The 254,465-nt window shown below is 42.8% G+C and overlaps 1 protein-coding gene across 1 annotated transcript; it reads right to left on the bottom strand.

Moving 5' to 3' along the window:
• Positions 1-51,334: 51,334 nt before the first annotated feature.
• Positions 51,335-201,737, bottom strand: LOC126241329 (toll-like receptor 2). The gene is made up of 12 exons (XM_049947998.1): positions 201,546-201,737; positions 173,779-173,942; positions 160,156-160,317; positions 146,763-147,109; positions 137,873-138,057; positions 121,943-122,110; positions 111,140-111,370; positions 101,070-101,257; positions 94,288-94,500; positions 85,868-85,975; positions 76,080-76,284; positions 51,335-53,644 (listed from the first exon to the last, which is right to left on the bottom strand). The coding sequence occupies exons 1-12, from the start codon at positions 201,735-201,737 to the stop codon at positions 53,360-53,362; spliced, it is 2,448 nt and encodes an 815-aa protein (XP_049803955.1). The 3' UTR covers positions 51,335-53,359.
• Between the last annotated feature and the right edge of the window lie 52,728 nt (positions 201,738-254,465).

The raw sequence follows: 254,465 nt of genomic DNA, 5'->3' as shown, positions 1-254,465 counted from the left end.
AACATCTTAGGTCATAAGTCCCCTAGAACTTAGAACTACTTAAACCTAACTAACCTAAGGACATCACACACACCCATGCCCGAGGCGGGATTCGAACCCGCGGCTCCGGACTGCAGCGCCAGAACTGCTAGACCACCGCGGCCGGCTATGGATCTAGGCTGGCGCAATACTGCCCAAAAACGACTTTGAGTCCACTGTGTCGCTTATGTTGACATGCACGTCTCTTTAAAATCGCACAACAAGACACAGTAAGCAGCAAGGGCTAGCTCAGTGGGATTAAATCGATAACTTTAACTGACGAGACCGTTATCGTTGCTGTAGCAAGTTTATGACGAATTTGAGAATACAGGCTGGTAAATCACTGACAATATTTCTTGACGTAGCACAAATAATTAAACGGTTTTATTAACACCTTGATCGTATTTTGAAATTATAACAAGCATAAGATACTATTTGTCTTTGTACCGATGCTACTACCAGCTTCATCGTCATACCTTTTCAGCTCTATAGGATTGTTGCCGTCGAACTGTTCCAACAGTACGAAATTAATTTCTGCATGTAGATCCACTGTGCCTAAATTGAACGTAAGAGACTTGTTTTTTTTTTTGTTTTTTTTATGCGGCCCGCCACGAATTCCTTTCCTGTGCTAACCTCTTCATCTCAGAGTAGCACTTGCAACCTATGTCCTCAATAATTTGCTTGACGTATTCCAATCTCTGTCTTTCTCTACAATTTTTGCCCTCTACAGCTCCCTCTAGTACCATGGAAGTCATTTCCTCATGTCTTAGCAGATGTCCTATCATCCTGTCCCTTCTCCTTATCAGTGTTTTCCACATATTCCTTTCCTCTCCGATTCTGCGTAGAACCTCCTCATTCCTTACCTTATCAGTCCACGTAATTTTCAACATTCGTCTATAGTACCACGTCTCAAATGCTTCGATTCTCTTCTGTTCCGGTTTTCCCACAGTCCATGTTTCACTACCATACAATGCTGTACTCCAGACGTACATCCTCAGAAAATTCTTCCTCAAATTAAGGCCGGTATTTGATATTAGTAGACTTCTCTTGGCCAGAAATGCCTTTTTTGCCATAGCGAGTCTGCTTTTGATGTCCTCCTTGCTCCGTCCGTCATTGGTTATTTTACTGCCTAGGTAGCAGAATTCCTTAACTTCACTGACTTCGTGACCATCAATCCTGATGTTAAGTTTCTCGCTGTTCTCATTTCCACTACTTCTCATTACCTTCGTCTTTCTCCGATTTACTCTCAAACCATACTGTGTACTCATTAGACTGTTCATTCCGTTCAGCAGATCATTTAATTCTTCTTCACTTTCACTCAGGATAGCAATGTCATTATCGAATCGTATCATTGATATCCTTTCACCTTGTATTTCAATTCCACTCCTGAACCTTTCTTTTATTTCCATCATTGCTTCCTCGATGTACAGATTGAAGAGTAGGGGCGAAAGGCTACAGCCTTGTCTTACACCCTTCTTAATACGAGCACTTCGTTCTTGATCGTCCACTCTTATTATTCCCTCTTGGTTGTTGTACATATTGTATATGACCCGTCTCTCCCTATAGCTTACCCCTACTTTTTTCAGAATCTCGAACAGCTTGCACCATTTTATATTGTCGAACGCTTTTTCCAGGTCGACAAATCCTATGAAAGTGTCTTCATTTTTCTTTAGCCTTGCTTCCATTATTAGCCGTAAGTCAGAATTGCCTCTCTCGTCCCTTTACTTTTCCTAAAGCCAAACTGATCGTCACCTAGCGCATTCTCAATTTTCTTTTCCATTCTTCTGTATATAATTCTTGTAAGCAGCTTCGATGCATGAGCTATTAAGCTGATTGTGCGATAATTCTCGCACTTGTCAGCTCTTGCCGTCTTCGGAATTGTGTGGATGATGCTTTTCCGAAAGTCAGATGGTATATCGCCAGACTCATATATTCAGCACACCAGCGTGAATAGTCGTTTTGTTGCCACTTCCCCCAATGATTTTAGAAATTCTGATGGAATGTTATCTATCCCTTCTGCCTTATTTGACCGTAAGTCCTCCAAAGCTCTTTTAAATTCCGATTCTAATACTGGATCCCCTATCTCTTCTAAATCGACTCCTGTTTCTTCTTCTATACATGAGACAAATCGTCACCCTCATAGAGGCTTTCAATGTATTCTTTCCACCTATCTGCTCTCTCCTCTGCATTTGACAGTGGAATTCCCGTTGCACTCTTAATGTTACCACCGTTGCTTTTAATGTCACCAGAGGTTGTTTTGACTTTCCTGTATGCTGAGTCTGTCCTTCCGACAATCATATCTTTTTCGATGTCTTCACATTTTTCCTGCAGCCATTTCGTTTTCGCTTCCTTGCACTTCCTATTTATTTCATTCCTCAGCGACTTGTATTTCTGTATTCCTGATTTTCCCGGAACATGTTTGTACTTCTTCCTTTCATCAATCAACTGAAGTATGTCTTCTGTTACCCATGGTTTCTTCGCAGCTACCTTCTTTGTACCTATGTTTTCCTTCCCAACTTCTGTGATGGCCGTTTTTAGATATGTCCATTCCTCTTCAACTGCCGGCCGAAGTGGCCGTGCGGTTAAAGGCGCTGCAGTCTGGAACCGCAAGACCGCTGCGGTCGCAGTTTCGAATCCTGCCTCGGGCATGGATGTTTGTGATGTCCTTAGGTTAGTTAGGTTTAACTAGTTCTAAGTTCTAGGGGACTAATGACCTCAGCAGTTGAGTCCCATAGTGCTCAGAGCCATTTGAACCATTTGAACCTCTTCAACTGTACTGCCTACTGCGCTATTCCTTATTGCTGTATCTATAGCGTTAGAGAACTTCAAACGTATCTCGTCATTCCTTAGTACTTCCGTATCCCACTTCTTTGCGTATTGATTCTTCCTGACTAATGACTTGAACTTCAGCCTACACTTCATCACTACTATATTGTGATCTGAGTCTATATCTGCTCCTGGGTACGCCTTACAATCCAGTATCTGATTTCGGAATCTCTGTCTGACCATGATGTAATCTAATTGAAATCTTCCCGTATCTCGCGGCCTTTTCCAAGTATACCTCCTCCTCTTGTGCTTCTTGAATAGGGTATTCGCTATTACTAGCTGAAACTTGTTACAGAACTCAATTAGTCTTTCTCCTCTTTCATTCCTCGTCCCAAGCCCATATTCTCCTGCAACCATTTCTTCTACTCCTTCCCCTACAACTGCATTCCAGTCGCCCATGACTATTAGATTTTCGTCCCCCTTTACATACTGCATTACCCTTTCAATATCCTCATACACTTTCCCTATCTGTTCATCTTCAGCTTGCGACGTCGGCATGTATACCTGAACTATCGTTGTCGGTGTTGGTCTGCTGTCGATTCTGATTAGAACAACCCGGTCACTGAACTGTTCACAGTAACACACCCTCTGCCCTACCTTCCTATTCATAACGAATCCTACACCTGTTATACCATTTTCTGCTGCTGTTAATATTACCCGATACTCATCTGACCAGAAATCCTTGTCTTCCTTCCACTTCACTTCACTGACCCCTACTATATCTAGATTGAGCCTTTGCATTTCCCTTTTCAGATTTTCTAGTTTCCCTACCACGTTCAAGCTTCTGACATTCCACGCCCCGACTCGTAGAACGCTATCTTTTCGTTGATTATTCAATCTTTTTCTCATGGTAACCTCCCCCTTGGCAGTCCCCTCCCGGAGATCCGAATGGGGGACTATTCCGGAATCTTTTGCCAATGGAGAGATCATCATGACACTTCTTCAGTTACAGGCCACATGTCCTGTGGATACACGTTACGTGTCTTTAATGCAGTGGTTTCCATTGCCTTCTGCATCCTCATGTCGTTGATCATTGCTGATTCTTCCGCCTTTAGGGGCAATTTCCCACCCCTAGGACAAGAGAGTGAACTGAACCTCTATCCGCTCCTCCGCCCTCTTTGACAAGGCCGTTGGCAGAATGAGGCTGACTTCTTATGCCGGAAGCCTTCGGCCGCCAATGCTGATTATTTATCAAAATTTAGGCAGTGGCGGGGATCGAACCCGGGACCGAAGACGTTTTGATTATGAATCAAAGACGCTTCCCCGTAGACCACGGGTGTAATTCGAGAGATTTGATAAACAGTTAATTATTCGATACTGATAAACCTTAGAAACATTTTGAGTGTTTTGGTAGTATCGTGTCATTCCGTACATTTTTTTTCTCTACAATTTAGGCAACTGCATACTAACGGACTCGCATGTAATTTGGCCTTCTCTCAAAAATAAATAACACCCAGAAATATCTTTGGTTTTTCTTTAAATATTTAATCCCACTTTAAATTAAAATGAGTCACATTAATAGGCGTACTCTTTTCCTTTAAAGTTTATCTTTTACCTCTCAATGACTTCGATCACAGGAGCTTCCAAAGCACTGTGCTGCCCATACCTTTAAAAAAGTCAATTTTTTCACACACTTAATACAGTCGACGGTAGCGTGTTGATGGTTCAAATGGCTCTGAGCACTATGGGACTCAACTGCTGTGGTCATAAGTCCCCTAGAACTTAGAACTACTTAAACCTAACTAACCTAAGGACAGCACACAACACCCAGCCATCACGAGGCAGAGAAAATCCCTGACCCCACCGGGAATCGAACCCGGGAACCCGGGCGTGGGAAGCGAGAACACTACCGCACGACCACGAGATGCGGGCGCAGCGTGTTGATCTTAAGAAATATTGTGTGTATACCATCGTTACTGCTGCCTTAAGGAACAACAAGAACCTCTCTCTCTAGCAGTCGGCGCTACATCTGCGTACCGAGAAAAAAGTTGTCCATTCACATCAAGCTCCATCTGTCTAACTCCCTCTAGTATATGTAAACATATAAATTACAAATGTAAATGCTCATTAGCTACACTCACAAAATTTGAGGCGGAACAAGTGCCCCTGTTCGCCTATACTTCATCACAATTCTGCAATAGGAAGCTCCTAACAACGGACGCCTTCAATGTGGACGGCAACCACGAACCTTCTTTAAGCCCGTTTAATTTGGCAGATAAAGAGCGCTTGCCCCCCTTCCCAGTAATCAAGAAACCTATAATCAACACATTTAACGGTTAGTAACCACTATAATTATTCATGACGTGTCGATAATTATTTGCGAGGCGCTGGTCCTGTTGGTTTCTGTTTTCCCACTAGGTATCTCGACCAGTGGTTTCAATGCTGCTTGTGGATGCTTTAACGCATCAATCTGAGACATCAACTTTCGGTTCAGACTCCTAAACATTTACAAATGTGTGAAATAATAAAACAGAAAAATTGCAAAAATGCAAAATCAATTCTACACGTTGCACTCTTTATTTCTTGATCTCTTGATGGTTACCAAGGTGGTATGAACAATAGCACTGTGGGTGCTTACTGTAAGTAAAATAGAAACGGTTTGTACCACTTACCCCCGTTCCTACTTTCTTATTCACTATTGACAAGTTTCTGCGTCATTCCTATTTGACATTTTGCTTACACACCTGTACTCACACTACCAGAAGCCCTGTTCTTACTGCCGCCTCACTTCACTGATTCCCACTATTAAACTTATCTTTCTCTGTTTTTAAACTCTCTAACCTACCGGCCACATTAATGGATCCAACAGTCCACGATCAGACCCGTTATTTCTGATGATACCATCTTCCTTCGTAGTCCCCAACCATAGATTCGGATGGGGGAATATTTTATCTCTGGAATAATTTGCCCATAAGGGTGCCCTCATACAACAGAGTAGCACTCAGAAAAACAGCGGCTGTAGTTTTCCGAGATTTCAGCCGTATGCACTATCAGCACAGGAAGACTTTGTTGGCTTATGTTGGAAGACCAGATCAATGGATCATGTAAGCAGACTGTTCCACTCCCAAGTACTGAAAAGATTGATTAAGCACAGTTTAATCTTGAATGAGATTTTCACTCTGCAGCGGAGTGTACGCTGATAAGAAACTTCCTGGCAGATTGAAACTGTGTGCCGGACCGAGACTCGAACTCGGGACCCTTGCCTTTCGCGGGCAAGTGCTCGGGCAAGTAGAGCACTTGCCCGCGAAAGGCAAAGGTCGCGAGTTCGAGTCTCGGTCCGGCAAACAGTTTTAATCTGCCAGGAAGTTTCACAGGTTAATCTTATCTGTCAACAGATATTCCTCCGTTGTGATTGCACATATTGTACGAATATTTCTACCGCTAAGGCTTGGAAGCCAATCGACCTCGGCGAGGTCCATGGGTAATGGGTGGCTTCTACATATTTTAATTTTTATTATTATTGTTGTGTTAAACAGCCCTAATGTGTATTGCAATTGAAAACATGGTCCAAGGAGGCTATATTCTTTTCATTATCTTTGCGATCGGCCAACCTTTGGTCATTTTCGAGCACGTGTCTTAAGCTTTTAGATTTGCTTTACATTGTAATTTATCGCTGGAACATTTGGACAGGAAAACGTCTTACTTCTGTGTTACATACACCTAAAACCAATTAGCGGAGGATATTCCATACCGAAATTAGAAAGTATACATTCGGCTCCTTCAGAATAGGGAAATGTGCTGATATTCCCCTGTATGTGCTTTTATCTATCTTATCGTGATGAATCCGAAGAGAGAGACACATTCTGACCAAAAGTAGCCACACACCGATTAGCAGATACACTAAGTGATCAAAAGTATCCGGACACCTGGCTGAAAATGACTTACAAGTTCGTGGCACTCCCCATCGGTCATGCTGGAATCCAGTTTGGTGTTGGCCCACCCTTAGCCTTGATGACAGCTTCCATTCTCGCAGGAATACGTTCAGTCAGGTGCTGGAAGGTTTCTTGGGGAATGGCAGACCATTCTTCTCTGAGTGCTACACTAAGGAGAGGTGTCGATGTCCGTCCGACAGGCCTAGCACGGCGTTCCAAAACATCCCAAAGGTGCTCTATAGGATTCAGCTCAGCACTCTGTGCAGGCCAGTCCACTGCAGGGATGTTATTGTCGTGTAACCACGCCGCTAGAGGCCGTGCATTATGAACAGGTGCTCGATCGTGTTGAAAGATACAATTGCCATCCCCGAATTGCCCTTAAGCAGTGGGAAGCAAGAAGGTGCTTAAAATATCAATGTCGGCCTGTGCTGTGATAGTGCCACGCCAAACAACAAGGGGTGCAACCCCCCTCCATGAAAAACACGACCACACCCTAACACCACCGCCACCGAATTTTACTGTTGGCACTACACACGCTGGCAGATGACGTTCACAGGGCATTCGTCATACCCACACCCTGCCATCGGATCGCCACATTATGTACCGTGATTCGTCACTCCACACAACGTTTCTCCACAGTTCAATCGTCCAATGTTTACTCCTTACACCAAGCGAGGCGTTGTTTAGAATGTGTGGTTTATGAACAGCCGCTTGACCATGAAATCCAAGTTTTCTCACCTCCAGCCTGTCATAGTACTTGCAGTGGATCCTGATGCAGTTTGGAACTCCTGTGTGATGGTCGGGACAGATGTCTGCCCGTTACACATTACGACCCTCTTCAGCTTTCGGCGGTCTCCGTCAGTCAACAGACGATGTCGGCCTGTACGCTTTTGTGCTGTACGTGCCCCTTCACGTTTCCACTTCACTATCACATTTGAAACAGTAGACATAGAATTGTTTAGGAGTGTGGAAATCTCGCGTACAGACGCATGATACATGTGACATCCAATCACCTGATCACGGAGTCCGTGATTCGTGAGGTCCGCGGAGCGCCCCATTCTGCTCCCATACGATGTATAATGACTACTGAGGTCGCTGATATGGAGTACCTGGCAGTTGGTGGCAGCAGAAGGCACTTGATATGAAACATGTATGTTTTTATTGGAAAATTGAACTCACACCAATACCCAAAGAGGGAAGTAGGAGTAATCCGTTGAATTACAGGCCCATATCACTAACGTCGATATGCAGTGGGTTTTTGGAACATATACTGTATTCGAACATTATGAAGTATCTCGAAGAAAACTATTTATTGACTCACAGTCAGCACGGATTGGGTGTTGTGTGCTGTCCTTAGGTTAGTTAGGTTTAAGTAGTTCTAAGTTCTAGGGGACTGATGACCATAGATGTAAGTCCCATAGTGCAAATACCGTTTTCGTGAAACACAATTAGCTCTTTATACTCATGAAGTAATGAATGCTTTCGACAGGGGATGTCAGATTGACTCCATATTTTTAGATTTCCAGAAGGCTTTCGACACCGTTGCTCACAAGCGTCTTCTAACCAAACTGCGTGCCTATGGAATATCGTCCCAGTTTTGCGACTGGATTCTTGATTTCCTGTCAGAAAGGTCACAGTTCGTAGTAATAGACGGAAAGTCATCGAGTAAAACAGAAGTAATATCCGGCGTTCCCCAAGGAAGTGTTATAGGCCCTCTATTGTTCCTGATCTATATTAACGACATAGGAGACAATATGAGTAGCCGTCATAGATTGTTTGCAGATGATGCAGTAATTTACCGTCTTGTAAAATCATCAGATGACCAAAACGAATTAGAAAATGATCTAGGTAAGATACGTGTATGGTGCAAAAAGTGGCAATTGACCCTGAATAAAGAAAAGTGTGACGTTTTTCACATGTTACTAAAAGAAATCAGCTAAATTTCGATTACGCGATAAGCCACACAAATCTGAAGATTGTAAATTCAACTAAATACTCAGGGGTTACAATTTCATATATCCTAAATTGGAACGATCACATAGATAATGTTGTTGGTAGAACAAACCAAAGACTGCGATTCATTGGCAGAACACTTAGAAGGTGCAACAGGCCTACTAAAGAGACTGCTTATACCACGCTTGTCTCCACTATTCTGGAGTATTGCTGTGCAGTGTGGGATCCGCATCAGGTGGGATTGACGGATGACACCGAAAAAGTACAAAGAAGGGCGGCTCGTTTTGTATTATCGTGAAATAGGGGCGATAGTGCCACAGACATGACACGTGGATTGGAGTGGCAATCATTAAAACAAAGGCGTTGCTCGTTGCGACGGGATATTCTCACGAAATTTCAATCACCAATTTTCTCCTCCGTTTGCGAAATTATTCTGTTGGCTCCTACAATGGGGGAGAAATGATCATCACGACAAAAGAAGAGAAATCAGGACTCGCACAAATATTTTAGTGCACGTTTTTCACCGCGCTCCCTTCGAGAGTGGTACGGTAGAGAGACAGCTTGAAGTTGGTTCATTGAACCCTCTGCCAGGCACTTTATTGTGAATAGCAGGGTAATCATGTAGATGTAGTTGTAGATGTGAGTTATGTGGTGTCACTGCCAGACACCACACTTGCTAGGTGGTAGCTTAAATCGGCCGCGGTCCATTAGTACATGTCGGACCCGCGTGTCGCCACTGTGTGATCGCAGACCGAGCGCCACCACACGGCAGGTCTCGAGAGACGTACGAGAACTCGCCCCAGTTGTACGACGACGTTGCTAGCGACTATACGGACGAAGCCTTTGCTCTCATTTGCCGAGAGACAGTAGAATAGCCTTCAGCTAAGTTCATGTCTACGACCTAGCAAGGCGCCATTAGCCTTATATAGCTTGTATCTAAAGAGTCTCACTTGTATCGCCACAATCTCCAGATGTCTCATCAAGAACGATGTATACAAAGGATGGATTAAAAGATAAGTACCAAAGGAGCTACGTACTTTTCTTTATAGCATTCATTAAGTCTCCTGTTTCAGACCTCACTCCATCCTTCGTGAGTTAGCGCGTGCATCTTGGCCGCCTCTTTCAATTAGTGTGCGTAGTGTTGGCAAGTCTGCCGACACAAGTTATGTCCACTCTTCGTCTTTATAACGATTTGAACTCTGCTGGAGAAACTTTCTGTGACGTATAAGAATATCTGTGGAAGAATGGCAGCCCACTCTTCCTCAAAAGCAGTAACCCGTGCAAACAGTGATGTTGACACGTTGGATTTGGAGTGAGGTCGAGGTTCTAACTCATCCGAAAGGTGTTCCGCGGAGAACAGGTTGGGACTCTGGGAGTGCCTGTTCATTTTTTCGAAGTTATTCTGTTGGCACCTACAATGGGGGAGAAATTATCATCACGACAAAAGAAGAGAAATAAGGACTCGCACAAATATTTTAGTGCACGTTTTTCATCGCGCTCCCTTCGAGAGTGGAACGGTAGAGAGACAGCTTGAAGGTGGTTCATTGAACCCTCTGCCAGGCACTTTATTGTGAATAGCAGGGTAATCATATAGATGTAGTTGTAGATGTGAGTTATGTCCACTCCTCGCCTTTATAACGATTTGAACTCTGCTGGAGAAACTTCCTGTGACGTATAAGAATATTTGTGGAAGAATGGCAGCCCACTCTTCCTCAAAAGCAGTAACCTGTGCAAACAGTGATGTTGACACGTTGGATTTGGAGTGAGGTCGAGGTTCTAACTCATCCGAAAGGTGTTCCATGGAGAACAGGTTGGGACTCTGGGAGTGCCTGTTCATTTTTTCGCAGTTATGGTTCACAAAGCATTGCCTAGCAGATCCTCCCAAATGAAAGGATGCATTGTCGTGGTGACACAATCATCATCTCCGAACTACTCCTCTGCTGTACTCAATCCACAATGCTGTGTAAAATTTTCATATGTTTCCACGTTTACTGTTTTCTTAAGCACAATAAGAGTAGGATACTAAATCCATATGTCTACTGTCAATGAAATACACATTGCCTCTTTTATGCTGGCTTGTCCACATTCGTGACATCTAGCGGACAGTTCCCTTCAGGAAACCTCTGATCAAATATTGTATACGATGGTGACTAAATAATGGGCCAAGATATTGCTTTGAGTGCATGTCATAGAAATTTTGCCAACAGCGCTTCTACGAGGATTACACTATATTTTTTACAATATTTCTCAATTAAGTTCGCCAAGCATTTGTGTTTCACTTTTCATAAGAAATATACAGACTTGTTACGTTTCTGGATTCTCTCGATGTCTGTTATAATTTCTACTCCCTTCGTCGGGACGCACCAGCGTTGCTACCTTTTCTGCTGACCATTCGGCGCACAATATACAGGGTGGTACATTGATCGTGACTGGGCCAAATACCTCACGAAATAAGCGTCAAACGAAAAAACTACAAAGAACGGAACTTGTCTAGCTTGAAGTGGGAAACCAGATGACGCTATGGTTGGCCCTCTAGATGGCAATGCCATAGGTCAAACTAATGTCAACTGCGTTTCTTTTAAATAGGAACCCCCATTTTTATTACTTATTCGTGTAGTACGTAAAGAAATTTGAATGTTTTAGTTGGACCACTTTTTTCGCATTGTGATAGATGGCGCTGTAATAGTCACAAACATATGGCTCACAATTTTAGACGAACAGTTGGCACCAGGTAGGTTTTTTAAATTAATATACAGAACGTAGGTACGTTTGAAAATTTTATTTCGGTTGTTCCAATGTGATAGATGTACCTTTGTGAACTTATCATTTCTGAGAATGCTATAGCGCAATTACCTGTAAATACCACATTAAAGCAATAAATGCTCAAAATGATATCCGTCAACCTCAATGCATTTGGCAATAATTGTAACGACATTCCTCTCAACAGCGAGTAGTTCGCCTTCCGTAATGTTTGCACAAGCATTGACAGTGGGCTGACGCATGTTGTCAGGCGTAGTCGGTGGATCACGAGGACGTCAGATCCGGTGAACGTGCGGGGCATGGTATAGTGCTTCGACGATCAATCCACCTGTCATGAAATGTTTTATTCAGTACCGCTTCAACCGCACGCGAGCTATGTGCTGGACGTCCATCATGTTACAAGTACATCGTCATTCTGTCATGCAGTGAAACATCTTGCAGTAACATCGGTAGAACATTACGTAGGAAATCAGCATACATTGCACCATTTAGATTGCCATCGATAAAATGGGGGCAATTATCCTTCCTCCCATAATGACGTACCATACATTAACCCGCCAAGGTCGCTGATGTACCACTTGTCGCAGCCATCGTGGATTTTCCGTTGCCCAATAGTGCACATTATGCCGGTTTACGTTACCGCTATTGGTGAATGACGCTTCGTCGCTAAATAGATCGCGTGCAAAAAATCTGTCGGTGTCCCGCAATTTCTCTTGTGCCCAGTGGCAGAACTATACATGACGTTCAAAGTCGTCGCCGTGCAATTCCGGGTGCATAGGAATATCATACGGATGCAATCGATGTTGATGTAGCATTCTCAACACCGACGTTTTTGAGATTCCCGATTCTCTCACAATTTTTCTGCTACTGATGTGCGGATTAGCCGCGACAGCAGCTAAAACACCTACTTGGGCATCATCATTTGTTGCATGTCGTGGTTGACATTTCACATGTGGCAGAACACTTGCTGTTTCCTTAAATAACGTAACTATTCGGCGCACGTTCCGGATACTAGGATGATATTGTCCAGGATACAGAGCAGCATACATAGCACACGCCCGTTCGGCATTTTCGTCAACTCGATATCGACCTTGCGCAATTGGTAAACGGTCGATTTTAAGACGGGTAATGTATCACGAAGCAAATACCGACCGCACTGGCGGAATGTTACGTGATACCACGTACCTATACGTTTGTGACTATTACAGCGACATTTATCACAAAGCGAAAAAAGTGGTCCAACTAAAACATTCATATTTCTTTAAGTACTACACGAATATGTAATAAAGGATGAGGGTTCCTATTTAAAAAGAAACGCAGTTGATATCCGTTTGACCTATGGCAGCGCCATCTAGCGGGCCAACCATAGCGCCATCTGGTTTCCCCCTTCAAGCTAGTCGAGTTTTGTTCTTTGTAGTTTTTTCGTTTGATGTTTATTTTGTGAGATGTTTGGCCCAGTCACTACCAGTGGACCACCCTGTAGAGGCCTGGGTTTCACTAGTCTTAACGTATCGTTTGTCTTCTTGAATCTTTTTTTAGTTGACGATTTGTTACCTTTAAGAAACGTAGCAACACAGAAAGTTCAATTTTCACTACAAACCGTTGCACTTGCTCCATTGTCATGCAAATTAGGCCACCCGCGTAAATGAGACCATTTTAACATGGGGTTTGCAGAGCGGCAGGCGATACCCAGCGTCGCAGACAAAGCCACGCGGGGATAGTCGCTTGAGTGGGGTAAAGGAATAGAAACAGGCGTCGAGGAGGATTTCTTATTCATCGCCGTAACTCCCGACTGCGACGCCCTGTAAGAGCACTTCGGCGTAATAGGTCTACTTGTCATTAAGTGAAGACAACTAAAATGAAGAGGGATCTGCAAGTTAAAGAAGTAATGGACTGTAGCTACCGTTATCAGGAGGAGAAGAAATAAGCTTCCTGCCACTCTTACAGGATAGTTGGCTCCTAAATTAACGAACTGCAATGACCACAGAGATGGAGACGGGTTGTTTGCATTCCGAAACTGGTGGGTCTCACGACCAACATCCTCGATTATTTCCTAGATATACAAGCTTTTTCACAGTTCGTGTTACACGGTTCTAGAGGTTGTAGAGGGGACTTAGTAGATCAAGCTTTATATAGGAAAACATGTAGGGAAACGTTATCCAACGATTCTACAGAGGCAGCGCCTGTAAATGTAAGCAAATATGATTCTGTGAGACTGTTACAAATATTATAGGATAATGGAGAGCAATAAATCTATCAATCTGAGCTAAAGGTCCCTGTACTGGAAACGAATCAGTCTAATGTAGGAAGCGAAAACCGTTCTGATATCTCTGACAATGGAATATTGTACTGGTACTGTTGTTGCTAGCATTGTAGGGTGGGTAAATTTGAGAGTGATAATATGGACCAATACAAGGAAAAAATTTGCAGTAAACATGTGCTCTAAAATGCATACCTGAGGAGATATGAACACTTGTTCATCTTCACTACTGTGAAACACATCTTCTCACTAGAACAAGTGCACGTAGCTCTTAAGGTATGCTTTTTAGAGCTCTTGTTTACTAGATATTTTTTCCTGTTTTGGTCCATACTACCTCCTCTGAAAGTTGCCTACCCTACAGTCTACCAGTATATGTATTCCCCTGTCAGTGGTATCAGAACGGTATTCGCTTATAATTTTCGACTTATTCGTTTCCGTTACAGGGATCCTTACTGAAACTGAAACATGTATCCTTTTCCATTATCTTGAAAAATTTGTAACATCATCACAGATTCACCCTGTATATACACACATCTATGGGCACCGGGAAACGAGACATATGGGGAAAAAATCAGACTTTATTATTTCAAAAGTAATCGCAATAACAACTTTTAACAAGCTGCCAAGCTTGTTATGACTACACTGCAGAAGTTTCCTTGGGAAGCCCTCACACACCCTCCATAGATCCCGATTTGTCACCTCGCGATTTTAAGATTTTTGGAGCTCTGAAAGAAGACATTAGTGGCCGCCGATTTGCTTTGGACGAAGAGGTAAACTCCTTATTACAATCATGATACCGTAGGCCACCGAAAACATTTTTCCATTAAGGCACTGACCAACTTGTTTCACAGTGGGATAAATCTATTAAGAGTTATGGCTGTTGTTTTTGAAATTATGAACAGTTTACTTGATAGGCCCATAACTTTATTCCCGTCGTGGCATTACTGTGAAAAACTTACAAACAAGTTACGATTCAAAGTACTGGCCATCACTAGCTATTGCTTTATTCCATCTTCCGAGCATCATACAAATCCCAAGGCGAAAGAGCAAGGCATCGTTTGAGGAGATCCATGAATAGATCTAATTTTGCACTTGTTCAAATGATCAGAAGTGCTTGTAAGCCAGGCAGTGTGCCATTGATCGAAGTAACTTGTTGTCACAGGTAGCAATATGAGGAGAATAAGGCGAGTGCGGTAGGACTTCCAGTTTCAACGTTTCCCAGTACATTTTGATGGGTCTTGCAACACCGGATCGAGCATCGTCATGCAGCAAAATGATATTTTGACGTCTAACACTGTATTGTGGCCATTTGTCTTTCAGTGTTTGGCTCACAAACATCAACCGTTTTCGATAATGATATACTGTGATTGTTTCCGCCAGTTTCAGTAGCTCATAATACACTACGCCGAGCTGGTTCCACCAAATACAGAGCATGACCCTCGAGCCGTGAATATTCGGTTTGGTAGATGATGAGGAAAAATGGCCGGGATATCTCAAGATTTCTTCCGCTTGGGATTATCGTAAGAACCCATTTTACGTCCGCAATTGTAAACAGGATGTTGACATTCTTTCCGTAGCAAGCAGTTTCTCAGAAGCAAACAAACGTCGCTCAACATTTCTCGGCTTCAGCTCGTAGAGCGCCCAATGCCCTTACTTCTGTATCAGTTCCATAGCTTTCAGTCTACTGAAAACGGCTTGCTCACTTTCTTCTAACGACTGTGATAATGCCTGCTGCAATTCGTACGCGCCGTTGTTAAGTAATGCTTGCAGTTCTGAATATTCGAAAACTTCTCTTCCACTGCCGAGTCTTGGACGTCAGAATCACTGTTCTTGAAACGCTGAAAGCATTTTATGCACGTTCTGTCACTAATAGTTGGTCAACATAAAGCTTAGGAAGCATCTTTTCAGCCTTATCCGCAGATATCTTCATCTCCATTCTTCGAGTCAGTGTTTTCTCATTGCACGTACGCTCAACAGGTAAAAAAAAAAAAAAAAGTTCCACTGTACTCAAAACGGCAGAGAAATCGAACCATTTCGAAGCAGCAGCATAAAATCCATCAGTCCCTGACGTCAGAGAGACGGAGTGGTTCATCGATTCTGTAAATGGAAGATATCCGTCCTCACTCTGTATTCACACATGCCCACGTGCTAAGGATTGCTTACTTTACAACACAGATTGTGAACCAGATTGAATGTTCAAGTCGCAGCGACAACACCTAGATGCCACTAAATACGCGGCACAGAGACTACAAAACGTCTGAGGCTGTGTTATAAGGGCTCACTATTTATCATTCAGATTAACTGAGGATGGCAGTCCGACATTATCAACAGGTTTTTTATTTTCGAAAGCAGCTCATATTCGTCTTTTGCAACTCTAAATTATAACTTCACATGTTTTGGAACGAAGATTAAGGCCACAAAATTACCTTCTACTAGCATATGGAGTCAAATTATCAAAGAGCTTAATCACACATCTGTTCCTCGTGACATAACCCACAGACGAGTGGAACGGTATCCTGAAGGTGCACGTTTCTGTTATTTATATCGTTTGTGTGAATTCATAGAAAGAAAAAAATGGTTTAAATGGCTCTGAGCACTATGGGACTTAACATCTATGGTCATCAGTCCCCTAGAACTTAGAACTACTTAAACCTAATAACCTAAGGACAGCACACAACATCCAGTCATCACGAGGCAGAGAAAATTCCTGACCCCGCCGGGAATCGAACCCGGCAGAGAAAGAAAAAGACGGTGATATTTAGGACAATGTTCACTCTAATTACACTGGACAACAATGCTAAAGGTTTCGGGCTTAAAATAGTAAATTTACAAGTATTTCCATCTGCTGAATTCAAAAATTATCATAAAAATGACAGATTAGCTCTTGTTTTGAAGATAAAGTGACATTTCATTTTTTAGAGTGAAGATTTTAAATTTGGGGGAATTCTTTTTTGGGAGTTGGCACACCTGTCAAATAACAAAACACAAATGCTCTTCAGCTGTTTGTAAGACGTAAACATAGATACTGTTGCTGTGACTGTGAAGTAGATGTACTTTCTACTCAAATTAATGCAAAATGTCTGGTTCGCGAGTGCTTTTTTAGAGTAAAATTTGCAACAATGCCACGAAAATGTGTAAATATGGTGAATAACTATTGTTAAATTTGTGGTGAAATAACATTTTCCTCACGGAAACGCAATCTGACTTCTCTTGTAAAAACTACCTATCAGTATTATTTCGGTATGAAAGTAGGGTATGAAAGTAGGGGACCAGGATAAGTCTTGGGCTCCACATATATGTTGCAACGCATGTTCAGTTACACTGCGAGAATGGCTGAAAAAGAAGAAACGATCTATGGCTTTCGCTGTGCCTATGATTTGGCTGGAGCCTACAAACCATACACATGACTGCTATTTCTGCCTGACTCCACCTATGAAGACAGAATTGTCTATGAAGAAAAGAAGAACAGTTCAGTACCAGAATCTTCCATCTGCTATTCGCCCCATTCCACATTCGAATAGTTTACCTGTTCCTACTCCACCCAAAAACTGTGTGTTTGAAGTAGAAAATGAAGACAGTGTGGAACAAGTCTTCCACATCCCATGACCCTGATTTTGAGAGAAAAAATGATAAACTATACAGATTGAGTCAAGCGGCACTGAGTGATCTCAATAGAGACCTTGGCCTGTCAAAGGAGAATACAGAAATTCTTGTGTCTCGACTACAGCAATGGAATCTTCTCCAAAGTGATATGAGAATCCCACAGTACAGAAAGCGTCATATGGAACTGCTTCCATTTTTTGAGAAGAAAAATAATCTGGTTGTTTGCTGCGACATTAATGGCTTGAAGAAATCTTTGAATGTGATCCAACTGAATGGAGGCTATTCATAGACTCCTCCAAGCTTCATTTGAAAGCTGTGGTACTTCACAGCGGGAACCTTCTTTCATCTGTTCCTGTTGGTCATGCTGTTCACATGAAGGATACATATGCAAATATGACAGCTCTCTTGGACTCAATTAAATATCATGAACACAAACGGAAAATCTGTGGTGATCTAAAAGTCATTGCCATACTCCTAGGAATGGAACTGGGTTACACAAAGCATTGCTGCTTCTTATATATGTGGGCCAGTAGAGATAGGAAATTGCATTATATTAAAGAAGAGTGGCCTGCAAGAAATCTTCTCCCTAGCGAGGAAAATGTTGTGGCCAAGCCTCTTGTGGACCCAAAAGACGTTCTTCTTCCACCACTGCATATCAAGCTGGGATTCATGAAAAACTTTGTCAAAGCTATGAAACGAGACGGACGGGCCTTTAAGTACATAAGAGAGAAATTTTCGAAATTAAGTGATGCAAAAGTTAAGGAAGTCATTTTTGTCGGACCACAAATAAGAGAACTTGTAAAGGATCCCGCATTTGACCAAGTTTTGGAGAGGAAAGAAAAGGAAGCTTGGGAAGTCTTCAAGGGTGTTGCTCATGGATTTTTAGGCAACAAAAGAGATGACAACTACAGGCATATGGCGACAGTGCTCCTGTAAAAATACTGCATGTCAATCTCAATGGAGAGCAGTCTTCCAAAGTAAGAGTGATTTCAGGTGTGCCGCAGGGGAGTGTCATAGGACCGTTGCTATTACAATATACATAAATGACCTTGTGGATGACATCGGAAGTTCACTGAGGCTTTTTGCAGATGATGCTGTGGTGTATCGAGAGGTTGTAACAATGGAAAATTGTACTGAAATGCAGGAGGATCTGCTACGAATTGACGCATAGTGCAGGGAATGGCAATTGAATCTCAATGTAGACAAGTGTAATGTGCTGCGAATACATAGAAAGATAGATCCCTTATCATTTAGCTACAAAATAGCATGTCAGCAACTGGAAGCAGTTAATTCCATAAATTATCTGGGAGTACGCATTAGGAGTGATTTAAAATGGAATGATCAGATAAAGTTGATCGTCGGTAACGCAGATGCCAGACTGAGATTCATTGGAAGAATCTTAAGGAAATGCAATCCGAAAACAAATGAAGTAGGTTACAGTACGCTTGTTCGCCCACTGCTTGAATACTGCTCAGCAGTGTGGGATCCGTACCAGATAGGATTGATACGAGAGATAGAGAAGATCCAACGGAGAGCAGCGCGCTTCTTTACATGATCATTTAGTAATCGTGAAAGCGTTACGGAGATGATAGATAAACTCCGGTGGAAGACTCTGCAGGAGAGACGCTCAGTAGCTCGGTACGGGCTTTTTGTTAAAGTTTCGAGAACATACCTTCACCGAAGAGTCAAGCAGTATATTGCTCCCTCCTACGTATATCTCGCGAAGAGACCATGAGGGTAAAATCAGTGACATTAGAGCCCACACAGAAGCATATCGACAGTCCTTCTTTCCACGAACAATACGAGACTGGAATAGAAGGGAGAACCGATAGAGGTACTCAAAATACCCTCCTCCACACACCGTCAGGTGGCTTTCGGAGTATGGATGTAGATGTAGATGTAGAACCTTGAATGCAACATGTCCCTTAAGATCCATTTTCTCCACTCCCACCTAGACTTTTTCCCTCCTAGTTGTGGAGAGGTGAGAGACTCCATCAGGAAATTTCTCTTATGTAACAAAGTTATCAGGGCCGTTGGAATGAAGTAATGCTTGCCGATTACTGTTGATCTTTGTGTAGGGATTCTGCGGAACTCCATTACAAGAGGCAAGCTGAAAGGCGACGAAGTCAATAGGCCATCACATGATTCTCTTCAGACACGAGCATCTGCGAAGTATTTTTCCAGCAATTTAGAACTCTTAGCATGTAATTACCAGTTAAAAAAATCAAATGCACTTTCATTGTTGTTAGTATGTATGTAATTTGAATGTATCCTTTTCTCTCAATCCGTTAAAATGTAATACTTCCACCTTGTATATATCATAGAAACTAGAGCTAATGAAAAAATTTTATTGTCATATTTGTTTTTCTCAACCAAAAATTAGTAGGAGTTGCCTCATGAAATGCTCTAAACATTCAAAAAATTTTTTTTGTTGCCCAGAGTTATGAAATCAGTATTGAGAGAGACTGAATAGCTGCCCTTACTGCATATCGACTTTGCTATAATCCAAATATTTTTATTCACGTAGCTGAATTCCTGAAAGATGTAGTGTTTTGTGAGAGAGAAAAAATCCACCCACAAAAGCGCCATTTGGAGGGCCGCTGTTGAAAGATAGAATAGTACATAAAAATTATTACCGGTTCAGCGGAAGGAGTGTTATAAATTACACTGAAGAGCCTAAGAAACTAGTATAGACAAATACAGAGATATGTAACAGGCAACCGTGCGGTTAAAGGCGCTGCAGTCTGGAACCGCAAGACCGCTACGGTCGCAGGTTCGAATCCTGCCTCGGGCATGGATGTTTGTGATGTCCTTAGGTTAGTTAGGTTTAAATAGTTCTAAGTTCTAGGGGACTAATGACCTCAGCAGTTGAGTCCCATAGTGCTCAGAGCCATTTGAACCATTTTTTTTTTTTTTTGTAACAGGCAGAATATTGTGATGCGGTCGGCAACGCCTGTATAAGACAAGTGTCTGGGGCAGTTGTTGGATTGATTACTGCTGCTACAGTGGTAGGTTATCAAGATTTAAGTGAGTTTGAACGCGCATTTATAGTCGGCTGACAAGCGATGGGATGCAGCTTCTCCGAGGTAGCGGTGAAATGGGGATTATCCCGTACGACTATTTGACGAGTGTACCGTGAATATCACGAATCAGGTAAAACATCAAATCCCCTACATCGCTGCGGCCGGGGAAAGATCGTGCAAGAACGGGACCAACGACGACTAAAAAGAATCGTTCAACGTGACAGAAGTGTAACCCTCCGTCAAATTGCTGCAGATTTCAGTGCTCGGCCATCAAAAAGTGTCAGCGTGCGAACCATTCAACGAAACGTCATCAATATGGACTTCGAAAGAGCCGAAGGCGCACTCGTGTACCCTTGATGACTGCATGACACAAAGCTTTATGCCTCGACTGGACGCGTCAACACCGACATTGGACCGTTCATGACTGGAATCATGTTGCCTGGTTGGACGAGTCACGTTTCAAATTGTATCGAGCGGATGGACGTGCACTGGTATGGAGACAACCTCATGAATCCATGGACCCTGCATGTCAGCAGGGGACTGTTCAAGATGATGGAGGCTCTGTAATGGTGTGGGGCGTGTGCTGTTGGAGTGATATGGAACTGTGATACGTATACCTACGACTCCGACAGGCACGTTCGTAAGCACCCTGTCTGATCACCTACATCCATTAATCCCTGTTGTGCATTCCGACAGACTTAAACAATTCCAACAGAACAATGCAACACCCTACACGTCCAGAATTGCTGCATAGTAGATCCAGGAACACTCTTGTGAGTTGAAACACTTCCGCTGGCCACCAAGCTCCCCAGACAAGAACATTATTGAGCATATCTGGGATGTCTTGCAACGTGCTGTTCAGTATAGACCTCCACCCCATCGTACTCTTACGGAAGTATGGACAGCCCTACAAGATTCATGGTGTCAATTACCTCCGGCACTACTTCAGACATTATTCGAGTCCATACCACGTCGTGTTGTGGCACTTCTGGGTGCTGTAGTGTAACGACGTAAGTTTTTTATAAATGGTTTTCTTTTGACATATGACCATGTGTAGACTTCGTCACCTACGTCAGTTACAACACACCTCAAAATTATTTATATTCTTTTTAAATTGTCTCAGAACGGTTCTTGAACGAAACTGTAAAACATCATTTGAGTCGTATGCGCAGAATTTCGTCACTCAGTCCAATTGGCTTGCGCAAACTTTTTCAGTTTAGATGTCGTTTGTTTCTCCTCAGATATTATGTTAATGCACGTTATCTGATTTAATAAATATTAGAACCACATTGAATAAACTTTCGAGATTCAAATTCGCGATGAACGTTGTCAAAAATTAATAATCTCGTCAAATATATTATTAATTCATTCACACAATTCTTCATAAATAAATCCTCGGAACACGTATTTAAACTTATGTAGCAGCCACTAGTTTATTGTCTTCCTACATATAGACGTGAACCTGAGCCTTGACAAGACAGGGCTGAACATTTACATCATGATTAAACTTTCTATGACGTCATTGTTGTACAAACATTACAAATTCTCAATTATTTAATTTTTAGAAGCACGGCACAACTCGGTTTCAGGATCTTCTGTTGCTCTTTGGCTGTCGACCCGCGATGTATAGTGGCCAGCAATTTTCTCTCTGGTCCCGGCAGCGAAGATGCGGTCTCCGTTCGTTGCGCCGCCCTCTCCGTACATGAAACATAAAAAATAAATACAAAACTTTAGATAATTCACAGCTATTACAAATATTACAAAAAATACATAAACAAAACAGTAAATTAAACTTATATTCACCTGCAAACTGGGCTGACACTGGTGGATGGGGGACGCTTCAATTTCACGTCCCACTACAGTGCTCGCGGGAGGCCTACACGATATTAGCCAAGTTTAGGAGCTTCTTTGGCTCTTCAGGTTAGTACAGCCAAACGTAATACCTACTTTCCTTAGTTGTTTAAAACAGTGATTAAAATTTCGTAATAAATTCATGACAGAATACTTCGAGGGAGAGCGAACGACTAAAGTTGTAGCGACTACTTGTGCCCCTACATACAGCCGTTAGAGCTCAAGAATGGGTGGTATTACCGAATTAGTAACACAACGTTACTGGATCACCTAACTGTCATAAAATATTAAATGTAATCTAGTACGACTGTTACAGATTACTAGAACAAGATATGTCGACAATTAAAGGCTTCTACAGAAGTCTGATCTCAGACAATCCAATCTCGAGGAGTGACGTTAGCGGAATTAATAGGTTTTGAGCTCGGTATAGTTCGATGGACACAAACCAAACCTCATGGTATAGAATTAAAACAGTAAAACTCGTGATTCGCTGTATCTTCCAGTCGAAGGCCTAGATAAGCAAAATTTTGGATCGATTACTTACCAAGAAATCTCATCCGTTACAGGTGCCGAACCACTTCTTCACATGCCATTTCAATGCTTGTGTACGGTTCGTGTCGACGTTGTGAAATGCAGTTCCACAAAAACTTCTATGGCAGAAAAGTGTCAAATTTCTTAACAGAATTTACAATATTATTCATACTTTCGTCAAGTACGGTTTATATCTTGAACGCAAATTCTGGGATGCTGGTATTATGGTCTGGATGCCCCTATGGTTATTTACATACAAAAGCAACAGACCAACTGACCCAAAAAGTAACAACGGGAAAGGGAAGACGAGGAAGAAAATGGCTTAATGAGCCGGAATCTTGCAATGGACTATCAGTTCCACAATAGAACGGGACTCAGAGCAGCGGAAGAAATTGTAGGAGGAATGCGAATAACAGCGGAACTCTAATCGCTAGTAACAAACATAACACAGAAACATAAATAAACAAATGAATACACCGCTGGATGTCATTACTCATGTCCTGCGTTCAGCTCGAATTCAAATGGTTCAAATGGCTCTAAGCACTATGGGACTTAACCTCTGAGGTCATCAGTCCCCTAGAACTTAGAACTACTTAAACCTAACTAACCTAAGGACATCAGACACATCCATGCCCGAGGACAGTTCGAATTGGTGACCTCTGCTCATAGCGCTGACCGTGGATGGATGACCGTGACAGTGGTATTGTCAAAGGTGTTTGTGACTTATGTCAGACATAGCATATTGAGCCGATGTTGATTGACCTCTCTTGTCATGCTGATGTTGTCGAAGGCGTTTAAAGAAATTTTCTTCGATCGCACAGCTTGTCCTGCAGAGTATGACTAGCTGCACCTGCACGGGATTCAACAAAGATCTGCAAGATGCAGGTTACTTGACTTACCAACCACGAGTGTCACATATGGGTCACATCCATGAGTTTTCCGACAGCTATTAAGCTGCAGTAACATGTATTGTTAATGCTATACAAATTCACCTCAAGGATGACTAAGCAAATGGCAGTGGCGCTTATGATAGGAAATTTGCATTAAATACACTACTGGCCATTAAAACTGCTACACCAAGAAGAAATACAGATGATAAACCAGTATTCATTGGACAAATATATTATACTAGAACTGACATGTGATTACATTTTCACGCAATTTGGATGCATAGATCCTGAGAACTCAGTACCCAGAACAACCACCTCTGGCCGTAATAACGGCCTTGATACGCCTGGGCATTGAGTCAAACAGAACTTGGATGGCGTGTACAGGTGCAGCTGCCCATGCAGCTTCAACACGATACCACACTATTCATCAAGAGTAGTGACTGGCTTATTGTAACGAGCCAGTTGCTCGGCACCATGGACCAGACGTTTTCAGTTGGTGAGAGATCTGGAGAATGTGCTGGCCAGGGCAGCAGTCGAATATTTTCTGTGTCCAGAAAGGCCCGTACAGGACCTGCAACATGCGGTCGTGCGTTATCCTGCTGAAAGGTAGGGTTTCGCAGGGATCTAGTGCAGGGTAGAGCCACGGGTCGTAACACATCTGAAATGTAACGTCCACTGTTCAAAGTGCCATCAATGCGAACAAGAGGTGACCGAGACGTGTAACCAATGGCACCCCATACCATCACGCCGGGTGATACGCCAGTATGGCGATGACGAATACACGCTTCCAAGTGCGTTCACCGCGATGTCGCCAAACACGGATGCGACCATGATGATGCTGTAAACAGAACCTTGATTCATCTGAAAAAATGAAGTTTTGCCATTCGTGTACCCAGATTTGTCGTTGAGTATACGATGAGCTGATAGTCCATGCTGCTGCAAACGTCGTAGAACTGTTCGTGCAGATCGTTGTTGTCTTGCAAACGTCCCCATCTGTTGACGTGGCTGCACTATCCGCTACAGCCATGCGGATAAGATGCCTGTCATCTCGACTGCTAGTGATACGAGGCCATTGGGATCCAGCACGGCGTTCCGCATTACCCTCCTGAACCCACCAATTCCATACTCTGCTAATAGTCATTGGATCTCGACCAACGCGAGCAGCAATGTCGCGATACGATGAACCGCAATCGCAATAGGCTGCAATCCGACCTTTATCAAAGTTGGAAACGTGATGGTACGCATTTCTCATCCTTACGCGAGGCATCACAACGTTTCACCAGGCAGCGCCGGTCAACTGCTGTTTGTGTATGAGAAATAGGTTGGAAACTTTCCTCATGTCAGCACGTTGTAGGTGTTGCCACCGGTGCCAACCTTGTGTGAATGCTCTGAAAAGCTAATGATTTGCATATCACAGCATCTTCTTCCTGTCGGTTAAATTTCGCGTCTGTAGCACGTCATCTTCGTGGTGATGCAACTGTAATGGCCAGTAGTATATCATCCCTAGGCTCGATCTCTGGACCTAGGAAATGCATGGTCTTCAGAACAAATCAACAAGAACATGACGCACGTTACATACGTGTCTGATGGGAGTGTTTCCAATGCACCAGACACAGTCTCCCTTTCGCATAACAACTCGGCGGTGGCCCCATGCGTGTTACAATGTTTAGTCCTTGGACCATAATATCTAGTTATTTGCCTCTGCCGGACTTCACTTAAATCCGAACTAGAAAACAGCAGTGTCACCTGAGAAAAGAAAAATTCTCTGCACCAATGTTTAAAACAAAAAGCCAGAAAAATCCAAGAGTCACAATAAATCAAGTACATCAGTTCTCACGGAAACAATATAGTTAATTCTCCTTTTATCAAACCGCCGACCTCTAGTGATTTTGATGACGAGCTGCCTTCGATTGACGGCACCAGCTGCATCTGCTTCTCTACTTTTCATGTATCTACTCCGAACAACAAAACCGCTGACTAGCCATCACTACTTGGAGCTACTGCCGTAATATCTCGCATCTCTGTACTTAATCATGACATACACGCAGAAGTCGGCAACTGCTGATGATCTTCTACACATGTGCGCATGGACGTAACAAGTCTTTCAGGCCATTCGTACTCGACAATTACCTTGGCCACTCTCCATAGATCCCAAATAGCTGTCTGGAGAAAACTGTAGGCTACTGCGACTCTCTGGCTGTTAAGACTTCTACCTCTCTCTCTCTCTCTCTCTCTCACTTAATGTGTGTATGTATGTATGTATGTGTGTGTGTGTGTGTGTGTGTGTGTGTGTCCATAAGCGAGTGCATGAGACAGATGGTGAGTATAAGAAAGAAAGAGATGTGAGTGGTAGGAAGGGAGCCACACAGGGAGCATCGAACAGGGAGATGGGTAGGAGCCAAGAAAAGTGCACCATAAAGAAAAGTATGTCTAGTCCTTTTTATCGTCGAGAGAGAGAAAATCGATAAGGCAAGTTTGTTTTAAGTTCGAAGGATGGGTAATGAGACAAGGGAATCAAAGGGAAACTGTTTCATAGGTTTTGGGAGAAATGAGAAGGAAAGTAAGAAAGGAGACACGTAAAGGGAGATATTAAAGAAAGTAATATTTCAAAGAAAACAGCTTGATCTGTGTATTACTTTTGAGAGGATGGAGTAAAAGGTAAGTGAGATCAGAGTGAAAAAGAGAGATGGCGAGAGAAAGAGAGATTTAAGGGGCAATTAAAGGTGAATAAATAATAGAAGAAATGTTTTACCTATTTTGGGGCGAATCCTGCAAGTAGCAATAGAGGAGAATAGGAAGATGATTTACAAATAACAAAAAATAGCCTTATATAACGCCCTCTTGATTTATTCCTTTTTACTTATGTAGGCTGAGAGGAATATTCAAAATATGAAAGTAAAAGAAATTTATTTCAATTAGGAAGAAAACTAACTCATGTTTTCTTATCTCGCGTTCGATATTTTTCCGCCATCAAGTGATCTGCCAACAAGATCCGCTGGCAGAAAACTGGTATGAAAAAAAAAAAAAAAAGAAAATGTTTCTAGTGCTCTAATATTTTGTCCGGAATCCCTAATTATTTTTGACTCAATCAGACGTCCTTGCATGGAATCTACGAGGCGCTGTACGTAATTGCTATATGAGGCAACTTCCTCCCAGGAGCCAAGAACGCAATCCCAAAGAGCGGCAGCTGTAACCTGTTGGTTTCGTGGCCACTTCTCTGACAGTGTTCGTGCTACCTCCACCCACATATTTTCCATTGGATTCATATCAGGAGCACTAGGCGTCCAGTCCGTGACGTTAATCTCCATGATGGACATCTGCTGCTCAACGAATGCGGACTCATGAAGAGGTGAATGGTCGTCCTGTAGCGTGAGTTCCCCTTCACTACATTCGCACTGGGCATATTGCGTGCTATCAAGAGTTCCTTCAGTTCTATGAAGCATTCCTATTGGTCTCGCAGAAATCCAGTCCTAGCAGGAAAGCGATAGCCGGCCACTTCTTCTTGTCGTCGCTACGTATTCTTCACGTTGTTTTGTCCCTCACTACTATTAGGGCGTCGTTCCTTGTGGAAGAAAACATTCTCATCTCTGAAAATTACGTCTTCCGACGTCGCGTTCAGATGGAGCTCTGCGAATGTCAGCCCATATAACACATTTTCCTCCATGAGTTCCTGTTTTGCAGCGGATCTCCGAATGTGCAGTGCAACTTCCCTCAGCCTTCGTCTATATGTGTCACAGGAACCGGAGAAATTTGTCGTCGCCGCAGCTGCTTCCGCTTAGGAAGGGAAGCTGTCGGCTCTTACGTACAAGCTCTTTGTTCTCCTGAAGCGTGCTGAGTCTCTTCCTACCTCGGCCGGCAATACTGCTGGTGGTACCTCTTTCAACATAGTTCTTCCACCATCCCTTTGTAGTAGTGGGCCGCACACCATACCTCCTGTCAGCATTTATAACCGACAACTTTCAGCCAGAGCGACGGCTATGTCTCGAACAGAACAATTCCAGTGAGCCATTGCAACCGACTGCCCACGATGGACTTCGATATTTCTCCTGATGTCAGCTCATTGGATGGTGACGCTGATGCGGTTATCTGGCGCAGAATGTGGGTCGAACACCGCTCACCGCCGTCTGTACGCTCCTTACCGTATTATCAAGACAGATCAGACTTTGGCACGAATTCACTTCTTCCTATCAAACTGACCTACAACTTTCAAAGATCGATGTACAGATATCATCAAATGACAGCTGCTGCAAAGACAGAAAATACCCGTTTCTTATATTTTTAAGTGTAGAAGCATTTGTGAGTATCTTCCATGACCCCATTCGCAATGCTTTGCTATTCATCTAAGGACGTACTATTGTGACTCGCACGCCAAGTGCTCACACCACGTAAACTTCGCCGATAAAGTGCCTCTGGAGCTGGTGATCGACACTCTAAATACCACAAGGCAAACATCGTAACACTACTGGCGATAATCCAGAAGAGATAACCACAGACGAAAAAGTACCACCAGCTAAAAGTATCGCACCGTAGGCGATTATACATAGCGTAACCACACTCTAAGACCACCAACGATCCACTGGCGATAACCCTAATCGAACCACAGAGAGAGAAATAACCATCCCGGGTTCCCGGGTTCGATTCCCGGCGGGGTCAGGGATTTTCTCTGCCTCGTGATGGTGTTGTGTGGTGTCCTTAGGTTAGTTAGGTTTAAGTAGTTCTAAGTTCTAGGGGACTGATGACCATAGATGCTCAGAGCCAAAAATAACCCACGCCCATCTCGCAAGACAGCCCCATCGTTATCGGTGACATGATCAAAATAACGCGAAGATCCACTATCGTATCGCAAATCAACTTTGGAGTCACCACTTCAACCCCCTCGCAACGAATGGTTCAACTGACCGTGCATTCGTCCCACTGTCAATGCACACAATACCAGCGGAAGCAACCAAACCATTACTACCATCCAAATTGAATTCTGAGAAGAATCGTGTCTCCAAGACATGCGCAATTATTTCTGAAGCAAAAATTCAATGTTCACACTGTTCCAACACATACCTTTAATGTGGCGTGACAAGTTACTAATACAGCAATGCTGAAGCGTAAAACCAACAAGTCTTATTATAAATCTTAGAGTTTCACACCTAGAAATCGACAAATTTCTGCCCAATAAATAATTTTCTGTCGGTGCAACATGAGAAGATACTTTATGTCTCAAATTTGCGGAAAATTATCAAAGTTCAAAAGCTGTACAGAAAACTACAAACGCCTAACTCACTGATCAGATGTCATAGGAGAATGAATTGGTAATAAATGATTCTTAACACTAACTCAATATTGAACTGTGTAAGTTATTTTGGGAAGAGGCCGTAGTGGACGACTGTCTTTTACTACGCAGACTTCTGCTGCGGTTTCTGTTTGAGGGCTTAGGAGATGTGATTCCCAATACGTCATTCTCGTGACCATGTAGCGGGCATCGCCTACCAATCCCTTCATTGATCCTTGTTTGCCCTGAAGTCTAGACTGGCTGCATTAACTGATTATAATTTTGCATTTCCCTCTAGTTACTATTTCTGTTTTCTTGAAAGTTACCTCCGTATGTTCCCGGTCTGCTTCTATAATTCCACTGGGGCTCATTATTAACTCTTTGGCCTTGATATTTGTAGAATTTTGGAACACGTATTATGTTCGAGTATAGTGACTTTTCTGGAGACTAAAATCTACTCTGTAGGAAGCAGCGTGGGTTTCGAAAAAGACGATCGTGTGAAATCCAGCTCGCGCTATTCGTCCACGAGACTCAGACGGCCGTAGACACGGTTTCCTAGGTAGATGCTGCGTTTCTTGACTTCCGCAAGGCGTTCGATACAGTTCCCCACAGTCGTTTAATGAACAAAGTAAGAGCATATGGATTATCAGACCAATTGTGTGATTGGATTGAAGAGTTCCTAGATAACAGAACCCAGCATGTCATTCTCAATGGAGAGAAGTTCAATTGTTCAAATGGCTCTGAGCACTATGGGACTTAACATCTGAGGTCATCAGTCCCATAGAACGTAGAACTAATTAAACCTAACTAACCTGAGGACATCACACACATCCATGCTCGAGGCAGGATTGGAACCTGCGACCGTAGCCGTCGCGCGGTTCCAGACTGAAGCGCCTAGAACCGCATGGCCACTGCGGCCGGCTGGAGAGAAGTCTTCCGAAGTAAGAGTGATTTCAGGTGTGCCGCAGGGGAGTGTCGTAGGACCGTTGCTATTCATAATATACATAAATGACCTTGTGGACAACATCGGAAGTTCACTGAGGCTTTTTGGGGATGATGCTGTAGTTTATAGAGAGGTTGTAACAATGGAAAATTGTACTGAATTGCAGGAGGATCTGCAGCGCATTGACGCATGGTGTAGGGAATGGCAATTGAATCTCAATGTAGACAAGTATAATGTGCTGCGAATACATAGAAAGATAGATCCTTTATCATTTAGCTACAATATAGCAGGTCCGCAACTGGAAGCCGTTGATTCCATAAATTACCTGGGAGTAGGCATTAGGAGTGATTTAAAATGGAATGGTCATATAAAGTTGATCGTCGGTAAAGTAGATGACAGACTGAGATTCATTGGAAGAATCCTAAGGAAATGCAATCGGAAAACAAATGAAGTAGGTTATAGTACACTTGTTCGCCCACTGCTTGAATATTGCTCACCAGTGTGGGATCCGTACCAGATAGGGTTGATACAAGAGATAGAGAAGATCCAACGGAGAGCAGCGCGCTTCGTTACAGGATCATTTAGTAATCGCGAAAGCGCTACGGAGATGATAGATAAACTCCAGTGGAAGACTCTGCAGGAGAGATGCTCAGTAGCTCGGTACGGGCTTTTGTTGAAGTTTCGAGAACATACTTTCACCGAGGAGTCAAGCACTATATTGCTACCTCCTACGTATACCTCGCGAAGAGACCATGAGGGTAAAATCAGAGAGATTAGAGGCCACACAGAGGCATACCCATAATCTTTCTTTCGACGAGCAATATGAGACTGAAATAGAAGGGAGAACCGATACAGGTACTCAAAGTACCCTCCGCCACACACCGTCAGGAGGCTTGCGGAGTATGGATGTAGATGGATGTAAATGTAGCTATTGGTTTCTTGTCGCCCTATTTCTGTTTGTGTTTGCCCATCATTATAGCCGCCAGAAGCACCTTGCGCATTTCTTTCATTAAGTCTCCTTCAGCCCCTTGCATTTTGTGAGTGTATGTCAAAGTCTAACTTTCGTACAGCGCTTTTGAATGGTTCTAATCTGTCATTACATTTGCCAACGAGCAGTTCCTGGTACTTCAATGGCGGTTTCATGTATCAGTGTCGCGTTGCCTCCCAATCTCCTGGTAAGAGCTCTTGTAGACAAGCGGCACTCCCAAGCTCTGTAATCCTTCCGTAATCTCCTGTTTAATTCGTTAGGAAAGCCTCGCTGAATTCGCCATAGCTGCTGAAGTTCGCTGCAACGCTACGCATGTGCCCTGCTACCGAACATTCAAAGTATCCATAGACAAATTCCAGTTTTCATGCTAGTGGTCATGACTCGGGTAGTACGCTGTCATACTGAGGAATCCTCGACTTGGGGTGCAATGAACTGTGGTTCTCTCTGTAGGCCCGAAAATTTTGAACTGAAAGAAAATGTGTTAAGCCTAAGTACTCATAATTTGGCGCCTCTGGACATTCTCTAATTTCTGGCCCGCGTGGGACCAGTATTTCATGGCCGACCGATCCTGGGTGTTGTTGTACTTCGTATCATGTCATCAGAGTCTTGTGATAATGTTTCCGTACGTCTGAGTCGCACGCAATCATGGTCCGGCTCGGTACTTTGTACACTACGCGCCATTGACTACTCACGCTCCAACGACCGCCGTACCTCATATAGCAGGCGCTCCTGCCGTATAACAGCTTGTGCCTTGGATGAACCTACGGGTTGAGTTGCAAAGTTTTGTCTTTGACATTCCTGGCGACCAAGAGACTCATGACGACGTGCTGTTTCTTCTGCCTGAATTTCTACCAGTTTGTACATTGGTCTCATATCCACCGGATTATGCTGCTGGGTAGTGAGACGCGTTCGCTCGTTTTTGATTTCTAACAATTCTACTTGCATCTTTTCAAATTCCCTCCGTCCCCTCTAGTTTTGCACTCTTATATTAATTCCTGACCTTATTTACGCTTTCAACACACTCATCAGCCCTCCTTTGAATTTCCATAATTTCTTTCATTACTTCTTCCTGTCTCTTTTCCTCCTGGCCTTCCGTTCCTGTATTTTCCTAATTTCATTATTGAGCATCTGCTGTCTTTGGTCTTATTCTGCCCATCGTGTGTTCTCTGCCTGTTGCATAAATTGAATGTTCAATTCTAATTACGTACTTCCAGTAACGTACCCTGGACTAACGCACGCGACTCAACTGCCCTATGATGCATCGGCCGCGAAATCGGACTGTTACTTTCCCTTATTGTACCTCTTTTCGTATTTGCAGATTATCAGAACGCAGTATACTTCCACGTCAGAGCCCTGAAATCATGGCAGATTTCAGTGTAGGGTGCACCCTTTCGCTGGTCTGCCTAAACCAATTTGACTCACAGGCACGACAGAGTGTGCTGGAATTGTCAAGCGTCAGGCGGCCGACTCAGAACGAATAAGTTCGCCCTTCTGATACACTATACATCCTAGATGATCTGCAGTTCCACTGTAGGTTCAGTTGGAAAGTGCCACGGGCTCTTATTTAGCCACAAGATGCGGACCACAAATCTCACCAAGCAGGGAAGGACCTGAAGATTCCATCAGGGGAGGACCAGAAGACGAAGGCCATCGAAATCACAGCAAGACAAGGTGTGGGAGCCAAATTAGCAAAACTAAACCGCCCCCACATTGAACAAACCAATCGAACTACGCTCTACTCACTGAATCTCCCCTCTTGACAGTTCTGTTGGCCTGGTAGCCAGTTCCGACACAGACCCAGGGTTCCCATGCTATGGAGCAAGCCGACCCCCCTCCCCCATCCCCACTCCTTTGTCTATACTGAGAGGAGCCAGACAGCGCCTCCAAAACTATCTTGTATAAAAAAAAGAAGAATTTAGGCTAGAGAAGCGTCGTTGTTCCGGTAAGGAAGGCAATGTTTTGGCGAAAATTATGTATCTAATAGGTCCACGGTCCCTCATTTACAGAGTGATCTAAACTTTCTAATCCGACCGTTTCCAGTTTGTGAAAGAATGTTGTTATGCTTCCCAGACAGTCATGCCCATGAAATTTATATTTTTTCCACTCAATGAAAGAACCTGGAGAACTCCTGGCACCAGGGAGGGTTACGGTCCTACATCCACCGGAAACGTAGATGAGCCACTCTGTCCATATTGTCCCAGCTTGTAACACAAGAATGCACATAGTTTTATGACCTATCCACCATCCGCACAAATGCTCAGTATGGACCAGTCTTCCTACAATGACTTCCTCCACCCACTTTTAGCCACCTGGCCATCTTCCATGATAGGCTGGGTTCCTGGCTAATGTAACATTTTTTTGTGAACCAGTGCCCTCCTCTCTGACCCCATGCAGAAAGAGGCGAGAGCTTCTGCCAGGAGTCTCTCTGCAGGTAAGAGCCACTGAACATTGTTCCCCAGAATCACCTACATGGCCAGGTTGTTGCACTCAGCATTTGTGGCCCCCAATCCATCTCTCTCTCTGTTCTCAGTCGCCTCTGCCACAGCCCTCTCAGTAAAAGTCCTCTAAGGTTTACACATGCAGTTACATTCTTCCCACAATTCCCTCATGCAGAGGAATTCACTAACCACACATAGCAAATGTAGTATCGGTGTACACTGAGAACATGACCAAAAATGCGAATGTTTATCTGACAGATAATTTTTTTAAAGTGAGAGAGTGGCATTCCATCTCTCAAGTTCAGTAAATATGTCAACAAAGAACAACTAAAAGCTGAATACGAAAAATATTCTAATATAATTCAATAAAAGAAACACAGCTGTTGGTAGTACTATAGAAGATTGTCATACAAAGATAAATAACATGTAATTGCGTAGGCTTCCACTGCCAGAGTCAGTCAACATAAAAGTTTTATGCATATGGTACCGCATCATATTGTATAAAACTACTGCTGCTGAAAACCAACGTTTCAGCCACGTTTGTAGTGGCGTTCTTCTGGGACTACTGGTGAGACCCAGAAGGCCACTGCAACTGTGGCCGAAATGTTGGTTTTCTCCAGCAATAGTTTCATATAATATGACACAGTAACATACCATTATGTGTGCATTCTCTTCTGAACCGAGAGTGTAGCAGCCTTCGCCTCCTCAGCATCTACCGTATTTCGTTATTGAATGATGGAGAGTCTTTCCCATCCTTTATCCACTTACTAGGCGCGGAACTCTTCAGACCACGATTTACTGTCTGCTTAAACTCTGCCCATGATTCCTCTACGTCCATCTTACTGGAACCAAGTGATGTCAATTCACTGTCTAAGTGAGGTGCTAACAACTGCCTATCTGCTCTGTCCAGTAGAAACACTCTCCTATTCTCCTTGACTGGTTTATTAACTTTCGCAACTATAGTTAGTATAATGACATCAAGATCGCTAATTCCCGTTTCTGTAGTGATATTGTCGATAAGGTCCGAGCTATTTGCAGCTACAAGGTCTACAATATTTCCATTGGGTGTGGGCTGCCGAGCTAGCTCCTCAAGATAGTTTTCAGAAAACGTTTTCAAAAGTATTTCGCACGATTATGAGTCTGTGGTCCTGCAGTGAATCCGTAGACCAACTAGTATTGCATGATACGGGTATTTTCGCACTACTGACGGTAGACTCTCTTTGGATGATTCTGGAGCTGTCACAGCGGAATCAGGTGGCCGATAAAAACATCCAGCAGTTAACTCGGTTTCACTTACATCTGTTATAAGCGACCAGACAAATTCACTATCACACTCATCTTCGACCTCGATAGATAAAATATTTGTCTGAAGTGCCATAAACACTTCGCCTCCTACGGCGTCTAATCTGTCTTTCCGATACCCGTTCCAAGACTCAGAGCCTTCCACTTTAGTTTTCAGCCAACCTTCGGTCCCAAATACTGGTGAAAATATTTGTAATCTGTTGTTTTGATAAGGTTTTTGTGTACCATTTGTCTCAAAGTCTCGTAATTCTCTATATATTTCAATTGGCAACACTTTTTCAAGTTTTATGGTTGCCTTTACGAATGGTTTACATTCTTCCGCTGTTAAAGTGTCTTCCTCTGGTTGTTCAGCGAAATTACAAAAGCACATTCAGAATAGAGTCTCGAGACTCCATAGCTGTATGCTGGTTTCTGTGACACGGAAAGCAGGGGCTGCTTCGCATCAGCATTCTTCAGATTGAGGATGCTCGCCAGCTTCTAACAGGGAACTGAGACGGACGGTGAATCACTGATATCTGTAGTCTGACAAGCATCAGTTGAGTCGATTGTAATGTCGAAGATTCGACAATCTTGTGCTGGAATATGCTGATCAATATTTGATGCCTTCGACACGTGAACTATGTGTAATACTGTAGTCACCGATGACGGTAGCGGATACATTCTCGATAAGGACCGCTTTGTCTCGATGACGAGCGGAGGTACTTCCTCGAAGGGGCCGCTTTGTCTGGCGAGATGGTGTAGTCACGGACGACAGGTGATTGGCGACTTGCTGACATTGTCTGCATCTGCTGGAACCGCTTGGTCGCGGAGGTACCAACTGCGCTCGCATCTGCTCACTCCACTGGTGCTTCACTATAAGAAGGTGACTGTAGCGCCACTGCGTAGCTATTTGTGGAGCCACTAGTCTGTTTATGTTTCTAAGTAGTTACTTTTTTAAAAGAGGAACCCCGACCAACTATGCAACGGAAAAGCGGTAAACGAAAAATCGAGATACAATCACAAAATCGAAATCATGGGATCTCGGAAAGTGCACACATCCTTTCACTTCTATAACATGAAATCGACAACATATTTTTATTTATAGGAACATTCTTCATTTGTGAGTCTCTCTCTCTACAAACATGCGCGCACGCGCGTTTGTGCACACACACACACACACACACACACACACACGTTTGGGTTGTAGATTTATGAGTGTGTGTGCATGTCCAGGATCTCATCCCAAACACCTGGATAGATTTCACCCAAAGTTGGCACAGAAATATTTTTCCAGCTCTTTGATGTGCAGCCTACCCTGCATGATATGTTTTCTATTGGAGTGGTGTCGACCGGCCGAGGACAACCTACAAGCCTAGGGCAAAAAAGTAAATAAATAAAAATAATCAAGATTTTCAATTCAATGAAACGTAGGCCCCCCACCATAACAAGTGTGTAATGGAATCTGTATTTTCCTGCTTTATAGACCACTTCTGCAGGGCTATAGATGTGGATGAACTTGCCTGGGAAAGATTGAGATGGGTAGAGAAGGGAAGGGACATGAGCCAAGAGGGGATGAATATGGACAGAGGGGGCAGGAGATAGGGGTTCAAGAGGGGATGGAGATAGAAGGGGACCAAAGTGGGTGGACAAAGAGAGAGAAGAAGGAGGGGAGGGACAGGAAGAAGGCAGAGACACAGTAGGAGGAGAAAGAGGAGGAGATGCATAGTTAGAGGCGAGGAGGAGATCGCTCGGAGAGGGGGTGTGGAGGAGGTGAATAGGTTGATGGGGAAGAGGTTTTGTAGCAAGAGGGATGCAAGTGGTGATGGATATAGGGAGGGGCGATGAAGAGATAGAAAAAGAGAGAAGGGTGAGGAGGAGTTGATGGACAGTGAGAGAAGGGATGAACAGAAAAGTGGGAGGACAGATGGATAGAGAGAGGTGAGCAGGAGGGAATAGGCAGAGATTTATGGAGGAAGAGACAGCCAGAGAGGGTGAGAGGTGGATGAGATAGACAGAGAGAGGAAGGAAAATAATACAGGCGAAGGGATGGGCGAGGAAGATATGTATGACAAGACAGGACGGAAGAGCCTGACAGACTGTGAGTAGGTGAAAACGGCTAGACAGAGAGGGTGTGGATAAGGAGATGCTCAGGTAGAGGTGAGAGAACGAGTTGGGCGGAGGGATGGGGAAGGAAGATGTGGATACAGAGAGGGGATGAGTGAGGGGGGGGGGGATGTGTGAAATATATGTGTCGAATGCTTACGCAACCGAACCTATGGGTAAAGCCTGGTAAATATTATTCCGAGAGTAATACGTTCATATACTGTTGTCACTGGTTCCTGTCCAGAGATTACATGGATACCGTTAGGTGCATTATGTAGCTACGACAATAAGCTGTGTGGCTAGAGAATAATAGTCAGGAAAGAACCTTAGTAGGGATTTAGCACAGTGTGGCAAAACTGGCTTCAGTACAAAAGATATATTATCAACATCATCAAATCGGCGATCGAAGACCCTGTAGATCATGCGCCGACCTCACAATGCTCCTCCATAGATGGCGATCTTGTACACTTCGGATCCAGCTGTCATGCAGTCATAGCTGACAAAGGTGTTTCAGTATCTCATCCTCCCATCGCTTCCGATTGGAGGAGTACCATCAGGTCTCCCCTTGAGTACGGCTTTTGCCCGAGAGGTGTCTGGTTCCTAGAAATGTGGCCTGTCAAGCTTACTCTCCGAGCTTTCAGTTTTTGAACGGTGTTTGGTTGCCTCATCAGCTCATACATTCTTGTTTTTTTTCTACATCTCCATTAGCTCCCTTCCTGGACCGGTCCAAAGATCCTTCTCATGATAAGACCAATAACGTTTCTCCATAATTCTTTGTTTCGCTTAGGATTTCTGTCTCATACAACAATACTGGCACTATCACGGCACTGAATGTTTTAAGTTTCGTCTTAATCTATATATTCTTGGATGACATTGTCTGCTTAAGACTGAAATAAGTTTTAGGCACATTTCACAATACGTTGGTTTATTACTTGTTTTAAATTACTTTGAGTGTTGAACCACGTACCAAGGTATTTAAAATTTTCCACTTTAGGAATTTTCCTTATCCCTATCTGTAATGGGGTGTCATTATGGGTTTCTCTTGATACCTCCATTACCTCGGTATTTGGTACTTTAATCCGTAATTCGATCGTACTTGCATTTTGTGCTAGGTCCTCTACAGTTTCCGCCATCTCTTCCTCCGATTTTGCTAAAACTGCGATGTCGTCTGGATAACCCAATAAATCTGTCCTACCATTTAGCGTCACCCCTTTGTTTTCTCTCTTCCTTTCTCGGATTGCTTTCTCCAGGACCAGATTAAATAAGGGTGACATAATATCACCTTGTCTCACACCCTTTCTCATGTGGATATGCTCGGACAGCTTCCCTTGGTATTTGACTTTGGCTATTGTCTCCGCTGTGCACGCTTCGACAATATTTATTATCTTCATTGGTGTACCAAGCTCTCTCAGGGTGCTGTATGTACTCAATCTGTGGATACTGGCATGAGCCTTAATTAAGATGAGACAGTCAATGGTCTCTTCAGGGCATATCCACACCAGGCTCGAACTCTTATGGGAATAATGAGGATAACGGGCATGGAGCACGACATTAGTGTACCGTAACTTATCTCTGGAACGATTAGTGTGTCGGCTCTTTCACGTCCCCGCGCTTTGCCGCGGTGCGATTGGATGCGATCGCCTATTCAGGCGCGCGCGAAACGATTCGAGGGGGAGTCGGCGTAGCAGGGAAAGGCGCGTGTAAGTTACGCAGGTTTTTTTTTTGGCCGAGTACGGAAGCAACGCTCGTGAGTGAAGGAAGTGGTGTGAGACTTCACGGTAACAGCGGAACTGGGGTTTTGTTACGTCTGGAGGACAGTGTAGCCGTGCAGAGGCCTGAATACAACTGTCTGCATCCTATCACCATGCCAAGACATCTATCTGCCCCTGCCAACCTCAGCTCTGTTGATTCTTGTTTGGTCGGTTAGCTGTTTTCCCATCCAAGATCGTTCTTGTACCATTAACTGTTGGGTGGCCCTTTACGACTTTCGCGTTGAGGTATGGTACATCAAATGTGCTGTCGCGTCTGTGTGTGGGAGTTCCTCGCCAGTAGGTGCCGTTGTGCTTACAAGTACAACCTGTGTCTATTGCCTAATTTACTAATTCTAACATACGAAAACTGTGCGAATTGTTTAAACTGTACAGAGATTGCTTCCGGGAAATTTTGCGGGAGTAATATCTGTTTATTTAAAGCATAATGCCTGGCATCTTCTATAAGCTAAAGTGTGTTGTAGACTTAACTGTGAGTGAACCAAATTGCTGGTAAAGGTTGCTTTTGCAGCACTTGATTACGTACCGGCTACCTCTGCCCGACTGTGTCCGCAAGAAGCTCAAATTATGCAGTGCCATTTTAGTTGTAATTTTACACCTGTAATTTTATCTTAACCCTGAAATAAACTGTTCTTTTACTACTTTGCACTCTGCTACAGTATTTCAGAAGGCTTTCTACTTAATTCATTTGATGGTCAAAGTGGTATGAAAATATCTTACATGCCTTAGAGTCTTGCAATTTGCCTTAAGAACTTCGGGCGTATTGGCTGTTTGCAAGGCTGTACGTTAATATCTCATTTGATATCTTGTATAGAAAAGGTTCACTGGCTTCACAGCTGACTATGTTCATATAGTTTTGTAGCGTGTTACAGAAGGAACTTGTCTTTTCTAAGCCGGCCAGCTGCTCCTCACACCTTGTCGTGTAACCAGTGAGTCTACGATACAATCATTCTACCTCTATGAAATTTTTGACTGATTTTAAAACTGTAGTTTGCAAATCTTGTTTTTGGTGTTTTGAACTATTCAAAGAATTAGTTCAAATGGTTCAAATGGCTCTGAGCACTATGGAACTTAACTTCTGAGGTCATCAGTCCCCTAGGACTTAGAACCACTTAAACATAACTATCCTAAGGACATCACACACATGCATGTCCGAGGCAGGATTCGAACTTGCGACCGTAGCGGTCGCGCGGTTCCAGACTATAGCCCCTAGAACCGCTCGGCCACCCCGGCCGGCTTCAAAGAATTGCAACCTCTTTCGGAGACGCCAGACTTATTAGTCTTCCGTCAAATGATTTTGTCTAAAGTTTATGCGTTGAACAAGTTCAATATCTGTAAAGTCTTTTCTCAAAATTTCTTGTTTCTTTTCTTACAAAAACTGTATTTTGAAACTAAGTTTTTTCACAAACTAAAGCATAAGTTCCAAGTTAAAAATAAAGGAAAAACCTTTCATTGAAGGAAATCACTGCCAGTTGTCTTAAATTAAAATATATATTCGTAAACTTTACGCTTATTTCTTTGCTAGATGTTTCTGAACTTTTTGACGTATGTATTTTTTGAACAGTTAGTAACTTGTAATATCATTGTGTCTCTGTGCTATCACCAGTGTTGGTTGTTTCGATGCCTGGTAAATAAAATTTGATGATGAGAATCCTCTATGATCTTGGTCCTTTCAGTCTCTGATGCCTTGAGACCTGCTGTCAGCATATCAATTAATAGTGTATGCGAACAATGAGACTTGGGTCAGACAGATGGTCTGTCGATGGAGTCTGTGTAACTGCAATGACCACTGTATCCTCATGGCTTAGCGGTCAGAATATCTGCCTCGTAAGCAGCAGACACAGGTTCAAATACCAGTCTGGCACAAATTTTCAACTTTTCCCATCGATTTCAATCAGTTATCACTCAGAGCCAATGTCTGTAATTCCTTTGTATCTTGAAAGAACAAAAAATCAAGAAAGGAGCAGTCTGCTGTTTTACAAGTATTTTAAAGGCCGTTATTCCATAGAACCGACGTTACTGAGAATTGTATGCCACGAAAGTCGACAATATCGAGGAAGAACTAGTTAAATTACTAGATTGCAATTCAAAATATTTCGTCATCTGGAAAATATTGGCACAGAACTTTTGAGTACATTATAACGCAAATCAAACACTAGTCTCAGAGCGATCTAAAAGTATCATTTGTACACTCTGCTTATATGCAGCTTTAATTAATAGTGCGAGACGCATATTAATTTTAGCTCCAATGATTCAGTTATATGTCCACCTGTAGGTGTGGCTTTTAGTGCCATGAAATCGGTAGTGATCTAATAATAACAGCATTAAATACAGCTGTAGCTGTTTATTAATTCCGAGGATAATTCAAAAAATGTGGTAATTGTTTCTTCTTTACGTCTAAGAATTATGTTCGTTGCTAGCAATATTTGGGAATAATCAAACTATTAAAAATACGCATTGTGTTTCCATGATAACAAATTAAGCTTTCGCAGATGTCGGAGAAGAGTAAATGCATTAACTTGAGATACGGAATTCTGGTATTGAAACGAAATCGAAAGTTTGGAGGCCTAACGTTATGTGTCACTTTGGATCAGAAGAGATACTCTTTGTTTTCGGGCGGCTAGCTGAAGTGGTACAGACTGTCGGTCATGCTTGTGAAATGAACTGACTGTTGTCTTTTGGTACAGAGCCGAGTGGAAGGTCTAAAACAGAGCCTCAGATGAATCTGTGACCGTCTAGGCTGCAGATTCTTCGATTTATGCTATATGGTGGTGAGTTTCTGCGTTCCACTTTGATCAGAACTCCACTACACACAGAACGCCACTACACCGGTAGCAAGGACTGTGTGGAGGGGCCTGGGCGGTCTTTTACATGAGACGGTTGGTTCAAATGGCTCTAAGCACTATGAACTTAACTTCTGAGGTCATCAGTCCCCTAGAACTTAGAACTACTTAAACCTAACTAACCTAAGGACATCACACACACCCATGCCCGAGGCAGGATTCGAACCTGTAACCATAGCGGTCGCGTGTTTCCAAACTGTAGCGCCTAGAACCGCTCGGCCACCAGCGGCCGGCTACGTGAGAGGGTCTCGGGAATATACAGAAAGGGCGTCAGTCAAAAAGGGTGCAGGGCAGTCACAGGAAGGTAGACCTAGCAAGTGGTGGTATTGTAATTGAACTGAGTCGTAACTGTGTTGGAAAAGAAACACAGCTCCAAGCGCTAATAGAAAGCACTGAAGCTCAAATTGTTATAGGTACAGATAGCTACATAAGGTCGAGAACAAGATCAGCCGAAATTTTTACAAGGGACATAACCGTGTCCAGAAAAGATAGATTAAATACAGTTGGTGGTGGATAGTGTAACTTATAGGAGAATTGAAATAAATAGTGCCTGTGAGTTAGGATGTGTATAGGTGACACCCGACAACCGGTATAAATTCATAATTAGTTCCCTTTACCGAAAACGCGACTCAGATTCCATGAAGTTTCTCCATGCGGGTGTAAAATGAATGTGTGCAACGGAAAATAATAAACGCTAAAATGATGATTTTGCCGTGTCTGACCACCCTCTTAGGATCTCTTAATTCGCTTTAAGATATAAATTACAATCTAAACATAAATGAATTATGAAGGCAACTAATACTACCAAATGATAAATTTTCTTGGTCAATGCATTTTTTATTGAAGATTAAAATCAACCCTTTAAGTACAATTGTCTGTATTTCCTAACCAAAACTGCAGATCAATTGCCCACTTTACCCCTCCTTATGGCCACGCGATCTAACATAAATAACTCGAAATGACTGACATCATCTACATACCAAACACTAGAAGACACTATTTTCAAAATGACCTATAGTCGTGTGGAACCTCAGTGGAAATAAACTGCTGTGATCATAGCAGTTCAGCCTTTATAGCCCCTAATAAGCCGAAGCGATTAGTGATATCACCGTATGTACTGCGTCTGGTGCGTCGGCGTGCTGGTTATCGTACACCTCTTCGTCGATGGAAGAACTCCAGCCGCAAAATAAAACTCTTTCAAACATTAGGAAGGCAGTAGGCTGTCCTCTGACTAATACACTCTAATACTGCCTTCTCCTCTCTGTGTTCTACAGTCGAGAAACGCGAACCCCCAGCCACAAGGACGGAGTTGAGATAACTTCTCAACGTAAGTATAGGCAGAAGAAGTGCTCTCAATTACTGAACGCTGCGTACTCAACGACGACTTCCATCCCGGAGGTGAAGCCCAGAATGGTATAGGTTCGCAACAGTACAGTGCCTAACTGTTCTAACTATAAACTCTCCTGAGAGCAAAGACAGCAAGTCCGTCTGTACCAACAAAAGCTGATACTGAGCGACCGTCACACACGGGCGCTCACAACGGAAGACCTCGTCTCTCCACCGCTGGCTTCCAGCAAGGCTCGGCTCCCCACCCTCGTAATTCCGAAAACGAATCATATTCCCGAAACCACGGAATATTCTCCCTCTCTACAGCTTCTTCTGAACGCCGACCAACCATATTTTAGTCTTTTGTCGTCCAATGAGGAAAGTTTTCGAGGAGATACCTATGCTCATACAGTGGTACGCTTCTGAGCAAAAATCCTTTGAAATAACCCAGCCTGTGTGATTTCCGAGGTGCCACTTCTTCGTTCCTCTCAGCTGCGTCCAAACTTTCCAGAGTTCGGAAGTATTACACGGTTATCCTTCCGGCCCTACTATAATAGCGGCCGGCCGCCACTGTATTGTCTCTTCGCGCTCAGGTGTCTACACTGGCCACGTTGGCACTTCCTGTCTGGAGCTGGACCACCATACCTGTGCGGGCCTTCCACCCCAAGCTTGAGTTCCGCCTGCCGTTTCATTTCCACTGTCGTTCCTACCTCTACTAGTATAGGCAATCATTCATTGCGCCGTTCTGACAATAAAGACACCCCGTCCCCTTTCATGCAATAAGCGTTCACAATTATTTACAAGGTGTACATGACACTGTCAGTCTCCTTATATTCATATATACAATGTACAACGTATCACATGTTATCTTGGTTCGTTTATGTATAGTGTAAACGTTAGGGGTGCTGTTATACCTCAAATGGCTCTGAGCACTATGGGCCTTAACATCGGAGGTCATCAGTCCCCTGGAACTTAGAACTACTTAAACCTAACTAACCTAAGGACATCACACACATCCATGCCCAAGGCAGGATTCGAACCTGTGACCGTAGCAGTCGCGCCGTTCCGGACTGAAGCGCCTAGAACCACTCGGCCACCGCGGCCGGCTACATGTTATCTAAACGTCTTTGTAGATCACGGCAAAGTATGAGGATGAGTGCTTGTAAGGTGCGAAATTATAGCCAACTTACAGTTGCTGAACAGTTCAAACGAAAGTTGAGTTTCATTTCAAATGACTGTCCCACCCATGCCATTGCAGGCGGTGGCGACTTCAAACTACCCTTGATATGTTGGCGAAAATACATTTTTAAAGTCGGTGGTAGGCATAAAATATTTTCTGAAGTAGTACTGATGCGTTCTCGGAAAATTGTTTTGAGCAGTTAGCTCAAGAGCCCACTCGAAGTCTAAATGGTTGCGAAAATATACTTGACTTTTACCAGCAAATGATCCTGAGCAGATAGGGTGCATCTTAGAGGGTACAGGGAATAGTGACCGCAAGGTTGTTGTAGTGACATTCATGACTGTAACATCGAAACTTACCAAAAATAAACGAAAATTACATCTATTTAAAAAAGCAGATAAAAATCGCTTGCCGCCTTCCTAAGAGACAGTCTCAACTTCTTTCAGTCTGACTACATAAGCGGAGACCAGGTGTGGTTTAAATTGAAAGAAACAATATTGATGACAATAGAGAGATATATGCCAAATAAATTAATAAGAAGTGGCACTGATCCCCTTAACGAAATTTGATATTAAAGGTACCTCTTTTCGAAATTAACCACTCAGTTGATTTTAACAGTACTAGAAATAAGAATAATATTAATAGAAGTTTGAAGTTACTTACTTTGATGGAGTAAGGTAGCCTTTACTTAGGAACACACATTTTCAGTGATTTACCACCAGCTACAAAAAAATTTCTACTAGTGAAGTTCCGTTTAATAGAAGCTAAAGGGTTTATTGGTAGCCAACTCCTTCTACTCAAGTGATTATTTTTCTTATCAAAAATGGCTGATATATTGTTGTTATAGCGGTGTTCAGTCTGAAGACTTGTTTGATGCAACTCTCCATGCTATTCTATGCTGTGCCGGCTTCTTCATGTCTGAGCAACTACAGAAACCTGCATCCTCCTGAATCTGCTTACTGTATTAATTTCTTGGTCTCCCTCTACGATTTTTATCCCCCCCCCCCACCCACCCGCCAATCGCGTTCGCTTCAGTACTAAACTGGAGATCACTTGATGCCTCAGAATGGGTCCTACCAAATGATCCCTTCTACTAGTCAAATTTCTCCACCGCCCCCCATTTCTCTCCCAAGGCTATCAGTAGCTCTAACAGAATGTTGTCTACTCCTGGGACCTTGTTTCGACTTAGGTCTTTCAGTACTCTCTCAAATTTTTCACACAGTACTTTATCTACCACTTCATCTACGTCCTCTTTCATTTCTATAGTTCTATCCACAGGTACGTCTCCCTTATAATGACCCTTGTATACTCCTTGCACTTTTCTACTTTCCCTTTTTTGCTTAGAACTGGTTTTCTGTCTGAGCTCTTGATATGCATACAAATGGCTCCCTTGTTTCCAAAGGTCTCTTTAATTTTCCTATATGTGGTATCAGTCTTTCACCTAGTGATACATCCTTCTAAATCCTTACATTTGGCCTCTAGCCATTCCTCCTTAGCCACTTTGGACTTCCTGTGATGTTTGTATACCCTTTCTCCTGCTTCATTTACTGTGTTTTTATATTTTCCCATTTCATCAATCAAATTCAATTCCTTTTGTGTTACCCACGGATTTCTACTAGTCTTTGACTTTTTACCTACTTGATCCTCTGCTGCCTTCGCTTTTCCTCTCTTAAAGCTACCCATTCTTCTTCTATAGTATTCCTTTCCCCTGTACTTGTCAATCCTTCATCAAATTATGCTCTGTGAAAAATTCTACCAAGCACCTTCCTTCGTTATTCATTTCCCACAGTCCATATTCACCTTCTATTTTTCCTTTTCTTCCTTTGCGTAATATCGAACTCCAGTCCCCCATGACTATTGAATTTTCGTCTCCCTTAACTATCTGAATAATTTCTTTTATCTCACAATGTTGTTGTGGTCTTCAGTCCTGAGACTGGTTTGCTGCAGCTCTCCATGCTACTCTATCCTCTGCAAGCTTCTTCATCTCCCAGTACCTACTGCATCCTACATCCTTCTGAATCTGCTTAGTGTATTCATCTCTTGGTCTCCCACTACGATTTTTACCCTCCACGCTGCCCTCCAATACTAAATTGGTGATCCCTTGATGCCTCAGAACATGCCCTACCAGCCGATCCCTTCTTCTAGTCAAGTTGTGCCACAAACTCCTCTTCTCCCCAATTCTATTCAATACCTCCTCATTAGTTATGAAATCTACCCATCTAATCTTCAGCATTCTTCTGTAGCACCACATTTCGAAAGCTTCTTTCTCTTCTTGTCCAAACTATTTATCGTCCACGTTTCACTTCCATACATGGCTACACTCCATACAAATACTGTCAGAAACTACTTCCTGACACTTAAATCTATACTCGATATTAACAAATTTCTCTTCTTCAGAAATGCTTTACTTGCCATTGCCAGTCTTCATTTTATATCCTGTCTACTTCGACCATCATCAGTTATTTTGCTCCCCAAATAGCAAAACTCCTTTACTACTTTAAGTGTCTCATTTCCTAATCTAATTCCCTCAGCATCACCCGACTTAATTCGACTACATTCCCTCGTTTTGCTTTTGTTGATGTTGTTCTCATGTCCTCCTTTCAAGACACTGTCCGTTCCGTTCAACTGCTCTTCCAAGTCCTTTGCTGTCTCTGACAGAATGACAATGTCATCGGTGAACCTCAAAGTTTTTATTTCTTCTCCATGGATTTTAATACCTATTCCGAATTTTTCTTTTGTTTCGTTTACTGCTTGTTCAATATACTGAGTGAATAACATCGGGGATAGGCTACAACCCTGTCTCACTCCATTCCCAACCACAGCTTCCCTTTCATGTCCCTCGACTCTTATAACTGCAATCTGGTTTCTGGACAAATTGTAAATAGCCTTTCGCTCCCTGTGTTTTACCCCTGCCACCTTCAGAATTTGAAAGATGCTAGAAACGTAGGTTTGCCTTTCCTTAATCTTTCTTCTAAGATAATTCGTAGGGTCGGTATTGCTTCACATGTTCCAATATTTCTACGGAATCCAAACTGATCTTCCCCGAGGTCGGCTTCTATCAGTTTTTTAATTCTTCAATTTCTTCATCATGTGCAGAGACAGTTGGCATATAAACTTACACTATTGTGGCAGGTGGGGACTTGGCGTCTGTTCTTAGCTACATTGCGTTCACCATGCTGTTCATACTAGCTTATTCGCGTCCCTGTTTTCTTATTCATTTTTAAAACTATTCATGCATTACTGGATTACCCCTAATTGACTTTGTATTTATATCCTCTCCCCCATTCTCCCAGCTAGAAATCTTATTCGTCATGCCATCTGACTTCACTACTCCTACTATATCTGAATGTAACCTATCCATTAACTCTTTTAAATTTTGTAACATACCTGCCTGATTAGGGGATCTGACATTCCGTGCTCCAATCTGTAGAAAGCCAGTTTTGTTTTTCTTGATAACGATATCCTCCTGAGTAGTCTCCGCCTGGAGATCAAAGTGCGGGCCTTTTCACCTCCAGAATATGTTACCGAAGAACTTGCCATCATAATTTAACCTTAGAATTGAATTGCATACCTTCGAGGACAGTTACGGCTGTGGTTTCCACTTGCTTTCAGCTGTTCGTAGATCGAGTACAACATGGCCGTTTTGATAGATGTTACAACGTCAGTTCAGTCAGTCATCCAGACTGTTGCCCCTGCAACTACTGAAGAGGCTGCTGCTCCTCTTCAGGAACCACAAGTGTGTCTGGCCTCTCAACTGATACCCCTCCATTGTGGTTGCACCTATGGTGTGGCTACCTGTATCGCTGAGGCAAAAATGCCTTCCTATCAATGGCATGGTCCCTGATTTATTTGGGGTGAGGGGTACACTGATGTGTATGTGCTACTTGTTGTTATGGTCTTCAGTCCTGAGACTGGTTTGATGCAGCTCTCCATGCTACTCTATCCTGTGCAAGCTTCTTCATCTCCCAATACCTACTGCAACATACATCCTTCTGAATCTGCTTAGTGTAGTCATCTCTTGGTCTCCCTCTACGATTTTTACCCTCCACGCTGCCCTCCAATACTAAATTGGTGATTCCTTGGTGCCTCAGAACATGCCCTACCAACCGATCCCTTCTTCTGGTCAAGTTGTGCCACAAACTTCTCTTCTCCCCAATCCTATTCAATACTTCCTCATTAGTTATGCGATCTAACCATCTAATCTTCAGCATTCCTCTGTAGCACCACATTTCGAAAGCTTCTATTCTCTTCTTGTCCAAACTATTTATCGTCCATGTTTCACTTCCATACATGGCTACACTCCATACAAATACTTTCAGAAATGACATCCTGACACTTAAATCTATACTCGATGTTAACAAATTTCTCTTCTTCAGAAACGCTTTCCTTGCCATTGCCAGTCTACATTTTATATCCTGTCTACTTCGACCATCATCAGTTATTTTGCTCCCCAAATAGCAAAACTCCTATACTACTTTAAGTGTCTCATTTCCTAATCTAATTCCCTCGACATCACTCGACTTAATTCGACTACATTCCATTATCCTCGTTTTGCTTTTGTTGATGTTCATCTTATATCCTCCTTTCTAGACTAATAATATCAAATAACTGCAGTATTAAGTACAATCTGATTTCTGTAGAAATATAGTACAGTAAACAGGTGTTCCAACAGTGATTTTCTATTGGAAGATGCAGGGCTACAATATCCTAAGAATTATCATATGCACATCGGTGTATTGAACGTTTACGAGTTTTACGTTGAATTTGTTCTCACATACTAAACGAAACATTTTCAACATTATCAGACTTGTACATTCATGAGGACTGTTATCTTAGGATATGTGGACATTTATTGTGTATTCTGGTTTCCTGTAATTGTGAACGTCCTAAGGAGTCTCTCACAATGCATTCACTGGAACGAAAAGTACATTAAATCTAATCTAACATAATCTGTAAGTGTAGGGAAAACGGAGTCTTTTGGTGTAATGAGATGTATCCTCTCTTCATCTAGATGGGAAGAGATTACAAATATCCCAAATGATTGTACTCAATGACATTTTGACTCCCTTCCTAATAGAATCCGTGCATGCATCCACGCCAGAGAGTTGCAACTTGATACTGGTAAATGGTCTAATACTTGAAATTCTTTGTAAATTTTGCAATCATAGTAATAACTCCAAAACTCTCTCAATATGCGAAGATTCTTTTCCCTTCTCCTTCCCTCTCTGGGTGCTTCACTTTTTTCGCTTGGCAGAGTGTGACATTATTTCCCAGCATGTGTCAGTTACTATGGTGTGCTATCCATTCAAATCCGGTTTCTATAACATTTATTCGATATTTTGCAAATGGACCATTCGTCATAGTACACTACTGGCCATTAAAATTGCTACACCAAGAAGAAATGCAGATGGTAAATGGGTATTCATTGGAAAAATATATTATACGAGAACTGACATGTGATTACATTTTCTCGCAATTTGGGTGCATAGATACTGAGAAATCAGTACCCAGAACAACCACCTCTGGAAGTAATAACTGCCTTGATACGCCTACGCATTGAGTCAAACAGAGCTTGGATGGCGTCTGTAGGTACAGCTGCCCATGTAGCTTCAACACAATACCACAGTTCATCAATGGTAGTGACTGGCGTATTGTGACGAGTCAGTTGCTCGGCCACCATTCACCAGACGTTGTCAGTTGGTGAGAGATCTGAAGAATGTGCTGACCAGGGCAGCAGTCGAACATTTTCTGTATCCAGAAAGGCCCGTACAGGACCTGCAACGTGAGGTCGTGCATTATCCTGCTGAAATGTAGGGTTTCACAGGGACTGAATGAAGGTTAGAGCCACGGCTGAAGTGTAACGTCCACTGTACAACGTGCCGTCAATGCGAACAAGAGGTGACCGTGACCTGTAACCAATGGCACCCCATACCATCACGCCGGATCATACGCCAGTATGGCGATGACGAATACACATTTCCAATGTGCGTTCACCGCGATGTCACCAAACACGGATGCAACCATCGTGATGCTGTAAACAGAACCTGGATTCATCCGAAAAAATAACGTTTTGCCATTCGTGCACCCAGGTTCGTCGTTGAGTACACCATCGGAGGTGCCCCTGTCTGTGATGCAGCGTCAAGGGTAACCGCAGCCATGGTCTCCGAGCTGATAGTCCATGCTGCTGCAAATGTCGTCGAACTGTTCGTGCAGATGATTGTCGTGTTGCAAACGTCCCCATCTGTTGACTCATGGATCGAGACGTGACTACACGATTCGTTACAGACATACAGATAAGATGCCTGTGATTTCGACTGCTAGTGATACGGGGCCGCTGGGATCCAGCACGGCGTTCCGTATTACCCTCCTGAACCCACCGATTCAATATTCTGCTAACAGTCATTGGATCTCGACCAATGGGAGCAGCATTGTCGCGATACGATAAACCGCAATTGTGATAGGCTACAATCCGACCTTTATCAAAGTCGGAAACGTGATGGTACGCGTTTTTCCTCCTTACACGAGGAATCACAACAACGTTTCACCAGGCAACGCCGGTAAAATGCTGTTTGTGTATGAGAAATCGGCTGGAAACTTTCCTCATGTCACCACGTTGTAGGTGTCACCACCGGCACCAACCTTGTGTGAAAGGTCAGAAAAGCTAATAATTTTCATAACACAGCATCTTCTTCCTGTCGGTTAAATTTCGGGTCTGTAGCACGTCATCTTCGTGGTGTAGCAATTTTAGTGGCCGGTAGTGTACTATGCCGCTTGAGTATGTGTTTCGATAAGCTACCTTTTGGCATCCAGTGAAACTAACATCACAAAATCTAAATCTAATCTGCAACAAACTGACCTCATGCAATCGACAAGCGCACTAACGTAAAAATTAACCATGTAACAGTAAGCTCCCAGTAGTCAAACAACATGCTGTTTTTATACATTTCTGGAGGCTTGAATCTGTACCTCTAACGTCCGACAAATAACAAAGCTCGAAATTTAAGGTGAAAGTAAAGACAAAGTAGCTGTACCTTTGATTAAACTGTTTCGTCTTTTTGGTTCTTAGTGCACAGATAACAAACATGAGATATAATCAGCAGTTGCTGCAGCACCATATCGTTTGAACATTTGACTCGAAAGTCTCTCCTAAGTGGGGAAGTAATCCACAACCTTGTTTCTGTACTCACAACTTTATAAAAAAAATGGCTCTGAGCACTATGGGACTCAACTGCTTTGGTCATCAGTCCCCTAGAACTTAGAACTACTTAAACCTAACTAACCTAAGGACATCACACACATCCATGCCCGAGGCAGGATTCGAACCTGCGACCGTAGCAGTCGCACGGTTCCGGACTGCGCGCCTAGAACCGCGAGACCACCGCGGCCGGCACAACTTTATAATTGCAAATGTATGGTAACCTAAATGTGCTCCAGCAACAACAAATGCCTCAAAATAAAATATGTTCAGTTAAAGAATTATGTTTTATAGAACAGTGATGATGTCTAATGCAAATAAGTGATGCATGTTTGGTTCAAAACAAAATCAAAACTCAATTGCAAAATACTAAAAGTTGTATTGTTATTTCCATGATAGATACGAATGAAGTTGCAACTGAGGAAGAATGCGATTTATTGTCTTTGTGGATTTTTCTGACACCTCTTGGTAGAACAGTTCCATATTTGACATTGAATAACAAGTAAACTGTTTTTGTTCTTCTGATTATTGTTTGTTTCGAACTAGTTCTTTGTTTATTGGGCCATCTCCTGGAAACAACTGACTAGTGACCGCAAGGGATACAAATTTTGTAGAAAATCAAACATTATAAACAAAAATACAAGCCACTTGCACACAGTGTTCTGAAACAAACTTGTTTTTAGCTTTATAAATCACACTTTACGCAGTGGGCAATATTAAACGAAATAAACAGTTAAAATACACAATATTACAGTATCACAGGTTATATGGTTTAAGTACTAAAGTTTGTGAGGTCATGACGTTCATTGAGAATTGTGTAACTGAGCAGTAGTCACCTACATTACGAAACAAACGTGTTTTACACAGTAAATTACAGTTTATGCAATAGGCAATACAAACACAATTTACAATATTAAGTACTTTTTTGGTGCACAACATAAATGACAAGATCTCAGTTTGAGAGATTCTCAGTAAGTGTCACTTCAGCATTTTAACCACATAGCCTTGCCAAAGTGGGTACGCTGGTTCTAGTCAGATCATCTAAATTAAGCCCTTTAAGCTCTGTTGTTTTTGGCTAGTAGTTTGCTGAGTGACTGTACGGGTGCACCGCATGCTGTTTATAATTTTCCCTTTGCCCTTACGACAGAAGGAACAGCAGGGGCGATGGCGTACAGTCCCTGACCGCCAGTCTTCCCGCCAATGTTCTGGATTAAGTTCCAAACCTCTCTGCAGTGTCTCAGGAAGCAACAACTTGCGAAACTGTTTGCTGCTGATCTGTACGTCAGATGTTGACGTTAAGATTGGGACCCATTTGGAGTTCTTTGGCAGGCAACGTACTGGCATCAGGTTTCACACTCTTCCTTCTCTCGTCATCTCCAACGGGAGAACATGAGACTGCACTATACATACACTCATTACAGTCACCTGCACTGAAGAGATCCACTTAGAACGTACATATCTGTCACACTTTGCAAGGGATAGGTGTCTGTGGACGCAAAGTAAAGGGAAAATATATCCAATTAGAAAGCTTAACCTACCCATCTGTGTTCTCACCCATTTATGAAATAGGAGTTTCACTTTCATTCTAATTGCAGTGAGGCCTTTTGTAATATTAAATCGACTTCCTTATTTTTCAGTATTCTGTCAGTGATCTATTTCGCTTAGTATTATGCTTGCTGATGCTTGCGTACTTGAGCTACAGGCCTCAGAATAAAGCTTGGCTTCAGAAAGATAGTGATGTAAGGTGCTACAGCTTAGCTGCTCCTGAATGTAGTAGGCACCTTTTACGAGTTGGCTGGGGGCTAAGGTGGAGCGGCCCACATACAAAATACGAGCGTAAATAGGTGAAGGGATCCTTAACTATTCGATTACTCTGTTGGTGGAAGATCACCAGAATCAGTAACAATCGTAAAATACTTATGAGTAACAGGCCTGAGCGACCTTAATGGGAATAACCGCATAAAATACAAGGAAAGGGGAAGCTACCGTGAGATTCAGTGGAACAATCGTAAGGAATTGTAATTCACCCACGAAAGACGTGGTTTACAGAACACTGTCCCCTACTAGTTATTGGTGTGTGGTTTTTACCAAGGAAGATTAATGGAAGAGACAGAAAAGAGCCAACAAAGAGCGGATCGTTTAGAAAACGTGAGAGTGTTACAGAGATGCTCAGCAAACTACACTGGCTGTCGATACAAGAGGGGCTCTTGTATCATGCAGAGCATTGTGGTTGAAATTATGAGAGTGTACACTCGAGGAACGTGTTATTTTCTTCCACATATATCTCTCGAAATGAGCACAACGAAAAAAATTTGAGAAGTTAGAACTCATTCGTCGACAGACGAACCTTCCCATGCACAACAGAGAAGTAGCAGAATGATGGTGGCAACAGTGGTAATGTCCGCCCAGCACCATAATGAGGCTTGCAGGGAATAGGTGCTGATCACGCCTTGGCATCACGAGTTTTCTGCTGGTCGCCATCAACAGTAGGCCCCGCCTCGCCCTCTTCTACGCCTGCTGCGGTTACTGCAGGGATGGCCAGGGCCGCGCGCAGGCGGCGCCACATGACGGCCTGCTGCTTGGGCTGCTGCGGCCACTCCAGGTAGGTGCGGGTGTCCATGAGGTAGCGCAGGTGGCGCGGCAGGCGCGCCCGCTCCAGCCGTGTCAGCTCCACCAACACCAGGTGCGACACCTTCACGGAGGCGAGCTCCAGCTCCCAGCGGCACCACTGTCACCAACACGGTTTCAATCCATGAGTACAATAATGTTTGTGATGACACACTCACGATAAAAAAAAAAGAAATGAAAAAAAAGAAAGGAAAGAAGGGAAATGAGAAAAAGAAACACCTCCATGACTGGAGATAGGACATTCACATTCACAGCACACATATCACATATATTTGTATGTTATACATAAATTATTAACGTTTCGGCCCCCCCCCCATCCCCCTCGGTTCTGCATGTGTCCTGTTGCCTAACGCCCCACTTAACAGTGACCCATTGGGTAGTGATGTTCAGTCCCAATGGGGCACTGTTAAGTGGGGCGTTCCCCAAGGGTCGGTGCTGGGGCCACTTCTGTCTCTTATTTATATAAATGATATGCCTTCTGGTATTACAGGTGATTCAAAAATATTTCTGTTTGCGGGTGACACGAGCTTGGTAGTGAAGGATCTTGTGTGTAATATTGAAACAGTATCGAATAATGTAGTTCATGAAATAAGTTCGTGGTTTGTGGAAAATAATTTGATGCTAAATCACAGAAAGACTCAGTTTTTGCAGTTTTTAACTCACAATTCAACAAGAACCGATATTTGGATCAGACAGAATGGCCATATTATAAGCGAGACGGAACATTTCAGGTTCCTATTTGTTCGGATAGATAGTAAGCTGTTGTGGAAAGCCCATGTTCAGGACCTTGTTCAGAAACTAAATGTTGCTTTATTTACCATTAGAACAGTATCTGAAATAAGTGACAGTTCAACACGAAAAGTAGTCAACTTCGGATATTTTCATATGCTTATGTCATATGGTATTATTTTTTTGGGGTAATTCTTCTGAATCAAAAAGGGTATTTTGGCTAAAAAAAAACGGGCTGTTCTAGCTATGTCTGATGTGAGTTCGAGAACCTCTTGTCGACCCCTATTCAATAGTCTGGGAATTCTGACATTGCCCTCACAATATATATTTTCTTTAATGTCATTTGTTGTTAGCAGCTTTCACTCAGTTAGTACTAGGCAGAAATCAAATCTGCATGTGGAATGCACTTCCATGACTCTTGTGCAGAAAGGAGTGCAGTATTCTCCTGCATCCATTTTCAATAAGCTACCACAAGAACTCAAAAATCTTAGCAGTAGCCCAAACACTTTTAAGTTAAACTGAGGAGTTTCCTCATGGCTCACTCCTTCTATTCTGTTTAGGAGCTCCTGGAAGAGCTGAAAAATTAAGCAAATTCCAGTGTTACATTTTTGATTTTCTTTATTTAAACTTACAAATTGTCGCCTGAATATATTAGTTACATTTCATTTTATCTGTTTCTACTATCGTGTTATAATTTCATGTATTGACTCGGTCCATGACCATTGAGACTTCTCCTTAATTTGGTCCCACAGACCAATAAATAAATAAATAAAATAGATAAAATAACAGGCAACCTGTTCTATGTGTGATGGCATCGACATGTATAAAGCGTGAATGCTGTTCTGTAATATAGTCATCCACGCTGCATTCAGATGATTGCAAAGTTCATCTGTGGTACTTGGCATTGGATAACCACACTGTACCAGTGGTTTCACCAGACGTTTTCAATTGGCGGCAAGTCTGGTATTCTGGCGGGCCAGGGCAAAAGACTGACATCCTCTGACACCAAGAAGGCAAGTGTTCATGCAGCAACATATGGTCAATCATTGTCTTGCTGAAAAATGGCGTCTGCAGTGTTGTGCAGAAAGGGTATAACTAAATGCTGTAAGGTGGCGTGGTCTCCTGACCTTCAATTCTTACATATTCCGTCCTCACAATCGTACTCTGCACATCATGATGCTTCATTCAAACCCAAACTCGATAAGGTAGAGTCAATTTTGTATGAATTCATGTAAGCGATATGCAAATCTAATAAGTAAACCGCAAGTGTGCACCGAGGTTGAAAAAAAGTCGAGGCTGGCGTTCAAAACATGATGACCACAAGGAATTTACGTTCTAAAGAGGAAGCCAGCCCGCTGGGAAGACCGTCCCTTCAGAGGGCTGGGTAAACAGCATACCTACTTCGGCCAAAGCAACCGCCCAGAGAGAAGACAGCTTTTGCCTGAGCGAAGGGATAACGACCCCCGTGTTCGACTTAAAAGCAAATTCCGCTACATTGTGTGGGAGTGCCCAAAATACGCGTTTTTTTCACGGACTGACTACATAGTTAGGGAGTTCTCAGAGGAGGACAGTATATGCCTAACAGAGATGCTACAGATTTCTGCACTGGTCGACTTAAACGAAACGTCATTCTCCCATTTAAAAGAGCAAAGCTTCCAGAATGAGATTTTCACTCTGCAGCGGAGTGTGCGCTGATATGAAACTTCCTGGCAGATTAAAACTGTGTGCCCGACCGAGACTCGAACTCGGGACCTTTGCCTTTCGCGGGCAAGTGCTCTACCAACTGAGCTACCGAAGCACGACTCACGCCCGGTACTCACAGCTTTACTTCTGCCAGTACCTCGTCTCCCACCTTCCAAACTTTACAGAAGCTCTCCTGCGAACCATGCAGAACTAGCACTCCTGAAAGAAAGGATATTGCGGAGACATGGCTTAGCCACAGCCTGGGGGATGTTTCCAGAATGAGATTTTCACTCTGCAGCGGAGTGTGCGCTGATATGAAACTTCCTGGCAGATTAAAACTGTGTGCCCGACCGAGACTCGAACTCGGGACCTTTGCCTTTCGCGGGCAAGTGCTCTACCAACTGAGCTACCGAAGCACGACTCACGCCCGGTACTCACAGCTTTACTTCTGCCAGTACCTCGTCTCCCACCTTCCAAACTTTACAGAAGCTCTCCTGCGAACCATGCAGAACTAGCACTCCTGAAAGAAAGGATATTGCGGAGACATGGCTTAGCCACAGCCTGGGGGATGTTTCCAGAATGAGATTTTCACTCTGCAGCGGAGTGTGCGCTGATATGAAACTTCCTGGCAGATTAAAACTGTGTGCCCGACCGAGACTCGAACTCGGGACCTTTGCCTTTCGCGGGCAAGTGCTCTACCAACTGAGCCACCGAAGCACGACTCACGCCCGGTACTCACAGCTTTACTTCTGCCAGTACCTCGTCTCCCACCTTCCAAACTTTACAGAAGCTCTCCTGCGAACCATGCAGAACTAGCACTCCTGAAAGAAAGGATATTGCGGAGACATGGCTTAGCCACAGCCTGGGGGATGTTTCCAGAATGAGATTTTCACTCTGCAGCGGAGTGTGCGCTGATATGAAACTTCCTGGCAGATTAAAACTGTGTGCCCGACCGAGACTCGAACTCGGGACCTTTGCCTTTCGCGGGCAAGTGCTCTACCAACTGAGCTACCGAAGCACGACTCACGCCCGGTACTCACAGCTTTACTTCTGCCAGTACCTCGTCTCCCACCTTCCAAACTTTACAGAAGCTCTCCTACGAACCATGCAGAACTAGCACTCCTGAAAGAAAGGATATTGCGGAGACATGGCTTAGCCACAGCCTGGGGGATGTTTCCAGAATGAGATTTTCACTCTGCAGCGGAGTGTGCGCTGATATGAAACTTCCTGGCAGATTAAAACTGTGTGCCCGACCGAGACTCGAACTCGGGACCTTTGCCTTTCGCGGGCAAGTGCTCTACCAACTGAGCTACCGAAGCAGGAGAGCTTCTGTAAAGTTTGGAAGGTGGGAGACGAGGTACTGGCAGAAGTAAAGCTTTGAGTACCGGGCGTGAGTCGTGCTTCGGTAGCTCAGTTGGTAGAGCACTTGCCCGCGAAAGGCAAAGGTCCCGAGTTCGAGTCTCGGTCGGGCACACAGTTTTAATCTGCCAGGAAGTTTCATATCAGCGCACACTCCGCTGCAGAGTGAAAATCTCATTCTGGAAACATCCCCCAGGCTGTGGCTAAGCCATGTCTCCGCAATATCCTTTCTTTCAGGAGTGCTAGTTCTGCATGGTTCGCAGGAGAGCTTCTGTAAAGTTTGGAAGGTGGGAGACGAGGTACTGGCAGAAGTAAAGCTGTGAGTACCGGGCGTGAGTCGTGCTTCGGTAGCTCAGTTGGTAGAGCACTTGCCCGCGAAAGGCAAAGGTCCCGAGTTCGAGTCTCGGTCGGGCACACAGTTTTAATCTGCCAGGAAGTTTCATATCAGCGCACACTCCGCTGCAGAGTGAAAATCTCATTCTGGAAACATCCCCCAGGCTGTGGCTAAGCCATGTCTCCGCAATATCCTTTCTTTCAGGAGTGCTAGTTCTGCATGGTTCGCAGGAGAGCTTCTGTAAAGTTTGGAAGGTGGGAGACGAGGTACTGGCAGAAGTAAAGCTGTGAGTACCGGGCGTGAGTCGTGCTTCGGTAGCTCAGCTGGTAGAGCACTTGCCCGCGAAAGGCAAAGGTCCCGAGTTCGAGTCTCGGTCGGGCACACAGTTTTAATCTGCCAGGAAGTTTCATATCAGCGCACACTCCGCTGCAGAGTGAAAATCTCATTCTGCAACATCCCCCAGGCTGTGGCTAAGCCATGTCTCCGCAATATCCTTTCTTTCAGGAGTGCTAGTTCTGCATGGTTCGCAGGAGAGCTTCTGTAAAGTTTGGAAGGTGGGAGACGAGGTACTGGCAGAAGTAAAGCTGTGAGTACCGGGCGTGAGTCGTGCTTCGGTAGCTCAGTTGGTAGAGCACTTGCCCGCGAAAGGCAAAGGTCCCGAGTTCGAGTCTCGGTCGGGCACACAGTTTTAATCTGCCAGGAAGTTTCAAGAGCAAAGCTGATTGGCGGAATATTTCTGATGCAAAGAGTCAGATGACTGACAGAAGGCAGTGAATGATATACTCTTTGCAAATTTTCCAGAAAAAGGGGCGGTTCCGTTGTCGCTCTTGGAGCGGGAACATGTAACGAGAGCGAGTGCTCTCGTACGTGTATGCAAAGAGCACTCACACTCACAATGTTGCAGGATATCATTCAGGTAGGTGACAATGGTCACAGTGCCCTGGATATGTACCAAGTGTGGTTTGTGGTTGTAACCAAAGCGCCCCACTCCATCAACCTTGAGTTGGCACTGTATATCTTGTTCGGATGCAGTCACTGTGATGCTGCTCGTCCTCTATGCAGTGAACCAAAATGAGCCATCTATTTCAAACAAACATAACGTTAATTCAACTGAAAGCACTGTCCGATGCCATTTCTGTGTTCAGTGACGTTGTTCCATGCACCATTGCCGTCTAGCATGTTTTTGCACATTTTAAAGGTAGGTGGAGAAGTGGACGACGCGCACGTAATCCACGCAGTAATAAACGGCGTCGGACTGTCACCCCTGATAGTGTACGGTGTGTTCCACTGTTCCACTAGAACCAGGATGGACACAGATCTGTCCTGCAGTCTCGGTGTTGCGACCTGACCCATCTAGCCGTGTTCTACGACGTTCCGTGATCCACTCTGCGCACACCCTTTACACTGCTGAAACATTTCGTCCCACTCGAGCAGCAGTGAACCCACGGGCCGAATTGGTTGAAATGCTAATAATTTCTGCAGAAGGTACTAACGTACACGTCCTGTGAATATCAATGTCATGTCTCTAGTTGTTAAAGTTGTTCCGTTTTTTTTATTTCTGAACGTTAGTGACCATCTCAGGGCAGGTGTTTTATCCAATGCAAAGTGACTCTTAAGGTATTTGGAAAAAAAGCAAGAGGGAGAGAGTCAATGTTGACACGATGCGACAGTTACTATACTGTCGAAAGAGTACCACGCCACAGCATAGGTTTGGCCAAACAGTGTGGTGGGAGGGGAAGCAGTTCAGTTTAGTTTTGCAGTGAATGACGAAATTGTTTTGACATTTCGTAATATTTCGTCACTTGCTACAAGTTTCATATCAACTGAAGAAGCCTGCCAGTCAAGGAATCTTCCGTCCTATTGAACTGATGTGTTAATATATACGGTATTCAACGTAACTGGTGACGGATTGTTCATCATAAGATTGAGGCTCATTCTTGTGTCTGCGTTCGCTTACAAATACAATTTGTTTTAGAATGGATTCTACCATCAGCAGACACAACGGTTTTCTTCTTTCCAACCAAAGAAAAAAAGAAGAAAACATTGTGTTTGATCAAGGCAGAACCCACGCTAAAACAAATAACTTCATTATGACTCTTTGTTAAGACGTCGAGACTATGATAACTTGTTAGAAATTAAAACTGGTAATGACACTATTTGCGTGATTCGTAGCTACAAATACAAGCAACGTATTTCTTTGTACATGATGATCGCCTCTGGGGTACGCCTGGACTACAAGTATTACTTCTGCGGTCTAACTCACCGCTGATTTCCTTGTAGAAGATGGCCACTGCTTTTCCCCTTGGGGGGGGGGGGATGCCTAGTATTTTTTTTTCTCTAGATACAGCGGTTTTATGGATTTAAGTCCTACTGTAGAGTCAGGGACCTTTCAACCAAATAACACGCAAGCTGGTAGTGGGCATAGGGCCTGCACATTCAGAACGTTTGATAGGGCCTTATTTTGAATTTGTGAGATATATATTCCACTGTAAGATAACGACATGTAATAGAGTCCAAGGAAAGTAAAATCTCAGGCTATTCTTTGAGGGGACAAAGTAACCTGTCCAGCCGGAGAAAACTTCATCTCTCAGCAAACAAATGTCAACGATGGTGTATCATTTACAGTGAAGCAGTCATTACAGAACTGGCATCACTCTTCCACCTTCTCCGAACCTCTCCATTATTAAGAAGAGTGAGAATTTGATGAAAACTGAAACTGTGGGAAGAGACTAGGGTTTGAAATAACGCATGCTAAATGACGAATTAATAACACAATCAGCAACTTGCAGTAGTAAGATCTTTCAAAAATAAAATGACTCCTGTTAATCAGAGAGCCATATTTTATAAATAATTAAGTGAATATTGGCAACGGCGAGAATTGATCTCGCTTGTGGCGCTCTTAATCGGTTCAATTCAAAATCGTGCTGTTCAGTGCGAGCCAGACGCCAGCCCTCTAAAATCGCTGTGTGGGAGCTCATTGTTGGCTGTGATCTGATAGAGGTAGGACGTGTCCAAGATGTTCAATGGGATTCGTTAAGTGCCACTGTACGGAAGCATGATAACATATATATATATATATATGCTCTCTAGGATTAGCTGAGCAGACACTTTATTCACTCACTAAACTGTTATATTATTCCTAAAATTATTTTTGATCAGTTTCTGGTAATAAGTTTATTTAATTAAATTTCGAAGAATGTTGACTGTGGTTAATCGTACGAAAGTGTCAAAGATTACAGAGAGGGCGCCTGTGGGCTGGTAATTACAATTGAGTGAATGTGCATAATAGTTTGGACAGACATTCCAAGACACACAAATAGTCCAGCGTGTGGGTTTTTGAAGTTTTTACAGAATTTCGGTGGGGTATGCTGAATGAAAGGTAACTTAAAGCAAGAATCTTAAGTAGCGATCTCGCAGCCTAATTTAGAAAACTCCTGGGGCAGCCTTTTAGAAATATTGCACGACAGGATGTGTGTTTGTGAGAAGGGAATATCTTATTTGCAACGCAGAAGTATGAAAGCGATGCCAGTGTTGGGACAGGCTCTGGTATGTCGTTAGGAGTGACTGAGATGCTTAACGGGCTGGATCAGGCGCAGCAGCAAGTCAGTACGAGTAGCTCCAGGCGGTATGGAAAGCAGGCACTAGTCACTCTGTGCATGGGACAACTTCCAAGGCGGCTGATATGGGTCCCCCACCGATTCACGCTTACACCACAGTGTCCAAAACAAAATACACCACTTTTTTAATTTCGGTAACAATTCTCAATATTAATAATGTATTAGGTAAATAATAAAATAATTAATGTTAACGTAATACACTCCTGGAAATGGAAAAAAGAACACATTGACACCGGTGTGTCAGACCCACCATACTTGCTCCGGACACTGCGAGAGGGCTGTACAAGCAATGATCACACGCACGGCACAGCGGACACACCAGGAACCGCGGTGTTGGTCGTCGAATGGCGCTAGCTGCGCAGCATTTGTGCACCGCCGCCGTCAGTGTCAGCCAGTTTGCCGTGGCATACGGAGCTCCATCGCAGTCTTTAACACTGGTAGCATGCCGCGACAGCGTGGACGTGAACCGTATGTGCAGTTGACGGACTTTGAGCGAGGGCGTATAGTGGGCATGCGGGAGGCCGGGTGGACGTACCGCCGAATTGCTCAACACGTGGGGCGTGAGGTCTCCACAGTACATCGATGTTGTCGCCAGTGGTCGGCGGAAGGTGCACGTGCCCGTCGACCTGGGACCGGACCGCAGCGACGCACGGATGCACGCCAAGACCGTAGGATCCTACGCAGTGCCGTAGGGGACCGCACCGCCACTTCCCAGCAAATTAGGGACACTGTTGCTCCTGGGGTATCGGCGAGGACCATTCGCAACCGTCTCCATGAAGCTGGGCTACGGTCCCGCACACCGTTAGGCCGTCTTCCGCTCACGCCCCAACATCGTGCAGCCCGCCTCCAGTGGTGTCGCGACAGGCGTGAATGGAGGGACGAATGGAGACGTGTCGTCTTCAGCGATGAGAGTCGCTTCTGCCTTGGTGCCAATGATGGTCGTATGCGTGTTTGGCGCCGTGCAGGTGAGCGCCACAATCAGGACTGCATACGACCGAGGCACACAGGGCCAACACCCGGCATCATGGTGTGGGGAGCGATCTCCTACACTGGCCGTACACCACTGGTGATCGTCGAGGGGACACTGAATAGTGCACGGTACATCCAAACCGTCATCGAACCGATCGTTCTACCATTCCTAGACCGGCAAGGGAACGTGCTGTTCCAACAGGACAATGCACGTCCGCATGTATCCCGTGCCACCCAACGTGCTCTAGAAGGTGTAAGTCAACTACCCTGGCCAGCAAGATCTCCGGATCTGTCCCCCATTGAGCATGTTTGGGACTGGATGAAGCGTCGTCTCACGCGGTCTGCACGTCCAGCACGAACGCTGGTCCAACTGAGGCGCCAGGTGGAAATGGCATGGCAAGCCGTTCCACAGGACTACATCCAGCATCTCTACGATCGTCTCCATGGGAGAATAGCAGCCTGCATTGCTGCGAAAGGTGGATATACACTGTACTAGTGCCGACATTGTGCATGCTCTGTTGCCTGTGTCTATGTGCCTGTGGTTCTGTCAGTGTGATCATGTGATGTATCTGACCCCAGGAATGTGTCAATAAAGTTTCCCCTTCCTGGGACAATGAATTCACGGTGTTCTTATTTCAATTTCCAGGAGTGTATTTTATGAGGTATGTAGTGTTTTTACGTCATTTTTATAAGAGTATGAGTACAGTTTATTTTATAACTACTTTTAATTAACGTTGGACAACGAGAGAACCCAAAATATGTAAAATAATAAATGTGACTGAGAAAGAGGGGCATGATAGATTGGAGGTGACGACGACAACCAACAAGAAGCAAACTGAAAGATGTAGTGGTGAGAAGCCATGGTGCGCTGGATTTGGGTGTTACGACTGCGGTGACATGATTGTGAACACTGGACTCACATGCGGAAGGACAAAGTTTCACATTTCGTCCGTCCATCCAGATTTAAGTTTCTCCGTAATTTCCTTACACTGATCCAGGAAAATGCCGCGAAGTATCCTTCGAAAAGGCTTGGCCGCTTTCATTCTTTCATCTTTCTCTAACCTCAAGTTGTGCCCTGTTTCTAATGAACTCTTTCTCGACAGTGCGTTAAACACTAACTTTCGTTCCTTCCTTCCTTGTGATGGAGTAAGGAGCTCCATCACAAGGACGCAAATTTGTTAAAGCTTTGAGGTCTTTCATTTTGAATGGCAAATGACCACGTATCGCACGTGTTGGAAGTTTAATTGTTTCGCAAGTCCATCGTGACAAATGACTTGTGGGTTTAGACACCGATTAGTGAAACATGTGCGTTGGTGACTCAGTAGAGAAAGGAGCTTCGGTTAGAAGACGCGTTTAGTAATATTTTTGTGTTTCAGTTTTGGGCAGCAAGTGTTCCGTAGTGGGAGTTTTCGGACTTCGTCTATTCCACGAATTTATTCGGACTTGGAATTGTTTCACGAGTGCGACTGTAGAACTATAAAGTCTTATTGTGAGATGAGATAATACACTTGAAGAATATAAACAATTAATCACGATTTTTGATAGATACATTGAGTCTGTTTAGTGAATTTTCATGTCTCTCACAAATAATGAAATAACTAGTGCCACTAGTGTCTTGGGGTTTTGTTGAATGAAAATCTGTTTTGCACTGGCATCTGTTGTTCCCTAGCTCATTTCTTCTGAGCAACTCTAGTTACATTTCCTGATTTATACCGCACTTAACAAGTCTGCAAGAGCTTATTAACTTTTAATCGTTTCAATTGTTAGCTATTTTACAGTGGTGTGCGATCGTTTTCTAGACTACATCTAACGAGTGGAAGTCATGTAAATCCTATAGTGCATTTACGTTCCCTCCCGATACTTCCTGCTCACAAAGCTTAAGGATGAGCTACATAAAGTAATACAACATATTAACGACTCTGTAAAATTAGTGGAAATGGGAGAACATGTTACCAGAGGTCATCCAGTCGTGCACAGAAAATTGGACGTCACATGGCATGTGGTGGGCGTCACTGCAGCGCCGAATGGGCCTGTTCCAGCAACAGGACGCACTGGAAGGAAAGGGAAAAACAGTGTGTGTCATTCCGCGAACCGCTACGGTGCTCTTTGGTGGGGTTCTTCATTACAATTTGGCCCGGAGACTGCATTTGGAGAACTTTACACGGGGAAGACTTGCCGGGACACTGGAAGAAGGACGAAGTGTGACGATGTAGGCCACGAGTTTGGTATTGCTCACGGTATTGATTCATGTGTATGAGACTCGTTCCAGACTACAGTCACTGCTACCTGATGGGGAGGAGGTGGTCGGGCTGCGGTCACCTACAGCAGCAGAGTACTGCTACATTGTGCAACAGGCAACAAAGGACCCACGTCAAGCAAGGAGTGCAAAAGCAACCTTTTTTAACAGGACTGCAAGGCACGCAATTTCAAGCTCCACGGAGGCAGGGCGACAGCATATAGTCGGCCTCTGTGCACAACGGCCAGTGCGTTGTCTTTCGGTGACACCGTTTCCTATGGTGCCAATAGGCCAGGAACGGGACCAACGGATGAGAGCAGATGCGGCTGGAGTAGTGATCCTGGACGAATCTTCATACGGCGAGACGTGTAAACACGCAATGCACGCGCAAACATTGGCGAACCGGGGCCTTGTTGGTGGTTCACGTATGATGATGTGGGTATGCGTAATGTTACTTGCCAGTAATGCTCCCCAAGCCTCTGAACACGATGAACTCATCAGTCAGTGTCATGTTACTGAATGTGGGTGTGGAGAAAGGAAAGGAAAGGAAAGGGAAGGAGCTTGTGATCTCTGCATTGCGGCTCGATGTGGAACCAGCAGCGACGAGTGAAACATATGTGCCAAACCTGGACGCAAACCCGGGATCTCCTTCTCACTTGGCCGTTGCTTTATCCACTGCGCCACTTGGACACAGTGCTTATCGCAAAAAGGGAGACTGCCTCGGTACGCTCGCCGGATGACCCACACTTCATATCCTCCATGCTTGCTAATTTTGGAACCCTGATGAAGGTGGAAAGTAAACGTGCATTCGCAGTGAAGACTGTGGATTAATTACCAATAGAGGCGAGTCAGTTACACGAATGCATGGTGCGAGTTCTATCGGACATGTTCGAAGGAACTGACATCACTTATCCGTATAACTGATTCGCCTCGATTGGCAATTAATCCAAAACCTTCAGTGCGTATACTGATTTACGTTCGACCTCCACCCAAAATCAAAAATAAGCGAGCGTGGGATGACACGGACGACGACTGCGCATATGTTGCTCTAGGTTCTAGTGTGTGTGTGTGTCAGGCAAAGAGCGTACAGAGATAGTGCGTGCATTTGTGATAAACACTGTATCCGGGTGGTTCAAAAATGGCTCTGAGCACTATGGGTCTTAACTTCTGAGGTCATCGGTCCCCTAGGACGTAGAACTACTTGCCCGAGGCAGGATTCGAACCTGCGACCGTGGCGGTCGCGCGGTTCCAGACTGTAGCGCCTAGAACCGCTCGGCCACCCCAGCCGGCTATCCGGGTGGCACATTAGTTAACGCAGCTTGCTAGTAAGTACGAGGTCCCGGGTTCGATTCGCGATCCAACAGAAATTTTTCACTCGTTGCCGTTGATTCCACATGAAGTCCCGATGCAAATGGTATCATTAATACCTTCCCTTTGCTTTCTCCTGCCTCCACCTTCATTTATTTTATGTGCATCGTAACTGCAGATTCCGCGTGATGTCTGTTCTATCGAATATGTCCGAAGGAATACATACCACGCATTCATATCATCAGTCAATGTTGTGACATTGTACTCTTTCTTAATGTGCGTCTTTTCAGTGGTCCATTACGTCCTGACTTCATTTTTATGGGTGACAATGCGCGACCGTATCGAGCAGCGGAGTTGGTGGAGCTCTGGCAACGACAAGACATTGGACGAATGGACTGAGCTGCCCGCTTTCCCAACTTAAACTGCATCTAGCACGTGTGGGATGCGCTGGGGAGACGTATTCTGGCGGTGCGCCACATAACGTAAAAAAATGAACTTCGAAAACACAACAATACTGACGTCGTAACGAAATAATTATTATATATGAAGTTTTCACGGGTTGTCAGCCGAGCAGCGTCGTCGTCTCGTAGCAACGTTTCGATGGAATACGTCTGTATCATCTTCAGGAGACTTCGCCTGAAGATGGAGACGCATTCCATCGAAACGTTGCTACGAGACGACGACTGTACTCGGCTGACAACCCGTGAAGACTTCATATGTGAAATTCGCCCAGAAAGCCTGCACTCACATGAAATAAATATTATCGCAGAAAGATCACAAAGACTCTGTAATCAATTAATATGATCTGCGAATGTTATTGTAATCTCTGTTCCGTTTGAAAAAAGATCGCATTCACTTCCCTTTTGTTCCTTGGTAGTGTAAGAAGCCACTTTGTGACGAGGCCAGAAAACGTGTAAGTTTCATGTAATATTTAGCCTAAATAGAATCAAATTTTACGTAAAAGTATAGCTAACGCTTTACTGTAATAAATCTTATATTCATGAAGTGAATGACTTAAATGCTTTATGCAAATTTTATGGGGGAACATTGGTGCGGAGGTCAACGCCATTGATCAAAATGATAACGGCCCAATGTCGTAATAAATATTTTATTATTTGCTAATTTTGACAAATGAAAGTGGATGTAAGTGTAGGAGAATTCTCTTGATTGGCGGTGCTTCCTCTGAAATAGTAGAACTAATTAGATTTTCCAATATCGGATCATATTTCCGTAAACTGCCGTTAATAAACTGTTTGATCCTCACTTAACAGACTTCCGAGAAGTCCAAGAATACACTCCTGGAAATTGAAATAAGAACACCGTGAATTCATTGTCCCAGGAAGGGGAAACTTTATTGACACATTCCTGAGGTCAGATACATCACATGATCACACTGACAGAACCACAGGCACATAGACACAGGCAACAGAGCATGCACAATGTAGGCACTAGTACAGTGTATATCCACCTTTCGCAGCAATGCAGGCTGCTATTCTCCCATGGAGACGATCGTAGAGATGCTGGATGTAGTCCTGTGGAACGGCTTGCCATGCCATTTCCACCTGGCGCCTCAGTTGGACCAGCGTTCGTGCTGGACGTGCAGACCGCGTGAGAGGACCTTCATCCAGTCCCAAACATGCTCAATGGGGGACAGATCCGGAGATCTTGCTGGCCAGGGTAGTTGACTTACACCTTCTAGAGCACGTTGGGTGGCACAGGATACATGCGGACGTGCATTGTCCTGTTGGAACAGCAAGTTCCCTTGCCGGTCTAGGAATGGTAGAACGATGGGTTCGATGACGGTTTGGATGTACCGTGCACTATTCAGTGTCCCCTCGACGATCACCAGTGGTGTACGGCCAGTGTAGGAGATCGCTCCCCACACCATGATGCCGGGTGTTGGCTCTGTGTGCCTCAGTCGTATGCAGTCCTGATTGTGGCGCTCACCTGCACGGCGCCAAACGCGCATACGACCATCATTGGCACCAAGGCAGAAGCGACTCTCATCGCTGAAGACGACACGTCTCCATTCGTCCCTCCATTCACGCCTGTCGCGACACCACTGGAGGCGGGCTGCACGATGTTGGGGCGTGAGCGGAAGACGGCCTAACGGTGTGCGGGACCGTAGCCCAGCTTCATGGAGACGGTTGCGAATGGTCCTCGCCGATACCCCAGGAGCAACAGTGTCCCTAATTTGCTGGGAAGTGGCGGTGCGGTCCCCTACGGCACTGCGTAGGATCCTACGGTCTTGGTGTGCATCCGTGCATCGCTGCGGTCCGGTCCCAGGTCGACGGGCACGTGCACCTTCCACCGACCACTGGCGACAACATCGATGTACTGTGGAGACCTCACGCCCCACGTGTTGAGCAATTCGGCGGTACGTCCACCCGGCCTCCCACATGCCCACTATACGCCCTCGCTCAAAGTCCGTCAACTGCACATACGGTTCACGTCCACGCTGTCGCGGCATGCTACCAGTGTTAAAGACTGCGACAGCCCTCTCGCAGTGTCCGGAGCAAGTATGGTGGGTCTGACACACCGGTGTCAATGTGTTCTTTTTTCCATTTCCAGGAGTGTAGTTCACAATATTCAACACAGCCATACATCTGCGACATTATACGTTTTTTTTTTTTTTTTTTTTTTTTGTGATATGTTACAATACAGCATCACCGGTCTATTGCGGTCTAACTGTGTTGGTGAGGCAGTAAATTTCCACAGGGCAGTGACTGCGTCACTGCAATTCACTTTGGAGGTGTGGCGGTGGGACTTGTAGTCCCGTACCACCCTCTGACGGTGATTTTACTACATGAGTCAGGCAGAAAAATTTAGCCTAACATGGGCAGGTATGATTGGCAAGTATTGGACGTAGAATGGGGGCTAGTCCCGCCAAAGGATGCGTCCGTGGTGGGCGTGCCAGACCTATCGTTATCCATGGTCGGAATCCGTTTCCTCTAGGATGGTTAGGGGAACCGGATGTCGATGCCAGCGGCGTGGAAGTGTGGTCCCAACGTGGCGTAACCCATGGACAGTGTCCCGCAAGGCATCCACTTTCTCATAGAGCCGCCGCGCGTTGTTGCGTATGGTCGTCTTTAGGGGGACGATATCCGCTTCCTCGTGGAGAGTGACAATTCTCGTGAGTGGCGGGGCGTGCAGGCTCCACCTGAGCACCTTGTTCTGCAGGCGTTGCAATGTCCGCATCCTGGTGACACTAATCGTGGCCCATGCAGCAGATCCATACGTGAGGGCAGGCAGGATAACTGTTCGGTAAATGCGGAGCTTGGTATGCAGGTTAAGTTCCCTACTGCGAAAGAGCGGGTACAGAGCCCTGGTTAGCTTTTGCCCCTTGTTGGTGACATACTCCGCATGACAGTGGAAGAGCAACTTGTGGTCCATCTGGACCCCGAGATAGGTGGTTGTCGGGGACCAGGGCACCTGCACACCTGCAATCGAGATATTGCGGCGGAGGACTGGGCGCCGTTTCGTGAAGTAAACTGCCGTAGTTTTGGCGGCATTGAGAGCTATTTTGTTTGTCCGGCACCAGGTGATAGTGGCGTCCACCTGTCGCTGGAGGCGGGCGACGACGGCGTCAGTAATGCGGCCAGTGGTGTATAGCGCTGTGTCGTCAGCGTATTGTGCAAGGTGGCACTCGGGGATGACCGGCATATCATTGACATAGATATTAAATAGGATGGGAGATAGCACCGATCCTTGCGGAGTGCCTGCCGACAACTGGCGAATGCCAGAACGCATTCCCCGTTGAGCCACTAGGAAAGTCCTACCACGGAGGAAGTCATCCACGATCTTGACATAAATATCCGGTATAGGGGTCTGTGTCAGCATCTTGTGTACGAGGTTGTCTTGCCAGATCTTATCGTAGGCGTTTTGCAAGTCCAGAAAAATGGCAGCTGTCGACTTGGCAGTGTTGAAGCCTTTGCTGATGTGTTCAGTGATCCGTAGGACCTGAAGTTCAGCAGAGAGGTGCGAAGTGAATCCAAACTGTTCAGGACGGATCGTCCCAGCTGCTGCAAGAGGTTGGGAAAGTCGGTGAAGGATCACAGATTCAAGGACCTTCGCCATAGTGTTTAGGAGGCTGATGGGCCTGTTGTTGGTGGGGACTGTAGGATCTTTGAACCTCTTGGGGATCGCAATCAGCTTGGCTTGTTTCCACTGAGGGGGGAAAAGGCCAGATGTGAGACAACAGTTTAAAATCTTGGTGAACAAGATGAGTGGTGTGCGGGGAAGGTGGCAAAGATGTTCATTTAAAATTCCGTCCAATCCAGGGGCCGACCGGCCACGTTTCCGTCGAAGGATGCGCTGAATTTCTGCCATGGACGTAAGACGGGGAGCAGATTGGGGTGGGCGGTTGCGGAAAGCAGCAACAGCTGTCAGGACTTCATGTTCTTCCTGTAGTTCGTTTGGAGAAAGGTCCTGGACCAGAGGGCGGTTTTGGGCCTCAAACGCATCTGCCAGCGTTTCCACAATTTGCAGGGTATCATATGACAAGCCCGCTGCTGTGCGAATAGGGTGGGCAGTCGCTGGCTTAGAACGCCGCAGGGTGCGAATGACAGCCCAGTCAGATTTTTGGTGGAGTAGGAAAGTGGACATCCTGTCCTCCCACTGTTCAGACCTCCATTCGGCGAGCCGGTGGCTGAATTCGCGTTGGAGACGTTTCATTTGGCGTTTGTCCTGGGGGTCACGAAACTGCTTCCACCTCCGGCGGCAGCGGTTCTTTTGCACCTTCAGCTCTCGTAACAGAGGGGGCAAGTCGTCCAGGGGTGTTAAATTTCGAGGTGCAGTGGAGGTGGAGAGTTTAACTGCTTTCCGTATTTTGGCGGTAAGGTAATCCACAGCACGGACTATATTGGCCGGTGTCGTCAAATCGAGGTCGTGTCGAGTGGTGTTATTAAGTACCCTGGTAAACTTGTCCCAATTGGTGAGGGTCGCAGTGGAACGAGCATCAAATGAAAGGGCAGCATTGGTGAGGTGCAAGAGTACTGGCTCATGGTCAGAGGCCAGTTCGTGGATAACTTCCAGCGAAAACTGAGCAGTGATGTTTGTCAAGATGGCTACATCCAGAACGTCTGGCTGGCAGTTAGTACGGACTGGGATATGGGTAGGTTCGTGGGGGCCATAGACTGATAGTGCTAAAGTATCCTCCAGGTCAAGGAGGAGCCGACCTTTGGGGTTAGACACGCGAGAATGCCAAGCTGGGTGCTTGGCATTGAGATCTGCCCCAATGATAAGCCTGTCAAAGGATGACAATGTGCGGAGGTCTGCTTCCAGCAGTGGCTTGTTTGGGCTCAAATACGCTGCTGCAAAGGTAATGGCACCAAGGCGTGTGGAGATGGTAACTGCTGTGGCCTCTATGTGTTCCATTGGCTGGAGAATCTCTTGGGTATGGACAAGAGCTTTGTTGAGGAATACAGCTGTGCCTCCACCACGGCGGTCGAGGCGGTCAGAGCGGTAACACACCATATTGCGAAGGCGGAAATCGTCTGCCGGTTTGAGGTGTGTTTCTGTGACCAGTAAAACATCCACACGATAGTCATGGAGGAAGGTGTTCAATTCCGTCTTCATACGTTTTATGCCATTGGCATTAAAAATGCAAGTGACAAGATCCCGAGGGGGCTGGTGGTGGTGTGGAGGTCCATTCGCCATTACAACAATATTTGACTAAGCCCCTCCACTAGGGCGATGACCTTGGAGAGCCCGTCCTCCGACTGACGGATTTTTTGTGCAGTGTCACGAATAACAGCCCTGATGTGGGGTTTCGTGAAAAAGGAGATGACCTGGAGGATTTCACGCATGTCCGCCCGAAAGGACGCATCAGTCTCCACCACTGGGGCAGGGTCCTGGGTGGTCTGCTTGCCCCTACAGCGCGCAGGAGCAGGTGTAGTAGTAGGCAGAGTGGGGGTAGGGGCAGAGGGCTGAGACAGAGCCACAGATGGACTGGAGGGAGTTGCAGCTGGCTCCTGTAGTTGGTGAGCAGTGGGGGCTGTCACGGAAGACAGACAATGAGGAGGAGACCGGGCTGCAGCAGCAAAGGATATCGTGGGAGTCTGGGCAGGAAGGGGCACAGGAGCCACCAAACCATCTGGTTCCTGAGTGGCTGGTACCAGAGTGGCTGCTGAGGACAGTGCACCAGGCTGACCCCGCAAAACAGGGTAGTTGGTCACGTCCCGTAGCGGTGGGGGAGGTCGATTTGTTCTTGGTTTCTTTTTGGGTGGACGAGAAGACTTCAGTGCCTTCTGGTAAACAGGGCACCCCCTCCAGGATGCCATGTGGTGGGGATCGTGCGTTGTTCCCAAACATCTGGCACAGGTAGGTTTCTCCAAAGCAGGGAGTGTGCAGTTCTCCACTAAATGTGGGCCAGCACACTTAACACACCGCAACGGCAGGGAGCAGTAATTCCCAGTATGTCGTAAACGTTGGCATTTGCGACAGATGGCTGGCCCGTTCCGGCCCTCGTACGATTCAATCCGGACTTTCGTGTACAGAAGATATCGGATTTGGTAAATCCGCTCTATGTCCTCCCTCCGGGAAAGGGAGACGACGTGGGTAGGGCAGGGGATCAATGCCCTGGTCTCAGGATTCCTCTTGCTATACTGGTGGACCAAAGGATCTTCGAAATCGAGTCGAAGCAGTTCCTCCTTGACCTCCTCTGCCGTAACCTCTGGTGGCAAGTCCTTGATGACGATTTTGGTGCGGCGATTACCCGACGTCTGGTGGGTAAAGTAAGGCATCGCCTTTGATTTTACGAAATCGAGAATGGTAAGATAGTCGTCCCTACTGTCAAGCAGGTATTTCACATGATCTTTTTGGTAAACAGCTCTCAATTGGCCGACAATGAGCCGCTGGAGCTCAGTGTTCAGTTTCGTGTAATTAGTGACATTATATACCACAATGGGGGGTATCCTCTCTTTCTTCAGAGGGCTTGACGGGATCTCTTGAGAAGGAGGGTCGGGAGCATGAGTCATTTCCTCATCCACAGGACCATCCGGTGCGGCGTCCCCCGGCAGGGGGGTATCGGAACACGATCCGCTGCCACCACAGCCCGCGTGGGCGGAGGGGCGTCTGGGGCGACGGCCAGAGGACTTTCCGACTGGGTCAGGGTGTCCAGAAGACTCGCCACGGTGGCGGGATGGCGTAGAAAGAGGTGCAGGTACAGCTGGGTGGTGGTCAGACAGAGCCGACGTGTTCGCCGCCTCACTACGAGAAAGATCAATGACTAGGCGGTCAGGTGAATCGTCGGACGACGACGCGGATGAACGGACCCTGACACGCGACGGTGGACAGTCTTCATGATGATCGGTTTCAGTGCCGGTGGTGTCCACAGGCGATTTGTAGCGGTTGGCGCGATTCAAGCGATCCTTCGCCCGTTGCGAGGTGGGCGGAGCATTGTGCGCAACGGAAGGCCGGGACGAGCGGTGTTTCCGTCGCGGTTCTCCCCGAAGGGCGGCGGTGCAAGAGTCGGAGGTTCGCGAAGACTGCTCCGCGAGTTTCCCCATAGCGGACGCGGGTCCTCCTGACATGGTCAGGGACCCGGCACGAGAGGACTACGCACACCAAAAACTTCCCAGCTATCCTGGGATAATAACTACTAAAACACCAACGCCGAAATAGAAGATATACCAACGCTGTAAGCGATGCAAAAACTATAACGATACGACACGGTAACGCACTCGTATATATAATAACACTTGCAGGGATCGAACCTGAAGCACGATTATACGTTGGTGGTGTCTTTTAATATAAAAATATCATTTTGGGCAAACTAACTGCGAGAATTATCACAACTAAATCACTGACGTAAATAATTTTCCAGTTGGGAAGCAGTCGGAATAACACTAACTCCAACTATTCATAACATGTAAATACTAATGGATAAAAAAGAACTACCTCAGTGTTAGAGTACTTACACGTGCACAAACTATTATCTAGCAGTTGTCAACTGTGCTGATGGAGGAACGGAGCGCCCTACAAGAAGAACACCGCACCGCACCTGGCCAGCATGGGAGCACATGGCAGAGTACACGTTGCTGTCCATGGTGGTTACACTCACTATTAAGAACCAGGTCTCACCTTCTTCATGTCCAGGGGGTAATCGAACATCACGTTGATTGCAGTTTACCTGCAACCCAGTTCAGTTGTATCATAACTGGGTGATGGTTTCAAGCATCATCACAACGTTTGTGTTCCGTGAGTTGAAAATACATCATTATAAATGTTGACTCCCTGCTCTAACACAGACAAGATGAGCTGCTGAAGTTAGTTGGATACTAAAGCCTAATGGTGACCCAGTTACTGAACATATATCTTTTCAAAATATTCCAGAGTTACTAGTTGTCATGCAACAGTGCCTCCGTTAAACAGTAAACTGTATAAAATGTCAGACAATGTGGAAATGAAGTGGAGATACTAGGGTATGAAAAGGGCTCATATCGTAAAGGACGATATGTAAGTACCAAGCAGATCCGAGTGATCCTACATCACACAAAAATGTGAAGGTGCAGCGAAATGTTGATAGGCGCCTGTTTTGGTGTCTTTCATTTTCGCGCTAACTATTTCATTTCTTTTCAGGCTGTATGATATGTATTTTGTAGCTGTCTATCAAGTATTTTATTAGCCAGCTTCATTTCATATCAATTCTGGTACGTTCTTAAATACTTTGAATCGTAAATGCGTCGGGAACATTGTCTTACGTGGGCGGCTGGCTCTCAGCCAGTTACAGGCCTTGGCCGTGGAGTTCGCCAATGTGCTTCTTGTTTCAGAGAGAAGGCAGCCATTAGACAACCTACTGGACTTCAGTGAACACTGCTCGGATTGATAAAACGTGTTCTGTACCAGAGCCATATGAGAAGGAACAGGCTGTTCTAATGAATAATTTTCGTTCGATGGAGAACCATGATCCTGAATAGCTTGTAAGGTGCACCAGATTACCGGTAAGACCCTTACAAGCTATTTTGTTGTGTCCAGCTCTATGCAATAATTTACTCTGCATCAGGTCAAGACCATTTATTCGTCCATGTGATGAAATATTTACTCGAGTTCACGTGCACTGGAGTAAGCTTTGAGTATTGGGGCATTATGAAGTCCTGAGAAGGTAAGTACCGCGTAATTTGTAAGTTTAATTCATTCTGTCTTCTGTTTAATTCTTCCGAGCTAAATTTTGTGAGAAAGAGAAGATCAGTTCGGATTCCACATTATGTTTATGATGCAGTAAGCTAATGAAATCGGTACAGTCGGCGGATGTTGAAGTCATTTCTAGCGTTTACCCGTGTTCGCTCAAATACCCTGTGCGTAGAGCGCAACAACCTTGCTGAACTAAGGCCTGGAAAGTGATACCCACATAAGAAGTTGTTTTGTCTATGGTGTCACATCTCGGATTTCTAATCAAAAATTATGTCAGGTACTTAGGTTTAGCATCCACCACGTGTAAATGAATATACACTTCGGGAACCAGTCTCACAGGAATGGCAATCACGACAAGTGTCAAGCTAGTGGTAATCATCTGTTCCTGTCACCTTCAAGAAGTTCATTACTTACGTATTCTCCAGTATTTTGTTATATGCTGGTCATTTCTTACCTTTTCAAATGGTTCAAATGGCTCTGAGCACCATGGAACTTAACATCTGAGGTCATCAGTCCCGGCCGGCCGGAGTGGCTGTGAGGTTCTAGGCGCTACAGTCTGGAGCCGAGCGACCGCTACGGTCGCAGGTTCGAATCCTGTCTCGGGCATGGATGTGTGTGATGTCCTTAGGTTAGTTAGGTTTAATTAGTTCTAAGTTCTAGGCGACTGATGACCTCAGAAGTTAAGTCGCATAGTGCTCAGAGCCATTTGAGCCGTTCATCAGTCCCCTAGAAATTAGAACTATTTAAACCTTACTAACCTAAAGACATCACACACATCCATGCCCGAGGCAGGATCCGAACCTGCGACCGTAGCGGTCGCGCGGCTCCAGACTGAAGCGCCTAGAACCATTTAAACCTTACTAACATAAAGACATCACACACATCCATGCCCGAGGCAGGATCCGAATCTGCGACCGTAGCGGTCGCGCGGCTCCAGACTGAAGCGCCTAGAACCGCTCGGCCACCGCGGCCGGCTCTTACCGTTTCCACTCAGTTATATGACAGTATGTGCTGTGTGATGACTTTTGAAGAATTATTTCGCATGAGATAGTATCAATAATCTTTGCATGGGAATTAGAATCTATGACTACCTCTGAGAGTAGTTGACTCTCTGCAAACAACACAAACGCCTGTTAGCTTATTCTCGGTCTCGCTTGCTCTCGCTCACCTGGCTGTCGACGAACGACTGCGAGAGAATAATGACGGTGGAGCGGCTGTTGCGCATGGAGGACACGATGTTGTCCGCGATCAGCGAGCCCAGCGGGAAGTCCCTCTCGTGGAGGCAGAGTCGCAGCGCCGGCTCCTCGGGGGAATCCCCGGCGTGCTCCAGCTTCTGCAGCAGCTCTCCGACCACCCAGGAGCGGTCCGCGCTGCTGCTTACACGCATCAAGGATCAGACACATGTCACATGGCTCTCACTGTCTGATATGACCCAACAGACGGCGCTCGAAAAAACAAAAAAAAAGAAACACTAGGATAAGCGTCAGCACAAAGTTACTCGTTGGCAAAAAAAGAACTTTTATGATCTAAATCCATATGAGAAATTCTGATGTGTGTTTCCTTTCCAGCTGGAACATCAATAGCGAGATATTCAGATGTGGAGAACATACACTTATTAGTATAGTTAAGCAATGGGAACTACTGAGAAGAAATTAGAAAATTAGATAAGAAGTCCACTGAACCTGACATATACCACAGGAAGGACATTGTGACTATCACTTCTACAGCTGAGTTAGAAAACTTTATTCACAAGCAGTTTTGCTCCACATGACTGTCTTCAGGTTCAAACTCGACAGTAAGTCTGGTGTCACTAGTTCATAAACGACACAGGCTAGCCACAGTTCTTCAGTAAGCATACTTAACACTAATATACTGTCTGAACTACTCACATCCACATACAAGTATTAATTCAGTCGTCATGTGGCTCTATTACTCTTATTGTAACTTTCGCTGAACCCACGAATATCAGCAGATTCAACTGCCATCATGGATACAATGTACACAAATGACACGGTACACCGTGGAAGTCACTGATACATGAAACAGGCCGGGGCTAAAATATAGTTACCTATTAGTTGTCTACCTTTTGCCTGCTGTTTTACATAATAGCGGGTTTTCACGACGTACCGATTCAGGTGTGTAGATTGCTTCCACTGCTATCTATCGAATTTACTGAAATTGGTCATTTAAAGGGAATTTAAACAACGACCTATAATCAAAACTGCGCGGCCATTGCCGCCGGGGGTTCGCGTCTTCCCTCGGGCATGGGTGTGTGTGTACTGTTCATACCACAAGTTAGATTAAGTTGGTTTAAATATTGTGTAAGTCTAGGCCGATGACCTCAGTAATTTGGCCCCCTAGGAATTCACACACACACATTTTTGAACTAATTTCAACTTTAGCAACTGAAGGTAGGCAGACTGTAACTGGTAGCGCATATAGTTGTTTCAATCAGCAGCTATAGGCGTTTATGACACTGCCGGCACCTTGTTGTCTTGCAATTAGCGTTGCTGAATCTCAATTATGTGGCACTGGGTTCGATTCTTGACCGGATTGGGGATTTTCTCTTCTCAGGTCTGGATTCTTCAGATGGCCGAACTCCCGGAATGGGAGTTAACGACAAAATATGTCATATGCACATTTCATTTGACTTTCCTACGACTTAGATAATTCCCGAAATCGGTTAATCCCGGTATACATGGAGCGATACTGCCTGCGGGCCTCGCAGAAACTAAAATTTAACGTCTAAATAATAGCATTTATCAGTTATACATTACAGCTTATCACCAAACGCACCGTTCTCCTGAAGGAACATCTAAACGAGTTCCCATTTCTTCACCCAGATTTCGGTTGGTCATCTTAAGGGGAAGTGTCAGACTTCTACAGACTGTAACGATTTGTAGCTACTGGAGATAGATCTCTTGTGCCAAAGGAGTACCGCAGATGATATCGTGCCTCTGGAGGACCGTGTCATGGCCGCCTGTTGAAGCGAATGGTGCTGTAGGGTGGGGGGGGGGCGGTGGTAGTGGCGGTTCTTAACGTTTTTAGGACGTCCTTATGGCTCTGTGCTAAGGCTGCGTCCCACTCGGATATTTTTCACGGACTCTTCTATGGTTGAAAGCATCGTCATTTGACCGGACATCTACCTCCTAGGCCGAGCGGTCTCAGGCGCTGCAGTCATGGACTGTGCGGCTGGTCCCGGCGGAGGTTCGACTCCTCCGTCGGGCATGGGTGTGTTTGTTTGTCCTTATGATAATTTAGGTTAAGTAGTGTGTACGCTTAGGGACTGATGACCTTAGCAGTTAAGTCCCATCAGGTATCACACACATTTGAACATCTTTTTCCATCTCCTATTTGAAGACTGAACGGAACGACACGCTAACTGTTCGTGTTCGAAGGCAGGCAATTCTTCTCCGTTGATAGTGTGGTCTGCACTGCAGAGCTGCCTGTCGCGGAGGAATCACGCCATATTGGATTCCCGCAGAACTTTGATATACAGCGCTGTGCCTCGTCGAGTTACCGACAGAAACACCCGTATGCGTTACGGCAAATGACAATCGTCCACAGCATTCCTTGACTTTGGAAGGAGCTCAGTAGGACCTTAGCTTGTTGAGTGAAACATCGATGCTATATGATCTTTCTCTAGTGTCCTGGCAACTTAGAGGACGGGAGGCCCTACATGCGGTAGGAACAAAAGATATTTGACCTATTGTCATGAAAAGCACCGCCACTAACTGAATGGCTCACTGAACAGCCAGCTACGTAGCTCAGTAACGCACCAGTGTCCATTGGTGACACATTAGGTGGGAAGGTAGTAGCATATCTAGGATTCTGCCTGCTTTTATATGTTACTTGTTGATTAGTCTTGCTAGGATGGTTAGGATGTGTGTCTGCTACGTGTAGATGCAGATGGCCGTTGTCTGCAAAAAGCTAAATGCGGTTTTGGCTATGGTCAGTCACCTTCCGGCTGCTACCTTGGGATATAGCGGTCACGGAGTATCTGGACTGTGGCATGGGACGACTCAAGTGTCACTTGTTTTCCCCATGGGCTCTACTTCCGAGCTGCCTTCCAGTGTGCCCAAAGCGGTGGATCCACCGTCATAGCAGAGTGAGTGGCGGGTGGTACCTAATTTGCGTCACTTGAGGCGACAGGCCAATATGGAGACTGGCTGCTTGGCCTCGCCCATTCACTCTGTGAGTGAACAGGTGGCCGCTCCTTCAGCAGGGACCGAGCAGGCACACTTGGGGAGGGGTTTACTGGTTATTCGGAGCTCCAACGCTAAGCGCGTTTTGGAGCCCCCTAGGCAGAGAGCGTTCTGGGCTGGAAAGAAAGCCAATGTGCTCTCGGTATGTCTGCTGGGGGTCTCATTCTTGATGTGGGGTCGGAGCTGCCTACGGCTATCATGCGTGCAGGGTGCAGTCATCTGCAAGTTGTGGCTCACGTCGGCACCAACGGCACCTGTTACGTGTGTTCTGAGGCCATCCTCAGTTCATAGAGGTGGCTATCGGAGGTGGTGAAGACGTCTGGCCTCACGCGTGGGGTGTAAGCACAGCTCTTGCAATTTGCAGCATTGTTCCCAAAGTTGATCAGGGCCCTCTGATTAGGAGCCGAGTGGAGACTATGCAAGGGCCTTGCCGACTGTGTGACGGTATTGGCTACAGATTTCTAGACTTACGTTAACGTGTGAGGTTTGAAGAGCAGCCCTTGATAGTTTTGTAGTGCACTACACAAAGGAAGACGCTACTCTGGTTGCAGAGTGCTTGTCGAGTGCACGTGAGCGTTTTTCCTAAAAATGGTTCAAATGGCTCTGAGCACTATGGGACTTAACATCTGAGGTCATCAGTCCCGTAGAACTTAGAACTGTTTAAACCTAAATAACTTAAGGAAATCACACACATCCATGCCCGAGGCGGGATTCGAACCTGCCACCGTAGCAATCTTGCGGTTCCGGATTGGAGCGCCTAGAACCGCTCGGCCACAACGGCCGGCAAGAGCGTTTCTTAGCCTAGACGATAGTTTGAGGTGCTCTGATCAACACTCGCCAGTCATTAAGCAGCAAGTCATGTCCAACCATTTCCGAGTAAAGACATCTCGACTGTCAAAATCTTATCAGTAAGCTTCCGAAATATTTGTAGTAACGTTTCCGAATATTTACTGTCCTCCAGAGTAGCTCTCGCGCTCAAATTATTCTTGGGACCTAGAGCTGACTGAAAGCTCTGAGATATTTAGCGAGTCATGGAATGTAAATTGGAAAGAGAGGTTAGAGGTCATAGGAGGGGAAGCGTTTATCGCCGTTGGCAAAAATATTGTCTCTATTAAGGTCGAAGTTGAGTGTGACAGTAAAGTTACCTGGTGGCGTATGACAGGCGTCGGTGAAACCAAGTTCACTTTTGTGTCTTTTTGCCGTCCACCTGATTCCGCTGTGACAGCTCTAGATTCACTGAAAGAGAGTCTACCGTCAGTAGTGGGAAAATACACAAATCGTGCAATAATAGTTGGTCTACGGATTCATTGCAGGTCTACGGACAGACAATCATGCGAAATACCTTTGAAAACGTTTTCTGAAAACTGTCTTGAGTAGCTAGCTCGTCAGCCCACAAGCAATGGAAATATCTTAGATCTTGTAGCTGCAAATAGGTCGGACCTTACCGACAATATCAGTGTAGAAACGGGAATTAGCAATCATTATACTAATCATAGTTGCGAAAGTTAATAAATCAATGAAAAAGGCTAAGTGAGTGTTTCTAGTAGACAGAGCAGATAGGCAGTTGTTAGCACCTCACTTAGACAGTGAATTGACATCGCTTAGTTCCAGTAAGATGGACGTAGAGGAATCATGGTCAGAGTTTAAGCAGATAGTAAATCGTGGTCTGAAGAGTTCCGTGCCTAGTAAGGGGATAAAAGATGGGAAAGACTCTCCATGATTTAATAACGAAATTCGGTACATCTACATCTACATCTACATTTATACTCCGCAAGCCACCCAACGGTGTGTGGCGGAGGGCACTTTACGTGCCACTGTCATTACCTCCCTTTCCTGTTCCAGTTGCGTATGGTTCGCGGGAAGAACGACTGTCTGAAAGCCTCCGTGCGCGCTCTAATCTCCCTTATTTTACATTCGTGATCTCCTCGGTAGATGCTGAGGAAGCGGAGGCTGCTACACTCTCGGTTCAAAAGAGAACGCACAAATGACGACAAGCAAAGTTCAGGAGAGTGTGCTTCTGTGAAAAGTTCTATGCGCGAAGCATACAACAGCTGCCACCGACATATTTTGGCAAATGATTTGGCAACGAACCCGAGAAAATTCTGTTACTTATTAAAATCGCTAAGCGGGTCGAAGTCTTCCATTCGGTCCCTTGTTGACCAGTGTCGTGTGGCAGTTGAAGGCAGCAAAACGAAAGCAGAAGTTTTAAATTTCACGTTCAAGATACTGTTCACACAGTAAGAATCGTACAAACATACCGCCAGTCGACCGTCGGACAGACTCCCGTAGGTGCGACGTACTGATAAGCATCCTTGGCGTGGAGACGCAACTGAAAGATTTGAAACCAAATAAATCACCAGGTCCGGATGGAATCGCAATTCGGTTCTACAAAGCATACTCTACGGCTCTACGGTATCGGCCCCTAGCTTGCGTTTGTCGTAGACCTCTCGCCTAGCGCAAAGCCCCAAGCAACTGGAAAAAATCGCAGATGACTCCTCTGCACAAGAAGGATTAAAGAACGGACCCTCAAAACTACATACCGATATCTCTAAATGCGGTTTGATGCAGAGTCCTTCAACATATTCTCATTTCGATTAGAATAAACGTTCTTGAGATCGAGAAGCTTATGTCAACGAATCAGCATGGATTTAGAAAGCATCGCTCTTGCCATACTTAGCTTAACCTTTTCTCACATGATATAATGCGAACTCAGGATGCAGGGCAACAGGCAGATTCCACATTTCTAGATTTCAGAAAAGCATTTGACACAGCGCCCCACTGCAGGTTGCTATCGAAGGTACGAGCATATGGAATAAGGTCCCAGGGATATTAGTGGCTCGAAGACTTCATAAATTATAGAAACCAGTATATTGTCATCGACGGCTAGTATTCATCACAGACAACGGTATCGTCTGGAGTGCCCCAGGGAACTGAGATACGACGGCTGTTGTTCTCTGTACATGTAAATGATCTAGCGCACAGGGTGAGCAACAATCTGTGATTGTTTGTTGATGTCGCTGACGGTAAGAAGCAGGAAGATAAAAGGCGACTTAGGTAAATGGCAGGCTGTAATTGTGAATGGCAGCTGGCTCTAAATGTGGAAAATGTAAGTTAATGCTGGTGAGTAGGAAGAACAAATATGTCATGTTCGGATACGGCATTAGTAGAGTCCTGCTTGACACGATCAAGTTATATGAATGTCTAGGCGTAACGTTGCAAAGCGATATGACATGGAACGAGGATTTGAGAACCGTGGTAGGGAAGGCAAATGCTAGACTTCGGTTTATTGGGAGAACCTTAGGAAAGTGTGGTTCGCTTGTAAAGGAGAAGGCATAGGGGATGCTGTTGCTATCTATTCTTTAGTATAGCTCGAGTGTTTGGGAGTAGTACCAGGTCGGACGGAAGGAAGACTTCGAAACAATTCAGAGAGTGGCTGCTAGATCTGTTATCGGTAGATTCGAATGACACGTAAATGTTACGGAGATGCTTCGGGAACACAAATGGGAATCCCTGAAGGAAAGGCGATGTTCGTTTGGAGAAGCACCGTAGAGAAAGTTTAAATAATCGGTATTTGAAGCTGCCTGCCGAACGATTCTACTGTGACAACATACACTGCGCATAATGACCACGAAGATACGATACAAGGAACCAGGGCTTATACGGAGGCGTAATTCCGTCGTTTTTCCTTTTTTCCCTCGTTTTATTGGCGAGTGGAACAGGAATGGAAATGACTAGTAGTTCAAATGGTTCAAATGGCTCTGAGCACTATGGGACTCAACTGCTGTGGTCATCAGTCCCCTAGAATTTAGAACTGCTTAAACCTAACTAATCTAAGGATATCACACACATCCATGCCCGAGGCAGGATTCGAACCTACGACCGTAGCAGTCGCACGGTTCCGGACTGTGCGCCTGGAACCGCGAGACCACCGCGGCCGGCAAATGACTAGTAGTGTTACAGGGTACTTTTCGCTGCGCAATGTAGGGTGGCTTGCAAAGTAGCTATGTAGATCTATGCAGATGCAGAGAACGGTCTGTAGTACACATACTGTTGAGCAAAAACTTTATCAGAAATTGCTAGATAGTGTGTTAGTCCATCTTTGGAACGTAATACAGGATACCCTTCGCAGAAGATGTCGAAGCACCAAGAGTGCCGTCCACATTGACAAGTGATTTGTAAACCAGCATTCGCCGGCGACGACGAAAACAACGTTTACGCATCATTGTAAGAAGCAGTGCCTCAGTGGCTATTCACTCAAACCAAGTGAATGCGCTAGACAGAACAGTGTGCTATTTATAGCATCAGTCCTGGCGCACGCAGCGGATGTGGACTCTTATCAGCTTACGCAATCGCACCGGAAGTGACTTTTCCAGCAACACACCATCAAGTAATACTAGTGGCGTGTTGCTCCAACGCAATTTGAATCGCGCGCCAAAAACAAGACAACCAATCAGAGACTGTGCTCGACATCCATTGAGCAGCCCAGAGAGCATCACAGAGAAGCCCAGAGAGCATCCCAGAGTGCCCCAGAGAGCTAAAACACCAAGAAGAATCGCTTCTCGGCTTTTGGCAAGATCAAAGTTTGTAGTATCTTTGGTCCTTAAAAGGGCCGTTTGTTGACAACTGCTTTCAATGATTATATAAAGTACAATCACCCACAATGCGACAATCTTCCAAAGAAGAAGGACCACTTGCCTTCACCCATAAGTGAATACTAGAATCAGAATTTATCTTGATACGTCTACGACAAGACAAAGACAAATTCCCGTGAGGTAAAAGGTAGGAACCCTCACTAGCAATAATAATCTCGGAAACAGGAATAGTACGGTAGGCTAAGATTTCCCGAGTAGATTTCCGTAGGTATATCGCTCAAATGTGTATGCACAGGTGGCGCAATTCCCGTTAAATTAAGGGTCGTTGGGTTTTCGGTGCCCAGAGGGCACCCAGTAGCGTGTCAAATGTGTCCTATTGATTTAGAACAGATAATTTGATCGTACAGGCACCAACATGAGTTCACTGTCGTGTTGTAGTAGGACGATTCTGGCTTTGAGACAATGACAGCTAACCCGGTGGAAAATGCCACTGTCGTCGGAGAAGACACGTACGAAGGGGTGCACGTGGTTCGCAAGAATATTGACTCAGCCTACATTTAACATGGTACCTTCAATTACTACCACAAATCCCGCAGCAGCCATAGTGAACATCCTGTACACATTATAACTTCAAACTGAACCCATCTCTTCCCCACCTTTCCCCATGGCAAGTATCTGTTGCGCAGTGAATGTCAACAACTGCCGTTCGCTTTAGTGGCGGCCTACCCAGACACCACCACCGGCCTGACGTAACAAGAAATGTAATTCAACCGACCACGCGACTCATTATCATTGATCAACCGTCCGACCTCGACGATTACGTGCCCACTCAAATCGTAATTTACGGTTTCTTTGGATCAACATTAGAAAACGCAGAAGTCATCTGATTAGGAGCCCCACCTTAAAGGCTGTGATTCGAAATCTTATGCACCTGCACTCGCGTTGTACTCTGTCGTCAGATTTTTCTGGGTGCGGGTGGCCTATCATCTCTTAAAGAGGCCAGGACGTCCCACATCTTCTCTCCTGCCGGTTGTTCCATTGTCCCTCAATCACTTTTCAGAGATGCTCACGACAGTACCAAGACCGACAGCAGACTATCTCGTGCTGAGGAGCAGGGCATAACAATCTGGCCTTTCATCAAAGTCACTGATTCCAGCGGGTCCCCGCACTTGCACCTCGTATGTATGGTCGTTGCGATGACTCCCCCATTGGTTTCTGCTCCGCTTATATACTTTCATGACCGCGTCTCGAGCTCGCAACGCCACCATGCGCCATTTCATCTCGCGATGGGCAGTAGTCGCAATATTTCGACTCAATCAGTGTAGCTTTTCCATTGAGACTCGGTTCATCGGTATTTAAGAAACTTAGAGAAGTACATCAGTGTCGTGGAACGGTTACTCATTAACACACACCGACAAGACAGGTACTTTCTAATACGAGTGGTCTCTTATCGTTTGTCACAGGTTGGTATTCTAAGGCGGTTTGTGCGAGTTTCGTTCTGCTCCTCTCACATAACCTTTATCTCGCAGTCTGCGAGGGACGTTACATTAAGATTTGTTCAGATCAATAATTAATTGAGAAAATGTACTGTTTGAATATGTCGGTGTATTATATCACGTGGTCATTGATGTAGTTTGTAAGGCTTTAATAAATTCACTTCGTAGATAATGCTGGAATTCTGAAATAATTTATTTGTCTCTCGCTACACTTCCGGATGCTACTTTTATTACAATGCGCGTCAGTGAAATCAGCTCCACGTAAGTATTTTTATAGGCTTCGACGCATGTCTCAGCCATCGATAAGCCGGTACGAGCTTTTCGTAACAACACTGATAATCAAGTTGAGTTTCTCAACGATGATCGACGTCTGGCATCCTTTTCAAAGAAACTCTTTCGGCATCCACCTTAACTGATGGAGGTCAATCTTAAGTCTTAATTGCCTTAAGCGGATCGGAACTTCGATCCTCCCGATGAGACATTTCTGCATTGACCACTATGCCACTGCGCTCTGTCACTGGTATCTCTTTGTGTTCCAAGTTAAAAGAACTCTTAAACTAAGGCAGGCAGTTCTAGAACGATACCCGCGTGACCATAGGAAACACAGATAAATTGCTGCCCTAAACAGTTTCGCAGAGTAGTGAGTTTAACTGATATACTCACCTGTAACAGACGAAGGCGTCGTACTTGTAGCTGGCTGGATTGCGCCTCTCAGCAGCCATTCTCTCGCGTCGCATTTTCATCAGGTGAATAATGTACGTTATTTCATATCTGCAAGAACAGAAACATTGGTTGTACATTTCGGAGAGTGTCTTACGTTGAGACAGCTTTCACTGTTTCCCCTAAATATATTTTGTTATTCCACTTTTAAATTATGACATTAATTCTTATGTTCTGCAGTCTTTTTCTGGAATTACAAAAATTATTTCGGAAAATTAAATTTTTTCCTAATGTAACATATGTTTCAAAGTGCAGCAACGTCATGTACCCAGGAACAAATATTCTTCTGAAGTTTAAAAGCTTTACAATGGCGAAAATCTTGTCAACAATGTATTTAGTCGTCTGTCTATTATATTATTACTCTACTACACAGCAATTTTCAGTACGTGAAGTGAAATTAAACGAAAACTTGTTGCAAGTTAAATACATTTGAAACTTACGCTATCGGAAATTAACAAAAATTTCCGTTTTGAAGTCAGGTAAAATACTTAAGACTTTAACGAAACTTAATTAATCTGAAAATATCCCACGCTTCATGGTGAAGATATTGTTTTTGAAGGTGGAAAATGATTCACAATCATATGGCTTTACTGTCCGTTCTACGGAACACCTCCTCCTTCTGTTACCGGTCCACCTGATTGTCAATACCCTTCCAAAGGTCTGCTTCACAAACTATTAAACTGCCTTCTTTGCCCGTTTTCTCATAATCCACCAGTCCATGATTGTCTGCCATAAAAGTATTCTCAGGAACTTTCTTGATAGCAGCAGACTTCTCTTGTCCAGCAATGCCCTGTGTGCATGTGCTAATCTGTTTTTTATGCCCTCCTTGCTTCGCCAGTCAAGTGCTGTTTTGCTTCCCAAGTAAGAGAATTACTTAACTTTCTCAACTTCAGGGTATCCAATTTTGGTGTTACTAGTCTCATTTCTATTAGTAATAGTTACTTTCGCCTTCCGTCTATCTTTGGTTTAGTCTGAATCCCTATTCTGTACTCATCAGAATATTCATTCCATTCAGTACACCATGTAATTCTTCTTCACTTTCATCGAGGCCTACAAAGCCATCAGCGAATTGTATCACTGACACCGTTCATTCTGCTTTTTAATTCCACTTAATCCCCTTATCCTACTGACCTCGAATTACGAACACCCATTTCTCATGGAAGATGATCCGAAATAGGTTTTGGTGCACGAAAAATCAAATTCAAAAAATAACAGCGACCCTAATGATCAGTTGGTTCACGGGGGAATAGTTGGAAGTCAGTTTCCAGCGGAAAAAAAATCACGGCAAGTGACTACATTGTTGTCATGTAGAGCGCTGATGAACTGACAGCTTGGGGGGCGGCGCGACGCCTTTATCTCTTGCCGCCTTTGTCCGATCTGCCATTCTATTAGGCGTCTGCACCCAGTGTCTCTCTCGCCCCCCCCCCCTCCCCACCCCACTCCTCTCGCCGACACGTTGTTCCGTCCTAGGTTCCCGCCTAGGTGTGCATGCTGGCGCGGCATCTCTGCTATTCCTCCGCCAGCCCCGCTAGCCAGTTCCTTGTGAGGTATCTCCTCCCTGTTCCCAATCTAACTGCGGTTTCCCGGGCGTTACTAAAGATGTAGCAGCTATCACGAATGATTACCTGTTCTCTTACTCGAATCTCGATAGCTTATTTAATTACACTGCCCCAGAAGTTAGATGTCCATGTCAGAATATTAGTATGGTCATAATCCGTTGCGCGTTATTAGAGTGGGCAATGTTTGGCGGCTGCCGACTTGTTAGGTTGCTACTTCCGCTGGTGTTCTCGGCACAGTGCGCTAACTCACGTACAGTGTGTTAACTGTAAGACGGTCGAGTTGTGAGGGGAGTGCGGGGAGAGGAGGAAGCAAGCATTGGTTGGCGAGGGGAAAGAAGCCGTTGGGGGGGGGGGGACAAGGCACGCCTACCAGTTGCAGTGCTGGCACTACAAATTGCGCGTCATGCTTACACGAAAGCAGACGAAAGGCTTGGAAGTAAAACTCGCTTTAAATGTTGTTCGTAAACGAAACTGGAATCGTCATGTACATTAAAATCTATATAGATATATAAAAATGAATGTATGTATGTTTGTCTACTATGCGCTCACATTCTCCTCTGCCAACATTTATTAAACGTTAAGTCATTATCGATCCACGATTCATCGAGATAAAATATTTCTCTGCCTGCTTCCCTGAAGTTCTTCATGTCAACAATGAAACGAGATCGCCAGTGCACAATGTCTGGATGTTCTAACAACACATTCGTCTTGTTTTCCACCTTACGCCATATGAACCCCATAGACAAAAGTACTTTTCTCAGCGAGACAGTACTCCACTTTCAGCCTATTTTGTCGTGCAAAACTGGAAGCAGTGTTCGCAGGCACGGCACAATCTTCCGCACTGAATAAAATTCCGCTATCGTGTCGCGAATGACACGCTGGTTGAAATCATCGATCATTACTTCGATTTCTCCACTGCTTTTCCTAAGTTAAAAGAGAGAGGAAGATTTATAAGAAAATGCCTTCTGCACTGCATGTATTTTTTTGAATTTGGAAATGTGCTGTAATATGAATGTGTTTCGAAATAATACTGTAACCAGTGGTGTTTCCATACAAAGCAATACGGTAGCAAGGAAAAATAAAATGTAAGGTAATTCATTTGGACGAAACAGGGGACTCCTTCAAAGTGATCGCAAAGAAAGTATCTGAAATGGAAACTCACCTTTTCTTGCCAGGCGTTTGTGGTGATACGCCAGGATGATTCTTGGAAAACTGAATGTTTCAGTGCTACGCATGCTTTTTCCTGTGTATGTAGCAGCTCTCACTGAAGATTTGTAAATGGGGTGAAGCCATTTTGTCTGCTCCCTTTCCCTTTCGCAGCATTCAATCACACGCAATATAATTTTGTGAGCATCGCTACGTAATACTGGTTTCCTTCTAACCGTAGGCCTACCGGTAGGGGTAGGGGTTGTTGGCGACTCTCGAGATGGGCCAGCAACTGCCTCTTCACTCATTTTGATAATGTTTAGCACAACTGCACAATCAAAACACGCAGAACAGTACAGCGCAAAACAATAACGAAGCAGACGACAATGGCTACCTCGTACAACAGTCAGCTACGTAACGTTGGCAGCAGTCGAAACTGCGTGCCTACCGAAGCCTCCCGACGTTTACCGACTTCTACCGATTCAGGACTAGGGAACGGTCTGCCATCTAAAAGTTTACACACTGTAGCCTGTCACAGTTCTCGTGTCCTAGGCGGCCTGAATGAAAAGAGCTTGCCCCGGTTATCAGGCGTTATAAGTGTTGACAGACCGTTGAGATTTCATATTCATATTCTACCCAGTATCAGACCGTGGAAAGGTATGGATTACGACTCTACCTGCAGGGAGCCACTGACCAGCACGGAACTGGGGAAAGGTGATAGGAATCGCAACATTCATAAACACGAGATTTGTAAAATAATGTGCATTGAGATGACATAAGTGTGGGACATAGATATGCACTTATACAGACGACGGCAGTATCGCGTACACAAGGTGTAAAACGGTAGTGTATTAGTGGAGCCGTCATTAATTTTGTACTCAGGTGATTCATGTGAAAAAGTTTCCAATCTGATTATGGCCGTAAGACGGGAATTAGCGCTGTTTCAAGGCGGAATGATAGTTTGAGTTACACTCCTTGGACATTCCACTTTTTAAATCGTTAGGGAATCCCATGTTCTCTGATCCACAGTGTCAAGAACGTTCCGAGAACATCATTACCGCTCACCGCGTACAACACAATAGCCGACGGCCTTTACTTAATGACCTAGAGCAGTGGTGTTTGGCTAGAGTTTTTAGTCTGCTAACAGACAAGCAACACTGTGTGAAATAATCGCGGAAATCGCTGTGGAACCTGCGTCGACATATGCGTTAGTAAAAGGCAGAGGAATTTGACGTTAATGAGCCATGACATCAGGCGACCGACAAGAGTGCCTTTGCTAACAACACCTGTCCTGGGTCCATGACCACATCGGCTGGATCCTAGATGGCAAGAAAACCGTGGACTGCTTACATGACTCCGATTTCAGTTGGTAAGAGCTGATAGTTGGGTTCAAGTGTGGAGCAGAACCCTAGCAGCTATGGATCCAAGTTCTCAACTAGGCACTGCGCAAGCTGGTTATAGGTCCGTAGTAGTATGGACTATATACGGAATGGAACGCAACCTCTAGTCGAACTAAACAGATCACTGTGTGGAAATGGCTATGTTCGGCTATTTCGAAACCATCTGCAACCATTCATAGACCCCATGTTCCCAAAGAATGATGAAATTTTTCTGGATGGCAATGCATGTTGTCATCTGGACACGGTTTTTCGCGATTGGTATGAAGCATATTCTGGACATTTCGAGCGAATGATTTGGCCACCCAGACCGCCCGACATGAATCCCATTGAACATTTATGGGACATGGTCAAGAGGTCAGTTAGTGTACAAAATCCTGCACCGGCAACACTTTCGCAATTAATGGTTCCTAAAGAGACAACACGGCTCATATTTCTGTAGGGGACTTCCACCAACTTGTTGAGTCCATGCCATATGGTGTTGCTTCAGTACGCCGGGAAAAAGGAGGTCCCACATGATATTGGGATGTATCCCATGACTTTTGTCACCTCAGTTCATTGTGACATCAGCAAAGAAGAAGACACCACCGACGGCAGCATCAACTGACATAAAACTTTCACAAAATTACATATAGAAGAAAATTTATCAACGACTACACAAATTTATTTTGAGAATAGTTCGGAGAGAGAATACTGAATCATAAGAAATAAGCTTAGGTGACGGAAGGGGGAGGGGGCTCAGCGCGGTGGAGCGTACGTACAGACGAGACGCTGTCGCAGGCGAGACGACAGCCGGTGGACGTTGCAAGAGGACGCTGCAGAATGCCCCGGAATGGCTGTGTTCAGAAGTTTTGTTAGCTGACCAGCACCTCAGACTAATGTTCATAGGGCTGAAAATACAGTTCTAGTGCCGGCTTCCTGGGCGGTCAAGTGGCTAGCTGTCGCCTGCTGGAACACAGAACTGGCCGTTTCCTTTTTGCCTCCGAGGTTTGCAAACGAGGTGCTGCCTCCCGCCGTTAGAATGGCTGGCTTTCCTGTATTTATGTGCGTCTCAAGGCAGAGAAGAGGCCCAGTTTAAATTTAAACCTATTTAACGGCCCCGCGGTATCTGACAACTAATTAATCGCTCTCATAATGACGGCAGCCGAAATCTACTTACAAATTTCGGTTCGCCCGTACCGAGAGAATCGTTACTATAACGTCTCCTTCCTTCCTATGATTATTTTGATAGGGTAATTCGTGGGGGAACCTTTGTGTAAGTAGAAATAACATTGACACGCAAATCACGGATTTAGCAGCGGTTTCGTTCTCTTCGGAAAGTCCAGAAACTTCCACCTGATTTCATATTCCCTAATTTCTTATCGACTCCTCCTGTATCCAGCCTTTCGCTAGCGCCAATGCACTCGCCACGGCACTTGGTGTTATTGAGAGAGTTCGTAACACGAAGTGTTGTTAACAGTACACTCCGTTTAGCCTATGTAGGTCTTGCCACATTGACAGGATATCTGACAGTCTCCGTATTTCCGCAGTCCGATGTCGTCTTCGATACTAACGAGCAGCGTCGTGTTTCAGGTGGTGGGCAGAGAACTGCCTTCGCTTGGTGTCTGAGGACAATTGGTCGTCTATCCGGATAATGATCTGCAAAAGGGAGATTCATCTTTTGTTTCCGCCGGTTGTACCGATGATGTAGAACGTAGGGATCTCCGGATTTGCCACTCCCTCTTCGCGTTCTTCCAAAACACCACCTTCTCTGGAAAGAGTTACATTGCTCGAGAGGATGCGAGCTGTACGTATCAGTGATTTCAGCACGCCTTTCCTCTGTGTTGTGTGGTGCCAGCTGTTCGCATGTAAAGCCATCAACGTCCGGGTCTTGTCTGACGTCGCGAAGCACACCCGACGTGGTATCCGTCAAGGTTTCTGCACACTCTGAAACGACCAGCTACACCTCACGCAACACAACGTGCTCCTCATCCAGTTCTGCGACCGCAGTGCTCTCCAGCACTAGGTGACGTGGGATCCTAACCACGCAGTTCGTTCATGAAAACGAACGCACATAAGATGATGGTCTTAGCTCTGTTAGGGCAGTCGAGGAAGAGCGGAAAAATTCTCGAGGAAGATTCTGGACTCGTCGATGGCTTGAAAACCGAATTGCTGGTAGAGGAACAATAAACGTGTTGAACGCCGGTGTGAAATACATACAAGTAGAAAATATTCGTTAGTAAAATTGACTCTCGATTTTAAAATAAATATAGTTATTCTATAACGTCTCATGTCAGTTTACGGATGCAAAATATCCATTTTCTCAGTGTTGTATTAAGTACCATACTGTGGAGGAACGTATTCATCACTTAATTTGCAGGATGGAGATGTGTTTCGTAATTTCATTCGAATGCAAAATCACAGACTTTTCAATGTTATGAGTGATATTTGCCGGAAAGATACAAACAAGAGGTAGCCCATGAAACCGACTAATAGGTATTTATCTTTTACACAAACTTTCGTAATAACAAAAACGTCTACTGAGCAACCTGTGTTTACTTTATGACACATTGGTAGTCACGTTGAAATTTCTAGTCACTGGGAAAACATTCCACTCGTTGGCCTATGCAACAAGAATTCTAGTTAATATATTATTTATAACAAACAGCCCGACCGTTACTGAAAAACTATCACATTATTCAGAAATCCCCTAATCGTGGAGAAAACAAAAGCAGGAAAAATACTTTGAACGAACTGTTACCTGGCTGTTTTACGACGCTACCAACTACGCTACGGCTTCTATATAACAGCAGCGGCTAAGTTACATTATATACAATGTGAAAAAGGCTGTAGCTGTAAATGTCGTTACTTGATATATACAATAAAAACTGCACCAAAAGCGACACACTTTTGATAAATTGTCGTTGCATTGTGCCGTGGCATTGATACACTATCCTTTTTTAGCAAACAAGTTAAAACACAAAACATATCGCATAAGAGAAGTCTTTGACTACTGATATGTTATTTCCTGCCGTGGTATTATAACAAAACGCACCTAAAACGACGCACTTTCGAGGGATCTTCAATCTGCTGCTGGTTTTAAGCAGCTTATATTCATGTCACGTACGCTATGTTTGGATACAGCGGTAGTATTGTCCTGCTTGACACAGTCACATCGTTTAGATATCTGGGCATAACGCTGCAAAGCGATATGAAATCGAACGAGCATGTGGGGACTGTGGTAGGGAGAGCAGGTGGTCGACTTCGGTTTATTGGGGGAATTTTAAGAATGTGCGGTACATATGTAAAGGAGGTCGTATATAAGCACTAGGGCGACCGATTCCTTAGTACTGCCCTAGTACTTGGGATTCGTACCATATCGGATTAAAGGAAGACACGGAATCAGTTCACAGGCGGGCTGCTCGATTTGTTACTGGTAGGTTCTAACATCAAGCAAGTCTTACGGACATGCTTCGATAACTCAAATGGAAATTCCTGAACAGAAGGCGACATACGTTTTGAGGAACACTACTGAGAAAATTTACAGAACGCGCATTTCAAGCTGATTGCGTAATGATGCTCCTGCCTTCGGTATACATTATGCGTAAGGACCACGAAGATACGTGAAATTGGGGCTCACGTGGAGGCTTACAGACAGTCATTTCCCTGCGCTCTATTTGCGACTGGGAAATGAAAGGAAATAACTAATGGTGGTATGAGGTACTCTCCGCCACGCGCCGTGCAGTGAACTGCTGAGTAATTGTGTAGCTGAAAATGTAGATGATATAGAAAACACATAACATGGAGTGTAGCTCTGTGTGGCTTCAATTAAGCGTATTTTAAATTTGCTTGTGGTGTAAAACCGATGCTGGATACCACTGGGCACGCTCCGATGCACAAGGCAAAAATGGCAGGTTTTCTTTTCTTTCACGCTTCGCAGTGTTATGAGAAAAAAAAGAAACAAATTCCACGATGTGACATCACTAGCTCCTCGTCGACGAACGTTTTTATGTTCCTTGAGATGACGCATGATGAGTCGGCGGACGTCTTCCGGTACACATTGAGGAATAAGCGCTGAGGTGAAAGCGCTGCGTCTGCTGCCAAGGTGTCAAGTCCTTAAGCACACATGATGATGCCAACCTGGTCGCTTATCGAAATATTATGCTCGTAGGACACTAAAGTTCAGCGGTTTATCCGTGAACTGTTTCGTTAAGATGCAAACCGGCAGAAGTTGAACAACCACCCGTAATGCAAAGATTGAAGGGTGAGTTGAGAAGCTCACCTGCGGAAGTGGCAGAAGGCGCCGATGCCGCCGAGGAGCGCCAGCACGGTGACGGCGAGCAGCAGGTAGAGCGCGACGTTCCGCGGCGAGCCCGGGCAGTTGGAGCTGTCCTCCAGCGCCGACTCCAGCAGCAGGGCGTGGCCCGCCTGCTCCTGAGGGTCCGTGCACAGCGGCTGCGTCGGCCGCTCCACCCGGGGCCCTTCCAGCGATTCACTGACCGAGGGTAACAACAGTAAGACTCACCACAGGAAACACGAGAGCGCAATCGCTTTGCTACAGTACACCAGTCATGCATCCAGAAGATTCGACCGCATTTTAAGGTTCGTTCACACAGGCCATATTTTACGGCAATTTATTTATTATTCCATAAAATTTGGGGATTGCAGCAGTTTGACGTCGACATTTTGCCACGTTATTACGTTTGACAACCGTTTATCCATCTTCAGGAGAGCGTTTTACACTGGAGATTGCTAGTGCACGTCGCTAAAATTGTAACCGAATCCTTTCGCGGAAACTCTATAGCATAGGCTGCCGCTGTATGAGAGCCCTCGAGTTTAGTGGCCTCTCCACTATCGAATATCTATGCCTATGATGCGCTGGCAGCAACGTACTTGTGGTACTACATGCATACCCCTCTAAGTGTGCGTCCGGGGAAATAAAATGCAGATGTCCAATCAATAGAATTCGTTCATCTCCAAGAACTCGCAGAGAGGAGCTTTGGCGAGACTCCCTAGCTGAAGACAATTACATAACGGTCAAGGAGGAAATAGCCGAAGGTTCACACCTGTCATACGTGACCAGGAAGACTTTGAACAGACCGCGAGTTGGGGTGTCAAGGTGCAAAGTTAACCTCAGGAAGTGGGGCTTCAGTAATGAGGAGGAAACTTGTCAGTGTGGTGACGTACAGGACGAACAACGTCTGCTAGTCTGAAGGAATCTACCGGCTGCACGCACTATCTGTGATCTTGCTGCCGCCAGAGAATCTGCTGTGATAACCGCCGCATCCTGGGCCCGTCAAAAAATATAATCATCTTGCTGCTTGTTTATCTGCTGCTTCTTTATCTGCTGCTTGTTTGTATATATTATTGAATCTGTATCATAAATACTACTGTACATATTTAATTTTTCACATTTGTTATGTGAATTAATACTTATTAGTTTTTGTAATTATTTTATGCCCTCGACTCGATAATAATAACAATAATAATATTCAACTATACTGGATTCCATCGGGAACTTTTTTTAAAAATCAGTTCAGTTTACGAGGATATCCTATTTACAGCGGAAGTGGAGGTAAGCGGCTGCCTGTCTGTAGTTTCTGGATGCCGCTGTCAGTCTCACATGGGATGGGTCACTGTCACATCATATTAACCGTAAACTCACACAATCATATGGGCGTGTATTTGCTGGCGTCTGGCTGCCACAAACCTGCGCAAACTATGGGCGTCTTTGGAACTTCGGTGCTTCTGGCACATATTTCCGGTAGAGACAGCCTGGCAAAGGAGCTGGAACACCTGCAGTTAATGTTCTATGTCAATGGATATTCTCCACATCAGATCAGCACTCCTTTGAGGAGGAACAAACGTGATCACGCAGAAGATCAAAAGGAGAAGAAACTGTTCCATTCCTACGTGTTCCTCCCACATGTCTGTAACATTTTATCAAAATTAGGCTGTAAAAATTATCTTAAAGTAAAGTTCCACTCACTTACGCAGCACATAAGCGCTTCTCGTTTCGGTAAATGATGATCTGCATTTTCAGAAGGCTGACGTTTACAGAGCATCATGCCAGTGAGACAATGTATTGTTCAGATTAAACGCACAGAAAGTGAAAAGTGCTTTGAACATAATCGCCACAATCGCCTTTCGCAGACCAGTAAGTCACCCATAAGCAGGCGTTGTATCTCCAAACGACACGCTCTGGATTATTCTGCCACTAATATGTTGGTCCTGACGACTTCCTTCTGAGGTTCAGTTATTGAACGATCTATGGAAATAGGTTTGGTGGAAAATCTTATCACTCGTGGTGGCGGCTTTCTATTCGTTAAGGCGTGGAGCCCAGTGATTTGTTTAACATCGTTAGAAACGTAACATTTTGTGCCTAACGACACGTATATATGTTAATCTAACTAGTTTGACATTTGCGTTTTATCTCGGCGTTACGTGAATGTAGTATCACCGAATAGCATGTCCCTGCCTGCCACAGATTGAACAATATTTGAAGAGGGAGCTAAACTCGACGGAGGGCGTTCACCATGCGCATGCGTCTCCGCGCACACGTTTAGTACAGACTTGGAGACGTGCACTTGCAGTCTCCACTGTGAACTACTCACATTAAGCATGATGAGTGAAAGACAGCCGAAGTACCGTTTCAAGATTTCACGTTCCCCGGCTCCAATCTCGGAGCTTTATTTAGTCATCCCACCGGGAAACCTTAAATCCAGTCTGTACATTTATCTGTCGTGTGACATACATTGAGAGCTTTCGAATCAAATGAATAACTATACATAAACAAAGATTATTAAAATACTAATTATTATTCTACCACATACCAACACAAATGTCCAGCATAATATAACACAAATGACAGCAGTTACCGGCGAATATCCAAGCCATTTACAGGGAGTGAACCACATTGTGGGCCACACTGGAAGAATAAGAATGTTTTTGGGCCACACATAATATACTTAACACTTCTAATAAACTATTGAGAGAAAAAAAAGAAAAGTGTCATCGACCAAAGAGAGAAAAGTATCGCGTGGCGCGAGCTCTGACTGAGAATAGTCTATTTACCATAAATTAAAAAGAAAAACGGAATTTAATCGCTTTTTCTGCCACTTGTGTGATATATGCTCACTTCTTGGGCTGCACTGATACTAGCTTTGGGCAGCATGCGGTCTCTGTGCTATGGGTCGGGCACCTCTCCCTAATAGGGTGTAGGAAAACCGTTGGCATTCTAGCCACCTTCCAGTAGCCTCGAAATGGATGAATAAGGGTCATGTTTGATTTTCTGGAGAATCTTACTCCACTCTTCCGTAAAATAGTGGCAAGTGATGACGGATGTGCAGAGCCATTTTATACACAGTAGAGCACAAAGTCTTAATAATATTGGCATATGCTGACTTTTGCGACCACATGGAACGCTGCAGTTCGCCCTCGTGTTCGCAAAATCAGTCGTGAACGATATGAGCTGTGTTAACAGGGGCCTTGTCGACTTCGAACACAGCGTCACCATTGGGGAAAAAACATTATATTATGGGAAGAAACTGATCAGATACAATGGTCACATAGTCCTTCGCAATAATGGCACCTTACAGAGTAACCATGGAGCCCATGGAATACCACAGTATGGCTGCTCAAATCAGGATCGAACCCCCCCCCCCCTGTCCCCCCCCCCCCCCCCCCCCTTGTGTTTCACTCTTAGGACTTAAACTAGGCCATAAGTTGCAAACTATGAATCTAGAAACATCCGACCGAATGACTTGCTTCCACTGCTCCAAGGTCCAGGGCATATTGCTTTTGCATCACGTTTACTTGTTACAAGTACTTGCACCACTGATGTATGCTTTTGCAATTCCAGCTCTGTCTGCGTAACGCAGCCTCTGGACCTTCCTTACTGTTGTTTCGGTACTGACAGAATTCGCGAGTGTTACATGCAGTTATTCAGTGACTTTTGAGCGGTCTTCTTCTTACTTTTTGTTGAAAACCGCTACGACGACCGTCTGTCACAATGACCCAACACAAACTTTCCTGCGGTTGTGACATAGCGGATGATGTTTTTGCGGTTTCCGTGCGGTATAAATCTTTGATGCGATGCCTTTTGAAGTCCGACTTGTCGATTTCTTGCTAACTGTCGTCTTGTGGCTTGCAAATGCGAGAAAGCCCCCTTATTTCCTCAATTTCACTTTCGTCCATTTCTCGGCAATATTATGGCCGGTCATGTCGCCGAACATGTGTCTGCAATCTGTATGACGGCTAATGTTGCTGGGGAAGATTACTGAGCCGTCTTGTCGACAATGTCCTATTTCTGTGATTCGTGTAGATGTAGATGTAGATAAAGCATAAAATAAAATGTGCCGCTCTGCTCGTCGCCTAACACGACCATTCTCCGATTAGAGAATGCTACGAACTGAGAATAGTGAAAAACCGCAGCAAATGCCACGTTATCATTTGACTATACATTAGCAGCACGTAACTGAAATTCAATGAGATTTGCATTATTTTGGGTATGCATGAGGATCACTGGCATCGTGCAGTGTACAGGCATGTTGAGTGTTCGGTCCTGACAGTGGTCTGTTGTTAGTCTGAATGGGAACATCAGGCGAAATTTCGTTGCCAAGATTCTGGTCGATCAGTTCTGAACACACCAAAAATGAGTTACTAAATGTTGCCCCAAGCATGTCGTAGTCCCTAGTCTGGAATCTAGACATAAGTGACTCACTAAGGAGCTCCGTGTCATTATACATCGCAGGCTGGTGTCCCGCAGAAGCTCGGTTCCAGAATCTTTTTTTTCCAGGAGTAAGATACGGTCGTTACTAGAGCACGGACAGATGAGTGGAGTCATACCCAGGAATCCTAGACCGCTGACAAACGCAGTGGCATCATTTCCAGCAATATGTCCGCGTTCTGCACTAACTCAGACGACGATCACATTCGAGTACGATTCCACTGGGGGACATTCTGCAATTTATTCGCAGGGACATAGGTACATAACCCGTTACATTTTAATTTAGAAAGCCTTACTGTATGGATAGGTTCAGCCTTCACCTTTATGTCGGCTTGAGCTCTGCTGGAAATACTTCATTGCGGAGTCTGAATGTTTAGGAACAGCAGCCTATTATTCAAGAGCCGAAACCAGAGAACGCAGTGATGTTAGCCGCTATGTTCTAGAGCGAAATCGATGTTGTCTCATGTCAGAGACTTTGCACTCGGTTCGGAAAACTGGAAATTTGTGGTGAGGGCTATGGGACCAAACTGCTGAGGTCATCTGTCCCTAGGCTTACACACTACTTAATCTAACTTTAACTAACTTACGGCAAAGACAACACACACACACACACACAGACACACACACACACACACACACACACACACACACACACACATGCCCGATGGAGGACTCAAACCTCCGATGGGGGGGGGGGGGAGCAGCGCGAACCGTGCAAGGCATTTAGACCTCGTGGCTTCACCGCGCGGCCACTAGGTATCTCCTAAGACTCTGGGCAGGTTGGACAGTCCATTTCTGTAATGTTTTTGAGCGCAAACCATTGCCTCACAGATGCTATTTTGAAATAATACATTGTCCTGCTGATACAAACCATAATCGTTTGCAGATTGCTCCTTTACTGTACGCAGTTCACTATGCTGTAAAATGTGTCCATATCTTTCCGCAATTAGCGCTTTCTTAAGCGCAATAGGGGGACCATGCGGAACACCACGTCGTCCGTACTTCACTGTTGCTACTACATATATTGGCAGCTAACATTTCTGATCATTCATTTTCCTTTCCTGGAGGAAATACCTGAGGTGCGGTCGCAGGGGTACCTTAGCAGGAGGCGCCCTGTGCCCACTTCAGTTTAGACAAGTATCTATGGATATCAACACAATCCTGACTTTCCGTTCTCCATGAAACCTGAGAAACTGATATCTATCTGAAAAGTATTTGTATTTGGCTAATCCTGCCCTGCCTACAATTCTAGAAGATGCGTGGGCCACAACCACCTCTAGTGGAAGACCTTTTAAACTCAGCTGCTATCTAGTAAACTGTTTATGCGTATTTGTACTCCAAGGCAGGAAAATTTTTTCAGAGTTCACCTGTATATTTATGCGTCTAGGCACTTTTACGTTTGTCACATTGGTTACAGGCTTGTTGGCACCCTGATAACGAAGTTTCGGGTCACACCAGAGAAATTGGTATTCCTGTCACTTGTTTCCTGAGAGTCGTCGCTGAACGATTATCATTCACTTCTTGGCTGTCATTCCGTGCTGACTGTGCAGTTTGAAGATGTACGTGTCTGTTTATGCTATAACATGAGTAGTTAGTTCCATATCACAGAGAGTGTACTCAGAGCAGGTCGCATTAACCTGGTGGTATGGGCTTCTTGGATGCGGGATTCATTGGGTTATCTCTATTGTTTATTTGAAAAAGTGAGATGCACAGATGATGAACTCTGATTTGATTTCATTTCCGTCTTACTAACGATGTCAGTCAACGTCCCACATACTTAATTTCAATATTTCATGTTAGCTTTCTGTTTTTGTTACTCAAAAGTCGCATTGCAATGACACTCCATGTTGGTTTTGAATTTTCATAGATGATTTGAATTGTGATAATGGCTTCGACTTACGAACCCTACTTCCTACAATGATCAAGCAACCATTATTTAACAGATATAATCAGGAATACACTAATGCTTTTTTGCCATTGTGATATTATTTCTCTTGTGCGCAGTAGCCAAATTATTAACGGAATATTTCATAGCAAGCGAAGTTGGTTATTGTGATGACAAGAGGATACCTCTCGCAGGTTTCATTTCGTACCTAAGACTTTTGTTAATGCGGATTAGTTTCAAAGTCTAATTCTGTTTGCTGCCGTAATACTGATTTTACGTGATCCTCCCATTCCGTAAGTACTTATAAGATATAACATGTTCAAGATGTTTACCACTGGTTTTGCAATCAGAGACTGTCGGGTTCTGCCCCTTTGTAGGTGTTGGTACAAGAATTCAAAGTCCCTAGTGTAATGCACCCATTAGCACGTGTAGCACGTTTGATAAGTCTTACTTGTTCAGCTGACGTGTAAGCCAGTGTCGTAGCTGCAGAGCTACAGCACTCTGCGCATTGCAAGGGTCGCAGTTGAGCTGGATGCTCTCCCCAAGGTCCACGACTGCCACTCTGCTCGTAGCAGTGTTCTTCTGGAGCCCTAGCGCGGCCCGTGGGTTACCTTCTAGCGACAGTCGATCCGCGTTGACCTATGTGACACATTAGAGCAATCGCTTTAGTTTGTGTTAGCATCAGAGATCAGGTTTACCACCTACAGTGCAATAAATGGAAATACAAAGGGGTCCAAAAAATGTGTCCACTGTTTAAAAGTCCATAACTGGCAAACTACTGACGGAGTTGTCTCTTCTTTGGTAGTGTAATAGTGTATTGCTCCGGCAATCGTCACACAAGCGTTGTATTGCATTGTTTTGTTTTGTCAGACGGCACTCACCAGATAGCCAGTGTTTTGTTCTTAGTTGCACCTAATTACTCGAGTAAACATGGCTGGCGCAAGGCTTACATTCGATGGAAGGAAGTCAGTTACGAAGTGGTATTTTAAGTAGATTAATGAGGTTCAACGGCAATGGCGAAATGAGCATCAAACAATCAAACAGAGCCACCGACACGTTTGACGATTCGTCGCATTCTACACAAATCTGAAGCCGAAGGCTGTGTTAAAGATGCACACAAACAACAATCTGGACGACCTGTAACAGTAACAAGTCCAGCAAACTCCCGCCGTGTGTTACAACAACTCACTCGCTCACCACACAACTCTGTGAGACTGTGTGCCCGTGGAACTGGAGTGGGTCGCTCAAGTGTTCGGCGAATTTTGAAGACAGCATAGTGGAAGTGCTACATACCATGATTGCTACACGCAATGAAAGAGGACGACCCAGATCGTAGAACGGATTACTGCGAGTGGTTTACTAACATGGTGCGCAACGATGAAGAGTTTGCAGAGATGATTGTGTGGTCTGATGAGGCACAGTTCAAACTCAGTGGTACAGCAAATCGCCACAAGTGGATCTACTGGGCCGCCGAAAATCCGATCGTCCATGTAGACAAAGCCGTGAAATTGCCAGGAGTAAATGTGTGGTGTTGGTTGTCTTACCGGGTATTGATTGGGCCATTCTTCTCAGACGGCACAGTTACCGGTGAGGTGTACCTTGAAAAGCTTCAGACATCCATTTTACCCGTAATCCGAGACTTGTATGGAGATAGAAGAGTTTACTTTCAACAAGATGGTGCCCCAGTCCATTACCAAAATCCTGTTAGGGCATATCTCGACGAAAATCTACCAGGAAGATGGATAGGTCATAGAGGTGCTGTGGAGTATCCACCACGTTCCCCAGACTTAACTCCTCTGAACTTTTACCTGTGTCGTTTATCGACAAAAGCCATGCACACTGGATGAACTTCCGAGAATCCATCACACATTCATTTGCAAATATCCAACTTAACACGTTGTAGTCAGTAGTTCGTGCTGCAGTTCGGCGGCATCGTTTGTGTATGGATGTTAATGGTGACCATTTCGAACACCTACAGTGATATCTTTTAACTTGGACTTTAAACTACACTTTCACCAAAAATGAGACAACTCCGTCAATTAGTTTGCACAAGGTATGGACTTTTAAACAGTGGATACCTTTTTTGGACCCCTCTGTATATAGATGTAAGTATACCACTACCAGTGAAAATAATTACTCTTATACTGTGTAACACTTCCTACAGCAAATGGGGACAAAGCAACTTAACAAATGTCTCGCGGTATGACATACACAACTGAAGACATCGATAATAATTAGATCCTGAGTAGTTAATGGACACATTGAGCGCACTAACAGATTATATAATGATCAAACACCTTCACACACAAAAATAAATATAAAAATTAAATCAATAAAATTATATTTGAAAATTTAGCCCTGAGATCACCTAGGGATTAAAAAATTTATTCAAACAATGAACTCCAGATCGTGAAATTCGTTATCATTATTTTCAGTTCTCTTCATTCCTTTATACTTTAGTTTAATATTACCATCGTCAAAAAATTGAAAGTTGCAGTTATTATTTTATTAAACCTGTGCAGCAAAAACATTTTAAATTTATTATCAAGCTCCATACAAATTTTCTCTCCATATCTAGTTTTTAAATGTTCACACCACATAATGTAAGACATTTCATTTACTTCTAGCTCACTAATCTTTTTAAACAAATTAGAATTGCTTGCATTATTTAGCTTCTGCAGTAGAGTATCCATTTACATAGAATAAAAAATAATAATGTTAAAAACTTTCACTCAAAATTCAATGCTGAGCATCATATATTAAACCTTTCTTACCATGCATTGCTATGTAAGGAACTGTATCTTTAGGAATTTTATCATTAAAAGTGGCAAATAGTTGCATTGTAGTTTTCTGTGTGGCTAGTAAATTCATCCCTCTAGACAAAATTACAACAAAAATAGGATAATTTTCAATAAAACTGAAGGGATTTATATAGTTTTCATGATTCAACTGAGGACTCTCTTAAAATCGAGAAAAGCATCATATGCTTTTAAATAATTATTTGGTGGATCAAGATTCCATAATTCATGAGGAAAAACATCATTTGTTCCATCTTTCATATAGATATTTTGCAATTTAACATGACCGAATAAAGAAGAATCACTTAGTTGAATATTTTTTCTATTAGTTTCGAAAACAACGAAAATAAACCAAGGCATATCAAATTCTGTAGAACTATAATAATAAGTAATACCTACATCAAAATCTCTTTTTCCTTCTAATCTGGCTATTTCAACTGTTAGTGATTCAAAGATAGAAGTTGGAATTTTTGGATTTTTTAAACTTTCTTCTTCTAGCTCTACTGAATGTTCTGGTTCGTACTTTACAATGGGAACATTAGTTTTCATAGATCCTACTGCAGTTCCTGCAGCTTTACCTCCTTTTGGAAGTGTATCTTTTATTTCAATTTCAGCATCGTTTTTTCAGCCCATCTAAAATAGCATCTCCACCACTTGAACTCAAAGTAAAAATTTCTGTTAAATTTCCTTCCCTAATCACTCCGTTACAATCTTTAAGAAATCCATCAAACAAATCTCGATGATTACATTTTGTCTTGGCATTCTTAAGGGTATGACCTTCCATAGGCTATAGTCAAAGTTAATCTCATAAGGACAGATGAAGAAATGAAAGGATGTTCCATTCTAGGCAAAACATTGTTTCCTTTCTTTATATGTATGACCTCAAACACTTTGCCACATTGTTATCAACTAACGTTATATTGCATTTTCCATCATATGATGGATAATCTGAACCATCAGCTCGAACAATATTAAAACTCATACATAATTGTGCATGACTTAGATGAACCCCAATCCATCTCTAATTGTAATATTAAGCTCTGTGTTCTTATTGGAGAGATTTAGATTATTTTTAATCTTCTTATTCACAAGGAATGATTAAATGTGACAACTCTCGATTTTGTTCGTGATTTAATAAGCATTAAATTTATTAAAAAATTTCTAAAATTACTTATGTATAAGCTCCATTAAAGTCAATCAAATTATAATTTTGATCAGTTATAGTAATTTCCAAATCTTGAATAGGTGCAAAAATAGCAATATATACCAGATACTTTGGTTCATGAATTATTGGTCCACCAAATTCTGCATTAGAAGTCAATGAAGCAGTAAAATTTTTTTGCTCTATGAAAATGACCAGTATGTTTCACAAACATTCAACCAGCCAAATTAAAAATTACATTAATTAATTCAAATGGAATGATTTTAGGAACTGATTACTAAATCCTAGAACATATGCAATATTTTTTTCTTTTATATCCATATACAATTAAATGCCACTTTCGATTGCAATTCTATTTAAAATTTCATGTGCATTAATATGTATATTTGGATTTTTCGAATGAATGCATTTTCCTAAGTTTTTCAAACTATATTGAGCAACAGGAATTTCTGTTGTTTCACCATCACAATATAATTCATTATTTTTGATGTAATATTTGGAGTTAAAACAGTTGAATAAAAACCAATCAGTGCAAATTTAAGAAAGCTATTTTGTATAGGTACAGTCAATCTCTTTTTAAGAACAAATGACTTATCACTCAGTTGCAATAATCTCCTCATTTACTATTAAAAATAATTTAATTAAATGAAAACTGATTGGGAACCAAAAATAAGAATTCCAGAAAAGAAATAAATAAATAAACACAGTAAACTTTTACAAAATCATATTTGATGTGCAGTTATAGGACCAAGTGATTGTGGAACAACATCACTCAGGATTGATTATTATATTGTAGCACCTGAATGTTTGAATTGGTATAAAATTAATCTTTTTTACATATGTTCTAAAAGTTTAGATCAACTGAGATATGGAAAATTTATAAAAATTGAAGATAAGTGTAACAAGAAAAAAACTTCTTTTATTGAAACTAATGAAGAAATTACTGCATTATATCAATGTCTAAATAATTCAATAATAGTATTTGATGACTTTGTTCTTGAAAATCAAGACATATTTAGAGAATATTTTACTAGAGGAAGACATAGAGGAATCGACTGTTTTTATTTAAGTCAAACATATTAAAAATTCCTAAACAATTGCTCAGAGATAACTCAATTTTTTAAAATATTTTTGGACATGATACAAATTTAAATCAAATTTAACATGAGGTCGATGGTGGTATTTTAAAGTTAGATGGTTTTAAAGAAAGGTGTAGCAAATGTTGGATTATCAATCTGGATATTTTACGATAGACATGACTAGAAAACTGAATGAATGCAAGTTCAGAAATAAAATACAGAATTTCATTACAACATAAACATTAAACATAAACATAAATGTTAGACATTAAAAATATTTAATTAATTACAAAGTATGTTCCAGAATTTGGTAAAAATGCTAGGCGAAATAGAAGAGTAAAAGGACAATTAAAGGAAGAATTTAAAAAATGGATGAAACAACTATGAACAGAATATGAAACATATAAAAAAGAAGATTAACCGGTTATCAATGTAATTGAAAAATTTAAACTAGGAAGTGAAGGATTAGGGGATGATGTTTTGAAAGCTACTGAAGAAAATAGAGAAGCTGAAAAGCAAATGATTCCTTATTCTCATTATCAGTTAGAAGAATTAAATGATATACCACCAATTAAACAATATGAAAGTCCACAGTGCGACTATGCTTTAAGAAAATCAAAAACACAAGTTTTATTAATGAAGTATGGAGAAGATAGAAAAAATGTAAAATGCTAAAAAAATAAACATAAGTTAATGAATGTTAGAATATATTAATCACAGTGAAGATAAAGATTTTGGATTATGACCTGTTGGTTCATTTAAATTTGTAGGTACATTAGCAGTAATATTTAATGGAGATAAAATAACTATTGGTGATAGGACATATGAAGGTACAGAACGATTAATGAATCTTTTAACTCAAAAACAGATAACTATGCAAGACATCAATACATTATTCACAGGTTCTGATTTATCAAATTATGCAGATATATTTTACCATTATGGACTATTATATTCTGATAATAATCCAAATAAAATAAAATCGAGTAGAGGAATAAATATAAATATATTGTAAAACATATTCCTGATGATTTCTTTCCAGAACTGAGACAAAAAAATTATGATCATTTATTTCAAAGCACTGAAAAAAGGTTGGCAAGAGCTTAGTAAAAAAATACTCAGAAAAACCAATCAAATGTGTTTGGATAAATAATATCTGTCAATTAATTGATAGATTATCTGTAATTCATGGAGAAGAACTGGTCTAGAATAAAAATTATGGCAATGAAAAAGTGGGAATAATGAATATATTGAGCTATAAATTTAGTGATTTCATTGTCAACAATCCAAAGGGAATTCCACAGTTGATCAGAATTTTAAATAATCTTCTGCACACATCTTGGAAAAGTGAAAAACATGGTAAAGGATTAGTAAAATGTGGCTTACATAATTTCACAATGCATCTGCCAGGATATTCATATTGTTGGTCTTTTTCTAAACTAGATGAAAGATTCTCACTTGGAGATCCAGGAAAAAATAAATTAGACGAAGCTTGTAAAAACATGATATAGCATATAGAGGTTATAAACATTTTGAATCTAGACATGAAGCTGATAAAGAACTTCAATTAGCTGCAAAAGAAAGAAAGCATGCAAGTGATGTTTCATTAGGAGAAAAATTAGCAGCAACTACAGTTAGCAGAATTATGTATGAAAAGACAAAATAAGGAATGGTTGCAGCCATGGGTTCTTAGGTGTGGATGAAAATGGTTGGGAGTGTAAAATATTATTCCCTATATATTTTTAATCCACATAAATGAATAACTATTCAGTTGATCATACTTTGCTACCAAGTGGAAAGACTAAACCAAAATCAATTAAAATTAAATTAAAAAATGAACAATTACATAGTATTGAATCGTTTCCAACTGATGCACAAAAAAGAAAGAAAGAAAAAAAACTGGTGGAAATTTATTAATTACATAAGATATTCCTGCTGTGAAAATGATTATTGAATAGCTAACAAGAAGGAAAAGAACAATCACAACATGAAGCTGGATTTCTTCCATTACTATTAGCTGCATTACCATATATAGCAACAACTAGCTCACTTGCTCATAGTTCTGCAGCAATCCCAAATGCAGTAATTAATAAGAAAAAAGCTGAAGCAGAAATGGAAGAACAGAAAAGATACAATCAAGCATTGAATAAGAAAGGCACAGGATCTGGAAAAGAGTTTCAAAAAATAATCGATTTCTATCCTGATTCATTAAGTAGTTCCAATACACAAAAAATAATTAAACAATTAAAAATTAAATATTACCATGGCGTTTTTATAACTGATTATTGTAAGACTCAAAAAATAAAAATTGTTTTTGATTCATTAATCTAATAAAAATTTGTCTTAATAAATGGAAGGCAAAAAGTTTAAAAATGTGAAATAGAGAAACCAATTGATAATTTTTATTTACTCATGTATACAGCGGATAAGCATGGGCGTATTTGTATTGAATGTGAAAAAATTTATAAAAGAAATTTTTATAGAAATAAGAAAGTTCTTTTTGAAAAATACATCAAATTACAAAAGTTTTCTAAAACAAATTTCAAGTGATGAGTACACTAAAATGTTGACAAACGAAACTAATGTAGCATCAGCTGCAGCAGCCAATCCTAATTCTAAAAAAATGTATAAACTTTCAAGTAATTGTAGATTTTAGTTGTTTTACTTTATCTGTTTTTATAAGAACCAACACTCAAGTAAATGTGAGATTTACCAACAAGAAGACAAGCTAAAACGAAAAATTTGTTTGTAAATGCGGAAAAGAAATAAATACAAGTGATTGAGAAAAACATTTACTGTCAGTCAAACATATAAAAGTAATTGGCTCTGAGCACTATGCGACTTAACTTCTGAGGTCATCAGTCGCCTAGAACTTAGAACTAATTAAACGTAACTAACCTAGGAACATCACACACATCCATGCCCGAGGCAGGATTCGAACCTGCGACCGTAGCGGTCGCTCGGTTCCAGACTGTAGCGCCTAGAACCGCATGGCCACTCTGGCCAGTAAAAGTAGCTGAAGGTTAAATTTGATTAATTACTATTTTAACAAGACTTCTAATATTTCATATCTCTTGTTTTACAGACCTAATGGATTTATTCTTAATAAACGACTGAGGCTTTTAGAGAGCTTACAGTCACTCAGCTCCATGAATATTGAAGAAGGAATTATTCACAGGCGTATAGCAGATTTAGAAAAGATGATTTAACTAATTTAACCTTTTGAAATAATTTACCTTCTCCTCTTCATAATTTGAAAGTAAGTGAACTCAAAAGCCAGAGCTAAAAATCTTAGTATTAAAGGATGTTGTTGTTGTTGTGGTCTTCAGTCCTGAGACTGGTTTGATGCAGCTCTCCATGCTACTCTATCCTGTGCAAGCTTCTTCATCTCCCAGTACCTACTGCAACTACATCCTTCTGAATCTGCTTAGTGTATTCATCTCTTGGTCTCCCTCTACAATTTTTACCCTCCACGCTGCCCTCCAATGCTAAATTTGTTATCCCTTGATGCTGCAAAACATGTCCTACCAACTGATCCCTTCTTCTAGTCAAGTTTTGCCACAAACTTCTCTTCTCCCCAATCCTATTCAATACCTCCTCATTAGTTATGTGATCTACCCATCTAATCTTCAGCATTCTTCTGTAGCACCACATTTCGAAAGCATCTATTCTCTTCTTGTCCAAACTGGTTATCGTCCATGTTTCACTTCCATACATGGCTACACTCCATACAAATACTTTCAGAAACGACTTCCTGACACTTAAATCTATACTCGATGTTAACAAATATCTCTTCTTCAGAAACGATTTCCTTGCCATTGCCAGTCTACATTTTATATCCTCTCTACTTCGACCATCATCAGTTATTTTGCTCCCTAAATAGCAAAACTCCTTTACTACTTTAAGTGTCTCATTTCCTAATCTAATCCCCTCAGCATCACCCGATTTAATTTGATTACATTCCATTATCCTCGTTTTGCTTTTGTTGATGTTCATCTTATATCCTCCTTTCAAGACACTGTCCATTCCGTTCAACTGCTCTTCCAAGTCCTTTGCTGTCTCTGACAGAATTACAATGTCATCGGTGAACCTCAAAGTTTTTACTTCTTCTCCATGAATTTTAATACCTACTCCGAATTTTTCTTTTGTTTCCTTTACTGCTTGCTCTATATACAGATTGAATAACATCGGGGAGAGGCTACAACCCTGTCTCACTCCTTTCCCAACCACTGCTTCCCTTTCATGCCCCTCGACTCTTATAACTGCCATCTGGTTTCTGTACAAATTGTAAATAGCCTTTCGCTCCCTGCCACCTTCAGAATTTGAAAGAGAGTATTAAAGGATACAGTAAATTAAAGAAATCAGAGTTAGTTAATGCTATTGGGCTACAGGAGTCTAAATTTCATCAAAAATTATTTCAAGAACTTGATAAGGGATAAAATGAGTGCCTAATTTAAATTATTTTTTCAGATTTGATGATGATGTTATTGAAAAAGCTCGATAACCAAGACAAGAAAAAATAGTGACACTAGATCAAATTGATCCATTCAGCAGCAACTATTTGATCAAGAAAAAAAAAAGACTGAGCCATGTAAAAAGGGTTTATTTGAGATAAGAGAAATAAGACCGAGATCTAATGAAAAATTTCAGGTTTGGTCTGTTGGCAACAAAATTGTCTTCATTGATATTTCTAAACTCGATACCATTAGTGAGGAAACAAATTATACAACGAAAGCACTCAATTCTATGATAGAAAGAGAACTAATATTATAAAAGGAGATAATTTGAAGATAAAATCCAAAAATGTATTAGCCAATTTTTACAGAATATAAAACATCAGATAATCTTTTCACGTTTTGTGCAATAAAATCAGAGATACATAACATCTGATCAGATAATTAATATAGCGGATACTTCATTTAATATTCAGATTATAGCAGTTGCTTGAAGTGTTAGAGGTAAAAAAACAATAAATCTAGCTGAAGACAAAAAGACTAAAAGATGTATCACAAGAATTGAAGATGATGGTAATTAGTGTTGTCCTAGAGCAGTAATTGTGGCACTAATGTGTCATAAAAATAATATTTTGGGCATAGAACTAACTGTGAACGATAAGATCGTTGGGCTGTAATGGCCTGTTCAGGCGAAGATTACCAAGCATCAGTTACATGTTTCGCGTTTCTTCACACTGGTGCTGCTTGTAATTTACGAAGATCCTTCTCCTTGGGGAAAAAGGAGGGGGAAGAGGGGGGGGGTTGAAGTTGACCTCTACTGCCAATTGCACGTGATTGGCACTGAGTCAAGCTTAGTTGTAAGTAACGAACATTTATGTGTAACTTGTCATTTTCTTATACTTTGGTTAGTCCTAATCTCTGGCATTTCACCCCATTGCTCCCTACGTATGGTCTATTAGTAACTTGTATATCATTAGATTTTTACTTAACTCACAAGCTGTGTATAAGACGATTACCTATTGACTTACCTCCCACCACTCGATGGCATTCTGCGAGGCATCAATATGCGACACGTTGCCTGGTCCAAGAAGACTGATGTCCCGCAGAATGTTATGGGAGACGTCGAGCAGTGGCAGCTGGTGATACAGCCACACGCCGTCCACTGCAGTGAGCGCGTTGTGAGACATGTCCAGTACCTGTAGATGCTTTAGAGGAGCCAGCAGCTTGGGCTCAAGTGTTGTCAGCTGGTTATGGGCGACCTGTAGAGAAACAAGAATCGTCCACTGAATATCAAGTGGAAGTTCTTTCACAAAACACTGACAGAACTACCATGTCTCTGGCTAGCCTTTCTGGTAGTTTATTTTCATCCAGACAAGTGATTTCTGTTTCAACGATCTGTCATGATGGTCCTCTCCATCTTTTCGAGGAGGGATATAATGTTGCTTCTGCTCCAGAGATACACAGCAGCTATAGACAGAGACTATCTGTGCCCATGAGAGGTGATACTGAGGCTATATAGGTCCTCGATTCCCCCATTAGGGACGTCATAGTAGAGGGCGAATTTTCCTAAACCATATGAAAATCGTGTTTTGAGAAAGTTTCAAGTCTATGCCGAATGCTCTTGCTCAACAGGACTGGACAACTATCAGCACGTTACCCAAGAAGTCAGAAGAAACCGTGGTTGCACACCATTCAGTTGCACAACCTTCTGCCTACAATGACCGTACCATGAAGGTAGCGCCAACAATGTCTTCTTGGTAACAATTTTAAGAAGTAGAGCCTGGAAATGTAGATGCTAGACGCTCTCGTCAGATCAGTATGAGGTCGCGAGCATTAAGAAAGCGCTAATATCAAGGTGGCTGATTACGAAATTCAGGTAAAAATGTGACGTGGTCACGTACCATCTATAAGCAAACACCCCTAACACAGCACAAAGAGAGCACCTGTTGACGAGCACGGCAGAGTTCAACAGTTCGAGAGTTCCTTTCAGCAGACCAGCCTCTGGTGTCCGTCAGCCAACAGCAAAAAACTATGTAAGTGAAAGAACTCATTAAAGTAAACTTATACACGAAGAAGGACAAGCATTCTTACGTACCTCCGGGCAGCGGCTAGTCAGTCTATCACGGCTTACTTGTACATATGACTGACTGTCAATTACAGTGTGATGTGTAACGGAGCATTGTGCAATAAGAAACTGAATCCTTTTCATGGCTCGAGTCAAAGTGATTGGCCAGGCAGGCTACTTGTCCTAGTAATTTGAGTATCTGGTAAGCCTCAGCTATCCTACTCTCACTGAAATTATGATACAGTGTCTGTGCTCTTCGACATGTTCATTTATAAGGACAGATGCAAGAGACTCAGACCAAGGTACCGACGCAGAAGCTCGTTTCTTCATTCCTACCTCCATAGCCCAGTATCCGAGTCCTTCTGTTTTGTTTCCAATCACAGAGACCTGATAAACCTCAGTTAGACACCGTCGCCGACTTACTCCCATGCACGAAGCCTCTCGCGCGCCTGAAAAATCCCGCGTCACTTCCTGTTCGCTTGATTGATTCACGGAAGTATGTTGCGACATCAGTCGGGTTAGTACAAGTCGAACATAGGCTTGGCAACTTCTCTTGTCCTTTAACAAACTTGGTGCACTGCTGCTAATGCTTTCATCAACCTGGATTTCAGTCGTAGGAAGAAGAAACTTTTCAGTGGAATCTGTACTAATCTTTAACTGTACACTAAGGGTAAATATGACTTACATTTGATACCACATGGTATTTCCTTAATTACATGTCAGTCATCATGAAACTGAGATTGATGGAAAGGTAAGTACATGTAACTGTTTTGTGTTTTCGTTATTATCGGCAGCCGGCCGGTGTGACCGAGCGGTTCTAGGCGCTTCAGTCTGGAACCGCGCGACCGCTACGGTCGCAGGTTCGAATCCTGCCTCGAGCATGGATGTGTGTGATGTCCTTCGGTTAGGCCGGCCGGTATGGTAGAGCGGTTCTAGGCGCTACAGTCTGGAACCGCGCGACCGCTACGGTCGCAGATTCGAATCCTGCCTCGGCATGGATGTGTGTGATGTCCTTAGGTTAGTTAGGTTTAAGTAGTTCTAAGTTCCAGGGAACTGATGACTTGAGATGTTACGTCCCATAGTGCTCAGAGCCATTTGAACCATTTGATATTATCGGCAGACGCATTTCGCGTACTTTCCTGTGGACCAGAATTGTGAATCTTAGGACATCATCGTCGCACTGCGTCTCCCCATACACATTAACTCATTTATTTCCCTTCCGTCTGTAGCAAACATTCCCAGGTCCACTGAAGCTGTAGTCGCTGTTTTATCTGTTTTGAGCCGGATCAGGCAAATTATGGACCATGTTCATCGACTACTTCCGTGTTCTTATTTTATGGAATTTTTTCATGTGGCTTCCCCATATTTGGTCGTTCTCTCCACTGCTGTTTCTTCTGTTCCTCTGGGAATATTTGTCTGCGTCTTCTTTTCACTTTCTTTCGAAAACCCTCACGTTCTCAATTTTGGTTGCCATGTTTTCTCCAGTTTACACGCATTCCTCACAAACATTCATTTTTTTTTAGGTCGTTTGAGTTTCATTCATTACATTATTTTTTGTTCTTTTTATTGTTGAAATATAAAAATAATGCTATTTTGTCTAAAACTCATATGGTGGGACCGTTGCTGTGTACAACTAACGTACATTAATTTTTACAAAGAAGAAGACAGCAACCAGACACTATTAATACCGCTATTTATTTAGGTAAATAGCGCCGTTACCGGTTTCGAACTGGCAAGTTCATCTTCAGACGGCTCTTCACATGATTTTCAATATTCACTCTACATTATTGTCCGTTTTCGATTTTTATTCTTCCACTGTGGCGAATTTTTTTTTGGTGTGTTGTTGCCGTCGAAAACTCCGCGCGGCAATAACACACCAAAAACGCTTCTGCACAGTGGAAGAATAAAAATCGAAAACAGCAATAATGTAATGTGTATCTTGAAAATCGTGTGAAGACCCGTCTGATGATGAACTTGCCAGTTCGAAACCGGTAACGGCGCTATTTACCTAAATAAATAGCAGTATTAATAGTGTCTGGTTGCTGTCTTCTTCTTTGTAAGAATTAACCTACATAAAAATAATACACGCGGTACTGGTGTAATACTATACAATATACATTTCTTTACGAATCGATTTTCGGCTGTAATGCAATTGCCAAAGTAAAAAGCCGAAATTTGGTAAACTAATACATACTGTAAAGTATCACACCCCTTTCATTTGTCTTTTCACTAATAATTTATAAAATATTCTACTAAGAACCAAAGGCACAGTCCGTTAAAGCAATTACAATATTTTTTTGGTAAGTATGCTCTCCTCCACTACCTTTATAGACTGGACTGTTTATTCCGATGTATGTAATACTGTTTCAAAAAGGTAAGACCGCTATAGCTCTTTGCTTATAGGCCTCACCGGTTTCGCAACATTTTAGCTGCATCATCAGGCGAAATAAAATCAAGTCATGTTCTGATTGAGAAAAGAGAATGGGATGACTTAGCATTCATAGTCAGCACTGACGAAAACGGACCGTGTATGATCATCAATGAAACTTTGTAAAATTATGCGTCTTGATCTGTTCTCGGACCCACATTGTTTAGAAAGAATTAACTTTATATCCCCTAACTCAAATAAAATAATGCACTTTGCAGTAAGTAGAATGCTTGGAGTCTTATGGTGGAATAACGCCTGATTTTTTGCGGTTATAGAGGGCGATTTTTTGCTGTAGATATTCCTGGAACGTTCGTACGCAGTTTCAGGCTTTTTGACTCTGATATCATTTGCTTCTTTATTTACTCAACTAATATCAATAATCTTTTCAAGTTTCAGAACAGGTCTTTGAAACTGTCGGATTCTGTACTTTACGTGAATTTCGCTGCTGTCAAATGGCACCTTACATACTTTGGAGCTTCTTTCATAACAAAGTCGTCTCTGATTGACGTCATAATGCCTTAATTTTCGGTAGTTTTCTGAAAAAATGCCCTTACGCCATAAATAACTACAGAATTTACATTGATGAGCCGTTATATTACAATCGCTATTCACTCCGAGATTGAATGAAGGTTAGGGGCATTACGGGTACAGGGTACAGTAAGGAAGGTACACGTAAAAAGCTGACAACTGGGTAACCATTCTATCCAGGATGCGGGCTGCATATTGAACTATCCACTGACATAAGTGAGTATGACAAAAGGGGCGGGCCGCTATGGCCGGTCACCTGGGAACGGGCATCTCGAGCACCTGAGGCTTGTCGGCTCTCCGGGTGCTCCAGTGGCGAGCATCTATGGGAAGTGTTCCAAGTACGGCGAAACCACGAGAATGCGACAAGGTGCTGGACGTCCATGCCCAATCAGACAACCAGATCAGACGGCTAGCAGCTGCCAAAGCAGGATAGGCGGTGATCTGTGGCTGACCTGACCACAGAGTACGATTCTGGTGCAGGCACAAGAGTTCAGGATCAAATCATTTACAGTACATTGTGTATCGTGGGACTCCACCACGTAAGATCCCTACATGTTGACTGAACGACAACGTTAGTTACGATTGCAGCGGGCGCGTAATCACCTACGATCAACGGAAGATAGACGCCTGGTCGTCGAAACGTTTTTCTTGGTACACCATGTCAACAGACTAACAAGGTCGGCAGCGCGCATAACTTGCAGGGCTGGAATCTCTTCGGCTTACCGTGAGCATGACGATTGGCCTTGCGTATACAGTGAGCTGACAGAAGCAATGGGGTACGTCCTAATGTGTTAGAGCTCCTTTTGCTCGGCCCAGTGCAGCAACAGCACGTAGCATGGACACGGCAAGTCACTGGAAATCCCACGCAGAAATACTGAGCTACGCTGCCTCTATAAGCCGTAAATAATTGCGAAAGTGTTGCCGGTGCAAAGTCTTTTGCACAAATTAAAATTAGATTATGTCCCATAAATGTTCGATGGGATTATTGTCGTGCGATCTGGATGGCCAGATCATTCACTCGAATTGTCCCCAAATGTTCGTCAAACCAGTTACGAACAATTGTGGCCCGGTGACATGACATCGTTGTTCGTCAACATGAAGTCGACGAATAGCTACAAATGATCTCCAAATAGCCGAACATAGCCATTTCTAGTAAATGATCAGTTGAGCTGGACCAGAGGATCCAGTCCGTTCCATGTAAACACATCGCACACCATCATCGAGCCACCACCTGCTTGCACAGAGCCTTGTTGACAACTTGTGTCCATGGCTTCGTGGGGTCTGCGCCACACTCCCATCAACTCTTACCAACTGAAATCAGGACTCACCTGACCAGGCCACAGTTTTCCAGTCGTCTAGGGTCCAAGTGACATGGTCACGAGTGCAGGGAATGAGCTGCAGACGATGTCGTGCTGTTAGCCAAATCACCCGCGTCGGTCGTCTTCCGCCATAGCCCACTAACAATAAATTTCGCAGCACTGTTACAAGATACCTTCGGTCCACATTCATTTCTGCGGTTATTTCAAACGGTGTTGCTTGTCTGCTAGATCTGACAACTGTAGGGAAACGCCGCTGCTGTCAGTCGTTAAGTGAAAGCCGTCGGCCACTACGTTGTCTGTGGTGAGAGGTAACGGCTGAAATTTGGTATTACTGACACACTCTTGACACTGTGGATCTCGGAACGTTGAATTCCTTACGATATCCGAATTGGTATGTACCATTCGTCCAACTCCAACTACATGTATTGCGAATACATTGAAAGAAGGATCGTTTATTGTATGATTATATGATAGCGGAACAAACACTGGTAGCAGTTACTTCTGTAAAATATCTGGGAGTATGCGTGCGGAACGATTTGAAGTGGAATGATCATATAAAATTAATTGTTGGTAAGGCGGGTACCGGGTTGAGATTCATTGGGAGAGTCCTTAGAAAATGTAGTCCATCAACAAAGGAGGTGGCTTACAAAACACTCGTTCGACCTATATTTGAGTATTGCTCATCAGTGTGGGATCCGTACCAGATCGGGTTGACGGAGGAGATAGAGAAGATCCAAAGAAGAGCGGCGCGTTTCGTCACAGGGTTATTTCGTAACCTTGATAGCGTTACGGAGATGTTTAGCAAACTCAAGTGGCAGACTCTGCAAGAGAGGCGCTCTGCATCGCGGTGTAGCTTGCTCGCCAGGTTTCGAGAGGGTGCGTTTCTGGATGAGGTATCGAATATATTGCTTCCCCCTACTTATACCTCCCGAGGAGATCACGAATGTAAAATTAGAGAGATTCGAGCGCGTACGGAGGCTTTCAGACAGTCGTTCTTCCCGCGAACCATACGCGGCTGGAACAGAAAAGGGAGGTAATGACCGTGGCACGTAAAGTGCCCGCCGCCACACACCGTTGAGTGGCTTGCGGAGTATAAATTTAGATGTAGATGTAGACATTCTGCCTTATTTCTGTTAATTCCCGTCGTGCGGCCATAATCACGTCGGAAACCCTTCCACGTGATTCACCCGTGTACAACTGAAGCTTCGCCAATGGACTGTCCTTTTATATCTTGTGTACACGATACCACCGTCATTTGTATATGTGTGTATCGCTATCCCACGATTGTGGTCACTTCAGTGTACTTTAGGAAGCTCCAGCCAGCTAATAAGAGAGAGTAAATGCCTTGAGTTGAATCGAGGATCCTGGGAGTTGGCCGGAATCTCAGGCCATGACACTCATGGAGAGGCGAATTTCCATATCGAAAATCATTAAATTTACTCGGTGGATGACCAGCTGGTAATTCTGCTTGGTGAGATTGTGGCTCGACTGTTGTGGTGATTGTCATGGTTACGGCTGAAAGGCGGAAATGGAAGAAGAACCGCTGCTAATGGTTGAACGAGAGTCATTTATACTCGCTTTGCCCAGGCGTTATGTGACAGAAGCCTGCTTCGGGTCACACAGATGGCTGCAGAAGCGCAATGTTGTGCCACGACAGGAAGTAACCCTTCCGGTTGATACGGTTGACCGTTGTAATGCAGAAAGCGACGCCAGAGTCACTTTTCCATTAAGGCGCAGGATTTTTTTGGTGGCCCGCCTGCGTACATCTCGGGTAGACGTTAACTCTTGTCCGCAGCTGATGTCACAACGACAACTGAGGTAGCAGCGGTTTGCGGCAGCCTCAGAATAAGAAAGATATTCCCACTCTGAAACTGTGGTTCCATTTGTTTTCACAATTACATTTCTAAGAGACTACAATCCATCATCAGAAGAAACATAGTAACTGATCTGCTTTAACGTATTATTTGACTAACACAAGTTATTATGAAACATAAGTATGCAAGACTCACATTTCTGTGTATATTCAAACTATTCGCTTTTGATGGAACGTGCCAGACGACTGCTCAGCCTACACTGAAAGACGCAGCTAACCTTTATAAACCACTGACAATTGTATATAACTTAATGCAAGCCAATGTAGAACAGAAATGCAAATCTCAGTGGCTAATCAGCCTCATAAAATGATCATACAGTCTTACAATAATTCTAAGTTAACAATACGTTGAGCTAAATTTCTAATGCTGTTAGTGACTGATTTCTACAACAGCCTAAGATTTCAGCTGATGTGGTTAGTTAAAAGAGTGCTCTAGCTTTCGCCATCATATCGATTCGGAACCTTGTGATAAAACAAAATTACCTTTTCTCACGTAAAGTCTCGTCAGGTGTGAGTGAATATAATGAATTAGTCTGAAACAGGTAGTATAACTAAAAGCAGGAAGAAGTGGTGTGGATCAAAATAGATACTGAATAACTATTTAAGCAAACTACTCAATAAAAAACTGTGTATTTTTCGCACTTAGTTCATCAAATCGCTTTCTGTGATAAAATTTTGTCTGATTACGAGGAAGAATACGTGAACATTGATGAGACACGATGTGGAAAGTAATGCGAATAGCACTGGGGAAGAGTGGAAGGGAAACTAAATAGTCTGGTATCACCCAAGAATGTTACTTATGACGCTGAGGTCGTCAAGATCATCATTCTTAATGTTCCAGAAGTGTATATGTACAAAATATACCTTGTGCGCAAAGAGTTAAAGTATACGATGAACCCATGGTTATGTGTCTGGTATGTTCAGGTAGTTACTGCTGATATTATATTGTGCTAGACACGTCACACGTAAATAATGGAAAGTATAACAGTATAAACGCTAACTTTGCCAATAGTTTTTTACAAGTAGTTCACAAATAATCCAGAGGCCACAAATAAAAGTCTGAATAATGACGAAAGCACATTACGGAAAATAAAGACACTAAGGAAGAACGAGAAACTAACCTAATAATTGAAAAGGGCATGAAAACAGTCCCTTCGAAGGAAAAGGAATGACTCAAGAAGCCTTTCAACTTTATAACGATTACATCATTAAAAATTAAATTCTAGTGGCAAATCTTGATTATTTTTTTATTTCTTTTACGTACTGGATTTGAGTAGTAGACTACCGCTGTAGATATTAATCAGACAGTAAATATAGTGTACGTAAGAATATTGTACCCTAAAAACAAGGCTGAAAGCTCGATCTCTGTTGTGGTGAGCAGATTATATCGTCAGGAAGTTCGTCCAACGAACAGTCGTTCAGGTAATGTCAACTGATCATGTGAAAATCTCTTTCTAGTTCTTTGGTTTAAATACTTGGAGTACTTAATATTGTCACTATAGAAATTATACTACACTGAAGAATTGATAGTAAAACTTTTTTATTGCAGGTAAGTCCTATATCTTACTGATAACTTTAGAAGTGCAGTGTGTAATACTATCTTTGATATTATCTATAATGATCTTACATCTGTCTGTTTTTACCTAACGTAACTTCTGTATCACAAAACTCTGTGATGTAACATCTATAAAACATTTTATTCATTATTTATGATCACTTATGTAAATGTAATCAATCTGTTGTAATTCAAAAGTAATATACCGTAAAAGAACTTCTAATACTGGTTCGTGCATAGGAAAAAGCAGGTTCGTAGGCATGCAAAACGTGGAGGGAAGTATATACGCAATGGAACTGGCTAGGCGGGAATAGAAGAAGTGGATCTGACGGTCGAACTGCAAGCTGTTGGCTAGCAGGTAAAGTGCGTGCATCTGGTGAACTGAAAGAGGCGAGAAGAGCTGCTAGATTATACAATATAGCCTCGGTTGTGGACATCATTTGACTTATTATTTGTGGCAAATTTGACTGGCTCTGTGCTACGGTATTCCGAAGCTAAGAAAAAATTTTTATTGTGGATTATTTTACTGTTTTTTTTTTTTTTTTTTTTTTTGAATAGCAGAGAAGACTGACATTGTCATCACCCTCGTCTCAAATTCGCAATTGAATACTGTATATCTGCAGAGAGCATTTATGTGGTTTCTCTTGCAGCAGTAAGTTTGTATTCTGTAAACTGTGTGTTAAGCCACCATACTTTATCCTCAGTTATTTACCTGGACAGGGTCCTATCCCAGGTGATACGGTAATTCCGAGTATCTTATTTTACTGAACTGAAAAGCAACTACCTTCGTTAACAAAAGTCAGAGAACTTTGTGGAGTTCTTCAACGAGCTATTCAATGAGCCTAAGTTTTGAAACACTCCACGTAATTTTCTTAAAAGGATAGTCACAGCATCTTCAATGTACAGTTACTAAGAGAGGATTTAAAGTATTCAATTTAAAAAGTCCTTCTTCTTGAAACAACAGTGTTCATAATTTAATGTGTTATGTAGTTAACAGTGTTTCCAATACTGTGTTCTATCTGAAACGTTCAGCTTAAATCCGAGACCACTGGTAGACCAGCTTCTGGGTCCCCATACTGATAGTTGAGCCAGATTTAAATTTCAGATTAAAGTTAAAGTACTCAATAAGTACAACTTTTACTTTTATAGCTTGTGTACTGCTAGTTAAGCAAATAGTTACAACTATTCAAACCATACTACATTCAGATATCGCATGTCCCTCCTCAGCCAAATAGTATAAGGATGTGAGTATTTCTTGAGGGTACAAATAATTATCAGTACAGATGGTACAATTAATGGATTAGGTAGTTTGGAAGGTAGGAGACGAGGTACTGGCAGAATTGAAGGTGTGAGGACTGGTCGTGAGTCGTGCTCGGGCAGCTCAGTTGGTAGAGAACTTACCTGTAAAAGACAGAGGTCCCGAGTTCGAATCTCGGCCTGGCACACAGTTTTAATCTGCCAGGAAGTTCCAATTCATTATGCGTTTCAAAGGTAGTAATTTCCAATAATTAAACTGACAAAAGAACTCCTGGTAAAAATTAGTGGTGTTCCACCATTACTAATCAATTATCTGTAATGATCATTTGCTTCCTACTGTAACGTACCGATAATATTATTGAGAGCCAGTTGAGTAAACGAATTAATACTCCTCCTGTGTAGTTCATGTCATACCAAAGGTACATTACTTGCTAAATTACGCTACTGTCTTCTATCTGAACAGCAAAATAGTATTTCTGTATCATGTAAAGTCAATTCTAATAGTTGACGTTTTTTTATGAAGCATGGTAGTACGTGGTACAAATTTATGTAATTAGGCTGGCGATCGTTTCCTTCTTCTTTATTACTAACAGGCCAGGTTCGATTCTTGTTAGTTTTCTGTTGTTTCCTCTCCATAGGAATACTTACAGAGACGAAAAACGATCAGATAGCTTTCCAATATACACAGTCACGATCACAAAACATTAATCATTTCACAGGAGTCACAGTATCGGAGTATTGATAATTTAGTAGTTTCCATAAGTGTTAATAGCGAAACTTAACGAACACAACTGTTCAGTAAATACCTGAAGTATCTCCAGGTTTGGCGGCATATCTGTGTGTAGCCTCTGCAGTCGATTGTGGGACACGTCGAGCCGACGAAGTTCAGTTGGAAGTTTCTGCGGGAGCTTCTGCAGTGCATTGTGGGAAGCGTCCATTACGAACAGAGTAGCTGGCAAAGTCTCTTGAAGCTCCTGTACATAACACAGGAATTTCCATTACATACACCCAGAAGACCAATTATACTTCTAAAATCCACTCAGTGTACAGTAAAATAAATAAATAATAGATTTAGAAACCTTTATAGCAAAATATCATCTCCAAAAACATAACCAAAAACAGTGTCACCCACTGTTGGATGAAGGCCTCCTTTAGACAATTCCGTACATGTTTTCTAATCTCATGTTCCGTTAACTAGTCTCTTCAGTTTTTTTCTTATATCTCGGAATTCAGTGAAGATCTTCAGATGACTCTGTACCATTTCCCAACCACATCCATGTCATTTTCGTGTCACTCACAGTATAACGCCCACTGCAGTCCAATACCTGATACGTAAGATATATTAGATACAGGCTCCCAGGTAGAGCACCAGGTAGATGCTATTTTCCTTGACTTCCGGAAGGCCTTTGATACAGTTCCGCACTGTCGCCTGATAATCAAAGTAAGAGTCTACGGAATATCAAACCAGCTGTGTGGCTGGATTGAAGAGTTTTTAGCAAACAGAACACAGCATGTTGTTATCAATTGAGAGACGTCTACAGACGTTAAAGTAACCTCTGGCGTGCCACAGGGGAGTGTTATGGGACCATTGCTTTTCGCAATATATATAAATGACCTAGTAGATAGCGTAGGAAGTTCCATGCGGCTTTTCGCGGATGATGCTGTAGTATACAGAGAAGTTGCAGCATTAGAAAATTGTGCGAATTGCAGGAAGATCTGCAGCGGATAGGCACTTGCTGCAGGGAGTGGCAACTGACCCTTAACATAGACAAATGTAATGTATTGCGAATACATAGAAAGAAGGATCCTTTATTGTATGATTATATGATAGCGGAACAAACACTGGTAGCAGTTACTTCTGTAAAATATCTGGGAGTATGCGTGCGGAACGATTCGAAGTGGAATGATCATATAAAATTAGTTGTTGGTAAGGCGGGTACCAGGTTGAGATTCATTGGGAGAGTCTTTAGAAAATGTAGTCCATCAACAAAGGAGGTGGCTTACAAAACACTCGTTAGGCCTATACTTGAGCATTGCTTATCAGTGTGGGATCGGTACCAGATCGGGTTGACGGAGGAGACAGAGAAGATCCAAAGAAGAGCGGCGCGTTTCGTCACAGGGTTAGTTGGTAACCTTGATAGCATTACGGAGATGTTTAGCAAACTCAAGTGGCAGACTCTGCAAGAGAGGCGCTCTGCATCGCGGTGTAGCTTGCTCGCCAGGTTTCGAGAGGGTGCGTTTCTGGATGAGGTATCGAATATATTGCTTCCCCCTACTTATACCTCCCGAGGAGATCACGAATGTAAAATTAGAGAGATTCGAGCGCGCACGGAGGCTTTCAGACAGTCGTTCTTCCCGCGAACCATACGCGACTGGAACAGAAAAGGGAGGTAATGACAGTGGCACGTAAAGTGCCCTCCGCCACACACCGGTGGGTGGCTTGAGGAGTATAAATGTAGATGTAGATGTAGAAGATGGCAGGCCTCTTGTTGCATTCTGCTCGTATTCTATACAAGAATTCTTCTATTTTGTTTAGAACCATCGCTTTGACTGTTTACTAACATCTGTATTAATTTCCTTTGTGTATCCATAACACCTGTGACTTTTAATTCTGTCCTTCATAAGTTCCTATATTATGCAAATATCTTCAGTTCTGCAGTTTTTACCACTTTTACTAATATTTTTATTTTGTTAATAAATTAATCACTGAAGTCATATCTATCTTTTTGATCTTGTACAGTTCTAAATAAAACACCTATAAATGTTAATTATCCAGAAATATTTGCAGTTCGAATAGCCACATATATAATTGCAAACAGTATGTTACTAACATTAATACGAAATAGAGGACCATCAATAGCAATAAATTTCATTTTGTTATAATTTATTGGCAAAATATTAATATTAATTTTAGCAACATCAGTTGCAGTAACTCAAGCTCATGTATTGTCTGAGACTCAAGAGTATAAAAGACGTTTATTAAAATCTCACTCAAATCGCCCAGTTTACCTAGCTGATTACTGAACTTCACCATTAACAGGAGAAACTGAAGAAATGATTTAGTGACGGTATTAGCTAAATAATTTCATGGATGTAATTTTAATCATTTTGTTACTGGATTCAGGACTACATTACTTACAAGTGAGTGATGACAAGATGTAATATGGGAAGGAACATAGCAAAATTACATTCAGGATTTATTTCAGTTGCTTTATGTGGAAGAATAATTTTATTTGTTGCATCCAAAATATTCTGCTGTGTATCATTTCTTGAGCTTTCTTCAACTGTTGAATTAAGAGTATCATGACCACCAACAGGAATGCAGAATTTCTGTCCTATGCAAATTGCCGTGCTTAATACAGCCACCGTTCTGCGTCAGGAGTAACTGTAATATGAGCCCCTCATTCACTGATAGTATCTAACCACATACAAGTATTTCAAGGTCTATTATTCACAGTATTAGTTGAATTATATTTCACTATGTTACAGATATTTAATGGTTGCTGATTCAGTTCATGGTTCAACATTTTTCATTCCCACATGTTATTATTGGAATAATCTTGTCAACATGTTTACTTCTACAATCAATAAATTAGTTTTCTCCAAGTTTACACTGTGAATTGGAAATTATTAGGTGATGTTAACAGTTTGCAGCTCTAGTAATAGTATTCTTGCCTATTTTAATTTACAGACATGGTAGCTAATTGTTTCTTTATTGTAAATAGTACATGTCATTTAAAAACCAAGAGTTTGAGTAATAAAAATGAAAAACAATTTTAGTTCTATCCACAAGAATTTTCACTAGATTTTACTAAAATGTTAAATTTAATGCAACTATTCTACCAAAAAAATTCACAACCAAGAAAAAAGATCACCATTTTCGTGTGGACTTGAGCCAAACAATTCAACATACAAACCATTTCTTCTTTGCTTCTTCTTGATTGCTGTAATTTTCTTAATTTTTCATGTAGAGATTGCATTGATTTTATCAATTTTATTTATCATAAAAACATCAAATACTACAACCTGAACAGAATCAACAATACTTACCATCTTAGTTATTTTAGGACGATCATATTCTGAATGATTTTGTGGACCTCTTCAGTGACCAAAATAGAGGGTTTTGTTAGCTTTAAGATTTGGCTACCATTAAAAAAGTATTAATATTAATCAATCAACCGTATGTTAAGTAAGAAACGAATAATTAAAGTCAGTCTCCACCAGAAGTTTTGTAAATGTCACTCTTATTCTGTATTGATTGAAGCAGGAACGAGGCATATTGCAGTTATTGTTTCTAAGCTTTCCATTAATTCTATTGAACTGTCATATCTGGTACAGAGAATATTGGTTACAATGAAGTAGCTGGACCTAATGCTACTTTCTAGATTATATTTTAAAACTGAAGTGTATGCTGAAAGAGAGTAATTAGCAAATTGAAACTGCCCTTTGTAGTGGCCCCATCGACTTCAGTGAAACATGTAAGCATCATTCAGGGAAAAAATTCATAAAAATTGGGCTTAAAGGACTATTTTCCATAGGCAGGCTTGCCTATCAAGATATTCGGCAGTGTATGGCTAGAAAAATATAAATAATAGAAGTACAAATTGTGACTTGTAGTTCTTTACAAAACCTTAGTTTTGACAGTCGCTTCCATGCAGGCATTGCCTGCTCTTGCTAAACTTGTTTAAACGTCATTCACTTATTCTACACGGATATTTTCGTAAAACTCACAAATATATTAATAAAAACACTCAGATACGTTAATTATGTAAATGCTGTTTGATATTATAGCAGCCATATTCGATAATTTCTCCAGTAGTCGCATTTTGTAGCTGTAGTTAAAAAATACAACTCAAAGGTATCCCAGAATCATGATTTAGAAGACACCTTCATGTCCCATTAATTAAATCAGTGCTTACACACTGAAATTATATACAATGTAATTAATCAAGCAAATTTCCGTAAAACATGTAATATAAAATTCATTATACGTTAACTATTCTTAACAACATAACGCAAATACTGCTAAGTGGGAACTGAGCGTATGTGTAGTGTTTTTAATGCCATATTTCTCACAGAATCTAAAGCCATTGAACTTTTAAATGTTCAATAATTTCACGAGTTATTTTATGCCTATTAGGGGTCCAGTCAGGAGATTATGTCTACCTCTATTTATATTTTACTGTTTTGACATGAGAAAGATGTAAAGTTCATTTCGCTCCCTGCAGTACAAAAGAACTCTATATCTAATTTAGCAAATTTTATGCTGTCATCTCAAAGAGAAGTTTCATCAGCCCTTCAATAAGTTTTTTGAGGAATCGAAACCTGAATACTCTGAATACATGTCATACACACTTATAAGTTGCACTCATTTATTTGCAATAGTCCCCACTGCTGATGGTATGTCTGCAATATTTCTGTCTTTCTGTATCTCTAAGCCGTGGAACTGGTAGTGTTGGTAATAGTTACATGTCATAAAGTGTGATAACAGAAACAACCAATATATAAAACAATGAAATATAGAAAAGCTGGAATATTAGCTTTGATAGACAGGAAAGCTCATAACATTCATTGAGGCCAATATAGCCAGCATCTCATCTTTCAGGAGTAATGAAAAAATCTTGAATTACAAACTCATTTCTGGAAACATCAATGCCTGATATCGGCAGACATCTATTACTGTTAACAGATTCAATGTATAATCAGTACTCACATGGAACCTTCAACTGTCGAACAATATCTAAAAAACAAATGTAAATACTGCAAGTGAATAACTGTAATGATTGCTTTTCTGGAGGTGAATAATCGCCCTTTGTATAAAAATTGTCTAGCAATTATTCTTAATAGAGGAATATTTGTAACACTGTAAGACTCAACACATTGCTTCACTGGATTAACACTCACGTAAGCTGGCAGTAGTGACGTATGTTTTAGTTGCATTACGTGTGATGCTTTTATAGCCTTACGAAAATGGAAAATGTTGTACCATGAGGCACCGATATTAAACAAATTTGTGGAGATATTCATCACATAGCGAATATTGAGTAATTAAACTTCATTTCAATCGAAACCAGTGCCAATCATCAACTTTAGCATCAGGCGTGACACCCATGAGTATAGATACACTCTCTTAACCGTTCTCACATGGAAAGAAACTGACTACTAGTGTCGAGGTCTACATTGTCCTGCTGGAATACAACACTTGGTACCAAGTCGTGAAGGCATGATAAAATGTTTTACCATTCGTGCCACATGTGAGCATTCAGCTTACTTCAATAATTATCAAATCACTTCTGTTGTCATATTCAACAGATCCTCACACGACGCTCCCATGAGCAGGAGACATGTGGTAATGAGAATCCCTATTTCCTGAGACCTTTTACCAATTCGTCCACGGACATGTCGGTGTCGGTCTGACAACCACAGACATAAGCGAGAGTTGTTGCTGAAAACCATTGCATGTGACTCAGTGTCCAAGTTGACTCTGTTGCTACAGCATGCTTGTCTCTGTTGTGTGTGCTATGGGGTAAGTGGTAATTGGTGCACGGCACCATAAGCTCTCAGTCAAGCGTCCAGAAGTCAGTTCTGCTGAAAATCATTGGGCGTCACTGCGTGAACCAGTCGACTCTTATGCTCGTACATGCAAGTCTCTGTTGTGTGTGCTATGGAGTCAGCAGTGAACGACATGTAGCAACATGAGATCTCAACCATACATCCAGGAATCAGTTTTGCTGAAACCCACTAAATGCCACTCAGTGACCACGTTTACTCTGGTGCTACACTGTGAAAGTGTCGGGTGTGTGTGCTGTGGTGTCTGCGATGAAAGGTGCATGCAGTCTAAGCTCTCAACGAATCATCCAGAAATCTGTTCAAGATGGTTCGTGGTGACTGCCTCTAACATCTGCTAGACTTTCAGCAGCTGTCATCCCGTTTCATCACAGCCACTCTGACATTTATACAATTTTCTCGTGGTGTAGCAGTTCTGCAAGCGACCTACTACGTGTTTGTCCTCAGTCCATTTCGCCAACGCTTGTTTTGTACTCATTTCACTAAAACCTGCGGTCTGCGCAATTGGTCAGTATTACACGGTCCAATCAAATTAATTTGACCACCACCTGCGTTCGACGTCAGCGTGCAATAACCACTCGCAGGCAGCAGGTGGCAGCACTAGCAGTAGAGGGTATATAAAGTGTGTCAGGGGGACACGGAAAAGTGTGCAGTTACAGTCGTATTGTGGTAATGGCTGGTTCAAATGGCTCTGAGCAGTATGGGACTTAACATCGGAGGTCATCAGTCCCCTAGAACTCAGAACTACTTAAACCTAACTAACCTAAGGACATCACACACATCCATGGACGAGGCAGGATTCGAACCTGCGACCGTAGCAGTCGCGCGGTTCCGGACTGATGCGCCTAGAACCTCACGGCCACCGCGGCCGGCCCGTATTGTGGAAACGGAGCGATTTATGGGACGTGCAAAATGGCATAACTATTGACTTTCGCACCAAGGATGGACGCATTTGCGAAACGTATGGGTCTGTACACCGTGTTCAAAGTACACTTTTCATGGAAAGATAATGCTATCCAATACCCGTGATGCACCGCAGGCCACTGGTGACAGGAGTGCACGACGGATGTAGAGATATGTATGGACTAATAGATGTGCAACTGCTGAGCAGCTGATCTCCCAGATGAACCAAGGGGCTATCAACAGTGTCTCCTCACCAACCATTGGGTGAATGTTGCTGCGTATGGGCCTCCGCAGCAGGTGCCTGGTTTATGCATCAATGTTGACTGCTGTTCAGCGACGACGAAGGCGGGAATTTGCACGCCAGTACTGCAACTGGTCTACTGAATGGCGAGAGATGTCCTTTCCATATGAATCAAGTTTTATGCTCCATCGGACTGAAAACAAACAACCTTCACCGAGCGAGGTGGCGCAGTGGTTAGCACACTGGACTCACATTCGGGAGGACTACAGTTCAATCCCGCGTCCGGCCATCCCGATTTAGGTTTTCCGTGATTTCCCTAAATCACTCCGGGCAAATGCCGGGATGGTTCCTTCGAAAGGGCACGGCCGACTTCCTTCCCCATCCTTCCCTAATCCGATGAGACAGATGACCTCGCTGTTTGGTCTCTTCCCCCAAACAACCCAACCCCAAACAACCTTCAACAACCGTCGAGAGGTCCACGCCGGAAGATAGAGCGTTATGGTCTAGGGAATGCCTTGGTGACAATCCCTGGATGATTTCGTCGTTCTGGAAGGCACGGTGGATCAACACAAGTGTGTATCTACTCTTCAGGACAATTTTCAACTGTACACGCAGTCTGTTTGTCCTCGGCACGACGGCATTACTAGAAGGATAATTCAACGTGCCACTCAGCTCGCAGTGTACGTGCGTGGTTCAAAGAGCACCAGAATGAGTTTACGATATTCCCCTGGCCTACAAACTCCCAGGATTTAAAAGCAGCTGAGAAACTGAGGGACCACCTCGATCAGTCTCTTTGCACTATGGATACAAGCAGAGAAATCTAGCAGCAGCTGCCTATGACACTGGAGTCAACATGGCTCAACATACCTGTAGGTTTATGGCTGTCCGGACCTCACTGCAGCCGTGCCCCGACTGAACTTCTGCCACGTTATAAGTCAAACACTGCCAGGTCCGAACTGCATTGATAGCGCCTTCCAACTCCCTGGAAGATCCAAATGAACCCCGAACACAGGACAACCGGGAAGCAATAGCAGTCGACAAAGATAATACGCCACGGATTATATCGATAAGAGCAGGTGCTGCCCCACACGGGCAGGCAAGGTGGTCACTCAGCGACACCAGTAATTTAAATTAACATAACGATGTGGTAGTACAATAAAAAACAGGATGTCAAATGAGGTATGGCACGAACACGAGCCATGCACAGCTCGCAAACGACAACGGGAAATATCAGCCGAGGGCGAAGATACCAGCTGCACTATGTCTTCAAAATTGGCGTATAAAACAACAGTGTGATAGATAATATTGTCACACACGCAAATTTGTATACACAGAAAACAGTCCATCATGTTCTCTTGCGACAGAGATACGATTGAGACATCTCAAACTGAAATGCTTGTTTTACTTGCATGTTTATATGTGACTGGAGTAAAGGAAGGACATCACATTAACGCACACAAGCCATGAAACTCGGACGGAACTGGAAAGCTGGTTCTAAGAGCACGTATAAGTTACTGCGATTTTTGCATTTCCTCCGATTTATGCGATTTGATGACAGGGGCACAGGTCCTCAAAGAAGAAAAATAGACAAACTAGCTTCCATTCATCCATTCTTGCAGGCGTTTGGTCTTACTTGCAGAAATTCATACAACCTTGGAACCTATGGTGAGAAACGTCATGCTATGTTCCCAATATGCCTGCAAAATATAGAATCAAACTACGTTTTTTACATTAACTTGGCAGTATGCTTTGGAAAACATGAGTATGGCCCACATCAGATTTGATACACGCCAAGCGACATAGTGACGCACCTGATTCCTAATCCTGGAGATAGTAATATGAACATCACATTCGATAATTTCTACACCAATTACCCTTTGGCGACGTCTCTCTTAAAGAAGCAGATCACTTGTATCGGCACACTGAAAGAAGTCAAAAGAGAAATACATGTTGAATCTCAGGCAAGCAAAAATCGAGAAGTTACGTTTTTGAGTTTTGAATTTCAAAAAGACCTCAGCCTCAAATCATATATATATATATATATATATATATATATATATATATATATATATATAACAAATCAGAAACAAATCTGCGATATTACTAGATATGATGCATGAACTACCAAAACATGACTATATAATAAACAAGCCTGAAATAATAATCGACTACAACATCACAAAAGTGGGCGATCATACCGTGAATCAACTATATGTGTAAAATCTGCAAGAAACATTTGACAGTTGGTTCCAAACACAACAACCGTACCGACTAAGTCCTTTGTTCTTCTGTGGATTGTGTTCATAGGGTCTAAAATGTAGGGTGCCATGTACTGAACTGAAAAATGTAGTAACTAAACCTGTAGGTACCTTCCAGAACATCACTGTCATTCTGTATATCACACAGCGGTAAGCGATGCAAATGATGGTTATTCTTGCTTCTCACATGTGGCCACGTTAATATTGGACAGTATATGATCCTATGTCCCACATAGTAACTGTTCGTCCTCTCTGAGCTTTCAAAAGGTAGCGATAAGCTGCATGTTCTGTACTTCGTGAATGCTGCGTAGCGAACTACACTCGAAAATTTCTAGTAACGTAGGCCACACCAAATACCGACCAAGTAATGCAGTTGTAGGAATGATCTTATATGCACAAAAAATTTTGAAAGTAAGGTTGTATGGTGACGAAATTTTACTTAATTACCCGTCAGGTGTGGGAATACCTGAGTATCAGTCTGGCAGTGTTCAGTCACGGTGTTCTTGGCGAAATAGTTCCATATCTCTCAGTGTATTTAACTTCTTAAAATATCTGTATCAGAAATTTCATTTCATGTAGTATAAATTCAGTGTATAATTACGTATTTGATTCAGTGTATCCTTGTAAAGAAGTATATTCCTCTCATTTGCTACATGTATCTGACTGCTTCTCTTCTCTGCGATAGGTTACATCCGGAGCACGCGCCTTGTTAAGATCAAAATTCTGTTGCGTTCGAAACTGAGAAAATATATTGATTTGTTTACTCAACAGGCATATTTTGTTACTGTTAAGTATACTCTCGTTACGATTTAACCACAAACAGCTAAGTGAAAGGGTCAGGTACAAATGACAACTATCGGCAGGCATATGGTAACTTTTAGAGAGGCAAGGAGGAAGGAGCATCAACGCTCAACAATGATAAAAACGAGGTGTCTGCGCTAACAAAGATTTTTCCACGCATTTGCAATCAAAACTTATGTTTAACGGAGGAAGAAGTGGAAGTACTGAATTAATTATTTTAAATAACTTGTTGAGTGAAATATTAACAGTGTAAATAACCATATAAATGGATAAACTGGATTATTGCTAATTACATTAAGAGCTGGCATTATTGTTAATGACATGATTTACTCATGAGCGAATAAGTGGCGTATAGGAGAAAAGTGACACTACTCTCTTCGTGAGGTTGTGGAACGGGTGATTAACCCTGAAGCAGGCGCCACATATACATTATGGATACACAGGCTATTTTATGCCTCAAAACATAATTTACGTGATACGATCTCAAACACTGGAGAAGTGGCGTTTGTTTTCTGAATACTGTCAATGAACATTTTATTTCTACACATTTTTTTATGAATGTGACTGATTATTTTAACTTTCTTAGGGTAAAATTTAAATATGTCATGAAGAGTTGGTACAAAGTCTTTCACTTGAGGTTTCCTTACTACATTTTTCAGTTCAGTACATGGTCCCCCACATTTTAGACCCTATGAACATAATCCACATTAGAACCAAGGACTTAGTAGGCACAGTTGTTGCGTTTGCAAGAAAATGTCAAATATTTCTACAAACAAAGTTTTACACATATAGATGTGTCAGCATCCAATTTTGTGATGTTGTAGTCGATTATTATTTCAGGCTTGTTTATTATATAGTCAAGTTTTGGTAGTTTATGAATCATGGCTAGCAATATCGCAGATTTGTTTCTGATTTGTTATATATATGATTTGAGGCTGAGGTCGTTATGAAATTCAAAACTTAAAAACGCAACTTTTCGATTTTTGCTTGTCTGAGATTCAACAGGTATTTCTATTTGACCTCTTTCAGTGTGCCTATACAAGTGAGCTGCTTCTTTAAGAGAGACGTCGCCAAAGGGTAATTGGTGTAAAAATTACCGAATGTGATGTTCATATTACTACTTTCAATGTTAGGAGCCTGGTGCATCAATATGTCACTTGGCGTGTTTCAAGTGTGATATGGGCCACACTCTTGTTTTCCACAGCATACTGCCAAGTTACTTGTAAAAAACGTAGTCTGATTCCATATTTTGCTGGCGTATTGGGAATATAGTGCAGGACACTGCAGCACTCCCCGAAAAGCATGACATTTCTCACCATAGGCCCCAAGGTTGTATGAATTTCTGCAAGTAAGACCAAACGCCTGCAAGAAAGAACGAATAGAAGTCCGCCAATTTGGGGATTTTGCGTCTGTTTAAATTTGGGATGTCTGTTTTATTGTTTCTGCAATAGTGTTCTGACCCGTTTTGTGTACCAAGGACGATCAGCTCCGTCGTTTGTTAGTTTATTTGGTATAAATCTCTCAATTGCTGCCGATACTATTTCTTTGAATTCAAGCCACATCTGGTCTATACTTACGTTATTAATTAGGAAGGTGTGGAGATTGTCCTTCAGGAAGGCATCAAGCGAATTCTTATCTGCTTTTTTGAATAGGTATATTTCTCGTTTATTTTTTGAGGATTTGGGGTTTACAATATTAAATGTCGCTACGGCAATCCTGTGCTCACTAGTCTCTGTATCCGTTTCGATGCTCATTATTAAATCTGGATTATTTGTTGCTAAGAGCTCCAGTGTGTTTCCACAACCGTTTACTATTCACTTGGGCTCATGAACTAACTGCTCGAAATAATTTTCACAGAATGTGTTTAGCACAATTTCGGATGTTTTATGCCTACCTCCGGAAAGAAACATTTATTTTCACCAACATATCGAGCGTAAATTAAGTTCATCACTAACTATGAACGTATGAGTCGGGTACGTGTCTGAAATCAAACTCAAGTTATCTTCGAACCTTTCAGCAACTGTATCATCTGAATTGGGAGGTCGGTAAAAGGATCCAATACTTATTTTATTCCGGTTGCCAACAATGACCTCTGTCCATACTAACTCGCAGGAAGTATCTCCTTCTACTTCGCTACAACTTAAACTACTTGTAACAGCAACAAACACTCAAGCGTCGGCTGTGTTTAGCCTATCCTTTAAGAACACCGTTGGGTTCTTCGCAAAAATTTCGGCTGAGCTTATCTCCGGCTTTAGCCAGCTTTCGGTGCCTATAACGATTTGAGCATCAGTGCTTTCTATTAGCGCTTGGAGATCCGGTATTTTCCCAACACAGTTTCCACAATTTACAATGTTATACCAATGGTTCCTTTTTCTACGTTCTTCCTATGCTCGACCTGCACCCTTTGTGACTGAATCCCTTCTCGCGTTTTCCCTAGACCCTCTAACCTAGAAAACCACCCAGTCCACGTCACACAGCCCCTGCTACCCGTGTAGCCGCCTCCTGCGTATAGTGGCCACCTGACCTATTCAGCAGAATCCGAAACCCACCCTTCGGCGGAAGTCGAGGAATCTGCAGCCTACACGGTTGCAGAACCGTCTGAGCCTCTGATTCAGACCATCAACTCGACGCTGTACCACAGGTCCGAAATCAGGTCCATCGACTATGCCGCAAATGATCAGCTCTGATTTCATCTTCTATGGAAGACTGGCAGCCTTTATCACTTCTGTTAGCCGCTCGAAACCAGAGAGAAACTCTTCTGATCCAAAGTGACACACGTCATTGGTGCCGACGTGAGCCACCACCTCCCTGTACTCTTCATGGCATCTGGGAGGATCCGTTCCACGTCTGGAATGACCCCACCCGGTATGCAGCCATGTCCCTAAGGGGCCGAATAACGCGCCTAACGTAGGAGCTCCCAACTATCAATAATCCCACCCTGTGTGACTGTGCAGATCTTGTAGGCTGAGAGGTTTGCTCTGAAACAGGACAGGTGACGGCATCTGTCTCAGCCACAGAGACAGCTACAGACAGCACCTGGAACCTGTTTATCAGACAAACATGGGAGGCCTCACGTGCGGCCGCCTGGGAAGTATTTCGCCACCTGCTACACCCGGGGCGACCTTCCACGCGACCACAGGTGAGGGGTCAACCTCAGTGCCAGGAGTAACTGGGCTGGCCAGCGATGGTGACCGATCGGTGGGCCGGCCGGAGTGGCCGAGCGGTTCTAGCCGCTACAGTCTGGAACAGCGCGACCGCTATGGTCGCAGGTTCGAATCCTGCCTCGGGCATGGATGGTGTGATGTCCTTAGGTTAGTTAGGTTTAAGTAGTTCTAAGTCTAGGGGAATAATGACCTCAGTAGTTAAGTCCCATAGTGCTCAGACCCATTTGAACCATTTGAACCGATCGGAGGACTCGGACATGCTGGACGTCCGTTGGATCCCCACAGCTGGCCCACAATAGTGGTGCGCATCCACGGCAGCCTCAAGCTGTGCAACCGAGGCCATCACAGCCTGAAGCTCAGCTCGCATTCGCACACAGCAATCGCAGTCCCTGTCCATACTAATGACAGTGGAAAAGTAAACTATGCAGCGCAACTCTTTGTAGACCCTGACGAAAACGCAGGAACTGTGTCTAATAAATTACATTAACATGTAGAGATTAAATCCTAACTACCGAAGCACTCAGGTGAAACTAAATAATTCGCCCCTGTTTAGGAATTTTAATATGCCACTGTTGTGGCGTAACAAGCTAGTCACGCCACACTGAGAAGGAAGCCGAAAGGCACGCGTACACACACGCCGACTGGCGTCAAGTCTGGAACAGGATAAGTTATGACTGCTATAAAGAAAATACGTAGCTTTGGAATATACTTAACTTTTAATGCTTCCTTTGGTACATCTCTCTTGACTATACAAATGAGACTCGTAAGATACATGCACTGATACAATTGGCGCCTTGCTAAGTCGTAGCCATTAACTTAGCTGAAGGCTATTCTATCTGTCTCTCGGCAAATGAGAGCAAAGGCTTCGTCCGTATAGTCGCTAGCAACGTCGTCGTACAACTGGGCCGAGTGCTAGTACGTCTCTCGAGACCTGCCGTGTGGTGGCGCTCTGTCTGCGATCACACAGTGGCGACACGCGGGTCCGACATGTACTAATGGACCGCGGCCGATTTAAGCTACCACCTAGCAAGTGTGGTGTCTGGCAGCGACACCACAGCCACAATATGCCAAAAATAGCTGAAGCAACAGTACAGGAATAGCTAGAGTGCCAGTAATCTCTGACAAACAAAAATGTTTCCACTAGCGGAAAACTACAGGTGGGCTACTCCATTCCGCAGCGCGCCTGCTCGAGGATTAATCCCTTACTGCAGATACATGGGTAAATAGGTGGCAGATATATTGCTTAAATTGTTGTTTAGTTTAGCATCCTCTGACTGCGTCGTCGTAACTGCATAAAAGTTCTACGAGGAACTGCTCGTCTTTCTCTTTATTGCTTTTTAATTCCCCTCTCGGATCAGGTGGGCTGCGGCAAGGTTTCTGCTGTACCGAGTTTAAACCTGACAAAGTGGAACCAAAAAAATATTAAATATGAGAAGTTTGCTGAGTTTTTTAATTACAGGGAGATGGTTGCTTTATGCGACGTAATGTTTGCAACGATGATGTAGTTGTCTTACTTACGATGTTGAGTAATTCGTTGGTCCTGATGCTATATTTCTGCAGGTGGTAGTCTGTATCCGATTTCGTAAGCAGTTCTGTATAGACAGTAGGATGGAACGAGAATCTCGGGAAGCAAGTGGGAGGAGCTGATGAAGATATGTGAGCTGGAGAAGGTGATTGTCAAGTAAACAATGATTCGGTGGGGGATATTGCACAGAATACAGCTCTTCTAATGATCATACTTCGGCGCGGTAGGATTGGAAGTGGTGTGCAGGTTAGAGCTGGAGTGAGACTGAACAACGCTTTCTAGAAGAGAGAGTGTGAAATGAGAGTGATTCTGCGAATATGTGATCATGTAACCCAAGTAAAATGTAAGACAGTTGGTCACTGTGTTTTGGATGGATATTTTGGAGATCAGTGGTTCTAAGATGGATTACGTCTTTGGGTACGGCTTTAACTCTAGTTTGGTGGGATAATTCTTTGCATTACATTTTCATGGCTACGTAGAGAAGCATCGGTTGCAGGAGACACAAGACTTTGGGAACCGAACAAAGATTTCCGTTAATAGTTGGGATTGCAATGGTACCAAGTGTGAAGGATCTTGCCATCTTAGGTGAAATGATCCCTGCAGGAGCTGCAATTCAGGCAACAGTATCTGTAACAAGCGTATAGGATAACCAAAAATATTTAATAATGTTTAAGGAGTGAGGGAGATTTGGTTCGATTGTGACTAAGTGCATTTGGTGGAATATTAGGCAACTCTATTCACAAGATAAAGCTCGTCAGCAGAACTTTAACAATCTAGGAACTTAAACAATTAAAACAGACTTTGTAAAAGTTAATAAGACTGGACTGTCTCTGAATGTTTAGCGACATTTGGGACAGGGATAGAATTAACTGATGGGAGAAAAGATGTTGAAAGGACACCACAAATTAAGATACAAGAAAGTAAAAATCCTATTATAGTAGCATTGTGTGAATGACAGATGATACCAATCACTCTACACTCCCTTGACGTAAGCCATATACTTCCTTTCTGATGATACCTTCCCCATTACGAATGACACGATGAATTCTCTTCACAAGCAGCACTGTGTGTTTTTTAGGCGATGAAGCAAATTGTATCGAAGGTCTTGTGGAAGTCAAGCTACACAATAGCCACCTGAGCTCCTTCATCTACCGGGTTGTGGGTCTTATGAATGAACTCAGGAAACTAGGTTTCACGCGAGTGGTGCTTGCAGGAAAGCCTCATAGAGCACAAAATTTTACATTGCAAGGTATTTGTAGCAAACAGTACTAACTCACCTCAATGGCGTTGTAGGAAATGTTGAGGTTGGTGAGCGCCTGAGGCAGCACTGTGGGCAAGCTCACGAGACGGTTCCGTGAAACGTTGAGGGCCAACAGTCTTCCAGGAAGCCGCTGTGGTAGTTCCTTCAGTTCATTGCCTGCGACGTCCAGCTGCAGGATATTGGGCACAGCCAGCAGGGTGGCTGCACACACGAAGAGTGCTGGTAACGTTCAGGTCATACAGGAGATTCGCAACCATTCAGTAATACGTTCTGACTGTTATAGTATCTAAAGTCCATAACCCCAGCTCCGGGAACGCTGTTAGGTGAATATAAAGGCTTACCTTTTTTTATGCTACTAGCTGGTATCCGGCATTGCCGGGTATGTATTTATTCCAATTCTACACTCCTGGAAATTGAAATAAGAACACCGTGAATTCATTGTCCCAGGAAGGGGAAACTTTATTGACACATTCCTGGGGTCAGATACATCACATGATCACACTGACAGAACCACAGGCACATAGACACAGGCAACAGAGCATGCACAATGTCGGCACTAGTACAGTGTATATCCACCTTTCGCAGCAATGCAGGCTGCTATTCTCCCATGGAGACGATCGTAGAGATGCTGGATGTAGTCCTGTGGAAGGGCTTGCCATGCTATTTCCACCTGGCGCCTCAGTTGGACCAGCGTTCGTGCTGGACGTGCAGACCGCGTGAGACGACGCTTCATCCAGTCCCAAACATGCTCAATGGGGGACAGATCCGGAGATCTTGCTGGCCAGGGTAGTTGACTTACACCTTCTAGAGCACGTTGGGTGGCACGGGATACATGCGGACGTGCATTGTCCTGTTGGAACAGCAAGTTCCCTTGCCGGTCTAGGAATGGTAGAACGATGGGTTCGATGACGGTTTGGATGTACCGTGCAATATTCAGTGTCCCCTCGAAGATCACCAGTGGTGTACGGCCAGTGTAGGAGATCGCTCCCCACACCATGATGCCGGGTGTTGGCCCTGTGTGCCTCGGTCGTATGCAGTCCTGATTGTGGCGCTCACCTGCACGGCGCCAAACACGCATACAACCATCATTGGCACCAAGGCAGAAGCGACTCTCATCGCTGAAGACGACACGTCTCCATTCGTCCCTCCATTCACGCCTGTCGCGACACCACTGGAGGCGGGCTGCACGATGTTGGGGCGTGAGCGGAAGACGGCCTAACGGTGTGCGGGACCGTAGCCCAGCTTCATGGAGACGGTTGCGAATGGTCCTCGCCGATACCCCAGGAGCAACAGTGTCCCTAATTTGCTGGGAAGTGGCGGTGCGGTCCCCTGCGGCACTGCGTAGGATCCTACGGTCTTGGCGTGCATCCGTGCGTCGCTGCGGTCCGGTCCCAGGTCGACGGGCACGTGCACCTTCCGCCGATCACTGGCGACAACATCGATGTACTGTGGAGACCTCACGCCCCACGTGTTGAGCAATTCGGCGGTACGTCCACCCGGCCTCCCGCATGCCCACTATACACCCTCGCTCAAAGTCCGTCAACTGCACATACGGTTCACGTCCACGCTGTCGCGGCATGCTACCAGTGTTAAAGACTGCGATGGAGCTCCGTATGCCACGGCAAACTGGCTGACACTGACGGCGGCGGTGCACAAATGCTGCGCAGCTAGCGCCATTCGACGGCCAACACCGCGGTTCCTGGTGTGTCCGCTGTGCCGTGCGTGTGATCATTGCTTGTACAGCCCTCTCGCAGTGTCCGGAGCAAGTATGGTGAGTCTGACACACCGGTGTCAATGTGTTCTTTTTTCCATTTCCAGGAGTGTATTAGCCCATCAGCCCCTCTTCCCCCTCTCTCTCTGTCAACCTCTGTCTCCTCTCTCTCTCTCTCTGTACATCTTCTCTTCCTTTCTCTGATTATTTCCTCCTCCCAATCTCTCCGTCCACCTCCTCTTCCACCTTCTCTCAGTCCTTCCCCTCCTCGCCCCTCTCTTGGTCCAACTCCCTCTCTTTCGTTCCTCAGTCTATCACCCGCCCTTCCCTCTCCCTGTCCATGATGTGCTCTTCATTTCCCTCTCCTCCTCATTTTGTCCATCTCCCCCTCCATCACATCTCCGTCCATGTCCTCCATCCCCGTCCCTTCTGTCTGTCCATGTCCTCACTTCGTTCTATGTTTGTCCATCTCTTTCTCCTCCTTCTCTCTTCACATTATCACCCTCACAGAATTTCTTTCCAGATTGTGATACACATACCACGTTTCATTCAGATCTACCCATGGATTGGGAAAGAGATTTTTACACACAGATTTGTCAGAAAATGCATATTTCACACATATTTATAAGCATATTTCACCTGTGTCCGTAATGAATGTTAGCTCGTAGTACCGATTTCACGCAGCCTAATCTCTATTACGTCATGTCTTCTGAACAATGTGTCGCACAATGATATAATTTTGCAGATACATTCACTGGTACATGAGAAAGCTGTCTGCAAAATAAATTAAAACTTTATACCTGATGCGGCATTTTTACTGCATAAATAGCGAAAACGTAATTAGCAATAAACTAATTCCCTTTCATTATTTTGTAGAGGTTTACAGCAAGAAACAGATTGGTAAAGGTTTGGAATTACGTGAAATGTTTGTCGCAAGGCACTAAGTGCTATTATTATCATACACACATCAAAAAAAGTTTTGCATGACCTTGGTTCCGAGAGATCCGGAACCTGTATAGAAAATTGGAATAGAGATCAACATAAACATCATTTCCGCCCTTTTTATTGTTCATGAAAACAACACATTGCAAGTTGTACCACTATACAGCGAGACCTTCAGAGGTCGTGGTCCAGATTGCTGTACACACCGGTACCTCTAATACCCAGTAGCACGTCCTCTTGCATTGATGCATGCCTGTATTGGTCGTGGCATACTATCCGCAAGTTCATCAAGGCACTGTTGATCCAGATTGTCCCACTCCTCAACGGCGATTCGGCGTAGATCCCTTAGAGTGGTTGATGGGTGACATCGTCCATGAACAGACCTCTTCAATCCATCCCAGGCATAGGGTTCATGTCTGAAGAACATGGTGGCCACTCTAGTCGAGCGATGTCGTTATACAGTAGGAAGTTATTCATAGGTTGTGCACGATGGGCCCGCAAATTGTCGTCCAAGAAGACGAATGCCTTGGCAATATGCTACCGATATGGTTGCACTATCTGTCGGAGGATGGCATTTACGTATCGTACTGCCGTTACGGTGCCTTCCAAGACCACCAGGCGTACTGTCATCCATGAAGAGAAATGCCTCGGCAATATGCTGCCGATATGGTTGCACTATCGGTCGGAGGATGGCATTCACGTATCGGCGCCTTCCATGACCACCAGCGACGTGCGTCGCCCAACATAATGCCATCCCAAAACAGCAGGGAACTTTCACCTTGCTTCTCTCGCTGGACAGTGTGTCTAAGGCGTTCAGCCTGACAGGGTTGCCTCCAAGAACGTCTCCGACGATCGTCTGGCTGGAGGCATATGCGACAGCGACACTCATCGGCGAAGAGAACGCGATGCCAATCCTGAGCGGTCCATTCGGCATGTTGTTGAGTCCATCTGTACCGCGCAGCGTGGTGTCGGGGTTGCAAAGATGGACATCGCCATGGACGTCGGGAGTGAAGGTGACCATCGTGCTTCCTATTGCGCGCAGTTTGAGTCTTAACACGACGTCCTGTGACTGCACGGAAAGCATTATTCAACATGGTGGCGTTGTTGTCGGGGTTCCACCGAGCCATAATCTGTAGGCAGCGGTCATCCACTGCAGTAGTAGCCCTTGGGCTCCCTGAGGGAGGCATGTCATCGACAGTACCTGTATCTCTTCATATGTTCCATGTGCGAATAATATCGCTTTGGTTCACTCCGAGACGCTTGGACACTTCCCTTGTTGAGAGCTCTTCCTGGCACAAAGTAACAATGCGGACGTGATCGAACCACGGTGCTGACCGTCTAGACGTGGTTGAACTACAGACAACACGAGCCCTGTACCTCCATCCTGGTGGAGTGGCTGGATCTGATCGGCTGTCGGACCCCATCCATCTAATAGGCGCTGCTCATGCATGGTTGTTTACATCTTTGGGCATGTGTAGTGTCATCTCTGAACAGTCAAAGGGACGGTGTCTGTGATACAACATCCACAGTTAGATTAGATTAGCTTAGAATTACTTTCATTCCAATGGATCCGTAGTGAGGAGGTCCTCAAGGCTGTAGAACATGTCAGAAAAACAACAATACATGACAAATATTTACAACTCAAACAAATAAGCTAATGTACCATTCCACAGGTCCCAAGTGGCATGGTCGTCATTTTTAATGAATGCTATATGAAAGAATCATTTTACAAATACTAGTGCACTAACATGTAAAATGAAGAAAGTAAATGTCTATCTTCGGGAGTTCTTGGAACTGGGGTGATGCAAAACTTTATTTGATGTATAGCTTTGTAGCTGCACATCATACTAACTAATGCGAATGGGAGAATTTGATGCTTTTAATTTCATTTATTGGTTGTTGACAGTTTTGATCAGTAGTTTTCAGTGTATGTGTATGTCTTGGCTATTATCTGGTTCTGTTTGTAATTCTGTTTCCTTGGCTGTTTCTTGAGCTGATAGTGGGTCTAATTTGGCTGCATCATTTGTATATTTTCGTTCGGATTTTAGCTTTGTTACCTGAGGAATGTGGTAGTGGTATACCTCTTCTCACTGACAGATGCAGGATTGTGTGTTTTTAGCTATGATTCGAAATTTGATTGAAAGTTTTCTTGTGAGGTCTTTATTTCTGCAACACCATTTTTAAGGATAAAAATCTAATGTTTTTCGTATGTATTCTTTTTCTATCACCATAAAATGTATTCCCTTTTTCGTTGTTGGTAATTAAGGCTTCGTTTCCATTTAACTTTTTGTTCATATCATTCAGTGTTTTTCTGTAAACGTGGGGGGCATCATGTACTTGTTTTTTTTTACGTCAATAGTTGTGGCTTTAATTGACTTGTGAACTTGAACTGTCTTTTCTTCGTATCCGATTCCCCTATATCTGCAGAATTTCTTTGTTGCAACAATAAAATCCACTACAACTTTAGGGGACAATTTCACGTCATATATTGCATTTCTCCCCTTTGCTTAGCAGATTGGTTTCCCAATCCCATGATAATTCTGTTGAAAAATTCATGTGTACAAGCATGTATGGCAATATTGCTTATCCTTTGCCTCTGTTGCTGTTCATTTGTTGATTTGTAAATTTTACGACACCTTTTTGAGTGATCTTCAAATATTAAGCAATCACAATGTTAATGATATTGACAAAAATTGTTAACAACTTTAGTTGTTGAAGTAATCAGTACTTCTCTGCGTTTTCAGCTCTATGGCCTGTTGTAGAGTTCTTGCTGATGATTTTGATCTTCAGGGGTTTGGAGTGTAGCCCAGAAGTTTGCATGCCTTGTTGAACCGTAAATTATCCATAGTTGGAAGAGCTTGACTAGCATATTCTACTAACTGCATAGTACCCTCCATGCCTCAACTGGCATGTTGAAACAGTATCAACAGAATTTGCCCAAGTTGCATGGCGTTACTTGAGGTCACTAACGGTGCTAAAAATTTATTAAATAATTTTTACTGCTTCACTTACTTCTTACTTTATGTTCTAGCACAAAAAGTTATACCAATATGATGCCGTCAGTACGTGCATCACAGTTACTAGTAAATTAAGATGAAGTGTGATGAGCCGGCCGAAGTGGCCGTGCGGTTAAAGGCGCTGCAGTCTGGAACCGCGAGACCGCTACGGTCGCAGGTTAGAATCCTGCCTCGGGCATGGATGTTTGTGATGTCCTTAGGTTAGTTAGGTTTAACTAGTTCTAAGTTCTAGGGGACTAATGACCTCAGCAGTTGAGTCCCATAGTGCTCAGAGCCATTTGAACCATTTTTGAAGTGTGATGAGGGTTGGTACATGGGTGTGACAGCAAAAGGTAGGTACAGAAATTTAGCCATATGCAGAAAGAATATTTTAAATTACTGTACTCCTTAAATGAGACAAAACATAAACACTCAGACAGATAAACGCAACCTGGGATGTACAAAATGGAGTTTAGTACGTAGAAAAACCACTATATAGCCGAAACTGGGAGAGACTTCCAGACAAAATACTGCAAACACATACTTGTAAATGCACTCCAGATATACCTTTAGCCACCCAAAATAACGACACTAGTCTCTCATTCGAGCATACCAAGAATGATGTTTATGTTTTACATAAAACGAACAAGGGACGACAAATGGACTAGTATGAACAGTGGAAATTTCATGGCACGGTGCATGGTATCTTAGCAGTCTGCCATCCTTTTTTTTCTGTGTCATAAGACTGCTGACTGGTTTGATGCACCCCGCCACGAATTCCTCTCCTGCGGCTACCTTTTCTTCTCAGTACACCAATTGCAACCAACATCCTAGATTATACTGGGTGTATTCCAATCTCTGCCTTCCTCTACAGTTTTTACCCTCTACAGCTCCCTCTAGTAACATGGAACTTCTTCTCTGATGTCTTGAAAGATGTCCTATCATCCTGCCCCTTCTTCTTGTCAGTGTTTTCCATACATTTATTTCCACGTTGATTCTACGACGAACCATCTCATTCCTTAACTTATTAGAACATCAATTGACATCATTTGTCTATCACACCACATTTCAAATCTTTCGATTATCTTTTGTACCGGTTTTCGCACAGTCAATGTTTCACTACCTTACATTTCTGTGCTCCAAACGTACAGCCGCAGAAATTACTTGTTAGAAAATGAGGGCAATATTTAATACCAGCAGACATCTCCCGGCCAGGAATGTCATTTTTGGGAACTAGTCTGCTTTTTATGTCCTCCTTGTTCCGTCCATTATGGCTTATTTTGGTGCCTAGGTAGTGGAATGCCGTAACTTCGTCTCCCTCGTGATCCACAATTCTGATGATAAGTTTCTCGCTGCTCACCTTTCAACTTCTCATTACTTTCGTCTTTCTTCGATTTACGCTCAGTCCATATTTTGTACTCATTACGCTATTCATTACATTTAAAAGTTCTTGTAATTCTTCTTCACTTTCTCTGAGGATAACAATGTCATCAGCTACTATTATCATTGATTTTGTTCTGAATGTTAATACCACTTTTGGTCCTTTTTTTTATTTCCGTCATTGTTTCTTAAATTGCTCTGAGCACTAAGCGACTTAACTTCTGAGGTCATCAGTCGCCTAGAACTTAGAACTAGTTAAACCTAACTAACCTAAGGACATCACACACATCCATGCCCGAGGCAGGATTCGAACCTGCGACCGTAGCGGTCACTCGGCTCCAGACTGTAGCGCCTAGAACCGCACGGCCACTCCGGCCAGCCCATATTGTTTCTTATATGTGTACGTTAAAGAGTAGGGGCGAAACATTACATTCCCGTCATACATCCTTCTTAAACCGAACTCTTCGTCCTTGTCTTAAAATCTCAATATTCTCTCATGGTTCTTCTACATATTGTACATTACCCATCATTCAACTACAGTTTACCCTGTATTTCGAACATCTTGCATCACTTTATACTGTCGAACCCTTTAACCAAGCGACAAATCCAATAAAGGTATCTTGATTTTTCTTGAGTCTTGCTTCCATCATTACTCGCAACGTTAGAAGTGACTGTCTGCTGTCTTTACTCTTCCTAAAGCCAAACTAATCTTCATCTAAGAGCTCCTCAGTTTTCTCTTCCATTATTTTGTGTATTATACTTGTCATCAACTTGGATGCATGAGCTGTTGAGCTGATTGTACCATAATTCTTGCACTTGTGGGTTCTCTATCTTCAGTAGAGTTGGAGATATTTTTCCGAGAATCGGATGATGTATAGACAGTCTCATACCTTTTACACACCAACGTGAATAGAAGTTTTGTTGACACAGCTTCCAATTATTTTAGAAATTATGATGGAATGGTATCCATTCCTTCTACCTTATCTGAATTTGAGTCTTACAAATCTCTTTTACACTCTGACTGTAACTCTTGATCTTCCCTATTGACTCCTGTTTCTTCTTCTACAACGTCATCAGACAAGTCCTCTGCATCGAAGAGGCCTTCAACGGACTTTTTCCACCTATCCGCTTTCGCCTTTATATGCAGCAGGGGAATTCCCACTGCACTCTTAATATTATCGACCTTGCTTTTAATTTCAACGATGGTTGATTTGATTTTTCCACATGGCGAGTCAGTCCTTCTGATAATCGTTTGTTTTCCAATTTCCTCACATTTTGCATGCAATCGTTTATGGACCCAGGATTTTAATGTGTATACTTGTTTCCTCGTGTATTTCTCCATCAACACTCGGGTCTTATTGGTTACATACATGATCCCGAAGGTCATAAAAACTCCAAACTAATTAGCGTCAGCTTGTCAGATTCCAGAGACGGTTTGCAGTGGTTTGCATGTAGAACAGAGGAGTCGAAGAATGTGGTAAGCTGGGGAGTCGAAAGCATGTCCTTTATCCTTACGGAACATAACTCTCATGCTAGATGACCATGCGTGAGAAAGTTTCTTCTCAGTAATGATCCGCTTCAAAAGTGATGCAGGGAATATTTAAGCAGGCGTCTTCAGCTTCTTAGGCACTTCCGCAGGTACGTCATCTGGGTCAGTTGCTTTATTTTTGAGTAGACAGGGTTATGTATTGGAAACGGCTGAGTGATTATGAAAATCTAAACCACTAGAGAGAAGTGCTATTGACAAAATGACGACCAGAAGTTTGAGACTTGATATGTGCAAGGTGATCATGACTTCTGAAACAGGGACTCTGAAATGGAAGACCAGTGGACATAGCTTAAGAAACGTACTTCCGAACGTAAGTCGTATAGCTTACCTTCACTCATTGTGATGATACCGTCATCTGGAAGTTGCAGGATCTCGAGTGTAGGCATAGTGATCACTGGTCCGTCCAGATGGCCGACTTTCATGCTGGCCAGTGACAGCTGCTTCATGCGGACGTCGCTGGATATGAATCTCGTTAAGAAGTCCAGTGAAATGGCGGAGAGCCGTCCCGACGAAGTCAGCTTCATGCCCGTCATCTCTCCTCCGAGCTCAGAGATGAAGCGCCGTTTGAAAAAGATCCAGAATTCGTCGCTGGGAAATTGTAGGTGAAAGGTCCCATGCTTGATCTCCTTCATGAACCTGACGCTCTTCACGCAGTCTGTCCCTCCTCTCTTCTTACTGGAAATGAGCTGTAATTGGTTGGCAGTCACACACAGCGTGCGCAGACTGACTCTGGCCCGAAAAATATTTACAGTAACACTGACGAGGATTGACCCCTCATAATGAAAATCAAAGAAGGTACAGAAAATGTCCACCGGTGGCGTCGATGCAGCGCTGAGCTCGATTTGCCAAACTGTGAGAAACGAGGAGCAGCTCTACATAAAATATGGCAGCAAGAGCGTTTTCAATATTCTGCTGCAGCTCTTCCAGTGTGTGAAGATTATTTGAGTACAACTATCGCTTCAATTTTCGCCGCTGGTACAAATTAGAGTGAGAGAGCTGGTGATCAAGATGGCTAGGATATTGCACTACCTCCGCTGTTTGGCACAGAACACCGCATGCAGCCGTAACAAAGTTGTCAAGGATGTGTGTTTCCAGTTTGGAAAGTAGGAGACGAGGTACTGGCGGAAGTAAGGCTGAGGACGGGACGTGAGTCGTGCTTGGGTAGCTCGGATGGTAGAGCACTTGCCCGCGAAAGGCAAAGGTTCCGACTTCGAGTATCGGTCCGGCACACGGTTTTAACCTGCCACGAAGATTCAGATGTGTGTTCTTATTCCGTCTTGTTGAAAATATACAGATGATGGTTCAGCCTATGTGAGCCGATCCACGCTTGTAGTAAACAATTTGGTGAAAGAATCGTGTTACGGCGCGGACATGAGACTGGGCACTGTACACAAATCTTGAGATAAGGCAACGGTTCTTCACGGATCTGACGCGGAATTTCTGATGCTTAGTGTGCTTGTTCTATGAGTTTACGTACCCTAACAAGCTGTGCTAGAGTTCATCTCAAGAAATAAAAAAATTAGTATTCAGAATCCCTGATTCCAGTTCACACAGAAACCACCTTTGACATGACATTCTGTTGATTCCCACTTGCAAAGAGGGCACTGAAATTTCGTCGTAGTTTGTTCCATAGTTTCCTTCCCTCTAAAAGTGTTTTTTGGTGTCCTAATTCTTTTCGAATGGTTATGATTTTGTCCACTATAGAGACCGTTTCACTTCGTTTTGTCACTAAGACTTGCATTGCAGCGTTTTCAGGAGGTTTTGCAAGAAAATCTCGTCTTAAACTCTTACCAAAACAGTTCTGCACACGTTTTCCAAAAATGACACTCGGCCCTGAAGACGCTCTGTTTTATAATGAGCACTATTTTATGTTGTAGTCAGCTGGTCACTAAACACGTCTGCTCCTGTCACTCCCTCAGACCTGGTGATACAACGAAGTACTCACGACAGAGCTTGCGGGATATGCCCATGTGTAGACACGTGACAGCTACCGGCTGGTGCAGTAGAAATCGTGGTTCCACGATTCTCTGTGTTGGGTAATTATCCTGTTCATTAACAAGTTCCAAGCGTGCGTCAGTCTTATCAATATTTTCCGGGCCAGTTTTATTTGCCGAACTAGCGCAATTAAACCTATTGACGTTAAAGTTCTTACCTTGCCAACAAATCGGCAACTTAGTCTATGATAAACTCGTCGTTGCATGTGGAAAAGCAGTTATATGTTTGTACACCTACTTTAAGGAATATTACGCTATACTGATTTCCCTTTGAGGTGCTGTGTGAACGGTATTCACTCATTGCACAAACATGAAAATTTTTTCAGAACTCCCTGCGCTTCCTCACGATCAACCAACGACGATACTTTGCTGTATACTAAATTATCGTCACAGAACATTGGTATTGTGCTGATAGATCGTTTATGTATAATGAAAACATTAGAGGTGGTGGTGGTTAGTGTTTAACGTCCCGTCGACAACGAGGCGGAGCGCAAGCTCGGGTTACGGAAGGATTGGGAAGGAAATCGGCCGTGCCCTTTCAAAGGAACTGTGGTGTCACTGCCAGACACCACACTTGCTAGGTGGTAGCTTAAATCGACCGCGGTCCATTAGTACATGAAACGACGCGACGCAGTCATGTTTCGATTCATGAGGGTCAGCAACTGATAAAAAAAAAAGAAGGGGCCCCCCGGGTCCCAAGGTCGCGATGGCGGCGTCACTGTCCCGCCGAGATAATTTGTCCTTTTAGGACAATTATCTGAGCAAGCACCCACGCCAGCAAAAGGTTGCCCGACACGTGCTGTTCGATAATGTAATGTATATAAAAGGCGGTAATGATTTATTTATTTTAGTCAGCAAAATGTCTTGGGTAAATCAGTATTTAAGCACGGGCAACCATGGCTCTATACAATACGACGGAGGTGTTTTATATCCGGGACCTGAGGAAGACATTGAAATGGCGGAAAGAATTCCATTAACAAATGTTAATCGTTCTTGTAGCAGTAATGATATTCGAACAGTGCAAAGAGAGGATGCTGCTACTCGTATACGGTATGGAGATAATCCAGCATTCGACGATTTGGATACAAGTGGCGAAACAGTTGAATTTGAACGGGTGCCTGAAACAAGGCCAGAGAGTGTCACGGACGGGGCCGCAATTAGCACAGCTGGAGTTACAAGTTCAAGGCAGATCGCGATAGCGGCCGGCGCGGCGACAACTGCTGCTGCTGCAGGTGCTGCTTACGGCGTTAAAACAGTAGTTGAACGTGTACAGAACAAAGGATAATTGTAATTTATTTTTATTTGTTGTAATAATTGACAATAAAAATTATACATTGTACAAATTCTTGTCTTTTATTTAATAAGGAATATTATACATTTGCAACACTGAAAAGAAAGCTAAGGGATAAGGCTTTTTTATTCCATCTTTCAATTCATCCAACTTTTTCCACCTAATAGTTCTAATACGGACATTGTTGAAATCTGGATGACTACATACAATTGGCTGAGAAATTAACAGTAATGGAGTACGTCTTAAAATAGCATCTCCTTTATATTTTACACGAATGTTGCATGCAACTCCTTCACAAACATTTTTTAAATCCTCTACATCACCTTCTTCTAATGAAATTTCATTTCCAATGATTATACGCCTATTTACGGCGTCTTGAAGAGCAAATTGATTCGTCTTATTATTGCATCGGCCAATGTGGCCTACATTAAGTCCAAGATGCGACCCTGCGATGTTAATGATAATCACCTTTTATCCACAGTATATAATAAAATACGTACCATAGACAAATCAAAGCAGAAATTTAAAGTAGGAGAGTTCGTAAGAATCAGTAAAAACAAAGCCATTTTTGATAAAGGATACAAACCAAATTGGTCTACAGAAATATTTAAGATAATTGGAGTCCAAGAAACAAATCCTAGGACATACACTCTGCAAGATTTTGAACTAAATAATATTGCTGGTGCGTTTTATGGTCATGAATTACAGAAAACAAAATACCCAATATTTATCTAGTAGAGAAAGTATTGTACAGGAAAGGAAATAAGGCATTTGTGAAATGGTTAGGTTTTGATAGAAAACATAACAGTTGGATTACAGTAACATAAAATGTAATTTTATTATATAAAATTACAGTTATGTTTTAAAGATATACCAAACGAACAACTGCTTCTTCAAGTTCCTAATAGTTATACCACAGATGCACACCATCACACAACACATCAGGAATTTTAAAGCATTTACAAAAAAGGCCTGAATACTAGGAAATGAAAATAACTTTCACAGTTTTCACATGATTCACAATTGTCTAACAGTTCACACTTGCCTGCTTTTGTGAGGGGCCATTACACTCTTTACTCCACACTGTTCAGCTTAATGTTTTAAGTAGTACTCTTTGTACCACTTCACCAGCAGATTTGTATTCAATTTCGCAGTTACTGGTTGGTACCTGCCAATACCATTCAGCTTACGTAGAGCATGTAGTGAAGGGCAGCCTTTCTCCTCCACATTAGTTATTAGGCAGTCAGGTAAGAACTCTCTTACCCATTTCACTTTTTCAGTACCTTTAACAAGTACAGTGCAGTTTGTTGGTACCACTGACTTGATGGAGTTTAATGCACTATCCAGCGAGACTCCTACTGAATTAATGTTGTAGTGGTGATGGTTCTCGGCCAACCATTTTGCTGATTCGATATCAAGTTCGTAATACGGTGTTGTACATTGAAGAATGTAACTTCCAGAGGCAAACACTGTTCCATCATCGCACAGCATTTGGAATGCTAAGTCCTTAGGAACAAATTCATTCGCACATGTCTTGAAGCCTTGACAGTCGAAGATTACAGTATACATCTTGAAAGAAGGTTACACACACACACTTGCTGCTGCTGCTCGTAGATGTCGACGTTATCGGTTCAGAGGACATGATGTGTTGAGCTCCAAATCACCCCCCTTATGTACTAAAATTCGGGTACAGCCGGTTAAAACAACTCCTGTTATCAACACGTGTCGGGCAACCTTTTGCTGGCGTGGGTGCTTGCTCAGATAATTGTCCTAAAAGGACAAATTATCTTGGCGGGACAGTGACGCCGCCATCGCGACCTTGGGACCCGGGGGGCCCCTTTTTTTTTATCAGTTGCTGACCCTCATGAATCAATCATTACCACCTTTTATATACATTACGTTATCGAACTGCCCGTGTTGGGCAACCTTTTGCTGGCGTGGGTGCTTGCTCAGATAATTGTCCTAAAAGGACAAATTATCTCGGCGGGACAGTGACGCCGCCATCGCGACCTTGGGACCCGGGGGGCCCCTTTTTTTTTATCAGTTGCTGACCCTCATGAATCGAAACATGACTGCGTCGCATCGTTTCATGATTACTCCACCCCCCCCCCCCCCCCGCCACCCGCCCCGAGATAGTAATACGATTACCAAGTTTGGTTGAAGTCTATCCAGCGGTATAGCAGAAGCTTTTTACCTGTAGGTTTTCCCAAGTACGCAGTCACATATTTCTCATTAATATAATAAATTTCTTACGTATTTGTACATTTGTTTCACCCGTATCTCTAACGAATTTTGGCCTGCAGTTTCATTTTCACGCATCTCAATGTTTGTGATGTCATATCTCCTGCACTATGAACCGATAATTTTGGAAGTACTTCTGGTGATATACGTGAACCTTGCCTGGGAAATGTGTCGCGAGTAGGGTTAGTAGTAAAGAAGGCTGATGGAGCAGTTTTACTCCATGAACAGCGAAAATGTTTGAAGCAGTAAACTTCCTCATTTTATCATTTTGTGGGAGTTGTCAGCGAAAAAACATTCACAAAATTTTCTAATTTCGTGTAAAGTCTATCACAAGTCACGAAGTGCTCTCGTTCTCAAATATGTTCAGACGCCGATGGGAGCCGTCGCTCCTCCTGCGACGCCGTGTTACCTCTGTCTTATGCGTCTGCGGCGGTGCTGCCTGCTGTGTCCCCTTTGAATCAGTCGGTACCGGCGTCGACTCATCTCGACGACGCGATGGGAGTTTCGCCCGTCTCTCCTACACTCCTGCCGGAGGCAATACAAATGAACGAAGACCGTCAGCAGCCACAAGCTGTCTGTCCCGATCCCACGGTTGTTGATCATGGGGCTGTACAGACATCCGCTTTTGTGGCATCTGGCCACATGTCGGACGATAGCCGCCCGCTATCCGACACGGAGCAGCATGTTAGGAAGCGATGATTGCCGATGAAATGGAAGAGACAATACCGTACCCATTCCGATGACTGCGTCCATCGGACGTGTGCACTTGATGACGACCCTCCTACTTATGGTGCGCTGTCCTCTGACGCCCTGATACCTGACGATGCGACGTCCTTCCCCGCCTCCAAGTTCAGTCACCGTCCACCTTCGGACTCAGACCTTCTCCCGCCTGCGTGTGATGTGGTTCCCTCAGTTTCTATGTCTGACGCTATCTATGGGCTCCCCTCTGATAGTTTTCTACTGAAACGTCCTGGTGAGACGTTTGTCTCCTGGGAGGATGCTGAGAATGGACATCCTGGAGATGTACTGGGTGATGGAGCACCCGTTTTTGGGGGCGGGTCCCTCCCCGTCACAGTGAGATGCTCTTCCATGGGGGCTTGACAGGGAGTTCCCCGTTCTTCCCCCATGTTTAAACCGCCCGTTCTCCTAGCGATGGTAGCTTTCCAGATATCGCACAGCCACTGTCAATGTCAGTACCAATCGTGTACGCCACAAACTGGCTTCGCTCCCTGACACGCTGCATGCTGGGGACGTCGACGTTGCTGTGCTTCAGGAGATGCACGTTGCAACTTCATATGCCCCCCATGGTTTTACAGCACATGTCTCTCATGTTACCCCTATTGGTAGTGGCGTGACGATCCTCTTACGTGACGGTATACTAGCTGATGCAGTTGCCGATCTCCACGATGCCAGAGATATGGGTGTCATGTTTAGTGGCGTCAGGATCGTCAATGTCTATGCGCCATCTGGCTCGGAACGCCGCCGTGAACGTTTCAGCTTCTTCTCAGAGACAGTCACGCCTCTTTTCCTGGGTCTGCAGGATGCATTGATCATGGGAGGCGATTTCAACTGCACCCAGGCACCTAAAGACCAACTACCACGTCACTCTCCTAGCGACAATTCTCTAGCACCTCAGTCTAGTGGATTCTTAGGAGAATGTTCATGGATATCGTCCGGGGTTTACGCATTTCACTAGCCATTCTTCCACCCGACTCGATCTTGTTTACAGCTCCCACGATTTTACCCGTTGGGTGCAGGCTGCTAAAGTCTGGCCCACCGTATTCTCTGACCATGACGGATATATCTGCACCATCAGTCTCTGCCGCCAAAGCGTGTGGCCTATCTCGCCGCCGCCTTGAAGAAGCTATGGCCAGGGCGCGCACACACGATGGGTTAGTGCAGGAACGTCCATGTACGAGGGTCACTCCAAAAGAAATGCACACTATTTCTGTAAAAATACAGTTCTCATTCTGCATGTGTGAAAGTCTTTCAGTGTGTAGATACATCCTTCCCGCTTGTTTTCTAGCTTAGTTCAACCTGTTGCCGTGAGTGGCGCCGTCACAGTATGTCTTCAAGATGGCTGCTACACTTGACGTTCGTCAGAAGCAACGTGTTGTCATAGAATTCCTGTGCTGTGAAAACGAGACAGTGAGAAACATCCACAAGAGTTTGAAAAAGGAGTATGGAGAAGCTGCTTTCGATCGCAGTACAGTTAGTCGCTGGACAAGCAAGTTATGTGATGAAAGCGGGCACGGCAACATTGAGGATTGTCTTCGCAGCGGCAGGCCTCGTATTTCACACACTCCAGACAATGTGTAGAGGGTAAACGAATTGGTGAATGCTGACAGACGCATCACAGTGAACCAATTGTCACGCTACGTTGGGATAGGGAAAGGAAGTGTTTGCAGAAGTCTGAAAGTGTTGGCATTAAAAAAGGTTTGTGCCAGGTGGGTTCCCACGATGTTGACAATGGCTCACAAAGAAACAAGAAAAACGGTATGCAGCAAACTTTTGGAACAGTACGAGAATGGTGGAGATGAATTTCTTGGAAGAACTGTGACAGGTGATGAAACATGGCTCCATCACTTTTCATCAGAGAGGAAGAGGCAATCAGTGGAGTCGCAGCATGCAAATTCACCCAAGGAAAAAAAATTCAAAACGACACCTTCTGCTGGGGAAGTTTTGGCTACAGTGTTTTTCGATTCCGAAGGACTCTTGCTTGTGGACATCATGCCAAGTGGAACCAGCATAAATTCTGATGCATATGTTACGACACTGAAAAAACTTCAAGCTCGACTGAGTTGTGTTCGACCACATCCGCAAAATCAGGATGTTTTGCTGTTGCACGCCAATGCACGGCTACATGTCAGTCAAAAAACCATGGAAGCGACCACAAAACTCGGATGGACAACACTGAAATACCCGCCTTACAGTCCTGACCTGGCTCCATGTAACTATCATCTCTTAGGGAAACTGAAAGACTGTCTTGGTGGAACTAGGTTTGAAGATGATGACTCCCTTGTGCACGCTGCTAAACAGTGGCTCCAACAGGTTGGTCCAGAATTTTACCGCTGGTTCCAAGATGGCGTAAGGCAGTTTAGAGGGATGGAAATTATGTGGAGAAATGAAAATATTGTTCCTAAACAATGTATCTACACACTGTAAAACTTTCAAACATGTAGAATAAAAGATGGATTAAAAAAAAATAGTGTGCGTTTCTTTTGGAGTGACCGTCGTATGTATAGTGTCACAGGAGAACGACGCTCCCGTCGTAGGAATGTGACTAATATTCTTACGACCGATGATGGGCTGCGTTTTGATACCCAACTGGATATAGGGTCTGTCCTCGATGCACATTATGTTATGCTGTACTCTGAACAACATTACGGAATTCTCCAGACTCTCCTTTGGCTCGGTTCCCGTGAATGCGACGATGGATGTTTGCTAACGCCACAGAAAACGAAATCCTTGCCGGCCGTTGTGGCCGATCGGTTCTAGGCGCTTCAGTCCGCAACCACGCTGCTGCTACGGTCGCAGGTTCGAATCCTGTCTCGGGCATGGATGTGTGTGATGTCGTTAGGTTAGTGAGGTTTAAGTAGTTATAAGTTCTAGGAGACTGATGACCTCAGATGTTAAGTCCCATAGTGCTTAGAGCCATTTTGAACCATTTTCTCCTTTGCAGTGTCTTCCTTAACCCACCACTGGGCTGGAGTGTTCCTGTCATGAAGAGTTGACCCCTGTCTCTTACACACTTGAACCGATGTACTCTGTAGTCATCGCGATGTTCTTCGCGGAAGAACTGTAGGTCGATAGTCTCAGTAAGTGTGACGTCTTGCTGCGCCCTTCTCCTCGCTACTCCGGTTTCCTGCTATTCTCGGTGGCATTAACGTAAGAAAAAAATCTGTAGTTAAGTACATAAAAATAAATAAATAACTCTTGATGTTCATTGTACCTCCACTTCACGTTCCCTACGCTTTCCTTCTTTCCTGGAGGGTAGGAAAGTGACATGGTGACCAGGCCTCGGGTTGCGACACCGGCCCACTGTGCCCCACCCCTCCCATTGGGTGACAGCATGGTTCCTATACACGAAAAAAAGTGTTTAGTGGTTGGTTGGTTGGTTGTTTGGAGAAGGAGACCAGACAGCGAGGTCATCGTTCTCATCGGATTAGGGAAGGACGGGGAAGGAAGTCGGCCGTGCCCTTTGAAAGGAACCATCCCGGCATTTGCCTGGAACGATTTAGGGAAATCACGGAAAACCTAAATCAGGATGGCGGGACGCGGGATTGAACCGTCGTCCTCCCGAATGCGAGTCCAGTGTCTAACCACTGCGCAGTGTTTAGTGTTCGAGCCTCGTAATACGAACTAGTTCAAGGCGAAGGTTCAACACCCTTTCAAACTTAAATTTTAATCTATATTTTTTTCATCGCTGGTCCTATTATTTAATTTATATGATGTCTGATAGATAATATAACTAAAAAAACCATATGTATTTGCATGAAGATTTAGTGAGTTTCATGTCATTTGATTATTTACGGTTTTTAATTAAATTTAATTACTAAACAAAAATATTTTTTACCATCGACAAGTAAATGAAGAACGCATAGAGTTTTCCTGAAGATGTATGCCTGGGGTGATTTGAGAAATCCCTTATACATGCAATCTGGCAAGATACGCGCAACTACTTTGCACCTTCTCGACGCTTCCAGCTGCGGACACAAAGGCAGGTTCCATTTGGCAGTTAACTTGGCTCTTAGCACTATGGGACTCAACTTCTGAGGTCATTAGTCCCCTAGAACTTAGAACTAGTTAAACCTAACTAACCTAAGGACACCACAAACATCCATACCCGAGGCAGGATTCGAACCTGCGACCGTAGCGGTCTTGCGGTTCCAGACTGCAGCGCCTTTAACCGCACGGCCACTTCGGCCGGCCACAGTTAACTTGCAAGAACGAATAATGTAGGTGCGAATTTTTTGAATATCACAGAATTTACACTTGTACTACAAACATTAAGCTTTGAGCGGGAATCGGCTGATTCACAGACGTCTTTCTAAGCTTTAACCCTAACCACTTGACCACCACGAATTCTGTCGTTCCGTACCAACGCACAGATACATCAGTTACATGACAGAAACGTAAAACGTAATTTGCGATTTTCTCAGAATTGGAAGAGTAGTGCACCTTACTACTTGCACATTATATTGTTTTAATGGCCAACCAAAGTGTACAAAGTTCGAAGTAAATCCGCGATCCCAACGTCGTTCCCTCTCCATGTTACTAAATGTGAGTCAGGGAAGGAGCTGGTCCCTCTGTGTAGATCGCATCCGTGACCTAGCAACGGCGGCGGCGGCACGGTTGTCAGAGGGCTGGCGTCTCTCTGTGATATATATATAGGGTGGTCCATTGATCGCTACCGGGCCAAATATCTCACGAAATAAGCGTCAAACGAGAAAAGTACAATGAACGAAACTCATCTAGCTTGAAGGGCGCTTGAAGGGCCCAACCACATGGCGCTATGGTTGGCCCGCTAGATGGCGCTGCCATAGGTCAAACGGATATCAACTGCGTTTTCTAAATAAGAACTCCCATTTTTTATTACATATTCGTGTAGTACGTAAAGAAATATGAATGTTTTACTTGGACCACTTTTTTCGCTTTGTGATAGATGGCGCTGTAATAGTCACAAACATATAGCTCACAATTTTAGACGAACAGTTGGTAACAGGCACGTTCTGTATTAAAATACAGAACGTAGGTACGTTCGAACATTTTATTTCGGTTGTTCCAATGTGATACACGTACCTTTGTGAACTTATCATTTCTGAGAACGCATGCTGTTACACTGTGATTACCTGTAAATACCACATTAATGCAATAAATGCTCCAAATGAGCCGGCCGCGGCAGTCTAGCGGTTTTAGGCGCGCAGTCCGGAACCGCGCGACTGCTACGGTCGCAGGTTCGAATCCTGCCTCGGGTATGGATGTTTGTGATGTCCTTAGGTTCGTTAGGTTTAAGTAGTTCTAAGTTCTAGGGGACTGATGACCACGGATGTTAAGTCCCATAGTGCTCAGAGCCATTTGAACCATTTTTTGCTCAAAATGATGTCCGTTAACCTCAATGAATTTGGCAATACGTGTAACGACATTGCTCTCAACAGCGAGTAGTTCGCTTTCCGTAATGTTCGCACTTGCATTGACAATGCGCTGACGCATGTTGTCAGCCGTGGTCGGTTTATCACGACAACAAATATCTTTCAATTTTCCCCAAAAATAGAAATCCGGGGACGTCGGATCCGGTGAACGTGCGGGCCATGGTATGGTGCTTCGACGACCAATCCACCTGTCCTGAAATATGCTATTCAATACCGGTTCAACCGCACGCGAGCTATGTGCCGGACACCCAGCATGCTGGAAGTACATCGCCATTTTGTCATGCAGTGAAACATCTTGTAGTAACATCGGTAGAGCATTACGTAGGAGACTGGCATATATTGTACCATTTAGATTGCCATCGATAAAATATATCGCGCTATACATTAACCCGCCAAGGTCGCTGATGTTCCACTTGTCGCAGCCATCGTGGATTTTCCGTGGCCCAATAATGCATATTGTGCCGGTTAACGTTACTGCTGTGGGTGAATGACGCTTCGTCGCTAAATACAACGCGCGCAAAAAATCTGTCATCGTCCCATGTGTGTGTGTATGTTTGTGTGTGTGTGTGTGTATGTTTGTGTGTGTGTGTGTGTGTGTGTGTGTGTGTGTGTGGGTGGGTGGGTGGGTGGGTTGGTGGGTGGGGATGGGGGCGTGGGGGGAGGGGGCTATCGATGTAGTAGTGCGGCATTGCCTTATGACTGAGAGGAAATGCAGTTTGCATGGGTCCTAGTACAATGGTGAACTAAGAGGACGCGCCAAGAGGATTTGAAAAAAACGGAGCTACTTGGTCGACGTAAGCAATAAAAATGTGTACAGCTGCTAGACAGTTATTGTAATTGGTGCCGCCCAACTAATACGTCACCGTAGGAGCTTCGCAGAAAGTAAGACGAAACTACTTCAGACATCGAGCTCTTTAAAACACTAGCCAATGTCCAACAAGAGTTTTCTTTGAAGAATGCAGTAATTGTGTGAAGCTAAATCATAATTTTTCTACCGCGAATCGTTGTGCATTCCCTTTTATTTTCAGTTCCGAGAATCTCATTCTGAATGAAAAATGTAACCAGGTGCTGATTGTGTCAAAGTAAAGTTAAATTTTCTTTTAAATGGAAGGTTCATCTCTTGTTGATTAACCAAAGACATTATGAAACATTTGTACTGCAGTAAACCTTAACTAATTTTTTGAACAAATATTTAATACCGGCCGAAATTATTGAATCTGGCAAAGGATTGTGAATTTTAATTTTTCATCTCCTGTACTGAATACTTATATGTGTTTCGGAAAATTTGTGTATCGGTGCCGACATCTTGACTATCACACTTCAGCGTTGTCTTGGTACTTTTATGTTATTTTGTATTCATTCGTATTTAATTGTTACATTCTCGACAGTGAATGATACTAAAATGTAAGGTCTGATTAATCAAAGCTAGATTACCGTGAGGTTACATTAAGTAATTGTTACCGCTCCGTGAACTGTAATCATTCATTCTATTTTGATTTTCTCTATATGTTGTTTAGAGAATTCTTAAGTATGAAATGTACTTACACTTGGATATGAATAACCGATCTGATTCTCTGATCACTTGCCTAAACAAATTAGCTCTCATCTGAGTAACGACCATTGTCGCGTATATGAGTATTACTGTTGCGGTAGCTTAAACCCCGTCAAATGGAAATGGATTAAGGAAAAAAATATGCACTCTAGCACTGGAAACCTTATGGTTTTGGTTGATTTTCATTTTCTGATTCATAATAAATGAACTGATCATTCAAAATTTATCTACGTTTATTCTTACGTACAATTGCATTCAGTCGTTACTAGGGCAGTTTATCCACTAGTATTAATGGTAGGCTGTACGCTTTTCCACATTACTGCGTGTTTTTTCTTCGGTATCGATGCCTCACCGATAACTTATGTAAACGTAATCATAGTCGATAGCGAAGTGTGATGGAGTTTATGAGAACTGTGTAGTCTTTGTAGCAAGTGGTGTTAAATTATATTTGAAAATTGAAAACTAAAATGAAGTTATGCAAAGTAACGTACCTGGCAGCATCGTTGCAGTCGGGATGAACGGTGACAATAGCTGCTGGAATTTTCTTTGTGAATTCGAGTCTGATGTAGCTACCGTCCTTGACAAAGTACAGGAAGTTAATGAAGTTCTGAGGAAGATCGCCTACTGTGTGAGTCTCGTAAATGCTGTCGTTCCTGAAGCAAGAAAAACGAACACTAGATATTTAACTGTTCCAGCACTTTCAATAGCAGATTCACAAAGACTGGGACAAAAAAGTAAGAAAGTTATACACTAAAGATAGAAACTCAAACGAATACCTTCGCGAAACTCTGTGAGACCAGTTTTCATTTAAAGAGGACAAACACACTGCGTCCTATGCATCAAACGCTCTCACAGGCAGTCTGAACATCTGCTGTTGCTGCACGAGTCTTTCATCGTAATACTCTCTTCCTCCCTCTCTCTCATTCTCTTTCTCTCTCTCTCTCTCTCTCTCTCTCCTTCCCTCTCTGTCTGTCTGTCTGTGTCTCTCTCTCTCTCTCTCTCTCTCTCTCTCTCCCTCTCTCCCTCTCTCGCTCTCTATCATCTTGCTCCCTCCCTCCACCCCTCTCTGTCTCCCACCTCTTACTGTCTTCTCCATCTCTCTCTCTCTCTCTTTCTCTCTGTCTCTCTCTTTCTTCCCCCCCCCCCTCTCGCTCTAAAATAATTTGACATCATTTATGTATACACATGACACTTCCCAAAAGCCGTGGTGTGAGCAACAAGAAAAATGCATTTTAAAGAAACAATAGTTTTGATTTGTTGGACAGGCTTTTTAGGAATCCGTAAACTTTCCACCTTAAGTGAGTTTCGTAACATATTCAAAGCAATATTTCTTACAACACTATCCTGAGTACATAGTGTAACTGATGTCTAGCTGTGGAAGATCAGCTACTAAACATGGTACAAACACACCATCTGTGTAGAGTGTCACAAAAGAGGATAGCAGGTTTTTACCACTTGAGTTTATACGAAACGCAGTGTGCGCCTTTCATTGAATCTAACAAGCTATGGCACACGCTATATACACGCCAGTAATGGATTCACTTATTGATTCTCTGAATACTATTCATATTCCGTACGAATATTTTTCTACGACTTTTTAACTTAAGTAACGTCCTCTGGAACAGCATGTAGACAGAGGAATCGATAGAGAGGAAGACTATGTTTCAACAAGAAAATAATCAGGAAAAAATGATCGTTTATGTGTTCTACATTGGACACAGCAGAGTACAAACGTTTCGTAAGGAGAAATCAGTAGAACTATTGTCTAAACATACAATGATCCGTGAGAACATTAAGTCCACCCCTCCAGTCAATAGCAGCGTCAAATGACGTGGATCTGGCTGCTAGTCATTCACCCTCACGGAGCATGACTATCAGCGAACGTGCTGTCGTTGTGTAGAATGGGGCACGCGCACGATAATCTTGGTTTCAATGATGGATACCTCAGTTCGTTTAGCACATCCATAACCCTCTCCCTCCTCTATTTCGCGGTAATAAAACGAGCTGCCCTTCTTCGAACTTTTTCGATGTCCTTCAACAATCCTTTCTGGTACGGATTCAATATGGGCAACAGTACTCCGGAAGAGGACTACAAGGAGTCGTTAAGGCAGTCTGTTTGGTAGATCCGTTGCATCTTCTAAGTTTTCAGCCAATGAAAGGCACTCCGTGGATCGCTTTCTTCTTAACATTATCTATATGATATCTACAAATTAAGTTGTTCGTAACTGAAATCCCTTGGTATTCAATTGAATTCACAACCTTTAAATTTGGGTGATTTATCGTGTAACCGAAATTTAACGGATTCCTTTTAGTACTCACGTGGATGACCTTAAACTTCTTCTTATTTGGAGTCTACTGCCACTTTTCGCAACGTCCAGATCTCTTACGGTCTTACTTTGTGAAAATACGTGTTATGTTTACGTGTGCTTCCCAACACTTCACCTTGATGCTGAGAACAAAAGGGCTTGCCACTAAAAACATGACAAGCTACCTGTAATAAATAATGCACAAGTCGTCCTGGAAGACCATGCAAACCGATTGTGACGATTAAATAAAACAGAAGCCCACTGATGATAGCACAACGGTCCTGAAAAATGTTTGGGAACTTGGAGAAAACGGCGTTTTGCATATCTGGCAGACCTTAAATCCAACAATTTTAACTGCAAACACGGTAAACACAAGGAGCTGCAAATCCAAATGATGTGTAATTCATAATGTTCTAACACGGTATATTTTTCAAAATCCTACTGGAGGTCGACTACAGTGATAAGTGTCTGTAATTGAGCAGGTTAGTCGTATTTCCTTTCTGGAGTACTGGAAATGATCTTTCGTCGACTGAGCCGTTATGCGAGTGTATGTTGGTAAGTCTGTAGTTGTAATATCAGTACACACTGAAAGTAACGTAACTGATACAAAGTATGGTCAGAAGACTTCAATTTATTAACTGATTTAAACTGCATCGCTATACAGAAATATCTACTTGTAAGTTACTCATGTAGGCAGCTGTTCTAAATTCTAATTCTGAAATATTTACTTCGTCATATTTGGTGAAGGAATAGTGATTAGTAACTTTACTCTAGTATCGCTGTCATCGGTAACCTTACCACTGCTGCCCCGCAGTCAAGAGTGATTGTTTCTGCCGCATGTGTACTTCACATAAGACAGAATCTCTTTGGATTTTCTGTCAGATTTCGAGATAGAGTTCTGAAACTATTAAAAGCGTGTCGGTAGCCTCTTGGTTAACCTGGGCAGTCAGCTGCTCAACAGTTGCACATCTGTTCGCCTGTACACACCGCCACAGCCGTCGTTTATCCCTGTCACCTGTGGCGTGTTTGCTCCAAAGATTCTCGGTGCCGGCTTTGGATAGCGCTACTGTGCCATGCTCGGTACAAGTTAACCGCGGCGGCACGCGAATAGTTTACGAACTTAGCCGTTTCATAAATGCTTCCACCCTTGGGTTGAAAGCCAAAGATAATTGCGTTTTGGACTTGACATAAATCGCTTCGTTTACACGTTACGACAACGACTGCACTATCTTCGCGTCTCCACGACACGCTTTGTATACACTCCACTGATAATGCTGCCACCTCCCTGCTGCGAGTGTTTACTGTATGTTGACCTCGAACCGAGGCCCAAGAGAAAGACAGGCCGTGGCGCCTACGTCACGAAGGTAGTCCTGAACTCGCTCGCTCGCTCAGCTCAGCAGACAAAATGCGTTTCTAAACCTGTTAGCTCTCAGCTGGGCGTGTAAGTACTAACGAGAATTCCATCTTCCACTGGAATCTGCTGTTACGAAGACTTACTGATTAACAGTACTACAGAAAAATTTAATTTAAAAACTATACTCGATACAAATCGTATAACTGCTTATTTATAGCATTTACTCTTTTCTGCTTAACAGTACTCATTACATGCTGGAAGTGGCGCCTTATGCAACTGATAATCGTTTTAGCATGATTTTATTTTATTGTACACCAGTACAGCTGTAACAAATTATAAGTAGGCCCATGGACTTCACATCATTATAGGACCAATACAAGTAAGATTCCATAATAGCGGATTCCAGCAGAAGATTCAGTTTTTGTTTTTACGGACACGCCTAATTACGAGTTAAAGGTACAGAAATCTAGTTTGCCTACTAATTTGAGAGAGCGAGCGAGGGCAGGACTACCTTCGTGACGTAAGCGCTGCTGCCTATCTTTCTCGCAGGCCTCGCCTCGAACATAGGCGGTGCTCACATTTATTTAACCTGAATGTACAGATATATTTAGCGAATATTGTCGGTGGGTTTAGATGTTATGGTATTCAGTATCGCTACAACGACTTTGCAGAGACGGATATCAATACCCGTCATGATGCTCTGGCTTATTTGATGCTAATAGGTCAAGTATATTCTCTCTCAACTATTTACTAGTAGAGTGGGCTCCTGAACTAATTGATCAAACGGCTCTGAGCACTATGGGAGTTAACATCTCAGGTCATCAGTCCCCTAGAACTTAGAACTACTTAAACCTAACTAACATAAGGACATCACGCACATCCATGCCCGAGGCAGGATTGGAACCTGCTACCGTAGCGGTCGCGCGGATCCAAACTGAAGCGCCTAGAACCGCTCGGCCACACCGGCCGGCAACTAATTGATCAAAATAATTTTTGGAGCAAGTATTTAGCATAATATAGGACGATGTTTTATGCCCACCATAGACTTTAAAATTGTATGCACCTATTTATAATGAGATTCAAGTTCTGTTTGAACAGTTCAGCAGCTGTGTCATCTCTGCTGAATGGTCGGTAAAAGGAACAAATTATGAATTTATTCCGCTTTTCAAGTATAAATTCTGCCCAAAGAAACTAAAGGGAACTATTTCTTTCGCAACACAGATACAACAGATTACAACTGCAACATCGATAGTTGCCAGTTTTACCCCTTCCCTGTTTTTACCCTGCACCGTACCAGACTGCTGCACTTTCTATATTTCGCGGAGATCCTGTAACCTAGAAAACCGCCCATTCGATACAAGTCCCTCTACCCGTGTAACTGCCTCTTGTGTGTTGTAGTCCCCTAACCTATTAAGTGGAACTCGACTCTCCAACTCCCTATAGTGAAAGTCGATGGATCTTGAGCCTACAGGGTCGCAGAAACGTGTGAACCACTGGTTCAGAGCCTGCATTGGGCTATTTACTGTAACAAAACGCGTCTCTAGGCAGACTAATCGGCCTTCCAGTACTGGTACGAGGCAAGTTAAATTTGTTGCACGGCTATAAAGCTAGTGGACCCAGGTCTTAGGTCGCGCCGCGGCAGTTGCGACTTCCGCCTTGGTGATCGGTACGATCGAGTCCACTTACAGAGACTAGCAGCGTCGCCGGAAATGGGGAGAAACCCAGCAACCGGGAATCTGGACGGCTGTTGCTCGCACGGCTTTTGCGGAGGAGATGCTCCAACAAGTGGCTGAGTGTCAGCGAACATAAAAGATGGCCAAGCTACAGGTCTTTGTGATTAAAAAGTAACTGACAGTCAACTAGTAATGTAAATCTGAATACATATGCGATCTCAGATAAATAAGGGGCATCAATGACGTGACAATACTTCACTATCTTTAAAGCTGCTGATGTTAATACACTACTGGCCATTAAAATAGCTACACCACGAAGATGACGTGCTACAGACGCAAAATTTGGTGAAACGTTGTTGTGATGCCTCGTGTAAGGAGGAAAAATGCGTACCATCGCGTTTCCGATTTTGATAAAGGTCGGATTGTAGCCTATCTCGATTGCGGTTTATCGTATTGCGACACTGCTGCTCGCGTTGGACGAGATCCAATGACTGTTACCAGATTATGGAGTCGGTGGGTTCAGGGCGGTAATACGGAACGCCGTGCTGGATGCCAACGGCCTCGTATCACTAGCGGTCGAGATGACAGGCATCTTATCATGGCTGTAACGGATCGTGCACCCACGTCTCGATCACTGAGTCAGCAGATGGGGAAGTTTGCAAGACAGCAACCATCTGCACGAACAGTTCGACGACGTTTGCAGCAGCATGGACTATCAGCTCGGAGACCATGGCTGCGGTTACCCTTGACGCTGTATCACAGACAGGAGCGCCTGCGATGGTGTACTCAGAGACGAACCTGGTTGCACGAAAGGCAAAACGTCATTTTTTCGGATGAATCCAGGTTTTGTTTACGGCATCATGATGGTCGCATCCGTGTTTGGCGACATCGCAGTGAACGCACATTGGAAGCATGTATTCGTCATCGCCATACTGCTGTATCACCCGGCGTGATGGTAAGGGGTTACACGTCTAGGTCACCTCTTGTTCGCATTGACGGCACTTTGAACACTGGACGTTACATTTCAGATGTGTTACGACCCGTGGCTCTACCCTTCATTCGATCCCTGCGAAAACCTACATTTCAGCAGCTTAATGCACAACCGCACGTTGCAGGTCCTGTACGGGCCTTTCTGGATACAGAAAATGTTCGACTGCTGCCCTGGCCAGCACATTCTCCAGATCTCTCACCAATTGAAAACGTCTGCTCAATGGTGGCCGAGCAACTGGCTCGTCACAATACGCCAGTCACTACTCTTGATGAACTGTGGTATCGTGTTGAAGCTGCATGGGCATGTGTACCTGTACACGCCATGCAAGCTCTGTTTGACTCAATGCCCAGGCGTCTCAAGGCCATTATTACGGCCAGAGGTGGTTGTTCTGGGTACTGATTTCTCAGTGTCTATGCACCCAAATTGCGTGAAAATGTAATCACATGTCAGTTCAAGTATAATATATTTGTCCAATGAATACCCGTTTATCATGTGCATTTCTTCTTGGTGTAGCAATTTTAATGGCCAGTTGTGTATTTCACAGTCAATAAACATTCAATCAGTGAACGCCTGAATTAACAAATTTTAATCGCTTCATGCGATTTCAACCAATGATATCGCACATGATAGCATTGCGCTACAGCTATCGCCCCTGAAAGATATGTACCTGTACCTATTTTATTTATTGATTTACGTCGTCTTTTATATCTTCTTCATTATGCAAATCTTACTCAGGACATCGTATTCACCGCATGTACACGGAAAATGAACACAGTATCAGTACCTCATATTTTGTCCGTCTTGTGTTTTTATTTAATGAATAGTTTACTAATTTTCCAGTAACTTAATTTAAATATTGATTGCAAGTGCTATTAGAAAACTGTGATAATTTAACGTGGTCAATCACATGTGATAGCGGACTTCACAATTTGAAAAAGAACCAAATGACATATCTGTAAAGAAAGGGTAAATAATTTATAAAATGCGTGTTTTTCCATTAGCTGCTTTTACTTTAAAACCAAATATAGACTAGTTTGTCATGGACCATCTTCATGGAAAAGGGTTAAAACGGTTCTTAAGACACAACATTACATATGTCATTACTTAAAGATTGTGTAGAATATGTCATGAGTATCAGTACACGATACTGTACTTTTAGAAGTAAACATACTAATACCAAGCACACACGGAGCAGTACATTGAGTACTTCAATTCGCCTTAATGTAGAACACTCCTTTGGCTGATCCCACTTGCACATTCAGTTTGATCCACAGTAACATGTGGATCTTGAGTTATCGCCGATAGCATGCTAGTAGTAATGGTTTCATTACTAGCTGTTCTTCTTTTTTCTGTAAATATTTCTTCACACTTGTAGTTTCATCATTTCTTACAGTTGTAATTCAAATCACGAAGACTTAGTACGAACAGGATACCATTGAGAATACACAGTTGCTCTAACAATTTGGCGACATTCACTGTGAACGAAAACCACAGACACTTTTTCAACCACCGTATACAATACATCGTGAAAGTCTAAATAGCTGCATGAGGAAGCTGTCTGGTTGCTGTATTCAATGGATCACACGGACTAATGTTATTCATACTCAAAGTAAACAGTCAAAATGTACATGAGTTAAACGTTTTCTTACGTTTGGTACATTAGGGCAAATATTTGTGAGATAACAATGGTTATCGACGCTATTGTACTGATACAATTACGCGACGTTTCATACCTGTTACGTATTTGATTTATCCTTCGAAGGCTCTTCCCACTGCCATACAAAAAACGTAAACATATCCAATGACAAGACTGTAGATGGTGTAATTCGGGTGCTATATTCGTTAAAAATTACTTGCATAGTTCGTAAAATTCACCACGCTGCCTACTGAGACTTAGCAAAAACAGCATCACGAAACATTTACTAGAGTTTGTCTGAGACTGCCCATCTTACCCGCCACACCACGTACCTATGAACTTCTATGTTGATTATAAGGCACTATTAATAGATATTTTGAATAGAACACGAGAAAAATTCAGAATGGAGTAGCTTATTTCAACACATGGAACATGGTGCTGTTCCTTTACGGAGATCATATAACAGTTACCAGTGCGTTCTTTCATTACATTTAACCATATCACTGAGCCTCTAAGCTATATGTAACCATCTTATATAATGTTCACAAGTGAAAGAAAACAGCCCTCGGTTACTACTTTTAACGAATTAACTGGGTTTCAACACTGTTAGGAGTGTCTTCCTCAGAATTTAAATCAAAGAATGGTCTATAACATGGTCAAGGAATTATGACTGAAAACGTATGATACAGAATATAAGTGCAGTGGAAGACTGGCAGTACTTATATGTGATTTATAAAATAATAAATATGCCAAAAGGGCATTAGTCACAAAGATATTTAAGATAAAGAAACTGTGATGCGAGCCACTAAGGGCTCCTCGTTACATGCGTGGTGCAGGTTGCCAAACGGACTGAGGTTCCCGCGTTAACAAATGCGGCCAGGTGAACATGGCACTGAACGAGCGCGCCGTCTAGTAGCCTTTGATACAATTAGGCTACTTCACATTGAAATATAGGCGGAGATGATTATAAATAAACAGTATTTGGTACATAATGGAAAGCAATGTTTGTTTGATAGTAGCATATAACATAACATTTAGTCTACATCAAAGCTTATAACAGTAAGATCAAACATGAAAACATAATTACACTCCTGGAAATGGAAAAAAGAACACATTGACACCGGTGTGTCAGACCCACCATACTTGCTCCGGACACTGCGAGAGGGCTGTACAAGCAATGATCACACGCACGGCACAGCGGACACACCAGGAACCGCGGTGTTGGCCGTCGAATGGCGCTAGCTGCGCAGCATTTGTGCACCGCCGCCGTCAGTGTCAGCCAGTTTGCCGTGGCATACGGAGCTCCATCGCAGTCTTTAACACTGGTAGCATGCCGCGGCAGCGTGGACGTGAACCGTATGTGCAGTTGACGGACTTTGAGCGAGGGCGTATAGTGGGCATGCGGGAGGCCGGGTGGACGTACCGCCGAATTGCTCAACACGTGGGGCGTGAGGTCTCCACAGTACATCGATGTTGTCGCCAGTGGTCGGCGGAAGGTGCACGTGCCCGTCGACCTGGGACCGGACCGCAGCGACGCACGGATGCACGCCAAGACCGTAGGATCCTACGCAGTGCCGTAGGGGACCGCACCGCCACTTCCCAGCAAATTAGGGACACTGTTGCTCCTGGGGTATCGGCGAGGACCATTCGCAACCGTCTCCATGAAGCTGGGCTACGGTCCCGCACACCGTTAGGCCGTCTTCCGCTCACGCCCCAACATCGTGCAGCCCGCCTCCAGTGGTGTCGCGACAGGCGTGAATGGAGGGACGAATGGAGACGTGTCGTCTTCAGCGATGAGAGTCGCTTCTGCCTTGGTGCCAATGATGGTCGTATGCGTGTTTGGCGCCGTGCAGGTGAGCGCCACAATCAGGACTGCATACGACCGAGGCACACAGGGCCAACACCCGGCATCATGGTGTGGGGAGCGATCTCCTACACTGGCCGTACACCACTGGTGATCGTCGAGGGGACACTGAATAGTGCACGGTACATCCAAACCGTCATCGAACCCATCGTTCTACCATTCCTAGACCGGCAAGGGAACTTGCTGTTCCAACAGGACAATGCACGTCCGCATGTATCCCGTGCCACCCAACGTGCTCTAGAAAGTGTAAGTCAACCACCCTGGCCAGCAAGATCTCCGGATCTGTCCCCCATTGAGCATGTTTGGGACTGGATGAAGCGTCGTCTCACGCGGTCTGCACGTCCAGCACGAACGCTGGTCCAACTGAGGCGCCAGGTGGAAATGGCATGGCAAGCCGTTCCACAGGACTACATCCAGCATCTCTACGATCGTCTCCATGGGAGAATAGCAGCCTGCATTGCTGCGAAAGGTGGATATACACTGTACTAGTGCCGACATTGTGCATGCTCTGTTGCCTGTGTCTATGTGCCTGTGGTTCTGTCAGTGTGATCATGTGATGTATCTGACCCCAGGAATGTGTCAATAAAGTTTCCCCTTCCTGGGACAATGAATTCACGGTGTTCTTATTTCAATTTCCAGGAGTGTATATAAATGTAAATAGGAAATGAATGACAACTTGTAGAAAGCAATGTTGACGTGAAATACAGCCAAGAAACATTTGATAAGTTAAAAAACATAGGTCTACCTTAGAAGGAAAAGAACATTTCGAAAACCTGCACAAGCGGACTCGAAGTCAGATATTGAGTAACGGCTTTATACCTTTGAAAAAATTTTTGTTACGTAGCTGTAGCTGTTCATTTAGGATGTGGCTATCCTTTCGAGGAAAATGTTTGAAAATCTCTAATTCTTCTAGAATATCTAGTCTACGCCCTTTCTTTTCGGTGTGTTAAATCTTGCTGTCGCAGATGGCTTAGGTGAATGACCTGTAATTAGAAGATGGTCGGCAAAAGACGAATTTTGGGGGCTAGTGCCATTTTTCCTTAGCAAGTGTTCTTTATATCTGGTAGAGAAGGCACGTCCAGTTTGTCCTATATAGTAAGGGGAGCAAGTATCGCAGACAATTTTGTAGACTCCAGAATTTTCTAAAGGGCAACGAATAGAATGTAAATTATGAATAATGTTTATTTTCAAATTGTTATTAGTAGAGAAAGCAACGTTGCAATCGCATTTCTTTCGAAGAATACATTGGATCTGATAAGAGATAGGCCCCACGAAAGGAATAAATAGAGAAATATTTTTTTGAGTTAGACTCATAACAGAAGTGCCTAACGTAGTAATTCTTTTAGCAGTTTTCTCTTTAAGGACGTCATCTACTATGTTAGGTTTATACTCGTTGTTAACTGGTATTGTTTTAAGTAAATTGATTTCGTTGTTCAACTTTTCTTTAGAAAGTGGGATGGAAATGGCTCGGTGAAGAGTAGAATGAAAGAAGGCTTTTTTATGCGCTGTGGATGAGTAGAAGATGTAGGTACGATAAGGTAGGTATATGTTACTTTAGGAAAAATATTGAAATTTTATTTGTTTCTATGGTAAGCGTCAATTCAAGGAAGTTCAATAGACGGGCCTTATTTTCACATTCGATAGTCAAAGAAAGTTTCTTTTGAAGATCGTTGAATAGGTTAAAAATACGATCAACACCGTCAGCGGGTCCTTAGTACATGATTATAATATCATCAACGTATCTGGAATAAGAAAGAATGCCTAGTGACACAGCCGGAAAACCACTAAAATTTTTTTTCTTCTAGGGAGTTGATGAAAATATCAGCAAGGATACCAGCTAACGGATTTCCCATAGCGAGACCGTCGGATTGCTGGTACAAATGCCCATTAAATTCGAAATAGTTGTACTTGACTACGATTGGGATTAGATTCATGAAGTCGGCGATTTGTTCATCTGAGATATCTTTTTTGAACCGACGTAAATTTTTTTCTACGACTTTCAGCGTTTACTGTACGGGGACGATAGTATAAAGATTTTGGATATCGAAAGAAACTAACTTGGTGTCTGAACTGCATTCTAAATCTTTTATTTTTTGCGTGACTATTTGTGACGGAAAAATAATTCACAAAAACGAATGATTTTCTCAGAGTTCCATGCACAAATTTGGCCAGATCATGGTATGCACTATTCATACTATTAGATATCGGGCGTAGCGGATGATTAGGTGTATGGATTTTAAAATGAGACCGACGTTTAGGGGGCTGAGGGTTCATGTTAATGAGCATTTTCTTATGAATGGGTTTGAGTAGGAAATTCGCGCTGTTGATGGCTGTTCTGACCTCTTTTTGTGAAACTGGAGTGGGTTCCCCATGCAGCTCTGGAATATTATTTTCTTTAAAGAAATCTAAGGTTTTGGAAATATATTCAGAGTTATAAGCAATAAGTCTAGTACACGCTTTGTCTGACTTCGTGCCCGCATCTCGTGGTCGTGCGGTAGCGTTCTCGCTTCCCACGCCCGGGTTCCCGGGTTCGATTCCCGGCGGGGTCAGGGATTTTCTCTGCCTCGTGATGGCTGGGTGTTGTGTGCTGTCCTTAGGTTAGTTAGGTTTAAGTAGTTCTAAGTTCTAGGGGACTTATAACCACAGCAGTTGAGTCCCATAGTGCTCAGAGCCATTTGAACCATTTTTTTTTTTCTGACTTCGTAATTAGGGCATCTGCTTCTTTAAGTTTGTCATTAATGGAAATTACCAATTTTCTATCATTATGCGTAACGTTATAAACAGGGGCTTTATTTTTCATGAAAATATTAGATACGTCATAAGCAATACGAGTTTGACAAGAATTATCTATCTTTTTACTATCGAGACCAACTTTAAGATCTAAAACCACTTTTTCAATCACATTTCTGTGTGACAAGTTGGGCGAGACATTTCTCTAACGAAAATAATATTTCGGATCTGCACTAGGATCCGACTCCAGAGGTCAGGACAGCCATCAACAGCGCAAATTTCCTACTCATACCCATTCAGAAGAAAATGCATTTTCAAGCATTTTCCTCGAAAGGATAGCCTCATCCTAAATGAACAGCTACAGCTACGTAAAAAAAAAAATTCAACGGTATAAAGCTGTTACTCAATATCTGACTTCGAGTCCGCTTGTGCAGGTTTCCAAAATGTTCTTTTCCTTCTAAGGTAGACCTATGTTTTTTAACTTATCAAATGTTTCTTGGCTGTATTTCACGTCAACGTTGCTTTCTACAAGTTGTCATTCATTTCCTATCTACCTTTATATAATTATGTTTTCATGTTTTATCTTACTATTATAAGCTTTGATGTAGACAAAAAAACAAACATTGCTTTCCATTATGTACCAAATACGCTTTATTTATAATCATCTCTGCCTATATTTCAATGTGAAGTAGCCTAATTGTATCAAAGGCTACTAGATGGCGCGCTCGTTCAGTGCCATATTCACCTGGCCGCATTTGTTAACGCGGGAACCTCAGTCTGTTTTGCAACCTGCACCACGCATGTAACGAGGAGCCCTTAGTGGCTCGCCATCACAGTTTCTTTATCTTAAATATCTTTGTGACTAATGCCCTTTTGGCATATTTATTATTTTATAAATCACATATAAGTACTGCCAGTCTTCCACTGCACTTATATTCTGTATCATATATTTTCAGTCATAATTTCTTGACCATGTTATAGACCATTCTTTGGTTTAAAGTCTGAGGAAGACACTCCTAGCAGTGTTGAAACCAGGTTAATTCGTTAAAAGTAGTGACCGAGGGTTGTTTTCTTTCAGTTGTCACTATTCACAGTCTCTGAACGTGTAGCCACGTACAGAATTTTGCCTTTATGTAATGGTGTTTATTTCATGGCGTAGAACCTGTTACCGGCGGGAAGTTATTCCCACAGCCGTAACTAACTATATCACATTTGTCGATCAAGCCAATGTGGCGTCAAAATCTTCCTAGCTTCCACAACTTACACATTTCCCTATAATTAAACAACAGTGAGTGCTTCTGGAACAATAAATGATGAATCAAGTATACTTGGATGATCTCGTGACAAATATGACACAAATTCCAACTGATCACCATGCAGGATTTAGCTGGGACGATTTTCGGTGCATAACCATGTTGACAGAATATTCACATTGTACAGAACCGTGTTTCTATTTGAAGAAACTGCTTCAAATGAAACTGTTTTCAGTGACAAATATTTTTTCATTGGTACTGATATCAAGCTCTAATGGATACATATTGTAACTAAATACGAGTTTACCTTATTTCCATGTTCATTGTGGCAAATGAAGCACAGTAGACGTTGTCTTGTTGGTCAGACATGTTTCCCATAAGGCGGAATTGCAGTGTGATAAGCAACACTTTACGATACGTTGTGACAATGTTATCGCCATCTCTTTGTTTGGCAACAAGCTTGCAGGTGACCTGAAAAAGGAAAAATACGTTGTCACGTTTCTAACTGAACAGCTGATTGAGGCAAGTAAGTTGTACTAAAAATGTTTATTGTTTATGTATTACAATTTCAGTTTCAACATTTTGTCATCAACAGGTGGTGTGGGCAATGATGCCCACTTAACAACATGAAGTTACCACATGCGGCCACACAGTACCGAACATTGCCAATTAACAACATATGGTGATATAAATCTGTTCATTATTCCGAAATCCACTCGAGAAGGAATGTTACCACAGGTTAAAAAGTGACATTGCGATAAAAATTATGTTCGTTACAGACGCATAAGACAAGTCCCACGTAACAAGTGTGGTGGAAGAAATACAAATGGCCACGGTGTTCTACGTGACGGTATGAAACGTTCTTAAAGCATACGCCAAACCCTTATTCTCGCATCGGATTGTCACAGGGTACAGAGTGAGTTGTCCCTCCAAATGACTCGTTTCCAGTCATGCATTGCCGGTGGAGGCGGTCTTTCCTTCGCACCAAGCATGGGTTGGGAATGGCTACAGAAATGTGTGGGTTTTAAGGACTTAATCGACCATCATTCACCATTCTTTTTAACTACGTAAGCACAATCACTGTGCTGGCTGCATTGCTGATTGCATTTTGGAACTCACAGGTGATTACTTTCGCTGATTTCAAGCTATTGTTTACAACCACCTTCCGCAATTCTCGATTTTCTCTGTTCAACAATAAAATGTCTGCCTTCTCATGATATAACTGTCATTGTTCCTTCGCGTTTGCACTTGATTCACATCACCAACAACCTAACTGGGCTGCTTTAGAATGATTGAAATGCCCCTGACGGATACGTTACAGTCCGTTTTCGAAGTCACTGAGCTCCCCTGAGCGGATCATACTGCTGTTACTGGTTCTCTGTTGACAAAACAATAATCGACACCTCTTTTTATACCGGCTTTCCCACGTTGTGTGACATCTAGCTTTGAATTCCGCATTGCAAAGAGGTTTCTCGGTACTGTTGATGAGATAGAGCAGATAGGTCTGTGAGTCCCACACAGTGTACATTGAATAGCGTCTTTTGACTAATAATATAGAAAGGTAAAACATATAACGATATAAAACTGAGCCAACTGTTACGAACAACGCTCTGAGTAATAGGGAGGTAAACGTAACTAAATCAGTGTTTACTACGTAGTGATGTTGCCAACCTGACCTGGAGCTAAGGGCGAACTAAGGTGGCTTGTGAAAGCTTTACCAGATATACATGCAGGTAACATCTTCATGAAATCTGACTGAAACATTGTTAATGTTCCTTTTATGTGTGTTATTATATAACTCTTGCTATTCATTAAGTCGTGTGTTACACATGTGAGTGTATATCTCCACTTCTTCTAGGATATTCAGTAATCTAACTTTTTTGCACAGTGCAAGTTACTGATGTATTTATTGATGGAGTTTTAACTTGCTTAAATAGCACAAACTGCATAGGGATTGGGGTAACTGACATCTATTAACACCATTGACTGTTATAAATTTAGAGATACAATCACTTTCTGGGGAGGGCAAACACAGCTCAGAGACATTTTGCGCATCAATAACAACACCCAGCACTCAACAAACAATCGAATTATTTTGAAATTACAAAAATTAAAAACTGAAGACTGATTATGTAATTCAAAAAGCTGCATAGCAATATGAAGGTGCTTTATTTGCAGCTACCGGTTTCACGTAAGTATAGAAGCGTCTTTAGGTTTTTAATGGATGTATTTCCTTAATGTAGATGGACAACTACGGACATCTTTAGGGGCGTTATCCACGTTAACAGTCATACCACACAGGTGGGTTGTCATAACAGAGTTGAGTGCACCTAAAAGATGCTTGTCAGAATGTAGGAAACATGGCTGGTGAACGACCCAGGCCGGATAACACGCTGTAGGATACATTGTAAGATCCGGTAGAACCAAAGAAGTAAAACTTCAAGTCCCATGTAATGTGCGTACTTCCGCAGTATTGCTAACAGGTCGATGTGTGTAAGCGGCCTGTACTGTAATTTTTATGATAATTTGAATGGTCATTAAGTGTTGAGTGTTATTATTGATTTAGGGAGACTTTGGAAATCTTAAAGGTGAACAGCTGTTTTTACCTCTATACGACTTCGTTGTGTGGAACTTGTAACGCCGGAAATGCATATCATCCTATTTCCATCTATTGTACTATAATTTTTTTTCCTTGGTTTGTTACCTCAAGATATGACATTTCTGTGCCTTTATATATTGTAATTGTTTTACTATTTGTATATATATATTTATGCATTTATGTCGATGTATAATTGATTTGTTGTGTAAAGATTATTTGTATTTATACGCTGGGTCTGGCCTAGGGAAAACTATACTATCAAACGAATATATCGATAGGTCGTGTGGAGAACGAAAGTGTTTAGGATCTTTGGTAGGGTTAACTCTGCTGCGTGGAGCGCGGGCAGAGCATGAGAGAGTCTGGCTGGAGTAGCGAGTGGAGCAGGTGTGTGGTGCGAAGCTCCCGCGAGTTGCCGCGCTTTCGGGGTTTGGCAGCATATAATTGCGCTCGACTTGCGATGATAGTTTCTGACATGGTGTCGCGGACGGGAAGCATTAGCTGGCGCACATCAAGAGCCCGTTTCGTCTGGTGACCGTGTCGAGAAGAAGGCGCGCCAGCATCCAGCTTCTGCAACAGCGACGGCCGACAATGAGTGACTGTCGCCACATCCTCGATCGACGGCTTCAAACCTTCAATCAACCAACAAGGAAGACTAAAAGCACGTAAAGTTTCAGAACTGTATGGCAGACCTCAGCTTTTCAAACTGTTCCATTTGCCTCGCAAAATTACAGCAACTTAGCATGAACCTTTGTTGCTCATTGTCCCAATTGCATTACCAAGCAGGGTCCCTTCCTTTTCCGAAATGAACCCGAGTGTCGTTGAAATTCAGACGCCAGTATTAAAGTACAATCATTCCATTTCACTGCTTTAATTTCAAAGTTCAGTTTAAGTATTCATAGCTGGCTACAATATTTAGATTACACAAGCACAAATTAAGAGTGCGAGTTTTGTACCCGTATTTTAGCTTACCTGTGACTGCAGCTCAGCTTGGTACGTACTAAATTTTACTATTGTTAATTGTTCAGAATCATTTAATTCAAGTTCAAAGCTAAATCTCTTATTTCTAAATTGCGTAGATTCAAGTAGCTTTTGAAATGATTGTTGAGGTAGTCCAAGACTAACCGTATTTTACTGAATTTCGATGTGCTTCAGAAAGAAAGCTCACTATTAACTTCAGTCACTAAATTAACTTTCGATTTTCCGGTTTTATTAATTCTTTTGCTAAATTAAGTGCAGCGAAATTTATTACTTCTGACAAACTTTCAGTTTTCACACTACACATGTCAACCTTCAGTTGCCACGCTTCTAGTGCTAATTATAAGTGTAATTACCTTTCTTTTTCAGTTACTATAGTAATTGTCCTTAGGACTGGCGACCGTAATTTCTCCCAAATCTCAAATATCTAATTACCGCTAGTTAATTGTTAACGTAACGGCCGCACATTTACTTTCTTTATTAACTTTACCCCTTTTCAAAATTAATTTCCACCAGTTTCATTTGCATTTTTCCTTTCATTTAGATGTAACCCTTTCCTCCCTCTTTACCGACAAATTAACCTCGGTGACGATTGCTTTTCCCAAATTTCCATTAGGTACACGCGGTTTAATTTTTCACTGTCATTAAGGTCGATAAGAGAGGGGTGGAGGTTACACGTGGCGACCTGGTGACAGGACAATCTTCGGATTTGAGGTTGTTCTGGACACGAATTTTGTATGGTGCAAATCTCGTAACAAAGTACTGGTTACGTACACGCCGTTACGTCAGCGAGAATAAGTAGTGGGAGTAATCCTAATTATATTTGAGATTTGGCATTTATATTGAAAATTATTAGAATGAGTGAAGGCAACAATAGCCAAAATTTGGTAGACTTGGACACGGAACAATCGGTCGAACAGCGGGAAACGCGCACCGTGGTACCCATTGTTCAGGGGCAGGCGGCTAGCATGAAAGACGCGACCGCCGAAACGCAACAAAGAGCAGAAATGGAATTCCAAACTTTAGAAAATGTTTCGGAATCGGAAGCGAAAATCAAATCTGAATCGCTTGATGACGAATACGGGGGCAATTAAAGAGGAAGCCGCTACGGAAGTAAAACTGGTAGTTTCCGGGGATTTAACTGATTTATTGAATGTTTTGATTAACGAAATTAAAGCTCTGTCTGCCAAGCAAGACGATCAGGCTGCCAAGTAAGAAGCTCAGGCTGCCAAGCAAGAAGCTCAGGCTGCCAAGCAAGAAGCTCAGTTTGAAAAAATTGAACGAAAGCTAGACAATCAGAACGAAGCTATTAATGTTGTTAACAACAATGTTGGAGTTGTTAACACAAAAGTTGATAAAATCAAAGAAGATATTGTTGTGATTAATACCGAAATCGGTAATCTTAAACAGGAAACGATAGGCGTTCAGGCGGAAATTGCGAGCATAAATACTCGGTTTTATTCCGAAATTAGCAGAATCGAGAAAAGTGTAGGAGAAGCAGTTGCTCCGATCATCGAGAATAAGGTGACGGAACAAATTCAATTAGTGAAAAAAGAGGATCAAAAGAAGGTGGAAACTTTAAAGGCTTTACTATCCGAAGTAGATACCAAAGAGACGAAGCAGGCTAATACCTGCGAAGAAAAAAAAAGGGAAGCAGAAACGCTTGCGACAACCACTTGCCAAGTAATTACGAGAGTTTCGGAATTAGAAAAGAAACTTGAAGAAAAACAGAGCTATGTGCCAATCTATGCACATAGTTCGGAATTGTTGACGAAAGAGGAGCGGTTCGACCTCTTGAAAAAAGGCGGTATACACGCAACAGATTTCATTAAAAATTGTGAAAGAGTTTTACCCAGATCATGGACTAATGAGAGAAAAATTAATGCGGTTATTGATGTGTTGGCTGGTGATGCCAAGCGTTGGGGCTTAAACCTCAACATTACGAACCTGACTTTTGACGAATTTAAAAATTTGTTTCTGGCTGAATACTGGTCAGAGCAAAAACAGCAAAGTGTCTCGCGCGAATTTGTCGTGTCGAGGCCTTTCGATGCGAATTCGCGCGGTTCGATGAAGGAGTTTTGTGAGGGCTGGATCCGCAAGTTGGAATATTTGCGTGATCGCCGCACGGAATCCGAAATAGTCTGGGAACTCTACAAAAAGCTTCCAGATGATACAAAACGCTACATAGGAAGCAATTACAGGACAATAAATGATTTCCTGGAAAGAGTGGAGGACGAGGACAATTGGCGCAATAATCGCGACAGTGGTAGAGGCCGTGGTAACAACAATGGGTACCACAGCAACCACAACAACGATAACCATGGGAATAATGCATACCGCAACCATGGCAGCAATAACAATAATGGTTCGGACCGTAATAACAATCGGTACAATGCAAATAATAACAGGAATGACGGAAACCAGTATCATACTAACGTGATACGGGCTTCACAGAATAGTAATAACGCCAGAGGGTGTGATCAGCCGCCTCAGCAGCATCCAGGGAGCGTATCTGCTGGGACGAGACAGGGAAACCATTAGCCGCGCCGGTGAGGGGCCGACCGGGCGTGGAGAAATTTTGGCGGCCCAATAACAGTAGAAAACCGAGGTTTCGTCGTTATGAAAATTCCGTATGGAATAATCAACGGCGGGAGAGTGTGCCAGTATTAGGAGAAAGGAGTGCGCCCACAAGTAGTAGATCAGCTGTAGACACGGCAGTAGAAAATACATTCACTGTCAGTGACAACAATTTAAGTAGCGTTCCGGAAATCGATTATAAAGTGGCAGCTGTAATACCCACAGCGGAACTGGAGATTGAGTTTAAGAATGATTCGCAATTGTTGAGAGAAGATCAGATGTCGGATAACACGTCCGTCATTGAGCGAGGGTGCAGAGAGGGATGAGGTCTGGTTAAGGCAGTTCGGTCGCTTATACGACGAACTAAGAGATTATAGGGGCCTGTATGGGAGAAGTGTTTATGGAGAGCGCGGGCAGAATTTGCCCGTCTCGTCCCACAGGAAGATAGTATTTGTGAAGTGATAGAAAGTTCTGGCCCTAACCGGCAGACTTTACTAGAAATAGTTGATGTTAATGGGGAGCACGAGCAAGATTCGTCGTGTTTCGTCCCGCAGGGGTTGGATGTTGAAGTAGTAACGGAAAGTTCTGGCCCTGACCGGCAGACTTTACCGGAGGTTATAGTGTTAGAAGTGGCCGACCCATCCGACGCAAAACTCCAGTTTAAACATTGCGAAAGTATTGAGGAGAAAGATTACGAGAATTTTAGTGATAGCCGGACACGATTGGTAGAAAAGCACGTAGATTACAGCGTGTATGAGGTTAGAACTGACGTTAAACTGTCAGACGGTAGCAGTGTGGGTTGCGCAGATCCAGAGGAAGTAATTGCAGATACTACTGGGCTCATTCCTCCAGGTAGATTGGCAGATGAGATCAATCTGACCAAAGTGGAATCAACGAAGGTGACAATTAGCAACACTCACTAGTTGGCGAGTTGCAGGAAAAGGTTTCGGTATTGGAGGCGAAGCTACAGACTAAGCCTCAGGACAAACGTGTTGAAATTAAAACTGTATGTGAACAGAGGCTGAAAAGACCGCCAGATAAGCCGGATTTAGGATCAAAGCAGGATGGTTTTTTCTGGAATGACCTGGATATAGACGAGGATTTACTGTGGGAAAATAAAGAAACAGCCGAGGACAAGTGTAGACAGATAGTAGTGTCTGTTAATATGCACGACCTACAACTAAACGTGTTGATTGACACCGGTGCAGAATTGAGTGCTGTATCTGGGAAAATATTTGAGTTACTGAAAGACAGACCTGGCATCGTAGTTATGCCAGTAACAGGAGTGAAAATTATCGGTGCTACTGGGAAGGCCAGTAAACCGGTCACAAAACAGATTTTTGTCAACTTCGAGATATGTTGGGCACGATTTGAACAAGAGTTTGTCGTCGTGCCAGACTTAACTGCGGAAGTAATTATCGGGTTAGATTGACTATTAAGGTACCGTGCAGTGATTAATTGCGAAAGCAAAACTTTGACATGTACGTCACAAGATAAAACAATAGTAGTTAGTTTTGACGAGGCAGGAGACGGTGTGCATAGGCAATACCAGCCTATACACATTGTTAACTGGCCGGATGGTATTGATGTAGGTATGAATTTGAACTACTGTAATGTGAGGAATCTCTGCATTGACAATAGTGTAGAAAGTGAATTGGAAAGTATTGTTGACGGTGTGTCAAACGTAACACACGAACAAAGACGAGGCCTGTATGAAGTAATAATGAGGAATAAGAGTGTGTTTTCAGACAAACCGGGACTTGTGGAAGGATATAAATGCAAGTTGCATGTAATTCCGCACGAACCATTCTTCGTGAGACTGTATGCTATACCGCTGTCCAAAAAGGAAGCAGTGCAACGGGAGATAGATAAGATGATCGAATGGGGAGTGACTGAAAGAAGTACGAGTCCATACAATAACGGTTTGGTCATTGTAGCAAAACGGGATGGTAGTGTGCGTCTTGTGATTGACGCACGCACGTTGAATAGGGTCGTTCAACGTGAAACAGACAGACCAGAGAGTATGGAGGAGATTTTGCAACGTTTTCATGACGTTAAGTTCATGACTAGCCTCGATGTGACGGCTAGTTACTGGCAAATAGAACTCGAAGAAGAATCTAGGCCATACACCGCCTTCTTGTTTGCGGGCAGGTGTTATCAGTATAGAGTACTGCCGTTTGGACTTAATATATCTGTGTCCGTATTCATCAGGTCCCTAGATAAAGTGCTAGGACCGGCTTTGAGTTCAAGATTAACTGTATATGTTGACGACCTATTGTTGGCCAATGCCACTTGGCATGACCATTGTGACCTGTTAGATGAAGTTTTTAGAGCATTGCGCCGTGGCGGAATGACTCTAAAGCTAAAGAAATGCGAATTTGTGAAGCAGGAACTGAAATTTTTAGGGCATGTAATTACCACTGCTGGTATTACGAAGGACCCAGAGAAACTAGAGGCAATAAGGAATTGTCCTCCACCCAAGTCTAGGAAACAGTTAAAAAGTTTTCTAGGGTTATCAGGATTTTACCGTAAATTTGTAAAAGGACAAGTGTTTAATGATGAAAATTTGAATAACCTCTTACGCAAAAACGTTCCGTTTGTGTGGACTGACGGGTGTCAGGCCGCTTTTGAGAGATTAAAAGACGAGTTGTTAAGATCTAACATACTATTTCATCCTGATTTATCGCTACCCTTCCATCTGGGAACGGATTCGTCGAATTACGGGGTGGGGGTAGAACTATTCCAAGAGGTTGATAAAGGAGAGGATAAGGAACACCGGACGATAGCGTTCGCGAGTCGAACTTCATCAAAAAGTGAGCGAAACTACACGATTTCTGAGAAAGAGTGTCTCGCTATCGTGTGGGGATTCAAGAAGTTCAAGGGCTACCTTTGGGACCGTAAGGTGATTATTCATATGGACCATAAGGCGCTCACTTATCTGAAGGATTGTAAACTACTTCACGAAAGACTGACTAGGTGGTCGCTGTATTTACAGCAATTTAACTATGACATCTGTTACGTAAAAGGGACCGACAATTGCGTAGCGGATGCGTTTTTGCTGTTTCCCGAGTCTAATCAAGAGATATTGAAAGATGAGTCAGATGGAGTGGTCAAATTATACTATTTTAAAGAAGTTGAGGGACGTAAATTAATAATGAACGTCTGTAAGAATCTACGTCGTCATCAGAACGAGGACGGTTGTTTAAATATGGTGAAAACCCGATATGACGAAAGGAGTCCAGAAGGAGAGAAATTAAGGAAGTATTACAAGATATACGATCATATCTTGTACATACGTAAGGGTGAAGATAGTAATATTTGGCGGGTATGCTGGCCCACCAAATACGTCACGGAAATAATAGACTACTACCATTTGGCGTATGGTCACTGTGGACCTAAGAAATGTACGGAAAAGGTGAGTGAAGTAGCGCATTTTAACAACATGTTAAAACGCGTTACTGACAGAGTGAATACTTGCGATTTATGTCAGAAGGTGAAGTTTACCAACTGTACGAGTCGTGGTCCTATGCAAAGTGTAAGGCCTAACGACACCTTTGAATTACTGTGCGTGGACTTGTACGGACCTTTGCCCAAGTCATCAGGAAACTTTGCCTACATTTTAGTAGTGCTAGAAGCTTTTTCCAAGTTCATCAAACTATACCCTATACACCTTGAGAGATGAATCGACGGGATTTTCTCCAGAGGAAATCCTGTTGGATGACAGAAGTAAAAGTTTAGTGGAAGAGATAATCAAATTCCCTCCACGGATTAACATTAGTATTGGTGTGAAAAAAGATCGTTTGCGAGAAGTAATGAAGCTAGAAGCCGATGCTCGCATACGTCGTCATGACGCTAAAGCGCGTTTTGCTAAGTTTGCAATAGGAGACTTAGTACTTGTAAAAGCTCATGAGAAATCGAGCGAGATACACCATGAAATCTCTAAATTTAAGTTTGTTTATAATGGACCATATAAAGTCATTGGTATACCTCACACAAATGCTTATTGCTTAGAGTATCCAAGCTCCGGAAAACTATTAGGTATACGGAACATTGTAGACTTGAAATTGTACCAACCTAGGATCGATTAATACCACACAATGGGTAATTTGTACAGTATGTAAAATAGAGTGTAAGATTTAACGATTTTCTAGATTGCCATGCTTTTGTCTGACCAAGGCCATTAAAGAAGTTGTAATTAATAAGTAATTAATTTTTATTAATCAATTTAATTTTAATCAATTTAATCATGATCTAATCAACTGAAAAATCCAAGCTGCTAGTTTAAGTTTTCAGCTGAGTCACAGTAGATTAAGGAATGTAAATATGATTTTGTAAATAGCTGTAAGATTTCATAAATATGTGATTTACTAGTCATTGCCGATGTACTTAGACGCTGTTTTAAGTTTCAGGCTAGTACATGCGCGTGATGATGGACAGTGTTGAGTTATCCACTGTGATAGTGTTTATGGACTCCTTGAGATTACTCGGGAGTGAGTTTTTCCGAAAGAATTCAGTGAAACGGACGTTCTGGAAACGCCGTTACAAGGGCGAGTGAGATCAAGCGTGCCGCACAGGCGGGCGCAACAATACTGGCAAGGCGGAGCCGCTGTCGGCTCTTGTGCCGCTGTTGGCTCTTGTGCCGCTGTCGGCATTCTTTGTACTTGAGAGTACGGACGGTGGAGTTTTTTTTTTTTTCCGGACAGCTAATGTGAAAGAATTCTGCTGTTAATATTTATGTTTTTGTCGATCTGCTGTACATTATTTTCTTGTTTAGCGTTAAATAGATTCTCGTGACGAGAATATTAATTATGAAAAGGTTATACAAAATGTGTTGTCTATTTAATTATTTATTTGCGTATTTTGATCTACCTGTTTTTATGACCATGCACTCTAATTAATTTTGCAAATAGTATGTCATTTCTTATAGTGTTACGAATTTTAATGATTTTGGAATAGCTAAACTATTTTCTATGTTTTCTATGAATTTTGATATGTTGTCAATCTGTTTTATTTTGTGCAAGATGACAGAGTGGAATAAGATTAGGAGTGTCTCCACTCAATTATTATTGTCTAAAAATTGGTTTATGGTTAATTAGAGAATGCTAAATTTTTTTGATGTTTTGAGCAGATGCATTTCCGCTGTTTCTCTTTGGGACATTTTCTGAGTCTGTTTACGTTACACGAACATCCTCAGACAATGTGGGGCACGTGTAACGCCGGAAATGCATATCCTCCTATTTCCATCTATTGTACTATAATTTTTTTCCTTGGTTTGTTACCTCAATAGCCGGTCGCGGTGGTCTCGCGGTTCTAGGCGCGCAGTCCGGAACCGTGGGACTGCTACGGTCGCAGGTTCGAATCCTGCCTCGGGCATGGATGTGTGTGATGTCCTTAGGTTAGTTAGGTTTAAGTAGTTCTAAGTTCTAGGGGACTGATAACGTCAGCAGTTGAGTCCCATAGTGCTCAGAGCCATTTTGTTACCTCAATATATGACATTTCTGTGCCTTTAAATATTGTAATTGTTTTACTATTTGTATATATATATTTATGCATTTATGTCGATGTATAATTGATTTGTTGTGTAAAGATTATTTGTATTTATACGCTGGGTCTGGCCTAGGGAAAACTATACTATCAAACGAATATATCGATAGGTCGTGTGGAGAACGAAAGTGTTTAGGATCTTTGGTAGGGTTAACTCTGCCGCGTGGAGCGCGGGCAGAGCATGAGAGAGTCTGGCTGGAGTAGCGAGTGGAGCAGGTGTGTGGTGCGAAGCTCCCGCGAGTTGCCGCGCTTTCGGGGTTTGGCAGCATGTAATTGCGCTCGACTTGCGATGATAGTTTCTGACATTGTGTCGCGGACGGGAAGCATTAGCTGGCGCACATCAAGAGCCCGTTTCGTCTGGTGACCGTGTCGAGAAGAAGGCGCGCCAGCATCCAGCTTCTGCAACAGCGACGGCCGACAATGAGTGACTGTCGCCACCTCCTCGATCGACGACTTCAAACCTTCAATCAACCAACAAGGAAGACTAAAAGCACGTAAAGTTTCAGAACTGTATGGCAGACCTCAGCTTTTCAAACTGTTCCATTTGCCTCGCAAAATTACAGCAACTTAGCATGAACCTTTGTTGCTCATTGTCCCAATTGCATTACCAAGCAGGGTCCCTTCCTTTTCCGAAATGAACCCGAGTGTCGTTGAAATTCAGACGCCAGTATTAAAGTACAATCATTCCATTTCACTGCTTTAATTTCAAAGTTCAGTTTAAGTATTCATAGCTGGCTACAATATTTAGATTACACAAGCACAAATTAAGAGTGCGAGTTTTGTACCCGTATTTTAGCTTACCTGTGACTACAGCTCAGCTTGGTACGTACTAAATTTTACTATTGTTAATTGTTCAGAATCATTTAATTCAAGTTCAAAGCTAAATCTCTTATTTCTAAATTGCGTAGATTCAAGTAGCTTTTGAAATGATTGTTGAGGTAGTCCAAGACTAACCGTATTTTACTGAATTTCGATGTGCTTCAGAAAGAAAGCTCACTATTAACTTCAGTCACTAAATTAACTTTCGATTTTCCGATTTTATTAATTCTTTTGCTAAATTAAGTGCAGCGAAATTTATTACTTCTGACAAACTTTCAGTTTTCACACTACACATGTCAACCTTCAGTTGCCACGCTTCTAGTGCTAATTATAAGTGTAATTACCTTTCTTTTTCAGTTACTATAGTAATTATCCTTAGGACTGGCGACTGTAATTTCCCCCAAATCTCAAATATTTAATTACTGCTAGTTAATTGTTAACGTAACGGCCGCACATTTAGTTTCTTTATTAACTTTACCCCTTTTCAAAATTAATTTCCACCATTTTCATTAGCATTTTTCCTTTCAGTTAGATGTAACCCTTTCCTCCGTCTTTACCGACAAATTAACCTCGGTGACGATTGCTTTTCCCAAATTTCCATTAGGTACACGCGGTTTAATTTTTCACTGTCATTAAGGTCGATAAGAGAGGGGGGAAGTTACAAACTGATACATGACAGAAGAGCAGTCAGTAGTAAATGGGTGATGGATGGATCGCTTGTTCCAGTCTCATTACAGTCTTTTCTTTATTTCATTTTTCCCAATCAGTTCGAATACCTGCATCATTTAAATACAAAATTCATCAAATATAAGATAATTAATATATTTTAACCACTATTTATTATAAAAATTGAACATCTTGTTTCAAATTACACATTGTACAGTAAATTCCAGTTTCCATTGCAAATGTAGACATTTATACTCTTAATTATCGATATTGAACAAAAGGTTGTCAATAAATTTGTAATGTTTTTAGTTTAAACAATCTTTATGAGTAGTCTTTTATAAAATATTGATAGTTAAAAATTATCTTTTCAATATGTGTAATTAGAAACGAAAGTCACGAATTTTTCATAAAAGTTATTAACGATTAATTATTATGTTAATTAGCAGGTATTTGATGAATTTTACGTTTAAATGATGGAGGTATTCGAACCGAATAGAAAAATAAAGTGAAAGAGCGAAGGACCACAGTAGGATTCGAAGCAGCGATCACTTACTTACGGAATTACCTTTCCCCAGTGCTACACAGTCAGCCACATGGCTCGACTTCACAGTTTCATCATATTTAGTAAAATAAGGTTCATCGGAAAATTTCAGACTGTTTTTCTCGACAAATTTCCAGAGCTCAGTCTAGTGCTTCGGGCAACTGATGTTTGATTTCCGAATTCTCATACTATAACTATAAAAAACGTTACAAAAATCCTTTGCTGGTGAGCTCCTGGTCAGATGTATCTCTTGCGCTTGGCCAGTATTGTAATGCAACTCATATTAATCTCTGCTAGAACGTCACTTGTAAACAGCGACAAAGTTCCCAGTATTCTGCGAATAAATCGAAATGTGCTTGATGCAGGATCACCGTAATAATCATATAACGGCCCTAACAAGTGTTCAGTTAGTCTTAAATGTGACCGCCATGGGCAACCCTAGTATGTGACTGCAGATTTACAACGGTGTTGAGAAGAGATATGGAAAAATTTCTCTGGCATCTGAGTTTTGCCAGAGACAGAGGAGGAAGCAAGAAGCGAGAAATTATGTCGCAAGAGAGTCAAGTCGACGACAGTCTGCCGGGTAAGGAATACGCATTCAGTGGAGAAGAGGACGGAAAAACAGAGGAAGTGAGACAAGCACATTCCTTAGCCGGTAAAGCACGTTGCAAATAGAGCACAAAGCGAAGGGCCGTCACAACAGTTAACAGCCCGATAAGTAAATGTAGTGGAATAAGGAGGACACGAACCCAGCTTTGCGTCATAGCCTCACGCTATCTCGCTTTAAATACTCAATTTCTCCAGCTCTCGTCAAGAGTTGATTGTTGGGATCGATGGCATCCACCGCAGTAGCTTTCTATTAGTTGATTACGACATTGTAGTGAATCTATGTCCTAGATGCTCCAGCACAGTCTATGAACTAGCTGAAGACGTACTGTACGCAAGAGGATGATCTTCATCGGATCAACTTCACGTTGCTCTTTGCCCACCATCTACTGACGGAGAAACTGGTTGTAAATCATGGATTGCAGCGATCAGTCGTCCTTTTTAAATTTCATTTTACAGATCTAGATTTCGCCTAGAAGCTAGCCATTCTCAATGCACTATTATTTACGCTCAATGCATGTAGTGGCTGTTGGTCGGGCTTCATTTACAGTTCATTGAATACTCAATGCATTGAGCGAAAATAATAGTAGTGCATTGAGAATAGCTACCTTCTAGCCGAAATCTAGATCTGCTCAATAAAATTTTAAAAAAATAAATAAAAAAGGGCGACTGATTGCTGCAATCTATAATTTACAAGTTAATATAACAGTCGCTGAGTGCAACAGCTTTCTGAATGGAAGGTAACCTGATGAGTAACTGATTGTCTTCCGACAACACCACATCGCACAGTGCTGCCAGTAATCAAGGCTGTGGGGCCGAATACATTCCGCGGCCGGTGCCTGACTTCAATTAGAGGTAATTAGAATTATGTTAATACAGTCAGCTGCTCACGGGCGATGATATGTATCAACGGGGGCATGTGAAAATGTGTGCCCCGACTTGGACTCGAACCCGGGATCTCGTGCTTACATGGCAGACGCTGTACCGATCTGATCCACCAAAGGCTTAGGTGGATAGAGCGTCTGCCATGTAATCAGGAGATCCCGGGTTCGAGTCCCGGTCGGGGCACACATTTTCACCTGTCCCCGTTGATACATATCAATGCGCGTCAGCAGCTGGCGGTATTAATATAATTCTAATTTCGTTCTAAACGGCTACAGGTCATCAATGGTGTCTTTTCTTTCGGACATGTCCAAAAGAACAGACACCATATCGATGTAAGTATCAGTTAGAGGTGTCTCCGCTCGGCCCTCGGTAAAGGATACACCCAAATACGACACTGTAATCTTCCACTACAGATTTTACATTCAACGACCGAAACACATTTTGGAGGAAATGTCGATCCTGACATCTACCACGTCAGTTGCTTATTACATGCAAGAAATTATTTCTTCCATATTCAATGTAATGTGTTACACATGGTGATTACTAAAATTTTAACGTAGCTTAACTTTCACGATCAAATTTTCCTAACTATCACATCGGCTCTTTTAACGTCTGGTAGACTGCACATACGAAAATACCGAATTGTGATTATTCTTGCAGGCAAACCAGTGAAAGTTGAGTATACCTAAGTAGAAAGGTTCCCATGAAGAAGAAAACGAATTAAGGGATACGTGAAACAGATTTAACGGTCTACAGAGATCAGAAAATGCGATGATGTATAAAAAATGATACCATTATGTTCAGGGACAGTAGAAGTGAGATTAGTGAAAACTTAATTTGAATATTGGGGATCAAACAGACGGCGATATAAAGAAAATCCGCTACTTTGGAAACAAATTAACAAGCAACGGATGGAGGAAGAAGGGTATAATAATCACATGAACAGAGTGAAACAGAGCTTTTCTCACAAATGAATCCTCTGTATCTGTAACATAAGTTTTAACGTGAGAAGTTCATTTCTGAGAATTTGCGTTTTAAACACATTTCACGTACCTACAACACCGACTTGCAAATAACGGAAAAGAAGAGGAAGACGAATTTTCGGAATTAAGTGTAACGAAAAGAAATGAGGGGCTCAAAAAGATTTATGTGGAAAGCACTAAGAAGGATCAATGGTTTCCAAGGTACAGACCAAGCTCTAAAATGAATGGTTCAATACAAATAGAGTAGAAATTATAACCATTATCTCGTTGTCTTCAGCTAACCTAAACAAAAACATCCAAAAATTATTTCTGCGATTTCTTGGTCAATTTTAATTATGTGTTAATTACAATTTATTTTGAGCTAACTTGCAGTCGAACGCTACAAAGTCGACGATAGCCATTAAAACTAGCTTTGAAAGACCAGAGCAATTAAGAGGATAAGTGGATTGAGTCATATGCAGTATTCATATGGCGGTAATGTCCATCACTTTCGTGACAATATTAAAATTCAAGAATTACATTGATTCTTTCATGCATTTCACAGGCCGTCCCTTCTGACGATGATCTGAAGTAAACAATGATACTCATCTTGAGATAACAAGTGTGTAAAGAAGTGGTTGCATGCATGTTGTTATCCTAATCTTAATATTGAATCTAAAGATGCTTCCTCGTTTTTCAAAGAATTTCTATCACACTGGTGAGGCAGAGATCAACGCTGTTGACGCTAAAATAGTACACCAAATGATGATGGAAATTTCTTCGGAAATGCTTTGCAATAATTACAAACGATCTCACAGTGGCTGTTTACAGTCTTCTTTTTCTGTGAGTGAATGTTGGGTTTGTAACATTCCGTGGTCCGACCCTCTGGACAAAAGTGTTCAAGCTAAGATTCGCCTTAATGATTAAAATACTTCTGTGTAATGTACTGTGTCACTGTATAAAATACTTCCATTAAAAAGTACAAAACCGACGTTTCGACCGTATTACAACGATCTTCCTCAGGTCAAGGCTGGTTTTCATGAGGAAACGTGCTTTTAATTATTACTGTCACTCGGTGTCAATACGTCAAACATGTGAAACCTCATTGGCCCTAGAATGTAACAGGAGAATCATAACGGAAGGTAGTGTTTCGTAGATACCCGTCTAGTACAAAACTGGCGACAGTCTGGAAATCAGCAATTGGCCTATGGTGTACACGTTTCCCTCCTGGTGTGCGCGGAGATATACTGACAGTCCGTCTATAGGTTTTTGGTTTTTGTTTAGGCCAGGACCTCTCCTGGTGTTTGCACGAGTGCATCGCGCAATGCAGAGTGCAGGAGACGGTTTCGCCGTGTTGAAGACAGTGCAACCCTTTCCCCGACTTTACGCATTAGCGATCGCTTTCCTCACTCGCTCCGCCTTCTCGATTTTCTCCAATACGTAGCCTCTGTTTTCTTCATCATTGCCAAATGTTTCCATGCGGTGGATGGAGAGCATAGTTTGGTGGAACAACACTACCGGTACAAAAAAGATAAATAATAACAATAATTTTAATGTTGTATTCAACAAAAAAATTATCTCTTCTATTTTCTTCTTTTTTATTTGCAATGATACTACTAAGATCTAGAACAAGGGGTCGGCTGACAGCAATTCTTAGAGCGTTTATTACATTACAATCAGAAATAGTTTCACGAAATATAGTTTTCATACAATCAAACAGAAAAATCTTTCACCTGCACATGTGGAACCAAACATAGAAATAATCTTAGCTTCTTCTTTGTGCAGCTTAGAAGATTCTTTCTTCGGAAAATGAAGGTTGAAGTCAAGAAAACCTTTGGTATTGTAAAATGAACTTGGATGCTTATCGGCTTGCAAACCGATTAGTTCTAAATGTAAATCGTGAGGCATACTTTCAGTTACTATTGGAAAGTGTTTTAAAAACATACCAAGTGCTGGCTGCAAGTTAGTAATTCCCTGTAACAAAAACAATTCCGAACTTTGATAAATGAAGTACTGAAAGGCGCTATGCTTTAATAATCGGGTATTGTGGATAAGGTTTTTAATATAATGTTACACTTACGTATTTAGCACAATAGACTTTATTTTCATCTTGGTGATATAATAGCACATTAACTGTAATCGCCGCTAAGCTCAATTTCAAGCGACGAATTTTTCAATGCCCGCCTATTCCAACAAACACGCTGTCAAACATAACCATAGTACCGTTTTGAATAAAGCAGTTTTAAAATTGAAGATGCCTCACTGAAGATAATATTTATGTATCCCTTACATAGCTCAAGGAAGCGTTACATACTTTCGCCTGAAAGGTTGTTTTTGAGGAGATGAAGTATACGTCGGAAAGCTTTTATTTTGCCGACCATATCGTTGAGGAGACTATTTTCTTTTTGGAGTTTCAGACATAAATATTTTGGAACAGCTACAATATTTGCAAAAGCCAAAATTAGTTACTTACTCATTGTTACGCAGAAGTGGCGTCAGACATCCTTTGTTCTCCAAAAACTGAGCCACGACGTGGAGTAATCGCGTAACTCGGGAAATTAATTTTCCTTTGCTAAGCCTGCATAGCTCAGCATGATGGGGGATATCTGAATATACCTCTTCAAATGAAATCAAAAATTCTTTGAAGTGACTATGAATGAGCCCGTAAGGACGAATATAGTTGACGATACGCACCACTACTTTCATCACGACCCGAAAACCGCTAACTTTCACACAAAAGACCCCTTGGTGTGAAAAAAAAAAAAAACGAACGTAAGCTAAATCGGGCATGTTAAGTTTTCTCCGCAGTAGGACAATAAATACTTTTACTTTGCCGCGCACTGCCGGCGTCCCGTCTGTGGTTACGGAAAACAGCTTTCCCAAGTGAATCCTGTTCCTCGCATGCCATTTCAACCTGTGGTCAAATATCCGTCCTGTAGCAGTGTCCTTCATCGGAATCATAACCAAGATCTATACCGTCACACGTAGATCGTCTTTCACGCCACGCCAAGCAACGGCAGCGGTGTGTCGCTAATATCCCTCGATTCATCAAGTGCGATGGAGTACGCTAGGAGGTTTTCAATTGCGGCTGCCAACTGTCCGTGCAAATTCCTTGCAATGTCGCTGATTCGACGAGATACTGTCATACTAGATAGTGATATTCTGCCGTATGCGGGAGCTAATGTGTGATTCATTATCTCTACTACTGTCAAAAAAAGTCTATTAAAGGCCCTTCCATAAACGGCTTTCCAGCTCTTGCTAATCGTAGTGCAACTTTATAACTACCTCTAAGAGTTCTTTCGCAGCACCCTTCATCTTCTTCGGCCTAAAGTAGAGGAAAAAGATTGTATTGAGAATAATACAAACCAAAACGAAAACGAATAAATATTTGAGAGGAATGTAAACAGACTTAGATTTGCTTTACAGGACCTATAACCAAAATAAACATGACGAAGTACTGGTAAGAACCTCATTTGTTGATACAGAATTCTCTTCTGCATGACTTTGCAACTTCTTTAATTATATCTCTCTGGTGACCCATATGATTTCACTATACTTCTCTGTGTATTTCAGTCGACGATTTTGTCACACACGCGATTACTGTTCCATAGATTAGACATTTGACTTTATTGTCACATCTAACAAAAAATAAGGAAGTCCCCACTCCGGTTTAAATGGACTTTCAGAAATCTTTGTTTTTTTTTCGAAGCAGGTTGTTCGATTATTGTAATAATTCTCTTGCCCTTGCCGATGCAGTGTTAAATAAGCCGTCTATCATGGTACCCGGCAGTGCACAAAGGCAGCTTCACCATGCAAGCTGGGTTGAGGTGAATTAAGCCAAGTTGGGCTGATGCATAGTGCAAACACTCTGTGAACCTCACTTTGCAAGGGCGCGATTTTCCGTGTGTGAGAGGCCGCTGGCTTAGGCTGTGGCGTCCGTGAGCCGTACCGGTTCTTCCCCGACGTGTTTATGATTCTTCCGCCAGCACAAGGGGCTTCTTGGAGCTAGACAGGTTTTTCACTGTTACGGTGGTATTCCCCCAACGCCTACTTAATGCGCTGCGGTAATCGCACATTGCGTCAGTTCTGCTACTCGTGTGCTGATTGGCCTCCTGATCTTACCTACGTAGGCAACTCTCCACTGACAACATAATTCATATACTAAAGCAGTAATTAATTGACGGAAAGTTGTCGAGTAAAACAGAAGTGATTTCTGGCGTTCCCCAAGGTAGTGTTTTAGGCCTTCTACTATTCCTTATCAACAATCTGGACAGCCGTCTTACGTTGTTTGTAGATGATTCTGTCGTCCATCTTCTTGTACAGTAATCAGAAGATCAAAACCAATTGCAAAAAATTTAGAAAAGATATCTGTATAGTGCGAAAATGGGCAATTGATCTAAATACTGAAAATTGTGAGGTCATTCACATGAATGCTAAAAGGAGTCCGTTAAACTTACCTTACACGATAGATCAGTCAATCTAAAGACCTTAAAATCAACTAAATACCTAGGAATTACTATACGAACAACCCAAATTAACTTAAACTGAAAATGTTGTGGAGAAAGGGAAGCGAAGGCTGGTTTTATTGGCACAATAAATGTAGCAAATGTAACAAATTTACTAAAGAGACTGTTTACACTACGCTTGTCCGTCTCTACATCTAAATCTACGTTATTACTCTGCTATTCACGATGAAGTGCCTGACAGGGGATTCAATGAACCACCTTCAAGCTCTCTCTCTACCGTTCCACTCTCGAACGGCACGCGGGAAAAACAAGCACTTAAATTTTTCTGTGCGACCTCTGATTTCTCTTATTTTATCGTGATGATCTTTTCTCTCTATATAGGTGAATGTCAACAGAATTTTTTCTCAGTCGGAGGAGAAAACTGGTGATTGAATGTTCATGAGAAGATCCTGTCGCAACGATAAACGCCTTTGTTTTAATGGCTGCCAATGCAATTCACGTATCATATCTGTGGCTCTATCCCACCTATTTCGCGATAATACAAAACGAGCTGCCCTTCTTTGTACTTTTTCGATGTCATCCGTCAGTCCCACCTTATGCGGATCCCACATTGCACAGCAATACTCCAGAATAGGGCGTACAAGCGTGGTGTAAGCAGTCTCTTTAGCACACCCGTTGCACCTTCTAAATGTTCTGCCAATGATTCGCAGTCTTTAGTTTGCTCTACCCACAAGATTATGTATGTGATCATTCCAATTTAGGTATTTGTAATTGTAATTCCTAGGTATTTAGTTGAATTTAGAGCCTTCAGATTAGTGTGACTTATCGCGTAATCGAAATTTAGCTGATTTCTGTTAGTACTCATGTGAATAACTTCACACTTTTCCTTATTCAGGGTCAATTGCCACTTTTTGCGGCATACAGATATCTTATCTAAATCATTTTGCAAGTCGTTTTGATCATCTGATGACTTAACAAGACGGTAAATGACAGCATCATCTGCAAACAATCTAAGACGGCTACTCAGATTGTCTCCTGTGTCGTTAATATAGTTCAGGTACAGTAGAGGGCCTGTGACACTTCCTTGGGGAACGCCGGATATTACTTCTGTTTTACTCGATGACTTTCCTTCTATTGCTACGAACTGTAATCTTTGTGACAGGAAATCACGAATCCAGTAACCCAGCTGAGGTGACATTCCATAGGCACGCAGTTTGGTTAGAAGACGCTTGTGAGGAACGGTGTCGAAAGCCATTTGGAAATCTAAAAATATGGAATCAATTTGACATCCCCTGTCGATAGCACCCATTACTTAATGAGTATAAAGAGCTAGTTGTGTTTCGCAAGAACGATATTGTGTGAATCCATGCTGAATCGTTTTCTTCGAAATAATTCATAATGTTCGAATACAGTATACGTTCCAGAACCATACTTCAAATCGACGTTAGTGATATGGGCCTGTAACTTCGTGGATTACTCCAACTTCCCTTTTTGGGTATTGGTGTGACTTGAGCAATTTTCCAGTCTTTAGATACAGATCTTTCGGCGTGTGAGTGATTGTATATAATTGCTAAATATGGAGCTATTGCATCAGCATAGTCTGAAAGGAACCTTACCTGACTGGTATACAGTCTGGACCGGAGGCCTTGGCTTTATTAACTGTTTTAATCTGCTTTGTTGCACCGAAGATATATACTTCTACGTTTCTCATCTTGGCAGTTGTTCTTGATTGGAATTCAGGAATATTTACATCGTCTTCTTTGGTGACGGAGGTTTGGAAAACCGTGTTTAATACTCTGCTTCAGTGGCACTGTCATCAGTGACTTCACAGTTGTTATCGCGCAGTGAAGGTACTGATGGCGTCTTGCCACTGGTGTGCTTTATGTATGACCAGAATCTCTTTCGGCTTTCTTCCGGATTTCGAGACAGAATTTCGTTGTGGAAATTATTAAAAGCATATTGCATTGAAGTACGCACTATATTCGAAATTTTACAAAACTTTGCCAATCTTGGGCATTTTGCACTCTTTTAAATTTGGCATGCTTTTTTCGCTGCTTCTCCGACAGCGATCTGACCCGTTTTGTGTACAATGGGGGATCAGTACCCCTCTTTCGGAGTAGTGCTGCGCGGTCAGGGATCCTTAACAGATAGGATTAACGGAGTACATCGAAAAAGTTCAAAGAAGGGCAGAACGTTTTGTATTATCGAGAAATAGGGTCGAGGGGATCACTGATACCATACAGGATTTGTGGGTGGACATAATTAAAACAAAGGGGATTCTCGTTGCAGCGGAATCTTCTCACAAAATTTCAATCGCCAACTTTCTCCTCCAAAAGCGAAAATATTTATTGTTGCCGACCGACTAGGGAGAAATGATCATCAGAAAAAAGGGAAATCAAATCTCGCATGGAAAGATACAGATTCTCGCTTTTTCCGCTTGTTGTTCGAGATGGGATAATAGAGAATTACTGTGAAGGTGGTTTGATGAGCCCTCTGCCAGGCACTTAAGTGAAGAAGGAGATATTAAGTTTCTCATTGCATCCCTCGTGGAACCTATGATGTCGTGGATCCTGTGGCTAGTGCGGAAAATCGGTTTGAAACCTCTTCAGCGGAGGACGCTACCTACCCTATCACTGACGCTCTTCACATGTGATAAGTGCACTAGCGCAACCTTCTCTTCCTTGTTTTCTTTTATTGTTTTGTTCTGATTGAACTTGCTGCATTTTTTATGACATAGTTCTCGTAACCGCTGTTACGGAATGTGTGGTGTAGCTCCCTCAATTCTTCTTTGATGTTATTAGTGTCACGTATCCGGTGGAACACAGGCAGTCAGAGTCAGCGTTTGAAGAACAGAAGACTTACGAGTTTGGCGATGGCGGCTCTCCGCGTGCGGGTACTGACTTTGTGGGTTGGATTCTAATACACTTTCACTGAATTCAGTTTCCACACACATAACAAACCCACAGTGACAAATACACGCACACACACACACACACACACACACACACACACAAGCACACGCACGCACACACACACACACACACACACACACACACACACACACACACACACACAAGCACACGCACGCACACACATACACAAACTAAATTTTAATTTTTGCCTGGGACATTTGATACCAATATCCAAGAAGTAAATTAAAATATTCACAATCTTACAGTTCCAGTCGTCGTCTTCGGGAGCTTTCGATTGGTAATCAGACGAATCACAGAACTGGAAGTCCCCTCCCCAATATATTCCTTGCTGCGATTCCTCCTGCCCCACTTCCAACCTGCCGACACATTCGCCTGAAAAAAGATCGAGACTCTTTAATGAGCCTTATCTCAAACAGCCCACCCCACCGCTTTACGTGGTGAATGAAAGGGTCTAGCAGTATGATTCAAGAAATACAGGGCTATTACAAATGATTGAAGCGATTTCATAAATTCACTGTAGCTCCATTCATTGACATATGGTCACGACACACTACAGATACGTAGAAAAACTCATAAAGTTTTGTTCGGCTGAAGCCGCACTTCAGGCTTCTGCCGCCAGAGCACTCGAGAGCGCAGTGAGACAAAATGGCGACAGGAGCCGAGAAAGCGTATGTCGTGCTTGAAATGCACTCACATCAGTCAGTCATAACAGTGCAACGACACTTCAGGACGAAGTTCAACAAAGATCCACCAACGGCTAACTCCATTCGGCGATGGTATGCGCAGTTTAAAGCTTCTGGATGCCTATGTAAGGGGAAATCAACGGGTCGGCCTGCAGTGAGCGAAGAAACGGTTGAACGCGTGCGGGCAAGTTTCACGCGTAGCCCGCGGAAGTCGACGAATAAAGCAAGCAGGGAGCTAAACGTACCACAGCCGACGGTTTGGAAAATCTTACGGAAAAGGCTAAAGCAGAAGCCTTACCGTTTACAATTGCTACAAGCGCTGACACCCGACGAAAAAGTTAAACGCTTTGAATTACCGGCGCGGTTGCAACAGCTCATGGAAGAGGATGCGTTCAGTGCGAAACTTGTTTTCAGTGATGAAGGAACATTTTTTCTTAATGGTGAAGTGAAGAGACACAATGTGCGAATCTGGGCGGTAGAGAATCCTCACGCATTCGTGCAGCAAATTCGCAATTCACCAAAAGTTAACGTGTTTTGTGCAATCTCACGGTTTAAAGTTTATGGCCCCTTTTTCTTCTGCGAAAAAAACGTTACAGGACACGTGTATCTGGACATGCTGGAAAATTGGCTCATGCCACAACTGGAGACCGACAGCGCCGACTTCATCTTTCAACAGGATGGTGCTCCACCGCACTTCCATCATGATGTTCGGCATTTCTTAAACAGGAGATTGGAAAACCGATGGATCGGTCGTGGTGGAGATCATGATCAGCAAGTCATGTCATGGCCTCCACACTCTCCCGACTTAACCCCCATGCGATTTCTTTCTGTGGGGTTACGTGAAAGATTCAGTGTTTAAATCTCCTCTACCAAGAAACGTGCCAGAACTGCGAGCTCGCATCAACGATGCTTTCGAACCCATTGATGGGGACATGCTGCGCCGAGTGTGGGAGGAACTTGATTATCAGCTTGATGTCTGCCGAATCACTAAAGGGGCACATATCGAACATTTGTGAATGCCTAAAAAAACTTTTTGAGTTTTTGTATGTGTGTGTGCAAAGCATTGTGAAAATATCTCAAATAATAAAGTTATTGCAGAGCTGTGAAATCGCTTCAATCATTTGTAATAACCCTGTACTGCGTGTACGATGCTAGCGAGGCCAGTGAACTTTGGATGAGAGTTACGGAAATACTGACAGTGTTGAGATAAACAGCAACAGAAGTAAACAGCGACATCAGCCGCAGTTGTGATTATAAGCCAGCCTCTCCTGCGTCCTTCAACTATAGAGTAATCATTTATCGATGTTGTTGTTGGGTTGTTTTGGGGGAAGGAGACATGACAGCGAGGTCATCGGTCTCGTCGGATTAGGGAAGGATGGGGAAGGAAGTCGGCCGAGTCCTTTCAAAGGAACCATCCCGGCATTTGCCTGGAGCGATTTAAGGAAATCACGGAAAACCTAAATCAGGATGGCCGGACGCGGGATTGAACCGTCGTCCTCCCGAATGCGAGTCCAGTGTCTAACCACTGCGCCACCTCGCTCGGTATATCGATGTTGTTGCTGTGGTCTTCAGTCGAGAGACTAGTTCGATGCAGCTCTCCATGCTACTCTATCCTGTGCTAGCTTCTTCATCTCGAAGTAATTACTGCAACCTATATCCTTCTGAATCTGCTTAGTGTATTCATTTCGTTGTCTCCCTCTACGATTTTTACCGTCCAAGCTGCCCTCCAATACTAAATTGATTATCCCTTGATGCCTCAGAACACCTCCTAGCAACCGATCCCTTCTTCTAGTCAAGTTGTGCTACAAATTCCTCTTCTCCTCAGTTCTATTCAGTACCTCCTCATTAGTTACGTGATCTACCCACCTAATCTTCAGCATTCTTCTGTAGCAGCACACTTCGAAAGCTTGTATTCTCTTCTTGTATAAACTATTTATCGTCCATGTTTTACTTCCATGAATGACTACACTCCATACACATAGTTTCAGAAAAGACTTCCTGACACTTACTACACCCATTATTAACAAATTTCTCTTCTTCAGAAACGCTTTCCTTGCCATTGTCAGTTTACATTTTATATCCTCTCTACTTCGACCATCATCAGTTATTTTGCATGCCAAATGGCAAAACTCATCTACTACTTTAAGTGTCTCATTTCCTAATCTAATCCCCTTGGCATCACCTGCTTTAGTTCGACTACATTCCATTATCCTCGTTTTGCTTTTGTTGATGTTCACCTTATATCCTGCTTTCCAGACACTGTTCATTCCGTTTAACTGCTCTTCCAGCTCCTTTGCTGTCTCTGACAGAATTACAATGTTATCGGCAAACCTCAAAGTTGCTACTCCGAATTTTTCTTTTGTTTCCTTTACTGCTTGCTCAATGTACGGATTGAATAACATCGGGGATACGTTACAGCCCCGTCTCACTCCCTTTCCAACCATTGCTTCCTTTTCATGCCCCTCGATATCATAACAAAAAAACGAAATCCGGATAACCACCAATAAGAGTCGTGCGTCGAGAGTTCCGTACAAACTTAATTATGTACACAGGTAGTTCATCCATCCCGGTATTAGAGGATTTTGACGATTTTTCCCTGTCATCGGTATCTATATTTTAAAGATATCAGGATGTGTGACGTAAATGGCAGTATCTTTTGATTGCATTGACATACAAGCTTAAATCTTTTACGCAGCCAAGGAACCGTAGACTTTAATATGTGGCATAAATTTCATCTTGATACATCTATCCGTTCCTGAGAAACACAGAGACAGTTGAATAAGAGGTTATCAAAAACAGTTTTTCTTTCGTGTGATATAATTACAAGTAACAATTTTCCGATATTTCCCTTTGCTTCTTGATAAAGAGCACGACTCTAGGTCAACGGGGAGCACCTTATAGGTTTCAGTAAGTGGGTTTGTGACTATCAAAGTATCTGACATAAATGACCGTATCTTTTGTCTTAATTAAGTTAGAAGCTTGTGCTTTACACCGCGAAAGGTCCCTAATAGGTGAAAAATTTCAACTTTATATGTTTTTCCTGTTTCTGAGGAAGAGGAGTCTTAATAGATTGAAAGGCAGACGCATACAAGTTAAAGAGATATATAAATTTTCTTTGCTGTGATACAATTACAAATCAGTAATTTTCGGATTTTTTCCTATATTTGCACTGTAAAACCTCACTTCTTGCACAATGCCATGATTATACATCAATGGGAAGCACGCTATAGGCTTTGATCAGTGTGTTTGAGAGTGTAAAAATATGTGACATAAATGGCCGTATCTTTTTATTGCACTGACGTAAAAGCTTAAATTTTGTACATCGCCGTGGGACCATAGGTTTAGTAACATAAATGTCAACTTGGTACGGCCACCTGTAAACAAGGAAAAGGGTTCTTAACAGTCAGATGGACAGAAAGACGGATAAAAAAGTGATGCTATGAAGGTTCCGTTTCTACCGAATGAGTAACTGCAATAGGACCAACCTAAAAGTTGATTAAGTCTGAGCATATTGCCAACAGCTTTGAACAACATTTTTAAGTCGCTTACGGGACTTGATTCTTTCTCTGTTTCTTCCCTCCCTCGAAATTAAGGATGCAGCTTATATTCCGGTGTGTGCCATTATGGCCGTTACGGTTGTGTAAAACAGCATTGTGACAGTTTATTGTAAACACAGTGTACAGATGTTGACCCTGTACGTTATTTGTCTTTTATAATGTAAACCCTTACTCGCCCGACGACCGTGAAGGTTTTACTGGTTCATCGGACCCACGTAGCACTATGAGTAAGTGAATGAATAAATGAATGGAGCACTGTACCTCTTCTTCCCCGGGGCTGACATCGGTGAAACGGCATCCTTCAAGTTCGTCCGTGTTGTCTTCATTCAGCTGGTCACAGGTGAAACTGCTCCAGTCGATGTACGTCGGGCTGAACGGGGCAGCGTCGTAGCGTCCAGGTAGTAGCAGCAGCAGAAGCAAGAGCGCCGACAACGCCAGCCGCACCGAAGTCATGTTGCACTCTCTCTGCGGCTGTGACGGAAGACGTTCCCGCGAGCTGCGAATACCGGTTCCTCCCGACCAAGGCAAACCGGCGGACGTAGGTCACTTCCTTGATAAGCCTTGCGCCGTAGGCTGGCCGGTAACAGAAGCGCCAAAATGTTTCTCGACCAGTACTCGTCTCCGAGAGTATCTACGATCTCTCAAGTATAGAGTGGAAAAGAGAGCAGGACATTAACACGACAGATGAGAAGGTGGGTGCGTTGAATTACATACTGCTATCACTACCTCTCATCTGCCTTGGAATTCTGGAGGATATTCAAATGGTTCTGAGCACTATGGGACTTAATATCTGTTGCCATCTGTCCCCTAGAACTTAGAACTACTTAAACCTAACTAACCTAAGGACATTACAAACATCCAAGCCCGAGGCAGGATTCGATCCTGCTACCGTAGCGGTCGCGCGGTTCATGAGTGAAACGCCTAGGAACCGTTCGGTCGCACCGGACGGCTGGAGGGAATTTTTATCTCAAAAGTTGTGATTAATTCGCAGGATAAGAAGCATCTTTCACAACATAAACACCCATTTCAACAAAGATAAACGAGTGAAAGACAGCTCCATTCCGTCATAAATGTTTCTAGTGAATCGTATACGTAGGTGGACATACACTTTCTGTGTTGAAACTTCCTGGCAGATTAAAACCGTGTGCCGGACCGAGACTCGAACTCGGGACCTTTGCTTTCGCGGGCAAATGCTGTACCAACTGAGCTACCCAAGCACGACTGATGCCCCGTCCTCACTGCTTTACTTCCGCCAGTACCTCGTCCCCTACCTTCCGAACTTTACAGCAGGTCTCCAGCGAAGTTTCATATCAGCGCACACTCCGCTGCATAGTGAAAATCTCATTCTGGACTTTGTGTTGTTACGTTTCTTAAAGGTAATAAATCGTCAACATAACGAAGACACAAAAAGGTAAGAGATCGCCTCGGTTGGTGCACCCCTACGAAGCGAGTAGAAGTGGTAATAGATATCGAGAGAATCCTGGAACGTGCTGCTAGCATCGTAACAGGTCGGTATATCGCTTATGAAAGTGCAACGTATATGCTCGGCGAACTTTACTGAGAAACAGTGTAAAAAATGGCTTAATCCCAACAGAAGTTCCGTTTGGAAAAATTAATGACATGTGTTGGAAGCTAAATTTTCACCCAATATTTTGTCACCAGCGTATACACTATCTGATCAGAAGTTTCCTGAGAGCAACTGTCCTCTAGATTTCACGAGAGATGTATCAGCCACTGTAAAAGAGGCAAGTGTATTGTATTGACAGTAGAGAAGAGGTAACAGTAGGGGAGCTCAGTGACTTCGAGCGTGCTGTAGTCACTGGCTGTCACCCGAGTAACAGATTCATCGGTAGCACTTTAACAGTTCCAAAGCTGCCCATGCAGACAGTCGGTGACTTGATTGTGAGGTGGAAATGCTAAGCAACAACCGCAGCTAAATCAACACTGAACAAACCTCATGGACTGCCGGACAGGAACCGTGGAAAGCTGCGAGGGGTGGCTGTAAGAAATCTCATGAAATCAGCGGATGGAATCACTGCTTGAAGTAAGCCAAGCGCTGTATCATGTGTGAGATACAGAGGCGAGCGAGTGTGCCGGGACTTCCCCACTTCACTGCTAGTAGCGCCACGTCACCTTAACGCGCCTGCGTGTAGAGCGCAAGTATTGCACCACAATTAAGTAGGAACTTAAAAATCAAAATTTTTGTTCAAAACTTTGTTAAAATATAGTTTAGTGTTGTAATGTTGCAAATACTAAGTCTTTATGTTCTAGACGTAAACATTTACGTAAAAATGCCGCTTTAAGAGAAAAATAAGTGGCGCTAAATAATGTAACTAGATAGCCAGAATTTGCTCAGAATGTGCAATTAGACCTCATAAATAAGTGGTGCAGGTTTCCAAAACCATAAGACAAAAATTAACACCGGAATTCACGTTTTTGTGAAAAATCAGAGGCGCTAAATAATGGACTTAGAAACATGAAAATTTCTTTACTGCTTCAGTTTCACCCCGAAAATGATAACTGAGAGACCACGTTAAGGTACACCTTATAGTTTTTGAGTAATTAAGTAAAAACCAGTTCTGTAACTAAAGTCTACCCAATCGTAGTAGATTAAGTACCTGTAATTTTAATGATAAGAAAATTTTGATTAAAGTGAATCATAAAACATACCAAATGATAAAGCTATACAAAATTTGAGAGTTGTAGTATTAATAACAGCAGATATAAGTGTTAATAAAGATATGGTTCAGAGGTAACTATCTACCGTTAGTTCCACTATAAAAATTGTAGAAGGCAAAATTTTCATTCTAGCAAGCTGAAACTTTTTCTTTGAGTTCAAACGACTTAACTGTATACAAGTAAAAATTAAGATTTTTTTGAAGTAATTTTTAACTATATTATTAAAGTTTATGTGTCCGAGAAAGCGATCGTCCGTAGGCTGCTCCAGTATGCAGATAGCTGTAGACAACAGATGTTCCCTCAGCCGTCCTCTCCGGCACGTATACAGGGTGGTCCATTGATCGTGTCCGTGCCAAATACGTCACGAAATAAGCGTCAAACGAAAAAACTACAAAGAACGAAACGGGTCTAGCTTGAAGGGGGAAACCAGATGGCACTATGGTTTGCTCGCTAGATGGCGCTGCCATAGGTCAAACGGATATCAACTGCGTTCTTTAAATACGAACCCCCATTTTTTATTACATATTCGTGTAGTACGTACGGAAATATGAATGTTTTAGTTGGACCACTTTTTTCGCTTTGTAATAGATGGCGCTATAACAGTCACTAACGTATAAGTACGTGGTATCATGTAACATTCCGCCGGTATGTACGGCATTTCCTTCGTGATACATTACCCGTGTTAAAATGGACCGTTTACCAATTGCGGAAAAGATCGATATCCTGTTGATGTATGGCTGTTGTGATCAAAATGCCCAACGGCCGTGTGCTACGTATGCTGCTCGGCATCCTGGACGACATCATTTAAGTGTCCGGACAGTTCGTCGGATAGTTAGGTTATTTAAGGAAACAGGAAGTGTTCAGCCACCTGTGAAACGTCAACCTCGACCTGCAACAAATGATGATGCCCAAGTAGGTGTTCTAGCTGCTGTCGCGGCTGATCCGCATATCAGTAGTAGACAAATTGAGCGAGACTCGGGAATCTCAAAAACGTCGGTGTTGAGAATGCTACATCAACATCGATTGCACCTGTACCATATTTCTATGCACCAGGAATTGCGTGGCGACGACTTTGAACCTCGTGTACAGTTCTGACAGATTTTTTGCACGCGTTCTATTTAGCGACGAAACCTCATTCACCAACAGCGGTAACGTAAACCGGCATTATATGCACCATTGGGCAACGGAAAATCCACGATGGCTGCGACAAGTGGAACATCAGCGACCTTGGCGGGTTAATGTATGGTGCGGCATTATCGGAGGAAGGATAATTGGCCCCCATCTTATCGATGGCAATCTAAATGGTTCAATGTATGCTGATTTCCTACGTAATGTTCTACCGATGTTACTAAAAGATGTTTCACTGCATGACAGAATGGCGATGTACTTGCAACATGATGGATGTCCGGCACATAGCTCGAGTGCGGTTGAAGCGGTATTGAATAACATATTTCATGACAGGTGGATTGGTCGTCGAAGCACAATGCCATGACCCGTACGTTCTCCGGATCTGACGTCCCCGGATTTCTTTCTGTGGGGAAAGTTGAAGGTTGTTTGCTTTCGTGATCGAGCGACAACGCCTGGCAACATGCGTCAGCGCATTGTCTATGCATGTACGAACATTACGGAAGGCGAACTACTCGCTGTTGAGAGGAATGTTGTCACACGCATTGGCAAATGCATTGAGGTTGTCGGACATCATTTTGAGCATTTATTGCATTAATGTGGTATTTACAGGTAATCACGCTGTAATAGCATGCGTTCTCAGAAATGATAAGTTCATAAAGGTACATGTATCACATTGGAACAACCGAAATAAAATGTTCAAACGTACCTACGTTCTGTATTTTAATTTAAAAAACCTACCTTTTGCCAACTGTTCGTCTAAAATTGTGAGCCATATGTTTGTGACTATTACAGCGCCATCTATCACAAAGCGAAAAAAGTGGTCCAACTAAAACATTCATATTTCTGTACGTACTACACGAATATGTAATAAAAATGGGGGTTCGTATTTTAAACAACGCATATAATATCCGTTAGACCTATGGCAGCGCATCTAGCGGGCAAACCATAGCGCTATCTGGTTTCCCCCTTCAAGCTAGACAAGTTTCGTTCCTTGTAGTTTTTTCTTTTGACGCTTATTTCATGAGATCTTTGGCCCGGTCACGATCAATGGACCACCCTGTGTATTAAGAACAACAAGGGACCCAAGACTGAACACTGTGGGAAACCATTCTTGATACCTCCCCAGTTAGAGGACTTAGCTGGTTTTTGTAGAGTATCTGTACTGTTTATTTCAACCTTCTGCATTCTTCCATTTCCGTATGAATTAAACCATTTGTGCACTGTCCCAGTCTCACCACAATACTTATGCTTATCTAGAAGAATTTCATGATTCACATAATCAAGAGTGAGAGTTCACAAAATATCCCAATGGGTGATGTTCAGTTATTCATTGCATTTAATATTTGATCAGTGAAAGCATATATAGCATTTTATGTTGAAAAGCCTGCCTGAAAACCAAATTGACATTTTGTTAGTACTTCATTTTTAAAATTTGTGATGCTCCCCTTGAATACATTACTTTTCAAGAATTTTGGATAAAGCTGTCAGAAATAAGATTGGGCGGTAGTTGTTAGCATCAGGTCTAACCTCCTGTTTTATGCAATGGCTTAACAATAGCATATTTAGTCTATCTGGAAAAATTCCCTGTTTCAGTGAGCTACTACATATGTGGCTGAGAATCCTACTTATTTGTTTGGAACAAGCTTTTAGTACTCTGTTGGAAATGCCATCTATTCCATGTGAGCTTTTACTTTTGAGTGAATTTATTATTTTCCTAATTTCAGTAGGAGAGGTGGGTTGTATTTCAATTTTATCAAATTGCGTAGGTACTGCCTCTTCCGTATACTGCCTTGAATTTTCTAATGAATAGCTGGAACCTATTTTCTCTACAACACTTAAAAAATGATTATTAAATATGTTTTCTAGTTCAGTCTATCATAGTATCTGGAGAAATGTGTCTTTCATAACATTCCTTGTACATGAATGTCACATGCTCAGTGCATAGTGATTTGTGACACAAAGTACGTACATGCTTATTCAGAGCGTCTATTCTTCCTTCTTGGACAAAGCGCACAAAAGCCACTGGGTCCTGCCTCTGTTTCCACGTTAAAAAGAGGTAAAAACCACTTCATTCGGAACTTGAGATCTGCCGAAATGTTCTGCTGTGTTATTCTTCGTGAAATTTGTGGTTTAACCATATCTAGATACAGATGTTTGAGGAATAACGTGATGCATTTACAGTTTGTGTGGTTTCTTTGTACATTATTTTCGTGTTGATCCCAGTTATATTCAAAATAGTGAAGAAAAGTCTCATTGTCCACCTTTAAGAAATTCATGCGACAGAGTAATCCTGTTTCTTTTGGTCAACAATGTCCACACCTCTTTTACTATTGTTATAAAATGTGACAGTTTCCGGTTTAGCTTCAATACCTGTCTCTTGATCTACATTATCGTCATTGTTGAATGAGGATAACATAAGTACAATTTTTTTCGTCTTTTTCCTTGGTACTTAAAATACGATGACATTGTTTTCACCGAAACCAAAAATAGAACTTGGCATAGGTCTGTTCTTTGTTGACAAAAATAATGAAGGGATTTATTTTTTATTTTTGCGTAATGTGCCGACTGCTGTTGTTCTGTAGACATTTTTCAATTCTTAGAATAGTGGAATGTATGTGAAGTAATTGTCCAGAGTTATGTTTCTACCACCGTTCAATTTAGGAGCAGCAACCCTCTTGACTACGTCAGAAGTCGCGTTGCTCAAATTATACAGTGTCTAACAAAGACCTCAAGTATTTCTCGAATAAGCTCTAGCAGGTAGGATATCAACTTGCTTTCTTGCCCCCCCCCCCCTCCCCCGACTATTGATATCATCAAAACGTAAGACTCGTAGAAAAAATAAGAAGTACTTTATGGACATTTTTGCTGTAAAAAAATCACAGGCTGCATCACCATCAGTCCACATTTCTTTCACATTCAAATAATTCGTTTCCTTCAAACCAGCCATTTACAACAATCCAATGAATGTCATTATTTTAACCAAGTCTGTCAGCTTACAATCCCGTTCTCGTGAAAATTTTTCTTGTAATTTTGTGATATATATATTTGTGTATGTAACTATTTTATCAATGATTCCATCATCCAAAAACACAGAAACTCATTGTAAGGGAGTTTGTGCATTCTTAGCTGCTTGTTTGACCCCTGGCAAATGAATTACGGTATTCCAAGTCCTAGTACGTATATTACTTATGGATTTCTGTATAAGCCAACTTGTAGCCCCTCTTTTCCAGTATAAAATGGTATCCTACCTCTTTGTTTGTGTGGTTCTTCATGTGCAGCTTCATCCGAAGTTGTTCCGTATCTGTCTGAAAGGGACTATCAACATCGGAGCAGTTACTAATAGGGTTGTCTACACGTTTGTCGTCTGCGTCATCCGGATCACATTTTTCGTCCAACTCAGGGTTTTCAAGCCATGCAAGTATTTGTTTCGTTTTTCGGTCATCCATACTGATTACTGAAAGCTGTATATAATAAAGAATATACTTACTAAAAATAAAATTACCTTCGGCTTGTTAAAATGTAATAAAGCAAGAAATAAACATTTACATAACAAGAAAAAAATATTTACACCGATAGGAGCGCAACGAGCAATATGCTGCACTTTCGGGCGCGATGGCACAACCGATTCACTGCAAGGTCACAAGCACACTGAGCGACGCGAAAGCTTGGTGCACAGGGAGGGGGTGAATGCTTAGGAAGGTACTGATACGCTCGCCGCGCTATCGTGTTAATAACATACACAATGGTGAAGAGTTCTCGGGCTTCCAGCCGGGTGACGGTGTCTTCAAACTCCGACGTTTCGACGAGTGACATACTCGTCAACTTCTGGCGAAGTGCCGAGACTTTTTTTTTTTTTGTCACATTGTTGTTGAACAGGCTTATCGGCTTCGCCGATTTTCTGTGTATTGGTGTAGTTGTGTTTAGGTAGTGCTGTTGGGGCACCATTTATTCTCTTTGGGGGTCAGGATTGTGATTTTTGAACTTAAAAAGTTCACCAATCCGCCACCCTTGGTGGGGTACTGCGCCTTGCAAGGAGGCTTGATGTTTGTTTCTTCTTTCCTCTCCTCCTGGTCCTTGGTGTTTGTTGCGGCTGGGTTACCGCTTTCTTCTTGTTCATGGTAGTTCGGCGTCTGCTTGCCGCTAGATTGTCTCTCGCAATACGATCTACTTGGTCTGGTTTTTGGCGATTGGTGTGGTTGTATTTTGCTACTGACTGGGAGTTGGGGAGTATTTCCTGATTTAATCTGTTGGGTCCTCTGTAATAGATCGTGGCACTCTCTGTTTGTGCCAGGTTTTTGGTTTTTGGGTGCCTACGTCTGTCAGGTGTCTGCAGGTGTTTCTGATGTTGTCTATTTTTTGGAAAATTTTTGTAGTTTGTTTCCTAATCGTTTGATCAAGTGTATTCATCTCCAGCTGTTCATGTAATTGGGAAATTCTAGTCCAGTAGGGTGCTCCTAGGATCCACCTGAGCACCTTGTTCTGCACTACCTGTAGTTCGTATTTCCTTGTTGGGCAAGCCACTGCCCATGATGAGCAGCCATATGTCATCGTGGGCAGCACCGTTGTCTTGTATAGTGTCCGTTTTGTTTCTGCTTTCAAGTTCTTGCTCTTGAAGAAAGGGTAAAGGGCCCTGGCTAGGTTCAGGGCTTTTGTTTTCTTTTCTTTGATGTGATGGTGGTACAACAATTTTCTGTCCAGCGTCACGCCAAGGTACTTGACTTCATCCCTCCACGGTAGTTCCTGGGCGTTGAGCCGCAGATGGTTCTGCAGGACTGGTCGCTTCCGAGTGAAGTATATGGCGGTTGTTTTTGCGGCGTTTAGATGAAGTTTGTTTGCTCTACACCAGTTTTCCACGCTGTTGAGCTGTCGTTGTAGTCTGCCGATGGATACGTGCTGCCGATGTTCACTGGTGTAGAATGCCGTGTCGTCAGCGAATTGGGCGATGTGGACTCCTGCCTCCAAGTGAATGTCATTGACGTAGATGTTGAAAAGAGTTGGTGAGAGGACAGACCCTTGGGGTCTGTTCGCAAGATTCTCGTGGACCCGTATTTCTATTGATTCTTTAATGACGCTGTCCCAATAGCTCCCGGCTCGGCACAGCACCCTGGTGTTCTCGAAATCAAAGGTGTGGTTTTCTTTGATGCTATGTTCAGCTACAGCAGATTTCTCTATCTGTACAAGTCGGACATGCCTGGTGTGTTCCTCGCACCTTTTCGAGATGCAGCGCTGCGTTTGCCCAATGTACTGTACACTACATTCGCACGCAATGCTGTATATACCAGGTGTGTTGAGTTTGAGTGGGTCTTTAGCTGAGCCCAGCAGCTCTTTCGTCTTCGGCGGTGGTTGGAAGACGGTATTTATGTTTGATTTTCTCAGTAGCCTCCCGATTTTGGCTGATATGGGCCCCACATATGGAAGAAAGGTGAGTCTCTTGTTAACTTCCTCTTCTTCCTCTTCCTGAAGTTTGTCAGCCTGTCTCCTCTTGAAGGCCCTACCAATCTGTGTTTCACTGTACCCGTTTTTCCGAAATACCTTAGGTGGTGCTCTTAGGTGTTGGAATCCAGCCGGGAGCTATTGGGACAGCGTTATTAAAGAATCAATAGAAATACGGGTCCACGAGAATCTTGCGAACAGGGACGAAGGTTGTCAACTGAGCGCGGCCTGGAATCGAGCATTAGTCGCAGTACGCCAGGAACGCACCAGAACCGTCCAGCTCACGAGACGCGACCGGAATGCTCTGACGGAGACACGAACGGCGCACCCGCTTCCCCCTCCACCCCGCCCGTCGGCTCCTCTGGACCCAGCCTCCGTGGCCAGGGGGTGGGGGGCACGCCGCAGGTATAAAGGATTCGGCATCCGCGAAGTCTCGGCACTTCGCCAGAAGATGACGAGTATGTCAGTCGTCGAAACGTCGCAGTTTGAAGACACCGCCATCCGGCTGGAAGCCCGAGAACTCTTCGCCAGCTGTACACTCCGGGAAAGCATACATTCACATTTAACATACACAATTATCGAAATGAAGTTTTGTGTGAAAGAAATGCTCGTAGCGCACCTTCTCAAGCCGCAGATGACATGACGTCCGCCGAGAAAACTAGCAAAAGAAAAACATAGAAAATGTGCTGGAAACAGCGGCATCAGTTTTAAAGTCACGCCGTGACGTATAGCAAATAAGGTACTATGAAATTTTTCACAGAAAAAATATTCCGAACTTAATGACACACATATAATAATGTTTTGCAATATTTCGTAATTATGCTGTTTCCGCACAGTTTAGATTCAAAGAACCCACTGACGAGGCGATATCTGTCGCTGAAACTACATTGGGGGAACAAATAAATAAATTAGTAACAAACGTGTTTTGCATCCCATATTGTCATTGAGAATAAGGTACTAATAGTGGGAATCAGTGAAGTGTGGTGCCAGGAAGAACAGGGCTATTGGTAGTGTGAGTACAAGTTTACAAGTCAAATATCAAGTAGGAGTAAAGCAGGAACAGGTTCGGTAATGAATAAGAAATTAGGAATGCGGGTAAGCGGAACATCCCGTTTCTATTTTACTTACAGTAAGCACCCACAGTGCTGTTGTTCATGCCACCTATGGTAAGTGGTAACATGTAGAATTGCTCTTGCGTTTTTGCAATTTTTATGTTTTATTATGTTATATTCCTGAAGAGGGGTAGCAGCCTATTCTGTAGTTGCAGGGCCAACAGACTGGATGACTGACTGATCTGGCCTTGGAACATTAACCAAAACGGCCTTGCTGTGCTGGTACTGCCAACGGCTGAAAGCAAGGGGAAACTACAGCCATAATTCTTCCCGAGGGCATACAGTTTTACTGTATGGTTAAATGATGATGGCGTCCTCTTGGGTAAAATATTCCGGAGGTAAAATAGTCCCCCATTCGGATCTCCAGGAGGGGACTACTTAGGTGGATGTCGTTATCAGGAGAAAGGAAACTGGCGTTCTACGGATCGCAGAGTGGCATGTCTAATCCCTTGAACGGGCAGGTACGTTAGAAAATTTAAAAAGAGAAATGTATAGGTAAAGCTTGATATAGTGGGATTTAGTGAAGTTCGGTGGCAGGAGGATCGAGACTTCTGGTTAGTTGAATATAGGGTTATAAATATAAAATCAAGTCGGGGTAATGGAGGAGTAGGTTCAATAATGAATAAAAAAATAGGAGCGCTGCTACGATCAGCATAGTTTACGCATAATTGTAGTCAAGATAGATACGAAGCCCACGCCTACCGCACTAGAACAATTTTATATGCCAACTAGCTCCGCAGATGACTAACAGATTAAAGAAATGTATGATGAGTTAAAACAAATTATTCAGATAGCGAAGGCAGATGAAAATTTAAGAGTCATCTGGCAGAGGAATTCGATAGTAGGAAAATGAAGAGAGGGAAAAGTAGTAGATGAACATGGCATGAACAAGGAATGAAAGATGAAACCGCTTGGAAAAATTTTGGACAGAGCATAACTTAATCGTAGCTAACACTTAGTTTAAGAAACACGAAAGAAGTTCGTATATGAAGAAGAGGTCTGGAGACACTGGAAGATATCATATAGATTATATGATGGTAAGACAGAGATTTAGGAACCAGATTTTAAATTGTAAGACATTTCCAGGGGCAGATGTCGACTCTGACCACAATCTATTAGTTAAGAACTGTAGATTAAAACTGAGGAAACTGTAAAAATGTGAGAATTGAAGGAGGTGGGAACTGGATAAACTGACAGAATCAGAGGTTGCAGAGAGTTTCAGGGAGAGCATTAGGGAACGATTGACAAGAATGGGGGAAAGAAATACAGTAGATGAAGAATGGGTAGCTTTGAGAGATAAAATAGTCAAGGCAGCAGAGGATCAAGCAGGAAAAACAGACGAGGGATAGTAGAAATCCTTGGGTAACAAAAGAGATATTGAATTTAATTGATGAAAAGAGAAAATATAAAAACGCAGTAAATGAAGCAGGGAAAAAGAAATAGAAACGTCTCAAAAATGAGATCTACAGGAAGTGCAAGATGGCTAAGCAGGATGGCCAGAGGACAAATATCGGGATGTAGAGGAATATATCACTAGGGGTAAGATAGATACTGCATACAGGAAAATTAGAGAGACCTTTCGAGAAAAGAAAACCACTTGTATGAATATCAAGAGCACAGATGGAAAACCAGTTCTAAGCAAAGAAGGGAAGACAGAAAGGTGGAAGGAGTATATAGAGGGCGATGTACTTGAGGGCAATATTATTGAAATGGAAGAGGAAGTAGATGAAAATTAGATGGGAGACGCGAAACTGCGCGAAGTATTTGGCAGAGCACTGAAAGACCTAACTCGAAACAAGGCTCCGGGAGTAGACAACATTCCGCTAGAGCTACTGATAGCCCTGACAAAACTCTACCTTCTGGTGAGCAAGATGTAGGAGACAGGCGATATACCCTCAGATTTCAAGAAGAATGTAATAATTCCAATCCCAAAGAAAGCAGGTGTTGATAGGTGTGACAAGTACCGACCTATAAGATTAATAAGTCACGGCTGCAAAATACTATCACGAATTCTTTAAAGACGAATTAAAAAAACTGGTAGAATCCGAACTCAGGGAAGGTAAGTTTGGATTCCGTAGAAATGTTGGAACGCGTGAGGCAATACTGAGCCTATGACTTACCTTTGAAGATAGATTAAGGAAAGGCAACCCTACGTGTCTAGCATTTGTAGACTTAGAGAAAGCTTTTGACAATGTTGACTGGAATACTCTCCTTCAAATTCTGAATGTGGCAGGGGTAAAATACAGGGAGCGAAAGGCTTTTTACAATTTGTACAGAAACCAGATGGCAGTTATAAGAGTCGAGGGGCATGAAAGGGAAGCAGTGGTTGGGAAGGGAGTGAGACAGGGTTGTAGCCTCTCCCCTATGTTATTCAATCTGTATACTGAGCAAGCAGTAAATGAAACAAAAGAAAAATTCGGAGTAGGAATTAAAATCCATGGAGAGGAAACAAAAACTTTTAGGTTAGCCGATGACATTGTAATTCTGTCCGAGACAGCAAAGCACTTGTAAGAGCAGTTGAACGGAATGGACAGTGTCTTGAAAGGAGGATATAATATGAACATCAACAGAAGCAAAACGAGGATAATGGAATGTAGTCGTATTAAATCGGGTGATGCTGCGGGAATCAGATTAGGAAATGAGGGTAGTAAACAGGTTTTGCTATTTGGGGAGCAAAATAACTGATGATGGTCGAAGTAGAGAGGATATGAAATGCAGACTGTCAATGGCAAGGAAAGCGTTTCTGAAGAAGAGAAAATTGTTAACATCGAGTATAGATTTAAGTGTCAGGAAGTCGTTTCTGAAAGTATTTGTATGGAGTATAGCCATGTATGAAAGTGAAACGTGGACGATAAATAGTTTATACAATAAGAGAATAGAAGCTTTCGAAATGTGGTGCTACAGGAGAATGCTGAAGATTAGATGGGTAGATCACATAGCTAAGGTGGAAGTACTGAACAGAATTGGAGAGAAGAGGAATTTGTGGCATAAGTTGACTATAAGTAGGGATCGGTTGGTAGGACACGTTCTGAGGAATCAAGGGAACATCAATTTAGTATTGGAGGGAAGCACGGAGGGTAAAAATCGTAGTGGTAAACCAAGGCATGTATACACTAAACAGATTCTGTAAAATGTAAGTTGCAGTAGTTACTCGGAGATGAAGACGCTTGCACAGGATAGAGTAACGTGGAGAGCAGTATCAAACCAGTCTCTGGACTGAAGACTACGACAATAACATATAACACGTCTGTACATGTTTAGGCGTCCGAACCAAAAGCTGACGACTCGCAATTAATGCGTTAAGGTACCCACAAGCAGCGTTGAAAGCGCTTGTAGAGACACGTCGTGGGAAAAAGAGAAAGCAACACGGGAGCACCTCGCAACCTCGCAAAGAATTATCTAGATGGTATGAATAATTATAGTGAATACTATGAATAATTGTAGTGGATACTAAGTGTTAAATATATTGATAAAATGTTTATTTTTTACGGGAAAGGGGACAAGCACTGTTTATCTGCCATATTAAACCGGATGAAAGAAGTTTCGCCCGTGGCGTCCGGACCGAAAGTGTTCGATGGTAGAAGCTTCCTACTGCAGCACTGTGGTGAAATGTAGGCGAACAGGAGCGTTTGTTCCGTCTCAATTTTTGTGTGTAGCTAATGAACATTTAGATTTGTAATTTATTTGTGTAGACGTATTGAGAACAGTTTAACGTTCGAGCCTGATATGAACAGAATGCATGGAAAGCTCTTTGATCGGTAACACTGAGAAGTAATAGAAAAAAAAATTAAGGAAAAGATGACGCCTGTTAAGAGTAAATATTTAAAGAAAAAGCAAAGATTTTTTTAAAAATGCCAGATTAGATACTTTATTCCAGTCTGTTAGTCTTAAATACTGCGATACCGTTAGTTGCCTTAGTTGCAGAGAAAAAAAATCTCCACAATAATAATATTTCTACCAGCACACTTTAATTTTTCTAAGGTTTATCAATACTTAGTAATTAACTGTTTATCAGTCTGGCGCGTTCGGTTTAGGCACAGTGGGTCTAAATTCAGAAATGAATTCCACACAGTGGGAAGAGTTCGACAGCAGCAGTATTGGTTTGATAAAACTGTGAATGTATGAAGAAGGAGCTTGTAGCAACGTCGGTACACAGTCGAATAGTTTTTTGTGCTTGTTGTACGAGTGGCAGCCAGGCAAGGTGTATATAGGGAATTGGCTTGAAAAGTTTTTTTTTTCTTTTTTTTCAAAGGTCCCAGTCAAATCTTTAGAAGTTTTCTCCCAGAGCAACTTCTGCTGTGCCTACGTGACAGAAGTTGCCATCCTTTCAGAACCGAGGCAGTTCTGTCCAGTTACAGCTGCTGACAAGAGACGCCTTGAGCCCTCTTGCTGAAATGATAGGCGATTTCACGCCAGCGGTTTCAGTCAATAGCGTGCTTGGGATACAGGTCACATATGTGAACGCTGGACGATAATTCGGCACAGGATACAATTTCTTCTCTCTCTCTTATGATTCAGACCTCGAGCAGAACAGACGTCTTTCTTGAAAGGCAGAGCCTCCGGCTCTGTGTTCCATGACCAGCCTCCAACGTAAATTAACGTGAATAGCCTCCCCTTCCGTTGTCCACTTTCTCCTAGACTGTCCTAAACGTGGTAACTTCCTCCGTAGGCGCGCCCCTTGCATTCCGTACACCGAAATATATTCTCTTTACTTTACCTAATTTTCTGTCCTGTCACTTAAAGGCAGCCCTGGATGCCCAGTCACAGGTCTACATCTACATCTACATCTACATCCATACTCCGCAAGCCACCTGACGGTGTGTGGCGGAGGGTACCTTGAGTACCTCTATCGGTTCTCCCTTCTATTCCAGTCTCGTATTGCTCGTGGAAAGAAGGATTGTCGATATGCCTCTGTGTTGGCTCTAATCTCTCTGATTTTATCCTCACGGTCTCTTCGCGAGATATAGGTAGGAGGGAGCAATATACTGCTTGACTCCTGGGTGAAGGTATGTTCTCGAAACTTCAACAAAAGCCCGTACCGAGCTACAGAACGTCTCTCCTGCAGAGTCTTCCACTGGAGTTTATCTATCATCTCCGTAACGCTTTCGTGATTGCTAAATGATCCTGTAACGAAGCGCGCTGCTCTCCGTTGGATCTTCTCTATCTCTTGTATCAACCCTATCTGGTACGGATCCCACACTGCTGAGCGGTATTCAAGCAGTGGGCGAACAAGCGTACTTTATCCTACTTCCTTTGTTTTCGGATTGCATTTCCTTAGGATTCTTCCAATGAATCTCAGTCTGTTATCTGCTTTACCGACGATCAACTTTATATGATCATTCCATTTTAAATCACTCCAAATGCCTACTCCCAGATTATTTATGGAATTAACTTCCTCCATTTACTGACCTGCTTTATTGTAGCTAAATGATAAGGGATCTTTCTTTCTATGTATTCGCAGCACATTACACTTGTCTACATTGAGATTCAATTGCCATTCCCTGCACCATGCGTCAATTCGCTGCAGATCCTCCTGCATTTCAGGTCCGGACCACTCGGCCTCCTGTACATTGTAGTCATAAGCCAGACGTAACAACCTTGTTCCCTCTCCCCGCTCATGTGCATTGTTACAGTCCCAAAACACAATAAAGGTATTTATAAAACAATTTAATTAATTATGCTACGTCCAGAAATATTATGATGATTTACCAGCCTCTGTTCTCACCTTCGTCTCAAACCTGCTACAGTAACGATAACGGTGATGCTGGTAAAAGTGGCTTTTGTTATCTCTTTAATCCCACTGAGGTAGCCGTCGCGGCTTCTTGTGACGCGCTGACGTGCTGCGCAGTTTTAGAAGATATGGGTGTCAACATAAGCCGCACAGTGGACAGCTTCGATTCGTAACGAAAATGTTTACATGTATGGGAATAAAGCAGAACGCAAAATTTGAACCCTTTTCTCAGATAAGCATATGCTTTAATTCACCTGATACAGCACTAGCTATCGACAACGTAAATGTAGGATGATACGAAACTTGTTATCTGAAAAACTTACTGCACTGCGAAAGTTGTACTGTATGACAGCGATAAGTGACACAGTACCCCAATAATGGACGACGTAAATTTAAATTTCATACCAAACAAAGAGCATCTTAACCCTTTTCTAAAGTGACCTCACTATCAAAAATCTTTCTAATTAACGTTTATGTTGACTCACTGAATTTAATTACAGGCCGAAAAAAGAAAGAAGCTGTACGAGTTCTAAGCTTCTTCCTACAGAATTCGAAAAGCTGTACAATATTTGTGCGAATGGCAGCCTCGTTAGATGCGACCTGTATCGTACCTTCCATGGCACACTAGACACCAAAAAGTATTTCTAGGGGTGAGTGTCAACTATGTAAAATTAACGAACGGACCCGACGTCCCATCTCGCACTGTTTTTTCCTTTTTTTTTTAAATTCCCCTTCTTTGTTGGTCATGCGGGCAGAGGATGCCTGCGTAGCGCCGAGCTGCTATATTGCTTCCTACAGCATTTTCACTGCAAACCGCTGCACTTGCTCCATTGTCATGCAAATTAGGCCCGCCGCGTAAATGAGACCATTTTAACATGGGGTTTGCAGAGCGCCAGGCGACGCTGAGCGCCGCAGACAATGCCACACAGGGATAGTCGCTTGAATGGGGGCAATAGAAGAGGAGCAGGCGTCGAGGAGGATTTCTTATTCAGCGCCGTAACTCCCGACAGCGACGCCGTTTAAGAGCACTTCGGCGTAATAAGTCCACTTGTCATTAGCTCAAGACAACTGGAATCAAGAGGGAGCTGCGAGTTAAAGAAGTAAAGGACTGTAGCTACCGTTGTCAGGAAGAGAAGAAATATGCTACCTGTCACTGTTACAGGATGTCCCTTTAACATATGTAGGTTGTTTGGCTCCTAAATTATGGAATAACTTTGCAATGACGATAGAGATGGAGACGAGTTGTTTGTAATCCGAAATTGGTGTCTCTCAGAGCCACGATTATTTCGTGGATTATTGGGTGTTTCACAATTTATGTTACACGAAATAGACATTACAGGCAGGGCTTAGTAGATCAAGTTTGACGAAGGAACCGAGGTCCGGAAACATCATCCAACGACACTACAGAGTGTCAAACTTAAAGGCGCCGGCTACTGTAAATGTATGTATCTACAGGGTGATTCCGTGATGATGTTACAAAACTTCATAAAATGTTGTAGAAGGATAAACGTATCAGTTTGAGGTACGAGTCACGCTACCGGAAACGAACTAGTCCAAAGCTATAAGGGAAAATCGTTCTGATACCTGTGACAATGCCGGCCGTGGTGGCCGTGCGGTTCTAGGCGCTCCAGTTCGGAGTCGCGCTGCTGCTACGGTCGCAGGTTCGAATCCTGCGTCGGGCATGGGTGTGTGTGATGTCCTTAGGTTAGTTAGGTTTAAGTAGTTCTAAGTTCTAGGGGACTGATGACCACAGCAGTTGAGTCCCATAATGCTTAGAGCCATTTGAACCATTTTTTGAACCTGTGACAATGGAATACAAAAAATGGTTCAAATGGCTCTGAACACTATGGTACTTAACATCTGTGGTCATCAGTCCCCTAGAACTTAGAACTACTTAAACCTAACTAACCTAAGGACATCACACACATCCATGCCCGAGGCAGGATTCCAACCTGCGACCGTAGCAGTCGCGCGGTTCCGGACTGAGCGCCTAGAACCGCTAGACCACCGCGGCCGGCGACAATGGAATACAGATACTGCTATTGTTGTTGGTAACACTGTAGGGTAGGCAACTTTCCAGTCAACATAACCCCTAAAATGCATATCTGAGAAGTTATGAGCACTTGCTCATCTTCACTACTGTGAAACACATGTCCTCTATTGAACAAGTGCACATAACTCTTAAGATACGCGTTTTAGAGCTCATGTTAACTACATTTTTACCTGTTCTGCTCCATGTCAACAACTCTGAAAGTTACCTACCCTACAGTCTTATCAAAAAAAAAAAAAAATAGTACCGGTAGATGTATTCCACTGTCAGCAGTATCACAACGGTTTTGCCTAATAACTTTCGACTCGTTCGCTTCCGATACAGGGACCCTTACCTCAAATTGATACATGTATCTTTTTCCATCATCCTAGAAAGTGTGTGACACTATCACGGAATCATCCTGTACATACATACATTTACAGGTACCGACGCCTATAATTTTGACGCTCTCTAGCGTCATTGTATGACGTTCCCGGCCGTGGGTTCGTATGTAAAACTTGATCTACTAAGTCCCCTCTACAACCTCGAGAAGTGTGTAACATGAATTGTGAAACACCTTGTACAAGGTGTGTCAAAATGAATACGAGACAGATGGAAAAAAAGAAAACTGTTTATTATTTCATAAGCAATAACAGCCTTTAACATGTTGCCAAGGTTGTTTTGACTACGCTGCAGAAGTTTCCTTGGGAAGCCCTCACACATCCTCCATACGGGCCCAATTCCCCCCCCCCCCCCCCCATGATTTTGAAATTTGTGAAGCTCTGAAAGAAGAAATTCGTTGCCGCCGAATTGCTTCGGATGGAGAAGTCGACGCCTGGTTACACTCGTGATAACGTAGGCAACCGTAAACATTTTTCCACTAAGACATTGACCATTTTGTCAGACAGTGGGATAAATGTATTAACAGTCTGGCTATTTCTTTTGAAATAATGAACAATTTACTAATTATGTCTACAAATTTGCTTCCGCCGCATCATTATTGGATGCCGGCCGTAGTGGCCAAGCGGTTAAAGGCGCTACAGTCTGGAACCGCGCGGCCGCTACGGTCGCAGGTTCGAATCCTGCCTCGGGCATGGATGTGTGTCATGTCCTTAGGTTAGTTAGGTTTAAGTAGTTCTAAGTTCTAGGGGACTGATGACCTTAGAAGTTAAGTCCCATAGTGCTCAGAGCCATTTGAACCATCATTATTGTGAAAAACCTACAAACAAGCTACGATTCAAAATATAGGCTGCTACTAGCTAATAGTTTCTCCCATCTTTCGGAGAGTATACGGATCCCACGGCGGAAGAACTGGCTGTAGTTTGAGGAGATCCATGAGTCGATGCAGCTTTGCACTAGTTCATATGAGCGGAAGTTTCAGTAAGTCAAGCCGTGAGCCACTGACCGAAAAAGGTGGCAGTTGGAGGGAGCAATTTGTTTAGAATAAGGCCGGTGGGGTACGACTTCCGATTTCTAAGTTTTCTAGTACATTTTGAGAGTTTTCCGACACGGGGTCAAGCTTACCATGCAGTAAAATGATCTTCTGCCGTCTACCGCTTTATGTGACCATTTGTCTGTCAGTGCTCGCTTCAGACACATCAGTTGCTTTCGATAACGATCTAATGTGATTGTTTCCGTCGGTTCCAACAGCTCATAATACACTATGCCGAGCTGGTCCCACCAAATACGTTCGTGAATCTTCGATTTCGTAGACGACGTGGAAAAATGGCCGGGATGTCCCCAAGATTTCTTGCGCTTGGGACTACATACATGAAACCCATTTTATGTCCGCAGTCTTAATACGCATTTATCTGGCAAGCAGTTTTTCACAAACAGACAAACGTCGCTCAACATCGTTTGGTTTCATGTCGTAAGGCACTCAAGTTCTCGCTTCTGTGTCATTCCCATGGCTTTGAAGCGTTTGAAAATGACTTGCTGACTTTCTTCCAACGAATGTGCTAATGCCTGCTGCGTTTAATAATCGCCTCCAGTTTCGATTCTTCGAAAACCTCTCTTCCACCGCCATTCCTGTTTTGGACGTCAAAATCACCTTTCTTGAAGTGTTGTAACCATTTTATGCTGGTTCTGTCATTAATAGTTTGCTCAACATAGGTCTTACTAAACATTTTATGAGCCTTAGCCTAAGATATCTTAGAGTCAGAGCGTTCCTCACTGTACATATACAAAAAAAAAAAAGAAAAAAAAGTTGAGCCACTGTAAACAAAAGACAGAAAAATCGGACCATTTCGAAATAGTAGCAAAAAATCCGTCAAGCCTTGACGTCATAGAGACGAAGCGGCTCATTGATTCAGTAAATGCAAGATATCCGACACTCACTGTGTGTTCACCTATGCCTCACATGCTAAGGATTGCTTACTGTACAACACAGATTTTGAGTCAGAGCGAGTGTTCGAATCGCAGCGACACCTAGATGCCAATAAATATGCGTAACAGACGCTATAAACCTTCTAAGAATGTGTTGCAAGGGCTCACTATTTAACAATGAGGCTAACTAAGAAAGGAAGACATATTACAAACAAGTTTCTTATTATTTAAATCAGCTTATATTTGTCTTTTGCAACTTGAAATTATGATTTGCACGTTTGGGAATGATGATTAAAGCCATAACATTACCTTCTGTGGGCTTATGGACTCATGTGTTCAAAGAGAAGAGTCGAATAGTATTTTGGAGGTGCATGCTTCCATTTTTTATATAGTTTGTGTGAATTCACTAGAAAGAAAAAAACGGCGATTTGTAGGACAATGTTTACCAAAATCATGAAATCGAGAGTGGTAGAGATGAAAGGCCGGCGCTTACTGCGTGCCGGCTTCGCTATAATTCAAATATGTTTCTTTAAGCAGCTAAAGTCACGGAAGCTGCGTTGTCGTACGACAGAGAAAATATCCAACCACATAAGCAACATATTGAGTGCTATTCTTAAAAGACAGAATGGAACATGAAATCATTACCAGTTCAGCGGAAGAATTATATTATAAATTATGTTATAAATTTGTACAGCTACACCTAATACTTACTATCTCTAAATGTCTAAAGCAGTGCTTGCCATTTCGCAATAAATTAACCACAGAATACCTCGAGGAAGAGCGAACGAGTGCGGACGTAACAAGTACTTGTGCACCTACATACAGCTATTAAGGCCCTTATGTATGGCCAGAGTTATCACATTAGTAATACGACGTTACTGGATCAGCTAACTGTCGGAAAATATTAACTGTAATCTATGAAGACTGTTACAGAATACTAGAAGAAAGGTACCGGTACGCACACAATTAAAACCTCTCAGAGAAGTCTGAACTCAGACGTCTGCATCTCGAAAAGTGACGTAAATGCATTTAATTGGTTTTAGCTCGGTATAGTCCGTTGAACACAAACCAAACACCATGGTAAAGAATGAAAAGAGTAAAACTCGTGATTCGCTGTATCTTCCAGTCTCTGGCATATTTAAGCAAAATGTTGCATTACAATGCTCGATTATGTACCAACAAATCTTATGCGTCGCAAGTGATGAACTCTCTCTCCATTGCCATGCTTGTGTACTATCTAGTACAATGTCGACGCTGTCAGATGTGGCTCCACAAACGTTTCTATGGCTAAGAAGTGTCAAATTTCTTCACAGGTCGCATAGTATTATTCATACTTTCGCCATATACGATTTACGTCTTGAACGCAAATTCTGGGACACTGCTATTATCGTGTGGACGCTCCTGCGATTATTTACATACAAATTAGCAACAGACTAATTGAACCAAAGAGGAACAACGAGAAGGTGAAGACGGGGAGATGAGCTGCAATATTGTAGTGGACCACCACGGCAACAATAGTACGGAACTTTTAACTACTAGCAACAAACATAACAAATAAACATTCAGTAAAACAAAAAAAAACCGGTGAAACAAACTAATATATTGTTGTGCCAATTTAATGACGCTCATAAAGAAAATCTACTCTCATTGCTAGATATTTGGTCTCCTAGACGCCCCTTAAATCCGAACTTGAATACCGAAATGTCATCAGTACTTGAGAAAACAAAAATTCTATAGACCAATGTTCAAAAGAAGACCGCCTGTGAGATCCGAGAATAACAGGAAGTCAAGTACATCAGTTCTCACGGAAGCAATAGAGGTCATTCTCCTTTTAAGAAGACGGTGACAGCGGAGTGATTTTGACGTTGTATCGCCTTCGATTAACGACTCTAGCTTCTTTTACGTCTCTACTTTTCATGTCTCTACTTTGAACAACTGAACTGCCTAGCATATATGCACTTAATCAAAATAAACCTTCAGACGTCCGGAACTGCTACTTCTGCACCTGGCAACACCTGGGCACAAGGACATAGAGAGTCTTTCAGACCTTCCATACTCGGCATGTAGCTTGTCCAATCTCCATATATCCCAAATAGCTTCTGGAGAAAACTATACGCTACTGAAATAAGCCGCTGTGTCCTGCGACTCTGTGGTTGATAATATCCCTCTCTCACTCTCTACTTCTCTTTCTATTAGTTTGTTTGTATGGGTGTGTTTATAAGAGCTTAAGCGTGTGCATGAGACAGAAGATGGGTAAAAGAGAGAGAGAGATGTGAGTGGTAGGAAGGGAGCGACACAGGGAGCATGGAATGGGGAGGTGGTAACGAGGCAAGAAAAATGGACCATATAGAAAAGTATGTCTAGTTACCTTTATCGTTGGAGAGAGAGATCATCGATACAGCAAACATGTTTTCAGTTCGAAGGATAGATAATGAGGTGGGGATTTAAAAGGTAACTGTTTCATAAGTTTTGTGAGTAATAACATGAGAGGACAGTAAGAAACGGGTGAGGTAAAGGTAGACGTTTTAAAAAAGCTAGTATTTCAATGAAAACAACTTGATCTTCTTATTATTTTTGTAGTATGGAGTAAAAGTCAAGTGAGACCAGACTGAAAAAGAGAGATGGAGAGAGAAAGTGAGGTGGGAGAGAAAATTAAAAGTGAATATATAATAGGGTGCAAGTAGGCTGTTTAGGTTCAAATGGCTCTGAGCACTATGGGACTCAACTGCTGAGGTCATTAGTCCCCTAGAACTTAGAACTAGTTAAACCTAACTAACCTAAGGACATCACAAACATCCATGCCCGAGGCAGGATTCGAACCTGCGACCGTAGCGGTCTTGCGGTTCCAGACTGCAGCGCCTTTAACCGTACGGCCACTTCGGCCGGCAGGCTGTTTAGGTTTTCTTATTGGTAACGCCACGTAGCGCTCTGTATGAAAATCACTGGCTGTGCTGTGTGCAGTCTGTGGCTAGTTTGCGTTGTTGTCTGCCATTGTAGTGTTGGGCAGCTGGATGTTAACAGCGCGTAGCGTTGCGCAGTTGGAGGTGAGCCGCCAGCAGTGGTGGATGTGGGAAAGTGAGATGGCGGATCTGTGAGAGCGGATGATCTGGACGTGTGTCCACCAGAAACTGTACATTTGTCAGAATGGATGTCATGAACTGCTATATATATTATGACTTTTGAACACTAGTAAGGTAAATACATTGTTTATTCTCTATCAAAATCTTTCATTTGCTAACTGTGCCTATAAGTAGTTAGTGGCTTCAGTAGTTTGAACCTTTTATATAGCTAGCAGTATTGGCGCTCGCTGTATTGCAGTAGTTCGAGTAACGAAGATTTTTGTGAGGTAAGTGATTCATGAAAGGTATAGTTTAATGTTAGTCAGGGCCATTCTTTTCTGAAAGTCAGACTGCGTTACGCTAAAAAATATTATGTGTCAGTTTAAGCACAGTCATGTACAGTTTTTCTAAGGGGACGTTTCAAGGGGAAACGTTTTACCTATTTTTGAGAGACTCCAGCGGTAGCAATAGAGGGAAGAAAGAGACGAACTAAAATAACTAAACATAGCCTTTAGAATGGCCTCTTGATTTATTCCGTTTTACGAATGTAGACATGGAAAAAATAACGATAATTTAATATTTAAAACACAAAAGTAAAAGAAATTTATTTCAGTTAAAAGGGTGACGCAAACGAAAACTAACTCATATTTTCTTATCTCGTATTCGATATTTTTCCACCAGCAAATGATCTTCCACTGATTCTCGCTGACAGAAAATTGAGCTGAAGAACAAGTGAAGAAAATATCCTTTCACTGTTCTAATATTTAGTTTAGAATCCCCCATTACTTCTTACTTCAATCATGCTCTTGGCATGGAATCTATGAGGTGATAGACATAATAGCCAGAAGAGGCAACTTTCTCCTAGAATTCACGAGTGGAATCTCAAAGGGCGTCAGCTGTAACCTATTGGTTTCTTCGCCAGTTCTCTGCTACCTCCGCTCACGTATTTTCCACTAGGTTCATATCAGCAACCCGTGGCGGCCTGTTCATGATGTTAATGTCCATGTTGGATAGCTGCTGGTGAACGTATGCGTGAATTCTCCTTCACCACATTCGCTGTGAAGGCACCATCAAGTTCTTCAATATGTGGGTGTAGTGCCTACTATCAAGGGTTCCCTTAATTCCATGAAGCATTCTTGCTCCTCTGTCAGAATTCCAATCTCAGCAGGAAATAGAAAGCCGGAAACTTCTTCTTGTTGTCTCTACACATTCTTCGCGATGTCTTGTCCCTCACGGCCGATAAACCACTACTGGGCCATCGTTCCTTGTGCAAAACACTGTCCCATCTGTGTAAATTACGTTCCTCCATGCTGCATTCAGATGCAGAACAGCGAATTCCAGCAGGTATAATACATCCTCGCTGAATTGCTTGTTTTGCACCGGATCTTCGTGCTTGCAGTCCAACTTCCGTCGTCCTTCGACGAACTGTGTAACCGAAATCGAGGAAGTTAGTCGCTCGCCGTAACTGCTTCTCGTTTAGGAGGGGAAGTTGTTGGCTCTTAAGCATAAGGTATGTGTTCTCCTGCTGTGTGCTCAGTCTTTTCCCGCCTGAGCCGGGAATTCTGCGTGTAGTGTTTCTTTTAACAAAATTGTTTAACCGTCTCTTGACAGTAGTGGGTGAGACACCGTACCTCCTGCAAGTGTTTGTAATTGGCGACATGCCTTCTTCAGTCGGAGCGACGACTATGTTGTCTCGAACTGAACGATCCCACTGAGTCATTGCAACTGACTGCCCATGATGTTATTTCTGCTTGCCGCTCGTATGCTGTCACCTGTGGAGAAAGTAAACATGCGACCGTCAAGAGCAGTGGCAGAGATTACAGACTAACTACTTTAAGTCTGTCCGTAAAACTATGTCGCTACAAGCTGTGAAGTCCGCGTAGGGCCGGACAAAGACGCTTGTTTCGGAATCATGGGTTCCAATCCCACGCATGACATGGACGATTTTGTCTTGAGTTTACATATGTCTACGCATGTCTGCGTTCGCCCATTAATAAAAGTTTGCCAACTACTACTTAAGGAACGTGCTTGAATTTAAACAAATAATTGATAATTGTCCTGTAAAGTTGCTAAATTCCGGTAGTTTTACGCCTGCGGCAGATGTGTAAGAGTTTGACGTCTTTAAAAGGTAAATACACAAATAAAGGGAAAAAGTCTGTCTGGCCGACTTTCTGTTGCATGTGGATCTAAGGCAGAAGGGCCGTAATCGCTAGTTAGACTTTGGTCCATGGCTGAACTCTTGTAAAATGAATGTGTCCAACGTCGAATTATTATGCAAAAGCAAAAAAGAATCAGGAGTACTGGAAATTGCTACAGCAGACGTAAATGTAATGTGGTCAGGTTACTGTTGGTTTGTCCTGAGTACTATGCATTTATTGGCTCCAGAGATCGAGTCAAAGTACAGACTTTGGACATTCTGAGTTTCCATCCAACACACGGGTTGATATTTACTGCACAGTTTCCGGAACATGGGCAATGGACATTCCCAAATTCATCCTTGAAGTGAATTTATATAGCTTTAGTAATACATGTTACTACCGCTTAATGATGTCATGTGAATGCAGGATACCTAAAAACTCAAGGATGTGACAGATATGTGACGCGTGTAGATGGTAAGTCAGTTCACGTGAGTCTTACAGATGTTTGCTGAATACCGTGCAGTTGCAGCTAATCTTACTGGAGGACAGGCCGTTTAGTCGAAGAAAATTTCTCTCTAACATCTTCGACATCATCTGCACGACAAGAGAATTGAATCAACATCGGATCAATATGCTGTATCTGACGTAAGTCATAAACACCTTTGACACCACCTCATTTACAGTCATCCACCACAAGCAACACCAGAAGCATATTATAGTTAAGCAGATGTCAACAATTCGTGATGAACCCACGGCACGAGCAATGACTTCGAGTGGTGTATTAGTTTGTTTATTTATGTTTATGTGTTATGTTATGTTACTTGCAGTTAGAGTTCCGCTGTTGTTCACATACCTCCCACGATTTCTTCCACAAATCTGAGACCCCTACAATTGTTGCCACCATGGTCCCTCACAAAACTGCTGCTCGTTACGCCAACTTCTTCCCGTCTTCCCCTTCTCCGTTGTTCCCTTATGTGTCAGTTTGTAACTCGCCTGGGAGAAAAGGGGGTCGATATACAGTACTAATAAAGTGCCCGAGACTGTACAGTATTCCTAAACACAGGAATGGGGCTGGTTATTTAACGACCGTGTGTCTAAACGCACGTACCTGGTCCTTCCCGCGGCAGTTGATCTGCTGCTCTGTGCACTGCCCGCTATGATGTGTCCTGTAATAACTATTGTCTAGCAGGAAGAGGAGCCATTCACACCAACAATACCAAGCTGATCTGGTAGAATTCACAGTATTCTGTTAAACACTATTCACAATTAATGTTATTCCACAGTATTTGTGATCCAAGTACGTGTCCCTTGTGATGTTCGAGGGGCGTTCAGAAAGTAAGCTCCGATCGGTCGCGAAATGGAAACGACTATGAAAATCCGATAAAGCTTTGCACAGATGTGTTGGGTAGTGTCTCTAATATAGCCCCAGTTAGCATCACGTCGCTCTTCTCATTTCTGAGCTCGCAGTGAGTGCGTAAAGATGTCTAGAAAATAGTGTCTGCCGCCAAGTACGAGGGCCTGGTGAGAAATTTCGCCTGAAGCTATGCAGCTAACATTACATAACTGTCGTGCTGTTTCTTCTTCAAGACAATTCTCAGCCGCATTCTGCAGGGGCAATGAAGATGCTCCTGCATCGTTTTCAAATGGAAATGTGAGATTACCCACAATGCAGTCCGCAATTGTCTCCCCCTGAGTTTCATCTCTGGTCACATGAACCGCTGTCTTTGAAGACAACATTTTGACACAGACAACGAGGTGTAGGCCAGCGTGGAGAATTGGCGGAAAGCACTGGCGGCTGCCTTCTATGATGAGGCTATTGAAAAGTTGGTACAACGCTATGACAAAAGTCTAAGTCAGAACGGCGACTACGTAGAGAAGTAGCTGAAAGGTGTAGCTAATTGTTACAAGTAAAACATTTCTGATGTTCACTGTGGTTTCAATTTGGCAATCAATCGGAGCTTACTTTCTGAACCGGCCTCGTATAAGGTTGCTGTCTAAATTATGGCGTCCAATGCAATAACACGGTGCATAGAAAACAAAATAATCGCTGTTCACCGCATGTTTTATCAGTCCACGATTGGCACCTTTTTTTCCAACAGCACTAAACATTGCTATAACACGAGCGTGCGCGTGACCGAGTCGCTCCATGAAATTTCGGGAACGATGTACGAACGAGAAAGTAACTGCACTCGTGATATTCAGCCAGTCAAAACGATATGTGTTTCTATCACTTAGAGCTTGCATTTAGGATCATACCAGTCCACATTAATTTTCCGTAACCGTCGCGACGTAGTTGATTGTTGTTCTCCCGATACGACACACGAACCCGAGAAACATCACCTTTTGGATAAACATTGATGCTGCGTCATGAACACTGAAATTAAGTGCAAAGCTTGTGTGGCAAACGTTTTCAGATATTTCACCGTAACTTGTAAGGTACGGGTTGCAGCCACGGCATCAAAGCCACGGCATCAACACAACATCCCGCCCACTCTCCACGAAAGCTACGCCACGGCTCCCCACTGTTGCTCGGCAGAGGCGACTATCGATGGTCAACAATAAAACTCTTTGCTTACAAGTTAGTCTGTTGTTAATTTGTATGTAACTAGCCTCAGGGGCATCCACATGATATGTAGTGTTCCAGAATTTGCGTTCAAAACACAAACCGTGTATGACGAAAACCTGATTAATAGTTTAAACCCTGTGAGGAAATTGGAGACATTTTTTGCCATAGAAAAGTTTGTGGAACTGCACTTCACAGCATTGACATTGTACTGGATCGTACACTAGTGTGGCGACTGAAAGTGAAATAATAGTAAGGCACATGTGTAGATGAAATTTGTTGGTACATAATTGAGCATTGTGATGCAACATTCTGCTTAGCTAGACCAGCGACTGGATTATACGGTGAATCACGAATTTTACTGTTTTCATTCTTGTGGTTTGTGTTCAACGAACTATACCGAGCTTAAATCCCATACTCTTCAATCGTTCTCGAACTATTATGCCGTTAGTTTACTGCGAAATTGTAACCACTGCTTTAAACAAGTGAGGGTAGTTTGTATTATGTGTAACTCCATTAATTTGTAACGTAATTCGTAATATAACTCTTCCACTGAATTGGTAATTATTTCATGTCCCATTCAGTCTTTTAAGAATAGCACTCCAAATGTTAGTGGTTGGATATTTTCTCTGGCGTAAGATAACACAGCTTTCACGACGTTAGCTATCTAAAGAAACATATTTGAATTACAGCGAAGCCGAAATGCGGTAAGTGCAGCTATTTCATTTTTCTCGCACTCTATTTGATAATCTGGCTTATCACTGTGAGAAATAGTGCCGTCTTTTCTTTCTAGAGAATCGCACAGACGATAAAGAAAATGGTAACATGTCGCTATGAACTACTAACCTTCGGTTTACCAGTCCACTGTTCTCTCCACCATGCCACAAGGAACAGATATGTGATTAGTCTCTTTGAACACATGACTCCATATGCTAGTGAATGGTAATTTTTTGACTTTAATCTTCGTTCGAAAACGTGGAAAGTTATAATTTGAAATTTCAAAAGACCAATATGAGAGGCTGTAGAAAATAAAGGTACGTTGGTAATATCGATCTTCAGTTCTTATTTACTCTGACTCACAGTGAGACCTTATACGACATTCTTAGAAGATTTACAGCCGGTGCCGCATATTTATTGATATCCAGGTATTGTTGCTGCGATTCGAACATTCAGCCTCGTCCATAATCTATGTCGTAAAATAAACAATTATTAGCACGTTGGACATAGGTCAATATAGAATGAGCGTCGTTTAACTCGCATTTACTGCATCAATGACCTGCTTCGTCGTTATGACATCAGCCCCTGACCCGGTTTTTATGCTGGTACTGCGAAATGGTCCGATTTTTCTGCAGCTTTGCCTATAGTGGCTGACTGTATATTTCGCCGACGATTGTGCATTGGGCTTCCACAGTTCTTATTTAACAATGCATGTGATGTTCAACATTCATGTGCTGCAACCGATCTCAAACGTTGTAATAGCAATCTTTTTCAGGACTCTCATAGTAATTCATTTACATACAATACTGTGCTCCATATGTGTTGTTGCCGGCCGAAGTGGCCGCGCGGTTCTGGCGCTGCAGTCTGGAACCGCGAGACCGCTACGGTCGCAGGTTCGAATCCTGCCTCGGGCATGGATGTGTGTGATGTCCTTAGGTTAGTTAGGTTTAACTAGTTCTAAGTTCTAGGGGACTAATGACCTCAGCAGTTGAGTCCCATAGTGCTCAGAGCCATTTGAACCATTTGAACCATATGTGTTGTTGTTATTGCCGTCGTCTTCAGTCCGAGGACTGGTTTGATGCAGCTCTACCCTGTGCAAGCCTTTTCATCTCCGAATAACTACTGTAACCTACATCCGGTTGAAATTCATATTTGGTCTCCCTCTCTCAGATTTTTACACCCCCCGCCCCCCCCCCCCCTCACCCCACCATACACACACGCCAACTACTCTCAAGCACTATATTGATAATCTCTTGATATCTCAGAACGTGTCTTATCAATCGATACATACTTTTGCTCAGGTTGTGCTACAGATTTCTCTTCTCCCAATTCTATTCTGTTGCTGCTTAGCAGCTATTCGGTGTATCCATCTAATATTCAGTATTTTCCGGAGTACCACATTTCAGTGGCTTCTAGTCTCTTCTTGTGTGAACTGCTTAACGTCTCACTTCCATTCAAGGCTACACTCCAGATAATTACCTACAGGAAAGACTTCCTGACACATAAATTTATATTCGATGTTAACAACCATTTCTTCTTCAGAAACGATTTTGTTGCCATTGCCAATCTACATAATATGCCCTCTCTACCTCGGCCATCAGCGGCTTTACTGCCCAAATAACTAAACTCATGTGCTGCTTTTAGTGTGTCATTTTCTACTCTAATTCCCTTACAAGACACTGTTCATCCTGTTCAGCTGCTGTTCGAAGTCCTTTGATGACTCTGACAGAATTACACTGGCATCGGCAAACCGTTAAGTTTTCATTTCTTCTCTCTGAACTATAATTCCTTCTCCAAATGTATCTTAAGTTTTTCTTACTAGTTGCTCAGTGTACCGATCGAATATCGTTGTTTACTGCGTGCTCGAGCTCCAGACGTACATACTCGGAGTTTTCTTCTTCGTGTTACTGTATATTTTTGATACTAGTACAGTTATTTTAGCAACGTATGCCCTGTCGGCCTCTTACGTATCCCGTGCTTCTTACGTCATGCGTTACTCTGCCTCCTCGGTAGCAGACGTGTTTCACTATGTCTACTTGTGACGAGAATTTTATCGCAGTTCTCGCTTCAGGTACCCTCATTACCGTTCTCTATGCTTGATTCACTCTCAGTCGTAGACTGTGATCATGAACCTGCTGATTCCAGTCAACAACTCCTCACATTCAACTCTTCAGTGTAGTTACCGTCTTCTTGTCGTAGTTGCTAAGAATCTAGGCTTTGTTTTTGTACTTGTTTGTACAATTCAAGTAAAGCTTACACCAAACAAGTTGTGATAAAACATGAATGGCATAGAACAGTATATTACTGATGGCCAGAAGCGGCGTTGTCCCGGCTAAATATAGTCTTTGTCACAGGTGCACGTAACTGATCCATGCACAACATATACGCACCATCTCACTCATACTATAAGATACTCACCTAACATATCACGGCTTTAAAACATCAGATGAAAATTAAGTTGCGACGCAAGCTACCTGTCAGCTTCATTCACACTAAAATTAAGATAATCACCAGACATACCAGGTTTACAAAACATCACGTCAAAATTGAGCTGCGATGCGAGCTATTTGCCACCTATATAGTAATTGCGCCGATTGTTTGTCTAACAGCTGGTAATAGCAAGCGACTGCGAGAAATAGTTCTGGATGACATTTAACATCTCGCACTTCAAAACTACTTGATAAACATTAACTATTTTCCACTCTATTTTAGCTATCTCCTTAAAATAATAAATGATACTGCAATGTTACCAGTAGTTTTTACATGACAAACATTAACTGTTTTCTACTCTGTTTTAGCTGTCTGTTTAAAATTATAAATAATATTGCATTGTTATTCAGTTTGAATGTTTATTCGAATATTGTCGCCAAGCAGTCAATCAAATACTTCCCCGCTCTCTGTATGTTGATTGGTTACATTACGTATACCTCCGCAGTAAATGAGTTTACTTTAACGTTTGTGGTTTCTTTCTCGAAAGAGATAACCATTTCCCTTTTTATAGCTTTAATTGTGATTCTACTTCAGTATCTGTAAATTTCGTTCTCATAAATAAACGTTCTTTTCTTTTCAGTGGTTGTTGTTGTGGTCTTCAGTCCTGAGACTGGTTTGATGCAGCTCTCCATGCTACTCTATCATGTGCAAGCTTCTTCATCTCCCAGTACCTACTGCAACCTACATCCTTCTGAATCTGCTTAGTGTATTCATCTCTTGCTCTCCCTCTACGATTTTTACCCTCGACGCTGCCCTCCAATGCTAAATTTGTGATCCCTTGATGCCTCAGGACATGTCCTACCAACCGATCCCTTCTTCTAGTCAAGTTGTGCCACAAACTTCTCTTCTCCCCAATCCTATTCAGTACCTCCTTATTAGTTACGTGATCTACCCACCTTATCTTCAGCATTCTTCTGTAGCACCACATTTCGAAAGCTTCTATTCTCTTCTTGTCCAAACTAGTTATCGTCCATGTTTCACTTCCATACATGGCTACACTCCATACAAATACTTTCAGAAACGACTTCCTGACACTTAAATCTATACTCGATGTTAACAAATTTCTCTTCTTCAGAAACGATTTCCTTGCCATTGCCAGTCTACATTTTATATCCTCTCTACTTCGACCATCATCAGTTATTTTACTCCCTAAATAGCAAAACTCCTTTACTACTTTAAGTGTCTCATTTCCTAATCTAATCCCCTCGGCATCACCAGATTTAATTTGACTACATTCCATTATCCTTGTTTTGCTTTTGTTGATGTTCATCTTATATCCTCCTTTCAAGACACTGTCCATTCCGTTCAACTGCTCTTCCAAGTCCATTGCTGTCTCTAATAGAATTACAATGTCATCGGCAAACCTCAAAGTTTTTACTTCTTCTCCATGAATTTTAATACCTACTCCGAATTTTTCTTTTGTTTCCTTTACTGCTTGCTCAATATACAGACTGAATAACATCGGGGAGAGGCTACAACCCTGTCTCACTCCTTTCCCAACCACTGCTTCCCTTTCATGCCCCTCGACTCTTATAACTGCCATCTGGTTTCTGTACAAATTGTAAATAGCCTTCCGCTCCCTGTATTTTACCCCTGCCACCTTCAGAATTTGAAAGAGAGTATTCCAGTTAACATTGTCAAAAGCTTTCTCTAAGTCTACAAATGCTAGAAACGTAGGTTTGCCTTTTCTTAATCTAGCTTCTAAGATAAGTCGTAAGGTTAGTATTGCCTCACGTGTTCCAACATTTCTACGGAATCCAAACTGATCTTCCCCGAGGTCCGCTTCTACCAGTTTTCCCATTCGTCTGTAAAGAATTCGCGTTTGTATTTTGCAACTGTGACTTATTAAACTGATAGTTCGGTAATTTTCACATCTGTCAACACCTGCTTTCTTTGGGATTGGAATTATTATATTCTTCTTGAAGTCTGAGGGTATTTCGCCTGTCTCATACATATTGCTCACCAGATGGTAGAGTTTTGTCATGACTGGCTCTCCCAAGGCCGTCACTAGTTCTAATGGAATTTTGTCTACTCCCGGGGCCTTGTTTCGACTCAGGTCTTTCAGTGCTCTGTCAAACTCTTCACGCAGTATCTTATCTCCCATTTCGTCTTCATCTACATCCTCTTCCATTTCCATAATATTGTCCTCAAGTACATCGCCCTTGTATAAACCCTCTATATACTCCTTCCACCTTTCTGCCTTCCCTTCTTTGCTTAGAACTGGGTTTCCATCTGAGCTCTTGATATTCATACAAGTGGTTTTCTTCTCTCCAAAGGTCTCTTTAATTTTCCTGTAGGCAGTATCTATCTTACCCCTAGTGAGACAAGCCTCTACATCCTTACATTTGTCCTCTAGCCATCCCTGCTTAGCCATTTTGCACTTCCTGTCGATCTCATTTTTGAGACGTTTGTATTCCTTTTTGCCTGCTTCATTTACTGCATTTTTATATTTTCTCCTTTCATCAATTAAATTCAATATTTCTTCTGTTACCCAAGGATTTCCATTAGCCCTCGTCTTTTTACCTACTTGATCGACTGCTGCCTTCACTACTTCATCTCACTACTTCTCTCAGAGCTACCCATTCCTCTTCTACTGTATTTCTTTCCCCCATTCCTGTCAATTGTTCCCTTATGCTCTCCCTGAAACTCTCTACAACTTCTGGTTCTTTCAGTTTATCCAGGTCCCATCTCCTTAAATTCTCACCTTTTTGCAGTTTCTTCAGTTTCAATCTGCAGTTCATAACCAATAAATTGTGGTCAGAATCCACATCTGCCCCTGGAAATGTCTTACAATTTAAAACCTGGTTCCTAAATCTCTGTCTTACCATTATATAATCTATCTGATACCTTTTAGTATCTCCAGGATTCTTCCAGGTATACAACCTTCTTTAATGATTCTTGAACCAAGTGTTAGCTATGATTAAGTCATGCTCTGTGCCAAATTCTACAAGGCGGCTTCCTCTTTCATTTCTTCCCCCCAATCCATATTCACCTACTACGTTTCCTTCTCTCCCTTTTCCTACTGACGAATTCCAGTCACCAATGACTATTAAATTTTCGTCTCCCTTCAGTACCTGAATAGTTTCTTTTATCTCGTCATACATTTCATCAATTTCTTCATCATCTGCAGAGCTAGTTGGCATATAAACTTGTACTACTGTAGTAGGCATGGGCTTCGTGTCTATATTGGCCACAATAATGCGTTCACTATGCTGTTTGTAGTAGCTAACCCGCACTCCTAATTTCTTATTCATTATTAAACCTATCCTGCATTACCCCTATTTGATTTTGTATTTATAACCCTGTAATCACCTGACCAAAATTCTTGTTCCTCCTGCCACCGAACTTCACTAATTCCCACTATATCTAACTTTAACCTATCAATTTCCCTTTTTAGATTTTCTAATCTACCTGCCCGATTAAGGGATCTGACATTCCACGCTCCGATCCGTAGAACGCCAGTTTTCTTTCTCCTGATAACGACGTCCTCTTGAGTAGTCCCCGCCCGGAGATCCGAATGGGGGACTATTTTACCTCCGGAATATTTTACCCAAGAGGACGCCATCATCATTTAATCATACAGTAAAGCTGCATGTCCTCGGGAAAAATTACGGCTGTAGTTTCCCCTTGCTTTCAGCCGTTCGCAGTACCAGCACAGCAAGGCCGTTTTGGTTAATGTTACAAGGCCAGATCAGTCAATCATCCAGACTGTTGCCCCTGCAACTACTGAAAAGGCTGCTGCCCTTCTTCAGGAACCACATGTTTGTCTGGCCTCTCAACAGATACCCCTCCGTTGTGGTTGCACCTACCGTACGGCCATCTGTATCGCTGAGGCACGCAAGCCTCCCCACCAACGGCAAGGTCCATGGTAAGTTTCGTCAAAGACGAGAGAGATGTCAGAGAATAAATACCTGGGGATGCCGAAACCTCGATGGCGCTCCAAAATGCTGATAATGACGTATTTTCAATGGTTAAAGTCCGTAACCATCAGACTGAAATACGGCGCGCTGGTGTTTTGCACTGAGAGTCAACCGTTCCGCAGTTTGCTACACGCTGAAAGTTTCAAGCAATATCGAACATGCACCAGGGTGGCATATTTGCCTTCTGGATAGCGTTAAGTCCTTCACAACGTCTATTAAGCGGTCGCCTGTTTTTACTTTAAGGTCGTCGCTGATCTCGATTCAGATATTCCTCTTTACTTTAGTCTATGGCTTATTCCCAGTTAACATTCTCTGCTCGTTAGACTGTTCATTCCATTCCACAACTTGTGTAGTTATTCCTCGCTGTAACTGAGGATAGAAGTTTCATAAGCTAATCTTGTCATTGCTATCTTTCAACCCGAATTTCAGTCTTAGTACGGGAAATTTCTTTTAATTCCGTCATCGCTTCTGTGATGCACTTGCTGAAGAGACTGCTAAGTAGAAAGCATTTTATCAAAGGGAGTTACAAAAAGTATCACAGAAACATTCAGGGTTGGTGAGGACCAGATGTATCTTGACGTGGTCTGTGGTCCGGTTAACTATTGAAACGTAATTTACAAAGGACAGTGGGGATATCTACACTCACATCACATTTATTGACGATGCCTGAAATCCAGGTAGACGTCATTGTTTAAACATCTTATCTACCAGCTCAACTGGTACAGGGTGCTACATTCTCAGCGTTTGCTCCCAGGGCTGTTCCCCAGTTTCTGTGCATGGAAGAACTCGTACACAGCTCTGTCTAAACGTTCGAAAAATACTATCTTGGTCGAAAACTCTACACAATACTATTCACACGCCCCCATGGGAGAATGTTAAATGGTGTCAGATGGAGTGAACTAGCTCACCACGAAATGTGACCAGATCCTCTTTCTTTTTCACTTTCTCAGTACGTCTGATGCAATTGTTCTCGAGCAAGACATTAAAACTGAGTGGGCGGTCCATTATAGTGTATCTCCGTACATGCATCTAAATTATGTGAGTTAACTAGAAAGCTGAGAGAAATTCTCTCAGAAAGTCACAGTGGAGCAGTGGAGAGAATGAAGACAGAGCCCTGTTAACCAAAACTAATCATGTCCGCTTACATATTCGATTTACAACTGTGTTAATGCGTCTTCACAACACCACATAAATGACGTGTCTTTCTTTCATTTGGGGGGAGGCAGGTGGCCGTCAATCATCTGCCTGGTTTGGTATGAGCCGCCACGATTTGCTATCTTGTGCCAGCTTTCATCTCTAGCGTCTACATGTATCCTCATTTATTGTACAGATATAAAGGGTGATTAACCCGTTAAGATCTGGTGGGACTTCAGAGTCACACCACTCTAAAAAAGAGAACATACAATATTCTCTATCGTCAGAAGCCTCACAATCCTAAGACATCCAGATTGTTCTCAGGTAGATACTCTGTTAACACAGAACTTGAAGCGATTTATTATCTATGGTTCCAGAGCAGTTTGAAAGGCAGCGCACGCAGTACTCGCGCTGTTTGATTGTTTGTAGTTGGAAGTGGGTCACTGTTGCTTAATTTCCGGTCTTTATATTTTTCCCCATTCCGCCCTAAGTTTGTTTATACTATAAATGACACACGATATGGAAGATTTATTGAAAATATTCTGTAGAAATTGTGCACTTTAAAGACCTGTCACGCCTATAGCTAGATGTTCTTGCATGGCAGTCCATGGCAATAAAGTTGACAGGGAAGGTGATGCTGCGTTTACTGCAGGAGGGTTTTTCATCTGATAATGAGACACCGAATGAGAAAACTAGTGATTCTGGAAAAATAGCGTTCTTGAAGTTTTCGAACTTTATAATTTATCGGCGTAACAGACGGAAAAAGACACCACACCAAATATCAATCATCAATAAGATAATTCCTCTCAATGTGCAGAAGAGGAAAAAGTCAGTTTGAAGATTCCCATGATAGCGAGAAAATTCACCATGTCCTTTTCAGAAAAAAAAGAAAAAACGAATTTTAGCTCTGAAATGAAATTCTACCTCAAAATTCTGGAGCTTGTAAACCCGAAAATGCAGATGAAACACCTTTTGCACCATCCAAAATTTTCGCGTTTAATGTCCGTTGATAGCTTGTACTGTACTTCTGGTTCTGAATCTGTAAGCATTATTACAGAAAATATATTTAAAACTTCCTGGCAATTAACACTGTGTCCGTACCGAGATTCGAACTCGAGACCTTGGCCTTTCGTGGGCAAGTAGAGCAGTTGCCCGCCAAAGGCAAATATCCCGAGTTCGAGTCTCGGTCCGGCACACAGTTTTAATCTGCCAAGAAGTTTGAAAAAGTGCACTCTCCGCTGCAGACTGAAAATTTCATTCTGGCAACTATATTTAGTTCGTAATAGATATAATACTGTATTTCTGACTGTATGTAATTGTTTGTAATTATAAGGAAAATAGTGTAAATTGCTGAGTTATAGCCGAGGAAACTTTATTTAAATGTATCGATACCAACGACGAAATGGCAGCAGTTGTGCCGTTGTTTGTGTAGTCTCTGTCGCGTTGCGAGCTGAGAGAATGCAGAATGCAGAAAAGCTTGACTGGCGGAAAAGTGCGGAAATGTTTGTTGGGCGCTGCCGCATAAGCAGTGTACAGCTATGCTTGTGCCAGTGTAGACGCGCCTGAGTCGATAACCCGCGAGTACTGAGATCACAGGAGTGGACATGCGGAGGAATCTGCAATTCTAACTACTGCCTGTCCCATAGTCCTCAGTGGCTCTAGAGACGACTCAGTATTCTCAAATAGCAGCAGCAGCAACAGCGGCAGCTCACCATTGTCGTCGGCTACGTACTTTGTCGTGCGCACAGCTACAACATCGTAGGACTGCTAACTGACGGATATAGTAGTGTAGAGGTATAACCCAGTTGCATTTCTTTCACAAGGTATGACTAACTAGAAAAATAACCTGCAATAGTTGAAACTTGTAGGCCTCCTGTATTGTCATTGTCATCAGACATTATTACTAAGCAGGGTCCCTCTCCTTCCCATGATATCACCGAGTGTCGTAAGAATATGAAAACTGATTAACTGAATATAGACAGTTTTGTGTGTGTGCTAATGACCAGTTTCAGTCTACATTTTCGGCCTCAGTAACTGTTCATTCTTATATCTCATAACAGAGGCTTAACTGATTTGCAATTTTGAGTATTAACTTCATTCACTTAAATTAACGTAAAATTTCGTTGGCAAAACTAATAATTAAAGATACATCTCAAATTAAGAGCTTGCGATCTCATTTATTGGTATGTATGTTAATGTTGATATTTTAAAAGTTGCTAATTTGCTTAAAGTACATTGAATTCAGTCTTTTAATAATCAGAAGTAAATTACTTGCCTTTTTCTAAATTTTGCATTACGTTACAGTGAGGTTACTGAAAGTAATTTATTTTTACGTAATAAAGTTTTAGTTACATTTACTTAACCAGTAACTCCATTTAAATTTACTTCGAAAATTTAGTGTTTCGGGATAAGTAATTTGCAAAAAATGGCTCTGAGCACTAGGCACTTAACATCTGAGATTACCAGTCCCCTGGATCTTAGACCTACTTAAACCTAACCAACCTAAGGACATCACACACATCCATGTCCGAGGCAGGATTCGAACCTCCGACCGTAGCAGTCGCGCGGTTCCGGACTGAAGTGCCTGGAACCGCTCGGCCACCGCGGCCGTCAAGTAATTGCAAACTCAATGCTTTCTGATTCATTTATTTTCTCGTGTACTGTCGTGTTGCGGAAAAGCGTTACAACCTTATGTTGCCACGCCAGTGATTATTTGCTTCAATGTATTTGTTGTTACCTTTCTTAAGATTTTGGAGAATCATAGCCCTAGCGGGTTGGCGACCGTTTAGTTATCCCCTTTTTAACTAATCAGTGTTTTTCTTGTATCGTTAGTGTTTTTTTGTATCAAATATTACGTGATACCCTTTGCCTCACTGTGTGGTTCGTCGGCGATTGCTCCATATTCCAACCATTCCTAAATTATCATCAGTATTTGGCTTAAGTTTAGAATGGATTCTTCCTCCAAAAGTGTCTGTTGCACATTTTCTTCCAACTAAGCGGTTTTATTTTCCTTCAGTAACGATAGCCTTATTGCAAAATTTCACTAGGCATATGCGATCATGGTCAGTTATATCGCAAACCAGTAGGCCGATTAGGAAGGGGGAGGTTACACGTAGCGACGCTAATGACAAGACAGTATCAATCTGGTATTGTTCTTGGCACGAATTTTGCACTGTGCAGATTCGCATCGAATCAAACCATTTCACTACGAATACAGTCACTCACGCTCGGTAGTAGTTTGTGGTGGAAATAAGCCACAAGATATCTAAATTTGCATTAATTAGTAGAACAGGCAGCATGATAGGCACAAATGAAACTGATAATTTGATTGTACTTAACGGGAAACAATCGGTGGAACAAAGGGAAACCCTGCCAACGGAACCCATTGTTGAGGAAGCGGCGGAGAGCATCACTGACGCTACCGCTAAACCACAGGAGGAGAGGAAAATGAAATTCCCGGCTTGACAGATGCTACGGAATTTGGAAGAAAATTAAAGTCAAAACCAGTAACAACTGAAAATATAAACGATATGTTGAGCATCTTGTTCATTACAATTAACGCTCAGTCCTAATCAATAAATGCTCAGTCCAAATCAATTACTGCTTAAATTAATGCTCTGTCCGTATCAATAAAAGCTCAATCCCCATCAATAAGAGCTCACTCCGAATCAATTAATGTTCAATCCAAAGCAATCAAGATTGTAAGAAGTAATACTGGAATTATTAACACGAAAGTAGATGAAATCAAGAAAGAAATAATTGCAATAAATACCGAAATGGGTAGTTGGTTGGTTGGTTTGGGGAAGGAGACCAGACAGCGAGGTCATCGGTCTCATCGGATTAGGGAAGGATGGGGAAGGAAGTCGGCCGTGCCCTTTGAAAGGAACCATCCCGGCATTTGCCTGGAGCGATTTAGGGAAATCACGGAAAACCTAAATCAGGATGGCCGGACGCGGGATTGAACCGTCGTCCTCCCGAATGCGAGTCCAGTAAATGGGTAGTGTTAAACAGGACATGATAGAGATACAGTGAAAAATAGGAAGCATAAATAACTGTTTTGAGATGGAAGTACAGAGGACTGAACGGAAAGTAGAACAGACTGTTCATCCCGTTATTGGAAGGAAAGTAATTAAAAAGGTAGAATTAGAGCGAAAAGACGATAGGGAGAAGCATTTGACGCTTCTCTAGCAGCATGAAATTAGCGTTAATGAAGAAACGGAAGGCTCTGTAGCGAAGATGCAGGCTTGTCCAAACGTTGTAGTAATTTAAGTAGCCAACCTCAACGACCCTGGTCCTAAATAAAACCGAGGAGAAATTTCTGAAGAGGGGCAAGACGAGTTTGCCGTTGATGACAGGGTACGACTAATTGACGTCCACATATATTACGACATTGAGAATTTAAGGCTGACGTCATACAGTCAGACGAGAGTGGTATGGGTTGCATGAGCTCGGGAGGAGAAGTAGAAGCAGAAACAGAGCACATTTCTACAATAAATTTGAAAGATGATAGCCATCTTTCCGAAGAAAATTATCTGACTGACAGCGAATAGTTGGTAATACATCTTTCGTTAACCGAAGAAATTGATGAACGGATTTCAATGTCGGGTTCAAAACGGCTTCAAAAACCACAGGACAGGTAGATAGAAGTTATGACTGTCTATGAACAGGAAATAATTTTTTTAAAAAAACACATATAAGCCGCTATCGGTGTCGGAGCCAGACGGGTTTTCTGGAATGAACTCGATGTGGATGAGGTCTTGTTTGGGAAAACCATGATCTAGACACAGATAAGTGTAGACAAATAACACTGCCCGTTGATACGTACGGCTACAAATGCAAGTTTTAATAGATACCGAGGCAGAGCTAAGTGCTAGGTCCGGAAAAAATTTTCGATTTCTTAAAGGAAAGACCAAGAGCAATAGTAATGCCCGTAATGGGAGTTAAAATAATCGGTGCTACCGGAAAGAGCATCAGACGTATATCCTATCAAATATTTGCCCATTTAGAAATTCAAGAGTAACAATTTGAACATGAATTTATCGCCGTGTCAGATTTGAACACCGAGATAATAATGGGCTTAGACTGCTTATTGAAATTGTAGTGTCAGCAGACTTGCCAACAATACGCACACTAATTGAAAGAGGCGGCCAAGATGCACGCTCTAACTCACGAAGGATGGAGTGATGTCTGAAACAGGATACGTAATGGATGCTATAAAGAAAAGTACGTAGCTTCTTGAATACTTAACTTTTAATCCATCCTTTGTATACATCGTTCTTGATGAGACATCTGGAGATTGTGGCGATACAAGTGAGAGTCTTTAGATACATGCAATGTTACAAATGGCGCCTTGCTAGGTCGTAGCCATGGACTTAGCTGAAGGCTGTTCTAACTGTCTCTCGGCAAATGAGAGAAAAGCTTCGTCAGTGTAGTCGCTAGCAACGTCGTCGTACAACTGGGGCGAGTCTAGTCAGGCTCTCGAGACCTGCCTTGTGGTGGCGCTCGGTCTGCGATCACTGATAGTGGCGACACGCGGGTCCGACATGTACTAATGGACCGCGGCCGATTTAAGCTACCACCTAGCAAGTGTGGTGTCTGGCGGTGACATCACAGAAATACCATGCGGTAATTGACTGCAACAATAAAATAATGATGTGCATTTCAAAAGGTAATACTGAAATTAGTGTGAGTTTTAATGAAACAGGTTGTCATGCGGGTAGTCAGTAACAAACTATTCACATTATTACTTCTCCTGATGAGATTGGTTTAGGCACAAATATAGAATACCACGTACGCAAAATTGAAATGTTGACAATAGCTTGGAAGGCGAGTTAGAGAATATTGTGGATGGTGTGCTAAATGTTAAACCTGACCAGAAACAAGACTTGTATAATATAATTATGTGAAATAAAAACATGTTTTCGAATAAACCGGGACTTATTACTGGATATTAGTGGAATTTAAATGTAATGCCCCACGAACCGTTCTTTGTACGACCGTACGCCGTACTACTGTACGGAAAGGACGCCGTGCAACAAAAAATGGGTCGAATGCTGGAATGGAATGTTATAGATAGGAGTACCAGTCCCTATATCAATTCCTTCATCATAGCAGGAAAAAGTGATAGCAGTGTCAGAATCGTTGATCAAAGATGTTTAACGTGAAACGGACAGACCAGAAAGTATGGAAGAGATTCTGCAAAGGTTTCATAATGTACAATTTATGACCAAGTCATTCAGACTTAACATATCAGTGTCTGTCTTTATTAGGGCACTTGATAAAGTGCTAGACGCGATTCAGACTGACAGTGTATGTAATACAATAGTATGGAAAGCAATGGCGTTTAAGTGATAAACATCTCGGCGTATAGCCCGGCTGGAAATCCAGTGGAACGATGCGTGCGTGAGCTGGGACGGCTTTGCCGACCGTATTGTCACCACGGAGCGTGGGACGAATATATAAACGATTTTGAAAAGATATGAATGCTTTGACGCACGAGTCAAATGTTTAAATGAGTGTGAATTCCTAATGGAGCAAACTGCTGAGATCATCGGTCCCTAGACTTACACACTACTTAAACCAACTTATGTTAAGAAAAAGACACAAACCCATGCCCGAGGGAGGACTCGAACCTCCAGCGGGAGGGGCCGCGCAATCTGTGACATGACGCACGAATCTACAGGATTCACACCGTAAGGAATCCTATTAGACTGTACCTCTAAGAGTTTGGAGGAAGAGATAGTGAAGAAGAAAGCGGAGGTGCGTATACGGCGACATGACGTGAAAGCGCGGTTTGCTAAAATTGTCAATTTGCGACCTTGTTCTCGTTAAAGCGAACGAGAAATCAAGCGAGATCGATAATGTCATTTCAGAATTTAAATTCATTTATAATGGACCATTCAAGATTGTTAGCATACCCTACACCAACGCTTACTGTTTAGCTTTCCTATTTCTGGCAAGCCGTTAGATGTACGTAACATTGTTGATTTGAAGTTGTATCAATGGAGAACTGATTAATCTGAGAAAAAGAAAGGATTACACTGGGGCGCACTCGTATGTGGCACCAGAATAAGATAAGTATATTAATATATTAAAATGTAACTATATACTATAAGCGATGAATGTCTCTGATAGGCTCGATAATGCGGATCGCTGACTGTCCGCGACTGCATAGTCAAAGATACTGCTTTGTTGGAGTAAGAGAACGCAGTGTGCACAGTTGTAGGTAGCTGTCTGTGGGGGCAAGACGATGGAGTGGGCAGTTTATGTGGTGTACTGTGTGAAGCTACCAAGAGTTAGATTAATGTACCGATGTCAATATTTTTGAACTAGGAAGCGTAAGTCTTCGCGTAAGCAAGGTAAGGATTTAAATAATTATCATTTCTGTTTTTGCCAGCACGTTAATATAGATGAGTTGGCTGTTCTGAGAAAATGTCTTGTTAACTATTTAATTTTTGTAATTCTTTTAAGATTTGTTAACAGAGCTATGTGAATTTGATGAGTCTATTTATGTTGGAATAATGAAGTTAGATAATACAAAAGAATTTTCAGTATTGACTTAATTAGTAGTGTAATTTTCAAAATTTATTCTAAATGTGTATCTTGGACTGGACGCTCACTATCGAATTTGCAAAAAGTAAAATTGGGTTAAAGAGTAAATGTTCAGGAAGCAACTGAAATGAAAGGTCATGACCAGTGTGTGTAAATGTCACTCTGGTATACATATCGTTAGTAATTTTGTAAATAATATGTTCTGAAAATTTTTTTATACCATGTATTATGTAAGGAATACCGATGCACTGAGACAATGCACAAGCTTGGGTCTGTGTATGTGTGTGAATATGGAAATTGTTGAGTTGTCCACAGTGACAGAAATATAACGACTCCAATAGATAACTCGGGAGAGAGTTTCCGAAGCATGCTAGGCAGGTGGACTTTCTGCGATGCCACTGCACAAACAGAGAGGTAAAGTGTACCGCTGTGGCACATGCAACAATTCCACGCCGGGTCTGAGCCTCTGGGGCTCAAAACGCTGAAGCGACCTTTGTTAATAGGCGTTTGGTTCAAATGGCTCTGAGCAGTATGGGACTTAACATCTGAGGTCATCAGTCCCCTAGAACTTAGAACTACTTAAACCTAACTAACCTAAGGACATCACACACATCCATGCCCGATGCAGGATTAGAACCTGCGACCGTAGCGATCGCGCGGTTCCAGACTGAAGCGACCTAGAACCGCACGGCCACACCGGCCGGCAGGCGTTTGGACCGCGGCGAATTTCTTTTCAACACAGCAGAGTTAAGATTTGTTATAGGCATTTAAGTTTTATCGGGACACTTGCTTCAAACACACAAACTCTCTTAATGAGAAATGGAAATTGTTAATGATTATGATGTTTATGAAAAACTATCTAAAGTAAACAATGTAACTAGTGATTTCTTATCTCGCTTCTTATCCTCTTACTCATTTTTGTGTACCTTTAACTATATTACTTACGTTTTCTTGTACGGTACTGACATGAAATTTTCATTTCAAATTTAATAGTTTTTGAAAATTTGTTGTTTAAAACATGTTACAGTACGATATGATGAGTTGAGTTATAATGATGCAGTATTGTCATGCTATTACGTGCCCACACATAATTATGATAATCAATGAGAAACCTAATGACTGAGTAACAAAATTTATGTATCCAAAACTGAACGCATTTGTGCAACTGCATTTCTGTTTGCATTTCTTGGGGCATTCCCTTATTTTGTTTCCCTTCAGGAAAAAACTCATGGAATGTGGGGCACATGTAACACCGAAAATGGAGATAAAATACCATCTGCAATATCCAAAATTTTCGCGTTTAATGTCCGTTGATAACACGTACTGTACTTTTGTTTCTGAAGCTGTAAGCTTTGTTACATAAACTATATTAAGTTCGTAATCGATGTAATACTGTATTTATTTCTGACTGTATGTAATTGATTGTAATTATAATGAAAATATTGTAAATTGCTTGTACAGACAAGGGAACTTTATTTAAATGTAGCGATACCAACGACGAAATGGCAGTAGTTGTGCCGTTGTATACCTTTGCTCAGTCTCTGTCGCGTTGCGAGCAGAGAGGTTAGGCAGTGATACTGTTATTCTGATAGAGACAGCAAAGAATTTGGAAGATCCGTTGATCGAAATGGACAGAATCTTGAAAGGAAAATAACGACGAACATTGAAAACAGGAGAACAAGGGTAATGGAATGTAGGCGAATTAAATCTGGGGACGCTCAGGGCTTAGATTAGGAAATGAACCACTAGAGGTATTACATGATTTCTGCTATTCGGTCAGTAAAATCACTGATGATGGCCGAAAGAGAGACGATATAAAATGGAGAATGGAAATAAAAGCAGAAGACGGAGAAACATTGTTAATGACGAATATAGATGTAAGTGCTATGAAGACTTTCCTGAAGGTATTTTTCTGGTGTTGGTTTGTCTGGAAGTGAAACGTGAACGATACGCACTGCACACAAGAAGAGAATAGAAGCTTTTGAAATGTCTTGGTACAGAAAAAGTCTGGGTATTAGATATGTAGACCGAATAATAAATGAGGAGATACTGAATACAGCTGTGGAGAAAATAAATCTGTAGCACAGCTTGGCTAAAAGGAATGATCGTTTGATATGGCATATTCTGAGACATCATGGAAGAATCTAATCTGCCACATATTTCACATATTTCCACGGCTCGCCAGGTTCGTGCCCGTAAAGCATTTGAGTTAGTCCGACCTTTTACGAACGATTAACTGTAGTCGAAGTGTATCTACATGGTTCGGTTCTCTTTTTATCAATGGATATTGTGTGTTCCTAAGGCACAACGGAAGTGCAGACGGTTCACCCATTCGCTGGTGCGCGGAGATTCGCGATTCTGCTGCTATCCCTCGCTCACTCTGTTATAAAGGTCAACTGCTTAGTTGAGATGTAGTGACGTAAGGGACTGCAGTGGTTCCCGTCAGGCCACAGCTCTCGCCTTACAGGCCGGATGCAGTCTTGGGCAGCAGTCTAAAGCCTCTCTACCGTAGTCAGGGCTGCTTCTAGGTTGGTTTCAAGTTCTGGATAATACACCATGGGTGCGCACACAACATGGTTGTTTCTCCACGTACTACTATTTGTTTATCAAAGAAAGCGCTGTCCCAAGGAATCGGGGAAGAACTCAAGCTTAGAGCCAGACACTTATAAGAAGGGATGGAAGTAGAATTGTTCGGTTTGTGGCACTCTCTCTCTGTTTCTTCTCTTATCACTTTTCTCATTGGTTTGATGCAATCCGCCACGGTTTTTTCTCCTTTGCAAATGTCTTCGTCCCAGTGAACCACTTGCACCCACCGAACGATCGATAGAATCCAGTCTCTATTCTCCCATTTTTCTGCACTATATTTCGTCGACCGATCCAGTCGTCTTTTTGTCGCGAGCTTTGTAATTATGCGTCCTCGCTATATCGACTCCAACCAGCCTATCATGTTTTTTTTCATATAATGCCAGTATTTATAGCCGAGTTCGATTCCCGGTGCCCGATACGCACTTTGACGCTCACCATTCAATCACTCTCTATTACGAGGTGCATTCAAGTTCTAAGGCCTCCGATTTTTTCTTCTAATTAACTACTCACCCGAAATCTATGAAACTGGCGTTACTCCTCGACGTAATCGCCCTGCAGATGTACACATTTCTCACAACACTGACGCCATGATTCCATGGCAGCGGCGAAGGCTTCTTTAGGAGTCTGTTTTGACCACTGGAAAATCGCTGAGGCAATAGCAGCACGGCTGGTGAATATGCGGCCCCGGAGAGGGTCTTTCATTGTTGGAAAAAGCCAAAAGTCACTAGGAGCCTGGTCAGGTGAGTAGGGAGCATGAGGAATCACTTCAAAGTTGTTATCACGAAGAAACTGTTGCGTAACATTAGCTCGATGTGCGGGTGCTTTGTCTTGGTAAACAGCACACGCGCAGCCCTTCCCAGACGTTTTTGTTGCAGTGCAGGAAGGAATTTGTTCTTCAAAACATAGGATGCACCTGTTACCGTGGTGCCCTTTGGAACGCAATGGGTAAGGATTACGCCCTCGCTGTCCCAGAACATGGACACCATCATTTTTTCAGCACTGGCGGTTACCCGAAGTTTTTTTGGTGGCGGTGAATCTGTGTGCTTCCATTGAGCTGACTGGCGCTTTGTTTCTGGATTGAAAAATGGCATGCACGTCTCATCCATTGTCACAACCGATGAAAAGAAAGTCCCATTCATGCTGTCGTTGCGCGTCAACATTGCTTGGCAACCTGCCACACGGGCAGCCACGTGGTCGTCCGTCAGCATTCGTGGCACCCACCTGGATGACACTTTTCGCATTTTCAGGTCGTCATGCAGGATTGTGTACACAGAACCCACAGAAATGCCAACTCTGCAGGCGATCTGTTCAACAGTCATTCGGCGATCCCCCAAAACAATTCTCTCCACTTTCTAGATCATGTCGTCAGACCGGCTTGTGCGAGCCCGAGGTTGTTTCGGTTTGTTGTCACATGATGTTTTGCCTTCATTAAACTGTCGCACCCACAAACACACTTTTGACACATCCATAACTCCATCACCACATGTCTCCTTCAACTGTCGATGAATTTCAATTGGTTTCACACCACGCAAATTCAGAAAATGAATGATTGCACGCTGTTCAAGTAAGGAAAACGTCTCCATTTTAAGTATTTAAAACAGTTCTCATTCTCGCCGTTGGCGGTAAAATTCCATCTGCCGTACAGTGCTGCCATCTCTGGGACGTATTGACAATGAACGCGGCCTCATTTTAAAACAATGCGCATGTTTCTATCTCTTTCCAGTCCGGAGAAAAAAAATCGGACGTCTTAGAACTTGAATGCACCTCGTTCGAAACGCTTTGAGAATGTGCGTTACTCTCGGCTACAAAACCCTTTGAGAATGTACGTTCCATGGAACAACTGCGGGCTCCTAAAGACAAACGAGCATCAAAGGGCGTGGCTGATACCAGAAATCGAACTCAGTTATAAATAAGAGTGCTTGACGAACAATCCTTTGTAGTCTGCTTGGAGACCACACAGTGATTACCCAGAATAACACCGGTCGCAATACGACGACTAAATCGGTCCACGAAGTGTAATGCAGAAAATTTGGGTAATTTCCAAGTATGTTCGCCTATCGAAGCCGCAGGATGCAAACGATATATATCGAACGTGCGATTCTGTATCGATCACGTGACCGTGGCGCCGGGCGTGATGATAAATCATTTGCGAGATGATAGGAAAACCCAAACGATTTATGACGGTAGTGAGTGGCATGTCTGGTATTATAGACGTTTCTTCGGCCGATTGCCTCACGTGGAAGAATCTAATTCCATGCTTAAGCAATGTAGAAAATTGATTGAATTTTTGTCAGAAATGTGATACTCTACCCATATTTTTGCGTGATATTGGCAGAGCCTACCCAGGTTAGGGCAAAATGGAACGCTTCTCGTAGGATACACATCAAACTGACTGTCTCATGACGACAGCGCCGACGACGAGTGAGGTAAGTCTTTTCTTTTGCAATTACAACTATTTTAGTAACGCTCTTCTTTTGTCGGTGTTGTAGTGACCACTATAAACATGCTCATAACGCTCGCCGCCATAGTCACGTGATGGATTTAGAATCGCACATTCGATATATATCGTTTGCAGCCCGCGACTTCGATAGGCAAACATCCCTAGAAATTACCAAAATTTGAATGAGCAAGTCATCGAAATACCGTGCAGAAGTCTCGGCAGAAGCCTCGCATGCACTCCGGACGCGTTGCATCAGGAACAAACCACGTGGCCTGAAACTTACGACAAATTGAAACTGTGTGCTCTGCAGGGACTCTGACTTAGAAGCCATGACTGTCATGGAAAAACGCTCCAACGACTGAGGTCTCTAGGCAAGACAGTGGACCCGAACACAAAGCTCAACTTACACCACTACTGCTCTCCTACCTTCAAAGCTTCACGGAAGTTCTCCATCACAGCAAGTGGGGGTAGCTCTACTGGGAGGAAGGATAATTCGGAGAAACTGCTTAGCTACAGCGTGAGAGATGCTCTGTGACGGCAACAGATCTGTGGTGTCACAAAGTTTATCTACATAAACCGCAATAGTATATACTCGAGTACTGATTGTTCTGGAACCAACCGCGTTCAGCTACTAAGATTGCGAAACCCTGATCTTTCTCCTCTAATTTCTCGAGCACAGTAGTTTTAAGCGAAGTGAAAGCAAAAATATTTAACTTTCCCCGGGAGTAGAGGTACGGAATATTACTTCCACACACAGGCAAGCAAGACTCATAAAACTATAGCATCATGAGTATTCACACATCTACCGAAAACGAAAAATTTTTCCTCTTACCAAATATATTCAGTACACACACTGGGTGTGTCGCGGTAGGCCACTGTTTGCTAACGTAATGGCGGACAATGCGCAACTGCTAAGCTCACAATAATCCGTACTTGAATTGGCGCAAAAACAAAGGAAGATGCAAATAAAAATGATAACGCTAGCAAACAACAGAAATAATTATTCATAATCAGTTAAAAGTAAATGAAAAATGAAGACTGGATAACTTTAGACTCACTGCTTACGGCAGCAGTTATTTCCAGTAACGAGGACGATGACGCAGGACAGGAAAGTTGTGCTTGCAAAGAAGTGACATCTGTAAACCCAATTGATTTACTGAACAAAAGTGAACTAAATTCTTAGTTTGGAACGCAAATAAAAAAATCTGCAATTCAGTGTTAAGTGCAAGTTCAGTTATTCGAAAGATATTGACCATAAAGAAATAATTTATCTTTCACACAATTAATAAGTTGAGGATAAAATTCTTTTCAGCAATAGTTCCCGTGGGTTGAGACTTTTGTTAAAAGTCGGCCTTCACTTAGCTGGTGCTGTCGGCGAGTCGTCGACTTCCGCGTTGTTGGTCCACAATCCTTCAGCACGTTATCCAGCAGTTACCAGCACAGGTGGTAGACTTCGATTTATTGGTAGAGTATCGAGGAAGTGCAATCAATCTACAAAGGTGATTGGTTACAAGTCATTTGTGCGACCGGTTCTAGAAAATGGCTCCAGTGTGTGGGACCCAAAACAAACAGGACTAACAGGGGACATTGAACGTATACAGAAAGGGCAGCACCAATGATCACAGGTTTCTTTAATTCGTGGGAGAGTGTCACAGAGATACTGAAGGAACTGAATAGGAAGGTTCTTGAAGACAGACGTGAACTATCCCGAGAATGTCTCTTAACAATATTTCAAGAACCGGCTTTAAATGACGACTCTAGGAATATTATGCTACAGTCCCCTACGTACCGCACACACAGGGATCGTGAAGATAAGATTAGAATAATTACTGCACACACAGACGCATTCAAACAATCATTCTTCCCGCGCTCCATACGTGAATGGAATGGGAGGAAACACTAATGACTGGTACAATGGGACGTACCCTCTGCCATGCAGATTGTAGCCACCTATTGCGAGTGTTGCTGGAACGCGCGATGTTCGTAGAATTATCGTAATTAGCGTATCTGTATGCAACTACGAAAGGAAGACATACTTCATTCAATTCATGCGTGACGTATACCGACGTCATTATTCAGAGTTTGAAATTTACGGCCTTCGGTTAGATCGAGGCTCGACACATTTCACTGTTCAACAGTTTGCATTAAGAAAGTACATTAAATGTCTTGTAACTTGAATCAACAGTCCGCGGTATACGTCTATGCTGTTTACAATCAAAACAGTGCACATAACAGCGTTCACGCAGCTCAACGGTCTGCACATAGCAGGTTTTTAAGCTTCGTATTCCAAACTGCAGTTCCGACGTATAAACTGGTTGGTTGGTTGGTTGGTTGGTTTGGGGAAGGAGACCAGACAGCGTGGTGATCGGTCTCATCGGATTAGGGAAGGATGGGGAAGGAAGTCGGCCGTGCCCTTTCAGAGGAACCATCCCGGCATTTGCCTGGAGTGATTTATGGAAATCACGGAAAACCTAAATCAGGACGGCCGGACGCGGGATTGAACCGTCGTCCTCCCGAATGCAAGTCCAGTGTCTAACCACTGCGCCACCTCGCTCGGTCGACGTATAAGCAACAAGACACGTAATTAGTTCTTTGTCCGCAATACAGGCCAAAATTATTATTCCAACAGATGTCTACATCGGTCACCGACACAGCGCAGACATTAGCACTCACGCAGCACGTAAATCACATTAGCTGCGGAGTCTTTACTGACGCTTTCTCTGTCAACCTATCGGACTGTTTCTACACCGCTCAACCCAAATCGCTTCACATTACATTTTCAAAATTGTAAGTGCATCATATTACAGTTTAATGTTGTTCTGTTCATGAAAAAAGAATTGAAACAACATGTTAATTCACTTGAAAACACAGGGCAATAAAACAAATGAACATAGCAATTACGTTAAGGACAACTACCTGGCATAAACAGAAACGGAGATACTGAGATATAGCTTTGCAAAACTTGTCCTGAAATAATTCTTTCAATGTATCACGAAACAAAACATAAGAAACGAAAAAGAAAGTACAGGAAAAAGGGAAAAAATCTATATAGCTCTGTAGTGTTATCTTCACAGTTTTCAAAACGAGTATTCACTCTACATCCCGGTTTACACAGTTTACAAGTGTATGCTGGACTGCAAGTCGATCCCGTAACGCGGATAGGTAGAAGAGAGATCCTGATGGAAGTGAACAGGAAGTTTCATATCAATGCACATTTCGTTGCAGATAGAAAATTCCTTATGGAAACCACGTGGTGGTGATTATTGATGAACATTGATGCATAAGACGCATAAGGCTCTCTACGCCAAGTTTAGTGTATTGCAGTGCAGTGAGGAAGCTACGGTAGAAAATGTAACTTAGCACACTGGCCTCGCATTCACGATGACGACGGTTCAAACCTGTGTCTGGCCATCCTGATTTAGGATTGCCGTGATTTTCATAAATCAAATCGTTCAAATGGATCTGAGCACTATGGGACTTAACTTCTGAGGTCATAAGTCGCCTAGAACTTAGAACTAATTAAACCTAACTAACCTAAGGACATCACACACATACATGCCCGAGGCAGGATTCGAACCTGCGACCGTAGCTGTCGCTCGGCTCCAGCTGTAGCGCCCAGAACCGCACGGCCACACCGGCCGGCTCATAAATCACTTAAGACAAATTACGGGTTGGTTTCACTGAAGGGGCTCGGCAGATTTCCTTCTCTATACTTCCTTAATTCGAGCTTGTACTCCGTCGCTAATGACCTTATTGTCGACGGAACATTAGATACTAATCTTTCTCCCTATTAAAAGAAAAAGAAATACTCGTTACAATGAGTAGGATGGAGGTTACAGTGAACTTCACGTAATATGACTAAATAAAGTATTTTCGCAACGTAGATCTAGAAGATTCGTTACTGCAATAGTCTACTCGCAAGAACTGGCTTGAGGACAGTCTCAATAAACCTCTAGACCACGGAAAAATTACACTTCGAGTTCTACCGCTAACAAGGGAACACCTCAGAAACGACTAATTGATTCAACTCTTGTTTTTTTCACTATCCCAGCATCCCCTGTGTCCCCTATCCATACCCCCCATACCCCCCCCCCCCCCCCGCCTCCACCTCCCACGTTCTTGAAAAAAACCCTCCAAAATTCGTTA

Source organism: Schistocerca nitens, chromosome 1, assembly GCF_023898315.1.
Source record: "Schistocerca nitens isolate TAMUIC-IGC-003100 chromosome 1, iqSchNite1.1, whole genome shotgun sequence".
Classification (NCBI taxonomy): Eukaryota; Metazoa; Arthropoda; class Insecta; order Orthoptera; family Acrididae; genus Schistocerca; species Schistocerca nitens.
This window is presented reverse-complemented; position numbering and strand designations above follow the sequence as displayed.

Coding starts and splice junctions, on each gene's coding strand:
- LOC126241329 (XM_049947998.1), bottom strand. CDS start 201,737: ATGACTTCGGTGCGGCTGGCGTTGTCGGCGCTCTTGCTTCTGCTGCTG. Junction 173,943..201,545: donor TCAGCCCCGGGGAAGAAGAG/GTACAGTGCTCC, acceptor TTCCTTTTTCAG/GTCACCTGCAAGCTTGTTGC. Junction 101,258..111,139: donor ATGCCATCGAGTGGTGGGAG/GTAAGTCAATAG, acceptor TGTGTCACATAG/GTCAACGCGGATCGACTGTC.